This window comes from Lutjanus erythropterus, chromosome 2, assembly GCF_056507025.1.
Source record: "Lutjanus erythropterus isolate fLutEry1 chromosome 2, fLutEry1.hap2, whole genome shotgun sequence".
NCBI lineage: Eukaryota > Metazoa > Chordata > Actinopteri > Lutjaniformes > Lutjanidae > Lutjanus > Lutjanus erythropterus.
In genome coordinates this window covers 15,411,819-15,700,176 of record NC_139318.1, presented here as the reverse complement: position 1 = coordinate 15,700,176, position 288,358 = coordinate 15,411,819, and the positions used below count along the sequence as shown (strand labels likewise).

At 39.4% G+C, this 288,358-nt stretch overlaps 15 protein-coding genes, 2 long non-coding RNA genes and 1 pseudogene across 18 annotated transcripts in view; 11 read left to right on the top strand and 7 right to left on the bottom strand.

The window, feature by feature from the left end:
- Positions 1-47,914: 47,914 nt before the first annotated feature.
- drd5a (dopamine receptor D5a) lies at positions 47,915-49,870 on the bottom strand. Its single transcript, XM_084744278.1, has one exon. The coding sequence runs from the start codon at positions 49,562-49,564 to the stop codon at positions 48,182-48,184; it is 1,383 nt and encodes a 460-aa protein (XP_084600404.1). The 5' UTR covers positions 49,565-49,870; the 3' UTR covers positions 47,915-48,181.
- A 3,893-nt stretch (positions 49,871-53,763) lies between these two features.
- otop1 (otopetrin 1) lies at positions 53,764-64,691 on the bottom strand. The gene is made up of 6 exons (XM_084729560.1): positions 63,521-64,691; positions 61,822-61,958; positions 61,409-61,467; positions 59,605-59,735; positions 56,431-57,338; positions 53,764-55,041 (listed from the first exon to the last, which is right to left on the bottom strand). Exons 1-6 carry the CDS (start codon positions 63,903-63,905, stop codon positions 54,871-54,873), a joined length of 1,791 nt encoding a protein of 596 aa, XP_084585686.1. The 5' UTR covers positions 63,906-64,691; the 3' UTR covers positions 53,764-54,870.
- Positions 64,692-67,148: 2,457 nt separating this feature from the next.
- tmem128 (transmembrane protein 128) lies at positions 67,149-73,738 on the bottom strand. The gene is made up of 5 exons (XM_084729548.1): positions 73,568-73,738; positions 72,228-72,360; positions 71,925-72,086; positions 69,941-70,049; positions 67,149-67,796 (listed from the first exon to the last, which is right to left on the bottom strand). The coding sequence occupies exons 1-4, from the start codon at positions 73,665-73,667 to the stop codon at positions 69,950-69,952; spliced, it is 495 nt and encodes a 164-aa protein (XP_084585674.1). The 5' UTR covers positions 73,668-73,738; the 3' UTR covers positions 67,149-67,796; positions 69,941-69,949.
- A 3,773-nt stretch (positions 73,739-77,511) lies between these two features.
- Positions 77,512-81,986, bottom strand: lyar (Ly1 antibody reactive homolog (mouse)). Its single transcript, XM_084729536.1, has 8 exons — positions 81,515-81,986; positions 81,241-81,355; positions 80,289-80,396; positions 80,056-80,136; positions 79,485-79,818; positions 79,207-79,260; positions 77,948-78,033; positions 77,512-77,791 (listed from the first exon to the last, which is right to left on the bottom strand). Exons 1-8 carry the CDS (start codon positions 81,634-81,636, stop codon positions 77,654-77,656), a joined length of 1,038 nt encoding a protein of 345 aa, XP_084585662.1. The 5' UTR covers positions 81,637-81,986; the 3' UTR covers positions 77,512-77,653.
- Positions 81,987-82,128: 142 nt separating this feature from the next.
- zbtb49 (zinc finger and BTB domain containing 49) lies at positions 82,129-89,113 on the top strand. The gene is made up of 8 exons (XM_084729507.1): positions 82,129-82,256; positions 82,644-82,843; positions 84,002-85,131; positions 85,211-85,257; positions 85,351-85,424; positions 86,574-86,656; positions 86,865-87,026; positions 87,827-89,113. The coding sequence occupies exons 2-8, from the start codon at positions 82,692-82,694 to the stop codon at positions 88,555-88,557; spliced, it is 2,379 nt and encodes a 792-aa protein (XP_084585633.1). The 5' UTR covers positions 82,129-82,256; positions 82,644-82,691; the 3' UTR covers positions 88,558-89,113.
- Positions 89,114-99,486: 10,373 nt separating this feature from the next.
- Positions 99,487-138,662, top strand: synpra (synaptoporin a). Its single transcript, XM_084729514.1, has 6 exons — positions 99,487-99,621; positions 99,750-99,815; positions 133,873-133,997; positions 135,887-136,085; positions 136,195-136,386; positions 137,373-138,662. Exons 1-6 carry the CDS (start codon positions 99,604-99,606, stop codon positions 137,622-137,624), a joined length of 852 nt encoding a protein of 283 aa, XP_084585640.1. The 5' UTR covers positions 99,487-99,603; the 3' UTR covers positions 137,625-138,662.
- Positions 138,663-154,927: 16,265 nt separating this feature from the next.
- On the bottom strand, positions 154,928-158,052 carry LOC146331314 (cilia- and flagella-associated protein 337-like). The gene is made up of 2 exons (XM_084743009.1): positions 155,417-158,052; positions 154,928-154,949 (listed from the first exon to the last, which is right to left on the bottom strand). The coding sequence occupies exons 1-2, from the start codon at positions 158,050-158,052 to the stop codon at positions 154,928-154,930; spliced, it is 2,658 nt and encodes an 885-aa protein (XP_084599135.1).
- Positions 158,053-164,919: 6,867 nt separating this feature from the next.
- On the top strand, positions 164,920-168,959 carry LOC146331313 (uncharacterized). The gene is made up of 3 exons (XM_084729525.1): positions 164,920-165,295; positions 166,442-166,825; positions 167,850-168,959. Exons 1-3 carry the CDS (start codon positions 165,091-165,093, stop codon positions 168,698-168,700), a joined length of 1,440 nt encoding a protein of 479 aa, XP_084585651.1. The 5' UTR covers positions 164,920-165,090; the 3' UTR covers positions 168,701-168,959.
- A 2,373-nt stretch (positions 168,960-171,332) lies between these two features.
- Positions 171,333-178,156, top strand: LOC146331312 (interferon-induced GTP-binding protein Mx-like). Its single transcript, XM_084729495.1, has 12 exons — positions 171,333-171,708; positions 173,016-173,153; positions 173,263-173,417; positions 174,097-174,235; positions 174,350-174,548; positions 174,650-174,728; positions 174,834-174,956; positions 175,040-175,181; positions 176,145-176,303; positions 176,423-176,499; positions 176,592-176,819; positions 177,042-178,156. The coding sequence occupies exons 1-12, from the start codon at positions 171,522-171,524 to the stop codon at positions 177,318-177,320; spliced, it is 1,905 nt and encodes a 634-aa protein (XP_084585621.1). The 5' UTR covers positions 171,333-171,521; the 3' UTR covers positions 177,321-178,156.
- A 2,393-nt stretch (positions 178,157-180,549) lies between these two features.
- On the top strand, positions 180,550-187,419 carry LOC146331311 (interferon-induced GTP-binding protein Mx). Its single transcript, XM_084729485.1, has 12 exons — positions 180,550-180,766; positions 182,380-182,517; positions 182,640-182,794; positions 184,112-184,250; positions 184,334-184,532; positions 184,644-184,722; positions 185,378-185,500; positions 185,613-185,754; positions 185,829-185,987; positions 186,120-186,196; positions 186,318-186,563; positions 187,146-187,419. Exons 1-12 carry the CDS (start codon positions 180,580-180,582, stop codon positions 187,368-187,370), a joined length of 1,869 nt encoding a protein of 622 aa, XP_084585611.1. The 5' UTR covers positions 180,550-180,579; the 3' UTR covers positions 187,371-187,419.
- Positions 187,420-188,809: 1,390 nt separating this feature from the next.
- LOC146331310 (interferon-induced GTP-binding protein Mx-like) lies at positions 188,810-190,800 on the top strand (annotated as a pseudogene). Its single transcript, XR_014772316.1, has 4 exons — positions 188,810-188,813; positions 189,756-189,851; positions 190,174-190,315; positions 190,388-190,800. The product of XR_014772316.1 is annotated as an interferon-induced GTP-binding protein Mx-like (transcript).
- A 1,145-nt stretch (positions 190,801-191,945) lies between these two features.
- On the bottom strand, positions 191,946-195,901 carry thoc7 (THO complex 7). The gene is made up of 8 exons (XM_084744269.1): positions 195,788-195,901; positions 195,420-195,540; positions 195,180-195,307; positions 194,088-194,174; positions 193,442-193,499; positions 193,254-193,320; positions 193,090-193,159; positions 191,946-192,121 (listed from the first exon to the last, which is right to left on the bottom strand). Exons 1-8 carry the CDS (start codon positions 195,804-195,806, stop codon positions 192,063-192,065), a joined length of 609 nt encoding a protein of 202 aa, XP_084600395.1. The 5' UTR covers positions 195,807-195,901; the 3' UTR covers positions 191,946-192,062.
- A 3,507-nt stretch (positions 195,902-199,408) lies between these two features.
- atxn7 (ataxin 7) lies at positions 199,409-243,870 on the top strand. The gene is made up of 13 exons (XM_084729474.1): positions 199,409-199,678; positions 206,922-207,022; positions 215,143-215,361; positions 215,558-215,626; positions 226,380-226,484; positions 232,938-233,232; positions 235,292-235,626; positions 235,824-235,906; positions 237,245-237,525; positions 237,723-237,912; positions 238,026-238,147; positions 239,715-240,861; positions 241,946-243,870. Exons 3-13 carry the CDS (start codon positions 215,151-215,153, stop codon positions 241,961-241,963), a joined length of 2,856 nt encoding a protein of 951 aa, XP_084585600.1. The 5' UTR covers positions 199,409-199,678; positions 206,922-207,022; positions 215,143-215,150; the 3' UTR covers positions 241,964-243,870.
- A 2,221-nt stretch (positions 243,871-246,091) lies between these two features.
- psmd6 (proteasome 26S subunit, non-ATPase 6) lies at positions 246,092-253,745 on the bottom strand. Its single transcript, XM_084729463.1, has 8 exons — positions 253,478-253,745; positions 251,981-252,186; positions 250,160-250,305; positions 249,854-250,073; positions 249,532-249,640; positions 248,267-248,435; positions 246,419-246,496; positions 246,092-246,323 (listed from the first exon to the last, which is right to left on the bottom strand). The coding sequence occupies exons 1-8, from the start codon at positions 253,620-253,622 to the stop codon at positions 246,227-246,229; spliced, it is 1,170 nt and encodes a 389-aa protein (XP_084585589.1). The 5' UTR covers positions 253,623-253,745; the 3' UTR covers positions 246,092-246,226.
- A 6,376-nt stretch (positions 253,746-260,121) lies between these two features.
- Positions 260,122-263,468, top strand: LOC146331306 (uncharacterized). The gene is made up of 3 exons (XR_014772437.1): positions 260,122-260,156; positions 262,758-262,853; positions 263,030-263,468. It is a non-coding gene; the product is annotated as an uncharacterized LOC146331306 (long non-coding RNA).
- A 1-nt stretch (position 263,469) lies between these two features.
- LOC146331305 (uncharacterized) lies at positions 263,470-265,951 on the top strand. The gene is made up of 3 exons (XR_014772438.1): positions 263,470-263,595; positions 264,830-264,978; positions 265,571-265,951. It is a non-coding gene; the product is annotated as an uncharacterized LOC146331305 (long non-coding RNA).
- A 3,164-nt stretch (positions 265,952-269,115) lies between these two features.
- Positions 269,116-276,211, top strand: LOC146331304 (solute carrier family 2, facilitated glucose transporter member 9-like). Its single transcript, XM_084742991.1, has 5 exons — positions 269,116-269,235; positions 269,474-269,575; positions 274,720-274,795; positions 274,928-275,055; positions 275,346-276,211. Exons 1-5 carry the CDS (start codon positions 269,116-269,118, stop codon positions 275,529-275,531), a joined length of 612 nt encoding a protein of 203 aa, XP_084599117.1. The 3' UTR covers positions 275,532-276,211.
- Positions 276,212-279,414: 3,203 nt separating this feature from the next.
- Positions 279,415-288,358, top strand: part of slc2a9l1 (solute carrier family 2 member 9, like 1) — a 14,209-nt gene continuing 5,265 nt past the window's right edge. The window contains exons 1-8 of the mRNA XM_084744246.1: positions 279,415-279,495; positions 281,870-281,965; positions 282,050-282,210; positions 282,300-282,424; positions 282,502-282,631; positions 286,117-286,265; positions 287,369-287,556; positions 287,654-287,764. Of these exons, the coding sequence (XP_084600372.1) occupies positions 279,472-279,495; positions 281,870-281,965; positions 282,050-282,210; positions 282,300-282,424; positions 282,502-282,631; positions 286,117-286,265; positions 287,369-287,556; positions 287,654-287,764 (984 nt within the window). The 5' untranslated portion in view covers positions 279,415-279,471. The remainder of the gene's footprint in view (positions 279,496-281,869; positions 281,966-282,049; positions 282,211-282,299; positions 282,425-282,501; positions 282,632-286,116; positions 286,266-287,368; positions 287,557-287,653; positions 287,765-288,358) is intronic.

The window sequence follows — 288,358 nt, the reverse complement described above, 5'->3', positions numbered from 1 at the left end:
GAGAGAAGAGACTGTCAGCATGTCAACAGAGCATCTGATTCCACTTTACTCTGCATTTCTTTGTCTCCCTTAACTTGTATCAGTCATCACTTTAAATGAAGTAGAATTAGATATGATTCTGCCTCCAGGAGTGACTTCAGTTTTATCATTTTAATTTTGCCTAAAGCGCTGCATCTTGTGAGAATTTTGACAGTCTGCGCTTAAAATGTGTTCATAATAGAGGACTGATTAAATAAAAGAATTCAACAATGACAACTGTGACAACTAGAGTGCAGCTCTCCACCAGACAACAGATAGTGAAGCACCTACTGCAATGCCACTAAAACTGCTCAATGCAATCAGTGGAGATTTGCAAAGTTTTGTTATATAGATGTATGCAAAGTTTTTAGACAAGCACAGTCTCACGTTTCTTTATAGATTAATAATAACTGAGCATCCCAGGTTCACCCTGTAATGATTTGGGGTTTTAGTTTATTTGCTTCCTGTTTTATTTTGAAGTTCTGGTCTTTCCTCTTGTTTCTTCTGTTTTACTTCCTGTGTTTTCCCTCTTGTTTTGATTATTTTCAACTGCATGCCCAGCCTCCCCGCTTTACAACTGTGACACACTTAACTGTATAAACTTAATGAGGAGGCAATACTCAGGACAGTAAGTCCAAACTTCTCAATTTAAATGTTATTTATTTAGATTTTATTATTGCTATTATTATTTTAGAACTTGACAAACAACCAGGAAACTAATTGAAGACGTTGGTCTCAGTGGAAGTTGTGGCCTGCAGCGGACTAGGTAAGCCTTGTTTTTAGCCTGGCAGTTGTGGATGACTTGTAGCCTCGGTGGTTAAGAGGAGTGAGGAGTCAGTACTCCGTATGAAACAGAGCAGTCAGTAAAATAGTTAACATCCATTAAGAACTCCCTCAGCAACTCATGACGTTTGTTTCCTGTTCCTTACTGTCTCCCGGTTCAAAGAATAAATAGGGCATCTATAAATAAGCAGACGTATTGAAGACAGGTTGAACACAGGTCTGCCTCCCACAGGTAATCCAGGGGAGCCCCGTTTTTTACTCACATCTCCCTCAGTCTTATTGAGAGCTCAGCTAGAACAGGCCCACGGCACAGAGTGAGATCTGAGATTGAGGCTGTTTGAAGTTTTATATTTAAAAGTTGCGCACCTTGACCTCGATTAAGCGTTCTGAGTACAGAGCAAAAAAAAAAGTTACAGTCGAGTGGAATTTTCAGTGATGGGAAAAGATTAGTGCGCAGTGCTCGAAGGCTTTTAGCTGGCAGAGAAGAAAGGGATCTGATGGTGGAGGGCATGAGGAAATAACAGCTGCAGGTAGTTTGGTGTTTTATTTTGATATACAGAAAAACTAACTTTGAAGGAATAAGAGTAAAGAAATATTCTTAAAGGTCCTCTGAGATCCTCTCAAATTAAAAGTTTTATTCGCCAATGATATAATATCTACCCTTTAAAATAGTAGTTTTATCTTTTTTATTGGAAGTATGCTTATTTACTTTCTTGCTGCCAGTAAGATGAGAATAGTAATATCACTCTCATATCTGTGCGTAAAGCACAGAGCTGTAGCCAGGAGGTGATTAGATTAAAGGGTAGAAACAGGGAAACAGCTGGTCTGACTGTATCCAAAGTTTAAAAATGCAACTTATAACACTATTTTATTAATTATTGCTTCTTTATTACATGGCTGTGTTACATACTTGATTCTGATTGGTGAATTACAGCATTCTAAGATCTATTATTTCTAAAGAACAGACCATTGCTATGAACACAGTTCTGATCACAGACTTTGGGGGAGCAAAAATAAAAAAAACAACAAAAATGTAAATCAATTAAATCATTTTTATATTAATATTTTGTGTCAAATTATTGATTGTGTTGCTTGTGTTCATCAATAAGTTGTTGTAGCGCTAGTTTTTTTTTTTTCTTATGTAAGAACTGAAATATAATATGTTAAAAGACCAGTGTGTAGAATTTAGTGCCATCTAGTGGTGAAATGCAGATTCCAAACATCAAGTCTCACTCTCCCCTTCCAAGCCCTTAGGAGAAGCTATGGTGGCCGCGAAACTCGCAAAAAGGTAAAATGTATCACGTAATGTTCTGGAAAAAATAAGCCTTCAAATCAAGCATATTCCTTGTTATATCCAAAAGTCTGTAGACTTAAAAGAAGCAGCCACACCATCTAGGTCATCACTTATAGCATACCCAACCTGCGTCAGTGGTAATGAGGTAGATATTACACCTTTGGAACTACTGTGCAGTCATTTGGCTTGAGCACACTGAGACTCTGCTGGGCAGGTCATTGTGAGTTATTTAATGGTCTTTTCTGCCCATTGTGGAACACTTAAAAAACACTTCTGTTCTTTTGGAAGGAACTGGAGCAAAACTGTGCAAGCGACCTCCAAATGTGTTTTATATGCCATAAAAAACATCACAGTGTTTCAAGCAATAGGAATGTTTAGAGGATGCTTTTAGAAAAGCAATTTTGTATTTATTAAAGGAATGATGAAAAGTATCACACCTATCACACACCAAGTGACTCTCCTTTTTTTCAAAACAGGTGAGCACAATGTCTGATACAGACAGGTCACATGTAAATCTGTGTTTTCAGTACCAATATTTAGAGAGTGGGGCAGCTGATGGAAGATATCCATTATTACAAGTACATTGCACTCTAATATACATGGGCAGTTTTTTTAAATTAATGAAATAGAAAAATAAACTGGGCTCTGCTGTAGGTTTCAGAAAACATGACTAGTATTTAAGAGAAAGCGGGATAAAGAATGCCAGAAGTGACATCATCACTTGCATTACTTTCTACATTATTTAACATTTGCCAGTAAAGGTTTTAAATTAATTTTGTTGTCATTTAGGATGGAATAAATGTATAAACCTTTAGAAGACGATGCTGTTTGAGGAAATTTAGGTAAATGAATGTAGCAGGGTGCATGGGAGTTATAGTACACAGCTCGAATATTACTTTCTGACCATCCTCCCGACACTTACAGGGGGAGTGATAAACAATACTGGCAAGGCTGTCCGGATGTGTCTGCAGAAATGTTTTGTTTGTCAGCTCTGTGAGTGCAGGCATTGGCTGATGGCAGTTATCACAAATTAATTGGCAAACCCATTAATCATGGTATCACTAAATTGTACTATAATGTTACAAAAGAAGATTTGAGGATGACAACTGATTGATGAGTTTGGAAAACTTGATTTTTCTTGTGTTTTTGTTTTTGGAAAGGCTGAAAAACCACCACCAATCAAACTGTTTGGGTATTTATTGCTCAAACTACAGCCCCACATTCAATGTGCGTAAAAATCTAAATCTTGTCATGCCTGTCGTATGTAGGTATGTGGAGGGGTTTTGTGAGCAGTGCTGGGCAGATTCGGAAAGTGTAATAAGTTACTTTTGACATATTATGCCTTTAAATAGTAATAATATTACTCATTATATTACCATATCTCTTTGGAGCCTTGCTGGCAGCCTTGTTGTGCTCCATAGTTGAACTGCTGATCCAGTGAACTGTTACACCCAGAAAACTTTTATTGTTGGCTGTCCAAATGTCGGCTGTGGTTAAGAAAAAGTCGACCTCTCTGAGTGGAGCCTTCAAATTAGATTCCATCACCACATATTCTCTCTGGAGGAGCCAAACAAAGTAAAAAAAAAAAAGCAATAATTCTACCTGTGGAAAGTCTGCCTTCCTCTCTCTGTCTGCCGTATCCTTCATCCTCCATTTAGCTTTTTGGCTAACAGCTGACATGACCTTTTGATCTGGTCTGCAGCATGAACGCACCATCAAAAGATAACCTATATAGCTCAAAAAGTAACTCAGTAACTCAGAGTTATTTGATTTAGTAACTGTAATATCATTACTGTTTTCAAAATTGTAATCTCTCGCACCACAAATTACTGGGTAAAGTAATAATATTACAGCATAACCAAGTAATGCCTTAATGCCGAATACTGTTAGTGAACGATAAATTTAACACTTATGAGAGAGTCTGTAGAGATGTGAGACAGAGTTTTCTCCACCACCATCATTAAAAACACCAATGTGGTGTGTTTTGATGGTACTGTGTACTTTGCTCCAGCTAAGTTCAGAGATTTGGAGAATTAATGCAAAGGAGCACAGTACTGTTCTCAGGGCTTAAACATCTTACAAACATACTTTTGTGTTTTTTTTTCCTTTTAACTTGTCATCCATCTCCATTAAAAAGCAACTGTCCATTCAGTTTATTGTCTGATGTTTTTAGCCTAAAGCTACAGTCATTTCAGCTTCCCAGTTGTCACCAAATCTGTGTATGGGGATCAGAGCTGGGTTAAAGAGAGCAGATCCATAAAATGTCCACAAGCATGCCTAAAGGCTTATCTTTTAGCATATTGATATTGTGAACGCTGGTTATCTGTCTGCCTATATTTAGATGTCACACCCACAACAGGTGCTTACAGCACAGCAGAGCAGGATCCCTGTGGATGATCTGAAGGCTGCTTCTGCTGTGAGAAATATGGATTTTGCTAGTTTGACTGACAGAGCATAAAGTGAGTTGTTCAGAACATACAGGAAACGGACAATTATGAAATGGCGTTCCACCACACCGGGCCGAGGGCTTACAGTGGGTAGAAAGAGGACACAAACTAGCCCGCAGCTTCCTAAGGAGCTGTCACATTGATGCAGTACACTCAGACAAAATGTTCAGAGCACATAATTCCCCGGCCTCTCCAGTTTCCTGGTGCTGAAGTGAGAAAAAAAAAAACTAAAGGGTTCCTTTTAAAAGCAAGCAATCAACAATTTTTATTTTTATTTTTTTTGTGGAAACTTGCACCAGAGGTATCAGATACAGCCCTTTTGATCTTGTGTGCCGTGCTGCTATGTGTGCTCAGTGTGTGTGGTGAGCGTGCATGAGTCTCTGGAAGATGATAAGCCAGGGATTTAGGCCATGGTTTTCTAGGTTATACCTAAAAGCCACCTGTCCGTCTAAAACAGTCGGATGATTTAAAATATTAGTACAGAAATAAGTGCTCATGTGACAGGAGAGGAAATCTCTCCCTCTCTCTACATTTCAACCCAAAAAGCAAAATAACCCCGTCTGCCCAAAATAATAAGCCGCAGCTTTCTGCTGACTGTTGCCAACTGTCCATCAGATTTTTGGGAGTAATTCTTTAAGTTATTCATGTGGGATTAGCACCCGCCAGGCGTTTTTTGAAAAGCATCCTGACAAACCGCAACTCTTAGAGCAGCTAAGAATCCAGCCATTAAAATCCTGCAGGCCAGCAAAGAGACAGAGCTAAATGAGCCCATCAGCAGCTCATGTGGCAGCCTGTGGAGGGATTTGCTTCATTATGGGACTGCTGCCTGTCTCGTTCCGGGCACACAATGCAAATTTAGGCCTTTTCACAATGAATGTCATCTTTTTATTGTATGTGAAGACAAAACTTTAATGTTTTACTTTTTAGCACAACACTTATAATAACTGCAGGGCTGAATATTTTAGATATTTTTTGCTGTTCTAAGTCCTCAGTTTGGTATTGATTATATATTTAAGACAAGAGTCTCAGTGGAAATGTTTGATCAACACAAAACATTTTGATGAGAGGAAAACTAAACTCAGTGTCACTTTTTGACACTCATTATCCCATAACTCATGGGGAAGTCGCATCGATAGTCAAAGCAGTACAGCACAACAGAGGGAAATTAAAAGGAAAGCATTAAGTTTATGTTTTTTTCATTAAACAGGATGTTATTCATGAATTTTTAAAAAGGTGGCTCTCACTGACACTGAATCCTACAATTATGTTTAAGCAGCAAATAATGAGTTGCATTATGTAAAAATGAGACGAAACCATAAAAATTATGATTTTACTGTCATCAACATAATACCAGTGCACTGATGGACTCATAAATGCATATAGTTAAATTGTCCATTGTCCACTGTCCAAGACAATATGGTAAAGTGCCCTCCAGAGTTCCCTTCCAATGGATGAAACATTATCGAGTGCCCTCTGCGCCCCTCCACTGGAGAAAACGCAAGTATTAGGAGAAGCTAGCCTTCAGGGCTTTCTGCCAGAAAGGCTGTCAGGTAACAAGGTCTGTGTACTGAGCAGGTTGAGATGGATGAATGGACAAGACACAGGACTTTCATCGAGGAGTGTGGGGTTTGTGTCCTGTGTGACACCAAAAGACCATTTTGACTTGTTAGTTTTACAGTTACTTTATTTATTTATTATTTTCTTTTTCTGTTATGTTATTTTCAGTTTTCAGTCTCGGTTTGGTAAGGTTCGTTTTGGAAAGATTATGGTTTGGGTTGAAACAGTCACTTTCTGGTGAAATCCCTGATACCCAACTTTAACCATGTGCAAAAACGCTGCCCTACATGTTAGAAAATTAGTTGGCCTTCATGCCTGCCTCTAAACAGTTACACTTCTATCTTCTTACACTTTTTCTATCTAGACGGATAAATAGCACCACAGGCCAGGGAAAAATCTGTATTTTAAAGTTGAGGGTGAGCTTTACCTTTAAATATATCAAAGTGGTGATCTGTGAAGAACGTTGTGATCTTGTAAAAAGTTTAATCATAAAGGAAGGCATAGCGATAAGGTCACACACACAGGCATGGTAAAGACGATTAGGCAATAGTGACACACAAACAAACTTCATTCAACATATTGAACTAAACAACGAAAATTCAGAACCATAACGCGGTGGTCCCTATTTGAATACTGGGGAAGCATTTCTTCCACTGTGATCAGGCACCTTTCCCCCCAGCACATAATGAAATAAGACATGTGTGAAAGCATCATAACATGCAATAATGTCTTGACTGCATCCAGAAAGACACAGTTTGTAATATGTCTAATATTTTACTTTATATGTATGTTATTATATTATTAAAAGTTGTACTTTATTGTTAATAGTTCCCTATGTGTGTTTTTATTAAAGAGGTGTGGTAGTTGTTAAGACAAGTTATTAAAATGAAATCTAAACCAGGGATTAGAACTGTTCAACCATACAAGTTATATTTATAGTATACAAGTTTCTGCATCCTGGTGCTCTTTTTATTTATTTTTAACCCCTGCCCCTCAGACAGCCTTTATCCACCACTGTAAAAGAGGACTTGTGAGTCATTGTGATTTTGCTTCTAAACTGTAAACTTCTGCAGTTTATCATTCCTCTGATTTATTACAGCCTCTTTGTGTGAGATGCTAATTTTATGCCACATTATTTATGTGTCTATGCGGGCACAATACGTTTTGTGCTGGCACAATACAGCAGAACAAAGGCCAACAACAGACACAATGCCTTCTGTTGCTTTAGACAAGATTTATGTGCGTACAGGCAGTCACACAAGCTCTCACACAATAATTGAACATAATCCACAATCAAACAGAAGCAATAGGAACAATATTCCATGTGCAAATGAATTACTGCTGAAAAACAAACACAAACAAGCCTTTTGTATTTAATATAGCTTATATAGCTCATATTGTATGAAAAGCTCAGTAAGCTGAAAAACAAACTCCCTGTTGTTGTGTCTGTGTTCCAGCAGACACTTTAACATGTTTTTTTCATGACAGATACAGTATGAATACTGTCCATCCCCCTGGTCATTCCACTGGTATCTATGAAGTGCTGGACTGAAGCCTGGAGCTAAATTATTCTTTAAAAATCCATCTTCGTTTTTCGTCATCCTGCCAGGTGCCCAAGAGCTGTTTTGACCCTGCACATAAATTATAAGATTGACCGTTATTGTAAAGTAGGGGTTTCACGATTTAGTTTGCCTGACAGATCAAATAGGTGCCAGGAAATCTTTTTGTGTTTATTGGACCTCCTGAAAAAAAAAAAAAAGAAGGGAAAAAAAATCTACATAGATGATATTTTGTTTGTGTCTGAAATGTATGAAAATTCCTTGATCACAGTCTTATTTATTTTAGAAACAAAACTAATATTGTTCATTGCTTTTGGAAAATCTGGAACATTTCAGTGGATTTGGGCTTGTTCTTTTTCAAAAAGGAGCCTTGTGATAATGAGAACAGATAATAAGAGCCAAGGAATTGTTTTAGTGCCATCCATTATCCTCAGGTATGATTGGTTTTCTGTCCAGTGAGAGTTGCAACTGTTGTATGCAGCCTACTTTCATTATTATTATTGTTGTTATTGTTATTGTTACAATATTAATTCAGCCTACTTAATAAATTACATAGCAATTTAAATAATTACTCATTAAAATAAAAGTATTTGTCATGATGGAGTGTGGAGGAGGAATTTAGGAGTCTCACAGCCTGAGGATGGATGTACAATGGAGGTATATCTTCTATCTTCTATACTATCTAGCTTTGAAATGCAAATTTTAAACAAGAATAAGAAACTGTAAGGTAGTGTAATCCGAGTAATTAAAATAGATATGAGAAATGTTACTGAGAAATGTGCCTGTGTGTGCATGCCACCCCTGAATAGGTCAGTGCCCATTTAGGCCACCCCTGTCACAAAAGAGTGGAAACGCATCCTGCTCATACTTAATAGTGAAGAGAGAACACTGGACACCCTGATTTGCCATGCAGATTTACACCACAGGATCCAGTGGTATGACTGTGAAGGACACCCAGAATCACCGTAAACCAATTAAAATTAAATTCATGCTCTTTTCATTTATTTTGCCTCTGGTTGGCTTTTCACGCCCCCCTCTGCAAATTGTTGTTGTCACCTCAGCCATTCAGAGCACTGATATATCCACGTGTCATAATTCAACTACAGTGGTAAAATTTCAATTTGTTTGCATAATTGATGGAAACTCCAGCATGTCAAGCTTCACCATTGAAATCCACTGATATAATAAACCTTTCAGTGGGCGGGAATAAATCATGTCTCCCCACCATTCAATTGTTTGCAAATTCTCAAGGATGGGAGGAATGTTAATATCCTATTACAGGCCAAGAGGCAGCCCCTGAATGTCAAGGTGAGCACATGGCCACTTCACATTCACATTTAGATGTAGGGGATTTTGAGAAGAGAGCGGGCGTGATTTGTTGCTCATCCTCAACCCTGCATGCAGTGCAGCAGGAAGGATCTCTCAGAGCTCAAAGAGCAAGGAAAGTGTCTCTGAGCTGCCAGGAAGGCTGCAATTCAAGTTTACTCTTACATTCTCAAAGACGACTGCAGAGAGGCAACCTAAACACAGTGGAACAGTCAATCAAATGTTTGTGTTGTTCTGCTCTCTAAGTTTTTCTTCTCTGCTCTGCCTGGTTGAGCGTGTATTTAATTTTGGAGCAGTGCCTGAATGGAAATATCTTCCTTGTCAGTGTTTGGCAAACAGTTATTTCGCACCCTTGGATGACTGAGTAGCTTTGGGAAAGCCTTTCTACACAACTTACACTTTTGTCAGTGTGTTTCTCCAGGTAAACTGAGGAAGGAATAACTAGTAGGAAATATCAGGCTATATTAGGCTTTTTAAAGAGCAGCAATTTTATACTGCTAATGTGTGTCTACACAGCAGAACAAAGGCTTCACTGAACAGAGCTGTTCACACAACCATTTGAGTTGAGAAGATGAGTCCAGGGCCATCACTGTACTTTCTGTGGCGCTGTGTGGCGAAAAGCAAATGTATTTTTTTAATGATGAAAACTAATGGTCATGACTCAGTGCAAAGGCTGTGACAGTGTGAAAGGGTGCAAGGAGGAGTCAGTAAACAGCATCTATGTCTTCACATTAAAAGTTCAACATCTGGAAAACGCTGTACATCCAGTGTGACTATGTTTGAACACCAAGTATTGTTGATGAGAGAGTCCTCCTCCCCTTGTCCTGCCGTAGTCTTGCATGTTGCATCCTGTCAGCTCACAACTGGTCCACCTATCAAGTGCAACAGCTTGATCCGGGTATTGTCGAGCATGTCTCTGTCAGATGTGGACACAAACAGTCATTGGTTTTCTGTTGTTTGTCCAGAGTTCCATTTCATCCTTTTCATTTTCTTGAGTGGACATTTGTCAGGAGCAGGCTTAATGTCCAAGTGGAATTAACATGGCTCTTATCCTCCTCCACTTATCCTGGGGTGGTCTGCTCCTTTTCCAATGACTACGAATGCATTTCTGTCATAGGTGATACATGCTTCAGCAATAAAGCTGAAAAAAATGACTAAGAATATGATTAAAGGAGAAAAACAGAAAAGTTTGAAGAAGTTACATGTTTTGCCATTTCCCTGGCAACCTATCATTAAGGCAGAAATGAATATAACATTCAAGTCTGTAAGTGTATAATCACCTAAAAATAAAAATCGTTGTGTTTTCGTTACCTTAGAATGAGGCATTTATACCCACAGAGGGTGCAGGTCCTCTTTCATGTTGCACTACCATGTTTCTACAGTTGCCCTGAACGGACAAACCAGATACTGGCCCTAGAATGGCCGTGTGCATTTTTCACCAGTTCACAGCCACTGTACAATAGGTTCTCATGCATGCTTGGAAGGGGAGAGAGAGGCGAGGTGTTTGCAATCTGCAAGTTCACCACTGGATGTCTCAAAATCCTACAGACTGCTCCTTTAACACAGGACACCACTCTTCATTTCCTGTTTCAAACTAACACTCAGCATTGTGACCATTCCCTAAACTTAGTTACACAACCTTCACCAAGTAGTCAGTTTTCCCAAACCTAAGTCATTTTTGTGCCCAAACCTCCCTTAACCTCAACCTCAACCACAGCACCGTTACATTATCAGATTTATTTTTCAACAGTGAATTGCATTTATTGTACAGTACTGTACAAGCAACACATTTTGTTTAAATCCGCTAAAGAACACGATGTTACTTTGAATAGAAGATGTGAAACAAAATGGCAGTTCAGCCTGTAACAGCTGTTTCTCTGATAGTTTTACCATGTTGACAAGGGTTTAGAGAAAGTTTGGACAAGCAGGAAAGTAACTGTGGAAGAAAGAAACATTTCAGCAGCAAGAATGTGATGTTCTGTGAAGTAAGGCCCATAATTTTCATTTTTTTCTCATACATTACATGGAGAAACTGTAAACTGATTCTCACCCAGACTGTAGCTAAACACACATTACAACAATGTTCCAAAAAGTCACTCTTCACTCTAGTTACAAGGTCTTCTTGTGGAGAGACTTAGAATATGTGTCCAACTGGAGATATGAGGAGAAATGGGGCCAAAATGCAGATGAGATTCTGTTTATCCAGAGTCCTTGAAAATAATAATAAAAAGACTAGACTGAATTACAAAGTGTAGCATTAATATTCAATATAATTACAAAATTAATGGATTTTTGTTTTTTCAGAAACAGTTTTAAGATTCATATTATAATATACTCTGAAAATGTACAGACCAACACTTGCATCATTTTGTGTGTGATAACATTGACCTGCAGCTTGTCTGCAGCTGATTTTGAATATAACTGGACTGATTAGCCTCATTTTTTTGTGCAAATTCAGGATTTTTTGGCACAATTTCAACTTCCATTTGGCACAAATGTCCACTTGAACTAGTAGAGTAGATGTTGGTGGTCAAAGGTCACTGTGACCTCACCAAATATGTTTTGACAAATTTTCATATACAATAGGCCAAGAGGCAGCCCCTGGATCTCAATACGTGCAATTAAATACAATACACTATACAATATTACAATATATTTGTAATTATTTGTTACAGTTACTAACAAAAATACAGCTACAATCAAATGTTGATGTGACATGTTTGGCAGAGATCTGCACTCCACTGAGAACACTCTTCTAGTTTATTTATTAAGGTCTTATAGTTCAGTTAATAATATTTAAATTTCTGAACCTAAAATTGTTCAGAGATTACATTCTAATGTAATAATGTCTAACTATTAATAAATATATAGGTAAATCCTAGTGGACAAAGTACTCAACCCCAGTACTTGAGTCAAAGTATAGATACTCCTGGTCAAATATTACTCAACTACAAGTGAAAGTTGCTCAGTCAAAATTTTACTCAAGTTAAACTAATATCAATACATGCTGTATTGCTTTCATGATGCATTTACAGAACCTTGTAACTCTCTGAAACCATCTAATGATGCACTGACCTGCTCGTAGAACCACTCTGCTACACAAAGCCTATAGAAACACCTATAAACACTTCAACATAGAAATACAATCAAAAACAAAAAGGACAGCTATTATCATTTTCTGATGTAACTTTATTAAAATCACTGCATAAAATTAGATTGAAGCCAACTGTAAGGAGTTCTCCAAGTCTGTTAAATAACTGAGTCTTCAGATGCAGTATATACATGAATTATGTGGTATTTGTCACCCCAATAAAAACAATCCAACATTAAAAGACTATAGAATTATTTATCCTTTTTCAATCATAGTTGAGAGCGGGTACTGTGATCAGTTTCCTTCTGTGAGGAACACAGCATGTGGCCAATTGCATTTAAGAAAAGAAAAAAACAGCAACAGCTGACCTCAAAGCTATGCTGAGATTAAAAGTAAAGAGTAAAAGTCATAAGTTTCCATAAAACAAATACTCAAGTAAAGTACAGATACTCAAAAAAATCTACTGAAGTACAGTACTCAAATATATGTACTTTGTTATTGTCCACCGCTGAGTAAATCTTACTGCTGCCAGTCAAGCATGTGTCATGCACACGTCACCTATTAATGATGGAAACTGGCTGTCTCTTCCTGGATATTCTGTGTTGACATGGTACAAACATTTATAATACACGTCTAATGTCTAATACTTCTCTGTTATGTTCTTTCACATAAGTGGAAGTGTAAACAAAATAGGCAACATCCTGGTATATTCCCTAGTATATTTTCTGTTTTGTAGGAGGCTCTTGGCTGAGACAAATAGAACAGAAATGCAAGTTTGGGAGCCTCTCAGCTTGCCTCAGCTTTAGAACAGCTGCCATATGAATTATGTTATACTAACAGTGCTAATGTGGCACTGTGTTTGTTTGGTGACCCTGATAAATGTGAGTCTGATGTCCTGGTGACGTCCTCTGACTGATGTGGCACTTCCCTGACCCTCCAGACACTTCATTTGATGAGGAGCTCTCATCTCAGTCGATATGAAGTCTTCAAATGAAGAATAATAAAGAGGCTCAAAAGAGGCTGCTCTAAAAATAATGTGACTATCACACACACACACACACACACACACATACACACACACACACACATACACACACAAACTTGCTGATTGTGGCTGTCTGGTTTTGCACAAGCTTTGTCTTGTTTCTCACTTTTCTATCTTTCTGTCTTAAATCATTTAAGTGTGATTCTGCGCACGGTTCGATCACTGTGATGATGTAAGTCCAGCTCTGCTTTTGAGTCATGAAATCAATTCGGCCTCTTCCTCAACATTCTGTCAAACTCTGAGAGCCGATCCATCCATTGAGCAGGAGGGAGTGCTCCTTATCTCTTCTTCATTGTCTCACCTAGCAGACCCTGCCACGTAAGGTTGCTGTTCATTCATCACCGCAGGGCCGATATGTGGGTCAGGGTTACCTGCTCAAGCTGTTCAGTTTCCTCGGACGCCACCTGATCTTAACAGTGGACATTGGGGAAATAATAGCTTTTGCGAGTGTAATTTGAGTGGAGTGTTCCTTGCAGCCGGTGACTAGTAACCCTGTAAGACGGCAGGATACAGAGATGAAATGACCACCGCAGACGGAGCGCTCAGCGGCCTGCAGCCTGTTCTCCTTTAACCTGTGACCTACTTTCAGTGAGGCAGAAGATGACGCTGCCTCTTTAGTCGGATTGTTTGCACAGGTTTGACATGAGAGAGAAACTCCGAACTTAAAGCCAGCAAACAGGATGTTGCATTTAGTTACATCACAAAAGTCGACATAAAACAAGGAAAATATAGGCTCAGTTTTGGGACTCCAGCTATTGTTTCATGACATGACTGAGAGATTTGATGCTAGTGGTGAATATCTGATTATATCACAGCTCTGGAGGACACCCAGTTGACGCATAATACAACACCATAACATTCCTGGTAACCCTAAGTATGTTTTGTGCAATGTAACATCCCTTAAACCACAAAACGGTTTTTGGGTGGTCATTTTTGTAACATTCCCCTGAGGTTCCCTAGTGGTCACCTTTTAAGTAATCAACATTTTAGAATGTTCTTAGAATGTTGTCCAAATGTTTTTGCTCAACTTAACATTACCAGAAACACTTAATCCTTTTTTGCAAAGGAGAACATTCTAGGAACATAACCACAACGTTACTTCACCTGCTGAGGGGAATTTTAAGAGGCAACAAGTTCAAGTAAACTTCTCTGAACATTCAACTAACCTTCCCAGAACATTCTGGAAATGTCACCAAAGCCTTAGTTATATATCAGGCAAACTCAAGATTAAGGGGACATTAAGGGGAAATGTTCAACTAGCCGTCCTGAAACACCTAACCCTGCAACAATATTCCAGTAATGTAACAATAATGTTGGTTTAACATCATAAAAAGTTGCCCTTTAGCTTCAAGGGAACATTAAGAGAAAAATGGTCAAGTAACCTTCCTTGAACCGTCAACTAACTTTCCCAGAATGCCCTGGGAACATAACAATAATAGTTTTATGTCATGACAACTTACCATTTTTACATCCAGGCAACACAAGAACGTTCAATCAGTGTTCCTGTAATCAAAAACAAACATTCCCAGAATGTTTTGGTAACCAAACGTTGCTAGCTCGGCATTGTTATTATGCTCAAAGCTGCATGTTTTGTCAAATTTTAATTAGATTTCCATCAAATATGTACATATTTTAAGCAAACATCCCTTAAAGAATTATCACAGCAGGAGAGCAGAATGGCTGGATCTCAAACAGCGTTTGCAAGGTGCTGATTCGAGAAATGCTTCTTGGTGTCTTCACTGCTGAATCATCTTTTTCTACAAAACACTGCTGTTCAAAACAGGTATTCATCAAAACACCTGCCTCACAAAAGCAGCAGCAAATAATCGACATGACAGAGTATATGGAGGAAAAGCAGCGTCAGCACTACAGAAAGCAGCAAACCTATAGCATTTTTCAACCCAGCTGCACTTTAAGAACTGTAGAAGAAGAGACGTGAATCGCCCCCAACGACTGTCCAAACCTCGGCCCTGGTGTCAGAAAACCGACAGCTGTGATGGACCCTGACAAACTGTAAATATAAACCATGTGGAGCTGAACAATAGAGCCGAGGTGACTGACATACCACTGATCAGTCAGGTAGAGCAGAGGCTTTAAACAGCTGAGGTGTTTGTGGCCCTTCTTGGTGACTGACAGGTTAGAGAGCTTTGAGGAGATGAAGGCTATTAGATTAGTACTGGTAAGGCTGTGAAGGTCAAACAAGACATAGTGATCCCGATGGGAGTTATCAATTATTCAGTCTATTGGAAAAGGGTTTTTATTGTCTGTGAAGAGCAATCAACCGATATTGACTCGGGATGAGTACTAGTAGTTTAAATGTATTCAAAAAACAATGTACAGCTGTGTCTTTTTACTAATTATGTATAGTCAAAAGTTTCTTTTGGGCACACAAAAAAGAAGTCCCATATATCCCTGTGTGTATTTGTTTTCTTGCCCAGAATTTGATGGGATCATTGTGCAATAAGTAAGCAGCTGGAGCCCGGAGGAGATTAGCTTAGTTCAGCTTAAATCTGGGATGTCTTGTGACCAGGCTGCTGTTCACCAGGAAATAGCTACGGCACCTGACTCCCCACAAAGCACCAACTTGATTCTGTAGGGGTGAATTATCTTACAGGAATTTATAGTAATTTATGCTTAACTCCTGTTGCCATACTTACATGCAAATTGATTAACACCTGTTTCCTTGGGATTGATGCTTGTGTTACTACTGTTGCTCTGGAGAACATTAGTCACTGTTGCACAGTGGATCAGTCCTCATCTAATTACAGGCTGCAGGAAACAGGATCTGTTAAGTGTTTTTACACATACAGCACATAGACACATGGATTTGTACACACATCCTCACGCTTGAAGTGTAGCTCACATACACACTCAAGAGGATGGTGTCATGTTAGGTCACGGTGTAGATGTAGTGTGTCTCCTGGGAATTGCTATAGAGGGCAGGAGTTTCCCTAATTACAGTGTGCATAACAAGTGATACAGATACAGTCTCTTAATGGTTTCACTAAAGCACAATGACCAAAAAGATTAGCTTTCCCATCAATTAACATATCGTGATTCAGAATTTCTTAAATTAGTTGTAAGTTGGGACAAAAAGAGTTTAGCTTTGTTTGTGAACTTTCTTTGGGTGTTATATTAGATAGTGGAAAAAACACTGAATATCAAGAATCCTGGTAAAGCTTAAGAGATTGTTAAGCGTCAGGGAGTGTTGGGAGAAGAAACGAAAGCTGAAAGCAGAAGAGAAAACAATCCAAAGGGATTGAAAGAATCAAAGGCATGAAGATTATCAAAGCATCTGATGTTAAAGAAACTTACAGAGACATGAAGAAACAAGAAGATCAATGATAAAACCTGGTATGTTTGCAGGATGCGGACATAAAAGAGGTCAAAAGGGATTCAAACTGAAAATAGATCCTTGGAAAGCAAGAATAGCACAAACTGTCAGACAGGCAGAGGAAGATCTGAGAATATGATATTGAAGTCTTCCTGCTGGTAGCATAAAGACTCTTCAAGTATCACAACGTACTAAAATCAGATGGGCAAAATGGTCTCTTCTGTCTCACATCTGAAGAACTTGATCAGTGACATAAACATGCAGGGTCACATTGAAAGCTCAGCTTTTGTTTAATACAGCTACCAGAGATGAATGCTTATACCTGGAAGAAACATCAGAGCATTAGATAACAATATGTTACTTCACCGGAAGGCGTGCAGAGGTAACGAGCAGGAGATTGTAAAGCCTGGATTCAACAGGCCAGACATATTAACTCAAGTGCTCGTAAACATATGTCAACATAAATACTCTACAGATTTAGAGGAATAGTCACTTAATCACTGTATTGTGTTAGATGAGAACATTGATTAATGACATGTTAGTATGGAATTTTGGACTCTGCCTATAAATGAAGGAAGGGTCATTACATCTTAATACCAATGCTCTGCTTGGTGTTGGACTTTGGTGCCAGTTCTATTGAAGTTTATGGGAGATGCATTGAGAAGCACAGGAGTGATCTGCCTATTCACCACTATACTAAATGTAGCTAGAGCTTTCAGGTGTGGCACCAATGTCCGTTCACTACACAGTGACGTGATGACCATTTCCTCTTTTATAGTTTCTTTAAGAGACTCCAGGAAGTCACTGTGCCCAGCTTTTGTTTTCCAAGAAATATCCTGGTATACAACCCCTGATAAAACAACAACTTGTTCAGTTTTTGTACAGGTTTAATAAAGACAATATAAAGTGTCACACCTTGCAGCAAATAAGCTATGTCAACCCTGTTAATGCTAAAAAGTAAACATACAGACATGTGTTGTCTTATTTAATTCTCTGCAAGAAAGCAAATAAGGGAACAGTATTTCTCAAAATGTCAAAACATTCCTTTAATGCAGATGTACATGCAGATGGTGACACTGAAACAGCAACTCAGTCAAATTATATAATTAGGAGATTTAGGATCCAGTAAAATGGATTTAACAGAATATAAATGGTAAAACCAATAATACATGTTTAAATTTTATAATTTATTATTTCTCCATCATTTCATCCACCTCCATAGTTGACCTGCATATTAACATTAGCATTATTTTTAAATTAGATTACCATAATCAGTATCTTGGGAACCAGACAAATCTGTGAGCTTGTTTAATTTGTCCTGGTTGATACGTCTGCCCACCCTTGTATTCAGAGAGATTTCTAGCCATCCTGGATCTGGTCGGGCCAATCATAACCATGTATTTTAATATATAGTTGGTTTGATACAATGGCTGACAGAGGAGCCTCACTGGTGCAGATTTGAAATGTCACAGTGTTGGGCAGTAACGCATTACTGCAGATTACTGTAATATTATTACTTTACCCAGTAACAAATAGTGTAAGGGATTACAAAACAGTAATTATATTACAGTTACTTACTAATCCTAGAATGTCTGAGTCACTGAGTTTCTTTTTGACCTAGGAAGGCTTATGACAACATATATATATGCAGCAGGTCAGGGAAGGTCAGGTTCACTGCTCACCAAAAAGGAGGATGATGGAGAGAACCATACTCTTCACAAGTAGAGGTATTGTTGTTATTTTGAGTTTGTTTGACTTCTCCAGGGAGAACGTGCAGTAATGGATGCATTTGGCATTTCAGTCCGACATGCAGTCACAGGTTCAACCAAACCAACACCCACATTACAACCTACCCTAGTGTTCTTGAAGAAGATAGCAACCCCCCTCCTTGATGGTATCAGCTCAGTGCATAATGCGCCCATCAAACAAGAGGCAATCATTGTTCGGTAATGATCCGAAAACCCAGGTGAAGATTGGAAATAGCATTTTGATTGACCAGATAATTCAATCTCCCTGCCACATCAATCAATTGGCAGTTGATTAAATATCCAGTTTAGATAATTAATTCAACTAAAAAGGAGAGAACGAGAAGTGAAAACTGCTTGACCGCATGTCAAATAATTATACAGCCAAAACAAAACAGCAAATGTTGACCAAAAAAGCTGTACAGAGATGTTAAATACACATTAGACTAATAATAATGGACTAATGGTGATATGTCTCAAAATGTGGGGAGACATGAACTGCAGAGGAGTTTTGGCAGAGTGTGTGACACATTTGGAGGTGGAAAAATGGTTAAGGAGATCAAATGTGCCAATTTATACAAAGCCTAAAAGAACAAAGAAATCTTTCAATCAATTCTGCATTTGAAGGAAGGCCAGTACAGAGGAGATGTTGGTCTTTGTTCTGGTAGCACTGAAGGTCCACATTGCTGCATTTTGGACAAGCCATTGGTGAAACAAGACTAACTGACTCCCACATAAAGAGAGACATTTGAGGTGAAGACTGTTGGTTAAACCTCTGAATGGATTTGAGAGGCTGAGAATGAGGACCTCTGACTTTTGTTTTTTGTTTTTTTTCATGAGAGAAGCGAGAGTAGCATTTGACGTCTTCTAGGACATGAGGTGAACAGACTTTCCTAGTCTTACTCAGGTTTACACAGCTGAGGTTTCAGTTTTCACTCTCCTGTTTAGTGAGCCACACAGGGCATATAAGGATCTAGAGAATGAGGACAACAAAAATTGGCATTTAGCTAAATGTGTTTCTAAATCCCTTACTTCTGCTATCTGTCAGGCTTTTCATTTTTGTGTGGCACAGATGTAGTTTACAATGACTGGCAGACTTGAAAGACCACTTGAAATTCTATATTTTTAACCCCTTTCACACATGCACTGTAACTCTGGACTTATCCAGACTTTACCCAGAGCAGCTGTATGTGTGAACACAAATGTATGCATTAGCTGCCCTGAACTTTACTTTGCCAGCTCCCTAGTCCAAAGCCTGTGTGAGTCACATGTGAATAGAGACCTGCAATGTATCAGGCCCCCGCAAAAACACTGTAACAGGTAAAAAAATATTTATATAAATTCATGGGTGCAGGGACGGGAAGAAATGACATAATTAATTAATAATTTAACAAATACAATACAATAGAGTTTTTTTCCCCTGAGAAAATCAGAAATGAAAATGACTGTGCAGTAACCTACATATCCACTAATACAGTAATATCAAGCCTTATCAACCAGCAAGATTTTATTGTGAAAGCCTACAACACAACTTTTGACCTCACATCCTGCTAAACAATGACATCACTGAATGATCTGACCAGTCTGACAGAAATGTAGGCTAGCTGTTGGCTGAGTAAGGGCAAAACATTTGGGAGGATTTTGGTACGTATGTGAGAATAACATTGTCACTGGTTTTGCTGTTTCAAAAAGTATTAGCGTTTGATGGCTGCGAGCTGGGCTCGTTATCACTATGGAAACACATGGACAGCTGCAGCAGAGAAACACAACTGAGCAGAACATAACTGACAAGTGAGTGGTTGTAGGTGTGTTAAATCACAGGTGGGAGTCAGGTCATTGGGCATTGGTCGTTCTAGGTGATGGCCATTGATTTTACTATTTCTTTGGGATTGGGAGTAATGCTTGGCACATATAGCTATGTGTAGCTCAGGCTGATGGGAGCCGCTTACATGTGACACACAATTTAATCTTCTTCTTACACTTTTGCTCTGATGTGCAGTACCTATTGTAACAGTTGCCAGTAGCTATGATTGGATAATCACTGTTAGGAGAGGGCTTTGGCACACAGTAAATTGGATGCTTTTTTTGTGCCTTTCTACAGCTTTTTTTTTATAAACTCTAATCAAGGGTGGAAGTAAAGAATTACAGCTATTACTGTCACTGAGTCATTTTTTGGGTACTTGTACTTTTGTCTTGGGTACAGATCCAAATGGAGACAAAGGGGATGTGTCCACGTCTAAAAAACATGAAATTGTCCCCCTCAGTCAATTATCTAATTAAACATATATATTTGATAGAAGACTACTGCATATATGAAATAATTCAATAATTCACGCATATACATAGAAGAATTTTTGAAGGTTTTGTTAATGTCCCCTGCTATCTGTCCTGCTTTGTCAGGTGAAAACAAGGGCTACAGCGCTGGGCGAGTCAACAAGTCAATATCTGTGATAAACACTTAATCACAGGTAAGTTAATGATGTTACTGAGTACATGAGACGTGTGCTGACTGTGCCTGTAGATCGAAATGAATCAGAAAAGAGTCTTAGTGTAAAGTTTTTACTGTCAAAAATGATGCCCTTACCATAAAACACTTGTTTTTAGAGTGGAGTTTGGTTCAACAGTCTGCCCACTTAGCAGACTGCCAGGAGCAGAGGGTATTTTAATGTGAATAATTCACATAAATTTAGTTGACCTATGTTCTAATCATGAATCTTAAAAACTGCATAAAGTAAAAGGGAAGGGAGCTAGACCTAACCTGTTTTCTACTCATCTCGGCTCCTAGTGAAAGTTCACCTAATAAGCACAAATTACAATCAAAACATAGAGACAGCATCTCTGCTGCGACATGTACTATATCTTTCACCTACAGAGATGATACATTTATTATGTATTTTATTGCATTTATTGACAATAGTCAGCAGTTTGTGTTTTATCTTTGTAAGCAGATCCACTAAATGAAGAAATAAAATGCAGAGACTGTAATCAACCAAGAAGCCTTAGAAACATGGTGCAGTTCCTGAAATTTGAGACCATCAGGTATAATTTACTGGCCTTGAGTGAAGGAGCCCTGAGATTTTTAATATGACACCAATTCCTACCCATGCACTTCTATTTCTGCTCAGGACTGGATGATTGTATTTTTGGTGCTAGAATATGGAGGAGCAGAGCACTGCCACTGACTGCAAATTTCACACTCCTTCATGATGATTAAATCCAACATTTAATACTTTGTTGCCTGAGAAAACCATGCAACTGTCACAGTAAAGTGGATTTTTCAAAATAATCTCCTTGACCAGACTTTAACCACCACGTAACTGTGATGATTGTCAGCTTAGCACATCTGTATTGAAGCAAAGTCATTTTTTTTCTACAAATGATGGTACAAAGTAAAGCAATGAAATGCAGGGGACAGTCTTGTCATTATGGACCTGACAAAGAGATTGACATCATGATGTTTCTCTGTGTAACACAACCCTTATATAAGCTACTCTCACACTTATTTATTATATTTCTGTTTGTCTTTAAAAGAAAGTCTGTATCATGGCTGACATTATGGCAATAGAGAGTAACACCTCACTAATCAGTTCCTCAGTGTGTTCTCTTTGATAAATTGATGTGTGCTTACCTTGATTTAAAATGCGTGTTATGTTTTCCTTTGTGTCATATCTATAGTTAACATAAAATTCACTTGACAGCTTGATGGAAGTGCTGCACTGTGGCAGAGTAATATCAAGCTCCATTTGTCAAGGAAATGCTTTGCACTACTGAGCATGCAATCTTTATAGTGGAGTAGATGAGAAACCCGGTGCTTTTTTTTTTTTTTTTAAACAGTGGAACAGTTCTTTCAGATCTCATTTCTGTCATCTTGCAATTTTTCCATTGCTTATGGCTTACTGTTCTCTCATGGCACTTTGAAACTGACTGTTTTTCCTGTGATTGTTGTGGGGAAAATGCAGTTTAAGGATCTGTCAACACCTAAATACACAATTAAATCTCTAAATAGTTCCATTAACGACTTCAGCAGAGCCAATTTGTACTATTTTACAAGAATGGCTTTTTCACGGATGACCTGGATGTGAACCTTTGTTGTACTGATTTTAGTGACAGCTAGTGATAATGTATGAAACATTGATTTATGGATCTGAATATGATGCAATTTTGTAGTTCGATGGAAATATCAATACCACTCTGATGTTTGTACATTAACTATAAGGCTACAGCCATAATATATAAGCTCAATACTTAAAAAATACTAATGATTGAGCAGCCTTTTACTGTTACAACTGGTTGAGGTGAAGTTGGTTTGAATTAATTTGTATTCAGTTACGTAGTTTAGTCCGTAAAAATAAAGTCAATACAGAGGTGACAAAAACTGTTCCTCCAATGGTTGTTTGTTGCTGGCTCCAAAAGTGAGTCAGTTCCTGTAGATCCCTATATTAAAATGCCCAACTTCACAGCAGAAATATACTATGTTTATAGCCAGGTAAAAAATAGAAAATAGTTTTAGTGTGAGTTGCCATGTTTTGGGAATGTTGGCCGTAGAGATCTCTAATAGAATGGAACTGGATGGCACTGGGCTTGTGGTGCTAAACACTATATCTTTCCAGAAATCATGACCTGATTACTTAAGATAATCCACAGATGGTGTGAGCTGTTTTATGAAGGATCTATTTTCTTTCTACCAAACAATACTCATCAACCATATCACTGCAGAGAAGGAAGTGTGCATCTACTCAGTGTCGAGAGGCTTGTGCTCACGACAGCGTCAGATGTAAATATTAAACATAGTAAACATGCCTAAACATGGTGTCCTGCTCAGCTGAGCTGTAACCCAGTCTTCACTGTTTGCCACTAAAACGTGAAAATCAGCCATCACTCTGTTGTTGTTTACTTTCAGAGCTAAATGAGCACCAAATGTATGAATATATTGGTTATCTGACCTGAAGCTAGCTGCTGGTGAGCACCACAGCCATACTTCCTGCTGTCTCACCTTTTCCTGACCTTGCATATTTCCCAGATCACCACTATGTTCTCTGTGAGCAAACCAATAAACACAAACACTCCCCCTACTATACAAAGTCACACACATGCATAAATATCTGCTGCTGTGTCAGTTCACAGGGCTTGCAACTCGATTCCTCAGTGTCAGAAGGCAGCAAAGCACTGGCCACTTCCCATCTACCTGTCGCTGAAAAAACATGGCCACTCCCCTGTGTCGTCACAGGTCAGCACTCTGAGTGACAGCACAGCACCAGAGATTCAGTTACGCCACCAACACTCTCCATCCACTTCCCCACTACCGCCAAGCTCCTACTTCACATGGTGTGCAAAAGAGGCTCCTGCTTATTTTGCAAGGAGATTCTCCAAGAATAGTTCCCCATCGGTCATTTAATTTGCTCCCTTGCTGCAGGACCAAATGAATTATTTATACCGAATGCCATTTCATAAAAAATACAGTATACTTTTTTTTACCTGACATATTCTTCGAGGGGCTGCAAGGGCTTTCAGAACAGCCTATCACTTTCTCTGACGTATATGGTGGAAGAACTGCACATTTCTTAGTACCTTCTTTATTTAGAGTTTAAATTATTCTATCCTCAGATAAAGAAAGAGACATGAATGATAGATTACATATTTCCAACAACAGATGATAACTTAATTTTCCTTCCTGTGATCACCCATCATGAGGAGCACTTAAGGCTTGTGTGAGACAATCATCTTCCACATAGTTTAACACGTTCTACATTATTAAAGAAATTAGTTTGCTTGGCTGCTGGATAATATTACATTTTGTACCTCTCCTTTCAAGACTGATGAACAATTCAGTTGTCACAGAATCTGCAGACATTAAAGTAATGAATAATATTTACTCTCATCACTGAGAGTCACTACTCTCATTTTTTCATATTTTTCATTGCATATATTTTAATCAATCACTGGTTTAATGCACTACTCAGCAAACATGCTAAGTGACCCAAATCAAACTCACGCACAATGTTGTGTGACCAACAATAGCCTGCAGGGTCTGGTTAACATGCTAAATGCTAACATGCCCAGTGGATGCTACGGTGGTGGCTTCTGTGTTCACAGAGGGACTTAAACCTTCAGTGACGTGTGTGTGGCCTTTTTGCTGTTTGTAGCAATAATCCCTGACATGTTGTGACTGCAGAGCCTCACTCAACTCTACGTGTGCAGAAGAAGAGTGCAGTGAGACAGAGAGGCTGGGTGGACTGGCTATAGTGGGACATAGAGATTTAATGGTCTGGTTATATTATTCTTTAAGAATGAACGAGCAGAGAAGTTTACCAATACCAGATTGTGGAGGACTCGGTGGTACACACACTAAGCTCACTTATTATTGTAATTCTCTCTCCAGAGGATAACTTCAACAACCACTGTGTTGCATAGCAACATATTTTTGCGTGTGTACATGTGCTGTAAAAATTGCATCTCTCTGTTGCTTTAATATGTGCACCCATTTTTTAATTTTATAAGAAGAGTCAAACTATAAATTTAAGGCTATGTGGCCCTGGGTAGGCTGTCGGAGCGTCATGTTAAGTGGCAAGTGGTGAAGCACCTACTGCAATGCTTCCACAACTGCCAGATGCAAACAGCGAAGATTTGTTAAGTTCCACCAACATTAACATGACTGTCACATACACTGTCCCCTGCTGAAACAAGATTTTAAACTGAACCAGTTATTGATCACTTGCAGCCTGTAGTGGCCAATTAAGAAGATATCACATTAGATATTTGTGTGTAATTGTGCCATAATTAGTGCACGAAATCTTGAGTTATGGCAAAAAATGTATTTTGTGAGGTCACTTTGACCTTTGACTTTTGACCAGCAAAGCCTAATCAGTTCATGTTTGAATCCAAGTGAACATTTGGGCAAGGTTTGAAAAAAATTACCCCAGAGAAGTGACATAATGCCTCTGGCCATAAAAAATAAAGGCATAAAAGTCATTTAAGAAGGGGTTTTCAAGGTTTTTCAAGAATTCAGTCCTTCAGCATACAAGCATAAATGTGCACAAAAAATTAGGCTGATCAGTCCAGTAGTATTCAGAATTGGCTGTGGACTCACACACGAACACGCACACGCGCACACACACACACACACACACACACACACACAGAACACATGATCCTCTCTTGGCCTAAATCTGGCAGGGATAATCACAATATCAGGTACAATCAGTGCTACAAACAAACAATTACATAACTGAGGCAACTCACCATGGATGACTCTCAGTAGTTCACTGATTGATAATATTGCAGCAAAAAAACTGTCCTGTTTCATTGACAAAAGTCCAGTTGATCCAATACAGTGACATATTTCGTCGAAAAGACCTTATTTTCATCAATATATACCCATCAATTGCATGAGCGAGCTGGCAGAAGTTGTAATAATTGGCATGGATCTGTCTGTGTCTGGAATATGCATGCAGATAGAAGGGATATTTTGGCCTCAGCATGGCTGCTGCAGTCTGGCCTTTTGATCGGCTCCATACTTGAGCCAATAGGAGCTTTCCTGCCCTGTCCCAGCCATACCTCTTTTCTCTCATGTAAAGACAGAGCCAATTGGAAGAGATTTTGCAGGTGACTGATGCTTCATATACCTATGAAATACTGAAAATTACAGTATGTAGTTTTTATATTTAATATGGCGCTAGACCAAGGAAGTTATGCATTTTTTTTAACTTTACTGTGAGGTAGTTTCCTCAGGTGGAAATAAAAACCCTCTAATTCAGTATGTTCAAACTTCCATCGCCCAGCGTCAGTGGCACTTACAGTAATTTTGTTGGGAAAACCTTAACTATTTAAAAGAAATCAAAATCATGCATGAGTACCAAATGGTTCAAGAACAACTTTCAGTTTACTTTGGGTATGCACTGGGTAGGTATTTTATGCTCATTTTACAGGAGCTGTAGGAGAGTTGTTAAATTGTCTGAGTGTTGTCCTCTTTTCTGATTAATTCCGGAGAGGCTGCCCTGAGGAAGGTAGTTGTTGTTTAACTGATAATCAGTTTATTGTTCAGTTTGGACATTAGGGCCCAGGGCCATAATGTGGTTCCACTTGTGTCTACACTGACATTTCATGCAATTAATTTTGTAGCCTAAAGCTGTTTGCCACCGCTGCTTTTTTTTAATGTAACACAATAATGTTCACTCAGAGAACATTTTAACGGACTGACTTTTAATGTTTACATAAGTACATTCCTTCCAGTTGTGTAGGAGAGCCTACAGTGGCTGTGAAATTTCAAAAACTGCAAAAGTCTATATCTAGAGCGAGTATTTGGTTTGTTCTCTTCTGGGATGCCGTAGAAAGATGGTGGTAAAACAGTGAAGTGGACCTGCACCCTCTGTAGAAATGGCTCATTCAAAAGTAACAAAAACAAGTTCTTATTTTCAGATTATTATAGAGTGATGAAAACATATTTAGGAGTATTATTTGACATCTCTTTCTTACTCTGAGGATTTCTCTCAGTAAATCCTCTTAAATCTTACACAAAGGACCTTTAAATTAAGAGTATTTTTACTTGAGTATAATATATGTACCTTTTCCATCGCTAGGAATCTGCGTGTAAATCCATCATGAAATTCTGTGTTGTTTGTCAGTGGATCAAAACCTAATCGTAATTACCAGATGGGGACAAGGGCAGACAGGAGTGCGATTGATTGAATGCGATTGTCGACCTCCCGCATCTATAAACTGCACGCTCGGTTGGATCGGTACCTGATAAAACAATTACGTCATCAACAGTGGTCTTGTGGGACTGAACAGCAATTAGCAACAAGCAGGAAAATATCTCAGATTATAATTGCTTGCATACAGACAGCATAAACTGCAGACTAATCAGCATTTTGATTAGAACCCTGATCTAAACAATCAGTGCTGGAGTTTGAAGAACATGGTAACGGAGGTTTTTGACATGATGGCTGCTCCTGTCACCTCTCTGAACACCTCTGTAGGGTGAGTGCTGATGTAGATGCATTTGTGCTGTTTTGATTGCGAGTGACTGTTGTGCAGCAGCTGTACAGCTGAGGTCTGACACACAAACAGACTCTCTCGCAGACAGAGAATGAAGACAACATGAAAAGCAGCATCTGTTCACCTCATCTCCCGCACCGAACCAGGAGACAGTGTTTCTGAAGCTTTCAGAGACACAAATTCGCCAGGCCCTTTATTGTCTGTGCTGCTTGACAAAAGTGAGGTTGAAAGCTTGACAGTCCAATCCCAGCATGTTGTACTGAATGAGCTGCTAATGTCCTGTGATGCATACAGTACATCCAACAGTGCTGATAGTATCATAGCCAACCTGTTTCTGTCAAGAGTGATAATAACACGGGACAATAACCATTGTGAACAACTCACATGAATGTATGGATATATTACTCATCGATAATTACATATATAGAGAAAAAGTTATTGTATCACAATAATAAAAGTCAAGCTAACCTTTATACCTTGCACTATTTTAGGCTGTTTTTTAAATACAGTTACTGTATATCACAAAAAATTACCACTAAATTCAAAATTCATGTTGGGTTTGGGGCCTAAACCCAAGAGAGTTAGGAGACTTTTATGTCTGGACATGATACAATGCTGACTTTCATGCATGTAGGCAAAACATCCTGCAGGGCTGCTGTTAGTCATTTGGCCAAAAATGCAAAATGCAAAAGAAGAGGACAAAGAAGAAGAAAAAAATAGCTCCTTGCATCACAATAGGGTCCTGTTATTTTTTGATTGTTTCACAGCAGTTACATTTTGAAGCACCGACTGACACCTTCAGCCATCATGAGGTTTTTTATAAATACAACCAAAGTGATCCTCTGTCTGCTTTGTCTGTGTATGTGTGTAAAACTCTTTCTGCAGCTCTCACAGAGAGAGCAAAGGAAAGAGATGGAGAATATAATGCAGCCATTGGTTGCTACATTTATATAGATTTCCAACCTCAAAATCTGCATGCTGGGGGCTAAACACCACTGCCAAACAGGCCCGGAAACATGCCCAGCCCAGAAACATACAGAGTGCAGCAAAACATGAAAAAATAAGAAAATACAGGCAGAGGGCAGAGTCTCTGTAGATACAGCCACAACCACACACTTCTAGTGGATCATAAAAAGCCATAAAGGGATTATGTTTAAGTTAAGTTATACATTTTTTTTTAGGAAAGTGTTGCATATTATGCCTTCAAAATGTCCTTTAATTATTATTCCATTAGTCCATCAAATAGTTATTCTTTGATTTTTAGTTGAGTTCCTTCTCAGAGGAAAAGACAGATGGTCTTCACAGGCACTGAAAAAGCATAATAAGAAGGATGAACTGTTGTGGTGGGAGGAAAATACTGACCTAAGTGGAATAATTTTGGTAGAAGCAGGGGCTGGGTTATTAGGAGCACCAGTGGGATCAGACTTTCACTCTTTTGTTATTGAAAATATCTGCCCAGATCTGCAAAGGGGGATACATTTTTCCTCAAAGCAGCAGCAGAATTAATAGTTACAGAGCGCTTTCAGTTTCCTGGATCTATGAGCACCACAGGTCACATTGGTCAGAGATGAACAATGCCACAGCTATAAAAAAAAATCAATGAAAACAGAAAAAAAAAAACAGGAAGGACTTTATTTAACCTTTTTTCTTTTCCATTGTAAGCACTTATTAGGGTTGTCATTTATGTGAGTCAAGTTAGAACATGTTGTTTGAATCAATTAAAACATAACTAATGTGGCCTAATGCTAAACTATGCTGGAGAATTAATGTTGTTTTGTTTCCATCTATGGTGCTGAATCCAAAATGCTTTTACAGGTAGACTTAGATTTATAGATTCATGTCATGATTAGCTACAGCCTGGCTCGCTAGTGTTTTTCCATTTTATGCAAGCAAGAAAGACAACTAGCTTACTGATGCTGTTGGTCACATCGACAGCACATTTAAATACAACAGAGAAATTTAAATCATAAAGGTCTTTTAACACCGCCATGCAGTACCTCGCTGCCTTAATGAGGGGAAAGCAGCAGAGGGAAAGCCGTTTCGATCTCAGTCATAGAGGTTGGAAGAGGTTCTCACCCATGTAAACATGCACAGATTCTACGCTGGCACTCAGAGTTCAACAAGCTGAACTTCTGACGGTTGCTGCCTGGTGTTGGCCAATCAAATAGAAGGCCATGGGCATCGTAGAAATAGCGAGTGTCAAGGGTCAGAAAGAGGCAATTTTGGAGGAGCTGATAATGCTGGTGTGTGAGTACCCAGAGCTGCACATGTTGTTAGGCACATACAAGGAAAATATATATTTTTATAATATATTCTACTTAAATGTCAAATCAATCAATCATTGAAGCATATTTTCTTGGGGAATTATTAACATGATGGAATTCTTTTTTTCCCCCTCACCTTATTATGCATGTTCATGTACAGAAATTTGCAAGCTAGTATACATATTATGGACTTGTGGTTGGGTTGTATCACTGCTATGATGTTCACCAAAGCACCTGCCTGTCATAGCAACATTAAACTGCAGCAGCAGCAGCAGTTGCTTTTAAAAACACTTTGCTTGCTTTTGCAGTAAAGCGGTTGTTAGGATTGTTAACATGTGGCTGTGTGAAAGGGCCTTAATTTTGACTTTATTTTTTTCCCCATAAAAAGTGTCAGCCCAGCAAGACTAGAGTGCAATATATTCAAGTTAAGTTAGGTTCACTTGCAGTGAGATTTGATACAGATATCTATGGTCCACAAAAGATTCATTCCTCTGACTTTGGTGATCTGCTGTCTGCTCATCAGTGTTTTCACTCATCTATCACATCAGTCATTTGACTTGGATGGATGAACAGGATGAATTGATGAACTGATGATCTCTTTCATCTAGCATCATCGAATATATAATTTGTCGAGCAGGTTGGTTTATGACTAAAAAACTACTGACATTCCAATTTCAGCCATACTTTGTGTTTACAATAACTATCAAATGTAAGCAAGCTAACAGGCTGAACAAATATAGTGACCATGGTTAACATTGTTAGCATTCTGACATTAGCATGTAGCCCAAAGAAGCACTGTGCCTAACTACAGCCTTGTAGAGTTGCTAGAAATACTGTAGAATCTCAGTTTTAGTCATCTATAAATGTGATCCACATTTAAATTATAATGACATTATTTGGATGACTGAGACTACTATGCTATTGCAGTTTTTTTGAAACAGATTGCAGCACAGATGATCAGATCCTATCTGTGCAAGTGCCTTCTTCACCCACACATTCCCTTCATAAACGTTCATAAAAGAATTCTAAAATATTTACAAGAAGTTTGCTGCAGACAGAGTATATGTGGCTAAGGAAAACCTGCTCAACTGAGTGAATTTGGCAGATGTTAAATCAAAAATTCCAAGCACTTAGTTAACTAAACTTAATAGACCAAAAGACTAATTCATTATCTGCGGCCAAGCATGATAATCATTCTGGAAACTGCCATATTGTTCACAAAGTCAGTTTCCTCCACACAGCTGAGCAGCTTTCAGTTTGGTCTCTTCAAAGCAGCTGCAAGTCTCAGTTCTTCTGCTCCTAAATAAACTCTGTCCATCATCGCAGGGGGAAATCAGACCAGTGAGAGACATTGATCCATGCAGGTTTGCTCTGGAATAATTATGATAATGAATCATTGTGCATAATGGCAGTAATTGCCGTCAGATTTGTTATTATCTCCTTCCAAACATGCACCGTCATGTTTGTGAGCTGTTGACCTAAATGGACTGACCTGTCTGACAGGAAGTCACCAGTAGGCTGACCTCACATCTCTTTGGAATAAACACAGCTGAGGTAACCTTTTGTCTCTGAAGTCCCTCTGCAGCCTTTTTTTGTTTTGTCTTTCATAATAGTCTTATACTGGAATATTGTCAATTTTAACCTTTGCTAATCCCCACCCTCCTTAGTTACTGTTGCTGGACTTGTCACACTTTAAATACTCATACTGCACATACCAGTTCACAGTGATAATGGTGGCAGATTAAACATTGAAATTGGCAGTAATTTAAAGTAAGTAGGTTAAAAAAAAAAGCAGGCTTCTTGTTTTTAGTTTACGGCTGTGGACGGCTAAATGATGACTCTCACTAGCAGATTACATAAGTATAGCTAGCTAATGTAAGATAATGCTAATGCTTAAACTCCTTGAGGCAGCTGAAAAGTCTGTCTCCAGTTGACTTTTCAATTCTACCCTCTGACACATTTTAAATCGAGAACCCTGAAAAAGTGTCTTGAATATGTTAAGTTACTTAATGCCTGCGTACATGATTTAACCTTAATGCTAAAAGACAGTGACTAAAGCTACATATCCCACCAAACATTGATCGCACGGTGAAATACAACACACATATTTCTATAATAGACAACCAAAATACGCTCGTTAACATCTGAAAAGAAAGCCCAGGGATTGGATTAAGTACAGCAGACTTTGAGATGTCACCAAGATGGACCATGATTGCCTGTGGAAGAGAGCTGGGATTAGAGCTAAAATAACCCAAACAAAAAGAGTGAGTAGACTTACTTCCGATGTAGGGCTCGCACACTAAGCTGCTACACATCAGGTTAAAGACAATTAAAAGACAACTAAAACTGCTTAAACATAACACTGCGCAGTGCAAAACTATATGGCATAATGCCTAAGAAAGTCATTAATGTTCCAGAGGAGTAGATTGAAGAGATTAAAAAATCTCTGGACTTCATGTCAGCCGAGATTGCAAAACTCGCTGTACAACAAAAGAGAATAATGGAACTAATGGGAGAAGTGCAATCACTTAAAAAACAAAACATGGAGAAGGATGGAAAGATCACACTTCTAGAGAAGTGAAAGATTTGATTATCACCAGATACCGGTCCTATGCTAGGGCTGCTGCAGCCACAGAGGATATCACAGACAGCAGCGGGTTTGACGCTTCCAAGTCCGAGAGAGAGTCGCTGGAGTAACAGGTAGTCGCCTTCTTGGACAGCAAGGGCATTTCTGTTGACAGCAGAAAGGACAATGTTGCTGCTAAAGGACAAGATAATCATACTGACAATGACTAAAAAACAGCATTACACCTCATTACTTCCATGATTTCTTCTTATTGATGTATGTTATAATATTTTGTTGCAACCTCAATCATGAAATCCAACATACTAACATCTCCAGCAAAGGGCCTTGTGGTGGCTCATCTGAGTATCTGCAGTCTAAGAAAGAAAGTACATGAATTGAACACACAGGTGTCCCATCGATGGTTATACTATTTTCAGGAAGGACATAAATCTACATGGGGGTGGCATAGCTATTTACATTAAAAATAATTTTCCTGCAACATTGTGTGCAGAGTTCATGCCAAGTGATGTAGAATCCTTATTGGTAAGAGTACATCTTCCTCATCTAAAGCCAGTGTTGATAGGATGCTGCTATAGGCCTCCTGGAACTGATGCGCAATATTTAAATGACCTATGGGGGTTGTTTGACAGAGCTGCAGATGTGAATGGTGAAATTTTCATATTAGGGGACATGAATATTGACTGGCTTGTGAATCAGTGCCCACTGAAAAAGAAAATGCTATCATTTGTCAATGCTTGTAATCTTTCACAGATGATTTCTAAACCAACCAATTTTTACTGGCCATACATCTGCCACATGTATTGATCATACTTACACAAATGTGTTGCACTAAATCTGTCTCTCTACCAGTGGGGTTCAGTGACCACAGCATGATAGCAATTACCAGGAAAACAAAAATCCATAAATGTGGTGTGAAAATTATATATAAGAGAATGTATAAAAAATTTGTCCCCAGACTTTTTTTTGGAAGATGTCAGAAATATAAACTGGACTGACGTGTATACTGCACAGGATGTTTACACATCTTTATGAACATCTTTATGAGGATAAACATGCTCCAGTGAAATAGTATACTGCCAAATCCATACCAGCACAATGGTAGAGATGAGGCCAAACTGACTACTACTGACTGTAGTGGCTTAAACACAAGATTTCAACATACTTATAGACATAACTATTCCACTTGTTCCGCTTTCACACAAATGACTGGTTAAAGGCAATGGATAATTCTAATATGACTGGTGCAGTGCTGCTGGACTTTAGTGCTGCATTTGATGTTATAGACCATGGTCTTTTAATAAGTAAACTAAAATGTTATGGATTCAGACCAAATGTGATCTCATTTATGAAAAGTTATCTTTTATGCAGGACACAAAGGGTGTATTATAAAGGCAGTATGTCTCTTTGTTAAGGGTTGGATTGTGGCTTGCCACAGGGCAGCTGTCTAGGACCAGTCATATATTCCATCTTTACAAATGATTTGCCATCTGTTTTACGAAAAGCAGGTATACAAATGTACGTGGATGACTCTACACTGTATTATGCGGCAAATACTACCAGAGAATTACGAAGTGTCTTATCCTCTGAGTTAAACTTGGTCCTTGATTGGATAAAACTAAATAAGTTGGTGTTAAATATCTCTAAGACCAAATCTATAATTCTGGGATCGAGCCATAAACTGTCATCTATGCCTACACTGACTCTGAACTTGTCTGGTGAACCTATACAGCAGGTGAATAAGGTTAGATTATTGGGAGTAATATTAGATAGCCGATTGTCATGGGTAGATCATATTGACACAATTGTGAGGAAAATGGGAAATGGCATCTCCATGGCAAATAATTGCCTTCCTTATGTTCCTGCACATATACTGGGGCAAGTAGTTAAATCTTTTTAAGCAACCTGGATTATTGCTCACCTGTTTGGTCATCTGCATCTAAAAGTGATCTGAGAAAGCTGCAAATCAGATCTGCTAGACTTGTCTTGCATTGTCCCACAAGAACAAACACAGAAAGTATGCATCGTACACTTTCATGGTTACCAGTAGAGAAGAGGCTTATTTTAAACAACGGCCAAATCATAAAATGCAGTGACTTTCACAATTACTTCACTAGAACAGCAGATAATGGTAAAATCATGTTACCCTTCCCAAAATCTAATGCCTTAAAAAAACAATTATTTATCGCAGCATCAATTATTGGAATAACTGTCCCCTTTACATTTGTCAATCAAACAGTAAATCCTCATTCAAACACCACTTAAAGACATATTATTTATGGAGCTGATCAATAGTCCAGTGTTGCTTAAGTATAATGTCTTGTTGTGCTCTCTGACGTTGGCCTGTGACATTAATTCATGATGAAAATTCCCCCTGACCTACCTCTGTTCACAGAGTAAGCAGAGTCAGTGAGGAAAGTACTTTGGGATGAATGGTTGTGGAAACCGTATTAACTGTCTTGACGCACAATAATTGAGACGCACATCTGATGAACATATGTAACACTAATGTGATGCTGTATAAGCTAATGATGGATATGATGAACTGATTTTTGGACTCCAGGAAGATTAGCTGGTCTCAAGGGCACTAGCTAATGGGGATCCTTTTTAAATAAATAAATAAATAAATAAAGAGAGTGAGCCAGAGACAGATGCACCGTTATTGGCCCACTTTGATTCTGCACTAGCCGGCATCCTCAAACCCTCCCACAAAACAAATACCAATGTAACCCATGCAAATAAGCCATGAGTGTGGGAAATTCAGTGGTATCTAACACGAGTTTGGCTGGAGGTAATATTACTGCCAGTAGAAAGCTAGATTGTCAGTCATGCTAACATTCACAGCTTACATTAGAACAGATAAAGAGATAAGGACAACATTTAATTTATTCCTCACAGGTGTGCTCTTATGTTTTACAAAAGAAGACACCATCTTCCAAATTCATGAGACACTGAATACTACTTAGAGAGAGAAATGCAAAGCTTGACAGGCCTATGGTGCCTAGTTACAGTTGCTACTCTATGACTGGACAGTCACAGAGGGCTTAGGAGAAGAGGAGGGTCTTACAAAGGATCATTTCTCCATTCCTAATCACATCTCAGTTTTTCCCATTTTAAGGCCATCTAAACCAGTAGTACACGGAGAGACTGTCTACCACAAACAGGCTACAACTGGAGAATAAAGTATACCAACATGACAAATCAAATACATTAATTGGATTAAACATCACATTTAATAGTTATGCTATAAGATAAATTTCAAATTTCATTTTAGAAAGATGAAACATTGATGAACAGTTTATCGCCCAAAGCATTTTCAGGTCACATCATTGTATGAGAGGCACATTTATGAGATAAATAACCACTTCAAACTAAATTAACATTAATTACAAACATTATAACTGATGTGATAATTAATCTGAACTAATGGATAGACCTCCTGCTGTTCAGCTCCTGAGAGCGACAAATGTGCACATGATGGCCCGGTCACATGAACTCTAATTTCCTGCAGAGCAGCAATCCATTATCACTGTGTGATAGATGATAGTGAGGAAATGCTGAATGATGCTGAGTCAATGAATGAGAGATACCCACATGATTGATTTACAACCACAGGATGTGTTAACAGTGGTGACCTGCAGGTGCCTACAGGTATTCAGACTTGGTGCATGATTGTCCTCTCTTCAGGCACTTTCATTGGTCAGTGGGGAGCATTTTATGCCAAATACAGTAAATGTTTTCATCCTGCCCATTAAAGCTTTATAACTCTTGCCTCATTGCCCTCGCTCTCATATTGAGCCTGTGAGGTTATTTGCCCAGTGGTTCTTCTGATGGAACAATTCACAGGCTATTAAGACCTGGACACAATTTCCAACCTTGGCCTTACTCACCATTTTATAATTCAATTACGTAACTAGTTACATTTAAGTAGATACTCTCCAACACTATTAGTTGGTAAGCCTTGTTCTTGCCAAGCAGACCTTGATGATTTGAGGACCCTACAGGCTGGTTAAAGCTATAATATGTAACAGTTCCACATTAAAATGTTTAAAGATACTATATATTTTATTGAGTTGTGTACTTACATTATCCGAAATGTTTCCAACAATGTTTAAATGCAGAGAATTTCATTTTTAATTTATTCAAGGTGATGAGGCATTTCCTACCAGCTGTTAGCTGATTGCTATAACCTCTGGGAAAATACACTGAATGCATCAGAAAAAGCGAGAAACAAAGTCGCAAACATGACAAAATGTAAAGTGAATAATACTGCAGTTAGTGTATATTGTATAATTTTTTTTTTTTACGTTTTTTTTTTTTTTTTTTTTTTTTTTTTTTTACAAATTGTGAATTATTGCAACCACGAGAGGTCCTTGAGCATGCAATCATAAATCTGTATAAACATTTTAGGCTGATCAGTCCAGCTGTATGCAAGACTACCTGTGGACAATCTGCAGCCCCATTGGTCACACACACATATGCTGGAGATGTTGGAGATGAGATTTCTTTTGTTTTTTTCTCATTTTCTGTCCATGTTTCTGGACTGTTGTCATTTTGCACTGTTGTTTTTTCTATTAATTGCCATGGCTTGTTATACTTGTTATTATTGTATATGGTCCTTTCCAAATTTTGAATAAATAAAAAAACTGAACACAAAAAAATCACAGTTTGCTCAACATGAATAAAAGTATCAGTGCTGGTTTTAGAGCTAGTACCAGCCAATAGTAGTGGTATGCCAATATAGCAATACATCCAATCATCAGTAGAGGATGAAGGTATGGAACCTCAGTATTTAACTGGCGCTGACCCCAACTGTTAGCAGCACAGAGTTTTGATTAATTAATTAATTAATTAATTCACTACACAGTTTTCACAATAAACAGTTTTTCGGAGCCACTTCTTTAAAACATGCCTCTTTATGTGTTACTAGTATAGATAGGCTCATATGCAGAGATGGAAAGAGTAATAGTATTTGTACTCAAGTTAAAATACTTTTATTTTAAATACATTTTATTCAAGTAAAAATACTTGACTAAAAATGTAGTCAGATAAAAGTAAAGAGTAACACAGTTAAGGGGCCCTATCTTACACTGATCTAAAGCACAATTTGAAAGCGTGAGGTGCAATGGATTTAATTTACTCAAGGTGCGTCCAAGTCCATCTTGCACCAGGGGCACAGGGGTATCCTGCCCTGTCCTGCCCCTTGCGCCACCATCACACAGCAGGATACATCTATCAGCTGTGCCCAAGTGCCCTCATTAATTCGCTGGTGTGTTTAGACCGAATGTGCAATAAACCAATCAGAAAGTCAGCTCTCATCACCTTTAAGAAGCAGGTGTGCCGGGAGCATAGCCGGTGTCAGCATGATGGCGGATTTACCAGGAGGAAACAAAGAGAAAAGATTTTCATGTGAGGAGACAGATTGATTTTACACGAACGCCTGCAGAAAGTAATACAATATGTCATGCGGACACAGTGACACAGTGACCTTGACTTTTGACAACCAAAGCCGAATCAATTCATCCTCAAGTCCAAGTGGACATTTGTACCAGATTTGAATAAATTCCTTGAAAGTGTTGCTGAGATATCACATTCACAAGAATGTAATGGATGTGAGTTTGGAGTGACCTTTAACCACCAAAATGTTATCCATCAAGACATTATCGATGATAAGATATCTGGTTTGTAGAAATGGGATGACCCAAAAACATAATGTCTCTGGCCACGGGCGTTGCCAGCATGGAGGCATGGAAAAAGGTTTTTCAAGGTTTTTCAGAAATTGTGAATCACAGAGTTTCGTCAGCATACAGTCATAAATGTGCACAAAAAATTGGGATGATGGTTCCAGTAGTATGTGAGATTAGTTGCGGACAAGCTTACAAGCTCAATGAATTTTTTAAAAAGGCTAAATTTTTCAGTGCTTTGCTTAAAGGGTTTCTTCAGAGTTCATATTGCTTTACATTTTACATGTCAATGAGACTTCCTCCTTTATGGCATCTTTGCATTATTAAAAAGCTCATGGTGAAAAGAAGCAAGAGAAGATGTGATAAGCAGAGCGTAACAAACACAACGAATCCTGCAAACATTGTCTTTGTATATTTGTGTACCTTACATCAGCAGGAAAGAGCAGATGCTTTTATTCTGCCCATTTGAGAGTCTGTGCATGTCCCAGGGTTACCGTACGGTGTGGACCAGTGGCCTTTTGGAAAAAGAGACACCAGTTTCTCTGCCCGTTCAAGCTCACTGAAAGTAACTTGAAACCAGAGACTGCGTCAGAGATAGGAAGTGGATGGGATGGCAGCGAGAGGTGAAAGAAGGAGTTTCAAAGAGCAAAATGTCTGATCTTAAAGGCTGAAGTGTTTTTATGCAACAACAGCTTGGTGATGTGAACAAAGCCTACTTTGATGGTGTAGGTCTAAAGACTGAGCCTCAGTAATATAGTATCTTTTAACAGGGGAATAAAACATGGCATCATTAAAATTTAGGTATAGTTGAAACAGTCTCTGTGTAAAGCGAATCATGGAGGTGTAGGTGTCTGTGGAGGACAGAGGAGGAGGTGGCACGACACTAATATTGGCAAGGTTATTCCCCGGTCAATCATGGACTGTGTGATAAAACAGGTTACACTTGATTTACAGTAATTAAAGGCTTCATTTACCAAGCACTGTTGCAGATATGATAAGCTCAAAGTGGTGTCAGTCATGGTGTTCGCCCTGTTCCTCAGAGATGTGAAAGAAACAGGAAGCCAAACTGCCTCTGTGCTTTTCCTCAGATGACCAAAATCATTTGAAGAAGGAGGAGAGAGAAAGCCTGCTTAGAAGCGAGATGCGATAATGAAATGAACAAAAGAAAGGTGTGTGTTTGTGTGAGTGTGTGTGTGTGTGTGTGTGTGACAGCGAAGAAAGATTCAGAGCAAATCTCTTATAACAGTAGTGCATCTGTGTTTTAAATGTGTGTTGTATGTGCGTGTGTGCATGTGTGTGTGTGCGCACATGAACGTGTGTGCAGGAGGAAAGGGAGTGATTTTGATGAATGTGTCCTGACGGATGGTCTAACCCCCCTAAGCCTGCCTCCACTTCCTCTCCAGCCCTCCTGTCACGGCTGAATATCGAGGTCAAACCACCTTTCATATCTGTTCCACATCGCAAGGACACAACACAGAACAAGTAAACACCTCATCCACTGGGATTGCTGCCGCTTTATTTTTTTCTCATTTAGCCAGATATGAAAAAGAAAGTGTAGAAAACAAAAATAATCTTGGAAATATTCAGTATCATCCTTCCTATTTCAGTTAAATTAGATTAGCAGCAGCGGCATGCAGACTTTATGGTAAGTTATGGAAATCTGAAATGCTGAAATTCAATTATTTCCTCCGTATGGGGCCAGTTTTTCCAAAATGCACCATCAAAGTGCACCAACCCTTCCAGTTTGATCAAAATTGCACCAGTGTCATCCAAGTCTTGAGTTTAATCACAGTTTGACGAGTCGTTGCAGAGATATCACCCACAATTCATGTCTGGCAGAGACCAACCTGAGCCACAGAGCCTCAAAGCCTCTCACATCTGTCACTTCATGAGGGAAACCATCAGCAACACAATGGAGGTGGGAGGTTAACAACACTGAAGCACTGGTTCAAGGTTTCAGTTAACAGGCTTTCCTCTCAGTGTCATTTAATCTAATTCCCCTGGCAGCTGTGTGAATTTGCCTCTGATGAGGTGAAAATAGCAGATTGTCTTAATTTCTGGAAAATGCGCCAAGAGAGACACTTTGCAGGAGAACAGCAGTGTTCTTCAGAGCTAAAGATCATTTATATGCCAACATCTAGATTACATTTCTTCACACACTTGCAAAGCCTGATGTCTTTTAATAAGGTTTTATGCAAATTTTAAGAATTTAAATGGGATAGTGTCAAATGTGGCTGCTGTCTGGTCAACAGAACTAACATTTCCATTTAATGCTAATTTATGCTACATATCAGATGGAAATCTTGTACATTTTACCCCACCACACTGAATGGACAACACTAGCTTTATTGTTATTTTAACATGAAAAACCTGCTTATTCATATCCCTGTATACACAAAGATACCTGCATGCAGCCGTGTCTTTATTTTTTGTCATCTCAGCTGCTATGATGGTTTAGAAACCTGAATAAGGTGTTTACACATGTCACAGAATCCTTGTTTCTAATGAAGCTCAGCATAAGTTCAATTAGGAAGACCTTCTATTACACTGCCTTCATTCATAACTTTCCTTTACTCCAGCTCTCTCCTCCTATTCCCTCTAATCAGCTGTTTGTGGGCGTTCACCTTCGTCTTTACTATCCAATCAGATTTTGCCACGGTCGCGATAGCCAGTCAATTTGCTGCTGCCAAAACTTTAAATAGTCTCTGTCTTTGCTCCATCAGTTGTCATTCAGTCAGTCGCGCGACCCTCCTCCACCCCTCTCTCCTCCAGTCATTGGACTCAGGTAGCCACAAGATGTTCACCTCGATCCTCCCTGACTCCCTCTCCTCCAGTCTTCAGGTCCAGGCAGCAGGAGTCTAGAGCCACAAGATGTTCACCTCGATCCTCCCTGACTCCCTCTCCTCCAGTCTTCAGGTCCAGGCAGCAGGAGTCCAGAGCCACTTCACCTCACCAGTCTCTGCTTTGCACCTCATCATCATCACCAGTGTCTAGACCCCGGGGGTTCTCTTCACTACAGCTTCATCACCCCATTTATATATATATACACATTGTTTCACCTCAATGGGGTCTAACCGCCAAAGGCTGTCCATGTTTCATATATCATGCACGTGCCAATAAACCATTTCTCTTTTACTTAGTCTCTCCTGATTGAACTGCAGTATGTATGCATCTGTATGCATGTGTGATTTTAAAAACAGGACTAACCACTCTCAGTCATCACTTATGCCCCGATAGAGGTGTGTGGCAATATCTGTATCTGCGGAGACCCTGCTTTCTGCCCATATTTTCAGGGTTCTTTAACAACCTGGGAAAGACACTAGACAATCAACTGTCTATCTGAAATCCTGCATATTCTACCTTTAAATTTAAAACAGTATTAAAATCAATGCTGCAAAACCAAAGATGTTGTCTGCATTCATTGCCAAAACCTGGCCCCTATGTTGTCCAGCAGTGCAACTCAACTGCCAACATTTTGTTCAGAGACTTCGGGGCGTTCATTTTTAACTCCACACCCCTAGATTTTTTTGAGATTCTTTTTTCAATTTTCAAAGTTGTTAAGTGGAGTCACAAAGTGCTTTTTACAACTTTCTTCACAGATTCAGTCATAGGCTGCTTCCTAAAACCACTAAACAGACTTTAATGGAGGGCTTGCACAATTAATCAAAATATTATGGAAATCACAATATGGCCAAGTGCAATATCCAAATAGCAGAGCTGCAAAGTTTTTGATAAAGACAAACATGAGTGGACAGAAAATGGCATTGTAATGAACTACTGTAGTGCTGCAGAGATGTCCCGGCCTACTAACATGTTTGTTTGGTACAGATCCGCCCAAAATGAAAATTGTAATGCAAAAATGGTCATTCCCACTAATCATGAATCATATTGCAACTGCAGTATCTGTCAAAATAATTGCAACATGATGTTTTAATCATATCCTGCAGCCCCACTTGATTTGTAAAATTGATGTTCCCTTCTAAAAGTTAGGATTCTCAATTTTTCCTCCACCACTGCCAGTGTAAGTTATGTGAATGACAGCAAACACAGCAGAAGGCAATAAATGGGTTAATATGAAAACTTGGGTTCAGAGAAAGTACAGAAAAAAGTTTAAAAAATGCAAATTTAGTTATATTTTGTAGGATTAATGAACTTGTTTGTCATGCTGTCCATGAATATATTGTAGCAAATGGCGTCCCTGTGGTATACTGAGATAATGCTGCATATTTTATCTGTCGACTCAAGTGTGCCAAGACCTATATAAGATGAAAACAGTGAAGACACGGGCACACAGTAGGTTTTGTTTTTGCTGGTGTAGACTGAACTGACAGATGCTGTTGGCAGGTCAACAAAAGAGTGTTTACTGAGGTATTGTGTTCTTTCACTGGCTGTAAGTATTCGCATAAAGAAAGAGTTTCATATGAAGAATTGATATTGATTCAGAGAAAATAAAGAGCGGTCAACAATAGACTCCACCATCAGCAGCAGAGCTGCTTCTTCAGGCTGTGCTTTTCTCTCGTGTTTTGTAACTTCATATACATAGAAAATGGTGGGACTCTTATCATAAGTATTCAAACCTCTGTGCCTCTGCCAGAGGAAATATATCAGCTGTCTGAACCTGTGGAAGAGAGGTCAGTCTAAGAAAATGTCCCCAAGGTGCAGCAGCCTATAAGACGAACACCAAGTAACCACAGTGTCCCCAATTTGAGTCCGCTGGGGAGCTCTGTTCTGTTGCATGTCATCCCTCACTCTCTGTTTCTCTGCCAACCTTTCCTGTCACTCTTTGCTGTCAAACTGTCCAAAGATGGAAATCCGCCCTAAACAAAAGAGAAGAAGAAGAAGAAGAGGGGTTGTAGGAAAGGGAGTGAAGTCAATGCAGAGTACTATGAGTAAAGTTCAACTAAAGGTGAAAATCCTCCATCCATGCAAAATTTAACCATTTGTGAAACCCATAAACACTAAAGTCACCTTCAGGAAGATATCAGATCACTCTGTTGCTTTGAGCATGACAGCATTTTATTAAACAAATGATGACACACTTCACTGTGTAAAGGACAGTAGAATACATTCAGATCAGGTCATCTGTACAGTACAAAGATAGGGAGGTGACAGGTGTGGGAGAGGTGATGCATGACATCCAGCGATGTTGACCCAGTGGCCTCACATATGTGTGTGTGTGTATATGACAGCTATTTTTAGGGACTCATTTCAGACTCAGGACCAGTTAACTGAGGTGCAACTGGGGACAAAAACCTGTACCAAGTTAAATAAATGATGAATTTTGGGTCAGTGGTTAGATTAGAAATTGGGGTTAGGTTAAAGCTACAACAAGGAGTTTTTAACTGGTTATGAAACAGTCTCAGTTTAATACTGATGGCACTATATGACCTACATAAGCAAACCTGACCATCCGTGAGAAAACTGGCTATAGTTATTCTTAATGCCCACCACCAGATCAGATTCTTGTTGAAATCAGGTGAAATAAGCCTGTGTTTACATTTTCCCAGTCAAAGTTACTGTGAGTAGTGTGTTTGCCAATTAAAATGAAGCAGGAGGATATTTTTATTTACACACTTGTATTTTTAATGTTATATTTTATGGTTATGGCAGTGGGAAACATTAACATTCTTGTCCACAGTTACCTCTAAAAGTTCCTGGTAGTAGCTTTAAGGGTGGGGTTAAACTAAGGCTGAAATTATACTTTCACTGTCCATGACTGCATGAGGGTACTAGGGTCCATGTGATGTCAATTTAATCATCAATGGGTGAACACGTGGGCTCTGTGTGCACATCCACGTAAAATTTGTTGTAGGTTTGTCCATGCGGTCACTACAGATGACATCCAATGCATACATATGGAACGCGTCCTCCAAACCAAATTAGCATAAAAAAACTAATAGGCTTCCATGGTGTCCACTGCTGTCTGTGTATGCATCCATTCAAGACTATAATAGAGCCTTAAATACACAACATGTAAATTCGGCCACGAGGGGTCTCTCTTGCATTACTATAACAACAAAAAAAACGTAGTTTGATGGTGTGTAGTAACATGGGATCATGGGATTTGTTATGTTCACTTTTACACAACAACTATTGCAGATGAAAATCTAAGTGACATGACTCAGGCAGAAATCATGCTAGTATCCGATGAATCCCATGTTTTCCTGGTAGTTATAGCAACTAGCGGCTAGTAGTAAATGCACTGTTGCATCTAAATGAATTACTGATTTTACAAGGCTTGAGCACGGTCAGAAACATTTGGGACAATGTAAGTACACAAATCATTTTTTTTTTTTGTTTTTAGACATTTTAATGCAGAAATGTTACATATTTAAGCCTTTAACCTTAATATAAAGTTACATTTATATTAAGGTTAGGGTGAGGCAAGTACTGGTTATGTTTAGGGTTAGGCCAAGTCTCCAGGAAATGAATGTCCCCAAAAATGACAAAGGTAACTGTGTGTTTGTGTGTGTGTGTGTGTGTGTGTGTGTGTGTGTGTGTGTGTGTGTGTGTGTGTGTGTGTGTGTGTGTGTAGGCTTTCTACAGCAACAATTCCTCTAGCTGAAAAAACACTGTGTTGGAGCTATTGAATCACTCCTTGAAATCTTTGGTCATTCAGGACAGTCTGAATTCTCTCTTCTCTTCTCTTAGTTCAGTAAGAGCTGACTGTGGTTGTTAAGCAGAACCATTCAGTCATTTTGGCCTCAATGAGAAATGAAAGATCACAGAAAAAAGTAACTAACAATTTGACTCTTAAAATAAGTGCATTTATAAGTGCAGTAGTATCCTGGTTTTGAGTCTTTTCTTGTTTGTAATTGTATTCAGGATGTGGCATTTACATGGAAAAAATCAGTATACATGATCGGAACAGTATCCAGGTTTTTCATTGTCTGCCTATAGATGTGTCCTCACCATCTCAGCCACCGTATCCTGGTTTGTATCAGAGCACTCCAGGTAGTATATCCAGGTTTCTAAAAATTGGGGTAAAGTCTTCTTCAGGTGTCGGAAACAATTAGGGCCTGGGCGATTGCAGAGTTTTGGTGGTGTTGCCAATAACAATATTAGAGACTAAAAGAATACTAATTTCATTATATTAGCTGATACTGAAATAATCTCTCAAATGTGCTCATCGCATGTGACATAAATATGTAATGGAAACAGGATATTTACAGTTTAACAATAAACTTTTATTGTCCAAAATGACACAAGGTCACCGACACAGTTAACTTTCACTGGTATTTTTAGTAACTATAAATAAAAATAAATAATAAAAATAAACACAAATAGAAAAATATAGGCATATATCAAATTTAAATTTAGAAAAAAAGGTCAATAAAAGCCTATAAAACTAATAAATAAATAAATAACTGATACTGACTGCTGAATTGTTTCATTTTTGTTTTTTGTTTTCTTGCAATTGTACATACATAAATCAAACATTCATTGCCAAAGACAATTCATTCCTATGTTTTGCAGGTGCATAGGTCATGGCGACTTTTATTTAATTAGAGAGGCAGAGCAGAATTATTTTAAATTAAAAGGAAAAACAACTTTATACAAACAAAAAATGCTGTACATATCAGATTTCTTATTTAATAAAAGGACAGTTATTATTTTTCTTGTTTTTTTTAAATATCACAATAAATATTGTATTGTGTACTTTTTATCGTTGTATTATCGCACCTTTAGTTTTTGTATTATTACATCCCTGCCAACAACCCAGGCATAACCAGGATACTAGTGTGCATGTAAATGCACTCAATGACTTTGCAAATTCTAGTCGGAATTCTTGGATTAGTGATTCCAGTGTAAACAGGCTTACTTTTATGTGTTTATAGCTTTGGACTTGTGTGCCTTTTTAACATCATGCTCTGCTCCATCAAAGCGTCGGGCCATCTGAGCCTGGATCAAACTGCATGTCCATGAGGTGCAGAGCAGGTGTGCACGGAGAATCAGTGGGGTGGGTGGGTGCAGTGGGTAAACACTTTAATACTGCATTTTGGCATCATGTAACTTATAAACTCCATTACGACACATTCCTCTCATGTCTCCAAACTCTTCTTTGAATAAGCTATAAGGCGCTGAAATTACTGCATTTGAGTTGAACTATCTTGGTTGCTCTGTCTGTAAGGCTGCCCTCAGTTTTCATACTCGGTGGAAAGACGGGCACTGGATACACACAAGGTTTTCAAGCAGCAAAAGGTTTCCATTTTGATTCCTCAGGTGAGTCTCTACAAACATGGTTCCCCTTGGAGTGGATGGACATGAGACATGGACGCTCTGCCTTCGAGTAAACAACAGCTTCAACTACACTGAACCTTTGAAAAAATGAACACAGACTTCACTTGTCATGTAAATAAACACCTACACATCACTTTTTTCAGAACAGGACAACAACATCACAGATCTCATATATGACGCAAAGCAGCAGGCAGGATGGGCTCCCAGCTAACAAAATTTGGTTCCCAAATTGTTCTAGGAACATTCTAAGGACATTTCTTTAACATTCCTGCATTATGTTCCCTAGATGTTAAAATTATTTTTTTTTTTCTGACACAAAAATAATGTTATTGTTACATTCCCACAAGGTTCTGGGAAAGTTTGTGTAATTTTTCAGGAATGTTACTTGAATGTTTACCCTTAATGTTTCCTTTATGTTAAATTGTGAAGTTTTTCCTACATAAAAGTAATGCTATGTTTATATTCTGGGAAGGTTAGTTGAATATTCCAGGTCAGTTACTGGATCGTTTTGCGAGGGCTTCTCCGAACAAAAACATTAGTGAGACATTCTTTGAACACTGTAAGAGCGTTACCTAAAAGACTACCAGGCTCTGGAAGGGTACAAAAGTTACCCTCAAAAAACCTTGTGGTTATTCAAACATTTTGGTAATGTTTCTTTTAACAAAAACATCTGTGCAAAAATCTTAGAACACTGTGGGAGCATTACCTAAAAGAATATCAGCAGGGAATCTCAGTGGAATGATACAGAATTACACCTAAAAACATTGCATCATGTGGTTATTAGATGATTTTGGCAATGTTTCTTTAAACAGAACCATTTGCACAACATTCTTTAAATGTTGTAGGAGGGTTACCAAATGGAAACCTGGAAGTAATGTTCCAAAAGTGTTATGGGAACATATGGGAAAAGTGTTGGTCCTGCAACTTTGTGCGTGCTCCGCCGCTCTCTCCAGTGACGCGATTCTTCTAATGTGTTAGCTGGGCTGGTGGCTACAGAGACACAGTCCCTTCCAGCTGGCAAAATGCGGTTCCCAAAATTTTCTGGGAACGTTTGTTTTTGATTCGACTTCCCTGCATAAAATCACTGGATGTTAAAATGGCAAGTTTTTTGGGTTTTTTTTAATCATAAAACCATGGTTATTAATATTCACTGAATATTCTGGGAAAGTTAGTTTAATTTTCCAGGAATGTTACTTGAATGTTTTCCCTTAATGTTCCCTTTAAGTTATGATCCTAAGTTTGTCTCATGTAAAGTTTTTGATAACGTTTCCAGATCATTCTAGAAAGGTTAGATGAATGTCCAGAAAAGGTTACTTTTCATTTCCCCTTAATGTTTCCTTGATGTTAAAAGGAGTTTTTCCATCCTAAAAGTAAAGTTGCCGTCACCTTGCAAGAATGTTCTCCTTTACCAAAAAGCAGTAATTCATGTGATCATTATTAGAACGTGTTGGTTATATTATTACACTTACATTACGTTGAATGTTCCAGGAAAGGTTACTTGAACATGTCCCCTTGATGACCTTTGTTACATTATTAGAACATTCTTGGAAGGTTAACTGAATGTTACAGGAAGGTTATTTTCCCCTCAACGTCTCCTTTGAGTTATAATTGGAAAGTGTGCCTTATGTAAGACCTTTTTTGGTAATGTTTCCATAACATTCAGGGGAGTTTAGTTGAGTGTTCAGGAATAGTTCCCCCTTTCTGTCCAAAAAGTAACTGTGGCTACACCCTCTTAATGTTCTCCTTTACCAAATAACGTTACTTCATCTAGTTATTAGAACAATTTGGGGATTTTTCTTTAGACAAAAACATTTGAAGAACGCTGTGGGAGAATTATGCAAAAGGCAACCAAAAAGGAACCTCAGGGGAACGTTACCGAAAAAAGGTTCACTAAAAAATCATTACTTCATATTGTTATTATAGCGTTCATTTTTAAAATGTGTGACATGATTACCAAACTTTCCTAGTTTCGTGATAGAAACCTGTAAATAGCGTTCTGGGAATGTTATGGGAACGTCCTGTGTTAGCTGTGCTGCTGGCTACAGAGACATGGGCCCTGCTGAAGTGTCCACGGGTCGCTGCTCGTAGCTCAGTGGCCCCTGACCTGCATGTGGGCCCCCCTGCAGAAGAAGAGCGTGTGGGACAAATGAGCTGAATGAACGATGGCGTTATAATCAATACATCCAATTACGCACGGGGAGACACAAAGTTGGAGTCAGTGTAATCCATTGGGAGTGAACGGAGACATCCTGTCCAGGCTGATGTCCGCCTCGCAGTCCTCCAGGTCACACACCGAGTCGGTGGCGTTCTCATTGTTGTGAGAAAACTGTGAAATCCTGTCAAATGTCTCCTCGTGCTCGATACATTCAACCACGTTAGGGATCATGTTGACGTAGGCGTTCGCGATCTCCTTGTGGATGAGGGTGTCTTGATTGTATGAGACCAGCTCGTTGCTGATGTTGACGGTCTCCACTGGCGTACTAGAGCAGAAATGGCGACATCCCAACAGGCTGGCAAAGGCCTTCCTGAACTCTGCGTTGAAGGCGTAGATGATGGGGTTCAAGGACGAGTTGGTCCAGCCGAACCACACGAAGACGTCAAAGGTCGTCTCGCTGACGCATGGCAGCCCCGCGTCCCGGTCTGTGGCCGGCCGGTCGCAGAACGGGACCATACAGTTTAGGACGAAGAAAGGTAACCAGCAACACACAAAGACACCCATGATCACCGAAAGAGTTTTGAACACTTTGGTTTCCCGTTTGATCGACGTTTTCAAGGTGTTGTGGTGTTGGCACTCTATTCTGTTGGTCCTGCAACTTTGTGCGTGCTCCGCCGCTCTCTCCAGGGACGCTATTCTTCTAATCTGTATCTGTGCAATTCGGTATATTCTGGTGTAAGTCACAATCATAATAGCCACGGGAATATAGAAACTTATCAAGGAGGAGGAGATGGCGTACTCTCTGCTAAGGCTGGAGTCGCAGTTCTCCTCCACCTGCTGACTCGTGGAGGAGTTGTGCGTCCCAGCCGCGTCGTCAGCGCTGGCTTTGTGCCAGTTGAGCTGGACCGGTATGAATGAAATGAGCACAGACAACGTCCAAGTGATGCTGATCATAACAAAGGCAACACGCTGGGTCATCTTCCTCTCGTAGCGGAAGGGGCTCGAGATGGCCCAGTATCTGTCCACGCTGATGATGCAGAGGTTCAGGATGGAGGCGGTGGAGCACATAATGTCAAAAGCGACCCAGACGTTGCAGAAAGTGCCAAATGGCCAGTATCCCGCAACCTCTGCCACAGCTTTCCATGGCATCACCAGCACGGCCACGAACAGATCCGACAGCGCCAGGGACACGATGAAGATGTTGGTTACTTTGGTCCGCAGGTGGCGAAAGCGCAGCACCGCGGAGCACACCAGGATGTTCCCCAGCAGAGTCCATAAGATGAGCAGAGACAGCAGGCAGCCCGTCACTGTGCGCACCACCATATCCTTCCTCCCGTCGTTTGTCGCCTCGGTTTCGGTGCTGTTCCACATAATCTCTCCCAGGGGTGACGGCGCAGAGTCAATCCCCTGCACCGAGGACAGATACTTGGCTGGGTTCTCCATCTCTTCAAGTAAAACTACAGTCCATAGCTCGGTGCGCGGGGACGGGCGCAGTTATGAGCCATTCACCGTTTTGTCCCCATTGACCCGCTCGGCAGCCAGCCTGATGTGGTGCGCTAAACAGACGGAAAGAGAGGAGCGAGCGCGTTAAAACCGAGCCGAGCGACGTGCCAGGTGCGCTGAGGGGCTGAGACGCAGCGAGGAGCAGTGGCGAGCGCATGTTGCAGCCTGGCCGGTCCCGGTCGTCTGACCTGGCTCTACCTCTGTGAATGTCTCCAGTCCAAAGGTATCCTGAGCGCGGCGCGGTGTGGTGTGGGTGAGGAGGGAGTCCCTACATCCTCACACACTCTAACCTCACCAGGGCTGGGCGCAGGCAACATCACGCCTCCTCCTCTGTGCGTGGCGTTACGCACGACAGTGCACCGCTTTAGAAAAGGGGTGTGAGGAAGCTCTCAACATTTTAAGGGGTTTTCGTCGTCTCGTTTTCGAAGTGTGTAATTACAAACTCTAAAGAGAGGAGAGTTGTGTGCCAAGAGTGGATTGTGTGTGACAGGAGTGATAATGTGGAGTGTCTTTGTGCAGGATCAAAGTGTGTGCTACAGCTAGTGGATTTATTTAAATGTGTTAATGTCCTTAATATAGTGTGTAGACACACCCAACTAGTTCACATATTAATCATAATGTAATTATAATGTAAAATAATCTAATTAAAAATAAGAAGTTTTGTAATTGTAAAGATAACTGAGCTTCACATGCAGTAATAGCACTGATAGAGCTGTCCATGGTGCTGAAAAAGCAAACAGCTCTGCAGCACAACTCTATCTATCTATCTATTAGACCAGGACAATATATCAATACTATCAATATAATCAATCATCAATATAAGTTAGTCTCTAGTCATTATATCCATGTTACACTGATGGTTATTCATGAAAAACCTCACAGTATTAAAATTTTGTGAAAGCACCTGTAATCATTCTTACCATAGGGGTTGACTAATACTGGAATTTTGGGACTCTATCTATCTATCTATCTATCTATCTATCTATCTATCTATCTATCTATCTATCTGTCTGTCTGTCTGTCTGTCTGTCTGTCTTGAAGCATGAATGAGCCTGAATTTGATTCATACTTTTATTGCCAGCAGCACCATAATCTGCCTTAATCCCCTAAAGTAGGACTCCAGTGCATAGCAAAGACATCAAACTCTTTTAAACAAATTTTCAATGTATTATTGAAATGATTAACATCATTTTCAGCCCGATAATGCAGTTTTAATGCGTAACTCTTAATGGAGACAGCCCCTGGGTCTTTGGATATGGAGAATCCAGTCTTTCTCAGACTATCACTGAATACTGGTGTTTGTTTGCCCTCTGACGACCGCCGACTTTTCGGAGTTTCTGAACAGGTGAGTCACATTCACACTCTCAGCAGGCATGTAGAGCCAGGAGCTCCGCGCCGCGCCGTGCGTCGTCGTCTGTCTGCAACAGCAATCGCAGCGACGTTTCCGGCTTTGAAACGTCACGGATATTTTTAGATGTGTCTGCGTGCCTGTCAAATCGTTTTGACGTTACGTCAAAATAATCTCCCGACTCCCGATGCCAAATTCTCTGGAGTAACCTATAATCTCGGGATGTCAGGCAACCTGTGTCCGACCGACATACACGTTTAATTCTTTACATACAGACAGATGCTACAGATGTTTCCGCAGCCAGGGAATTACTGCGCTTGCGGATCAAAAGCATTATGCATATGGACCTGACCATGGCCACGGAGGTTGAAGTAGGACATCGCTGATGCATTTAAGGGGGAAATATCACAGAGCGATATGAATTAAGTTGTTGTGTGTCAATATTTATATTATGAATAGTTACCAAATCATTAGTAATTCAGATCAAGTCACAACCTAAAGGCACAGTTGTGATTTTTGTGAGAATTTCTGTCATTTATTTTTCTGTACATGATGCACATTTTTGTACACAATACTTATGTCGTTATTTTCTAGTTCTTCCTCTATTTTGTTTTTCCATATATATTGTTCTTATATTTTGTAAAATAAGGCACACTTTTTCATATTTCTTATTTGTATATATTGTGTTATATTATTTTGTCATATATTGTACTGTTATGATTGCATAGATTTTCACATTATTATTGTCATTGTTGTTGTTGTTATTGTTATATTATCTTACAATTTTCTGCAGGTATATATTTTTCTGTTCTTGAATGGGAGCATCTATGACATGACCAGTTTCCCCCTGCTCAATAAAGTGCATACGACTGATACTTTTGTTTTTCCCTAAATATCTGCACCCTCATGTGTTTCATCAAGGTTTTTGTAAGAAGGAAGCATTTATGTGGAAGTGATGGAGCTCTGATTCAAACTGTGGATATAATTCAGGACCTTAAGGAACGTCCTGTCAAACTCCTAAAAAAAATATAAATTAGTGGCGCCATCATGTGGTGCAGAGCTCTACTACAACTGCTGCCTTTTCAGATGTTAAGCGAAAATGTACGAACCGTCAGTAAGGAAAGCCCAAGTATTAAAGGAACAGTTCAGACAAAAATCAAAACGAAATAACTTTCCTCCGGCCTTAGTGTGATTGTTTTGGTTTGAGTTGCCATCATCAGATATCAGCTGTAGAAATGTCTGCTTTCACTTAAATATGGAAGTAAATGGCACTTGACCAAAAAAATACACCTGAATTCAAAATTTGATGTTTGTTTTTTAAGTTAGTAGTAGACACTGTAATTAAGGCAATCAGTTGTGAGGTTATGTTAGAGTTATGAGGTAAATAATTTCAAGTTTTGTTACATCGATATTTTTGAGTTAAGGGTGATTAAATAATTTAAAAAGAAACTAATGAATATTGAGTTTACTGAACATGAAATAATGTATTTTCATACTCATATGTTCTGTTGAATTATCTGCAGTGAGTAGGAGGAATGGAAATACTGACTTCCATATAGTGAAAATATTAGAGTTGGCTTAATAAATATATAACTGTAATCAAAAAGTACATGTATCCAAATTTTAAGCTCTGAAGACCTCAAACTTTTAATTTTGTTAAAGATTGTGGTGACTGATTGCCTAACTTTTTTGAGTGCTGCTAACTTATTCAGCTTTACAGTGCAGTTACTAATCCACAGACAAGTAGGAACTACTTTGTGTCATCTGTAGAAAGATGCTCACAACAAGGTCTGTGGATTATCTTGAGAAACCGGATCATGATTTCTAGAAGGGGCCATTGCTGTTGAATTTTTCAAATGTATTTTTTGGCACTTTAAGCACCACAAGCTGAGTGCCATCCAGATACATTATTTTTGTAACAAGGCCAACATATATGGCTGATATCTTCTGAATTCAGCGACCCACACCAAAACTAGATGGATACATAGCACTGTTTTTTGATTTTGGGGTCAACCAACCCTTTAAGAAGAGCAGACAAGATATAACATAAGAGATGTGACAGGTCTTGTATATGAAAAAAGAAAACTATTCTTTATTTCAATAGGCGAAAGATATACATTCGTCACTATTGTACACGTAATTTCATATGAGCACCATTTCATTGGAATTTCACAAAATCGTATCACAGTGTCTGAATGATGATTTTGATCAGCATGACAGTATTTACAGAGATGATATAATAATGACATTTGCACCTAAAAAACAAAGATCTTACCACCAGTTGGCACATAGTGAGAACACATACGGTGGATAGCACCAGGTTGAGAACTTGCTGACTGAAGCTATACATTGATTTGATATAAAATTGTACAGTACAATTATACAGTATATCTGTGTTTGATATCAAAATGAAACTATCACAGACTGGGATGTTTCTTTTTACTGCTGATCCTTCAGATGTAAACATATAATCTCTGGACAGCATGTTTTTTTTACCAGTATATTTTATATTGGTGTTATAATCCTGGAATTATTCTAAATACAAGACTCCCACTTTTAACAAGATAGTTGCACCTGTTTTGAACAATATTAAACCAGTGTCTTTTCATATTAAAGAATACATATTTGATATATTTACTGTAGTAAATCATAAAGTTACCATAATATGTCATCAGACACTGAGGAAACATGCTATGTTGCAATAACGGCTTCTTTGACAACAACGCTACAGTCAGCGTGTCCTCCTTTAAAATTTTTCATTCTGGTCTAGAACGTCTGTTTTTCTTTGCCCCTTTCACATGAACAGCTGATCAACTTACAGTGTAGGACTTGTCATAGCTTGTCATCGTCTAACTACAATGTTGCACTCAGCTTGCACTCCTGCAGCCTGCAGGCAACCTGCCTGAGCTTCCTCAAGTCTAAGTAAGAGGAGGCGAGGGGAAACAACTTGCTTCAACCATAGATCATATATTAAAAAGGGATTAGACCTATTTACTATACTGTCAATGGCTCCAGCTTGCTATCTGGACTGCAGTACTCATTTTTGAACCCTAGGGTCTTTACATATTGTTCCTGCCAAACTTCCACTTCTCTATGTAATGTGGACCCAGATCGCAGAACTCCAGTATAATCAAGACAGTCCTACCTAGTAACATAATTTTGAACATAACTTACCATTCAACTTGACAGAGCAGAGAATCAGCATACAAAAAGACACCGATGAGAGAGGCGGGTCATATTTCTGAGAGCTATAGTCCAACTCATAAAGATTATGTTAAAATATAGTGCTAAGATTGTCACTATTGTCGTAGCTCAAGTGTTGCATAGTGTTCAGTTAAACTACTTGAACTACTAAGAGAATTAAATGAGAACCATATCCATATACAGTATGAACATTTCACATGCAGATAAAATATGAGTCAAGTGGTAGACACCGATGCACATGTGGCTCTGTTAAAAATACAGTACTATTACCTTATTAGATATTTGAGACTAACAGGTGTTTCAGTGGTTACCTGTGTCTTGGATACAGCATATACACTTTACATGTTGCTCCAGTGAGGAAAATCTACTGAGATGTAACAAGGACAAAAAGTACAAAGGGCCCTTTTGAGATTCTTGAAACCAACGGTTCTTTTCATCACCATCTTGAACAGGCCTCACGTTATACAAGGTAATTCTTCAAGGAACATAGGCTAATAGGCTCGTCTTCCTCTGTAATCCCCGCACCGAGGGATCTGCGTTTTGTTTGTCTCCGCGGCTCGCTTTCGAGTCTGCTGGAGTGTGACCCAGACTGCCTCCTGAACGGTTGACCTGCGCTGTGAGACACTCTGGGGAGTCGGTGGTGACAAGTGTTCCTGTGCATGTTATCTGGCATTGTCAGTCATCTGCTATTCTGTCAGACCCGGCGGAACACCTCGAAGAGGGAGGCGACTGAGTGCATGCGATAGAAAAGGTTCAAAGGGATGGCGAAATTGAGAACTGTGGTCCATATGCTGAAGCCAAATGTCTCCTGTTCCAACCCGTTGTCGTATTGTGGCCGGCAGCCAAAGGCGGGGAGGATCCACAGCTGAAAGAAAGAGAGAAATTAAATAAATTAAACCTTCATTCATTTCATTTTTTGGCCACTTGGGGACAGCACAACAAGCTGTAAACATAACATTGATATATTTTCACGTTATGACGTTGTTGTGGCTAATATGTTGACAAAAGTTGACACATTTACACATCTAGCAGACATGGAACAGCAATAACATGAATAACATGAAAAACTCACAAATGTAAGTCTAGTATTGCCCTTTCCTTAGCTATGCTTTAGCTGCTATATGCTACACTATGTTCACCAGCTAGTCACTAATTTTGTCTGTTTGCTGTTTAGTGCTTGGTAGGTAGTGTACGGTGGTTTGTTTTGAGCTTTTTTGATGAAAACAGCTGCCATCTATGTCTGGAAAAAAAGTTGATGAGAGAAGTGGTAGTAAACCAAGTCAGAAAAGTGGGCAATAAAACTAAAACAAGGTGCTTAAAGACACTAAAACACTCCAACACAGAATTCTCTGTGGTTTTGTCACTACAAATGAAGCCTGTCACATTACACTGTCATTTGATCCATTGTTTATATAAAAGTATTGATTAGAGGAGCTTTAAACAACAATCTGTATTTTCTACTTCTGATATAAACACAATGTCAAGCAAAAATAAGCTTTTACAGGAATGTTAAAGAGGGGTGAGGGTGTATGATTTAGTGGCATCTAGTGGTAAGCTTGCAGAATGCATGTATCACCCTCCCCTTCCTAATGTGTTGGAGAACCTATGGTGGCTACAAAACTCGCACAAAACGCTAAAGGTTAAATGTAGAGCAAGTCTAGAGTGTCAAAAACCACTAACTATTGACTACATACCAAAGTGTGTACTTTTGTTCAGCATACTTTTGTAAAAATAAACAGCACTATGAATCTTTTCACATGCACTGCTCAGCTCATATCAAGTCACTTCCTGAGAGCCTCATCACTGTTTGGAGACACATAACTGTGGTGACCTGTGCCATCAACAATCTAATTTGAAAAATATATAACATTTAAGTGGAACCTTACCTACATTTAATTTGAAGTGTTACTGATGTTAAGCTGGAGCTGCCTTATTCGCTGCCTGCCTTTATCTGTTTTGTTATTGTTATTGTCATCACTACTGCATTGCATTCATGTCAGCATTGAGTCCATTGCCTTCATACTGAAATATTTTCCCAAAAACACTACACACCTCACATACTACTGGTTTCATACTGTGGATTCCAGCAAACTAAAAAAATCTCACATACTTTTTTATACATACTAGATAGCTTTATAGTATAGAATTTCAGACACAGTGTTTTGTGTGTGGTGTTTTACATAATAGAACTTACTTCAATCTAATTAAATCTCACCTAAATTCACTTATTGGTTTGAATGGTACAAATGCTTACCGAAATGTTGCACATTAGAAGGAAGACAGCAATGTTCTTCAAGATTTGCCTCTTTATATCTGGGGGCTCCCCCACTTTGTTTCCCACAGGCAGCGGCACCTCTGATGGTTTTCTTGGACATCTGTACACCCGCCCGTTCTCCTCCTGCTCATTCTCCATGGTGACACAGGTCCTGTCTGGAGTCTCATAGGCTCGGTTGATGATGCCGTTGTACGGTGGAGCCAAAGAGGACGTCACAGAGAAGATTTCTGGAGCGGCTGGTAACTCAGGGTCATCCCTCGGCCCATCTTCTTGCTGGCGATACAAGGACTCTATGATGAAGAGGTTCTGGATGTACTTCTCCAGGACGATGAGCAGAGAGTAGACAAGGTTGGTCCAGCGGTAAGAAGGACTGCTGTTGGTGCCCAGCACAGCCACGATGCTGCACCAGGACATGAGCCAGGAGCCAATAGAGGACCCAAACAGCACCTCAGTGTCCAGCTGTCTGGACGGATTCTTGGAGGTGTCCAGTGGCATGTGGTCCGCTCGGTATATGAGCAGACCTGAGGCACTGGCAGAGCACATGAACACCAACATGATGATGCCGTAAATGTAGAACATGGAAATGGCTGACTGGCGCGTTCGGAGGGATTCCTCTACGTGGGTGATGTAGACCACCAGGATCCCGATGGTGCTGGCCAGAGCAAGCAGACCCAGGATGGGGCCTAAGGTCAGGCCCTGGGTTTTGGTAGCCAGCCTTTTCCGGTTTGAAGAATGGTCAATGGTCCGTCCAATGTTCTTCCACATGACAAAGAGCATGGCAGAGACAAAGATGTGGTATTCAATGTTGAAAGGATAGAGATAGTATAGGCTGCTGGAGAACATGGAGCAAGTGCTGGTAGTGCAGTTACAGTGAGGCTCCGAGTGCACTGCAAAACAGATAAAAACAGATGCATATTCATGAGAAATATACACATTTTCATACTCTCCTACATGAACACTTTTTATCTTTCTTTTAAGGGATCAGTGTGTAGGATTTAGTGACATCTGGCAGTAAGGTTGTAGATTGCAACAAACTTAATACCACTCGCCTCACGCTCCCCTTCTGAAACTTATGAAAAAAAGCCATATCCAGAGCCAGTGATGGGTTTGTCCATTCTGCGCTACTGTAGAAATATGGTTGTTTAACATGGCAGACTCTGACTTTAAGGCATAGACATGAATACATAGACACTGCATTTACTGCTTCAGCTCATTGCTGGGATATATGATATTCCACATAGATCATGAGCTCTTAGGTAGGATCCCATGAGTTTCTCTAAATGAAAGGCTCAATATAGAGTCAATCCATACTTCATTGTATACACAGAGAGGAATATCCTTCATCTTACAAAAAGACAGTGTTAACCACACTGAAGGAAAAAAAATATTGAGTTTTACAGGGGTCAAACTGTCTAATGAATGCTTTGAAAACCTTGTCGCAAAATTATAACTACTGAACCCTGTCCAATCTAAAATGTTTCAAGAGAGCCATTTTAAAATGCAGATTGGGTTTGATGAGTGTTGACATCGTTTTGCTCCAGTGCAATCTCATTAACACAGTTATACAAACTCTTCCGAGAGCTACCTTAGTGCAACTAGCACTGGAGGATCAGAAACCCATATATATTCCTTGAGACGGTGTTTCCCAACCTTTTGTGACTCGTGACAAATTTGCCGACTGTTTATTAATGCGTTGCCACCAGGGTATATAGAGGTAGATAAACTGTGGTTGAACTGCCTTGTTTCCCCTCATTGATTGATACAGTTGATATGAAAATTAATGAGTAAACTCTCAGCCTCATTTCAGAGAAGTGGATAATCTGAGTTTACTTATCTTAAACCCCACTGCACCCGTGGTCGTAAACAGTTTAACCAAAAAGTGTTTTCATCAGCAGAAAAAGTGATTCCATTTCCTTTTTATGCAAGTGACTGACCTGAAGAAGTCAAACTATCCATTCACAAGAAAAAAGAGCAAAAATTAGATTATTTTTGAAAAAAAACCAATAAAGCCTGGGAATCACTCCTCTTCACTGGCACTGCAGATCACCAGACACAAGAACAATTTCTTCCCACAGACCATCACTTGGATGCACAGTTAAATCAGCCATACAGTGTCAATAACCTTCTAGCACCAAAAGATCCACTTACTTCCACTGTAGACTTCACTTTTATAGTTTACAATGCACTATTTTTACATGTACATGTCATCACGCAAGTTATTGTCAATAGAAGTCCTGAATGCTGTACATAATGTAATTTGAAACTGAGGCTGCAAATAACAATTATTTTCAAAATTAATCAAATTAATTGGTTACTGCAACAATGAAGAAAGAAAGCCTGATATCTTACAGCTCACAATTAATTCAAAGCAAAAGAACCTGAATTATGTTTTGTTTTTGTTCTTCTTTTAAGGGCTATCTTTTGCGGCACAAAACTCCTTTAGAACTATCAATCGTACCTCTTGAGGGTCAGTGCACATGAATCATACTCTACTGATTTGAATATGAAATTTTGCTCATTAGCTGAACTCCTGAGCTTCTCAGAAGTTGATGACAATGCACTTTTTATACTCCTTGTCAAGCCCACCACAACACGCAGTGGTAATGCTGTTGCCCCTAGAGATCTCCTCAACAAAACCCTTCCGTGTGCCCCTCCCTCACCCTCTCCCTCTCCTACCCCTCACCCCCCAGAGGCCACCACTATGGTACTGCAGCCTTTAATTAAAAAGGGAACAGCAGTCCGGGTGCAGCCAGCCTCACAGTCAGCCGGATATGAGGAGGAGCAGCCGAACCCCCCAACCCTGGGCTTAGATGTATCAGTTACTGTAATTGCAGCACCCATGGGAGTAAGCAGCCTGGGGACAAAGCCGTCTGAGGTCAAGCGGGGGGTTGCCAAGGAGGGTGGTGGTGGCTGAAGTGTGGGTAAAGGGCTGGGGAGGGGGCCTCAGCACTAGCATCACTGTGTGTCTCCTGAAACCTAATAGAGAGACGCTCGACACAAACAAGACCCACTGGGCTGCTGGGCTAACCTCGCTTCCCCTTCGCAAGCCCTCTACTCCTTCCTTTTTCTTTCATCCATTGAAGTGAGCTCTCAAGTGGACTATTGTACTTTTCTTCCAGGTACAAGCCAGCAATCGACCCCTTGGCCCCTTACCTATAGTGAGGTTTCCGTAGCCCAGGGCAGAGAGTCTTCTTTTATGGTTGTTCAAGAAGTGCTCGGCCTCTGACATCACACCGTTGCACCACAGGAGGAGGTTGGTAAAGACTGCATGGATTACACCAAATCTGAGGAGACAAACAGTTGACAACAAGGTTGATGTGCAGTCATCTAAAAGCATGCAGCAGTGACATGACACATGCCTGTACACTTCATATTGTGCACATTTTTCAGGGCACTTACATCTTTTCCAAAGTCAAAATCGGGCACTTTTTAGGCATTTTCAAGGTGCATTTTCAAGCTTTTCCTGCACATTACATCTGTGGTAAATTACATAATTATATCCATATATCTACTCAAGATGATTGTTTCATTTATTCGTCACATTTAATCAGATAGAAGGGTGATGAATTAAAACGCAGCAAAGTTTAATGTTTCAAAATGTGTCACCTGTCTGTAATTGAAGTGGGTTTTTAATTTATATTGCAAAAATATCTGTATAGCGCTGTCAACTCAGTTAGCTGCTAGGTGGCTAGCTATGCATTGGTTTAATGCTTGCTACATTTTCAGTTTCGGGTGGGACCTAATATTACTGTTAACATTATTAGGGGGTGGGGGACGGTAGGATGGTCACAATTCCAAATTCACGACTTGAGTTGACTTTCAATTTTAAGGTCACAATTTGATTAAATTTTCAATTTAAATACATATTTTTTCATTGGTCATCATTGATTTTATGCCCTGACAGCTGTCATTTACATTTCACATTTTTCTTTAAAAGGATAGAAAAATGCCACTGCAGTAGCCTGCAGCTGCATTGTCTTCTAAGTGTTGTTTTGTCTTGTTTTTTCTTCAGATATGCACTGGACATGCACAGGTAGACAGACGTGGAGAGCAAAAAGGTACTGCGAGAATCACTGCTCCTGCCTTTGATTTTGATCCACTTTCGATTCAGCTCATTTTGATTGATTTTTGATTTAGAATTGAAATTGTGACATTCCTAATTATTAGTGAAAGGTAACATTAGCTGTTACATTGAATATTCCATTTATGAATGGGCCATAACTGACATACAATACTATGCAGTACTACCATATTGTAATGTCAGTCCCTTCTGAAAATGGACTAAAACATTTAACTTGTAATTTTGCCAGCTTAACAAATGTATAGGCAACTTTAGTATAATACTGCAGCTTAATGTTATCTAATGTGTGACGTGAAAGCACAGACTCTCCAATGGTGAAAAGCTGCACATCTTTTGTAGACTTTATAGGAGGCTGCTTGAAGATTTGGACCGTGTTTCAACCATTATTTGTGTTTTTTTTTTTTTGAGCCACGCTCATTGAAATCGCAACATTCTGCCATGATGAGGTATGTTGTCGTGGGCACATATCAAAAAGACTGGCAGATCACACCAGACGTAGCTACATGTGCAGACTTTTTTGGAGAAAAAGGCAAAAGCAATTAGACTCTCTACATATATACATATATATATATATACACACATATATATATATATATATATATACACATGTATTTATCTAAAAAGCTATTCAGTCAAATAGTGATTTATTATGAAAGCAATTTACAATTTCAACCACAATTCGAACTCTGAAAACATCCCATTGAAATTCAACAGTTTTCCAAGATTTCCAGCACCTGTATGAACCCTGATTCTTTAGTCACTAGTGAGATGTTTCATGACTGTGCTATCAAAACATGTTTTATTCATTTATGGGTGCAACAAAATTCATATGGCAGCAAAGATTTGTTAAAATGTAATATCTCATATTTGAAATACCTCTCAAATGTTTCAAAGCTCTTGATGACATCCTTGATGTGAAACCAGAGAAAATGCACCTAAACAAAACAGCAAAAACAAAACACAAAATGTTAATACAAAAAGCTGGACAAAACATTATCCAAAATATAGTTTTTTAAAAACATATCTTAATGAAAACAGTAGAAATCTACTTGAGAACTATTTAAGTCCCTTTACCAGAAAGATTTCCCTCATCATATGCAGTTACACTCAAATAACATGGACAATGACAGGATTATATTGTTGCAGCAACTCTGTACTCGCCTAAGCAACAAAGAGCACATTATTCAGAGACCTACCTGGTTAAGTGGTGCACAGAAAAAAAGACACAGTGTCTAACACTGCTGAAAGATTATCACTTTATTGAAATTAAAGTGGGGTTGTAAACTTACCTGCGCTATGGTGTGAGTTGCATGGATGACAGGATATACCCCAAGCACAGCCGACACACAAGACTGGTAGCCAACATAATACCCGATTCGGAAAGCGTCCATGATCAGTGAAAGGAGTGCAAGGAGAGTTAAACCACCTACCAAGAAAAAGAAATAAAGATGAATTTATCACTGCCACTGATGGAAGAAAAACATTCAATGTTTGCTTGCAGTGACCATCAATATCTTAAATCCCAATTTCCTTTTTGAGCTCACTCCAGAAGTGGCATGTCTTGGTGAGCAATAGTGTGCATTTTATGAACAACAACAAAAAAAGGTTTTCAGATAAGAAAGTAAGTTTTAAGAATATACCTTGCTTAGTGTTCATTGTATTGTAGATAGAATGGTTTAGCCATTTCTTAACTTGATGCATTGCATTCATGCGACCTTCAAGCCCACAAATTAAAACAGTTAGCTATGAATGGCTCCTTATGGTGGGGATGATAGTTGTAACAGCCCATTTAAATGATGAGAATTTCTGCATTGTATGCATGGAAACTTGAGGAAAAAAGAGGTGTGGGTCAAGTCTGTACGTTGTCAGTTCTGGGCCCTGAATGAATCCTTATGTCACAAAGGCATATTCAAGAATACAGTTCACATTAGGGCTGCCCCCTAATAATCAACTAAACCATTAGTCAGTAAGAGGAGTCTTAGTTGACAAAGTTTTAATTTATCTGTTTGTCACAGAAAAAATACACTACAAACTCCATTTGGGATCTACATTTTGTCATTAGGCCCACAGCTTTGTTGCAACACAGACCCTTACTCTTGGAACACTATAGGCACCAATGCAGTGCCGCTAACTGTGCAGTACCTTCCATTTGCTAGTTAGTTCAGTTAGCGGTCCTATTAGACTGCAACACAGCCTTCGAGACCAATGAAGGACAGTTATACAGCACCAAGGTGTGACAGCGGGTCTGACGGGGACTCTGACTCCAGAGATGACGAAAACACAGCAGGTTCCGGTGGGGACAGGAGGCGTGAAGTGGTTGAGGAGTGAGTTTGTAACTTAATAAGCTAATTTGTAAGTACACATCATCCATCATGTCCACTAGTATTTGTTTTTGTGAAGTTATTCATTTCCATGTTTTGAGCAGCAAGGTTATACTGTGTTGAAATAAATAAACTAAATGTTTTGCTTTGTGCCCCTATAAATATGTTTTAAATAATTATATTAATATCATGAACATACAACAACTAGTTGACTAATGTTTTAAACCAAACACTACTGCTCCACAAGGAATTTATAGTCAGGGGCAGCCCTAGTCAACACACACCACAATGTCCCTTTTTCTATGTCACTTTAAATTGTTAACTTAATTTAAAGCTGTTTATTCTTTATTCTTCAAAAAAAATTTCATCATTTGTATAGTTTGCATCTAAATTCAGCAAACTGCCTTTTATTGTAACATCTATCCCCAGCTAGTGTTACAACTCACCCCAGTAGTTGTAGGATGTAACACAGAACCCTTTGTATTTGACATTAACTCACATTAACAGATGTCTATTTAAGTTTTATGTGTAGAAGAAAAATATGGGCATCATGTCCCAAAGTTTGAGAGATCTAGCCACTGAGTTACCAATGCTCAAACACAAAGTGTCACTACCATCCCCACTCTCCCCTACTGCTGTAATTTTGTGCGTAATCGTGCAAACTCACCTCTTATCCAGCATGTGGTCGCGTGGACGTCTTTCTCGGTCCTCGTGTTCTTCTGTCTGTCCCGCACCAGGATGTACCACATCATCCAGATGAGCTGGAGGATCATGAGGCAGGTGATGAAGGACAGCAGGTGCTCTTCCTTGACAGAGGGGCCATGGTGCGCAATAGCCAGCATCAACGCCGCCCCGATCAGCAGCACGTTGGTCCCGTACTGGCCGCTGAGGATCTCTGCGTTCTTCCTCGGGTATTCCCCTGACAAACTACGCTTTAGTTTAGAAAAGATCTTCTTGTCATTCTCGGAGCTGGACGACGACGAGGAACTGTGACAGTACTTGTTCAGGCACATGATATCCAGGCCGCTGTGTTCCACCATGGTGGGAGACATGAGTAAAAACCGCAGTGCCGAGAGAAAAGTCCAGTCAAAGCCGTGCGCTATAAGTGCATTTGAGGGAGGCCAGGTGCGTAACCTGTTGCTACAAGGTGGGGATTCAGACGAACAGGTTCTGTGCCAAACATGCTCATTCAATCTTCAAGGTCCGGCTCAGTGGTCACGCATAGTTTCCACGTCCAACCTCGCCGAGGATGGACTTGATAGATGCCATTGTCATCTTGTAACCCTGAAACTGAAATATCTAGTCGTGCAGCTGAGTCACTGAAAATGGGAGATTGCGTTTCAGTCCTTGGTGATCCCAGACCCCCATCCTCCTGAAACTCCCATATGTTTCAGAGAAATCACTGAGCCTGCTGTGCCAACCATTCAAGAAGCAAAAACACTAAGCGCGGAATTATCCACAATAACAGAAAAAAAAACGAGCTTCGCCCAAATCCACCTCCTCAGAGCTGCTGCCAGCCAGTCTGTCCAAGTCTGCTGAAATCCTCTCAGGGTGGCTATCGGGTGTTAAGCACGCCGGCCTGGATGAGATGAAAAGAAAGATGACATTTCACAAACCTGCGAGTTTTACAGGCTGGAGGAGGCAAGTGACAGCGCTTCAACTCCAAGTGCCACCTCCTCAGAGTCCATGTCCACTTGTGGTTGAGACGCAGTGGTTCAAAACTTTGCTTTCAAGGTGGAAAAAAAAAGAAGAATCAGATTTCATCGGTCAAATTCACAAAGGCTTTTTGTGAGTGGATGTCAACAAGGAGAGCACTGAGAGCATCAGCCCCGAGAGCTCGTTTAGATAGGACCATGTTAACGCTGGGTCAATATAAATAGCAGAGCGGATGCGCGCAATCAGCATAACAATAGACGGACTGCTCAGGTGATTCATGTGATGTGAATTGAGGTAGGGTGGGAAATGGTGCTGATTTATTTAAAGACAAAAAGCCTTAAAATCTGCTTGATTAAAAGGTGAAAAACAAATGTTAAAAACACCTATATGCCTATCAGTCAGCCTGGTCAAGCAAATGGATAAAAACACCAAACCTTTAAAAAAAACAACAACAACAGGCCGATGGGGCAAGTTTTAATGAATGGTTGAGTAATTTGGGGGGCTGATACTGATATAAAGCAGTAAAGAAATCCAATATTGATATAAAGAATATTGGCTGCAATATACAGAATATAGAATATATACATAAACACTATTTTTCTTTTTCTTTTTTGCAACAATTTTATTGTCCAAAATTGAAACAGTAAACTTTCACCAATACTTTTAACAAATAATTTTAAATAAAAACACAATACACAAATAGGGCTAAATTTATTAGGGATGCATGATAAATATCAGCGCCAATAAATTAGCAGCTGATACTGGCCAATCTAGCTATATCAGTCTATGTTGGTTTATGTATTAGAAAATAAATATCAGCTATACTAATATCTGACTTGACAGACTGTCAAAAATCTAATTCGAATTCTTAAGCAAAATGCTCCATAAAATCCAAAGTATGTTTGTGAAGTTTTGAGGAGCGTTATAAGGGGGGACAAAGTCACGATTGTTCTTTGTTTTTGTTGTCATTGTGATGTCAGTTAGATTTGGTTCAGTCTGAGCTGTGGGATATTAAATCATCCATTGAAGCTCACTACATCTGAGCATCATCATCATCATCGTCATCGTTACTGGCCATGAGAAGCAGGTCATTACTAGTATCGACTGAAAAAAATCCATATCCACACGATCGTACACACAGCTTTGGGCCTATACGTGCTTTAACGTGCCTAATGCAAACACAAATACTTTTTATTTTCCCTGAGTAGCACATCTGAGGCCTGCACAGGACACGTGTGTTTTGGAGCTGGTTAACGATGAATTAGTGGCAAATTAGTTTTCTATTATCCTTTTATTCAACCTTGGGAAGCTGTGTCTCACTAGACTGACTGATTAAGAAGCCCGTTCGTGACAGCCACTGCACAAAGTCATCACGAGGCCAGATGATGAACTTAAGACTCTTTGATGTCGCATCTCGACACCATCCGCTGGCTATTGATTTTTGATCAGTGAGAATCAGCGCGATAAAGATCAGATCTATTCATTATCAGGCCACTCTAATGTTCGACTGATCAAGTCTGAACGGTCTGATTTAATCTGGAAATGCTCGAATGATCGTTTTGTACTGTTACAGATTAAAGGGCACACATTTGTTTATTTTAGCTTGATCAGACACAAGATTAAAATATATGCTGCATTATTACCTCTGACACACCTTTTCTCAATAAATCTGTACTTTTAAGTAAACATTTAAATGCAAGACTTGTTACCTTTACTTGCAGGTATAATATGCAACATTTTCCTAAAAAAAAAACAAAAAAAACCTGTGTATACAATCATCACTAAAAACCCACTAGAAGTGTGTTGGGGGTGGCTGTATCTGCAGAGGCCTTCTCCTCTGCCTGTGTTCCCTTAATTTCTAAATATTTGGCTGTGCTCAGGATGTTTTACCAAACCAAAAGATCAGTATTTGGTGTCCTACGAATGGAACTCAACAGTTTGCTATCTTTCTGGTGCATTTACAAACACCTCAAACAAATCCTACTGATTCTATCTTAAATAAAAAATCTGAATACTTAATCTCCCACTATACTGGTATACCATTTGTTTTTTTTGTGTAGAGGATGGCATAAAAAAAAAGACAAACAGGCCTTTAAGATCGATTAAATTGGTCTGCACCGTTCAGATAATTACATTATATTGACCAAGAAGTTAGCCATATTAGAATTACGCTTTCTAAATACAACTTTACCTTTATTAGTGTAAAGTAATACATTATACTGAGGAGTGCTGTTATTAATTTATGTAAAGAGGAGTGGACAAAAATTAGAAACAGACTTTAGTCCGTTCCACCAATCGTAACGGTATCAACATCTCTCAAAAAACTGATCAAGATTCCCAAGGATAAGATTTATGGAAGGGATACTGTGTTGGATCACATGAGATTGGACGTGTATAAACTATGTTCTTATTGTACTTAATATGTGTAACAGGTCTGAAAGTGCAAAATAAAATGAAAAAATGAAATGTGATCAATTTGAGAAGTGTCATCTTGGGCACAATGAGATTTTAATCAAGTTGTACCAAGTTTCTGGATTTAAGAGATGTTTTCATCACAGTCTCAGGTCCAACTTTGCATTTTGCACCAGTTTTTAAATAATGGAATTAGACACGGTTCTGCTTTAAAGAACTGACAACGATTTTAGTAAGTTATAAAAGTTTATTAAGGAAAAAATACAGAATATGAGTAGAAGTCTTAACATTCTTCAAAACAAACTGCTTAAGAAAAAAATAATTTGACAACTTTGTTGGTTTCATTACAACAGTTATAAATGGTGGAACTTTCTTACTCACTCACATATGTTACACATTTCTACAGATAAGCACAAAAGCACACAAATCTTTTTCAGACAACTTTTATCATGTTCCAGTAGGATAAGCAGGTGTATATTTAAAAAATGGCTAAATTTCATTTAGCTGCTTCAGTTTCAGGGTCCTGGTGTTGTTGTTTAACATAGAAGAGACTCATTGTTAATGTTACTAACATTTGTTGTTATGTAACAGCTTTTCCTACAAGAACGAGTCAAAATGTCCAACGTGCAAAAGGGATGTTCTCAAAACGTTACACATTCATTACAGTCAAAATCATAAGTGCTGTTTGTCAAACACTGACCACAATGCATCACACGTCTTGACAGAGTTGTCAGTGAGATGGTTTAACACTCAGCAACACAGCAATCCTGTGATGCTGACCTAAAAAGCATCCACAGTGAATGACAGCAGCTGTGTTGTTTCAGTTGAAGTGTCTGATATTCTCACGACTAGATCAGTCTGTTCCTGCTGCCGGTCTACAACAGGCGACAGGACGGTGTGACAGAGCAGAGGTCGGCCGGGGCAGAGGAACAAGAGCAATGAGGCAGATAAGATTGAAACGAAATTTAGGCCACTAAAGACCCTTTTCACAGCAGCCACTTTGACATGAAATAGCAGAGTAAACACAGATGTTACCAATGATACTAATTAAGATTTCATTCAATTCAGGTCAAACAGTCAGTGTACTGATATTGTGCATGTTGGCTCACTGGAAAGGCTCTGCTGCATTAAATGGAACAGGACCTTAAAGCCACATTATGTAACAGTTCTGCATTAAATTGTGTAAAATAGGGATGAACCAATCTGATACTCAATATTGGTATCGGCCCGATACTGATACTGGTCAAAGTCACTGGATCAAATATTGGAAAAGAAGAAAGGATGTAATCCAATACAATCCATTATCTTAAAGTATCACATAAATGCTTAGGCCTGACTAAACTTACTGTGTCACAAGTAATACATACATTTACTTTAAATATGCATGTTTGAATGCTGAAAAAAATAATCAAAAATCTAGTTTAAATTAAAAAAAAGTAATTGAAGTGGAATATTTGTTTCACGGTTTGAGAATGTTTTTTTAGATGGCTAAGTTAAGAAAAGGGCATCAATATGATAAAAAGACAGTATGGGATAGGTGTCCGCATCGACTCATGGTTGCACTATCTGTATCAGTATCGGACATGAAAAAGTATCTACCCATCCCTAACCTAAAAATGCTAGACCTGTTATGCATTTAGTTGGGCTGTGTACCTAAATTATCCCAACAATGGTCAAATCCAGAGAATTCTGTAATTTATTCAAGACAACAGTGTGCTTCCTGCTAGACACTAATTGCTACAACTTCCAATAAAACATAGGATACATCAAAGAGTGAGGAAAGAAGTAATCAAACTACGACCTCAGTGGCAGAACTTAGATATTGTGCTTTTAATTAGTATTGATAACCCCTGTGCTTATCTTTTTATTTCATATTAATATGGCTGCTGTGAAAATGGTCTGTCGCTAACCACGTGAGTCTAAATAGTTATCTTGTGTTACGGCTCATTTTTCTGTTTTGTATTGCATAAATTACACCTATATATTTTACATACTGTATTAAAATGTTCTCCCTTTGACTCTTTGTTATACGCAGAGCATAGTTAAACTTGAGGCAGATGAAGAACAGCATGAGTAACGGAATAGCTTGGATTATTTGAAGTGGGGTGGTTTGAGGTACTTATTCAAAGTCAAGTCTATTACCTACAGTGTGTATGTATGTATGCATGTTTTCACTTTGGTGAATCCAAACCTACTCTTTAAATCACAGAAGTCACACAATAGCACTAACAAACTATTAGATCAATGCAATGGTAGACAAGCAAAATACTAACTATGTTTTTAAAATATGTGCATGAGGCAGAATTCTGCCTAAACACGAGGAAGGAATGTGATTGGCCATCTTGCCACCATTGCTGTCATTGGACAGTGTACTCACTTATCTTCGACCTTACAAATTCTGCTGTATATTTTTATTCTGATTTTATTTCAGAATTAATCAAATTCAGCATTTTCTATTTTTATTTCTAAATATTCTAAAGCTACAATATGAATGAACAGTAATTTGCATAATCACAGAGTAAGCAATGTACGTTCCTAAGATAAATACTGCTGATTTTGAATGTGTGGCTGAATGTGTTTAAAATGCTGGCTGCTGTGCTAAGTGCATGTGATGTTAAATATGTCTCAAAGGTGAGATGTGTGTGGACTGAAGGCATTATATTATATTATATTATATTATATTATATTATATTATATTATATTATATTATATTATATTATATTATATACGTGTGTGTTTGATTTTGATGTTGGAGTGTCTAAAGATTATGGAAGGTGTGTTTTGATTCTGTATTGATAAAAGTTTAGTTTAAATACAGCTGTCAACTACCATGGTTAACAAGATGCTGTAAAGTTCAAATTCTTCAAGTATGAAACATTGTTATTAAGTATGTAATGTTTAATGACATCAGATTTAACTTAGATGTTAAAATGTTCACAATTTAAGGCCAAAAACAGTGTTATTGATCTCAGTAAAAACACATTTGGTGAAAATTAAAATGACAGTGCATCTTCCTCACCTGTCACGTTCATCCAAGCAAAGAGATGAACATGACCACACCCATGAACTGTGTGAAGAGGATGAGCGGAGTGAAGAAGGACCACACTGGCCATAGTGCCATGTTGAAGCTGCAAGACAAGTAAAATAACACTGACAAATGTGCACAATTTGAACTAGCACTGATCAACCAGAACAAATGAATTCTATACAGTTGTCTCCTACACTGTCATGTTGTCACAGCCGCTGCAGAGGCAGACTGTGGGAGGCTGTATAATGCCAGGAATTTTAAGATGGTGAATTTTGATTTTTTTTTCTTTTCAAGTACTGCTAAGAAAACAAATAAACACTCAGCGGATGTGAGAACATACAAATTTATTCCACCCAAAACCAGTTCATGCTTAGCATTCTTTCTGAAGCAGCGTTCAAATGTTTTGCATTTGACAAGCTTCCTGTTCTAGTCTAATCATTAACTTCATTCACCACAGATTCATATGGAAATGGGTTCATGATTGAAACAACTTGAATTATGCACAGTTCAAACTACAGGATTTAAGCCCTGATTTTCATCATGGAGTTAAGAAGGCATCAGCTAACCACAGGACAAAGAAAGCTAAGTGGCCCATCAATGTAACCGATGAGACTTATGGTGTCAAAGATAAAAAACGCAGCATTAACCAGCCATGAAAGATTAATGCACAAACTAGCAAGGCAATTTAAATTCACATGTGATCCATCAATCCATTTGCATTCATAATTATCACCCATATCAATCAGACCCTCATCAACCACAGACAATATGAGAGAGATAAAATGACCAGGTACTGCTACAAATACAAAAGGGTAAAGGTCTCACCTCATACTGCTTTAGATAGTGATCACTCTTACCTAATGAGTCTGTCCTGATCGTCAGTGATATAATGAGAAATGGATTTGTACAAGTGTAAATAATGTGTGAATAGTATCTGAGTTTCTGGGAAGAGAGCTTTATTGGTTAATAATTAGATATAATCCGATTCTCTACATATACAGGTAAACTAAAATATCTTGGATGATAACTCTTCAAATTGTGGGGCATTTTCTCTGGTGGAAAAAACTATGACTTGCCATCTCTGTTTATGTACTACCTCTAACACATGTCTGTCATTTCTGTGCTACAGTCTTTAGTTACTAATTGGACAGATATTTGTCTCACCTCTCACCATGTCCCCAAAGAATTTCAAAGTGTTAACTCATTCAAGGAGAGGTACAGTCTACCTTGTTTTCTTATAAAGTTTTTTCTAAATGAAGTACTAAAGAAGTGAAGTACGGCTGGCCTCTGAAAGTTAAGGGGGTCAAGCTGTCACTTTGTAGGGTTTTATTAGCCAGTCACTGCGCTTTACAATAACAGTTAGAACACTTATAAATTCTGTGCACTTGAAAAAAAGGAAAATCTACATGACAACATGTGCTGGGGGTTAACTGATGAGAGAAAGTGAAACTGATGCAGAGTGGTTGGTTGGTGGCATCACTGTATACAGAGCAATGCATGAGCATGGGAGGTTGTAAACTTTACAAACTGAGTCAAAATCAGCACAAACCACAAAACTAACTGCGATTGAAGCAGAGATGGGTGACAGAAACGGAGGGCAAGTGTCACAGGACAGTGGCTGACAGCGTTGTCAGCACCCCGCAGGAAAGATGCTCTGAGTTGTGTGGGGATTTTATACCTGAACTACAGCAGGACGCACTGTTACTTTCTCTGACCGTGTGGAAATGTGATATTTTCATTCATTACAGGTGGCATTCAAATGTGAGGAAGGCTAAACCATGAGACTCATGTAGGCTGATACAGGAGTTTAATGTGACAATGAACTGAAAGAAAGGTATGAATCTTCTTATTGAGCAGCCAAGATGTCAGCCAGATTTAACTGACAAAATACTGCTCTAGTTCACCTGTTTTTATGAAATTGGAAGAATTTCAGCACACTAAGACAGTTTGTAGTTTATTTATTTTGCTGTCTTACCTGCAGGATGCAGCAATAAAGGCTGCAGTGGTGATGGGAGGAATGGCAGGGTACTCCTGGTCGTAGTGTTGGATGCCTTTGAACCACTCCAGGTACACAATGCAGAACATGGCCAGAGACAGGCAGATCCCGAGTAGTATCAGACCCACATTGAACCACCAACTGGGAAAAGGAAAAAAAAATATTTAAGGCCTGAAGACAATCTGTTAAGACTTTACTTTTTAGTATTTATAATGTTGGGAATAGAGAACAATTAAATGAGCTCTGAAATAAGAGCTTGTGTCTTCCTCACAACTTACTTACCTTTTGATATCATCATTCTCCATGATGTTATGGAGGAAATCCACATAATAGGTTACACCTATAGATGCCATGATCCAGAAAATGGAGTGTCTATTAATGCGAGGGAGTGGTTTAGCATCTTTTTCCTCCTGACCTGAAAGGTTATAGAAAAATAAACAATTTGAAAAACATTTCATTTTATGTGTTCTTTAGGTTTAGATCAGGTCTTTAGAAAAGTTTAAATTTCAGACATCTAGCAATTAAAGTAGTGATACCATTCAACGCTAACACACTGCATGACTTAAAGAAAACAGAATACTACATAATAGACACTGAAAGGGTTACAGTATGGCTGGTATAGAATTCACTACCAAGTATGAGATTTCTCTTGCCTTAATAGAATGTGCTAAATCCTCACCTTCCAGATTTAAGAAGCTTTTGAGGTGAAATGGATATCTTTCTTTGAAATAATCTTCCTTCTCAGAGAGCTATTAATCTCTATAATTTACTGGTTGATTAAATGTATCAGAGCCTGTTGTTGGCTGCTGAAGTGCTTCAGCATGCTGCTCTACTCTGTGCAGAGTTCACAATGAACTCAATGCCCTAAACAAGTAGTTGGCCTACATCTTTTAATAAAAGTTATGCCCAGTGGTCCATCTTGGATACAAGATATACAAGATACTTTTGCCAGAAGGTCCACTGATGGTATGTTAAGTGGAATATACACAGCCATTAATAAAAAAGGGATGACCACCTGACAAATGTTTGTCTGTTGCTTATATTACACTTATCGGTTTACACCGGCAAAGAGATGACCCCTGGATTGGGGACAGTGTAGGAGTAGAGTTTCCCTGTATTATGTTGCTGAGCTGACACAGCGTTTGCTCTCAGTCAAAACAATCAAGAATTGCTGGGATTCTGCCAGTGAAGGCCTCAAAGTTGGACAATTGTCCACTGCACAAGCTGTCTACAACCCCCTAAATTGCAGATTTTTTCCGCTATCCTTTTATTAAAGAAAAACGCCAAGTTGTTTAAGTTTATCCTTGGAGTATAAGCTGGCCATTCAACACACTTTTTTTAAATTCATACTTAGCTACTTTTTTTAAACGCTAATGTTTGCTCAGGTTACCAAAGCTGTGCTTGTTTGACAGCTGTTATACCACCAGCACTTAGAGAAATGATGTGCCCAAACCAGAGCTACACTAACGTTATATACCATTGTGTTTAATATAAAAGTGACTGTAAATATTATTTATTTTATGTCACTGGTTGTCGTTAACGCCAGGTCTTAACGGTTAGCTATGTCAGAAAACTTGTTAAATGTGGCAAGTAACATTAGTCAGCGTGTTTCTGAAGCTTACTCTTTTCATCTTCGTCACCCGACGTCGTTGTTTGCATTAGAAACTCCGCATCTCTCTTAAATCTATTCCGCAACGTTGCGAGCTCACTATCATTCAGCATTTTGTTTATGCTATAATATACACTAGCTCTAAAGGCTAACTAGTGATTTGAAGAAGACACTTCCTGTTAAACACGGTCGTGGTTGCATAGTTACCCCAGACCTGCGAAAAATCTCGCGAGAGTTATCATTTTAATCCAAACCACAATCTTTGTTTAATCCTAACCAGGTGTTTTTGTTCCTAACCCTACTCAGGTGTTGACCACATCGTTGCTATACTATAAATCAGAATTAGCCAGTACAACGCACACAATGAATGAACAACGCGTACAAATCTCGCGATAGTTTTACATATCCAGGGTTCCCTTCTTGTTCCGTTAGACACAGGCGGAGTCGCTTTTTTTTATGACGCATTTGAAAGCGACAATTGTAGTTTTTTTTTTTGCATTAAGAATAACCGTTAAGGCTACTTAACAACCAAAAACCATCAGATAAACATTTTTTATTTCAATAGATTAAATTGAGGAACTTGAGTATTTGACATCTTTAAAAAATGTTACTTTTGCATTTAAAGACATTGCATATTTTCAATTAATTTTAATCCTTCAATTTATTATAAATTTGACTTTTATATTTGTATATATTTACAGTATGAGCACACTGAATTATTGTTGCATCAAACATATCTACATTAATCTAGGGGTGTTGAGATGTACCAGTATTGAAAAACATTAAACACTGATATCATGTAAATAATCAACATATAATATTGTGTAAGTAATGTAGTGCTTCTTAAACATACTGTAGCTTTTTTTTTTTATAGAAATCGTAATATTATTATGATTAATTCTTTTTGTCACAATAGTAATTAAAGAATTTGATATTGTGAAAGCCCCACATCAAACTTTTGTGAAAAATAAATAAATAAAAATTTGGTTCATTATCCATTTCCTACTAAAGAAAACCATGTATGAAGCAATTACTTGAGATAGTTAAAAGTAGGTACAGTATAACACAAGTCTGTGTACATCCTCCACATAAACCATCTCAACAGAAACAGCATTAAGTCAGCTGGACCACCAGTTTGGCAGCAAAATAGAGGCCTACACTCTAAAGGGTAACTGAGGATATTTGAAGAAGAGAGTCTGACAGGGCACTTTTGCTCCCATCTCTCATAAACTGCAGAATGCATAGTAGCTGGCTGTATTCCAAAGTTTATCTTGAATGTATACTTTTACACGGCGCTGGCAAGAATCTGACACTGCTGATACCCTTGTCCCATTTCACTCTCAATCGAAAACTCAGACAGGGCATGTGCAGTGAAGAAAAGTGAATAATACTTTATTGTTGGTTGGTACCACTTAATCTGAAGCAAACAGTCACAATTTCACATTTTTCTCAATCTCTGTTGCTATTTTACTATGACCACACATTTGTTCCTGTGCAGAAGCATTGGATAAAAATGTCACCGTCTATTCTGTTATGCTATCCTTTAGACGTCTGGTTAATCGACGAAAGAAGAAATACCTGATTGTGTTTACCTCTCTAGAATAGCACAGGCAGTTTACAATCTGTGTACTCATTGCTCTACATTGCTTTCTGTGTAATGACATGACTGACATTTAATTGAATACAGTAAAAATACAAGATATTTGAAGTTCAAACTGATAAACTTGAATGCTTTATGTAAATATACACACATTCCGAATTTGATGCCTGTAACATGTTTCAAAAAAGTTGTGATGGGGCAACAAAAGACTGGGAAAGATTTGAAATGCTCAAAAAACACCATTCCACAGGTAAACGGGTTAATTGGTAAAGGTTTGCAAAAAGGGGCATCTTTGAAAAGTCTAGTCATTCACAAGCATGGATGGGGTGAGGTTCACTATTTTGTAAAAAAAAAACAAAAAAAAAAACTGCATGGGCAAATCATTTAAGAACGTTTCTCAACACAAAGATCCAAGAAATTTACAGATCACACCATCTGTAATCTATAATATCATTACAAGACTCAGGGAATCCAGAGAAATCTCTTCACATCAGGAGAAAGGCCAAAAACCAGCACTGAATGCCTGTGACCTTTGACCCCTCAGGTGACACTGCATTAAAATCCCATATATTGAACAAAGGATACTACAGTTTGTTACTGCATCTACAAATGCAAGTTAAGACTCTACGAGGCAAAGTGAAAGCCATATATCAACAAAATCCAGAAACACTGCTGATTTCGCTGGGGCCTAAGCTCATCTGAGATGAACTGCCACAAAGTGGAAAAGAGTGTGGTGGTCTGATGAGTCTACATTCCAGATTGTTTTCAGAAATCGTTGACACCATGACCTCTGGGCTAAAGATGACCTTCAAGATTGTTACCAGCATCTCTGATGTATGGGGCTGTGTTATTGCCCAAGGCATCATGGGTAACTGTCACGTCTGTGAAGGCCTCATTAATGCCGAAAGGTTTAGGAACAACATATGCACACATTCTGCATGTGTTACAACAGCGTGGCTTTGTATTAGAGTTTGAGTACTAGACTGACCTTCCTGCAGTCAAGACGTGTCTTCCATTGAAAAAGTATGGTGCATTATGAAGCACAAAATACAACATGGACCCAGACCCTGAAGGAAATCAGTTTGAACATTTAATATCTTTGTACTATATTCAACTGAGTATAGGCTGAAAAGTTCAAAATCATATAAAATCAAATCACTGTATTGTATTTTGTTTTTATTCATGTTTTACACAACTTGTTGGGAATTGGAGTTGTAGAACAGCTTAATCAATCAAGCTTTGCTAACATTAGCCATGGAGTAACTGTAAATTCTCATGCATAAGGCAACAGCAGTGCAAGTAGAGGATCACAGAGTCAGCAAACTGGCTGAATAATGTAGGATACACAACATCAATCTCAGGTTTGGCCCAGTTTAGCAAACTTAAGCAGAATAAGTCACACCCCTGAGTGTATTAAAAATGAACAACACTTCATGAACATTTTAATTTGTTAGAAAAAATAAATCTTCTTTTAGAAATTACATTTGCTTACCCACCATACTCAATTACTTGAAAATTACATTGTTGACAAAGTTATAGCTACCAGTAAGCTCAAAGGAAAGGGATCAAACTCTTCCATATAAAGCATAATGTATGGCCACACAATTAATCCTTCGATATTTAATAACAGAAATAAAATGTTGACCTGTTGTTTGCAGCAGTAAAGGCAGGCTTACTTTCAGTTTTATCCTGTGGGGTCTGGTTTAAATCAAAAGCAGTGAGCAGTATTGAGTCCAACTCCGAACTAGAAAACACAATTTTAATACTAGCAAACTTGAGTAACAGCTTGACTAATACCCAAAGTATGCAATATACAATTACAGGTAAGCAGTGTGATGAATGAGCATCTGTGTTAAACCTGCTGGGATTAGCAGAGCTTCATAAAGCTGGGCAGATTTCCTCCTGTAGCTCCTCCTGTGTGTGTGAGTGTGTGTATGTGTGTACAGGGTAAAGAGGCTGCTCATTCTAGCGGTGGAAAATCAGACAGCATTAAAACTTCACCTGAGGCTGACACCAAGCGTCTTGCTTCTATGGAGCTTCTGTGTCCCTGGCCAAGTGAACCCCGTTCGGGGTGCCGAGGAATGTGCATTAGCTTCGTCCCGTGTGAGAGTCAAATTCACCTCAGGTGCACCTCTCCCGTTTCCCTTCCCCCACTCCAACATCCAATCCCACAGATAAGGTGCCATTTCCCAGCCTTACCGTGGGGCTTGGAATGTGGAACAGAGCAGCCGTCTGTCACAATTGTCATTTTATACATTAAACAACACAGACACTTTGTAAGGTAATTTGTAAAAGTCCTTGTGCTGACTAGGCTGCTGCAGTCTGTAAAATTATTTAACAGGAACAGGACACGTAAATCAGTTATAAAATTGTTTAATCTTTGAGATTATGTCATCTGTAGAAAAACACCCAGGGTGGATGACAGACAACAACAGCGTTTAAATTTTAAAAGTCTATGAACAACATACATTTCGTGCTCGATGAATGAGATGAACAGCTCTAGTTTACAAGTTTAACTCGCTCTTTCAGGACTCTGAATTTGGGATTCTTGTGTATCTTCTTGTTGAAAAGTGCTAGTACATCCTCCTCTTTTTTAAAATTTGCTTCACCAGTGAAAGAGTAGTATGCTGCCAAAACCTGTAAAAGAGGAAAACATTCTTAACATCATATTAAACATATACATATTGAAAGACCGCTTCAGTTTTCAAATATTTACAAGAACAACATGCTTGTTTTAGAAGTCAAATGGCAAAGAACTACACTCCAGAGCTGCTAAAACACTCTGGGCCTCACCTTCTTCCTGAGCTTCTTTACTGGCAGTTCTTGGTCAGGTGCTTCTCTCAGTACCGCCTTGATATTTCCCTTCCAGTTGAATTTGCCTGAAAGTTAAATCAGAGAGAGAAATCATCTGCTAGTAGGGGGGAATGTCTACAGGGGTCGGTTCCTCACCATCAACAGAAGAAGCAACACTGACCCCTTGTGGCTTTATTTTTATACACCATTATTTATTTTCTTGAAGATGTCAATCAAAGTCATGTACTGTAGCAGAGTTGCTGTAAGTATAGAAAGGACTTTTAAGTTCTTTGATTAAAAAGAAATTTTTTTTTGCTTACACTCAAAACTAGAAATCTCCAGATCTGTAATATGTATAGAGGTCATATTTTACATATCGATCTGTGTTCCCTATTTTCATTTCATAAGGAATTTTATGTTTAAAAAAAATGTCAAAAAATTGTGATTTTCACCATATATGACATGTTTTCTAACAGGGTTTGCAAAATTAATTGCAAAATGTTCAAAACTGCATTCTGGCCAAGTGTAATATCCAAGTTGCAGAAGCTGCAATCTTTTGATAAAGGAAGTGCCTGACAAAACAACATTATAATGAAGTGCTGTAGTGCTGTAGAGATGCCCTGGAATACAAATCTTGTTCTCCAGATGTAAGAAAAAATGTTTGTTTTGTACAGACCCTGACAAATGTTACAGCATCATGATTTTAATCTCCTTTTTCCAGTGAAAATTAAAATTCTGCAATTTCAGTCAGAATAATCGCTTTACTTTTTTTTTTTTAACATATACTGCAGCCCTGTTTACAACATAAAAAATGTGTTGACTTATTTGACCCTTACCACCTATTTCATTATTGAGGACACTAGTGTGAGAATAAAAGTTCTGATATATGCAAACTGGCATATATTTAATGAGATAATACCTAATTTATTGAGTTTGTTTAAGAGTCATAACACAAAAAGTATTGTATTTGATTAAGTATTCTTTTATAAATCGGAAAAGTTTCATCCTGAAGAAATAAAAGAATTTTTCCCCCTTATTCATGGGTGGTGCCTGGCCTTAAATTTCTACTGCCATCTATATAAGGTAAACCATTCAAATATTTGTGTTAGTACTGTGCTGGGTTAGACTGGCGTATGTGAGCATCTGTATGAATTACTGCCCGCTATTTTTGACACAATTTGTCCCCGAAAAGTACTTGGAACGCCCCTGAAATGTTTAATTACAAAAGAGTGGCAACCCCGTGAAGTGAACCATCTTACCTTTGGGAGCTGCTTGGACCTCAGTCTCCTCTGTCTCCATTTCTGCTTGTTCAACTAAGAGAAGAAAGAGGATTTTTTTTTTTTCCATATTTAGAAAGACATAAGAACGTATTGTTGACCAAACAATCTTTGCAAATCTGCTTATACAAGCATTTAGCCACTCAATACTTTAATATCAGTGATGCGTAGAAAAGGGTTTTCATTAAAAGACAGAAAATTGCACTACTACTAATAATAATAATACACAGTAGTTAAGACTGAAATTGAAATTGACTTACTTGACTTTGTTTTCTTGCTGGATGTCTCATCCTCAGCACCGCACCCGTTCTGCTCTTCATCTCCATCTTCCTCATAGTCACGCTTTCTCTTTCTGTCCTTTTTTTTCTTTTTGTGTGCCTGGTCTTCTTCTGGCTCCTGTGTAACTGTTTTTTCAGCACCTTTAGAAGCCTTCCGATTCTTCTGCTGACGGGCCTCTTTACGCTCCTGTTTGTTCAGTTTCCTCTTCTTCTCAGCATCCGGATGGCCGTTCTGCTTTTCATTTCCATTAGTATCCATTTCGACTTCAGGCACTGTCTGTTCAGCTTCTTTAGTTTTCTGGGGGGCCTCTGGAGGCTGTTAGATTGGTGGGTGGGGGGGGGGGGGGCAGAAGGAAAATGGTACTCATATTGGTACTACGTATCGGAAAGTTCCCAAATATAAATACTTGTACATGGTCTCAAAAAAGTGCTACTGGTGCATCCCTACTGGCTTTTCACCATACCTGCTCTGTGCTGACAGTGAATGATATGCACAGGGAAGCAGTCAAACAGACAACAATAATTAAAGTAACCTTTAAGCGGTGTAACTTACATTGTCGGCTGCAGCGAGGATGTCCCACACTTCATCCTGTAGACTGGTGATACCTATTTTAAGACTGTTTCTCATCCAGTTCTACGGAAAGATACCGTAAGAATGGAGATGGATTAGTTCAAGCATGCAAGCCCCCCACACACATGCACACAACAAGGAGGACACAAATCATCATCACACCATGTGATCAATAAAACATAAAAGATTTTAGTGCAGACGGACGAAATGCCAACCTGGAACTTGGCCTTCTTCCTTGGGACGTTGTCATACGCACTGACTTGTTGGAGTACACCCTTTAGCTTTGCACTGACTCCAGGTTTGTTCATGGCTTCATGGACTCTCTGCAGGAGAAAGAAATATCAAGTTAAAAAAAACTCTTTCCGGGCAGAGAAAGAATTTTAAGGGACAGTTGAACCCAAAATTAAAAATACATATTTTTCTACCTAGATTATTTTGATGTAAGTTGCTGTGTTTTGGAGATATCAGACGAAGACATGTCTGCCTTTTCTCAAATATAATGAACTAGATGGAAGTCAGCTTGTGGTGCTCAAATGTCCAAAACAATTAAGATGGATAAATAGCACTGGAGACCAGAAGAAAGATATGTCCAGGAATCCCAGCAAATAAAAAAATAAAAAAGCTAGTCAATGAAGTGGTTGGGGGAGAGTATGTGGAAATGAATATGAAATTTTCCAAATTGGAAGGGAGAGCATAGTTTGGGGGGAAGTAATCAAACAATGGCAACCATACTGGGACATCAAAACCAAAGGAGGATACTTATAAAATTAAATACAAAATAAAGTAGGAAGGTTAAGAATTAATTGGATCAACATGAAAGAACAAGTAATCATTGGTAGGTTATGAATTGGGGGCTGCCATTTGAATGGGACACTATATCATAGCTAGGAAAACATCCAACTGTCCACCATGGCAAATGTCAGGAATGGGGGACAGTTGAGAATGTCCTTTTTTCAGGTAATATTCAAAGGAAAGACAAATTATGATCATATGCCTACAGAAGTTAGGAGAAGTGGGTGGTTAAAGCCAGATGGAGGCAGTAATGCAACATAATGGTCGCTCACTGCTGTACAACCTCAAAGATGAAGAAGAAATATTTTAGCTAGGTTAGATTTTTGGGTGAACTGTCCCTTTAACATCCATGAGCATCGTTTCGCTGCAGTTTACCTGAAGCCATTGCTGCTGTTTCACGTCTCCTTTGTTTGCCTTAGCCTCGTAGCCTTTGCCTCCATACTTCTGATCTTCACTGATACATTTATTGTGGTCCTTGTAGTCATTACCCCTTGTTAAAATATACAGAGAAGAGTTAACGTTAGCTAACTAAAATTGCACATAACGTTATGGAATACTGTGAGACTCGTGCCTAACGCTGAGCGTTTATCTGGCTAACGTTAGCTTAACCGAAAATAAGAAGACAGTAGACTCTCGGACATTAACTTACCAGAAGTCTTTACCGCAGTCGATGCAGGACAGGACCTCACAGCCTCGGCACATGTTCACATGTTTATCCACCTGAGCTTTTTTCAGGGACTCACCACAGCCGTTGCAGGTGAAGAACACCATTTTGAACGACACGTCTCTTTGACTATGTTGTAACGGTAACTTTGATTCAACCGAATGTTGCTTACAGAATACCAACGGTACTAGCGTATTAACCGAAATCGGTCAAATCCTACTGCGAAAGCAGGACTCAACCGTCCACAGCGCTGCTACAACCTAACGTTAGCCAAAGAAAGGTAGCTATGGTTACCCGCAGCTAGCAAATTGAAATAAAACAATGTCCGCAAGTAGCAGAGGATTTAAGCGTATGAACGCGGTGAACCGTTTTGTTAAACTGGTTCAGTCTCTGGTCCATGCGTGTAAACTTTTCAAAACACACGTGACCACGGCAACGTTCCGTAGCTACATTAAAAGTCTTCCGTATGAAAATGCAACAGACAACAAGTTCCGCTAAGGTTATAAACAAATCATGTAACGGCTAAATAAAATAGCTTTCAGCATGGCGACTACTTACTTGAGACTTGATATATCAAAACATATAATGCTATAACTGGTTCTAAGTCTTTATATGATCCGAATAATAATACTATCTGCTTCATGTTTTGGGGGCGCGAAATACTGGTTGTACCAGGAAGTGAGGTGACGTTTTACACTCGAAAAGTGACCCATCATCCAAATAAAAGGTGGGCATTTCAGATACAGGTTTGTGTTCATCTTTTATTACAAACGTCAACGAATTAACAATAATTAAGACTTACGTTGCCGGTTGAAAATGTCATTCTTGAGGGATGCACCGATTCTCAACACTCACCGCTGTGTTTGGTTAGCATAGCTTTGTAGTTAGCTCGTTAGCCGTTTTCGTCCAATTTTTGCATGGGTGGTCTCGTAGCACAGACACATTGGATTCTGCGCGGTTGTTGAATTATACACAATGTATTACCATATTAAAATTGTTGCCAGCACTGGCTTATATCACTTTGAATCTGTTTGCATTTCAAGGACTAGCTAACCATAGAAATAATTAATATCTCCTTACTAATGTTATTCTTGACATATGTCGCCTTGGCTAGGTTTTTGATGGAGGGGTTGGAGATGAGTGGTCCAGCAGCTGAGTGACCATGGACACCCTGTCAAGCCACAGCTCCTACCTGCTGCAACAGCTCCAGGAGCAGAGGATTCAGGGGCTGCTCTGTGACTGCATGTTGGTGGTCAAAGGCGTCTGCTTCAAAGCTCACAAAAATGTCTTGGCTGCTTTCAGCTCCTATTTCAGGTGCCTTTATGTCTTTATATATTTAAAGGGAAAATTTGCAACTTTCTGTGTGGAACTTAAGTCAGAGTTGATTGTAAATGCAGTAAACTGAAGCAATAATTCCTTAGTGTGTGCTATGTTGATCAAGAAAGATGAGTTCTCTTGCTCACAGAGCCATGCCAACAATGCTTAGATGTATGAGAATGCATTGCACACAAGCTTCTTATGCCCACACCCATGTTGTGTTATTACTTTGTTGGCCAAAACATGGCATTAGGCAAGAAGATGAGACTTATTCAGTATGCCCCCAGCTACGCAGATGTGTTGACTATAAGTCTGAGGTGACACCACCAACATCACTGGCCATGTTTCCACCCAGAGAACCAGGAATATGTCATCCCAGGAACTACTTTTTAAGAACAAAAAGTTTCCTTCAGTCCCCTGTTGTCTTTGTCTCCACTGTGCTCTATAGACCTGCAAAGATCAGGTAAATCAGTCCGCTGATGAATGAGAAGGAACTGCTGTTTCGCATGCAACTATACAACAACAACATATAAAGCAATAGACAGATATCTGCATTTGTACAAACCATTTGGACTCAGTTGTTAGTCTATCTGTTGTATGCTTTCTTCTGCCAATCCATGTTAATGCATGAAAGCACAATGAAAAAAAAAAAACTGCTGCAGACTTTTAAAAATGGCAGCTCAAATAAAATGCTCCAAGTACTCAACCAGTCAGAAATCTTTAGTGCTATAAGCCCCACCCCCAAAATTCCTGTATTTTTTGAATGTTTTATATCCTCCTACAGGGAGGTGTAAAATAATGTCCCAGGAACTTAATTTAGACCCTGGTCCTAGTGGTAGAAATGCACTGAGCTCCTCAAAGCTTCCTAGTCCCTGGGGAAAGTTCCTGCGATGGAAACATGGGTACTGTGACATCACTGGATGCAGCACAAAACACTAATTTTGAGAAATTTATTACCTCAATTGACTACATTTACCATCAACACTGTCTGGATACCCACATGAAACATACCAAAATTTTTTCTTATGATGTAATGACACATCAATGAAAACATCATTGAATCTGTGTAATATTTCTGTCTTTAGTATTGAGGTAGTACTCACACTCCTGTTTTAGAGTAACACCGTGTTAAAAGTACTCCTTTGATCTTTCCAGGTCTTTATTCCAAAATTCCCCAAGTCAGAAGAATGAGGTGTTCAACTTGGTCATCCAGGATGTCAGTGGCATTGGCCAAGTACTGGACTACATGTACACCTCCCATCTTGACATCAACCAAGATAACGTCCAAGCACTCCTGGAGATCGCTCAGTGTTTGCAGGTTCCAAACATTCAAAGCATGTGTAATGCTTTCCTCAAGCCTTGTCCTCCACCAGTGGAAATCCCGTCATTTTCTCTCCCAGGCATGCTGAGCTCAGAGCACGACTGCCTCTTGGGGAGCAGTCTTCCGCACGATGTTGACCTCCACTGTCCCTCTGACACCCAGCGGCCTGGCTTCAACAGTGATGTGGACCACAGCAAAAGGATGCCTGTTTCTGTGCCTAATAGCAACTCGAATTGTGAGGCAGGAAGCACCACTCAGGCGCCTGTTGAAAAACAGCTCGTCCACGGCTACAAGCTCCGTAACTTCTACAGTAAGCAGTATTTCAAACAAAGTGCACTTCAGACTAATAGTGCAGCATCAAATCAAGGCCCAGGCCCATTGGTGGTAGCAGAGGAGCAGCAGCAGTGTCAGCTAGGGGTCAGCCAAGGAGGCAGCCATACCCCTGTGTGCTCGGGAAACACAGTTCAGCCCAGTCCTCCCTGCACATCTGTGGCAGCTGAAAAGAACCCTGTCTCTTCTTTAACCCCCTCAGATAATTTAAATACCCCCAACTCTAACTCTGCAGACTCAATGCTGAACAAGCCAGTGCGCCCAAAGAAGGCAGTGTACCTGAAGAAATACAACTACCTCCGGTCTCAGAAGGCTTTGGAGGAGATGTTTGCTGAATCAGTCAGTGAGCCTGTCCTTAGCTGTCCCAAAGAGAGTCACCAAGAAGAGTCTGTGGTCCAGACTGAAGCTTCAGTAGCTCCTGCTGAGGGCCTTAACACAAACACAGAGGAGGTTACAGAGACGGCAGCAGATGCACAACTTCCCAGTCCCCCACCTGTGAACCAAGAAGAGCAAAATCTGAAGAGTGTGCCAGAGCCACCCCAGCAGACTGGACACAAGCAGTATTGTTGTGAAGTGTGTGGGAAGATCTTCAAACACCCGAGCAACCTAGAGCTGCACAAGCGCTCACATACTGGTATTTACTATAACTGCCTTATAATCACACATGGTGTACATATTTCAGTAATGATTCAGTAATGATTGTTTCGTTCCAGGTGAGAAGCCTTTTCAGTGTAATGTCTGTGGAAGAAACTTCTCACAGGTATCATCTTGTGTATTTTTCGGATTTGACACTCTTAATTTTAATTGGGAATGTTATTTTGAGATTTCTACATTAACTGATTTTATTTTACAGGCTGGGAATTTACAGACACATTTGCGACGACATTCTGGAGAGAAACCGTACATCTGTGAGTTATGTGGTAAAAGGTAAAGTACCTTCCATGTATCCATTTTCCTCACTGACATTTCTGTGTAGGTATTTTTTGCCAGTTTGCTGCTGATTGTATCTTTCTGTGTCTCCCTTTACAAAGAAAAAATACTTGATAGTTACAAAAGTTACCAATAACAATATTACATATTTATAATACTATCTTTAACTTACATGTTGAGGCGACAATAAGGAATTTGTGGTGATAATGTAATACCTGAATTAGAATATACAGTAACAGTTTATTTGAAAGGGTGTGCATAAGATTATTACACTGTAATAACCATGTTATGACACCTGTCATGAACATGAAGGAGTCTTTATGAATGTTTATGACTGTTGCCATTAAGTGTAATTTTGTCAGTTATGTAATTTTTAATGCAAAGGTGATATTGATTGAGGATATTGTCATGACAACTTGATATTAATCATGCCAACAATGTCTTTGTTATGACAACTTGACATTAACCAAGATAAAAATGTCTTTGTCATGACAACTTGACATGATCACCTGTAAAGAAACTGTTTAGCTTCATGTTTTAGCATCACATTAAACTGTCCTATGTGGTTAGTTTTGACATTGGCTGTCATAAAACCATCATAGGAGTGTCATGAATATTTTCCGTAACCTCAAGTAAAGTGGTAACATATTGGACTTGTCATAAAGATGGCTTTAATTGTTATAGGGCCAGTTTGACAAAAGTGTACAGTACCAAGGTGATTTAGGTTACATAGTTACTTTATAGACAGATAGCAGTTAGCTAGTTTACTTGTAGCTTAAGTAGGCTGACTGCTGTCTGCTATTATTTGTACCTGACTTTAGCTAGTTGTCTTAGTTAGCCGTAGAGCTAGCAGGCTAATTAGCTGACTCAGCCCCAGGGTGCCATGAGCCAAACTCAGAAAGAAATCCATCCTGGTACTGTATTTCCTGTCGCCAAACTGGCCACCGTCGGTCTCAATGGCTGTCCATGACAGGTGTCATGACATGTTTATAATAGTGTAATAAGAGTCTTAAGCACACCCCTTAAAGTAAAGTGTAAGACTATATTTGAGTTTAGGCCCCAGCAACATGATTTTTCCTCTACATTACACAGCCTCAATAATCCTTACAGTTGTGTATACATTGAGTATTCATCTGTGTTTTCCAGCTTTACAGCATCAGGGGATGTCCATCGTCACAAAGTGGTCCACACAGGAGAGAAACCACATCTCTGTGATATATGTGGTCGAGGTAAATGACTGCTCTAAACAGAAGAGATTATTTTAATTATGTCCATAATCCATCTATATCTAGTTCTTACCTATTTTTTTCTTTTCTAAAGTTTAACTTTTACAGTTGATTGAAAGTAGTGTAATTCACAGACCCAGCTGCAAAATTGTGACAGATTTTGTGTTTGTAAGACTGCTGTTTTATTCACTCTATTTCTCTTGTTGCTCAGGCTTTAACAACTTGAGTAATCTCAAGGAGCACAAGAGGACTCACGCGACAGACAAGACATTCATATGTGACCAGTGTGGAAAATCCTTCAACACGCACAGAAAGCTTCTGAAGCACAAGGCTCGCCATGCTGGGGAAAAACCACACAGCTGTGCCACCTGTGGTAAGGAAGTGTTATTCACATTGATTCCACTATAGACATAGTTAAATAACACACTCTGGGACTTTATCTTACATGCATGTCATATAAGTCTTCAGGTTCTGGTCTTTTGGTTGGACAAAATTATCATTTTGATGACATCACCTTGGGCTTTACTAAATTATACTATAATTATTATATAATTAAACTATTTTCTGATATTTTACAGACCAAATGATTAACCAAGAAAATAATTGGCAGATAAATTGATAATGAAAGTAATAGTTGCAATAATAAAAAAAAATCACATCTTAATCAAATAAATTTAACCAAAATAAGATTCTCCTTTATTAATCCCACAATAGGGAAATTTGCAGTGTTACAGCAGCATCAAGATATAATGAATAAGTAAACAAGCAAGATATAATTAAGAGAAAACAATAAGAACAATATAAACAAGAAAAAGACCTGATAGTTGAGTTAACACTATTGCAGATAGGAAATTTAGATATTGCACAGTTTGAGTGAAATATTGATGTTACACAGATTGGTATACTTAAATATTGCAGTGAATTAGTGAGTTTTAGTGGCCGTGGTCTACTGGGAGCAATGTTGATTTATAAAGTCTGACAGCAGGAGGAAGGAAGGACCTGTAATATCTTTCCTTCACACACTTGGTAGAGCAGCTTGTCACTGCTATATGTTGAAGACTGTCCTGCATGGGTTGGGATAAAATGGAAATCAATAAACTATATATATGTACAAAAAAAGCCTCACTATGTACTACATCTAATGCTCTAAATATGTATTCTTAATTCATGCAGGGAAGTGCTTCATTGGCTCAGGGGACCTGCAGCGTCACATACGGTCACACACTGGTGAGAAACCCTACATATGTAATGCCTGTGGGAAAAGCTTCACCCGCTCTGCCATGCTGAGGAGGCACAGCAACATGCACTGCAAGGGAGCTCCAGCCGACAGCCCAGTCGCAGACAACCCTGACCCACCTCGTGGCTCAGATGGAGAGTCCTCGTTCCCAAAACCCATCAGCAACAGTAAACCTCCTGCCACAGCCAGTGAGCAGCATTTCCCCAACATGATGCCCCATCAGTTAGAGAAACCCTCACCCCCTCCTCCTTCACCACCACAACCAACACCACATATAGAGACTCCGCCTCCCAGCATGCAGCTCAGTCCAGCTTCTACCCCCACCCCTCTTCCAGAGCTGCGCTCACTTGTACCCCATCACCTCCTCTCCTCCAGCCACCAGGAGAGAACTGGCACAGACCACATGAAGCTGTCCAAACCCCACCTGTCTCAGGAGGCTGTTTACGGTCCGTACATGGAGAACGGGAACATGTCAGTGGAGATGGGCAGAGGGCTGATGGGGAGGCCCTACCTGCCTCCCACAGACAATCACTGCAGTTCTCTCACTTCTTCCAGCAGGCCTAGTAGTGGCTCCTACAGGTCCAGTGAGGGCCAGTTTATCTCCAGTGTGACTCTGTGGGGCCTGGCAATGAAAACTCTGCAGAATGATAATGATATGGATCATTGAAATGTTTTCATCTTCTTCAGATAAGCACAGCACAGTCAGTACAGAGCACTGATGTTTACTAAGTTGATTTTGATAGACTTTTTTCTTGGCAGCCATATTTATGAAATAGTAGGGTAAACATTGGTGTCAGCAATGAAACTAATTAAAGTCCCATCCCATTAAGTGTAGGACTGTAACCTTAATTAGTATCATTAGTATTTTACCCTGATATTTCATGTCAAAATGGTTGCTGTGAAAAAGGTCCATTGTTACCACCTGGCTCATGATTGGTCATGCAAAAATGCTTGCTCCTCCAATGAAGCAAATGTGATGATGAAAGTGCTTCCTGATGTTTCGTAAATTAAAGGAATCAGAAATGTACTTTTGTCTTACAGTAGAAGGATGGAAACTGCTGTTTTGCTGCTCTCAAAGCTTCCAAGGATGATGCTTTTTTGGCGTGTTTGTATATATTGCACTGCACTTTAAGATGTAAACACGCAGACCTATTTTCAACTATCAGTGTCAGATCTCGATGTAGTATATATTCATATAAGAATAAAAGATGTACACGACCCTGTTTAATGAATATGTCACTTTTATTTAATGGAAAACATTTCTTGACACAGTTTTTATATTTCTGTTATGTTTCTTTAAGTCCATTTTTGTTTATTTGATGGCATAACTGTTTGGCCTTTTCAAAAAATGTTTTTTTTTTATACAGTCATGAGGTCATGATAAGGTAGGATTTACACTTTTCTGAATCACTGATCACATCACCATTGCACAAGATCAATATGAGGCTTGTCATATAGTAAAGGAATGGTTTGAATTATTTGATGGGGGGTTGTATGAGGTACTTCTAGTCAGTGTATCAACCACAGTAGATGGTATTCTGTATGCTCCTAGTTTGGAGAAGCAGTGGTAGGGAGCCAAACATTTTACTGTTGTGAATGGGGTCAGCAGCAAAATGTATTTTAGCCACCTTAAAAAAGGGCCACCAAAAAAAAAAAAAAACAATATCAGATTAAGTGAACACTATATTTGGAATATTTTCACTGCTTTGCCATGCTGTAATACAACCTTTTCTGATTGGAAACTGCTGTTATATACTCCAAAACTCACTCTCTCCAAACCAACTAGACTCAGTGTTTTTACCTCACAGATCACAGGAGTTGCTGGTCCACTGATGTCTTGATTGGTTAGTTTGTCGTACTGTGTAACCTCAAACTAACGGATTGAGGCAGCGGAAGTCCAGCAACTCCCACATTCTGTGAAGTTAGATTACTGATTTTGCTAGAGTCTGGCTGATATAGAGAAAGTCATATTTGGCTTATATGGTGGTGGTTTCCTGTGGGAAAAGGCAATCTGATGGCATGGTGAAACAGTAAAAATATTTTAAATGTAATGTACACCAAACTGGGGACGTACCAGCCAACATCTACTTCAGGAAATACAACAACTATAGATAAGTACCTCATACAACCCCACTTGTTTCCTTTAAAGGAAACTGTATTCACATTAAAATAAAATTATTTTAACTTCAATTGAGTTATTTAAAAGTAAAAGTTAAATGTACTTTCTGTTCTATGTATTTAGCTTTAGAGCATATTTTTTATTTGTATTGAGAAAATTGTAGTAACAATCAGTCATAACCATCAGGTTAACTGTGTATGTAAGAGGTTTTAATCAGTTTGAGCTCATGATGTTCACTGGTAAGGTCTTTTAAACAGCTCTTTACCTTGTGTTAATCATGTTATATTGTGTATTGGACAGAAAAGAGTTACATCCATAGGTTTATTATAAAGGACTTTCCTGAGCAATCTGTCCATGTAAAGTGTTGTGCTGTAAACAGACTACAGAGGGAGCTAGAATCCAGGAGCCATAGAGATGGGATGTATCAAGGACATTTTGGCAGAAAACCTCAGGTCACACCTGGATGTGTAAAATATACCTCAAATCCTCTCTTGCAGGACTCCAAAGCTAAAACTGACACATTTTATGGGGTCATATACATAGATGTGTTATGTAACGCCTGTCTTCCCTGACCAAGTGCCTGAAGGCATAAACATTGCTTATGACATGGATCTGTTTTTTTTATGGAGACTGAGTATGTTGGTGAAATAGCTGTCACAAGTGACATTCACACATACACCACACCCAGCTAACACTGTGCACCAGTAAACATTGTGCAGCATCACTGCAGCCTGTGAGACGTGTAAACAGTGCACAGAGCAGGCAGCAATCGCCACAAGATAGGCAGCTGATAATTGGCCGTCATTGTCACAACATACAGACCCATGCCTGCTGGATTAGTTGCCTAGCAACACATAGGATAAGTCTGTTATCATGGTTTTCATTCTCTTTCCTTTACATCAGTTCTCCAACCACTGATGGACAAGAGACACTCGGGGTAGGAAAGTGTACCTGACCTCTGATGCTTCGTAGTTTGTGCGAATGTGTCTGTGTGTGCCTGTGTTCGCACCACACTGAGAAATTATTCAAACCCTGGTGAGCATGAGCATGTTCTCACTTTGCAGCAAGATACCAAGCTGTGAGTGTGAAGAAAACCCGTCTGTCCTTCACAACTTGGATGGAGAAAGCAAGACGAAGGAAAATGAATTAGAGAAATGTGCTGTTCACATCAGGCATCAATAACAACCCTGTTGGTTGTTGGTTCATATAGTCTTCATAATAGCAAAACCCTTTCAAACATATCCACTGTGACAGCTGATATCGCGGGGTGGGGGGTGGGGGTGAGGCGGCCATCAAGCAAAGGCCAGCAATTGCCTTAGGCCCCAGGCTACCAAGGACTCCATAAAACCTCTCATAAACTTATGGTTAAGACAGGTTGTTGTTGGTTTTTTACTTTAACTTTTCTCAAATTATGTCTTTCTAAAAATCCATTCTGGTTCCTCCCCACTAACTTGGACTATTCCATGATCTCACTGTACAACTAAAGGACAATACCCACCCCAGCGACAGCCAGTTTACCCTGCTGTTGTTGTGGCAAGAGATACCGAAGTATCTACTGCTGTACCACCAAATGCCAGGACAACTTCTTTCCTGAGGCTGTGGTTCCCCCCAATTCATCCTCTGCACTCCACCAGAAAGTTAAGTTCAATTTTATGACTTATAATTTATCAAGGATCGAAAAAGGCGAGTACAGTGGATGTGGACAGCCACATGCCTGTGTTTGCCTCAGGTCCCAAATTGACATTGATGTAAGATAAAATTCCTAGAAAATACCTGGAAAAGCTCTTGTTATGAGAAGTGCACTCCAGCAATGTATTATTGCATATTGATAATGCTGGGGATGTTAAAAAAATCAAAGCAGCAGAAGCCGAGATACTCTGACTTTGAATCTCTAGTATGAGTCAAACTCCCAGTACCACTGGATCCCACACTGTGAGTTTCATAACTCAGTAGTGTTCATTATACCTTCCCTGCCTGATAAACCTACTCGCCCACGTCTGTTCAACTTCACCAGCACTAGTTTGAAACACAGGCATTCTCTTAAAAGTTTGTGGTCTCCAATCCCAAGATGCATCATTAGGGGTTATATATTGGTGCCAAACTTCCCGCCATTCAAGAATCAGGAGCACTGTACGTCAAAACAGCCAGGCAAATGAACCAGTTCTCTCTGCACATCATCACAGTCAGTATACACACATACAATTAAATCAGGTCTATCATATATATATATGTATATATATATATATATATATATATATATATATATATATATATATATATATATATATATATATATATATATATATATATGTACATACTGTACTACACTGCATGAACTTAATAAACTTAATAAGCAACCTATGTAGTGGTAATTTCTATCATATTCTAGCATACAACATCAGTTTCTGTACTGATTATTATTATATTTCTGTTCATATTGTGACCTGAATTGTGTCCTTGTTTGGCTGTTTAGCTGCACTTTGTCTATATATACATAGTATATTATCTAACAATAACAGAAGGAATCTGTCTGTCCTTCAATTGTCTCGACAATTGTTTTTCCAACCGACTTCACAGTTTGCAGGTGTATTTGCAGGGCACTCAAGGGAGTCCAGTGTCAAATTTGGTGCGATTATGCCAGTTGGTGGCACTACAGCAACAAACTTTATCTTAGTGATCAAACTCCCACTATTTTGAATGTTGTCTAATGTTATTTTTTTCTCTCTACATCTCCTACAGATTTTGAGTAATTGTCACCAAATGTGGTACAGGACATTTCTAGAAAAAGTTAACACCCCCCCTCCACTTGTCCACTCGTTTACGAACGTACCTTAAGTGACTCACAGTCCAAAACAGGCCAGCAGCTCACTTCAGTTCAACCTGACACAGAAGAAGAAAGAAGGACCATCCTGTCTCTGTCCTCTGACTCTAGTGGCTCTCTAGTCTCTAGTCTGGACATGCCCAATAAAGCTGCTAGATGGAGCATTCATGTTTCAGACATTTTCTGGTCGTAGTGGTGTCTGACAGTGAAACAGCAGGACAGACACGCCCCCAGCATTTCAGAGGAGAGAATACTGACATCTTTTCATGATTTTGAGACCTAATTTTACTTATCATATATTATTCAAATTTGGCTGGGTGGTTAATGACATGACTCTGACAAACTCAGAACAAACATTTATTGTTGCTTTACAGTATCTTGAAAACCACAACACTAGTAAACAAAAACTCTTTAACTTGTTACATACAAAATCAAAAATCAAGCACTCATTTCTGGATGAGGGGAAATAATGCTTCATATCCATGATGTCTGTATATCTGCTACTCATACACTGCAAAGTAGGACATGTTGTTAACTATCTAATAGCATAAATGTGGAAACTAGCATGTCTGCAGCAAATTGAAATAAACAAGAATTTGAAAGCTTATCCCATAAAATCTTTGTGCATTATACAGTATAAACATACTTATTTTTAACTGGATATTCATGAACACACATCTGGACTAAATGTGATCTTGTGCGTTTTGATAGAACTAAAGCAGTTTTATTCAACATGGAAACAAAAGTGCTTCTAGTGCATTTATTAAAAGGTAATCATGACGCAAGTGTTGCTATCTGTCACCACGATGAGTGACTTTGAGGGTAAATTTTGTCTTCCCATGACCCTCTCTTCTCTTTCCCTCCCACCCTTCGTCTCTCTCCCCATCATGCTAAAGTTAATCCTGATTATGTACGCCACCTAACTGGTGCAGAATGAGACCAGGGCTAATGCCATTTTACCCAGAAACATTTCCAAAGCTCGCCTTTTGTTTTGGTATCTAATCATGTTTCATTGCTTTGTGTTGGTACAGGCATATGAGGATAGGTTTAATTAACAAGCGAGTGTGAAATGTATGAATCCGTCCAAATTCACTCGACTGTGACATTTCTCTGCAGAGAGTGAGTGGGTTTGCCTGAACATCTGGCAATAAAATTATATTTTTGCTGCTGTTCTACCTGAATGTGCATCTTTGGCAGAGATCATTTCTGTTTATTGGAACATTTTGAAGATTCCGTTCATGTTATTTTCACTCTAATTTGAAGTGCCCCTGCGTCTCTTTATGCTCCTTTGACTAAAACAACAAAAACTCTTTGAATTTCTCTTTGAATCATAGATGTTTTTGAATATTTCCACCTCCTCTGTGACCCAGTATTCATTGTGATTATTTCACTTGAAGCTGCATCAGCACCAGAAGATGTGGACGTGCTCTGGCAGCGGTTCCAGCCGAGCAGTAATTGCTGTGGAGTTGCGGCGTGTTGCATTGTTGGATGAGATGGATAAGTGGCTGACCTAGTCTCTGTGCTATAATTCCTCTGTGTGTCGCAATATGAAAGAGGCTTAAACAGAGGAGAAGAATGGCGATTGTTCCTACTGTTGCTCTGCTGTCTCTCTCCACTCTGTTTCTTGCTGCTTCTCTCTTTCACTCAGCTGGCACCTGCTCAACTCCATCTGTTCAGATTGCCTCTGAGGGTGCCATTCATGCAACACATAACTAGACAGGTGCCATTATACCAGGTTGTATCTCTCACAGGTCAATCTGAAGTCATTGTCAGGCTCACCTGCTATAATAAGCTGATCTGTGTGTGATGAAGCTAACATGCAGCAAACATACAGTTCCTGCAGAACATGTGAATATCAAGGTTCCTTCACCCTTTTCAAAGTCAAATTCAAGCACTTTTCAAGAACTTTTCAAGCATTTCCAGCACCTTACAGCTGTAATAAATTACATATTTATGTATGTTTTATACATATGCTCAAAATTAGTAGGCCCTGTTTCATTTTCTCATCACATTAAATCAAAGTTTCATGTTTTAAGCAGCCTCCTCTCTCAGAAAGAAGACCTCCAAAAGGATTCTTCCTGAAAGGCTGAGGTTCTACTTAGAACCCATTTTGAACAAAGGGCTCATCAAGTGTTCTTTGTAACCCAGAGAATCCTTTTTGGAAGAGGTCTTCAAGGATTGTTGACACCCGTGAAGAATTCTTTCCTCAAGGGTTTTTTGTACCATATCAGCAGAACCCCCTGGATGTGTTTCAAATGAAACCCTTGAAATAAAGTGTTCTCGGCAGAACCCCCTTGATGTGTTCTTGTTAGCACCTAGGGGCTGTGTCCACCAAAGCGTTTTTTTTCCCCTGCTGCCAGCGCTATTTTTGAATTGTCATTTTTCACTCAAACTCAATCAAACTCTTTATCTAAAAGCAAACTATTCAGTCAGAGAGCAATTTATTTTGACAGTAATGCAATTCAAATTTCAAGCAGTTTCAAACACTTCATCCAAAATCCAAGCACTCTTCAAACCTTGAAAACACCATATTAAAATTCAAGGTTTGTCAAGGACTTCCAGTACCTATAAGAACCCTGGAATATACACATACAGTCATGCCCCTTCATCTTCCTCCCTGCTTATTATCTACTGCTCTACTTCCTATCATGCTCAGTCTGCCTTTTCTACACACACACACACACAGACACTGGCCTTTGGCTACTGTACCCAGGTGTGTTCCTCTCTGGGTCGGCAGTACACTTTTCAGTTTTTCTTGAGATCCGTTTAGACACCTGTCAGTGTGTGTGACAAGTTATTCCCTGTTTCCTCCCTCGAGCGAGAAGATGAGGTTGTTTCAGCACACACGCACACATACAGTAAGTCTCTGGACAGGAAGGAAACACGGGGTTACAACCAAATATGTAGCTTGCTGTTATCATTTATGGTACCAGTTATATTTTGAAACTCCAAATATCGAACTACAGCGATGGTAAGGTTGAGAGATGATTGGCTACATCTGGGATCCCCTCAGGTGTTTTGAGTCTATTTGTAGATTCTTATTTCTCAGCATGCTTCAGAATGTGGCAGCAGCTCTTCACTATGGGTGTGTTGACAGTCATTTAAGCTTCAAATTGTCAAATAGTCACAGTCAGGATAAAAGGGCTAAAGCTAACATATGACCATATTACAAAACTGGATAATTAGATAAAAATGATACTAGTAGGAGACTGTTGACCTGTAATATGTAACATTTCTGCATAATAACACTAGACATATGTTATATTTTCTGTCAATTTCATATTTAATGTCAATTATGACAATTATTGTAAAGTGTAAAGTGTTACTCTGTTCTTTGTTTTTTCACTGTGCTTTTCAGACTTGCTTGGAAAGTGTGCCCAGTACTGTGACTTTTTTCTCTACATATTCTCTATTTTTGATGAATCTTTTCTTTATTCATCTTGGGTGGATGTTACTGCTAAAGTGTCATGTCTCACTTCCTGTGAGCCAGAGGATTTCATTTGAAAAACCTACCAGACATGTTTAGCACCGCATATTTAGTTAATGCAAACAAACATGATTATGTTATATTTGTTTGGTGAAATGTGGAAAGAAAAACTGTCACTTCAACACAAAGCCACATAATACCTCATCTTTTACAGCAGTCATCTAATTGTCTGCATAAGATTTCTATGATGTCAAACTGTGTCGGTCAAATGACAGGCTTCCATGAAAGCCAGTAGATGTGCCTCAGCTCATTATCTGAAACAGATCCTAACTAAAAGGATGAAATACACATGAGAGACTCCGTTCTTCTTGCGCAGATCCTTTTGATTTCCTGTGGTGCAAATATTAGCCAATCAGATCCAACGATTCCCTAATCGCATGGACAGAGCCCTTCAGGCAGGGAGTGTGTGTGTGTGTGTGTGTGTGTGTGTGTGTGTGTGTGTGTGTGTGTGTGTGTGTGTGTGTGCGTGCACTCAAGAAATGGGGGGGCAGTGGAGGGAGAAAATGAAAGAGTAAAAGCGAAGGAACGATAGGAGAGATGTTGTAAAATTAGCCACGCTGTCAGAGCAGTTTGCACTTGGCTTTACAGGAATTGTCATCAGTGCAGCAGACTCAGGGAAGCCCCCTCGCTCTCCATCATCTTGAGTGCAGTCAGGCTCTCTTGATCCCCCTGCCTGGGCAAACTCATTAGACGACAAACTGCCCCAGCTCTTCCAGTTGACCTGGAGAAAAACAGCATTCAGACAGCCAAGGATCATCACACAGAGTCACCTGTATGTGTATGCCTATGTGTGTGTGTGCGTGTGTGTGTGTGTGTGTGTGTGTGCGTGTGTGTGTGTGTGTGTGTGTGTGTGTGTGTGTGTGTGTGTGTGTGTGTGTGTGCGTGTGTGTGCGTGTGTGAGAGAGAGAGAGAGAGAGAGAGAGAGCATGCATGAATGGAGCCTGTCTTGATCCTGGCTGTCACAGATTGCATAATGCAAGTCTCCACAAAGCCAGTCACGTTTCCAGTGGGGTAAATAATGTAATGTATTTGGTAAAACTGCTGCTTTTGACCCGTTATTCCAAAGTTTGGGAGCAAGCAAGTGGTCCTGTCACTGGAGCTACACAAAATTCAGCAGAAAGAGCCAAGAAAGGAAAATAGCTAACATGGCTCTGTCCAAAACATAAAAATTGGCCCATTAGCACTTAAAAATAATGAATTAACACAGTGAATCTCATTAGTTTAATCCATACCCAATCCAACTCAATTCCTATTTCTTACTGTGACAAGAACCAGCAGTGATGGTTGTTGTTTGGCACAGAATAACCATTCACTATGCTAAGCTAATGGCTTGCTACTCTCTTGGCTCCATTCCAGATGATAAGTGGTATTGATTTTCTCATCCAAAAATAATTATGTGTATTTTCCAAACTGTCAGCATATTCCTTCCTAAAAATAACAAATAACATTTTTCCAGCATAAACATTACTTTTGATACACATAAAGGCAAATGCGCAGGCTTTTCTAAATCCCTATTAGAGAGAAGGTGTGTGCAACATTATTTTTTGTCAATTTGGTTCATGAAGTTTAAGGTCTAGTGTGTAGAATTTAGTGGTATCTTGTTATGAGATTGCCAAATGCAACCAACTTTCTTCACTTTTTCCTTCCAAGTGGCCTCAAAACTCACAAAACCCATGAAACGTCCTCACTAGAGCTGGTGTTTGGTTTGTCTGGGCATGGATGTACTATTTAGAACTGGATATCAGATGCAAAGATGGCGCCCATTCAATCCAGTGAGACTTGCTCACCTGGCACATAAGCCTGTGTAAAAAAAAGATTTCTAGCTTTTGGGTTTACTTAATATGCAGCCCACTGAGTAGTGGTTCTCCTGCGAGCCCACCCACAAGTTCCCGCTTGGCCCATTGACTGTACACTGCAAGAGTGGAAGGCTTAGGCTGTCTCAGCAGGAAAAATAACCACCACAGTGGGGCAAAAATTATTATGCATTTAAGGTAAAACAATTCTTGAAATTGCTTATTGTACAGCGACTACACCTCTGTAATAAAATATCACAAAGGGAACTATTTAATTATTTAAAGGCACAGGTAGAGGCCAAATAATTTTCTAGTATGTAGTGCAGTCTATATGGAACTGCACTGTGTTTTCTCCAAGGGCACCTTAGAAGACATTTTACCATGTTTTGTCCACTTGAAGGGGACTTTCAGCCCCTTCAAGTGTGATGATGGATGATGTCACAGATGTTTAAATTGCTTTAAATCACTTTGAAATAGCTTTTGGAAACTTTTACAAATCCATATGGATCAAAAATTCGTAATAGGAGTCAAGTTCAAGATGTCCTGTCAACAGTTTGAGAGATGTGTCTCTTATAATGGTGGCTTATGGAGTGCAAAATCCTTTTTGGGTAATTTTTTGATGCAATACTGTGGAAAAACTGGAATCAAGGTTGAGTGGCAATGCTTTATCTAGGTGCTATTACACATCTGTGGTTCTGAGCTGCTGTAGAAACACAGCAGTGCAACATGGTGGACTCCATGGATCATTCTAAGGTAATGGAAACACAACAATTCTTATCTTCGGGTGATTATACACTAATGATAAAATATTTTATTTTTATTTATTAGTTAGTCAGAAATAATGCAAGAGACATCGCAGCAAGTTACAATAACAAGATACAGATGTGTTGCACAGGGTTTCTATTTAAGACTTCTTTGCAACCCCTGTCCAACTTTTATTATTTATTATATTATATTGTATTTATACTATATTCTGCCTTAAAATCCCCTCACATCTAACACACTCTATTGTATTAGTATAATATATATTAAAAAAGATGAATATATTTTGCAAATATATTGCTGCTCTGTAGCTGCAGCTGTAGCAGTGCACAAGTAATTGTTAGATCCAAATTTACTGAAGATAATCTAATAAATCAGCAGCTCATTTAAACAGAAAAAATACAGCCATGCTCAGTGAGTGCATTGGAAATAACAGACACAATTAACGACCCAGATTGATAAAATAACAAATCAGCCCCCTCCAATGACAAAAAATGAAGGCGTCACTCCTCTTTGCGGGGTCCAATCCCTGCCTGTCTCCATGGCAAATTACAACCCCTAAACAAAACACCCGAAGAGGACTCGGGTTTTTCCGGTCGGAGTCGGAACTGAGAGCCCCCGACTGACTGTTACGCGCTGCAGACACATCAATCGGGTCTTGGCTTGCGGTTTGAGATTGTTTACATCCAATCAAACAAGTAAAGAAAGACAGAAAGTAGGCTGCTGCTGACATGGATACCGCTGATCAGGTGAGTGAAACAACAAAGAACAGGAATATTCTGACCCTGACATGTGTGTGATTGTTTGCTAAATTGGCCAATTTGTGGTTAATTAGTGATAGAAATGAGATTTATCCTCCCTCTGTGTCCTTATGCAGCTCGCATCTGTGGGGACATTTCAAGTGCTGAAATTACCTCTGGGATTTATCCGTGTTTTGGAATGGGTGAGTTGGAACTTGGATGTTTTTCTCCTTTTTGCATGCAGTAACTTAATTATGCAGTGTAAATACATCAGTGAATTACATTATATGAGGTAGGGTGTGATGAGTGTCTGTGTGTGCTGAGGTTGTGAGAAAAATATCTGGTTTTCACTTGGTAAATTCCGGTGCAACTTCAACTTTATCACATCTCTTGGGTTCTGGTGCCTGGATTTGGTGTTTGTTTCAGTTCCACGCTGTCAGGGACCTTCCTTGCGATCATCTCGGCTATGATCCGTTTCACCGTGACTAAATGGTTCGAGTTTATGTAAGGATTTATAGCTCCGTGAGAACTACATGTCATGGGAAACCGCTGTGTAGCTTTTCAACTATGCGTATTTTGGATGCGTTATTGTGCCAGCCTACCATGTGCGTTTTGCGCCAGTCCACACACAAAAAATGCCCCATTTAACTCCAACTGAAATGATATAACAGGACTCAACAATAAGAACGGTGTGTCCTAGCTGTGACTGAATCAAAGATTTACTACCTCTTTCTGTCTGGGTGCCGTTTGTAGTCTCTCGTGTTTATTGTACAGTGCAGAGGAGCCTAGAGGCAAAAAGAGATAAGTGATTTTCTTTGATGTGAGTTTAGAGAAATTACTGTAGCCATAAGGGTATTCAGCCTGTGCACAGATAGGATGTTCGTGTGTGAGAGCTTGTCTTTCCCACTTTTATAAATGCCATCAAATGTGCAGAGAAAGCTCAAGCAGCAAAGCACGCGCTGCTCCATAAAATTAAATAAAATCAGATTTATTTATTTTTTGACATGCAAAGGAAGTGAACCTTTTCTCTCAAGCATGACTGATATATTGGCTGACTGATATTATTGGCCGATATTGGCCTATCACAGCTAGGGCTGTGGATTGCCAAGAATCTGGTGAAACAATACCGTGGGTGGGGGTGATGTGGGGTTCAATATATTGTGATATACTGCATTACTTTAATCAAGCTGATATATTTTTATGTGTTAAATCTAATTTTAGGAAATTTTACATAGTATACATCACTATATGCATAAAATCTGAATTAAAATAAGATTAATTTTGTATGTAATTGGGGCACATTCAATCTGAAAATATTTTTGCACCATTTTGCTGCAGTTTCCAAAGTGAATGACACAATTCCTCAAAACAGTGTGCAATGGGCTTTCTCTCGTTTTGTGGGTGTGTCAGCAGCGACGTGTATGTAAACACCAGCATATTAAAAAAGTAGTAAACTGTAGTGGGCTTGCATAAACAACAAGCTGTTCAACACAGCACCATTTCTGTTTAAATAAACGTTTTGCTACATTTTGTCAGGGTTGAACAACACTGCTATCTAGTAATCAGGGGTTTTTAACACAACACAAAATGAATGACTGCAACGAACTTTGGCATGTATCACAATATCGTGATAGCGTTTGAGAATTAATACAGTGTCACAACACATAATATCACAATATTCAAGTGTATTGATATTTTTTACTCACAGCTATATCGTTCCATGTCAGATATTGGTATATATGTTGTATACAAGGAAATGAAGGTAAGATAAGACCATGATAAAAAAAAAGTCTGCAATACAATAATTATCACAATTTTTAGAAATACAGTAAAATAAAAACTTGAAAAAAGTCTTTATTCAATAATAAATCAGATGTGTACAGCATTTTTTTTGTATAAAATTTGTTTTAAAAGAAGCCAGCCTTGACCTAAGCATGTGTAAAAAATGTGCATGAATTCTCATTGAAGATGAATACTTCAATCATGTATGTACAACTGCAAAACAGTTTCAGTAGCAGTCCTTTTATAAAATTAAATAAAAATAATAAATATAGGAATTAACCATATAATACTGCTTTAGATATCACCACAATCAGGTACAATATTGAGACATATATTGACATATATTATTGCATCCCTATTGCCTACTGCCCTGATATATTTTCGGTCAATAAAATTTATTGTTAAACTGTAAAATATCCTTCCTACATGACAAATCATAGTTATACTAGGAATCGTTTAAAAACAATGTGTTCATATGTATATTCTCGTTTTTGTATATTATAATTTCTACGGAGATTGTCGGCCAATATATTGATAATGGAATTTTTAAATTTCCTATTATCGGCATCAGCCCTAAAAATCCAGTATTGGTCGGGCTCTTCTTTCATCAGACGTGTGACATTTTAGCTGAGATAAGGCAGATGTCTATCAGTGAGGTGAGGTCCCAAGTGAGTCCCCTTCGGCTTTTTGCGTGTGACCAGATACACTGTGATATTTGTGGGCCAGAGCCAGAGAACAAGCAGATGATCCAAAGCACCATCTGTATGATTAAGATAACACTCTGTAATAGCTCCCTGTGTGTTTTACTGTTGCTCTCTCTCTCTCTCTCTCTCTCTCTCTCTCTCTCTCACTCTGTGTGTGTGTGTGTGTGTGTGTGTGTGTGCATGTGTGACTGTTTGAGCATGACTGCACACCGTCCTGTAACATCCGGTGACATATTGATCCAAAGATCACTTGTGAGTGTTAAGTTGGATGTAATCAAATGCCATCCTACACTCTTAAAAATGAAGTTACTAACTTGAACCATAAAAGGTTCTTTGGTTTGTCCCCATAGGAGAACCTAATTTGGTTCCTGTCAGAACCTTCCTGTTAGAATTCTGCCTAGAACCCAACATAAAGGTATATACCTAGAACCATCTGTGAATGGTTTCACCCAGAACCCACTCTTTGGGGTCTATCCAGAACCTTTTCGCCTTCTTTGGGAGCCAGCCAGAACCCACCCAGGGGGTTCAACCAAGAACCTTTTTATACTCAAAGGGTTTTTATCTACAATTCACTCAGAGGGCTTTACTGAGAATCTTTTTTATATTCCAAGAGTTTTATCTACAATACATTTGGAGTCCCAGTGAGAACCTTTTTCAGTATTCTAGGGGTTTTATCTTGAACCCACCCAGGGGGTTCTACCGAGAACCCTTTTATATTATGCAACAAAGAACCCTTGAATAAAGAGTTCTTAAAGGATTCAAATATTAATTTCTTTCAAAATGGTTTCTTTGCATGAAATAGGTTCTTAACGGAACCCTTAGTCTTTCAAAGAACTCTTGACAGACCCTTTCTTACAAAAAAAAAAAGGGTTATTCAGAAGCAAATAGCTCTGAATATAACCTCAGCCCTTCAGGAAGAACCCTTGTGAATCCCTTATTTCTATGATAGTGTGCAAGCTATAATTAATTTCACATCCCCCCTCCCCTCATACACACAAACACACACACACACACACACACACACACACACACAAACCTGAGGAAGGCGGGCTTATAAAAGTGACCTTTTCTTTGCTTTGCCTTTTTTTTCTCCTTTGCCTGCAACTGAAAAGAGGGAAACTTGTCCAACCTCTCTGCCTGCCCACAGGCTCATAAAAATGCAAACAATTCAAATTATGACCCAGGTATTCTGATTTATTCTGCAGCACCAACAGTGGTAGCGTATTTGTGTTTAGATTGTTATTCTCTAATACCAGAGAGGAAAGGAATCTCCATGAAGCCTCAGTTGGTCTCAGAATGATCTCAGTTTTTCTGCCTCCATCTGGAGTCCAAATGATGTAACTGTACTGTTTGCCCTCATTTGGCCTGCGATTAGTCTCTGACTCCAGAACCGCTCTGCTCCGGCCTCAGGAGACCCCGACAGGTAGTGATGCAGCATGTAGTTTTTCAGACTACACTGGAAAATTCAAACAATATTCACATTGTATGTAATCTCACTACAAGAAGTCCTCCTAAATGCCACTAAAAGTTCATAGCTAAGACACTCCTCTTCCTATTTATGTAACTACTAACTATGACTAAAAAAGTATTAAACTAAATAAAACTAATGAAATGGCCAAATGATTAACATGTTGTCATAATAATTATAATAGTTTATTTAATTAACTTATGTATGTATAGATCAATAGATACATGCATATGTCTTTTCCTGCCTATACAGTATGTATGTGTGAATATTAGGGGTGTGTATCTCACTGACTGGGACCGAGACCGATTCGATTTGTGTCTCAATACATGTTAAACGATACGATATATCACAGACTTTTTAAATGGCCAATGATCAGTGTTGGACAAAGTACTCAACCCCAGTACTTGAGTCAAAGTATAGATACTTCTGGTCAAATATTACTCAACTACAAGTGAAAGTTGCTCAGTCAAAATTTTACTTGAGTTAAAGTACAAGAGTACTTTTTTAAAAAAATACTTAAGTATTCAAAAGTACAATTTACAAAGTACATTTTCTAATATCAATACATGCTGTATTGTTTTCATGATGCATTTACAGAAGCTTGTAACCATAGACATATTTACGTAGACGCCGCATTGAGCACTGAATCATACGTCGACGTCACCGCCATATTGGATGTGGAATGGAGAATATGCCTTATTCATTCATGCAGAGTGGCAACACACAGAAAAAGCTGTGCAAGACCATTCTTTTCCAAGGTCTTCAGTTTACAAACACACACACACACACACACACACACACACACACACACACACATAGAGACTGTAGTTGTATAGTTGTATAGATATATGTATGTACGTTAGGGGTGCAACGGATCAAAAAACTCATGGTTCGGATTGTATCACAGGTTTGAGTCACGGACCAGATCATTTTTCGGATCAGCAAAAAAGAAAAAAGTGGTGGGATTAGGGTTAAATTATTTTAAAAATGCACTTGTCTTTGATCTTCGTCTGTCTGTAATTATCACCATAGTTATGTAATGTAATAATAATGATAATGGTAATAATATTAAAAACTTCAAACTTATACAGTGCTGTACTATGTATACACTATACATATATTAGATCAACTACTACAACTACACTCTGTAGTCTGGCTCAATGTCCCGCCTACAGCACAGCACATCTGATTGGTTAGAAGTCATGAGTCAATCAATCAGCAGACACACTGTGTCACAGACGGGTAGACTGCTGATATCACCAAAGTTTCAATAAACATCAGAGTTTTATGATCTGTTTCTTTGGTGATAGCAGCGTTACATCAGTGAAAAAAGTTACAGTCTGGATTTCACTCAAGGCGATGTGACGGCTTTTAAATCAGTCGCTCTTCACAGAGATGAGCTGCACACAGCAGCATCTGTCCTGTCTTTTCACTGCAACTCTGCATTGAGATTTCGGGTATTATAACTTATCCAAAAGTAACAGTGACAGTAAAACTACGATGCTCACATGTGGTCCACGGATCACATGCGTGCCGAACCGTAGATGGCGATCCATACAGGACACGGGTCAACTGCGATCCGTTGCACCCCTAATGTATGTTCCTCAATGCCCCCCCTGTACAGATATGTATATATGTTCAGATATATGTATGTATATATGTTCATCAATCACTGACTATCAAAGTGATTAATTAAAATCAGTTAAATGTAAACGTCCATGCTCTTTATTCAGAAAACCCACCTGTCACATCTACGTTTTAGGATCTGGTTATTATAAACACAGATGTTTAATATTAATATTTCAATATTTATCATCACAATAACAGTGTTACGTACATTCATAGCTGTAAAAACTCATAAAAACATTAGAAAAATACATATGTTGGTTTGGTGCTTATCTATGTCCTAAACATATAAGGAGTAAACATTTATAATCATCACATTAAAAGTTACATATGTTGTTTTTGATGCCTATTTGTTTCCCAAATATATTAGTGTGTGTGTGAATGGGTGAATAAAGGGCATTAATTTAAATCACTTTGTAGAAAGGCGCTTTATGAAGTTCGGTCAATTTCCTTGCATTAGTTTACGGGGCAGTTCTGCCACATCCAACATGGAGGACACGCTGACGTATCGCAGCAACAGGCCAAGCCGCTCAATGCGGCGTCTAAGCATATATGTCTATGCCTGTAATTCTCTGAAACCATCTAATGATGCACTCGCTTGCTTGTAGAACCACTCTGCTACACAAAGCCTATAGAAACACCTACAAAAACTTTAGCATAGAAATACAATCAAAAACAAAAAGGACAGTTATTATCATTTTCTGATGTAACTGTATTAAAATCACTGTATAAAAGCAGATTGAAGATGACTGTAAGTAGTTCTCCAAGTCTGTTAAATAAATGAGATTTCTTTCTGTCTTCAGAGGCAGTATATATACATGAATTATGCTGTATTTTTCACCCCGATAAAAACAATCCAACTTTAAAAGCTACCTGGAATAATTAATAATTATAATAACATCTTGAGATTTAATTTTGTCTTTCTCCTGCCGTCACCATTACCGCTTTTTGTTTGAATGAAAGAGGGAGAGTTTGCTTGTGCTTGTTAGTGCACCTGGACATATTTTTGCTTTTACATCAGTCCCATTTGAGAGGAGCTACTGTGATTGGTTTCTTTCTGTGAGGAACACAGCATGTGACCAATTATATTTTAGAAAAGAAAAAACACCAACAGCTGACTTCAATGATGTGCTCAGTCAAAAAGTAACAACAACCTTCATAGAAATGTAGTGGAGTCAAAAGTACAATATTTGTCTTTGAAATGTAGTGGAGTGAAAGTCAGAAGTTTCCAAAAAAACAAATACTCAAGTAAAGTACAGATACTCAAAAAAGTACTTAAGTACAGTACTCAAGTAAATGTACTTCGTTACTGTCCACCACTGCCAATGATTCAGTTCGATTCGATTCAGGTCTGTCACGATATGGTACTATATAATGCAATGTGTCAATCTTTACATTTTGATTCAACTAATGCTACATTTGTAGAGTGCTATTAGTTGCAAAAAGACGGGTAGTTTTACTAAATATAGTAACAGGACAGACAGAGAGAAGGAGACATTACAGTGATGTTAACATCTTACTATGTGTAAATGAGATACTGCAGCCTAAATGAAAAACTGTAAACAAACTTTAAAACTATTTAAAAAATTAGTATTTTGCAGTAAGATGATGAGATGTATTGATACGCTAGTGCTGCAATAATTTGTTTCTGATCCATGTTCGTCTTTTTACCAATACAGGCATCGGAGGCATGAGTGAATTATTATACCTCTAGTGAATATGCTTTCAATTTACTCATTTTTAGCCGGAGTATGTGGATACCGGACCTACCCCAGGTCACAGTGGTGGTCAGCTGCATTTTACATGTGGACAGAAACAGAGGAAGACAGTTCTAGTGTTGTTAGATCTGAATCTGAATTTACCACTGTGCTGGACAGTAAAAATTGAGCACTAATAGTTATTTTATTGGTATTGAAAAACTACAGTGGATAGGTCCATATCAGGAGCTGGTTTGGTTCTTAAGTACTTTGTGTGGAACGTGTCCTTGAGGCAGACTCCAGGGTCCTCTCCGTGTACCAATTTTATTTGAGAGTGTAATCCAGGCTTTATGCTAGTGGCTAATGAGCTGCTAGCCTCAGACACAGAAGCAGAGGTCAGCTCACCTCCAAGTGGGCTGCAGTGACATCCAGTATCAAGTGTTCAGATCTCAGTACTTTTGTAGCTTCTGACTGAATCTCTGTGGTTTGAAGTTTAGTTTCTCTCCTGCATCATTGTTTGTACTTTCAAGCATCTACCTAATTTTACTTTGTCATGTTCGATTACAGTCTTATATACACCTTGTAACATAAAGACCACACCAATAACTGCACTGACACTAAAGGTTGGCTTTGGACATAAATTGTGAGATGCAGAATCTTCCGATATGAATATATAATTAACGGAGATACTGGGATACTGGGCCATTTTCAGCCATTTAAGCAGCAACTTCCTTTCAACCAGAAATACATTCAGACTTGGCAATCATTTGTGAAGAGTCACCACAAAAACAATGTCAGCCAATGTATTTTCTGTGACAATCATGCTTCATTATCAAAAGCCCTGCGGCGATTTTCGGCCCACTTATGACACCAGTAGGAACACATGTCTGTCAGTTTGGTTTGTTTACACGCCCTCAGGCTACAAAGGCTCTGGTTTAGGCAGCAATTGACATTTACATAGCTAATGATAATGAACCCTTGACTGCATGGCTGACTGGTCATGTGGACAAACATAAGGTTGTTTAAAGGTTATGTTAACGTTAGTCAAGAAAGATTCAGCTGACTAGTAGGTTTCCTGCTTCTTCAGTCAGTACTGGATCTGCACAAGGGTAAAGCAAATTCATAATCAGCCATGTCTGCAGGAGATTCTAGAGGATGGTTTTACAGCTCGGTGTGTGTGCGTGTGTGTGTATGTGTGTGCATGCAGGCTCTTGGCCTGTTTGGCACACTGTCAGTGGCTGGCATATTCTGCTCCGAACAGCTGTAAGGTCCCCTCCTCTCCACCATGGACCAACTCATGCAGAAGCTGTCCTTTGAGATGTGCCCAAACTCTTCACTGCATATGTGTGTGTGTCTTCATATGTGTGTGTGTGTGAGAGAGAGAGAGAGAGAGAGAGAGAGAGAGATAGGAGGAAAAAGAGAGCAAAATTGCACAGTTGATTGAGCACATGATGCAAATGATATACATGAATTTTTTTATGCACTGGTGCATCGTCGTGGCCACTGTATCATCTCACATGGGGCAGTTTTACAAGTACTGTATTGACTCAGTGGTGTCCTGTACCACAACACAACTCAGGTTGATGACTCACAAAAAAAGAGTCCATCATGAGTCTAATATGTGAGTAATGGTGCCCCTCTCTCATTCAAATCCCTGGCCTTGACCCACTGTCCTATGATGTCATCTTCAGGACTTTACTGTATGCCACTTTAATGTAGTTTGACTCTGGGGGGGCAGAGCACAGTGTATGTTTGTGTGTGTACGAGATAAACCTGTGCCACAAAAGTAGATTATTTGTCACAGAGGCTTCCATTATTGTTTGGGCCTTGTAGAAATTAGTCCTTCTGTATGTGTGTGAGAGTCATTAATCACTCCGGCGTATGACAGAACTGCAGGATTTATTGTTAGCTGCCACATAGCTAACCAGGTGGACATCATAAAACAAACCGTGTCTTCCCGACTCACTGAACTGCCAGTACAACAAGCATTCTGATTGGCTGACTGTAAAACAGAACTACAAGTATGGTAGCTCGCAAGGGACAAACAGAACAAACACGATCTACAGGCCTGATTAGAATATTTACTTAAATGTAAAATAAATATGTCAAATCTAGAAAATGGCCAGGAAGCATCTTCAACTTGACCCTTTACTAAGTCTCTTCCTGTGAATCACTGTTGCTGTGTATGTTAGGTTTTACTTTCTTGCACAGCACATATCCACTTTACAGAGATAACTCCAGCAGACCCAATAGTTTCTTTTCTCAGTTTTGTATCATTGATGCTTCAGGTCTAGAACAGTTGCTCCAAGAAAATGAGCTATTTTTTAATGTTGGGCCTTGGAAAATGGTGACAATATATATTTCTTTTACTATTTTCTAACATTTTATTTATCATTTTATTGATTAACTGGTTAATTCTTTATAAAAAGGTGTTGACTGTTATTTTGTAAAGTAGACTGAAAAAGAGAGAGAGAAGAAAACCACTGATGCTGTCTGCAATCTAGACCACTTGGCAAATGCTTTTGCAGTCAAAGCTGCAATACATATATTGTGTCACATATGCAATTATACAGTGAGATTCAATCTTTGCATTTAACCCATCCTACCATTAGGATCATACACCCAGGGACAAACTCCAGTTTTGAGTCTAAGGAAACCCTTACAAGTATAGGCCGAACATGATCATGCTAACCACTGCGCCACTGTGTTGCGTGTTCATGCAATATCTATTATTAGTTAAGAAAGCAAGTATGAAATAAAATTCTAAGTCTGACTACTGCAGAGATGTTTTGTATTGTACAAGAAATTGTACAGATTGTACAGAAATTACATATTGGGAATGGAACCATAATCTCCAAACATTCGGCCAAATACACACTATTTATTTTCACTGGGGACTTCAGTGAGACGGGCCAGAATAACTCTGCAGTTATGCAAATGCAGCAAAGCCTCACATGAGTAAAATAAAACACAGATTAAACAGATTTTGAATTCAACAGGTAGGCAAAATTAAATGCATCTTTCTCTCTCACTCTGTGTGTTTGTGTGCACGCGTGTGTGTGTGTGTGTGTGTGTGTGTGTGTGTGTGTGTGCTCGCGCATGTGCGTGTGTGTGTGTGTGTCTTCTTGTCTGTCACATTTTGTGTTCTTTTTTCATTGACCTATCACCTTGGTAATGTGTTAGTGTAGGTTTTTGACAGATTTTTGCACAGCGTTCATGAAGAACATTTACAGCTTAACATAGAGGAGCAAACACACACATGCTCACACAGTTGTGTTTCCATCACTTCAGACTGACTTACATTTATTTCCTGGAGTCTTACCCTAACCCTACCACCTACGACTCGTTGCCTAATCCTGATGCTAACCCTAACCCTAACCTTAACCCTAACCTAACCTCACTCTAACTCTAACCCAAGTCTTCACCCTAAAGTTTAATGATATACTGGGGGACTTGCGTTTTGTCCCCATAAGACAGGCTGGTCCCCACAGTGTGAGTGTGTAAACAGATTAGAGATAAGTCCCCATAACATGAGTAATACATGTCCACACACACACATACACACACACACATGCACCAAAGTAAAACAACTGCAAGGAGGGAAATACAGAGAGATTGGCGACAGCTGCTGACAGATATCACAAGAGACTTGCCAGGTCAAAGATCTGTTTTTCAGCACTGAAATCACTCAATTCATTTTGACAAGGTGACATGAGGCTTATGAAAAAATTACACCTCTTTTCAACGTTTTAAGAGATGATGTTAAGCATGTAGTTAAACAGACATCTTAGTGTCATGAAGTCTTTTTGGATGAGGTAGTTGAATTAGAGCACCACTGAAACTTTTGCAAAAAATGGTGTGCTTCATAATAACTATCAGAAATTGCTGTACAGCTTGTGATATAATATCTATTAACCTTGATATCTGTCAGTCAGTATAATCATAAAAATATATGTATTTTATGTCTGATAGTCCCTCTTCACCCAGTTCTGTAAAAACTCGTGTAGAATTTGATGTTATTTTAGTGTTGCTGTTTACTTTGCATTCAAAGGGACAGTTTACCCCAAAATTAAAAATACATATTTTTTGCCTGGGCTGTAGTGCAAACTATCCATCTTTTTTTCTGGTGTGAGTTGCAGAATTTTTAAGATATTGACTGTAGCGATTTCTGCCTTCTCTCTAGTATAATGGGACTAAATGGCACTTGGGTTGTGGTGCTCAAAGCACCAAAACAATACATTTAAAAACTCAGGATGCGGTTATTCAAGTTGATTCACAAACCTTGATTTGAGCAGTTTCATGTAGGAACTACTTTCTTCACAAAGGAGTTCCTACATGAAATTGCTCGCAACAAGGTGAGTGGATTATTTTGAGTCATGATTTTGGGAAAGAGAGACTAGTTTTGAATTTTTTAATGTGTTTTTTTGTGCTTTGAACACCACAAGACAAGTGCCACTTAGTCCCATTATGTTGGAGAGAAGGCCAGTATCTTTATGGTAGATATCTCCAGAATTCTGCAACTGACACCCAAAAAATCTAGATGGATAAATAGCACTACATGCCAGGGGCAAAAAATGTACTTTTGATTTTGGGGTGAACTGTCCCTTTAAAGAATGTTTATATTTTTAAAGCTGTAGTTTAATCCCACCAATTCTAGTTTTGGCAACATGCAAAGTTCTGTTTTATCACAAAGCTACTGTGGATGTGTTTTGAAATGCTACTTATATAACTCCAACATCTCAAAGATATTCCAGCCTCATTACAAGTCTGATTGACTGTTAAAGTCAGTTTGTCTTTGAGAAGCTCAAGGCTGGGACACACTCAGAGAAAGCAGGAGGGGTCTCGGCTCTGAGCCTTTTAACCAGCAGCTAACTAGACCCCGCCCTCGAACAGAGGATCCTTGACTTTTCAGAGGCTATCCCAAATAAACCCGCACACAAACAATCAAACCCACTCACAGAATATGTGTGCATGTTGAAGACAAAGGCTTATTTCTAAATTGTAATATATATTTTAAAGGGCAAGTTTGTAGGTTTTATGACATCTCACAGTGAGGTTGCAGATTGCAAACACCTTGCCTTTCCCTCCGCGCCCTCTGTAGATAAATGGTTCATTCTAAGATAACAAAAGCAAAATGACTCTTATTTTCAGCTGACTGTACACTAATGAAAAGATACTTATGATTTTTTTTACTCAGTTCAGATTCAAGTAAATCTTACACATTGGACCTTTATTAGAGAAAGTTAGCAGTTAGCACAGTAGCAACATGGGTTTGTTTTGTGTCTAGGAAGACATGACAATGACGTTTTAAAGGACAAGATGCAATTTTAACTCATTGAGAGGTTTTCAATATAAATCTTGGTGAAATTGTTTCATTTCATTCATTATTTGTATCAGTACCTTCTGAACACTTGCAGCACTTTTAACTATTTCTAGTGATAACCATGATAATTTTAGTCACTATAATCATGGTTTAGATCAATCATCTAATAACTGACAGATCAAGAATTGCGGTGAAATGTGAAATAAAACAGTAAGTTTTGGTGCATCTGTGTGCCTGCATTCCAGTAATCATGTGATCTTATAATAAACAGGGGTTGTGGGTTGCTGGTTGTGGTAGCTGGTGAGCTCCTGGATGTGACGTGGCCTTTCCTGACCCATCAGGTCAGAACTGGACCTCTGTCTCTGCCTCAACCCTGAGACGATGATCCACCATCTGTGACTCAGGCAGGGAAAGGTTAGCCTGTCTTCTCCTGTAGGTGGACATGTCTACTTGAACAAGACATTCCACAAACATACACACGGTGCATGGAAGAACACAGGTGTTGAGACAGTATGTACACGGACAAGAGCACAAAGAAACATAAAAGTCACAAAGACATGTTATGTTTATCGAGGCTTGATGAATTAAAATAAAGACGAATTATTTTTTATTACTTTCTTTATGCATTTTAAAGATAATCTAGTCAAATAATGAAACGCCAGCATCCCAGCAAACATTGATGGTGACGCTGTTTCCCTGGCCAGAACCTGAGGCAGACAGTCACATGGTGATGTTGTTTCCATGTCTAATAATGGTCCTCTCTTACAAATCAGGAAATATGGATCACAGTATTGCCCTAAAAAAGCACAGCCATAGATATTTCTTTATTTATATATATAACATTTAATTTGCAGTTTATTTAGTTGTAAAATGGTTGTGATCACACGACATCCACTCTACCTACAAAGACTGGAATTACATAATGTCATTTTAAAAAAAAAAAAAAAAATGCATTTATGCCATTTAAGTATATCTACACGTTAATTGTGTTCCTGTCTCGTCATTTTAAGCCTGTGGTGGTCCATATAGGGGGGAGGTCTTGGCAGATGAATGGGTCAAACACAGGACTTTCACCAGGAGACGATGAGTGAATGTCTTTATTTATTAAGGATATTGAAAAAATGGTCATCCAGTGTCTAAATGTTTGCTTGGATATTCAAGCCAAAGCTACAACATGTTGGACTAAACTCTACACTCACCAGTTTGCCCCCTGCCAAAGGCAAGACCAAGGAACTGATGTGAATTTGAATGATTTTCTCCATCGTTCGATTCTTGACATATGACGTATGTCAAGTTTTCATCACTATGTATTTTTATTTCAGTTAACTAAAATGTTTTTCTCAGCTTTAGTTTTTAGTTTGGGTTAAGTTAACCATAATAACCTTTAGACACACACACAGTGGGGTTGTATTATATTTCCATTGGGTGCCCCCAGCTCCATAAGCGTAGTGACTGTCCCCAGAAAGGTACAGGGGCTGTGTTCCAGCTCGGTCATCTGACTAAGTAGCCATGGAAACCCCATGGGGAGAAGAGGAGCACCAAGAAGGGACAGTGGTAACAAAAATAAGTGCAGATTTTCTGCCTGCTTGTGGTCGGTCAAGCTTACTGAGGGAGAGAGCAGAGAGATAGTGGGAGAGATGAATCTGGACTATGCGGGGCACAAAGCGCTCCCCGTGCAGGAAGGGATTAGCCGCCGCTAAATGAGCTACTGATTGTGTTGTGTGGTGCTGCTACTGACTGCAAAGATCAGACAGCTTTCACATGAAGGCTTGTGCTCAGCTCTTCTGTGTGTAACTTATATGGTCAGTGAAGCAGTTGGGGTTTTCTCACCTAAGTAGTAGCCTCTCTTTTCCTGTTTCCTGTGTACCAGGCGTTTTCAAAGTCTGAAACTTTGGGTCTCAAATGAGACGAAGCTTGGCAGAAGATGCCCTCAGTGGTCTTCTATGGGATCCTGATTATGTTATTTGAGGCAGGCAGTCAGGAAGCAATTTTTTTCTGAATAGAGAAGTCACGCCCTACTCTGACTCTGATTGGCTCGTATTCTCGTTGCACTTGTTTTTTTGGGTTGTGTAGGATATGAGTAGGGCTAGGCATGAGGTATGAGATTGTAAGATTGTAAGATTGTAGGAATATCAGGGTAAGCCAATCAGAAGCAGGGTGTGGCGGGTCATGCCTTCCCCAACCTTAGAAAACATAAATATAGCATACAAAAACAGGAAAGGAGGAAAGCAGACAAAGGTTACGTCGTGTACCATGCTTGCTCGACTGTTATTGGAGCACAGAGCAAAAAGTGGCAGGAAGTACGCTAATGCATTTACTCTGTTCAACTGAAAAATAAGTTCTCATCTTTTTCCATATCTCCAGTATGTCAGTGACACTGATATATCTTCACGTCACTCTTATGTCAAAGTTCAGTTCAAATGTGCATCTGTCTGCTCACCCCACTGTGCTTCTATTCCTGATCTTCATTTGTCGTTTTGTTTTGTACTTAACTAGCTGGCGTAAAATTGCTCATGTTTGCACACTGGCAGACCGCAGCAGTGACAGCAAGTGAGACTGTGTGTGTGTGTGTGTGTGTGTGTGTGTGTGTGTGTGTGTGTGCGCGGACTGTGGCTAATGCTTCTGCCTGAGTGGAGGGAGGGAGATATTTTTACTCTACGTTCACATACATACACATTTTATGCTCACATCTAGGTCCTTCAACATTCAGATAAACACACACATGCACACACACTTTGAGGCACACATGCAGCCACACACACACAAACATGGACATTTAAATTAATGATAATGTTAGTGTATATAAATACACAACCATGAATACACATGTCAAATGCAAATATGTACATGCACACCAAGCTCAGTGCCTGGGCATACTGGAGGGACGGGCATAGTTTATTACAGGCTGCTACATCCACAGTAGCAGATTACATGAATTAAGATCAGCAATATAAAAAGCACCTAAGTGCACCAAACCAGAAGAGAATTAATTATTACTTCACTTGCTTTTGTCATTGGTTGAAATGTTCCTCAGCAAGTTTTTGCACATTAGGATTAGGGAATGCGACATACACAGTTTAAGTGCAAACAATACACCCAGAATCGACTTGAAAGCTTTCTTTTATTTTTCCTGATTTTGAATTTGAAGATGTACTATTTTGGAATACATTCAGTTCCACAATGGCAGCATTTGTAGCAGCATATGTAGCAGGGATCCCCTACAACATATATATTTAAATACAATATATTTATATATCCATTGCCTGACAAACATTGAAGACCCCTGCTTTAAACACATTTTAAGGATGTAAAGGTTGTAGAAATTTGGAAAAAGCAGAGTATGACAAAAAAAAAAATGGATCAAGATTTTATTGTGATGAATTATTTCCTAACAAAATGCAAAAAAAAAAGTCCATCACCAAGCATAAAGAAAAATCTGTGAAAAAGAGCTTAATAAAAATAAATAAATAAATAAATAGATAACTGCATTAGCAAAACAGAGAGAGAGAGAGAGAGAGAGAGAGAGAGAGAGAGAGAAAACAAACAAGAAAATAGAAGAAAGTTACATTAATAAAATAATAGCTAGAAAAGTATTTAAACAAAAAACTACAAAAAGGGCAAAAATATAGCACAATAATGAGTCTTCAGCAGCATTGTGCAGCAGCACATTATTCAGTAATATATTGTCGCAATATTACTTTACCCAGCAATGGGAAGTGCAAGGGACCACAATTTTCAAAACAGTAAGTTACTAATCAGTAATTTACAGTCAATATCTGGACAGATAACAACAAAAGCTCTCTGGGTATTAACAGTTCACAAAAATGTATCACTATGAAGTTTCATTTCAGTCAATATTGATAATTATTGATTATTCTTAATGGCCAACATTAAGCTCCAATGGATCATTGACTCGATTGATGCAACCTTTCCTTTCTGGTATACATAGGGTGCTAAAATAATCGTTTGACCTGCTAAAATCTAATGTTTTTAGTCAGCTAGTCTCCCTCTGGTGAGCATGCTTTTCAGAGTTGCAACTATAACTTAACTTAAAGCATGCAAAATAAAAATAAAAAACTTCCCATAGCAAAATAAGGTATTTTATTTATTTGTTTTTAAAATAGGTTTAATTTAGGTTAGCAACTTAGTAATGTAAAAAGTCTCACATTGACTTTTCAGGAAGTTTTTTTTGTTGCCTCCCTATTCAGTCCAGACACTCAATGTTGTTTGTTTTCTGTAGTTTTTAGAGTAGTATGCGTTTTAAATTATAGCAAAGGATAATCAATTTGAAAGTGATATGCCTCCCTCTTTCAATCTCTGTCTCATTCTCTGTTTCATCTTTCTTTCTGTCTTCATAAAGAGTGTCCTAGATTTCTTTTTCCTCCTCCAAGTCAGGCGGTGAGAGGGGCTGAACATCTGAGGCGTTTTTTTCCTCCTGAGGCAGCCACTTGACACCACAACGATTCCTATCGACTTGAATAGAGCAGGTGGACGGTGTGTGTGTGTGTGCGTGTGTGTGTGGGGGTGTGTGTGCACAGCATCTGTGAGGAGGTTTGCGAAAATGTCAAGTGCAGCTCATCAGTGAATGCACCTTTTAGCTCGTCTGCCACTTAACGTGATCCTCACCTCCGCACGCTGCGCTACTGCCACCGCTTCCTCTGCCACTCTTATCACGTCCTCTTGTTTGAGCAGCTCCTCAAGCTTCTCTTGTCATCCCTCTTATTTTAATTATTGTGCAGTCAAATGTTGCTCATTTTATCAAGCCACCGTTCTTTAAATATTCCCCATCTATTTGCCCACTTCTCGACCTGGTTGATTTCTCCACTACACCCTGTTTTCCCCTTTTTCACATTGGACAGTAGGTCTGATTGCTGCTGGTTAATCCTGAAGCCTGTGGATCAGTTTCATAATCCTCAGCCAGCCTCCGCTCTTCCACAGTGTTCATTCATGTCTTCATTTGAGCCTCCAGCCCTGCTCAGGCTACTTTTAAGTCTCCTCAAACAGAATCCCTGCCCACTTTATCCACATCTACTCACCCAAATCTGTGGATAATATCACAAATTCTAGAGGTAAGAGCAAATATACGGGTATGTATAATGACAATGATATACTTTATAGTTTGGGTGATTTGCAAAGAATTGATCCCTTCAAAGCACTTGTTTAAATTCTTAGAAATTAGGAGCTAGTTGTAACAGCACTTTAACAGTCCCCTTGTAGACCTCCTCTGTCTAGCCCTGAAAAGCCCATAATAGATCATCTTCAAGGCCTTGGCCAGGTTTCCCTTTTATGTAAAATGATTGTAGCTAAATCTAAAATATCCTTGAACAAAAATAGACTGGCTTGGTCAAGTGACCCAGATATAGAAATCTCTGAAAATGACTGGAGGAGAGTTTGTCAAGACACACAAAGCCAAACTATCAACAGTGGATTTTAACTACTACACTTTAAATGGATCATGCATATAACTCATTCCCTGTTACAAGGCTTTGATAGTAATAATCCTGACTTGCGTATTAAATGTGGTCTAAAAGGAGGCCCATTATTCCACTGCGTCTGGAGCTGCCCAGAAAAAAAGGTCACGCACACTATATCTAATATCACCTATAATAGGATGCCCTCCAGTATTAATCTTGGACTTCTTCAACCTAATTTAAGACTGTCAGGTGCCAGGAGTGGTTCTAGAGAGGGGTCAACAGAGGCCACTGAATTTTGACCTCCCTGTGCCTACACTAATAATAATAATAATAAAATTGGCAGTGTTATAGCACTGACGCCTTGTTACTGAAACATATACTGTTACTAAAACACAGGGCAGGAATTTCATGGAGGCCATGGCTGCTGTGTCCCCTAAATTTGACCTTATGCCCCTGAAAAAATGATGTGCCCTGAGGCCACTGTGGCCTTTATGCCCTACCCTCACTGCCCCAGCTGATTTTGCCATTTTACACTGTGTTTGTTAGACACCAGGACACCAGTGTGTCTTGTTGATGCTGAATTTTTATTGGGTAACATCAAGTGAAATGCTGCAAATAACCAGTAGTGGGTTTGATTTCCAGTCTGTTAGGAATTGGGGGGAAAAAAGACAGAAAAAACAGGATATTTATCACTACGGTTTGATAAATTAGCCAACAAATAAGACAAAACACTCAACATATAACGTTACGGGTCGCTTGTATATCACTACATTTAGTCTGTAGTCTGTCAGTCTGTCGGTCCACAAAAAGTTCCCAGCATTTGGCAAGCACAGTCTTTTCAAGTGTGTGTGTCTGAAGGTGTTTGTGTTCATGCCATTGGCTTAAAGGGGGCATGGAAATGGGAGCAGCATATTGCAAAAAAGGTGCATAACAGAACAGCTGATTAACTGTCCTTGTTAACTGGCAAAAATGGGGAAGTGGCAGTGGGAGTGGCCTGTAACAAAAAGGCACAGAACTTCTAAACAGATTCACAAAACATGACCAAACTGTGACCCGTTTCTCGTAGACTCTTGTTGGAGGTATCATTGCACTAAGCAGAGTTTCTCTTTCATTAGTGTCTTATGCCCCGCCCCCTATACTTTAGTCATGCCCTCTTCTTAAACGATGAACCGTTTCTTGTAGACTCTCATGGGAGGCATCGCTGGTCTCAGCAGAGTTCCAGTTTCAGTTAGCCCCACTCTTTATTCATAACTCATTAACTCTTTTCTTTTAGGCACTTTAATAAATCATTGGACTAAGCAGAGTTTATTTTTTTATTGGTGTCACTTGCCTCACCCACCATACCTTAGTAACACCCCATTTCATAACTCATAACTCTGTTTGTCATAGAGTCTTGCAGCAGGCATCATTGGACTTTGCAGAGAGCTCCTATCTCCATTGGTGTGATGTGGCCCCACTGTTGATACTTAAGTCACGGACATCAAGTGGTTGAGTATATGTGTGTGAATACATGCAAATGTATGCATGAGCACACATAATATTTAAACACTTCTGTGGGGTCATATTAAAAATCTTGAAAGTCACTTACCAAGATATTTGCTGAGTGCTTGAAAAAAAAACACTGTGTGTATATTCATACATATTAAAATATATCACAAATTGTATTTTTTTAGCCTTTGATTGAGGTCCAAATATACCTTACACTGATTTGAAAGCTAATGATGGTCTTCACTTCAGTACTGAGCTCGTCAACGCCATGTAGGTCAGTGGAGAAGAGGGCAAACAGGGAGATGTTTCAGAGCTTTGTTTGCACTGCAGACGCTTTTCATTCCTGCACCCTGGCTTCTCTTTCTGTATCTGTCTCTCTCTGTTGCTTTTCCTCTCTCTCTCTGTCTCTCTGTCCCTCTCTATCTCTTGTTCCCTGAGGAGCCCAGCTGGGAGAGGCAGATAAACACACGGGGGCGCGGGGCTTAGCACCCACCCTCCTTCCACAATGCCACGCTCTCCTGTTCAAAGGCCCCAGCCAGAAATGAGAGGGACTAAACCCGAACCAAAAATCACAGGGAGACGAGGCAGCTGCAGGAGCGAGAGACTATAAGGACATACAGAGAGAGAGAGAGGGAGATGTTTATCGGGGGATGTTTGTGATAATTAGGAGGGAGTATTTATTCTCTCGCTCCTCTGGTCACTTTTCTTCTACCATTTGTTTGCTCAGATAACTATGTGCCACAGTCTTCATGTACAGTTTTCAGTGCTTATTCAGTGCATCAGTTCTTATAGCTGCATATGATTTAGCAGCATGTGTGAATTTGTCAAGTGCGTGTGTGTGAATTTCTGTTTGTTTGTGGCCTATCTTGCCTCAAAACCAACCAAAGCTAAAGAGAGTGAACCACTTAAAAACACTTCAGTGGAGGGATTCCCTGCAGAGCTTCCAGCTGTGCACCATGACAGCCAGGTAAGCAGCATTCAGCCTCCACCTGAGGCCAAAAGCTGCAAGAAAAACAAGTGGAAATGTGAAATGTGAGGTTTATCATCCAGTATTTGGCTTTGATTTGCTCTGACCTAACCCAGCTCAGCCCTTTGTGACCCAGATTAGCCTTGCAAAGCATCACCTAGTGTTGTACAGTTATGCCTGCCTGAGCAGGTTCAAAACACCCAGTTAAATCAAAATGTTCAGTAGCTACAAAGCATCAATACACAGTGTAACACAGTGCTTTTTAAACTGGGGTTCAGGGACCAACAGGGGTCCTTGAGTGGGTTGTAGGGGGTCCCCAGCAAAAGGATGAATTGAATATTTTAATGCTCATCAAATTTTTTGGACGTTGGAACAACAAGGGAAGAAATGGTGTTGGCTGTTCTGATTGTAATTTATAGTGGTCCTAGTTTGATAGTTAGTTTAGACAACTAGTTTGGTTTAGATGAAGACTTTATTAAAAACCTAAAGAATAAAGAAATAAAGGGTTTCCCTATGACAAAATCATCTCTAATTGGGAGTCTTGGTCTAATGTGTATATATTGTGGGACTCCTTGACATGAAAAAGTTCGGGAACGCCTGTAACAATCTCAAACTGTCAATTCATATCTCTCAAACAACTCACTCAATCTCATCTGGATTCAAGCTAGGGCTGAACAACAACAAAAAAAAGTCTAATTAAGTTGACTGATAGAGTAATTGCAATATGATTTGCCTTAGTCTTAGCCTGTAGAATATGATTTATAAGCCAGGACATGTCTGCAGGACACCAACATTCAGCCCTAATTCAACGTCATCTCACTTCACCATGCTAAAGTAACCCCAGTCTGAACTGTGAACACATGGGGTGTAAGAAGCTCTGTCCTTGACTGATTCCTAATTGACTTATTGTGTTTGGTGTATTAGGCTCATCTTAACTCAGTGTGTTGGATTTGAAGCACTCCTAAGATATTCATCAGGGAATAGGAAACCAATGTACTTGAAAGGTGAGGTTGATCCTAAACTCAGTGTCTTCATTTAGCCACAAGGTGGTATAAAACACCTGATAATGTAACAGTGTCCAGTCAGGACTCATGAGGTGAGTTTTATGGTTAAGAATATGCAAAATATGTCACATCAGTGCTATAAAACAGTGGACACATTTAAAATCAGTTGGACTGGACTTCTCCCTGTATAATTTCTTTGTTTCATTTCTGGTTGCCTCAAAAAAAAGCCCTCACTTTGTTAACAGTATGGCCAGGCCTGATGCTGTGTTTACGAAACAGAGAATCAGAACTGACCATAGTCAGTCGACAATGTTAATGACCACACTTTAGGCAGCTCCTCTGTGAGATATACTGTACATCTGGGTGTCATCTGCATAATAGAAGCAGATGTGAGGACAGGAGTATTTTTGTTGGAGTTGGATGGGACAGAAGTGAAAATTCACTCCCATGTCACCCTCTACTGCGTAACAGTACACTTGTATCAGATGTTGTTGTATGTGGATATTGGATCTGTCAGATTTGGTATAGCTTAATATGTATACACAGCAGGCTCATAAGTGCCTAGAAATATCACATCCTCACATTTGGGGCATATATTTAGAGAACACAGTCCTGCTACCCGCATACTTACATATGGGCGGATGCATATACATGCTTGAGACTAGCATGCACACACTTAATCTTCATGCACTTCAAGAACTTGCTCACAGATATTGCTAGGATGAGTGTGGGTAGTGCGGCTGAATGATCTGATGATGCTGATGCTTATTAAATAGCGCCCTCCAGTGGCTGAGGGGCAAGTACAGAGATATCTCCTCCCCAGCTGCTGGCAAGCTGCTCGTCCAGCTGCCTGTAATATGGGAGAGGGGAGGCTCATGCTAACCAGGCGTCAGGTCTGATTATGGTGATCATGGTTGTGAGAACTCTTGAGGCTATAAAAGCTTTATATGAAAAACTGGGCTGAGAGAGAGAGAGAGTGGATATTAAGGGCAGTGTGTGTGTGTGTGTGTGTGTGTGTGTGTGTGTGTGTGTGTGTGTGTGTGTGTGTGTGTGTTAAAAGGTTGGATGTGTGTCTCTGCAATTGCAAAATGTGTTTGCTGCATTTTCATGTTTGTTGATTATAATGAGAAGCCTGTTTATTTGTCTGATCCTGAGTTTGGTTCCAGTTCTTCATTTGTTGCTTAAAGGACTTCAGCTGTCAGCTGTTCTTTGCATTGTCAGCAGTTATACCAAGGCTGTTCATGGCCACTATTCCCACCTGTCCATTGTCCTTCTTAACTCCTTCTTTGATCTCATATCTCTCACCCAGACTCACCAGTCTTAATTATTTATACCTTAGGTGGTGTTGTGGCAGATATTGGTCTCTGGTGAATTCATATGCTTGTGATGGTTCCAGAAAGGCAGGTGTTGTATCAAACCCTAATCCAAACCATGGATGGCATAGCTAAAGGGAAAGTTATCTATGTAGCTAACAATCCAAGTGAAGTTTACATTGATCAGCCACAACATTAAGATGAAGTGAATAACATTGATCATCTCATTGCAAAAGCACCTGTCAAGGAGTGGGATATGTTAGGCAGCAAGAGAAGAGTGAGTTCAATGTGGTAACAGGAAAAATGGGTCAAGCATAAGGATCTGAGTAACTTTGACAGGGGACAAATTATGATGGTTAGATGACAGGGCAGCTCAAAAACGGCAGGGCTTTTAGGGTGTTTCCAGTATGCAGTGGTCAGTACCTACCAAAAGTGGTCCAACAGAGGCAGGGGTGCCATCCTCAACCTCAACTTTAGTTTGTCCTCAGAGGGCAGTTGGTTGCACAGCAAGGCACAAATAAAACATGAACAGGTCTGTCTGGTCCAGTCCCTCAGAAGCGGTACTGTAGCACAATTTGCTAAAAAAGTGCTGAATGCCAGCTATGATAGAAAGGTATCAGAACACATAGAGCATCGCATCTTGCTGCATATGGGCCTGTGTAAGTGCAGGCTGGTCAGAGTTCCCCTCTCTATAAATGAAAGCACTCACAATAGCCACATGAACTTAAGACCTGGACAATGGAGCGATGGAAGAAGGTGGCCAAGTGTTGACTTGGCCTCCAGATTCTCCAGATCTCAATCCGATCGAGCATCTGTGACATGTGCTGGAACAATGAGTCCGATCCATGTTGATCCCAACTCACAACTCACAAGACTTGTTTACTGACCACTTGCAAGTACATCTACATGAGAACATCTTTGCCTTGGATGGGGCCAATGTGTAAATTCAATATTCAATATTTAGACTGTGCCCTTCTTTCCAGCAATAGAACTACAAACATAGCCCCACCCCCAAAAAGGTCTTTCCAAGAGCATTTATTAGTTTCTGACTCTTAGAAAGTGGGAAAACAGTAAAATTACCCAAAAATACTGTTTGTTTTTTTCAATAATATTTTATTGGCAGGAATTTTCTTTGTGCAAACGTATACAAGTACAACAATGAGAGAGATTGTTCCTCCATATTTTGAGATTTGCCCCCGCCCCCTTCCACTCACCCTTCATCCACTGCAGATGCACAGAGGCTTAAAGATAAATAATAATGAATAAGACAGACCTGGATGGCAAATAAAACAGTTATAAGATTATTTTTTTTAAGAAAAGATCAAAATAAAAAGCTTGGAGAGCTTTACGCAAAATTCAACTGCGAATATGATATATTCTGTTATCTCAGTGTCGGCTTAGGGACATCGACTATGTATGTATGAGTTGACTATTAGAAGTCCGGTAACACGTTCAGGTGATAACACCTTTTAACAGTTAAGGGAAAATACATTAGATTAGAGTTTGTCCACACAAGTAGTATTCGATCAAAATTAAAATATATTAAAGTGGTCTTAATCATGGGGAAACATTGTAAGCTGATCAAAATAAGAAAAGAGGGGCTGCCAGGTTGTGTAAAATTGTATAAATTTGTTGTATAAACTTCCACAGATAGGATTATGACCAGAACGTGTGTGTTAAGTCAGCTGGCCACATTTTGAGAGTTTAAAATTTGGAAAGATGGATTTGACACACAACTTAAAATTGAATAAGACCAAAACAGGCACATGAGGAAGAAGAGTTGACACTTGAAACCGCTCTCTCCCACCAGTCATTATCAGACTCTGTACCCAGCTCCTTCTCCCAGGTGCATTCAGTGTTGCTAAGAATACAGTCTTTGAAAGACATAATTTGGTTATAGATCCATGAAATAAGTCCTCTAGACATAATAAGAGTTTCGAGGAGTGTGTCCATGCCGGATATGGGAGGTAGTGGTGGAAATTGTGGGTTTGGGGCTTTTAGGAATTGGTGTATCTGAAAGTCTCGAAAAAGGTTTGAGCTTGGTAAGTTAAAACTTGGAGATAAGGTTTCAAAGCTAGCAAAGGTACCATCTATGTAAGCTCACTGGAATATTTTAGTTCCCTCCTGCTCCACTGTCCATAAACAGCATCCAGTTTTGCAGGTAGGAATAAGGGATTGTTGCAGATAGACCCCAACAGGGAGAAATTCTGAAATTTGAAATTTTAAAAAATTTTAAGTGTAGCTGTAACAATGGGGTTCGAGGTACACTGGGAACGGGGCAATGGTAAGGGAGCACAGACGAGAGCAAGGAGTGAGGATGAACAGGAGTCAGCCTCAATACGGCACCAATCTATACCTGGATGATATAGCCAAAGTATAATTTTTTTGATCTTTGCTGCCCAATAATGAAACATGAAATTTGCAAGTGCTAAGCCCCCTTTTGATTCACCCCTCTGAAGCATAGACTTATCGAGTGTGTACCCCTCCATATAAAGGTTAGGATTAAGCTCTCAAATGAACGAAAAAACGATTTGGGTAAAAAAAAAAAAAAATGAGGCAAACACATGAAGAGATAAAGAAGTCAGGGCAAAACATTCATTTTCAAACATTGAACTAATGACAAAGGGGTAACCTTCCATCTCTTGAGGTCTCATCTCACTTTTTCTACCAGGGTTGAAAAATTCTCCCTACGTAGAGCTTTAATGGAGTGAGTGATTTTTATACCCACGTATTTAAAACCAGTCTCATGCATGACAGAACAAAACTGCAGCGCAGCTGTGACGTGGCGCAGCCGCCCCTGGTGTAAATTACAGGTCAAGGGGGACACAGTTTTAGGGCTGAGAGAGGTCCAGTTTGGGGTCAATCACACAGTTCAGAAACCCACCTAGGATAAAATAGTGAGAATTAAGACTGGGAAAAAAGAAAACAGAGCTTGGTTACAAATTCAGCATTATCACAATTGGGAGTATAAACACTGATGAGTATGACTGATGTTTGGGAAACGGACCTAGTTTCTATGACGTAACAACCCTGAGGATCAGAAATAATGTTAGTGGGAAAAAGGGGAGTTTTCTGGGGATCAATATAGCTGTACCTCTTGACTTAGAACTAAGCTTTTAGTGGGAGACCTGGCCCACCCAAGATTTACGCAGCCAATTTTGGTCTGAGTCACTCAAATCTGTTTCTTGCAGAAATGCTATGTCAGCTTTCAGTCACTTCAGATGTGAAAAAACTGTTGCCCATTTTACTGGAACCATTACTTTGACATGTACTTATGACATGTTGAAAAGAAAAATAAAAAAACAGAAAAAGGGGAAAAAAGAAGAAAGGTTTAATTAATAAAACATCATAAAAATACATTGGTTCAAAACAAATATAGAAAGCTGGCCGCATGTCTTTCAGTCAGTATTGTGAGAGGGCCTGTTGTTTGTCCGGGCACATTGCCCCATCCTACGGCACAGCCAAGTATTACACTCCTGCAGAAATTTAGTACTGGTATATAATTGCAATGCAAAGCGCCCACCCAAAATAAATTAAATCCACTTTTTAATCCCAAAAGTTTGAAACATACACTCCCCTCCTGCCAATAAAGGAGTCGTCATCAGAGCGACTGGTGTTTCTTCCTCCAGAAAGCTCCACTCTGCCACCCACCCTCTCATCCAGGGCTCCCGAGCTCTGAGCAGCTGTCTGTCAGCTCTGTGTCTCAGCTCCACCAGTCCTCTCAGCCCTTGGCAAAGCCCCACAATAGACACGAATGAACACAACTGAAGGATAAGTCATAAATAAGCGAGTGAGCTGACAAACTCCTGAGCTGAACGTGTTGCTCATTAGCTGGACTCTTTTTAAGATTCTCTTTCTGATAATTCTGTTTTAAAGCCACTTTGTATTTTCTTTAAGCTAATATATTACAACTGATGTTGATGTATTGCTATGCACTGTACATCATTACAGTAACTTTTGCTTGTTCTTAACTTTAATGTAAATTTAATGCTAATTTCCATGATATTAAGCTCTGACTTGCAGGACATAGAAAGCGACCCAGTGCCCCAAAGCCTGTTCCCCCATCAGACAGTGTTGTGGTGTGTTGCCCTTCGCATTCGGAAACATATATCAAAGGGAATAAAGATTTTGGGACAACACCTACTGTCTTTGCTTCAGCAGCACAACAGTAGTACCACTTGGAAACAACGAGGAGCTGAAAAGTTGCCTGTTTACACGTTTAAAACAGAGATGGAACATGGACAAAACACCTAAAACAACATAACACTTGTGTATTTTAAAGCTGCTAGACTTCATACCATTAAAAATACTTATCTCATCTTTAAGAGCAAAGTGGTCAGAGAAGAGCTAATTATCTCTTCCCTGTTTGTCAAATGAGGCAGGCAAAGCCATGTCAAAACTTCTCTGCATGCAGCTCTATAATTATGTCTCTTTAGGCCTCAGTAATGTTGCAGTGGGGAGCAGAGGCAACAACTTAATGTAATCACAGCAGAGGCAGGGAGTGTGTGTGTGTGTAGTAAGTGAGAGGATGCCAGTATACTTTAACTAACACACTCAATTAAATGCATTGTGGTGTTTAGAGAAGAGTGCACTTTTTTAACATAGTGGGCTAGTTTAAGTTTTCATGCTATCAGATATGAGGAGTACATTTACCCTTTCAGCCCCAGATGTTTGAAAGAGAACAATCACCAAGTTTCTGAGTGAGGATGAGGCACAGTTGGCAAAAGCACAGATATTTGTTACTCAAGTAGAAGCACAGATACTTGTGTAAAAAAGAGAAGCCTGTTGATTGTTAGAAAGAAAAGATTGCTAAATTGTTTTTGTCTTCTTACATCTTGTTACATTGTTTTCACCTTATTAAGTCTTTTACGTTGTTTCAATCTTGTTACATCTGTTTGTCCAGTTACTTCATTTTCATACAGTTATTTCATTTTTTCTCGTGTCCTTTATGATGTTTTAATCTTGTTACATCTTTTTTGTCTTGTTAAGTCTTTTACATCTTTTATTTTTACCTTTTATGTCTTGATACATTGTTTTCATCTTGTTATGTCATTTATGGCAGATTCCATCATTACATTTTCTTCTTATTACGTCTTTTACATCATATTCGTCTCATTGCATCTTTTGTGCCTAATATGTAGTTATAGATACACAACCAGTCATCTCTTCTATGTGTTCAGTCTTGATGTTGGGACAGCGGTGTGCAATGATGCAAAATAAAAATAATTAATAATTCCACTCAAATGCATTAAAACTAAAGTAATGAGTTGGTTTTGAAAATGTAAGAAGTAATAATATAGATATTTGTGTTTAAAATGTAGGGACTAAAAGTAAAAAGTACAATAAAGAGTAAAGAGACCTGAACAATCTTAAGTACAGCATTTGTAATTAGTTACTTCGAACCTCTATGGACACAAGATGTGTGGATTATAATAGTAGTAGAGTTTCTCAGTCGCTCATGTATTTTATGAGAACTCATAATGAATATTTGTCACAGCAGTTTTCAGCTGCAGTGACTGAACATCCTGAACCTTACCATCACAAACTGCACCTGTTTGTTTTACCCACTGCTTTGCACTCTGACTCAGTACATACAGTGCAGAACAAAGTATTTTATACACATACTGCTCCTACATGCTCTGTCTGCTGCTGTTTGTATAATGTCTTTATAATTAATCTACTTACCACATCCTGTCTTGCAATCAAGCATCTCAGCTATGTTTTTCTATAAGCTGTCGAGCCGAGAGGATGATTAATCATTCCTGTCGTTATACTGAGCAGCCTGACATTGCATTAGTATAGAATTAGCAGAAGAGGAACAAAGAGATTATACAAGTAAACAGCAATGTGTAGTCCAATATAACCTCCAGAAATGGCACCTAATGACTAATATATAAAAAATGTGGGACTATATGGGACTATAGCATTATTAGTTAGTTATTTGAAGCATTAATTATCTCACTATGTGTTGGCTGCAGGTTTATCTTGAGCAAACAGCAGCTTAATTAGTCTGCTGTCAGTGATGTGTTTTGCAAAATTACTTGAGCTTCTTGTGAAGGTTTACTGCTCCTAAATACAGCATAGGTACTTGTACTTTACCTGAGTATTTCTGTTTTTTGCTATTTTATATTTAGATTCCACTACATTTTAGAAGAAAATGTTGAACTTTTTACTCCACTGCATTCTATTGCAGTGTTGCAACTAACAATTATTTTCATTATCAATTAATATGCCAATTATTTTCATGAGTGATCAATTAATTCATACATTTCTTACAGTTGTTTTGGGTGGTATGGTGGTTAGCACTGTTGCCTCACAGCAAGAAGGTCCTGAGTTCAAATACCCCAGCTGGCTGGGGCAGGACCTTTATGCGCAGAATTTGCAAGTTCTCCTCGTGTCTGCGTGGGTTCTCTCTGGGTTCTCCAGCTTCCTCCCACAGTCCAAAGACATGCATGCTAGGTTAATTGGTGACTCTAAATTGCCCGTAGGTGTGAATGTGAGTGTGAGTGGTTGTCTGTCTCTATGTGTCAGTCCTGTGATGAACTGGCGACTTGTCCAGGGTGAACCCCCCTCTCGCCCAATGTCAGCTGGGATAGGCTCCAGCAGCCCACGACCCTTTGGGAATGAGTGGTTACAGAAAATGAATGAACAGTTGTTTTCAGACTGGGGTCCAGGAACCAACAGGGGTCCTTTAGTGGGTTATTAGAGGTCCCCAGCAAAGGGGGGAATACATATATATAGCAATCCTTGAGTTATCATTTATTAATTATGAAGACTGTATTATCTTCAAATGTAAATAACAATTCTAAAAAAAAAAAAAACTCAGACAGGATTCCTTGAGACAAAATCCTCTCAAGCTGGGTGTTCGTGGTCTAATATGCATCTATTGTGAGGAATACTGAAAAAGTTTGGGAACCCCTGATCTATAATATGTCAAAAAAAAAAAAAAAAGATGTGTATTTAGATTTTTTAGATGTCCTACCTGCTAACATAGAGCGGGCGGGGTTTATAACCTATTCTGCAGCCAGCCACTAGGGGGATGATCGAGATGTTTTTGCTTCACTTTTGGGGAGCTCTCACATTGTCCATTTATATACAATCAATGCATTTCAGCATATCCTGGCAGGTTAACGTCACCTGTAGTTCAGTGCAATAGTGTGAAACCATCAGTAGGAGTGTGTATCCAAAAATTAACAATACAGGGACCTGAAAAATGGCTCCATAGCGCTACTAGAGATCAAAAACTCCACAAGGAACCTTGAATTCAATAGCAGCAATTGCGATTTCCTGTATCCTCAAGGCCTGTCCCTCTGTCTTCCTCTTCCCATTTATATTTTCATTCATGCAGGGCAGACTGGTAGAGGAATTAAGAGACACAAGATAGGTTGTAGTACACATTCATACTAAGCCACACATTCTCACACACACACACAGACACACACACACTGCTGTGCTTTCCTCTGGCAGCCTCTTCCAGCTTCTGTTTCAGTATCAATGCTTCTGGGAGCCCTGTAGCATCACAAAGCTGGATTAGATCTTCCTTTCTTCAATGTGTATGGTTATATTTGCTCCGGTAAGTTGAAGTGTTTTTTTATTTTTTATTTTTATTGTGATATAGCTTGTCAACAAACGCTGTGGGTAGGTTTCCAATATGTGATTGTCCTGCCTGATTTTTGTCTCATCAAACTGGCGTAATAATGGCATTATAAGTCAAATTGTTGCCTAATAATTAGAGTTACTTTAAAGTTTTACAGTCTGTAATGCAAGCTAAGCTGTGAGGTCTACAGTAGAGTCATTAGGTTTAAGAATGGATCTGTCTTTGAAATATTATCTCCTAAATCCTTCTCTGCCACATTGCTAATGCAGTTTTATGTCAGATTAAATGTTATATTATATATTTTAATATTTTATCGGGTTATTTTATTCTTAGACTCTTTTTTTTTTTCTTGCTGCTGTGTCGATGTGTGTATGCGTGTGTCTGTGTGTAGTCTAAAGGGAATTATTTCTTATATTTACTTGTGTTGCCAGTTTTAAATGACCAAATGCTTACATTAACACCTGTTTATTTAAGTATGCATGTGAAGTAATCATCAGGTACCAGTGGAGGGAGCACAAGCAGTGATCTCTTCCTCCAGACTCTGAGACTCTGCTTGTCCTAATTCAGCCTAGCCTACACACTCACTGCAGCCATTGTAGTCCATTTGCTGATGTGGCCAAAATGCTATCAGCTGGTGTTAAATTGGCTTCACGGCAGAGAAATGGTTGAGATGTCCGTAAGCAAAATGTTTAAATGGTGGGACTGCTGATACTCACTATTTGCTACTTGGGCTTGTTACTAGAAATTCATTCCAGTTACACTTTTAATGTTTCCTGTGGCTCCGTTTTGAGGTGTAAAACTCACTTCTATGGTTATAGGACCATTTGTCAATTATTTTTTAAAGCTGTACAAATCGATTTTTTATCTAAACATTAGGTCGAATTATTATGTGAGAGATCCATATCTCCAAATGTCAGACAGACAAAGTTATGCCCCTTTTCCACACACAGGAGCTGGCTTAGTTTGACTCAGTTTGACTCAGCATTTCAGCCCAGTACAGCAGGGATTTGCCTCTCCTTTACAACAGCACTTTAAGGTGCACATGTCTTGAGTCAAGTGACTATAAAAAAAATGAATAAAAACATTTAATTTCCTCTAAATTCTTCATAATAAAAGTGCACTGTTATTTTGCCCTTTAAAAGCTTTTATAACGAAGCAGGAAACACAAAATGTTGGCTTGTCATCAGTAGGACCTTAACATGACCTATACATATATATATATACAGTATATACTTATACGCTATACAGTTGGAAGTGAACATGAGTAAAATAAAGCATACCTAAATGTAAAAACAATAACACAGGTGAGAAATGAAACTTCAAACCACTAAGATTCAGTTAGACGCCACAAAAGTACTAAGAGCTGAACACACCAAGGCTTTTAAAAGCACTTTTTTTCTTTGCCTTCCTGCACAGACAACACACACTTGTTTCAGGGGGAATAGAGGGGTTGTCACAGGTTGGTTACAGCTGGCAAGATGTCACTGCAACGCACTTGGATTAACATTTTCAATAAAATAAATTAAATTTAAAATATTTCTTTTTCTTCAACAATAACATAAAGAAAAATGAGAATATTTCAGCTCAGAATATTTCAGCTCATATATTAAGCTCATATATCCGATCAGCAACAGTATTTCTGCTGAGGCTTATATTTGAAAATGCTTGCTTTTTGTCTGGACACAAGACTTCGCACACTTTAGTCATGCAGCGCTTCAAAAACTCTCCCTCTGTAAATGGCCGGGCTGAATTGGCTGATTTGGCTGATCTCTTCTGCGACTATAAAACTAGCTGTCACGGCAGCTTCACTTTGTGATTTTGCTTTTGTGAACATAGCCTGCTGTGACACCAGACTCTTTTTTAAACTTTTCTGTCTTCTGTAGCTTCTGCTGTGTGTCCAGGTTTTTGTACTTGTGCGGATATTATGTCTCATAGTGCCGTCTTATGTTATATTCTTTAATTACAGCCACATTAGCTCCACAAATGAGGCACACAGGTTTACCTCCGATGTGGACAGACAGGTACATTGCCTGTTTTCAAAGTCCACTTTTCATTTCGCCATTTATTTTGGTGGTTAGCTTAAGTGTCACCGTAAAAGTGCTGACCGATGCATTTATCCACTGACCACTGATCAGTGTGTCATTAAAGCAGCAGGAGGAGAGGTTGGTGCACAGGTCTTGACTTGCCTGGCAGCTGTTGCAGTGCATTGTGGGATTTGTAGTATGAGTGGTGGGAGTGCCATTTGCCAGCATGCCATTCGTACATGAAATTATTTCGTGGGCCGTATATAATTGTGTGCCTTAAAGTGATGGCGATACAAGTGGAGTACCTCATTTGATACCTTTTTGTGAAGGTTCCTCTTCATATAGAAAGCTATGCAACTTGTTCTGCTACCCAGATTGGTCAATAAAATCAATCAACATTCCTATAATATTAAAAAAAAACACAAAGCAGTACATTTAACATGACTGGAGACACCAAATATAATGTTGACAATGCCAATAAAGTCTGTTTAATATGGAGGAAGCACAGTGGAGTTGACTAATATCATTTTTATATTGGCCCAGCCATATCATATTAGCTGGTGCTCCATCTAAGTTTAGCACATTTATTGTAGCGTGATCATCCTTAACTTAAACCTGTGCTGCCATTCCTGAAACATCTTTTGTTGGGCTTTTATTGAATCAGTCTTGTTTCATTTTTTTGTGTTATAGTTGGGTAACCTGAACCAAACTGTCAAGTGGGATGTTAAGGTATATATATTAGTCTCAGCTCAGCCAGTTCTTTACTCCCAACAGCTGCAGTATAGGCAAGCTCTACGCTTAAGGACTGTTCCTATCCCTCAAATAGCGAATTCCAGTTGCTTTGCTTTAGGTGTCGGATTGTGGCCCCTAGGTGGAGAACAAAACAATACAGAAATGCTTTTGTCCCTGCAGCTATTGCACCACTAAACAAAGGTAGCACACGATGATGTACTTCACCTACGCGTGGCACTTTTTGAGTGAGTGGATGAGTGTGTGTGTAGAAACATTTTATCATGACATTCTTTGGAGTTCTTATACTTGGATATTATTTATACTCATCAAAAACGTCTTGGTTCGTCTTACCACTATTCGACAATCACCAGATTGTTTGTGCGAAATAAACCTTTAATTCATCTCTCAGATGTGAAAATATTCTGGCTGTACACGTCTGTTTTTTCCACTGCTTCTCTTATGTCTGTCCTTTCTTGATATTTTCACATCTAACTAGGTGAATAAAGGGTTTATTTTGTCATAACCAGAGTTGGTGATTGAAGCAATAAAAACTGTTGTTATAATGAGATAAAATTAAGAATGCATCTATGTAGCAAGAATTAGGGTTGGGTGATATGGTTTATACATAATATCTTGACTTTGAACTTGGGCATGATACAAAGAAAATGTACCTTGTATGAAAACACCCTTATATTGATATATTACCCAGTCCTAGTTAGACCCAGTGTAAAAAAATAAAAATAAGTATTTACTGTGTGGTTTCTCAGATGGCCCCTGACCCATGATGAAAAAAAGAAAGAAAAAAATCTCATTCCCTGTAATTTATAGGTCCCATCTTCTCATTCTTCCTGATTGACCAGCTCAATATCTGCAGCAAATCTCAGCTCAGTTCTCAAGCCTGTGATAATGCATTTCATTAGAGCTGATGCTTCTGTTCTCACAGTGGCCCTCTGAGAAACAGTATGTTCAAACAGGGACTGAGAAAGAGAGGATTTGATCCAGGAGTAACCAGCTGCAATTGTGTGTTGTGTGTACATGCAAATACAGACATCTATTGCCTCAGCTGTTGGGTTACTTCCGTAGTCGGCATCTCATTTTTGTTATTTTCTTTCTTTGTGCAGCTCTTTGCCATTTTTGCTTTTGCAACATGTGGGGGCTACTCTGGGCAGCTGCGGGTTAGTGTGGACTGCATGGAAAAAGCCAGCAGCAACCTCAGCATTGGTATTGACTTTGCTTATCCTTTCAGGTGAGTGGGCTTCATTCAGTGTCTCAAAGTTTGATGGTAGGAGTATGAACATGTGTGTACTATGATGCTAATACACTGTATGTTGATACCAGCCATGCATACATGTAATGCATTAAAATTACTGCTATTATAATGCATTATAATGCGGCTATAATGTTAGAATAATATGAAGTGTGTGAATATTCATGCAATGATAAATATTACAACTCTGTTTTTTGAGAGGACACATTGGTGAAGTGTAAATGTCCATCATTCAGCTGTTCATCACCGCAAAGTTGTGCCAAAATTGAGTATTAAACAAATAAATTAATTTAATTTAATTAACATTTTGTGTTATATACATTTTCATATAACTCAAATCCAGCATTCACCAATTTAACTGACTTATAAACAGCTGGTGATGTATTATACCTGCCCATGCCAAGGGATTTCATTACTTTACTTTAAGCACCTAATGACCACTTAGAGAAATGAATGATCAAATTATAATACATTATACTAGTGACTGTATTTAAATATGATTAGAAAAAAAAATCAAATGTGTGAAATTGTTATAATGTATTACAAACATAAGAATTATAACACACTATGATCCTTGCCAAACATGTCAGTCATTATAAAATGATGTGATAATGTGTTTTTTTTAATAAAGAATTTAGAATATTTATGTAATGTTTAAGTATACATGTATAATCATTTATTCTCTAAGCACATAATGACACATTCTAAGTATATTTATAATTGATTAAAATGCATTATCGACATGGTAAACATGTTATGTTATGTAATGTTACAGAAATTTCATTTACATAAAAATTATGCTTAAAGCAACATAATAAATATATTTTTGAAGCAATGCAGTTACTTTTAGATTGGCAACATACTGTAGGCCGACATTCACAGGTCTGTGGGACATAATGTAGGTTGTCATTGAAGTCAAAAATAATGTGTGTAGGTGTGTGTGGGACTATGTCTGTAAAAGCAGCAGGTAAAACTGAAACTGCATTACTTAATACCTCTTGTGCTAAATAAGAAAACATTTTTTTCTGATTTGGGTGAGGTGATTTTAAACTTAACGTCTGCATTGCAATTAAAAATTTGATAATTGCAAAGGATATCATTCTTTTAGGTTCAAATCTGTAAAGAAACAAATGATCAACTCTCTGGTATCTTCAGCAAACGTCTAAGAAATAAAGGTGCTAACCAGAACCAAAGGGTTCTTCAGCTTGTCCCAACAGGATAATTCCTAGGAGAACTGAATTCTTGGCATAACCTTTTATAAAGGATCCATTTGTAACCCTGTCAGAGAGTTCTACCTTGAACCTAAAATAAACCTAGGACAATCTGTGAAGGGTTTCACCCATTACTCCTTATGAGATAAATGTTCTATTGGAGAACCCTTCTATGGTGCAAAGGTTCGACCTACACCTGCTCAGGGGATTCCAGCCAGAATCTTTCCACCTACTCAGGAGATGAAATAGAACCCACCCTGAGGGTGTTGCTGAGAACCCTCTTATATTCCAAGGGTTTCATCTCTAACCTGCCCATGAGGTTCTACTGGGAACCCTTCGTATTCCAAGGATTTTATTTAGAACCCACCCAGGGGTTAAAAGTCAGAGGATGTCAGAATCACATCTTATCAAGGCTGTGATTATGATATATGAGACCAAAAAATAAGATTGTACTACTCTTTTAGTTCAGACTTTCCTGAAGCAAATAAGAGATTTTTACCTTCTAGTCAGGTAAAAGTTAAAGACAGGGAAGGTCTGATGAGAATGAATCCCTGTATCATCAGTCATCTGAACCTCCTTGGGTAAAACATGTCCTGTCAAAGGAGGGCTATAACACCATTTTGAGTTGACCCCTGAACCTCTTTTTGTTTGTATCAGGTTGTACCAGGTGTCCTTTGAAGCGCCTGTGTGTGAGGGCATAAGGAGGGAGCGTGTGTTCCTCATTGGAGACTATTCGTCCTCAGCAGAGTTCTTCGTCACCATTGCGGTCTTTGCCTTCCTGTATTCCCTCATGGCCACCATCGTGTACATCTTCTTTCAGAACAAATACCACGAGAACAACCGAGGGCCACTCATTGTGAGTATAGTGGACTCTAACATTCAACACCCGCTTGCAAAATAGTGACAGCATTTCTTAAGCTTAATTCTCCCATGCCCTTTGTCTCTTCTCTCTTGCATACGGTCAGGACTTTGTGGTGACAGTGGTGTTCTCCTTCATGTGGCTGGTCAGTTCCTCTGCTTGGGCCAAGGCTCTGTCTGATGTGAAAGTGGCCACTGATCCAGACGAGGTGCAGCTCCTCATCTCTGCCTGCAAGGTCCAGACCAACAAGTGCGGCTCTGTGCATGGACCACGCTGGTCCGGACTCAATACCTCAGTGGTAGGTTCACAGCATGAGTGTCGCAAACACTGGGAATATAGATGAAATGAGCTAGAAAAGGCTACATCATCTGACAAAAAATGGACATGTACTCACTGCTGAAAATTTTCAGTTGAGTTGCAGCAGTGTATCAGTATCATGAAATACCGTGGTATGAAATTTGCCAGTTATGATACATCTACATTTTTCTTGGGTAATGAATTTTGCTGTATTAGTGATATTAAAAAAATATTTCAAGCCTATGTTAAATTTCATGTTTGTTTGGTTTGTAACTACTACTACTCCTCCTAATAATAATAATAGTAGTAATAATAATAATAATAATAATAATAATAATATAATTTTCTGAGACAGTTATCGTACCTTGAAAATCTCATACCGAGCTCATCTAAGATGAACTGATAGAAAGTGGAAAGGTGTGCCGTGGCCTGACAAATCCAAATTTCAGATCGTCACACATGGGAAGCAACAGAGACATCCCTGCTTATTTCAGCGAGACAATGCAAAGACACATTCTGCATGTGTTACAACAGTGTGGCTTCATGGTAAAAGAGCGCATGTGCTAGACTGGCCTGCATGCCGTCCAGACCTGTCTCTCATTGAAAATGTTTGGTGCGTTATGAAGTGCAAAATATGACAATGGAGACCCTGGTCACTGAGCACCTGAAGTCATATATCAAGGAAGAATGGGAAAAAATTTCCAGTTTCAAAACTTCGACAAGTTGTGTCCTCAGTTCACAAACACATTGTTAAAAAAAAAAGGTGCTATATCACAGTGGTAAACATGCTCCTTTCCCAACTTTTTTGAAACATGTCGCAGGCATCAAATTTAGAATTAGTGTATATTTAGAAAAAAACTAAAGTTATTCAGTTTAAACATTAAATATATTGTCAGTATCATTACATTCTGTTTTGTATTTACATTGTACACAGTGTCTTAACTTTTGCCCATGCGTGATATCACTTTGTCCTCTTTTTCTCTTCAGGTTTTTGGGTTTCTCAACTTTGTTCTATGGGCCGGGAACATCTGGTTCGTCTTCAAAGAGACCGGTTGGCATAAGGGTGCTGCGAGGTTTGCAGGCGGGGCATCTGAGAAGCAGGCCGGCACCTTTAGCCAGCAGCCCTACAACCAGGGTAGCTTTGACCAGTCAGGGAGCTACAATACCCAGGGAAACCTCAGCCAGCCGTCTGAGTACAGCCAGGTGGGAGGGCCCACATCCTACTCCAATCAAATGTAGCTGTGTCATTACATGTTGTGAGTGGCACATCTACATTTTAAACCAGGGCAATTGGGTGTGATAGGAGGAGGAGAACAGTTGGGGATTAACTTTAATCCTCCGCTCAGTTTGTCATCAATTTGTCTGCAAAAATAAAAAAAGATGGTTAAAAAAAAAAAGGTGTCAGAGGTGTCAAAGTACAACCATTGTAGATACAAGAATTGTTGGGTATTGTACAAAATGATTAGATATAGTCTTTTACTCCTTCTCTGTCAGAGGTGTTGTTTGCTGAATGTTGTATTTCTTGTAGTTTGAAACACATAAGTGACAGTGTCTCTCTCTGTGCTTGGTAATTGACAGTCACTGTTAAGACTGGATGTCTTTTTCACTGGTTTGTACTGTTGTGGAAGGAAAAAGTGCTCTATGGTTGTATAATTCTCGAGTTTCTAAAATGGTGACAACTAAGTGCATGATGTCGTATGTGTGGTAATATGCTCTGTGAAACTAGTAAAAACTAGTAAAACAAAACAAAACATGAATTTATCTCTGAAAGTTTACAAAATTCACATGACCCTGACTCATTACTGAAAGTCTACTTAGATCAGGATGATTATATATACATTATTTTTTAATCGAACAGGAACTATATTTTGATAATGGGTATTTCTAATTCAGATATGGATTCAGAATATAATGTAGTGATATTTCTGCATCATATTTGTTAGCACAAATACATTCCAACTCATGTCTGACATTAATCATGTCAGAAAGTCTAAAAACTTAAAGCAATAACTGGATACTGCAAACTACACTCTAAAGGGTGCAAGAAAAAAAGTGCAGTGTGCAACCATTGCAGCATGTTGTTTCTGTCTCCATGGTTTCCACTTCTTAATTGCATCTGCACAGATGACATCACCCTTTCATTTGAATGGTGTAAAGAGGGAAATTGTTTCCCTCGTTGTTTACAAGTGGCCGCTTCTGCTACAAATTACTGTGACTGTTTTCTATGCTATCCTCAGTCTACTGGGAGAATAAAAACATAAGTTATACCTCTCTGAAGCATGTCCAGAGTATCCATTTACACTGTTTAAGCCCAGCAAAAAGCACAACAATACCACAGTGATAATACATGCATAAGTGAATAGTGGGCTCGTCTGTACATAACTAATATTGAGCTTTTGTTTACTTAAAAATAATTCAGGTTTGTACAACTTATAAAAATCTGTGCAATTCTTGTATAGTAATATTCAAAGAATAATGCTCGGTTGCTGTTTGTTTACATTAATATGACTTGTGCAACCTTGTTTCTTGACCTCCTAAGCATGTGGCTTGCATCAGTGTAATAAAGCAGATTGAACATACATGTATGTATAATAGTCTGACATCCATGATAAATGTCTACGGGTCCATTTGATTTCACTTGCAATTAGTTCATGACTGTGGATGTTTCACAGGCATTCATGCTAATAAAGCACAAATCTGCCCATAAATAAATCATTCTCCAGATGTCTATTTGGAATACTTTGTCTAATCTGTGTGAAAATGTTCATATATCTGAAAAGAGTTATTTTCTTTCAGTTGTTGCATTAGATCACTGGTTCTTAACCAGGGTGTTCCAATTTCCACAAGGTGTCACCAAAGCACAGGGGTGTCATGAAGCCTTCTTGACTTTAAGGGGCGTAAGGAAACTTAAAAAAAACAAAAAAAAACATATACAGTTGGCCTGTAGCTCAGTGCTGTAGAAAAATCTTATAATGATCATGAATGTCCAGGTCAAACTGATCATGTTATTGCTTCCATGTGAGTGAGTGAGTGAGTGAGTGAGTGAGTGAGTGAGTGTGTGTGTGTGTATGTGCATGATCACTGGACCTACAGCTTGTACACAGCTAATCTGAAATACTACAAGATCGGTCAGCCAAGATTTTTTGCACACATTCATGACAGTTCAGAATTCTTAAAAAACCTTGAAAAAACTTTTTTTTTTTTTTTTTAATGATTTTCAGGCCTTTATGTTTTTTATGGCCAGAGGCATTATGTCTTCAGGTCAACCCATTATTGTGAATGAGATATCTCAAGAACACCTTGAAGGAATTCCTTGAAACTTGACACAAATGTTCACTTGGACTCAAAGACTAACTGATTTAATTTTGGTGGTCAAAGGTCAAGGTCATGGTGACCTCACCAAACACATTTTTAGCTGTAACGGATGATTTTTAATATGCTATTTATGACTAAATTACAAGCAAATGGCTAATGGGATAAAATGATGAAGTTATAACATTTTATATCCAAAAGGTCAAAGATGAACTTCAACGAAACGAAAGCAATGAAACTTTGCTGTATATTGTATTTTATTGACTGGTTCAAAATACAGTACAGCTGTTTCAAACACTTTTCAAATTACTATGTTAATTACTGTACCATGTATAATTTAATTACACTATAATACAGTATAGTACTGTGTAAAAAAAAATGTAGCTTTCTGTAGTTTTGCTGGTTTGTTTTTGGCAGTTTGTCATGATTTCAATGCATACACAGCACCAGCCTCAGGTCACCACCAAATGAACACTGCAAGTGGACTACTTTGTTAGTGTGAGCAAATTATTTTAACAGTATTTGTGTAGGAATGATTTTGTCCCAAATTTTGGTCCATTTAAGTAGCTGATCACTAGTAGCAGTACAAATTACTACGAGCAGTTTCCCCTGTATTTCATTCAGTTCTGTGAAAAAAGGGAATGAAATAGTTCATTTTGAAGATTACAGTATTACTTAAGATGTAAAGTTAAAAGGTCTCACAGGATAAGGGCACAGTAAAGACCTGAATACAAACTATATTCACAGAGTCTTCACTCTCTGCTAAACAACCTTGTCCTGCTAATGAAACGATGGCCGAACTTCGGAGAGAAAAACACTGAATTTGTAAAAAAAAAAAAAAAAAAAGAAAAAAAGAAGCCTATTAAATATGTATGATTCTTGAGCAAACTCCCCAGGAAGAGTGTGCACCCCATGTATACTCAACTGGGTATACAGGTATACAGTAGCCACAGGTTTGCTTACAGATTGTGGCCCTTTGCTGCATGTCATCCCTTCTCTCTTTCCCCCTCTTTTGTCTTCGTTTCTGCTGTCCAAGAAATTACAGCAAAAGACAAAAAATGTTAAGAGTATGTATGATTGACAAAACTTAAAAAAAAGCTAGAGAACTGTACAAAAAGTGACTAAAATATAGGAAAAATCATTTCTGATGCATTATTCAAAGGAAAAAAAAAAACTGCTCAAAGCTTCCTGCTGTTTTTCTGTTCATAATTTTGTATTATTTGTTCATTTTATCTGTTTTGTCTGTATTATTGTGCATCAAATACAATATTAAATATCCATAAAATACATCACTTGGTCAGGTGTCTTACTTTGAGTTTACTCAATGAAAGGAAAAGGATCCTGAAGGAAAAAGGCTGGGACCCGCTGCATTAGATAGCACACCTGATGTTATTTTAATTCACTTTGACCTGACAGGTGGTTGACCCCCAGCTTTTGACCTGTTGCCCTGGTTTCCTCAGAAAGAGGGGAAGTATGTCATGGATGCATGTTGGTCCATGAGAGTCTGTCATGTACAATGACAGGGTGTGACATTGGCTGTTTCTGACACTGTATTTCCCTGACGAGAGAAGCCTTTATATACACATTCCTAATCAGTGTGTAGTTAAGAAGCTTTGTTGTTGTGTGTCCTTTCCTCAAAGCCATCAAATGACAAGTATTGTTGTCCAGTTTTGTGAGATTAACTTTAACAAAGGTCGCATGTGCTGCAGCTGCCTGAGATTCCAGAGGGATTCTCTCTCTAGAAAATAACATTACCTACTGGTGAATCACTGACTAGTTGTGGAAAACAACATGCATGTGACAACAATCTTGTAGTTCCTCTTGAGATTGATTTCTTCGAGCAAATCCCAAATCTATGATGAATGAAATTAAAAATGTATTATGATGCAGTTACAATTTACCTGTTATCTAATGTGGTCAATGACATAATCCAAGTATCTCAAAAGTAAAGTAATGTAACGTTTCTTTAAATAAGATGCTGCAACAGTTGGCAACTGTCAGACTGTCTGGTTTCACTGAGACTAGTTTTGTTGAGACTCATGAAGTCTTCTATGGTAGCACACTGTTCTTTATTTTAAAGTGTATTTTAAAATTGAAATCCTGCTGACAATCTCCACTTGACTAAATATGACAATCACATCTTTTTTTTTTTTTGTGACTGTAATGGAACACACCAGCACTCACTAATTATAAAACTTATAAAACAAACAATTAAACTGATCAGTGACAACCATTCTGAATTGAAAGACACATGCCCAGAGATCTATTGATGTATATGTACAATCCATTTGTAACGTTTTACCAGTAAAAACATCTAAATATATACAAGTTACTGTTATTTTTACCAGTGAAAGTAGTAATAATCATATGCTGTGGAAAGTAACAGCTAAATAGAAGCAAAATAACTGTGATGATGAGGCCATCTTGTGGCAGCTGTGCATAATTTCCTTTCCTGTAGTGGCTGCTCCCTTTACAACAAGGCATCATCTGAATGTATTGTTGGAGAGGAGGATGGAGAGACTAATTTAACATTTGGAAGTTTGTGAGGAAACATATCCCTGCCACACAGCTCACCAACATCTGTGATGCTAGACATGATATGGCTTTCTCAATTTAACAAGGCGATATTTTGAAAAAGGTTGTTAGTTGAAATTTAATTAAAACTAGGGTGATCCAGGTGAAGTTACCTTTTAACATAATGTTGATAACATCTAAAATCATTATATTCATTAACATTAGCAGTTGCAGCTAATACAGTTACCAATATGACCACTTTCAGTGACAATAATGAGAAAAATCAAAACACAACATGACTCTCTGAACACTGTTTTCCAAAATCAGTTGAACAGAAACTTTTTCTGTAACATGACAAGACAAAAACTACTTTGTGATCAAGGAAACTGCTCACAAGAATAACAAAAAGAATGGAGAATTCATGTTTAGTGAAATACACATGAAATAATTTAAAATTTTCATCACATCTGTAAATCAATCTATAGACAGTCACAAGTGCAAGTACTGAAATCATTTCAGTCAACATGACATTTTCTCTAGTGCAATGAAAGACTACAGACACACTCCATTTAGCACAGATGCAATTTAGGCAACAATTAAAGCAAAACGTAGTTGCTTAAATTGTTTTGTGCAACACAATTAGTACATTTGCATCCCCTGATTACAGCAAAAGATGTACTGTAATGGTATTTGGTGTGTAACTAATGAAAAAAGCTATTTATTTGACAGAATAACGCAGGGGAAATAAATGTACTTTCCCACAACACAACACAGTTCAACTAAAGAGAAAAGGTCAAATCAAAAAGTAGTTTTTTTCAGAGCTGTAAAGACGTTTTACCTCTCCAAAGGCTGCATGCAGGGAAATGAGGCCAGAATTCTGAGCGCCTGCTTCGATGTTCATGACATCAGAATGATGTCACAGAACTCAGCAACAGTATGCAAAGAGTATGCAAATTCATGCTGTTATTATTTTTTAAATAAATGCTGATTCATTCACTCACTTTGACAGCCTGCCAGCCCAAAAATCAAGCTAGTAACTTTGTGGTAACAAGCAGACCTCACTTACCTCTGGGCCTCCATCAGCTGTGTTCATCCAGCAGGGCAGCAGTGGTGATTTAAATGCTTCATAACAAACTGTTGTGTCCCACAACCAAAAAACACAGTCAAAAAGCAAATCTAGATGTTTACTAAGATCATTGAAACCCAAAATAATATCCCAGATAGCAGTGAGCTTAATATATACAAAGTAGTCTTTTAGTGAGTACTTTATGGAGCCAGTCCCTAACACTAAACTCTACATTTAAACTTATGAAAATGATACTGAACCAGTAATTTCTCATATCGTTATGAAGTTTATCCTAAAACAAGATCAACACTGAAATAAGAACATTATTTTATTTTTTACAGTGGCAAATTGTTATTGAATAGTTGTTTTTCATTAAAACTACATAAACCAGGAAATATTCAACTTTTAAGAAGCTGAAATCTGAGAATTTGGACTATTTTATCATTTTAAAAAATGAGTCAGAAGTATTAATCGATCAGTTAATCCTGCCACAATCTTGTCACATGAAAACAGGGTCAAACACACTGTAAAATCTAATAAATTGGGTGTACTCAAAAACAGAATGCAAACTCATTGCCTCAAAAAATTAAATGAAGTAAACTTGAGTTTTTAAAGTAAAAACAACTTGTTTACTTTGAGTCCACAATACTTAGACTAACTTATTTATTGTGTCTACAATAGTTGAACTAATTTAATTGTGAGTGCACACTAGTTAGACTAATTTGTGTATTTTATGTTCACAATTGTTAGACTAACTTGTTTATTGTGAGTGCACTAAAGTTAGACTAACTTGTTTACTTGAGTGCAAAACTAAGAGTAAAGCCATGCGCAAGGAGGCGCAGTGATCTACACATGTCTGAGTGTTGAAAAAAGCAGATCACAGAGAGGAAGAGGAAGCAGATCCTTCACCAGTCTCTTTGATTAAAAGATGTCCACTGAAAATGTTCAAAAACAAGCCAAAGAAAACTGATAAACAAGACCATTTATGTGTAAAACGTTGGTATTATGCATTATGAAAAGTGGCATGATATTCACAATATTAGACTGTAAAATAAAAGGGCAAAAGTAGATGCCAAATCTTTCTGATTAATCACTGATCATTTTAGCTATGCTTAGTTTAGTTTATGATGAAACATGATAATTTATAAATTCTTACAGTATTGTGCATACAAAATTTGTTGATAACACTATTGCCTACTTAAAAATGAATTTTTCCCAGGAAATGTGGTGGAGTAGGCTACAAGTAGAAAGTGGCAAACAGATAGTAGGCTCCTCATGTAAAGTGCCTCTAATTTGTGGGATACTTACAAGAGTAATGTACTTAGTTACATTTCACCACTGAAAACAGCATAACATCTAAGTACTTGGTTTGTTTAAGTGAACTCAACTCAAGTACACTGAGTTTGGCAGCTTTTTCAACCCCAAAGTACAAGTAACTTATTTAAAATGAGTATTAATAACAAGTTAAAATGGACATGGAGTTTGGGCTTGTTTTTCCAGTCTTTTCTGTCATGATTGTTTTCATTATTGATTGATCGGTCAACTGTTTTCTCCATTATTACTAGTTATTTAGTCCATCAAATGTCAGTAAGTGGTGAAAAATGTTGATCAGTGTTTCTAAAAGTCCAAGATTAAGTCCTCAAATATCTTGTTTGGTCCATGACTTAAAAATATTCAGTTTACTGTCAGAGAGGAGTAAAGAAACCAGAAGATATTCAGATTTAAGAAGCTGAAATCTGAAAAATTTGGGTTTTTTACACTAAAAAATAAATGAAAGCAAAAAAATCAATTATCAAAATAGATGCAGATTAATTTAATAGTCAGTCAATAGTAGATTAATTGCTGCAGTGCTTTATGTTTGTGGTCAGGTTTATTAGTTTGTTCAGCTGTACCTTCCTTTGTTGTGTGCAATTTACTGATCGACTGATGGCAAGTATGGAAGACTGGTTCGCCTATGACAGGTAAGATCCCCCTGCAAAAATCTGGGACAACCTAAGGCGGGCACAGCCACAATTACTTGTCCAGTTTGTCACTGTGAGCAGGCACAGAAAATTCATGCTTTTAAAACTACACAACTGGCGTGGCAGAATGTACAGGCTGACAAAGCAAAAGCAGCCTCTTCATTGTTTGGCTATGTTAGGGGGTTTTAAGTGGTTGGCACAGCATTGCTAGGTGGTTGCTATATACACAAAATGAATATACCTCATGTTAACCTGGGAAATTTTTCTTGCGCAGGTTTGCTAAAGTATTTGGAGTGGTTTCTAAGGCCTGTGGTTGCTGCTGTACATGGGAGTGCTGCAAGGCACTCAAGATGCCTAGACACTGTGCACTACCTCAATGGAACAGAGGACAAAGTCTCAACTAAGTCCTCCAATACTCCCTTATCCACAGAGGGTAAAATATCACCTCAACCCTCAAGGAGTCCCTCCTGTACGAAGGGCAAAGCTTCAACTTAGTCCTCCAAACCTTCTGCTTTGATCAAAACTGGATTGTGGCCATACTGTGCCTTAAAAATGGCCAATTTAACCTTGCTGAACCTCCATGAGACCTCCGTCAGCATCCAAAGCCAAAGATATCACCTCTGCTACTGCAGAGGCTGCCTCACCAGAGAGCAAATTCTCCTCTCAGTCCCCCATCACTCCTTCCTCCACAGAGGGCAAATTCTCCTCTAAGTCCTCCATCACTCCTTCCTCCACAGAGGGCAAATTCTCCTCTAAGTCCTCCATCACTCCTTCCTCCACAGAGGGCAAATTCTCCTCTCAGTCCTCCATCACTCCTTCCTCCACAGAGGGCAAATTCTCCTCTAAGTCCTCCATCACTCCTTCCTCCACAGAGGGCAAATTCTCCTCTCAGTCCTCCATCACTCCTTCCTCCACAGAGGGCAAATTCTCCTCTAAGTCCTCTATCACTCCTTCCTCCACAGAGGACGAATCCTCCTCTCAGTCCTCCATCACTCCTTCCTCCACAGAGGGCAAATCCTCCTCTAAGTCCTCTATCACTCCTTCCTCCACAGAGGGCAAATCCTCCTCTCAGTCCTCCATCACTCCTTCCTCCACAGAGGGCAAATCCTCCTCTAAGTCCTCCATCACTCCTTCCTCCACAGAGGACGAATCCTCCTCTCAGTCCTCCATCACTCCTTCCTCCACAGAGGGCAAATCCTCCTCTCAGTCCTCTATCACTCCCTCCTCCACAGAGGGCAAATCCTCCTCTCAGTCCTCCGTCAGTCCCTCCTCCACAGAAGGCAAATCCTCCTCTCAGTCCTCCATCACTCCTTCCTCCACAGAGGGCAAATCCTCCTCTCAGTCCTCTATCACTCCCTCCTCCACAGAGGGCAAATCCTCCTCTCAGTCCTCCATCACTCCCTCCTCCACAGAGGGCAAAGCCTCCTCTCAGTCCTCCATCAGTCCCTCCTGCACAGAGGGCAAATCTTCCTCTCCGTCCTCTATCAGTCCATCCTCCACAGAGGGCAAATCCTCCTCCCAGTCCTCCAGTCCCTCCTCCACAGAGGGAAAATCCTCCTCTAAGTCCTCCAGTCCCTCCTCCACAGAGGGAAAATCCTCCTCTAAGTCCTCCAGTCCCTCCTCCACAGAGGGAAAATCCTCCTCTAAGTCCTCCTGACCATGGCCTTACTGCACCTTAAAAATGGCCTCCATGAGACCTCCTTCACCATCAGAAAGTAAGTGCCCCTTTTAAAATACTATGATGACACAAGATGTTTAATGAATTGGCCTGACAAAACAGTAAGTTGTTCTGGTGAACAGATAATTAAACAGGAAATGTCTTTTTGTCTTTAGGTGAGCTCAGTCATCCATCACTCCCTCCTCCACAAAGAGCAAATCCTCTTTTAAGTCCTTCAGTCCTTCAGGTCTGACCAATGCCTGACCATGTCTTTACTGCACCTTAAAAATGGCCTCCGTGAGACCTTGTTCAACATCAGAAAGTAAGCATCACTTACTTTCTGATGTAAGTGACCTAACAGGATGTTCGTGTCTCTTCCTGTATTTTCTCTTAAGTCTGCTGGAAACTGTCTGACTTGACTGCAGCTTTTTGTCTCCACCTCGTGCTGCGGCCTCCTGATCTTGTGTAGTCTCCAGCGAGGCGCAGTTCATCTTGAACGCACCTATTGTTTTAACGCACATGGGAACGAATGACATCATGGCTAGAAATTCCAGCAAATTGTGCGCAGACCTTGAGTTTCTGTGCTATACAATTGAGAATCTGGGAAAACGCTGTCTGTTGTCCGGCCCCATTCCTACTCTCTCCAAAAGCTCTGAACATTTCAGTCGACTCTTCAGTCTATATCACTGGTTAAAAAATTTCTGCTCTGCTGCAGGATATGACTTCATCTCAAACTTTGATTACGTTTGGACTAACCCAAGCCTGTACATCCTTAACAGAAAGGTCACAAAACAGTTGATGACAAATTTTATCCAGTTTATAGCATTTTTGTCCTGATGTGCACTGCAGCTAGACTCTCACTCTCTAGTCTCTCACTAACACATCTACGGCAAGCCGTTTTAACATTTAATAGCTAGGCTGGATATGTATTTTAGATATCCATAATTCAATTCTTCCTATTCAAAAATAACATTTCAGGTTCATGTTGTAGATATCTCTAACTGGAATCAGGGATAGTCGTAATTCAGATGTAGATATCTGCAATGTGAGTTGTGGATATCTGCAACTTAATTATGACTATCTGTAATGACGAACCCCATACACATGAATGGGAAAAGTGACGTCATTTGTTCTGGTAAGAATGTTATTGTGGATATCTGAAATGTTCTTTTTGAATAGGAAGAATTGAATTACGGATATCTGCAATACATATCCAGCCTAGTAATTAAATGTTAAAACGGCTTGCCAGGATTTAAAGAAAATTAAATATTTGGGAATTTACCTTACTGGAGATATAAAGAAGCTCTATGTAGATAATTACCAAGTTTTGGAAGATAAATTGAGACAAGATTTAAATAGATGGAAAACTGTACCAGAGCGAATACTGAGTTGAGTAGAAAGTGTGAAAATGATGATCCTTCCTCAATTCCTGTTTTTATTCCAGGTTTTACAACTACCCATTCCACAATGTAGTTTTAAAAGATGGAATCGAATGCTTTCAAACTATATCTGGAATTATAAAAGGAAAAGGAAAAAACTTAGCATGCTAATACAACCTAAAGAAAAGGGTGGGCTTAACTTTCCAGATTTAATTACTTATTTTCATGCTACACAAATAGATATAATAATGAAATGGATGAATAATAAAGTGAAACCTAAATGGAAACTAATAGAAAAACAATCAACACAAATATCAATTGGAACATTACCTTACCTAAGTTTAAAGGAAATGCAAAAACACAATGGGAATAATAGATGTGTAGAATACACATTAAAACATTGGAGAAATATTTGTAAAAGGTATGAGATTGACAAAAAATGTATATACTTGAGAGAGACGATGAGTGATCCAGATGCTTTGCCAAATAAAATGGATAAAATACTGGAAGAATGGGCTGCTAAGGGACTACAGATCTATTCACAGATGATTACTAATAATACGATAGATACATTTGAAACATTAGTAACAAGATTTAACATACCCCAGAATAATTTCTTTAAGTATTTGCAAATAAGGAGCTATCTCACTAAACAGCAAAGAGAGGATCAGAGTCAGGAGATGCATGGGTTACTAGATTTTATAAGCAAAAATAGAGACAGTAAAAATTAGACTTGCACCGATTTCAACTTCCTTAGCCGATTCTGATTTCCGATTTTTGAGGGGTCTGACCTCCCGATTCCGATTTTGGCCGGTTCCGATTTTCAGTCTTTCTAAGAACTGTAATTGACAGCATTCACAAACATTTTTGCAACTTTTCTTGTAAATATGTTCATAATAAGACACTGACTATTAAATATTAATTTTAATACTTTCTCCAAAATCATCCAGATTACAACCAGGCCTTGTTATAATTTTATATTAAGATTATGAATTGGGTGAACGTGATCTCGCGATATCATCTCGCGGGATTTCGTGGGACGCGATTTCACGTGATCTTTTGTGGAAGCGGATGTAAACAAACCGGAGACTAACGCAGTGCAACAGTTTGAAGTAAAACTTTGCCGTGAGAAAAACAAACACAGAAGTTAAAGGAGTCTGGATTAGAAAATGTTTGAGGAGACCCATCAACACAGGTTGTTTATTCTTCAGCCAGAACAGGAGGTGAGATTTTAACTGTCCCTCTGTGAACAGCAGTCTGCTGCTAGCTTGCTAGCATTAGCCTGAAGTGCGAGAGAGTTTACGGCTGTTCTGCGTCATTGTCAGCTGCTCTGTCTCGTTGTAGACTGTCTGTCTTCTCTTTATCCTGTTCTTGGAATCTGTCTCTGACACCAGCTTCAAGCAGACGTGTGTCAGAGTGTGTAGCTGTTATCAGCGCTGTGTTGACGTCACGGTCAGTTTGTCTGCTGCGCGCATGACGTGACCATCGTGCAGAACATGTGTGTGACAATGACGGGCACAGAACCGGATTTGTGACGCTGACCGGCCGGTCACCGGTCAAGGCCAGTCACGTGAAAACCGGCCCGATTCCGAGCATTGCCGATTAATCGGTGCAAGTCTAGTAAAAATAGCAAAATGTCAAAGCTGTATAAGATCTTAAGAGAAAAAAAAAATTAATACAGACAGCACCAAAGACAAATGGGAAATAGAAATGGCAATAACAATTATAGAAGAAGATTGGGAATACTCTTGTAAAAGAATCTTTAGGACAACACAATCAAAATACTGGAAAGAATTTGCTTGGAAAATTAACATGAGGGTTTTTGCAACACCCCGATTACATCAAAGTACAGTGTGTGAGGTAGTGCTGAATGTTGGAGGGAAGGTGGGGAACAAGAAGCACATCATTCACATATTTTTTTTATATCTGCCCTGTGCTGAAAAGGTTTTGGGGGCCAGTCCATGGAGGAAATTATAAGTATTTTCAATTTAAAGAAACCATTACAGCCACCCAATATTATATTAGGAATCATCCCAGCAGATAGAGAATAGAACGCGAAGTAGATAAATATTTGTATACAATAATACGGATAGCCGCATTAAAACAAATTACAAAGTAATGGATAATTTTCCATTTGGCATGTAATTGTAATGGATGCTATAGGAAAGAGGAATATCATTGTGGGAGAGACAAAAAGTGAGTAAAAAACACCCTAAATATGTTTAGAACTACAAATGAACTTTCTTCTGATTGTTGGTTTGTTTTTTTTATTTTGCCACTGAAATAGGCCATCGCTTCTCAGAATAACTTTGTGACTTAAATGCTTTGTCTAGACCCACATTATATAAACCAATTTTGTCCTGTATTGTTAAATGTTAGAATATCAAATTTAATCAAAAGACTGTCATGTGGCATGGAATTGCTTCCGCTATGTCCAACCCTCCTCCTTTATCCGGGCTTGGGACCGGCAAAGTGACCCAAAAGAGAAACTTTGGCAGAGTTACTTAGTTTTTTTTAAATTTATTATTATTATTATTATTATTATTATTATTATTATTATTATTATTATTTCTTTGTTTGTTTTGTTTTTTGCTTTTTTTTTGTTTAGTTTTCTTAAGTTTGTTTTAGTTTTTAACCTTACGCTCTACTTAGGAGCCTATAACAAGTCACAGTAAAACATGAACATAAAACTGTAACATTTTTAATGAGTTTTTGTATAGATGTTTTAACTTGACAACATTAACAATGGTAAATAATCTGGGCCTGATTCAGGTTCATTGTTTGTTTTTTTCAGGCCCCCCCTCCACACACACACGCTGTGCTGGTGTGACAGTGAAGAAACATTTATGTTTACATCCTGCTCTGTAAGCCAGAGCGGGATCAGCAGCGGCTTCGTGCACGTGCAATTCAATTGCAGTCTGGACACGGAGGAGTGCTGCTGCTGCTGCTGCTTGAAAAGTTGCGTACAAAGAATGAAGATCTTAATATTTTAAACACTATCCATGTTGCACACACAGTTAGTGTGTTTGGTCAGACCTACAGAACTGGAAGTGTAGTACCTCTTAACTACGATACAAGAAGTGAACGTTTGTTTGGTAAAATAGTTCACATCCTTCCAGAATGTGAGAAGGAAGAAGTATTGATGTTCGTCAGAATTTTAGCAGTTGAATGTTTTGATGGTCATTACTATGCTTATGTGGTGAACAGAACAGGTGTGTTTGAAATGATGAACATAAATGACCTTGCGGATGTCAAGCCATTAAGCTTGTCATGTTTCCAGGGAGACAGAGTTTACTTAAATCTCCGGTATAAAATTGTATAAAGTCATTCTGAGCTGTAGCTTACACACTTGGGTGTGTACTTATTGAAATTCATTTCAATCAGGAGAGACTAAGAGTAAAAGAGAAATGGTTTATTGGCACGTGCATGATATATGAAACATGAACAGTCTTTGGCGGTTAGACCCCATTGAGGTGAAACAATGTGTATATATATATAAATGGGGTGATGAAGCTGTAGTGAAGAGAACCCCACGGGGTCTAGACACTGGTGATGATGATGAGGTGCAAAGCAGAGACTGGTGAGGTGAAGTGGCTCTGGACTCCTGCTGCCTGGACCTGAAGACTGGAGGAGAGGGAGTCAGGGAGGATCGAGGTGAACATCTTGTGGCTACCTGAGTCCAATGACTGGAGGAGAGAGGGGTAGAGGAGGGTCGCGCGACTGACTGAATGACAACTGATGGAGCAAAGACAGAGACTATTTAAAGTTTTGGCAGCAGCAAATTGACTGGCTATCGCGACTGTGGCAAAATCTGATTGGATAGTAAAGACGAAGGTGAACGCCCACAAACAGCTGATTAGAGGGAATAGGAGGAGAGAGCTGGAGTAAAGGAAAGTTATGAATGAAGGCAGTGTAATAGAAGATCTTCCTGATTGAACTTACGCTGAGCTTCATGTCAATAGGAAGTAAAATAAATACATTTTTAACACAATAATGGGTCTATATAAGGACTACACATATTGTGTTATATTCAACACAGTCACTGTGTTGTGTTAAAAGTAACACAAAATGTGTTGTCCTTATATAGACACATTAGTTTGTTGGGGATTGAGGCAATTTGTGTTGATATTAACACATCTGTTTTAAGGCTCAGTAACTTTTCTACCAAGAATGGTAATGCAGAAATGTTGGTCCACTGCCAACTGAGTCATTCCTGTTAAGGAAACTGTTAAATTAATCAAATAATCAAAGAAAATACTGTTAATTATTTAATTTGATTTTTTTTTTAGAATGGGAGAAAACCGGAGCACCCGGAGAAAACCGACATACAGACCCTCCACATTTGGACCTAATTAGATTCATGTCGAAATTAGAGGCAGAGCAGGGCATGTCATGCCTCCATCATCCTGGGAAAAAATGCAGAAGGTACTGCCTTTCCCAGTGATTGGAAATGGTGGTTGTAGTTGTTGACATGATGACAGGGCCTTGGTAAGTTTTTTAAAATGTTAGTGCAAAGGGATGTGGAACATCTAGTTGTGGCCTGTGGTGAGCAGCCCACTCAGCACCGTATTTCACACCCACATTTTTTGAAAATTCATTCATTAATATAATACTTTTCTGGGAGAAAACCGGAGCACCCGGAGAAAACCAACATAGACGGATGGAAATCAGAGGCAGAGTAGGGCATGTCATGCCTCCATCATCCTGGGAAAAAAATGCATAAGGTACTGCCTTTCCCAGTGATTGGAAATGGTGGTTGCAGTTATTGATATGATGACAGGGCCTTGGTAAGTTCTTTAAAATGTTAGTGCAAAGGGAGATAGTCTGTTCTTTCTTATTAGCAACTATATTTGGACCAAGTCTTGTTCAAATGTGGAGAGGCTGTCTGAGAAGAGCTTTGTTTAAGGTCAATGCCAGAGTTCTTCATAGCATTCATGCAGCATATGGTGAGATGAGCTCTATCAGGGATAGGTGGCAAATGTATAGGTTTTGTTTTTTTCACAGAGCTCTGCTTGCCTAGCATGATGTTTGGTGGACCTTGTGTGAGGTAACTGACATTTAATGTGTTGCCTTGTGGAATCTTGGGCACCTTTTCAAATCTATACCTTATCTCTCTCAGATGTGGAGAAGCTGTCTGAGGAGAGCTTTGATTTAGGTTAGTGTCACCTTTGATGCGTGGTGTCTGAGGTGGATGTGGCTTGATTTGATTCTGTCTACGTGTGAGCTGCACTGTCTCTGAGATGGGTGGAAAACGTACATGCTTTGAGGTGTCTTTAAACTCCTGTTTGACTGCACTGGCAGATTGCTGCATGTGTGATGTGTCCTTCACAGAATCAGTGTTGCCTGTGCTGAGCTGAGCCACGCCAGGGATGCATGGCTTGTCTGGCAGGATGTTTGGTGGACATGGTGTATGGACATCGCCTTTTAATGTATCTCTCTCCTGAAGTATACGTTCACATCTGGTCAAAGTCTTTTTCAAATGTGGAGAAGCTGTCTGAGGAGAGCTTTGTTTTAGATTAGTGTCACCTTTGATGCGTGGTGTCTGAGGTGGATGTGGCTTGATTTGATTCTGTCTACGTGTGAGCTGCACTGTCTCTGAGATGGGTGGAAAACGTACATGCTTTGAGGTGTCTTTAGACTCCTGTTTGACTGCACTGGCAGATTGCTGCATGTGTGATGTGTCCTTCAAAGAATCAGTGTTGCCTGTGCTGAGCTGAGCCACGCCAGGGATGCGTGGCTTGTCTGGCAGGATGTTTGGTGGACATGGTGTATGGACATCGCCTTTTAATGTATCTCTCTCCCGAAGTACACGTCCATATTTGGTCAAAGTCTTTTTCAAATGTGGAGAAGCTGTCTGAGGAGAGCTTTGTTTTAGGTTAGTGTCACCTTTGATGCGTGGTGTCTGAGGTGGATGTGGCTTGATTTGATTCTGTCTACGTGTGAGCTGCACTGTCTCTGAGATGGGTGGAAAACGTACATGCTTTGAGGTGTCTTTAGACTCCTGTTTGACTGCACTGGCAGATTGCTGCATGTGTGATGTGTCCTTCACAGAATCAGTGTTGCCTGTGCTGAGCTGAGCCACGCCAGGGATGCGTGGCTTGTCTGGCAGGATGTTTGGTGGACATGGTGTATGGACATCGCCTTTTAATGTATCTCTCTCCTGAAGTATACGTTCACATCTGGTCAAAGTCTTTTTCAAATGTGGAGAAGCTGTCTGAGGAGAGCTTTGTTTTAGATTAGTGTCACCTTTGATGCGTGGTGTCTGAGGTGGATGTGGCTTGATTTGATTCTGTCTACATGTGAGCTGCACTGTCTCTGAGATGGGTGGAAAACGTACATGCTTTGAGGTGTCTTTAAACTCCTGTTTGACTGCACTGGCAGATTGCTGCATGTGTGATGTGTCCTTCACAGAATCAGTGTTGCCTGTGCTGAGCTGAGCCACGCCAGGGATGCATGGCTTGTCTGGCAGGATGTTTGGTGGACATGGTGTATGGACATCGCCTTTTAATGTGTCTCTCTCCCGAAGTACACGTCCATATTTGGTCAAAGTCTTTTTCAAATGTGGAGAAGCTGTCTGAGGAGAGCTTTGTTTTAGATTAGTGCCACCTTTGATGCGTGGTGTCTGAGGTGGATGTGGCTTGATTTGATTCTGTCTACATGTGAGCTGCACTGTCTCTGAGATGGGTGAAAAATGCACATGCTTTGAGGTGTCTTTAGACTCCTGTTTGACTGCACTGGCAGATTGCTGCATGTGTGACAAGTTGCTTGTAGCATTAGCATGGCCTGTGGTTGACGTGGTGTTTGAGGGACCTGGTGTTGATATATTTTCAGAGCCCTGCCAGACTTCACCATGAGACTTCTGTTTAGAGTCTTGTTTAATTTCATGTAGTTGTATCCGATGCTGATTTCTTCCGAGTGTGCAAAACTGTGGATTAGTTATAAAGCACTTATTAACCATTTCACATATTTCTTCATAAGATAGTCTACATTCTTCTTCTTCTTCTTCTTTGGAAGTGTTCATGTTTATTAATAGTGATGTGAGTAGTGATGGAGCTATCAACTCATATTTTTCTTTCGTATTGCCTTTAAATGGTTTAATTGTGTCCCAGTCTGATAATAGTGATGTGAGTGGATTTGTCAACTCATCTTCTGGCTTTTCTGCGCTTGGTATTTTCTTCTGATCCTGGTCAGCATTCTCTGTAAGGCTGATTTCTGTGTCATTTGTATTCCACACGTCTTTACCAAAGATACCTATGTGCTGTCCTGTAGTTGTCCATATATGGACATTGCAGTCCAACCCTGCAGTAAATATGACATTAGAAGCAGGCTCACACATAACACTCACCAACCCTTTGTGGCTAGCTCGCCAGGACTGCAACAGAGGAGGCGAACATAATGACACATGGTACCCTTGCATGTTTTCAAATGGCCCTTTATCTGCCTGTCTTCTAAACCCAAATTCCTGGATGTCCCAAAGATAAATCCTTCCGATACTATCCCCAATCAGTAATATTTGTTCATTGGTATCAGTCGACATGGTGGTAATGGCAGCATCATCATTCTTAATTGCCTTGAACTTTGCTAACAGACCTCCCTTGCTTTTGAGAGACCACGCACAGATGTAAACATCTGTACAAGTCAGCAGTGTCGCTGTGTCATAATTGTCCTCTCTTCTCTTCAGACATATAATAAGATCATTGATATTCTGATCAGACTTGTTTTCAGTGGCTCTGACATTCATTTGACTGTTGTTAACAATCATTACCTCCCTGTGATCTTTGTCGTTTTCCATGTATATTCTAGGGCTTTTCGTGGTGTTCAGAAAGTAGAGAATCCCTGAAGTCATGGCATCCCAGACAATGACATTTCCATTGCTGGATGCAGTAATCAGTGTGGATTCACACCTGTCAGCTGAACAAACGTCATCTAAATAATCATGCTGCAAAAATCTGTTCTGAAGTTTATCTATATCCAGGTCAAAAATGACCTTGGAGTTCCTTTGACAGACAAAGATCCTATTATTTATGCTGACCAAACCTGTCACTTTGTTTGACACTATAACAGGAAGAACGTCAAGTTGTAATCCATTATTGAAATTCCACAGTCTCACTTTATCGCCCGGGCAAATTGTAATTAGTTTGCGCTGCAGGTCATCAAATGCCAGGGCAAATTCTTGGCCCTGGTACATGCCACTTCCCTCACTTGAAGTGATATTGAACTCCATGACAGCATTTCCTCTTACTATGTCCCATACTGTCACCACACCATCCTGGCAAACAGAGACGACCAGTTTGTAAATCCTGTGATAGAGAGCACCACACAGGGGCTTCTCGTGGGATGTTAACATTTCTTTAAAAACATCTGTTCCTCTTCCAGTATATTTTGCTACATTGCTATCAGCCACGAGTAACTCATTGTTGTAAAAGTTATAATGGAAAGTGGAGATTTTGGATGTTTTCTTTTTTTCAAAGAATATGCTTTGCAGAGTCAGCCAGCAATCACTGGACCACACACGTATGTTTTTGTCCGTAGATACAGAGACAAACAAGTTGTCTAGAGTATTAAACACAATGTCAGTAATGGGTGCAACATGTCCTTTCAATTCCTTTATGCACGTTTTGGTGTTGTGGAGAAACCACACCCTTAATAAGCCATCTCTACCCCCTGTCACCAGATACTGAAACAAAGGGAAGTATTCAGCACAGGTGAAACACTCCGTATGTAAGCTGCCCCTAAAGACAGTTTTAGACATTGCCATTTTGGGCGGCTGGGGTTTGGTAACAATGATCATTTTCTTGGCCGTTTTACCACAGACAGAAAATGAATTTATTGATGGAAAGTATCGAATCTGACTGCATACATCACTAAAGATGTGGCATTTCTGACAAATAAAGTCTGAAGAGTGGTGTTTTAACAGAGCTGAAGCGTAATAAGTTGGATAACCTCGCACAGATATCTTTTCCTTTGCCTCTGTACAGAAAAGGTTTCCCTGCTTTATATCACATGAGATAAATATGTAGAGAAATCCTGCTATATCACCAAAAGCAAATATGGCTTCAGTCCCGTTGGACCAGTAAAGCATGGTATTGACCCTCTGCTCTACTATTAGAGCATTATGAATTTCACAAATATTAGGGAAATCACAGAAATTATAGAATAACAGTTCACTGTCAAAAAAGGAGATAGCCAGCTGTCTGAGTTCTCTGATGTACACCATGTCAGTAACACACAGTTTTTTGGTGTGTGACATGGGAAGTGCATTGAGGTCTGTGGCCATTTCAATTCTGTATGGGGTGTCACAGTGATTATTCCACGTGTGGATGACACCGTCCATGCTGACTGAGGCATACTGACCAAACAGGTAAGGCCTGACTTCTTGTGGTGGAAATGCATAAGCTTGATGAAAGTCTGTGCCCTTCATGAAGGGCATGAATACCAGAGCAACGACTGGTTTATAACTATAATTTAGAGAAAACATTTTGAAAGGTTTTGGAAATGGTTGATTTTTGTAATCCATGTCTTTTGCTGCTTGGCCCTTGTACGAAAGGTAGTCCAATAGCTCCCCAAGATCCACAGTTGTATCACAATTTGTGTCAATCTTCATGTGGAGGATAAAGAATTCTTCTTTGCTCAGAGTGATATGTAACTTCTCCATTGCTTCACAGAATTCATCTGCGTCCAAGCCTTTACTGTCATCACTATCAACTTCTTCAAATATCTTCACAATCCCTGGAATATCTTTAGCGGTAAATATTTTTTTTGCTTTTGCCACAGACATGGCTGCGTTTATTTCCTTTAATACTGTATAACAAATTCAGCAGTTAGTGTAGTATAGTGGTATTAGTATGTTGCTGAAATGAGAAAAGTCTGTTTGTACTGGTATTGAACAGTTCCTGCTGAAAATGACAATAGTTAGTTTAGTTAAGTTTGTTACAAATCAGAAAGAAGTTAGCTTGTGTTCTGCCTGGGTCCAGAATTCCAGAGCTTACATCATCAAAGGCACATTCTAGAATCGTCAAAGAGATCAAAGTCAGTATATTTTTTTGTAAAACTTTATTGAAACAAATAAAGATTTACAGCAATTTTAAATGCACTGAATAGTGATGATGTATCAATACACCAAAGGGTGTATTGAAAATGTCAGAAAAAAAACAATATTTAAATATTTTGTAAATCTTACAGATGTTATAAATCTTAACATTTTTTTAATTTGTACAAAAAAAAATGTGTTAAAATTTTTCTGTGGGGGATGAAGGCCACTGATTCTCAAGCTGGGGCCTGGCAGACTTTGTCTGCTCTGAGGTCCTAAAAATCAGATCAAACTTTAATGTTTGATCATGTCATTTATCTGTAAGTTGGCTTGGTTTCCTGTTAGAGCTGTGAAAAGGGGGCTCAGCTTTCCTTAGATACAAGCAGGGGGGTCACTAAGGAAAATAAGTCAGTTCTAAAAAATATTTTCTATAAAAAAGCCAAGAATTATGATCGGCAATAAATCATGACCGTTTACTCCACAGCTGTTTATTATATGGACAAGACCAAAATAAATGCACCAGCCTTTCTGTTAAATTGCCACAAAAAGTACAAGTTATATTATAGTCTGTCACGTTTCTACAAGTAATGATTACTTGAATAAAACCTGCTTGGTTTTCTTATTGAAAAGGTTGATGAATTGCCTTGTTTCTATTCTTAGTTTGCCATGGAAAGCAAGTTTTCCCATCAGTTGTTTCAGACACATCCAACAGTATGGTGATTATCACTTCCTTTAAGACCTTTAAAAGGAGGAATAATACCAGGGGGACAACATGGAAGACAACTGAGAAATCTTGGTAAAACAGATATTAGAAAATAGATTTATTTTTATACAAGATGTATCTGTTGTGCCAAATAAAGAATCTGAGGAATGAAGTTATACTTATGTTTATAAAATGAGGAAAGTTTGATTGGAATTCTGACATAAGTGCATAATAACAAACTTAAGATCACCAACCAAGGAAAGGACATGACGTGGAATAGAATCCATTCATTCATTCAACCGTTATTTTATCTCAGAAATACATCGAGGAAAAGACCTCATTTATAATGCAGAATGCAGAGTACAATGTAAAACAATAAAAATAAAAGTACCAAGACACCTCAGAGAAACTTACAGAAACGTGGCAACAAGAAGAAAAAAGCAGCTGTCTGTTGGCTCTGTTTCAGCTCCGCCCGGTCCTCTCTGCACTCACCAAAGCTCCACGATACACGTGAATGAACACAACAAAATTTTTTCCATTTATTATAATACCCTTTTATAGCAACTTTTCCTGCAGTAGTTTCCGTCATTGATTCAGGGTCTCACCGAAGGAACATGCACATGCAGCTGCACTAGTAGGAGGAGTCCCCCACGTCCTAAAAGACCTGTTATTTGTTCAAGTCTACTGTCACTGGGCAGATTCTCTAAATGCTGAAAACAGAGCCATAGAGGAGGTGCAGAAGTGTTGTTCTCTCTCAGTACACCTGATGTACAATATGCTGAAAGGTTTTTATGAAATTATTTCTCAGTTATACCAAAACAATGCTGCATACTGGAGCTTTAAGATCAAACCGCCTGATTGCTCAAATCCTTGCTCTGATTAAGAGTTGTAGTTAAGAGTTGTTACTTCATAACAACAGTCTGTTATACATAGCAAAGATCTGTTATAAAAAATAACAGATCTTAGAATGCTGCAACTGACCAATCAGAAGCGAGTATTTGACAAAGTCATGTAATAAAATAGTATGACAAAACTATTGTTACGGAATATTTCTTTATCACCTGTAATCACAATGCTGGGGGACTTGACCTATCTGAGACTCCCCTCCCAAAGGGTAAAGGGCTTTGTGAGCCTAACCTTTACAGCCGCCAAAAGATGCAAGTGGAATCATGAAGATCCCCCTAATGTTATGCAGTGGATTAATGAGGTTAATTCATGTGCTCCCTTAGAGAAAAAAACTTATACCATTAGAGATAACCCATGGTTTTTTCATAAGACTTGGAACCCACAGATGACCTATATGGAATTGGGTCAATGTACTGTCTAATAACTTACTCTTTCATTTCATCTTTATTCCTATCTTAAACTTGTCTCTTGTTATGGTAATGGTTCTGTATTGTGATTTGTTGAATTTTGTTATGATCTGGTATGTCATGTTTGTCAAAATATGATAGTGAAGAATGAATTAACTGAATTTTCCAACGACTAAAATAGTACTACAGCCACAGGGTACATTTTTCTGCATTCACTTTAAGAAAAACTCATTCTTCTTAAGTGCACTGGAGCACTTAGAGTGTTCTGGAGAACCATTTCATTCTTAAGGACCTCATAAGGTTCTTTCAGGAAATTAATGCAAAAAAAGCGTTCTCTAACACCAGGACCGCCAGCATTTTAGCGCCCCCTCCAAGCACCTCAATGGTCTGCCAGACTGTCAGATATGATCTCATTGTTTGTGCTCAAAAGCACACCAAGAATGCATTGTTTTTAATGAAGATACTAGAAATTAAGATAAATAAACAAAATATCAGAGTCTAGAACAGGACTGGTAAACCATTCAGTGTCTCATGTCAATATACTAATCAGCTTTTTAAAATTTAAAAATTTTGTTTTTTCACTGCTGCTTCACATCTGCTGTCAGTTAGTTTAAAAACACTGTAAACACTGTAAAATGATATATAACTTTTAGTCTACTATATTGTTGTTCTATATAATGTATTTTAATGACTATTGCAGAATAAAAGAAATAAACACCAAAATAATAATGCCGTTGCTCTGCTCCTCACTGCAACTGGATTTGTTTCCCAATTGGGAAAATCATTTCACCAATCAATACACACACACACACACACACACACGCACACAGGTGCCAACTACACAGGGGCACTGAGAGTTTTATGCCCCCAAAAGTTGAAGTTGGGGGTGCTGTGACCCCCAATCTTGAGGCAAAGCAGGAAAAAATGCAGATGTCATACAGCCATAGACTAATAAATTTAATTGGTATTTGACAGGAAAGGAAAATAAAATCATAACGTGCTATATTATCAAGATTTAATTTTCATGCAGGGCAGTGTGTGTTTTGTTTTGCTCTTATGTTTTACCAGCAAAGCACACCAAATACTTTAAGTAGTTAGCACAAACTGCCATGAATTCAAACACCGCTGATCATTAATGCACTTAATACAGCAACTTTTTGCTTTACCATCTGAACGAGACAAACAACACCATGTCCGACACCAGCTTGGTGTGCAACTACTTCAAAATATTACATACCTAAGATGTAAATTGTGCACTATGCTAGAGGGGTAAAATCTGCTGGATGAAGTTCCCTGCAACATTAATATGAGACAAAACTCCAAGTGAAAGCCCAAAGCTTCAAGAACAATGGATTTATACTTTATCTCCAAAATACTTCTGGATGAAATACTGCAGCATGTGATGGATTTACTGTCAGCTGTGGTAAAATGCACCCCTAACTGAAGAAAGATGCCAAAATCTCCTGAAGAATCCATCTGAAGCCTCAGAGCAAGTGAATGAGAGCTTTAGTTTTCCTTTTAACTTTGAGTGATCAACTCACTACTAACTACTAGCCTACTATGTTGAACATTGAACTGTGCATGCAAGCTGTCTACTAGCAGCAGCCTATAAACACAAATGGAATCTGGAATATGTTTAAGCTCAATATCATGACTTTGAGGCAGGATCAGCACCTTGGAAGGCACCAGAGTGCTGTGGTACCTGGGGCAAAAACTCTCAGTCCTTTTGGTGCACTGCCCACACACAGATTGCTTTCAGTGTTGGGTTTCAGCCTTGCCCCTTACATGCAGACATTTCTCTGGGTTCTCTGAATCTTTTAATATTATGGATTGCAAATGGTGAAATCCCTAAATTCCTCTAGTGTTGTGTTGAGAAACATTGGGCCTCATGCAAGAACCACTCATACAAACAGATTTACTCAGGTGTGTTTTTTGTTTGAGATGAAAATCTGCGTACTCTACCATTTTCATGGAATGTAGTCAAATACTCATGTATTACATCACTATGTATATTTTGTTTCTCTCCTAAAGGCAGCTCTGGTAGAAGCACACAGACCTTTTTCTATCTGGGTTGGGCCAGACTCGTGTGGTCAAATATAGTGGCTTGTATTTTTTGTATGTTATAATCATAATTGTTTTATCATTGTTTTTCTGGATCATACCCATCTTTATTTCTCAGATATGATATGAGAAACTCTTCTCTGATCTGCAATTAAAAACACAAACAGTAACAACAGGCATCAGTGTCCAGGGCAGATCATTTATATTTTGACCCAGAACTACATTAAGAACCAGGATGGAAGATTATTCAAATGTTTTATTTTAGTTAAAGTTGCTACATCACAAGGTAGAAACTCTGCTTTACAAGTAAATGTCAAAATTCAGCCTCTAAAATGAAAGTACTTGTTATCCATAATGTCCTCTTTTAGAGAGTTAAAATATTATAACATTTTAATATTGAATTATCGTGTAGGCAGCATTCTGATATTGTAGCTGGTGACGGTGGAGCTCATCTGACCTACTTCATACACTGATGAGTAGTTTAACCTATAACAATGCATCGTATTTTATAATATTATAATGTGTTCTGTATGAAAAATCTTAATCTTAGCCACATGGTCCAATGTAAGCACCTTCTTTGTCTGTATTGATACACTTTTCATTCAATTTAACTGTTAAGTTACTTCTAATTCAAGTTAAAATCTACAAGAATAGTAGCCTAGTCTCCTGAAAAAATAGAAACAGACTTTTGCTTTGAATGCAGATAATGCTAGACTTCTAAAAGAATTTGAATTTGTATTCAAAAAAATCTTAAATAGCATTATTAGATACTACAGCAGTGATGTGATTACTTTGAGGACAGGTTTTATTTGAGATACAGTGGGTTAATATGATGTTTGATGAGTTTTTGTAATGGGTGGGGGCAATTGTAACACCGATTTCTGTTTCTGTTATGTTTATAATATCAAAAGATGTGAAAGATGCAGTCATTGACAGAAGTCTTATCACATAAGGACATAGTAACTTAAAATGGCATATAACATATTTCTAATCGATCAGTTGTTACAATAAATGGTTCATTTTAATTTCAAGGGCTTTCACATTAATAACTGGGTGCAAAATGAAACTGTCAAAAAGTGTCCTGATGTTCACAGCTTGGTAAAGCCCATAACATCTGTTTTTGCAAGGACAAAAGGTGTTCATGACAAGCCCAGGTCAGGCAGACCCCATAAGACAACTGTTCGAGAGGACCGTTTGATGCGTCATCAGTCCAGGGCCAACCCTTTTTCAACTGCAGCGGAGCTACATGAGAACTGGTCACCAGAAACCCCTGTATCTACAAAAACAGTTTGTCGAATTCTCTCATGCAGTGGTCGTGTTGCATTTGCCAAGGCCCACAGCTTACAGAAAGGATGAACAGTGGAAAAGTAGCAGAATTTTGATTTTTCTGATGAATCATCCATTGAACTGCATCCCAATTGCCACGAATACTGCACAAGACATGTTGGAACCCGCATGGACCCAAGATTGACCCAGAAAATAGTCAAGTTTGGTGGAGGAAAAATCATGGTTTGGGGTTCAGTATGGGGGTGTGTGAGAGATCTGCAGAGTGGATGGCAACATCAACAGCCTGAAGTATCAAGAAATTCTTGCTGCCCATTACATTCCAAACCAAAAGAGAGGGCAAATTCTGCAGCAGGATGGCGCTCCTTCTCATACTTCAGCCTCCACGTCAAAGTTCCTGAAAGTGAGGAAGGTCAAGGTGCTCCAGGATTGGCCAGCCCAGTCACCAGACATGAACATTATTGAGCATGAGGAGGAGTCCTGCAAAACGGCTTTCTTTGCATTCCAGATGACTTCATCAATAAGTTATCTGAGTCATTGCCGAGACGTATGGATGCAGTCCTCCAAGCTCATGGGAGTCATACATGATATTAATTCTTTTTTCCAAGGCACCATGACTTTATGTTCTGATGTTATTGTAGCATGTTTGTGTATTCAAAATAAAGTATATGTATACATTCTACATTATGTTTGTATGTGACAAGACTTTTGTTCAAGCAAAATCTGACCTTTCTGTCCTAATTAAATGATAAAACTCAATGAATGATACAAAACTTTATTCGTTATAATAAGCATAATCTAGAGGGCTTTGCCATTTCTGATTCCAACTGATCAACTACAAGTCAAGATAAGCGACAAGACTTTTGTCAGGGACTGTAGATGTATATTACAATTACCCCCAGTCTTCACTTCAAGTGACATTTTAATGGTATGAAGAGTAAGAATGATTACACAAAGCCAAAAAAAAAAACTATAAGACCTATTTCAATGTATATGTGAGGATCCAGTGTTGGTGAAGATACTTTGAAAGCAGATTTGCAAACTGCCAATGACCTCTAATGATTTGAGCTACAGCAAAGCTACGCTCAAGGAAATCATAGCTTCGTTAACTGAAGGTACTTAGAAAAATTTGCTCAAACTACTTTGTAAAACATGATCAAACTAACAATTTATATGTTTTATAACAAAAAATAATAAAGAAAAGTCTGACACGAACAGCCTTACAATACAAGCCGGCGTTGGCTTTTCTCGCTGCTCTTGAATAGTTCCAGTATTTTCCTTGAGCGCCTGAAGTGAACCCAGAACGGTGACACCCTCCTGAGTGACCAGCAGGAGGCGACAGCAGTCAGTCCGAGCGCTTCACCGCTTTCAGCAAAACCACTGAAACGCCTCGCAACAAGGAAGTCACGGACAGGGGGTGTGTAGATGCGTGAGAGCAGAGCAGATATGTCCTCTCTACAGCACCTGAACGCTTTTATCTCCGAGAGGCTGACCGCGGCGGCTGTGGAGATCTTCGGGGCGGTGGAGAAGACGCTGACAGAGTACCAGGGAGAAATCAGCCGCTCCAAGCAGGAGATCGATCACCTGAAAACACTGGTGCTGTGGCCTGAAGTCAGACTGCACAGATCAGGTGTGTGTGTGTGTGTGTGTGTGTGAGTTTAACACCTCAGCGTTTTATAAGATGATGCATTGTAGCTGGCACGATGAAGGTGCAGCTCGCTTTAGTTTATGTCAGTCAAATTATCGCATTTCTCACGAGGATGTTTCATAAGGTTCAGATGATGTGTCATGTCAAAAAAACAACACATTCACGAAACTATAGATTTGAAGTTGATTTTAAAGTTGTTGTTTTTTTTCTATTTGAGCTTTAACAGTCGATTAATCAAGCAGTCCAGCTGAAAAACATTAATTGCTGTGTGTTGATAATCGTTTCAGTCATTTCCCAAATAAAAACGTTTGACATTTGCCGGCTCCAGCCTCTCAGATATAAGGATTTGCTGCTTTTCTTTGTCGTGTGTGATAGGAAATGAAGAGTCTGTGGGGTTGGATAGAAGAAGGTATTTGAAGACGTCACTTTGAAAATAATCAGCAGGTTAATCGATAATGAAAATATGAAAACTAGTTGCAGCCCTACTTTTAACAGAGTGTCTATTTGCACCCATGTGAGAATAGGTACTCGCACAGCCATTTGGCTATTCACACCTGATCCCCTTAATTTTAGCTATAAACAGCAACGAATTTAAATTAGAGGTTGTGGTGGATCAATGGGTGAAGCACAGGACTCTTCCAAGTTTAAGCAGGGTTTGAACCCTGTCCTGGTCGACTAAACTCTGAATTTAGTATGAGAAAACAGTGGCAGCTCATATTTTAGACTTAATTAAGGGCTGCAACAGTGATTATTTTCACTCTGTTATTTTCTTGATTAATCGATTAGTTGTTTGGGCTATAAAATGTCAGAAAATGTTGATCAGTGTTTCTCAGAGCCCAAAGGGATGTCCTCAAATGTCTTTATTTGTCTAATACTCAAAGATATTCAGTTTAATGTTATAGAGGAGTAAAGAAACAAGAAAAAAAATCACTTTTGAGAAACTGACATCAGAGAATTTTGACTTTTTTTTTTCTTTTCTTTCTTTTCTTTAGTTACACCTTGGGTGCAAATATCCACATTGGGTATTCTACACCAGGTGCAAAAAGCCACATTGACCATCTGCCATGAAAATAATCATCAGTTGCAGCCGTAATTTTTATCTACAGTCTCCCCCCTCATGTCATTCAGCAGCTTATCAGTTCAGTCCTCATTGCTGTGATGAGGAGGCCTCTCCTGAGTGCTGCCATGAGGAGGAGGAGTGGCCCCTACATGTGAGCCCTGATCACCTGAGCGCCCTGCATATTAAAGAGGAGCTTGACCAGAGGGCTGATCTGCTGGGACCGTCCTGCAGGCAGCAGAGTGATACCACCGTGTCTCCTCAGATTGCGAAAGGAGAAGGTCACACAGAGCCGTCCTCACACCTCTACAGAATATTAACTGTTGAACGGGCAGCAGATATCAAAGCCGAGCCTGATGGTGAGGAGTTTATAACATCTCCATCAACCAGGGAGAATGAGATCCCCAGTGGAATAAATCCAGAGCCGTCTGGACCTCAGCAAAAAACCCTGATAGGTGAGCAGCGGACTGGGTAAGAGCACATCCACCAGAGGCTACCTCAGTGGTTCTCTAAATTTTTTTGGCATGCCCACCTTCATAAGCTGAAAAAAGATGACAGGGGAAGCGACTAATCAAAAACAAACCAAGGTGAATTTTAATGAAATAAATGCACAATAGCATCAGCAAACTCTTGTTTGTTTACAGTATTTTCCCTATAAATCGTATTCATTCATTTCATTTTTTCCATGCCCCACCTGCAGTGACCTTACACCCCACAATTTCTTTGAAAAGTAATATTGGCAGTGATATTGACAAGGTAATTAAAAGTTAAATTGCACCAGATAATGAATGGAAAAACAGCACATGACATTAAACTCGATATTTTACATGTTAACAGTAATGAAAACTAATACAACACATGATAGTGAAAATATGACATACATAAAAGAAAAGTAATATTGGACATGGTATTGGGAAATAATTTTAAAAAATATATATTAAATGAAAGTTTAATTACAGTTTAATATAAAAATACACAAAATCAAAGCACTAACCCCTTTCAAACTAAACGCCTCGTGATGGTTGGAACAATAATGTTGACTGTCTTTGTTAGATTTTAAATACAATTTTTCCAAGTGCTCATGATGGCCTTGTGTGCCACATGGAACCGTCCACTTCTGGACCGTATTAAGCCCAGGTGTGTGATATACCAAGACATTTTGATAGGGTTTGACAGAGCCCACATGTCCATTTGACAATGCTAGAGTTAAACTGCATCACAGTTAATATTTTCACCATACATATTTTTACTAATGTAAGCTGGTCAGTTAATGACATTTTCACTGTATTGTTGTTTCAAGGTGTTTCAAACTTCAAGCAAACTGTAGTTTCAAACTGTTTCATTGTTTCAAGGTGAAACAGTTTCTTAGATGTAACACTGGATGTTAATCTGCTTTAGTTAGGAAATGCAGGTGATGCAGGTTTGTCCTTTTGCAATATAGACTCTTTTACTTATATTTTCACACCTCTGTCCTTGCAGATCCACTTAAGATCACTCATCCTGAGCAGGATGGATCTGATGAGCAGCAGTTCACTGAACAAGACTGGAACCCCTGTCAGGACCACGAGGACCCTGATCCCCCGCAGATCAAGGTGGAAATGTTTACATCATCTAGTCCTCAGGAAGTTACTGACCACGACAGCAAACTCCTTCTTCTGTCACAGAGGAGCATTTATGATGAGCGTCATGCCGCAAGCCCAAGGGATGACCAGACTGTGACCAACCAGACATTTTACACAGCACAGGAAAAGAGAAGGGACACCGAAGAAGAAGGCTGCAGAGTTTCTCAGCCCTACTACTCCATGAATCAGTGTGAATATGGAGAGAGGACAGAAGATGTGGTGAACGGAGAGTGGATGAAGGTGCTCACACCCACACGAACAAGGCCAAGGAAAAGGCAAAACTTGTGCAGTGAAGGAAGAGAGGTTATTGGAGTGGAAGAGGACGTGAATGACATCACCAGGGAGAGAAGACACACCTGTCCCATCTGTGGAAAACGTTTTAAAGAGTCGGGCCATTTGAAGGATCACGTGAGGATCCACACAGGAGAGAAGCCATACCAGTGTAAGGAGTGTGGCATGAACTTCAGGCAGAGCGGAGCTTTGACTTTGCACATGAGAATCCACACGGGTGAACGGCCGTACCAGTGCACGGACTGTGGTCGGCGCTTCAACAGGAAAGGTGACATGGAGACTCACAAAGTGACGCATACGGGGGAAAGACCCCATCTGTGCATAGTGTGTGGGAAAAGTTACAAAAGGAAGAGCAACTTAAACACACATTTAAAGATTCATACAAGGGCCAAAATGGATTACACACAACCGCTGTGACAGTTTAACTGTGACTGAGCCTCTGAAAAACATGGACTGTTAGATTCTATATTAGTATGGTGACTGGTGTGTACTCTATAATACACTACATAATACATTTCTAAATTAACTGAAATGATTGTTTCTATCATCCTGACAGCAAAACAAAAATTTGTTTGTTTTTTCAAGTTGATGGGAAGTTGTTCTGCGATTTCATTTCTCACCTAGTCTAGGTATTATTGAAGTTAGGCTGTGCTCATTAAATTGTGATTTGGGTCTACTGATCTTGCATTTTTTAATTTATTTATTTAGCGGGGATGAGGGCTAGTATCATATTATTGCCAGGACTGCTGATGTAGGACTTAAGAAAATCATGTTGTGAATGCAAACCAAACCAAACTGCACCAAACCATGTTCCCTTTTGTCTGGAACCACAGTGCTTCATTTATAATGGCCATAGATTTCAATAATATTTCAATTAACTGACCCTTCTTAAGTCCCACCCCTTTTCCTCTATTGTCCAATAACAGTTGAGCAAACTTTGTACCTTGGTCAACTTTCTCCTTTTCCTGTAAAAGTGACGTATAGGGCCATATCTTAAGCTAGGAAATGTTAACCAAACCCTAGCTAACAAGCTAGCTAATGTTGGCAAAATGCTAGCTAACTATCCATTCATCATCTCTAACTGCCTATCCTGACGGGTCACGGGGGGCTGAAGCCTATCCCAGCTGACATTGGGTGAGAGGCGGGGTACACTCTGGACAAGTCGGCAGTTTATTGCAGGGTTGACACACACAGACAAACCACTTGTGCTCACATTCATACCTATGGGCAATTTAATAGTAGGACCCAGAGAGAACCCATGCAGACACAAGGAGAACATGCAAACTCCACTCAGAGAGGCCCTACCCCAGCCACAAACCCCCCAGCCAGCTGTGGGATTCAATCTCAGAACCTTCTTGCTGTGAGGTGACTGCACCACCATGTAACTAGCTAGCTATTAATAGATGTGGATTAGCTGCCAAGTCAGTGAGCAGTTCGATAACATTGGCTAACTTAATATGTTTATGAATGTGGCTGTTACAGGTCCCTCAGCAACATCTTTCAACCATCTTAAAAAATTGGGTTTTCTTTTCAACATAGAGAAGTCTAGCACATAACATTTTTAAGCACAGGAAATGGCAAAGGAGAAAGTTGACTGAGGTACCAAGCTTGCTCAACTGTCATCAGAGCACAGAGTGATAAGATGAGGGTCGGTTTATTCAGCACTATGCTGTAGAATATTGTGTTAAACAGAACATTACCTGTTTTGACTCCATGGTGTCCTCAGGGATGTGTATGGTCACCACACAAGAGGACAGTTGTTGCAGTTATTGTATATCCATTAATACTATCACATTTGCCCACGGTATCTGTGCATTTCAGTGGAGGAAAAACAATGTAAAACACACACATCTGAAAGGTAAAGTAGAATAAAATGGTCAATTCATGTACGAATTTTCATGCCAATTTCAAGAGTTCCCCTCAGGTCTACAGAGCATTTAAAGGGAGTATCTTTACTCAATTTATGTACTCTACTTTACTCTAGTGTTATGGTGTCAGACACGTTAAGCACTGTCAGAGATCCAAAGCATGAGAGGAATGCAGAGAGAAATGCCTCCAGTAAGGCAAAAAGCCAGCACCCACACTGCTATGTCCAACTGGTTTGACGTTTGCATTTCACATCCAAAATAAGTCCATAAACTTGCTAAGGTTCCACTCAGTTTTTGTTGGTTTTGTGGACTGCAACTTTACTTTTTGGTTCCCCTGAATGCCACCATTAAATGTCTTAGCTTTCAAGTAAGACTTATTCATTAGGTGTCCAGAAATATTATTTCAACTTAATGTTGTTGCTCCATATCTGCTGAATTTTTGTTTTTATTTTTTGCCTTAAAATGAGCCGTTAATATCTACGGAAGGTGTCGGTCCTCTTCAGTGAAGGTTGGCATGTTACACTACCATGTTTTTACTTTAGCCCAGTGCAGATTTAACACACACTGGCTGTACAATACAGTCTTCCATGTTTTGTGTGAGTTTGTGGCCACCATGGGTCCTCTTGCACATTTACAAGAAAGTAACAGAGACTGTTTGCAGTCTGCAAGCTCACCACTAGATGCCACTAGTCCCACATAGTGGACCTTTAACCATATCAGTAACACGGTATGTCAATGTTGTGTTTACAGCTTGATGCCCCGAGGGGGCAAAAATCTGGTAATGCAGGTCTGAATTGAAGTCGACTTTTAGTTAATATATGTAATGTCAATTTTGTTGGTCTCACAGGGTCAAAAGCCAAATTGTCATAAAGGTTCAGAGTATGTTGCAATGTAATATTATTGTGGTCAGTTGGTACCTGCCGTGGCAAAGGTAATTCCTTGGCCCCAGTAAACAGATGGATCTAATTTTCAGCATTACTGCCTGTAAGATAATGAAGGATGGGTGTGTTATTAAAGCTACTACATGGAAGAGTCTCAGCTTAATACTGATTCCTCAGTCAGAAAAAAAATCTTGAATGATCGTGATCAGAGGAGTCAAATTACCAGCGCTGCTGGTATAAATTGAAGTCGCGTGCATGACGGAGCAAAACCGCGGCGCAGGCGCGCCTGGTGTTAGTGCAGCATCCGAACGAAAGACAAGGAAACGAAACTTAATTCCATCACTAAGCTACACTTTCTATTTCCCTCAGTCAAGCTGCTGCTGCGGTAGATTCGACACGGACAAACTGGTTTTAGTGAGCACAACTTTCCAGCGGTTTTATTCATTTTGTAAACACGGTTTCTCTGCACAGAGACAGTAGATTATCATCATGAACAGTCTGAATCAGCAGTATGAGGAGAAGGTGCGTCCCTGCATCGACCTCATTGACTCTCTTCGCTCTCTGGGTGTAGAGAAGGACTTGGCGCTGCCTGCCATCGCCGTGATCGGAGACCAAAGCTCGGGGAAGAGCTCCGTGTTGGAGGCGCTGTCAGGGGTGGCTCTGCCGAGAGGAAGTGGTGAGTTACAAAGAAAACCATCCATCCATCCATCCATCCATCCATCCATCCATCCATCCATCATCCTGTCTATCTAGGGTAATTCAAAGTCTCTTTGGGTGCGGTGACCCATTTATTTTCAGCAGTGCTCACCTTCACACAGGTAAAATTAAAGAGGGTTTTAGTGTCCATTACAGTCAAGTATCCATTTAACAGTTTAAGTTCCAATACATTGTCCAACAAACTTCCATGCTGCCACACACGGTCAAAAAACTGTTTGCTTGCCCCTTTTCATACACCTGCTGCTCATCAGCTTCACCTTATATTACCTGTGTTTCTGCTCTAGGCCTCCACCCCGTGTACAAACAACAAAACTGCATTTCTATTTACATATAATTATCTCTAATTAATTAACCAAGAAACAAAAGAAATAAAACAAACAAAAATATTACTGTGGCTCCAACACATCCATTTCAGATAACATTTAAAGCTGAATTCATAGATTTTTGACCATGAGGCAGAAGAATTGTTACAAGCTGAAAAACATACTGCTCTCACAAATTTTCGGGCCACAAAGTTGTTTAGGTTAATGTGCTATCTGTTTCCTGTACATTCACCAGACATGAACCAACATAAGCATTACTTTTTTGAAGTTGTGTTCCTGGCCACCCAGTGAAGAGTGAAATCCTTTTTCTTTTATCTTTGTTTTGCTCTCCTCCAGTCCGCTAACTGAGGGGAAGGTTTATCTTGCTAGATGCTCCACAGTTTTCACCAGCTTAGTTTTGTCTGTCTGCCCTTTACTGCAGACTGCCAATTTTTTGAGGTGGGAAGCAATTAAAAGATGTTCTTTACCACTGACCTAATATAAAAACACACTCCTCAACAAGAGTGGCTGTTGATTGAATTGGGCCTGGGCTTTTTCATTAAATCTAGAAAACAAAAGACAACAAAACAGTTTTCGGGTCCAACCTTTGACATTTAATGTCACTGTCATTCCTCATCTCTCTCTTTTGCTCAAATGGTTTAGGAGGAAGGAAGGAAGAAGAAAGTAATGGATTCATTTTGACAGCTTAAAAACACAAACTAATAAAGGAACAAATTGGCTAATAATCTGTGAGAAAACATCACACGTTTAGAAATGCCCTGTTTGGGATTGTTATGAAATCCTTTAAAAATCCTGAATCTGTATCAAATCACAGACCAAAACACATCAATGTAACCATTTTTAATCACCAACATTTTCATTTTTAATGGTAATTTAATTACATATTTTTTTCTCAATAGTTGTAAGAGATGTATTTCATGCATTTCATTATGCGTTTTTTCAGGCATTGTGACAAGATGTCCTCTCGAGCTGAAGATGAAGAGGAAGAAAGAAGGAGAGGAGTGGTATGGAAAGATAAGGTACCAGGACTCTGATAAAGAGATAGAGGACCCTGCAGATGTGGAGAATATGATTAGAGAAGGTATAGTATACAAGAATCTTGAAGGAGGTTATATGTACTTTTATTTGCATTTCTAGTGATCACCACTTCTGTCCTTTGTAATCACATACATCATGACCTCTCTCTCCAGCTCAGGATAAAATGGCTGGGGTCGGGGTGGGAATCAGTGATGAACTCATCAGTCTGGAGATCGCCTCTCCTGATGTTCCAGACCTGACGCTCATTGACCTGCCTGGCATCACCAGGGTAGCTGTGAAAGGACAACCAGAGGACATTGGAAACCAGGCATGTATCTTCAGCACTAAGTACTTTGTTCCAAAGTAAAATATCTTGACAACAATTGGACAGATTGGCAGGAAATCTGGTACAAATAGCTGTGGCCCAGTGAATCAAACAATGAATCCTACTCACATTGGTTATCCTGTGAGGTATCTAGTGCCATAAACAGATCACATTTCCACTGTTGCCACATGAAGGTTCAAAGCAGGATATCGTAGAAAGCGATGACTGAAACAACAGTTCTCATAATCTGGGGGCTTTTGTAAAGAGGAAGGAAGAAAAATGTGATGGTTCTTGGGAAAGTGGTGCACGCCGTCAGCCCTGGGCACACCAATCAAACAGTCTCTGTTTGGAGATGTTAGGTTAGATTTGGGCAGGGCAGTTAAAATGTCACTTCATGCTAGTAAATCCAGCAACTCAATTGTCTGATCAGGTAAATGGTTAAAAAACAATTAAACACATAGTTTTTTTTTCCAGAGTTTATGATGTAAGTAGCTTGATTGTAACATCAAACACAGTTTATTTCATTTTTTTGTGACCATAGATTTACATAGATACACTTAAAAAAATGTTTTATTCCTTGTACTGCTGGCACAACTGTAACTGCAACTAGACTTACCAGCAAATTTTCAAAATACTTTGAACTTTATAAATATACTTGACATAAAATAAATTCCACTTTCAGATAAAGAGACTGATCCAGAAGTTCATCACAAAACAAGAAACCATCAGCCTGGTGGTTGTTCCATGCAACGTGGACATAGCAACCACAGAGGCTTTGAAGATGGCACAGGAGGTGGATCCTGATGGAGAGAGGACTTTGGGTAAATAGATTAGATTTTTTAAAAGGTCTCTTTGGTAACTCAAACCTTTAATTTGTAATTTGTAATGTTGTTGTATGTGCTGTATTCTAAGTGTAATTTCTCTCTGTCTCTCAGGTATCTTGACCAAGCCTGATCTGGTGGACAAAGGCACAGAGGGGACGGTGGTTGACATTGTCCATAATGAGGTCATCCACCTGAAGAAGGGCTACATGATCGTCAGGTGCAGGGGTCAGAAGGAGATCACTGAGAGGGTGTCTCTTACTGAAGCAATGGAAATAGAAAAAGTTTTCTTCAACGATCATGTGTTTTTCCAGTAAGTTCATTCATTTGAGGTAATTACACCAAATATTTAAGTGTCAAAATGGTTGACAGGTTGTGCAGCTTGTACTCAGTAACTTTTTATTGTTGCTGTAGGAGTCTCTACGATGAAGGTCTTGCAACAGTTCCTAAACTGGCTGAGAAACTCACACTTGAGCTGGTGCATCACATTGAGGTAAATATTTCTAAATAGTCCACTTCAACGATTCAGTGCACATTACTTTGCCCACAAAATGTGTGTTGTTGAATGTTGAAGTTTTGACCTGTGTGTGATTTGTAGAAATCTCTGCCTCGACTGGAAGAGCAGATAGTGGAGAAATTAGAAGACACTCGTGCAAAGCTGGAAAGATATGGCAATGGACCTCCATCTGACACAGCTGAGAGACTTTGTTTCCTCATTGATGTGAGTTTATTAGTTGGCACTTTTACATTTACAAAACACTGCAACTCCAAACCAAAAGTGTAACCAAAGTTGTTGTATTTTAGAGGGTGACAGCCTTTACACAGAATGCTATCAGCCTCTCTACTGGGGATGAATGCAAATATGGAGTCGAGCTCAATATCTTTTCCATGCTGAGAAAACAGTTTGCAGGATGGAAAGAGATCATAGAACGCTCTGGATTGACATGTAAGTGCATAAACTACATAATCATTTCATTATTTTTCATGTCTTTGCTGTGGCTTCTATACAACAAAACTGTAACTTAATCTAAAAATTTAACTAAATAAAGTTAACTATTTAGTAAGATAGTAAAAAGTTGTTTTTATGCCTCCACATCCGCGGGAGCTGTCGTGGAGGCTTTATGTTTTTGGGTAGTTCATCCATCTACCCATCCCATTCTTGTCAACACAATATCTCAAGAATGACTCAATGGAAATTCTTCAAATTTGGTACAAACATCCACTTGGACTTAAGGATGAACTGATTAGGATTTGGACGTCAAAGATCAGGGTTACTTACATAACTCAAGAACTTGTACCCTAACTAGCAGAGTGCAGATCAGTACCAGGCAACAGAAAAGAATATTTGGATGTAACATTTTGGTTAGTAACTGCTCGCACTTTTAGTATCCTATTAGACATTTATGTTAAAAGTTTGTCATAACTAGCATATGAATTTTGAGTTATGGCCAAAATGTATTTTTCACATTGAGCTTGACCTTTGACCTACAAAATGTATGCAGTTGATCCTCAGGTCCATGCGGACGTTTGTACCAAATTTAAAGAAATTCCGTCCAAGCTTTCCAAGATAACACATTAACAAGAGTGGGGTGGATGTAAAAATCTACTCATATCACCTTGACTCTAAGTGGGGTTTTTTCTCAAAATTTCCTAATCACAGAGGTCCTTCAGCACGCAGTCGTGAATATGCACAAAAAATTGGGCTGATCAGTCTAATAGTATGAGCTAAGCTGTGGACAAGCTCCACGTCCACTGACCACACACGCACACACAAGCAAGCCATGATCCTTTCCCCAAAAAATACACTTAATATGTTGTACCTAATTCAAGTTTAAGTTTTGTATCAGACTTCCATAATGACCACACTAAGTGACAACCTACTTTTCTTTCAAATTTATCCCTATTGCAGTCAGCTGGAACATAGAGAAAGAGGTGGCTCAGTATGATCGAAAATACCGTGGAAGAGAACTACCAGGCTTCATCAACTACAAGACCTTTGAGGGCATGGTCAAGGAGCAGATCAAAAAGCTGGAAGAACCAGCTATCCAGAAACTCAAGGACGTGGCAGGCAGGTCTTGTCATGATGCTGCATTAATGATTGCACGCACTCTGGATCTGTAATACATTTTAGTTATTGTACGATCTTGTTTGTTCAGTCTGTGTCTGATTCTGTACTCTATTTTTTAGAAATTGTGAAGAAAGAGCTGTTTGAGGTGGCACAGAGCAGCTTTGTTGGATTCCCTAACCTTGTCAGAACAGCTAAGGTGTCATTTTCGTTGTTCATTGCAACTGTATACATACAACTACACACTGATGAATATTAACTTACATGTAAATAAATTTATATGTTCTTTAGGTAAAGATCGAAGAAATCACGAAGGAGAAGGAGGCTCTGGCAGAGTCGATGCTGAAGACTCAATTTAAGATGGAGTCGATTGTTTACACTCAGGACAGCACATATTCCAAGAAGTTAGGGAAGCGGAAGAGGGAAGAGGAACTGGTTGGCATCGGGACAAAAATCAGCAGTACTGACAGTGGAGCTACGCTTAAAGAGATGGTCAAACACCTCAAATCCTACTACCAAGTAAGAGCAGTTTATGAGCTAGACAATTTGCAGTGTAGATACAGTACTAAAGTAGGAAATGGTTTTTTGTTTTATTATTTTCAGGAGCTACTGTATTTAGCCAATATGATGAACTCTCCAAACGCAAAGCTTCAAAATAATAATTAGCCGTATGTCCTTCACAAATGAAACTGTAATGAATATTGTTTGTATTTGTTTTACTTTCCCCTCTCCAAACCACAGATTGCTGGCCAGCGTCTGGCTGACCAGATCCCGCTGGTGATCCGCTACCAGATGTTGCAGGAGTCTGCCATCCAGCTGCAGAGGGAGATGCTGCAGATGCTTCAGGACAAGGAGAAAACAGAGTCCCTGCTTCAGGAAGACTCTGGCATAAAAAACAAGAGAGCCAACCTTAAGAATCGCCACAAGCGCCTGACGAAGGCACGCAGTCTGCTGACAAACTTCAGTTTGAACATATACAACTTCAACACAACCCAGCTGCAGTACACACCAGATTTGTAGACAAAGAAGGTGCTGTATTATTAGTGTTCACATTTCTTTTCTTTGCTGATTTTTATGTTTTTGACATAACCAGCTATTTATTCTGTTAAAAGTAAAATAAAGTGGCAATCTCCTAACATTATCAGATTTGATGTCAATCTCTGGTTACCATTTTTGAGACCTTTCATTCATTTTGCCCATGTTTCATAAATGATTCTATATTTTTTTAGTTTATATTCTCAGTTTTCCAGTGAGTGTTCTTATTTTCTGAATGGCATACAACATATACAGATATATGCAGAGCAATGTTTGTTACTGTGTGTTTTTGTTTTTGTTAGGGATTTTTGAGTTGTAGTTTTGTTTTTGATTGTTTTGAACAGAAACTTTTCATGAAACAACACTGACTGCCTCTAAATCAATCTGTGGCAGGCATAGTTGCTCTGACCACAGAATTTATGTATTCAGTTTCACAGACATTTGTCGTAGCAGAAAAAGTGCATTTGTAACTGAGCTAACAGGAGGGAGCACTTTACCCACAATAACTTTATTTAACAAGATTTGACTACAGTAAACAATAAACAATGCTTAAAGTTTTAAGTAGCATTAATCTTTTAATCCTTTGGTAACAGCCAAAGGATCAATCCCAAATACTGGCTACATATCATTCCTTGAAATGTATATGGTGTGATAAACAAGTAAGCTAAAAAAATAAAGGTTGATTAGTTAAGTGCTCAAGGTGGTAGCTGTTCACCCGTTGAATAGGCTAACAAGTCAGTCATGAACTGTAAAACCATGTGTTATACATTTTACTGTATGTGTACCTGTCCTTTGAAATAAAACTGAAAACAAACCATGAATTTCTGTTTTATTACCAGTGAATTTCCTTAATGACAGCCTCAAATACATACCCGTATGCTCTTACACTGGTACACCATTATATATGAGGCTCTGCTCCCACATAACCTGTGTCTTTATCATACAACAAAATACCAGACAGTACTATGTGTATTGTATGTGTCAGGATTTCCTAATACTCTGTCCCAAATGTCCAGACAGGATGACAAAGAATTAATTTCATTAAATGCTTTTCAATACAAAATAGAAGAATTGGAGGTAAATTTTTAAAGGGGCAATTCAGCCCCAAATCAAAAATACTTATTTTCCCTTTTATTCTGTAGTGCTATTTATCCATCTAGAGAGAGAGAGAGAGAGAGAGAGAGAGAGAGAGAGAGAGAGTTTTGGAGATACTGGCCATAGAGATGTCTGCGTTCTCTGGAATATAATGGGACTATATGTCTTGTAGTTGAACAAAGCAGTTGAGGCAGATTCTACTGGCAAAAACAGGTAGTTTTCTGGTTCTTGGAGGAATACTGGACTGGACTTTGTGGAACAGGCTGATTGTTAATGTTACATTTAGTAAGACCTCACTCTACCATGTTAATATAGTGTAGATAATGTAGTGTAAATATGTATACTTAGATTATTTTCTTCAGTATTGTGCATCATTTTGGCAGTGTTCAGACTGACCAGGATCTTATTTTTTTTTTTAAGAAAAAGATTAAAAACATAAAGCAAAATATAGTCCACTGCTGAATTAATGCTGATCACCCAGGCATACCATTTAATAAAGAAAGCAACACTGCAGGAACCGATGTCACACCTAAAATCATATTTCAAAGTAAGTTTTAATTTAGTGATGATTCATCAACAGAAATAATCGCAGCAGAGTGTATGTTCAGTACCTAACTGTGTCTGTTCAGCTTCATTTTCCTTTTTCAGATTGCCAGCCATCATCTGGTTTACCAGATTCCACATGTGATCTGCTACCAGATGCTGCAGGAGTCTGCTGTCCAGCTGCAGAAGGAGATGCTGCAGGTTCTTCAGAGTACATGGGATCTGGAGTACAGAGAGTGAGGACCCTGACATTGGCAGCTGAGGGCTACTTTGCAAAGTCATTTCAGTCACTTCATGCAGGCCTGTGCATACCTGGTAGACTTTTAGACGGAATCAAGGTCTAACAGAATATGTGCCCAAAACTAGAAGTTAGTAATATGATACATGATGAGGACCAGATAGTTTTCTTGTTGTTTTTTCATGAGTTTTGCCAGGTTCTTAACATAGATAGATTTTCCATATTCAGCATGTACACTGACACAACATGCACCATTTCATAATTTGGCCTGAGCAAGTGTCTGAACAATGAAACAAACAGACCATAGTGTTTAAGAGTGGGTACGGCAAAATAACTGTGTTGTGTGTTTTGTTAGATGTATCTAGCATTCTCTCTATTGTTGTGATGCATCAGATGTATTATGTTTTCTCATCTAAGGACCCCTCGTTTGATAGAAAATATAACAGAGACCACTCATGTATGTCCCTTGGTGAGGGAGAGCAGTGATTCTGAAACTGTGGGGCAGGCCCTACTGGTGGAGCGTGGTACTACTGCATGTGGGGTGTGGATGACCAGAGGAAAAAAAAAATTGTGTAGGGAAAGTAAACAAACAGATTTTACTGATGCTACCATGCTGACCTTTATTGGTTACATTTTCTTTTGCTTCTGAAGTGGAGCATGCCAAAAAGAAGACATAGAGGAAACCGGTTTAGAGTTTCCACCATTAATGAATGTTTATTTTAAAACTTTTTTAAAACTTTGCAACTTTGTAAAATAAATAAATAAATAAATAAAAATAAATGTTCAGCATGATTTTGTGGCGTCACAAATAGTGTGCAATCCAGCTGTAGTCCAATATGCAATCTACACAACTGAAATGTGGAAAGCGTTTAGTGTGTCTGTACTGAAAATGGACTTTACAATGAAGTTCCGTCTTTTGTCTAAAAATAACCTGTTTTACATGAGGAAATAAGACCAGAAACTGTACTTGGCAGCTGACAAATGTTCATGGAAAAAATCTAAATAGAAAATATTCTTTTAAGAAGACAGGTTTACAGTTAAACTAGCTTTTATAATAAAAAAAAAAAAAGCCCTAAGAAAAATAGCTCTTGCCATATGTTAAAGATAGATGAAAAGATTTTATGTTCAGTGATTCCCCACCCCGAGATAATGACTGCAGGTGCAGCATCCGCTCTTGGAGGTTACAAGAACGAAAGACAAGGAAACGAAACTTAATTCCATCACTAAGCTACACTTTCTATTTCTCCAGTCAAGCTGCTGCTGCGGTAGATTCGACACGGACAAACTGGTTTTAGCGAGCACAACTTTCCAGCGGTTTCATTGATTTTGTAAACACGGTTTCTCTGCAAGAGACAGTAGATTATCATCATGAACAGTCTGAATCAGCAGTATGAGGAGAAGGTGCGTCCCTGCATCGACCTCATTGACTCTCTTCGCTCTCTGGGTGTAGAGAAGGACTTGGCGCTGCCTGCCATCGCCGTGATCGGAGACCAAAGCTCGGGGAAGAGCTCCGTGTTGGAGGCGCTGTCAGGGGTGGCTCTGCCGAGAGGAAGTGGTGAGTTACATCTATCCATGTAATATAGATGCAACTCATAATGCTTTATAAAGGTTAGAAAAACACTGGAATGACATTCAAAACAATAAGCAATCTTAATAAAAATCAATTATGGTAGAATAAAATGAGATGAAATACAAATTCAATACATCAGAAATACAGCTAGAGCGCAGTTACAGTGCAGTAATAAGTTATAAATTGCCTCAAATACAACACAGGATAGAGAAGTGGTTCACCCTGTTTGGTTCTGACTTGATGTTCTACCAAGTGAATGGTTCCTAAAGATCAAAACAGCCCCACTGGGTTTATATTCATCAAGGATGTCAGATTAAGAAAAGTAAACAGTAAAAACATCACTATCAGACAGCATTTACACCTGTATTCATTGATTTTTGGCCATGGGGCAGCAGAACCACAAGCCAAAAAAACACACTGCTCTCACAAATTATTGTGTCGTTAAGTTATTATTAAGTTATTTTGGCTTATATGCAATTTGTTCCTACACATTTGGCAGACCTGGAGGCACATGAGCATTCATTTTTTAAAACTGTTTCTGGCCCCATCTGGCTAGATGCTCCAAAGTGCCAATTATGTAACGTAATCTTTTGTTATGGTGAGGATTACTTAATTAGCAACTTGAAGATGGAAATCTAAAAACCTGCATGGCTAGTTTTACTGCAGGTGCTCTGGTATGGACGAGGATGAAGTGACAACAAAAATTTCCAGGAAGCAAGAATGCCACAAGGCAAAAAAATAAACAGAGCCTTACAAAGTTCATTGCAGTGCTATATTCAGGGGCATCAGACTGGGGGATAAGGTGACTAAGTATATAGGACCCTCACATGAGGAGGGACCCCAAAGATACTAGAATGATTATCTGTGGATTTGGGTAAGGGCCCATAGAGAATGCCTACGTACAGGGTCCAAACTATTGTGTTGCATCTCTGGCTGTATTATATGGTACCTCTCAGCAAATATGATAAGTATGAAATTCCTGTCCAAATTAAGTTGTACAGTAACACATTATTTCTCTATTCTTACCATCTGTTATCTTAGTAGTTGTTATTAACTTAGGGATCAAGATGCTGACCATGAACCACAATATCCTAGCCTGGGAACTTAGTTATTATCTTTTCACCCTTGTGCCAATTGAAGGTTGGGTTTAGTGTTTTAGTTCACAAAACACTGCTGGAGTTTCACAGGAAAACAGTGTTGCAGAAGCTTCCAACCTCTTAAGTGAATGGTGACCAGTTTTCAAATGTAAAAAACAACACAAAAAACAAAAAAAAAACACATAAAATGCCTCCTTACTGCTTGTCTGTAGTATCTGTAATCCAAGTCTCCTAAAGAAGCCCCAACATGCCAAGCTGACTTGAAAGACATCATTTACACCATGTTTCTAACCTTTTCCCACTACAAGCCTGAAGAATCAGAATCACTTACAAAGGCCTGGTCTCTGTCCAGCACACTGTTGGAGGGCCTGCTCTCTCTACAGCCCCAGCCCTCACCCCCACCCACAAGTTCTGGGCAACCACGCTGTCTATGTATCTGCCAGACACACTGGAGTTCATAAATTTTCCTCCTCTGTCATCATTCACTCTTTTGCAATTCAGGCATTGTGACAAGATGTCCTCTCGAACTGAAGATGAAGAGAAAGAAAGACGGAGAGGAATGGTACGGAAAGATAAGCTACGAGAACTATGAGGAAGAGATCGAAGACCCCGCAGATGTGGAGAAAAAGATCCGAGAAGGTACAGTACACAGCATTCTTAAACATCACTCAGTATTGATGGAGCTACTGGATTTTTTTAGGTTTCAGTTATCAGCACTTCTGTCATATGTAATCATCATACATCACGTCCTCTCTCTCCAGCTCAGAATAAAATGGCTGGGGTCGGGGTGGGGATCAGTGATGACCTCATCAGTCTGGAGATCGCCTCTCCTGAGGTTCCAGACCTGACGCTCATTGATCTTCCCGGCATCGCCAGGGTGGCTGTGAAGGGACAACCAGAGAACATTGGAGACCAGGTATGCTTGTTCAGTAGCCCCCACAACACACAGTCAACAGTTTTCATTGTGACAGTTTCTTTGGTAGAATGTTGTTCCAAGGAAAGGCATGGACCTGAGCTCTCTATATCTCATGTACTGCTTCCCCTCTTGACCTTTCCACTTGCAAGACCCTCAAGCCAAAAAGCAAGTAGGAGCAAATAAAATTTAACTATGATGTGCAATCACTCTAACTGATTTGAAGTGCCAATGGCTTCCTATCACCAAAATGAACAAAATAATAAAACAGAAGATTGACGAAGAAATGACAATTCTTACTTGATACAATCTAGTGAGAGAAACCATAAAAACAGTTGAAAAATGACCAATTTATCCAGCGAATTTTAGTGAAATTACTGTAAAATTGTGTTGCATGAGATTATTTTTTTTATATATATATTATATCATTATTTTATTTTTGCATGGCTTTGTGCAACTCTCAAGTTGCATTTGAATTGTGTTTCAACTGGAATTTGCAACCTGCGACTAGTTCCATAAATATTTGGCACGAATATTCACTCTTTATCTGAATAGAACTAACGTAATGTTCCCATAAAGTCGTTCTTCAAATGATTTTATTATGAGGTGAAAAAGGAGTGTTTCACTCTTGTCCCGTCCCTTTCCCCCCCAAAAAAACCCTGTCCTGTCCCAATTCCATGATATGGTGAAAAAAAAAATCCTGCTTCGTCTCAGTCTGGGAAAAATTACTGTTGTCCCACCCTGTTCCTATCAATCAAAAACAAAAAAACAAACAAACAAACAAAAAAAAACAAGCCATTGTTATTTTGATTCCCACTCCTGCCTGCTCCCTTTGACTTTTTTCCAGTCCCATCCCAGTCCCGTGATCCTGTATGTAACCTATACGCCACTTCCTGGTCCATCTGATGAAAAAATCATTTTGTAGATATTGTCAGGTATTTTTAAGTATATTTTTAATTTTCCTGAAAAACAATTAAATACTGTTAATGACTCATCCTGGACTTGGGAGTGTTTCTATGTAAAGTTATGATGCAGAGAATATGAAGAATAATTTAATAATAAAATTCATTGATTTTGGTGACACTGGATTGTATTTTTTGGCTTCCCTCTGATGTTTTCTGACTGCTCAGTGCAACACACATTCAGTGCTTTTTGCTCCTGTAAATGCCAATCAGTGTCTGTGACAGGTCGCTCCTTACCTGCCCATTTTACAGGAAACACATCAATAAACACTAAGTTAGACATTTCATGGAAACTTAAATCACTATTGATAATTGCACAACTTATAAATTGATGTACAGTATGAATTTATACTTTCAGATAAAGAGACTGATCCAGACGTTCATCACAAAACAAGAAACCATCAGCCTGGTGGTTGTTCCATGCAACGTGGACATAGCAACCACAGAGGCTTTGAAGATGGCTCAGCAGGTGGATCCTGACGGAGAGAGGACTTTGGGTAAATAGTTTGGATTTTAGAACAGGCCCACTTGACTAAGTTACTTGCCTTTTAGATATTTCACTTCCCTTTTTCTCCCTCAGGTATCTTGACCAAGCCTGATCTGGTGGACAAAGGCACAGAGGAGACAGTGGTTGACATTGTCCATAATGAGGTCATCCACCTGAAGAAGGGCTACATGATCGTCAGGTGCAGGGGTCAGAAGGAGATCACTGAGAGGGTGTCTCTTACTGAAGCAACAGAGAGAGAGAAAGCCTTCTTCAAAGATCATGTGTACTTCCAGTAAGTTCATTCTTTTTGGGTCATTTTAAGACATATTTTAATTTTAGTGAATGATTTGTATTTTTACTTATAACATGATATGTACTCAGTTGCTCTGTGTTCTTTCTATAGCACTCTCTACAATGATGGCCATGCCACTGTTCCTAAACTGGCTGAGAAACTCACACTTGAGTTGGTGCATCACATTGAGGCAAGTTCTTACTCCAGCACCTTAAAGGAATAGATCTAATTGTTTGAAGTGTGGTTGCATGAGGTATTTATCTATACTCAGTGTATTATCTAACCATAAAACTGTGAATCTCTGTCTGTTTGTATGTAATTTGTCTCAAGAACCACCGATCTGATATGCTTCAAAGTTGGCATGTGTATTTCTGGGGACCCAGTGAAGTGCAGTGGCAAATTTGATGCCAGTCAGCATTATAAGTTTTGAATGAACAGGTGAACAGCTTCTCTTTAGCAGCGGGGGATAGAACTCATCCACATCATTGATTACGACAGTGGTAAAATCATGGGTAAAATCAGTAATTTTACCTTGTAAAACATGGGAGTTACCAGTCTATTACCTCAGTCTGTTAGTTTGTTTGTGTTATTGTGTGACTCTGATGAACCCGAAGAATCTGTTTGAAACAATAAAGTAATACAATAACAGAAACAAAGTAACAGATCAAGGCAGTGGTAGAATAGCATCTCCCATGTTCTGTAAGGTAAAATAACTGATTTCATCTTGTGGACTGGTTGAGAAAAGAGCATGCTATTTGGCTTAAATAACATTGGTTTGCTGTTGGAAAAGGCTGTCTGACTGCAAGGTGTTTACTTATGTGTTTTGACCCATGTGTGATTTGCAGAAATCTCTGCCTCGACTGGAAGAGCAGATAGAGGAGAAACTTGCACAAACTCGTGCAGAGCTGGACAGATATGGCAGTGGACCTCCATCTGACGAAGCTGATAGACTTGTCTTCCTCATTGATGTGAGCTCCCTCACTCTAACATGTACCTGGATACAAAGACCAGTGCTCACCACCATGAATGAATTTTACATGCACCTCTAAACAACTGTTTCTGCTGTCATCTGTGCTGCAGAAGGTGACAGCGTTCACTCAGGATGCCATCAGTCTGACCACAGGAGAGGAACTCAAGTGTGGAGACAGGCTCAACATCTTTTCTACGCTCAGAAGGGAGTTTGGGAAGTGGATTGCCCACCTGGATCACTCAGGAGAAAACTGTGAGTTTAATATTTTCATCTGATGTACAGCCATCCATCGGCAGGACTCTGAAATATAAGTTTGTGTGTTGCAGTTAACAAGAGGATTGAGAGAGAGGTGGAGGAGTACGAAGAGAAGTACCGTGGAAGAGAACTGCCTGGCTTCATCAACTACAAGACCTTTGAGTTGATGGTCAAGGACCAGATCAAACAGCTGGAAGAACCAGCTGTCAAGAGACTCAAGGACATAGGAGGTATATGGTTGAATATATGATAAATATGTTTCCCTGTATTGCTAATGCTTTCCTGTGTTATCACACAACCGCTACTGGAGAACTCAGTCATTATCAAGCTACTGTATCTTCTTGTATTTCTGTGTCCTCCAGATGCTGTCAGGAAGGTGTTCATACAGCTGGCCCACACTAGCTTCACTGGATTTCCTAATCTCATGAAAACAGCCAAGGTACCCATCTTCCGAAAGTTTGATATTGATATTGTTGAGAGTCATCATCAGTATTTTGGCTCTTAAAATTGAATTTGCACAATTTTTTTGGCTATGTTCAGACCAGACTCTTGTTTTCTAGGCAAAGATTGAAGCCATAAAGCAAGAGAAAGAGTCCACTGCTGAATCCATGTTGAGAACCCAGTTCAAGATGGAGCTGCTTGTTTACTCTCAGGACAGGACCTACAGCAGTAGCTTGAGTGACAGCAAGAGGGAGGAGGACGATGAGGAAGACGCATCAATGAAATACATCAGGAGTATTGTGCACAGCATGGATAATGATGCTACAATTCAGGAGCTGATGTTGCACCTTAAATCATATTATAAAGTAAGTTTTTATTCAGAGAGATGATTCATGAACACAAACTAGTAGAGTGCTAGTAAAGTGCACGTCTTTGTGAGGCAAACCTGAAAAGAATATTTGAATGTAATCCTTTTGTAATCAGCAAAATTTTTATTAGTAACTATGATTTAATTACATTTTTTTTCTCAGCAACTTGAACAGATTACAGTTACGTTTATTTTATATTTTAATTTTGTATATATGTAGGTATGTAACTGGTTACATGTAAGTGTTACTCCCCAAACACTGTTAATAGTTAAGCCTTGATTTAGCCTAATAGTTGTTGATGAATTGAAAAGGCCTTTCAAGGCCATGACATGATGCTTTCAGCCATGAAAATATTTTTTCAAGGTTCTGAATGTGCACAAAAAATATTTGGCTAATGGGGCCAGTAGTATTTGAGATGTTGTGGACAAGCTTCGGACCCATTAGTCACACACCCATCCGCGCACACAGTCGATCACATGCTTATACCTGGAGGTGATAACAATGACAGCAAGGTCAAGACAGAGGGTACATTTTGAAATGACTGTCTTAATCTAACTTTGATGTTTTTTTCTTCTTCAGATTGCCAGCCAGCGTCTTGCTGACCAGATCCCGCTGGCGATCCGTTACTACATGTTGCAGGAGTCTGCCGCCCAGCTGCAGAGGGAGATGCTGCAGGTGATTCAGGACAAGGAGAATTCAGCGTTCCTGCTGAAAGAGGAGTTTGACATCGGCAGCAAGAGGGCTGCTTTACAGAATCGCCTCAAACGCCTCACACAGGCCCGCACGTACCTGGTGGAGTTCTAGAGGGTCTCCAGGCCTGACAGAACGATCTTATTTTTATTCCTCTTTAATGCATTCATGGTTGCAGTGTGGGTGTATTGTTTGTCATACAGGGTCTTGGGTGTGAAATAAAATATGTACAAGTTATCTTTTTGATGCAACAGCTATATCAGATTATTTGCTTAAAACTAGAGGTTATTGTCAGATTTTATTAACAGTTTAAGCCCCTTAAACTTATAAACCATCATAACAAAAATGAATCAGAATCATTGCACCATGCAGCGTGTGAGACAATTAAACAATCAGATCACGGTGGCAAAAAGTGAGTGTGATACAATAATTGTTTTACATTTATCTAGTGTTCACTCTATTGTTGTGATACATCAAATCTATTATATTAAAAGATGCCAAGAATTAGAGAAAGACTTGAAAGTAGAATTTAAACAGCCTGTGCTTTATGAGAGCCACATTGTCTTGATGAAAAGGTAAAAAATGTTGAGTAGTTCTTTATTTACCTCTGTTCTTTTACCAAAAAATAAAAACAACATTTCTGTTGTCAGCAATGAATTTATTGGTATTATTACAGTGGGAATGATTAAAAATCACCATTGTTATTTTCATTTAGTTTTATTCCGTAAGACCTTAACAGGCCAGAACACATGAATTAACCTTACTGGTGCCCACATCAAGGATTGTTTTGTGTGGCAGCTGTGCTGGGTTGCCAGCTCACATGCTGCACTCAGAAGTAACAAAGTACAAATATTTCATTATTGTACCTAAGTAGAGTTTTCAGTAATCTGTAGTTCTATTTATTTTTCTGACAACTTTTTCATTTTATTCCTACATTTTAACACAAATATCTTTACTTTCTACTCCTCACATATTCAAAACTACTTGAGTAAAGAACATGAGTACTTTTGCCGCTGCTGGCAGCACCACATGACGTTAAAGATGACCTCCTGCTGCATGAGGACCAAACAGGAAGCCTGACCAAACCTGAGCTATTACACATGTAAGTTATCAAGAAAGACAGCAGGAGAAATACTTCTCATTATTTTTGACAGGTTTTTCACCATCCTGGGGAAAAATGTAATATGAGATGCTGCTGAGAAGTAGCAGGGCCCCTCATGTGTAGACACATGATAGCAGCATTTTAGGTAGTATTGAGGCCAATACTGATACTTGCATTGGAACAACCCTACATAAAACATTAATAACCCTAAAAGAAAAACTTCACAGTTCATAAAAAATAAAGATTTGAGAGGTTGAAAGTGAGTCTATATGGCTTAAATTTAGTTTTTAGAAATATCCAGTGTTTCCAATTTGTGTATGACTTAACTGAAAATCAAAAAAGAAAGATTTCTCAAATAGTTAAAGATACTACAATGCATTTTTATTTGATTATGAGACAGTCTTAATTTAATCCTGATGCCTCTCTGTGACCTACATAAGCAAATGAGACCATGAGTGAGAAGGTTGGCTGTTTCTATATAGTTGTTTTTAATAGCTGTCACCAGGTCAGATCCTTCGTTTTTTGTGGTCATATTTTGTGGATATTATTATATATCTCAAAATTCTTTGTAGCAGCTTAAATTTAGATTTAACAGTGAAAGTCCCCCTCCACATAAAATGTGTTTTCCAAATTGTTATTTGGATGTTTGAGCTTCACTTTGCAGAATGATGGATGTTCTGAGTTTGACAAAGAAAAACATAAAGATTCATGGTAAATATGGTGCAAATAGAAATGATAATATTCTTTATTAATCACTGGTTAACATGCCATTAAAATCTTTTTATTGTTAAAAAGACAAGAAAACAAAACCTAACTGCATCAGTTAAGTACCTGCAGTTTCTTTCTGCCACATTCATGCATCTGCTCTATACCTGACATGGCCAAACCCATTTCAGTGAATAAAAAATTTTAAAAAATCCTGCGTAACATTGAATTTACCTCAAGTATTGACGCTGGGCTGTGGGTACGCAATTGTCACCTAAAGAAGTAGATTACACATGAAAGACAAAGGAAAGACTGAGAAATGAAACCTACATACTGTTTCTTGTGGTTGCATCGTGGTGGTGCAGTGCCTTGGTACAGTGGACTTTTTCTGGCTGTTTCTGAGACTTACACAGTCTGTGGTTTATGTGAACAAATTATGTGTCTCACCTGCCAAATTACTGACAAACTTAAAGGGATAGTTCATCCAAAAATAAACCACTTTTAAAAAATCTTATTTCGTCCATATCACCCAGTGTTATCTATTGCATGGTTTAATCTACAACATGAGGGCAGCAGCTCTTTTGCCCCTCTCTAGTGGCTCCCTGTGGCTTTGACAAAGATTTTCTTTTCTTTTGGGGTCATTTTAACAGATATTCAAGTGTTTGACAAGTTGTGTAGCATGTACTGAGTAGTTTTACATGATAGTTACAACACTCTCTACAATGAAAGTCATGCCACTGTTCCTAAACTGACTGAGAAACTCACTTGAGCTGGTGCGTCACATTGAGGTAAGTTCTTATTCATTACCTGAACATTTTATAAAACCTTTTGTTTAGTTTAATGACCCATGTGTGATTTGCAGAAATCTCTGCCTCGACTGGAAGAGCAGGTAGAGTAGAAACTAGCACAGACTCATGCAGAGTTGGAGAGACATGGCAATGGGCCCCCAGCTGATGCAGCGGAGAGACTCATCTCCCTCACTGATGTGACCTCCCTCACTCTAACATGTACCTGAACATAAAGACTAATGTTCACTACCAGTATGAATTTGTCTTTAAATAATCAGAAATCTGCGGGAAACAACTGTTTCTGCTGTCATCTGTGCTGCAGAAAGTGACAGCGTTCACTCAGGATGCCATCAGTCTGACCACAGGAGAGGAACTCAAGTGTGGAGACAGGCTCAACATCTTTTCTACGCTCAGAAGGGAGTTTGGGAAGTGGATTGCCCACCTGGATCGCTCAGGAGAAAACTGTGTTTAATATTTTCATCTGATGTACAGCTGTCCATCGGCAGGACTCTGAAATATAAGTTTGTGTGTTGCAGTTAACAAGAGGATTGAGAGAGAGGTGGAGGAGTACGAAGAGAAGTACCGTGGAAGAGAACTGCCTGGCTTCATCAACTACAAGACCTTTGAGTTGATGGTCAAGGACCAGATCAAACAGCTGGAAGAACCAGCTGTCAAGAGACTCAAGGACATAGGAGGTATATGGTTGAACATATGGGGGCGTTCACCTGCAACTCTTTTTTCTCAACTCTTCTTCTGCAACTCTTTTGGTTCTGTATTTTTTCTTTTTCTTTTTTTTATTTTAGGTTTCTATCCAAAAGGTCACAAGTACACCAAGTGTAAATGAATAATAATGATAGATAGTTCCTTCTGCACACTAAAAAATCAATTGCATTATTTTGAAAAAAGACTAGTGGACCGGTGGAACAAGTGTCACATATTGGGTTTGGCAAATGCTAACAACTTTTCCTCTGGAAAAAATTGCATCTTTGTTTTGTCTTCTTTTGTTATCTTTTTGATTGTGTGTTTTTTTTTTTTAATCATCTGTGCTTAGACTTAGATTGCACACATATTGCATGTTGCATGTTTGGATTTCTAATTGTATACACATATGGGCTTAAATATGTAAAATGTAAATTAACACATTGTTCAAAAAGCTAACAGCTGGGTTGGAACAGGGCAATGTCAGTGCACTGAGAGCTGTTCAAAATGTATTGTAATATTAATATGTATAAAATTTACTCATTGCAAAACCTTAAGTGTCAGTTATTTTCCACTGTAGATAAGATATAGGAGCATACTGTTTCAGACACACACACCATGCTTATGACATATCATACTGTGACAATAATATATAAATATTGTACCAATACTTTGATGCTTTGCCATGACTTCCTGCTGATGGTTGGTTCACTTTAAACAAACAGGCAATTGATGTTTCTTTCTGAATAATTAAATAAAAAATGTCCAGATGCACCTGTATTAAATTTGTTTAATTAAAGAAAATATTTGACTGTCTAATGTGGCTCTTTGCTGTTAGACCTAAATATCTGTGACATCATAAATAAACCAACCTATGATTACTCCACCATGATCAAAACAATAATTACTTCACTCCTTATCTGTCTTCTTTCAGGACAATATAGCAATTATGTACATTACTGTACTTTAGCTCCCCCTTGTGGTTTTACAAAGATAATTAAAAAGAAAACCCAACTTGATGGCAAAAAACATCCTTACTACAGATATTCTGCCCATCAACATAATCATAACCTTTCTTACATATATCATTCATTCAAGTAAATGTGGTCATCCTCCTTCAGCAAGGAAGAGGGTGCATCAGTGATGTAAATACAAACTTGATTCAGTCCTCAGTCCAGTAATCCATAAATGATGAATATATAGATTTGTTTTCTGACAACCATTAATGCTTTTCTCTCCATCAGTTGCTTCAATCTCTGATGTGTCTCTTTTGTATACACCCCATTTCCATCATGCAATCCTTGTCAGCCTGGAAACCTTCGTTAATTTTTCAAAATAAGGTGAAGTAAACAGAATTTGAGTTACACAGACAGACAGTAAAAGTTGCACAAGACAGACATGTACAAGGAAACTTTATTCAAAAATACATACAAAAAGTATTCTTATTAGACAAAAAACAAAATCATTTAAAAGCAGTTCACTTCATGTATTCAGTCAGGATTCTCCACATGTTCATTCACCAATCTCTGCAGGGCTCTCCTGGTTGTTGTCATCGTCTGATTTCTCGTCATCTAGAAAAGAAAATGATGATTGACAATTAGAAGGACAGAGGCAGCTTCACTGTTTCTAAGATTTACAGATGCAATGGTCAATATTTTGTGTCACATCACCAGCAAACTGACAATAAAGGATAATGAATGGTTATGACTGTGCATGTAGATGCAGCAGCCAGAGGCTCCTTCAAACTTTGCGACTTACTCTTTTAAACTGTTATTTTTTCAGCTTTATCGCTGAAACACATCACCTATGTCAGAGATACATTCACAGGCACTGGAAAAAGAAGTGAGGGATTTGGATGAAGGAGCTGCAGAACCCCAAGACAATCAACAAATGTAGTCAGTGTCTTTAAACATGCAGTCAGACCAGCTGGATGCACTGCCGCAGACCACCCCAGCAGGAGAGGAGGCGAGTGGGGATTAGAGTAATGCTACAGCTGGGACTTAAAGCTGGTCCTGGCTAACGTTTGGTGAGGGAAATGAAATGAAATGGGACTCAGGCTGGATGCCGCACTTGATGGGCAGATTGTACTCTGAGCTGACAGGACGCAACACGCAAGACTCTGGGAGGACAAGGGAGGCGGACTCTGTCTTTACATCTATGATGCTTTGTACTCAAACACAGTCAAAGTTGATGGACACCGTTTCCCAGATGCTGAACTTTTTATGTCAAGATGTCAACCATATTATCATCTCATATTAAGATTCAACCTGATGCAAATTTAAAAAATGCACTACAGAATTATTTCCTGGGTGTAAATATATGTATATGTAAACCACTGTACATATTGTTTTAGATTTCATCTTATTCCATTCTGAATTTTATTAATTATCTGTAGATTTGTTGTACTGTGTGTAGCATAAAGGAACAACACCAATTTCACTGTGCAATCCTGTGATGTAAAATGATAATAAATTACCTTGATCCCTTAAAAATACAAGCAGTACCAAACATGGCACCAAAAATGTATGTGTTTACTTACTCTCAAGTGTCTGCTGAAGCTCCTGTATGGTACTGAGTAGAACATGGAACTGCTTCTTCCTCAACTCCAACTGTGTGGGACAAAGGAGAGATTTTTTTTTTAATTAAATATTACTAATGATTTAAGATATTACAGGTTAGAATAGATAGTAAATGTATTTGTACCTTTGCATCTACATTCTCCTTGATGTGAGACAGTTGCTGGAGTTCTTTGTCAAGCGCCTCCAACTGCCTGCAAGTAATTACGTAAAACTTAAGCGCATAATCTGATTATCATGAAAACCAAAACTGCTTTAACAAGTCAAGCAGAACAACTTAACATCTGGATGGAACACATGAGAAAACTAACTTACTTTAGTGTTTCATGACGGTCTGGGTGTTGCTGGATAACTTTAGCTAAAGCATCATATTCTGGAGGAGAAAAGTGAAAATTTGAGACAGAAACAAACTAGCCAGAAATATTTCATTTTCATTTTGACAACATATATGAGCAGTAATTCTTTTAGTATAAAAAAGAACAAAAAAAATGCTCAATATTATTATCTGATCTGATTAATTGCTTCTTTGATTAATTATTGCTTCGTTAACATAATGTCAAAGATGACAATTGTAAGTCCCCAAAGCACATGGCTGTGTCTTCTTATACCGAGTAAACAGTTCAAACCCCCAAAAATATTCAGTTTACAATCAAAAGAGAGAAAGAAAGCAAATTCTCACACTGGAGAAGCTGGATGCCCAGAATAGATTTTTTTTTCCTTAATAAATGACTTAAATTACTAACCTGTTGTCCAAATATTTGATTTGAATTATTTGCAGACTGAGTGATCAACTGTTTCATCACTATGTTAAAATATTGAATGTATTGGTTTTACTTCAAAGTGGTGGTTTTACATTTCCATTATTGCTTATGGTCTTCAGTTTATAAAGAATAACACATGAAGTAAATCTCTCCTGTAAATAATTGGCAAAATTGATCTGGAGCACTGAAAATATTCTTACCTTGACGATTTTTTCGTATTCTCTTTGCCCTCTGAATTTCTTTTTTGCATTCTGTAATCTTCTCATGTGCAGACATGATGTTTTGTTCTGCAATGTGGAGATGAAGTTATTTTGTAGCACCTTTGTAAGACAGAACATTTTTTCACGTGACTCTGGTGGTCCAGTTCTTAAAATGTAAGAACTTCAGTATTTCTATTGTATGAAAGAATACACTCAGTGGCCACTTTATTATGTACATCTGAACAATATAATGCAATCCAATACAACTGCTCTGTCATGAAGTCTACTTTTATGTCTCTACTGCTGTTTTGATACTGTCATGGATTAAATTGTATCTTTTAACACTGTGATCGTATTTACTAGTGGTGGTGCATTATATTCAGATGAGTTTCTAATATTCTGAAGAAAACTACTACTAACTGGCTTTTTTCTTGTTGTTCTTCACAAATTTGTTGTAATGATCACAATGACAGCTTTTGAGATGGGCACATAAATTTTGTTGAAAGAATGGGGTTTGGCTCATCCTCACACGACTGACACTGAGCAATCAAAGCAAACAGCAACTTTGATAATTGTTTCAGACACTTCAAAAAACCTCCACACCACAGACAAACTGGCTTCAGAGTTGGATAACAAAAATGTCATCTTATGAACAGAAATATTGTCACTTCGAGCCAAAACCAACACTTTATTTTAAAGCCTTCATCTGCCAATGAAATACCAATAATATCATGCCTCCCCAATCTACAGCAGTAAAGTGCAACATGCACATTATGACAGCAGTATTTTTTTTTAAATCATAGAATAGTTAAACACTGAATGTAGTGCTGAGTGATAGGGACAAAATTAAATATCACTACATTTTAGACCAAATACCTTGATATCAATGTTGTGACAATATTGGAGGGATGAGTATTAATTTGATTTAGACACCTCTGACAAAGTCAAAAAAACTGAGCATTGTAAACTTAGTAAATTGTAAATGTGTACCTTCCTGATAAAAACGAATAGCTTGTTTGCATAGTTAAAAGTAAGTCGTCTGGGTTGTAAGTATTCAAGGTCAGTGTATGAAAATCCCATTAAATTTCTTACCTATATGAGAGTAGATTTTCTCATAATTCTCCATTTCCCGAAGGTTCATGTCATAAACCATCAACGTCTTCCCCATGGAGAATTCACACTGAGCCAATATTCCCAGCATCCTCTGATACTGCGTGAACCTGAACAGGATTACAGGACGATTTATAACTCAAATCGAGAACTTCTTCACCACACGTTAATAGCAATTATTGATGACAAAGACTACGGCTGGGGCTAGCAGAGCTCGCTTACCCTTCCTCGGGAGTCCCAGGCGAGTTGCACCATTTGGTGAAACTCTTCAGCAGCACATTGATCCGACGGTCATCCCCAGCTCCATCTCCATCAATAAGAAGACGTTTCCGTATAACCTCATCTGAAACAGGGGAATCAGACAGCCTTTCAGATACAGCAAGTCAATCGCCACTCAGCTAACTGAGCTAACAGTTAGCTAGCAGACATAGCTAGTATACATTGCGAAAGCAAGCTGCTTCTAAATGTAAAATTAGTTCATTTTTGGCTATACGGACTGGTATATATGTATACTTTAAGAGGTTCGATATACACTTCCCTTCGAAGCATTTACCAAAGAGCAATAATCAACGAATTGAAAAGTAATTTACCATCGGTAACGGCGCCCATGTCTGTACCTAGCTGGATAAACTTTATTGATAAACAGGAAGTGAACAAACCAGCTGGCTCCACTTCCAAGGACAGGCGATGATGATTGGCCACAGAGGCGACCGCGTGCCTTCTTTTAAAGATTTTCGGGTTTTTTGTTGTTGCTGCTGATTTTAACGGGGTCCATGCAGTTGGCGAAAAAGACATTTTTAGATCAGGGGACCGGACGCTGTCGGTTTGAAAGACTGACATTTTGGCTCTGTGCTAAGCTGTTATTGAGATAATTGCTACAACTCGATATTAAAACATTTCCATGAGATCGAAGAGTGAAGGAATTCACAGTCTACCTGCTTGTGCAAAGTTGTTCACTTGAAGACTAATTGACAAAAGATACAGATGAACTGAATGATTAAAATAAGAATTTTTAGTCTACAGCAACCTGTTCAAGATGATTGTAAAAACATAAACTTCATCATTATAGCGCCACCTTGAGGTCATAGAGTGTCTCTTTTTGGCTGAATAATGGGTTGAATTTGCAACCCACCTGCTTTGGTTAGTTTTCATTGTGTAGATTTTGCTGCAATAAAGAAAGAGAGACATGTCATGACATGTCATATCCAACGTGGCAGCCAGGATGTTCATCTTTGAATCTTTCAGACCTCTTCTCTTTCACAGCAACGGAAACAAGGTAGATGCTACTTTAGATGTCATTGAAATCAGCAGGGTTATACAAGACACTTAGACAGATACTTTTGATTATGATTATATCCCAGTCCTCAGAGCTGTGTTTTTTTCTACTTTCCCCTCAATTTCATTTAATCGTGAGCTAAGACCGTGCAGTCCACAGCAACATCTTTAAAAACTGTTAAGATAATTTACTGAATCTCCCTCTTGTGGTTCTCACACATTTACCTCAGTCTACCTGAGTCCTTCTAGCTTCTGATTGGTTAGTTCAGTCACATGTGTCATAACCAGGAAGTGTTGTTGTTGTGAAACTGTGTGTGGAGATCAATAAGTGAACGTTATCAGTCTTCATCCTGCTGTTTTTTTTTAAATAAGCACACACATAAAACCCTCACACTGGTGAAGCATGTATTTTTATATTGCCTGAAATAAAGAAACACACTCTTTAAAACTACAGTTTAAACGTACAAAATGAGGAATAATGAAGTCTGTCTTTATACATGTGGGTGCACTCCACAGCCCCAGTGACATTTGGGAAACCTACAAAAGTAAAAGGAATTATCCTGCATTAGTCACCTCTAACAATAACACTCAAAAATATTTCACACAGTAATGTGAGGGTTTCATGTGTGCTGGTTGGATTAGTCTTATTAAGAAGAAACAGGATGATGACAACAAATAACTTATTTTCTGTTCTCCACACTTGAGCAGCTTCACAACAACAAAATTTCCTAGTTACAATTCAACTAACCAATCAGAGGCCAAAAGGATTTAAGTAGACCGAGATAAATGCATGAGAACCACACAAGGCAGATTCAGCACATTATTTTAACTGCTACTGTGAACATAAAATTGTAAATAGATAATTCTTAACATTGTAAATTTATTTTTTGCAAATTAACTCCAATTTATAACTTAACTTCTGAACTTGAATCACATACAATTAAATGAAATTGAGGGGAAAGCGAAAAAATAAAGATTAAAGTCTTGGATTGGAAAATGATTCTAATGTAAGTTATTTGCATAAATCAAAAATAGCACCTACACTGTGTGAGAGGCTATGAAAGAGAGGAGGTCTGAAAGATTCTGAGCCAGGCCTCCATTTCGGAGATGACAGTGATATTTGGGAGCGCTAGAAAAGTTAAGTCAAACGGGTTAGCTTCCATTTGTCTCTACCATTAACACTGAAAAAACATTTCATATAATCAATTGATTAATTAATTAATTCTTAAATGTACCTGTGACTCAATAAAACGCCTCTCTGATGGAGCAGCTAGGTCTGTGGCCAAAGAAGGATCACACTGTCACACTGGAGCCAGTAGTGAACAGATCCTTCACACATCTCCCTCTGACACTGCAGCACAAGGTTTGGTCTGATGAACTGGCTTTAGGATTTACGAGTCCTCAGCCACAACTTTTGCTCAACTATGAAGGGAACTGCCCCAACAACCACAGTAAGTCAAAGACAAAGAAAGACAGAAAAGTTCTTGTCTAACCTTACAGTGTGAGAATTTGTGCAATCAATCAGCAAATCAACATGATTCGTATCAAACTATGTAACGTGGATTGTTTGGGTGTGGTAGACTGCAGATGGAATTAACCTGTGTCAGTGACTGTGAATGCTATTAGCATGTGTGGCTGCGGTCATCACAACACTTAGCACAGTTTTTTTGAAGCCACCACTTGTTGCGATTACATTTTATATCCAAAAGGTCAAAGGTCAACTTCACTGTTGTTCAATTGACAGTTGACTTGTCACTCTCATTAAAGGGCCGCTAGGGGCCACACGTAATCAACAAGTGCCTCAGTTTGAAATGTGTGTGTAAATACGTAGTTAAAAGCAAGTATATTCCTGGCCATAGAGACAGTGTATTTGGGGGTCATGTCAATGCTGAAAGAACAATTTAGCAGTTGTGGTGGCATTGCAGTAGGTGCCTCACCATGTCGCCTGGCAGGGATCTGCACTGCAAGCTGTGCAGGTGGCCACAACCATGCCACCTGTACTCACCACTAATATAGGAGCCCCACATGGTTATGTACTGAGCCATTTCCTATAGTACACTGACTGCACCAGTCTGTCACCCATCACCACTTACCTCAAATACTCAGATGACACAGCCATCCTCACCCTACTCACAGATAACCACTCTGGAGTATCACAACACAATCACACACTTCACCCAGTGGTGTGAAGATAAAGAAGAAGATAGTGTGAAGATAAAACTGAAGAAATAATAATCAATCTCTCCTCACCACAGCAGCCCATTTTCATCAACAACCAAGCAGAGGAAATTGTGGACAGTTTCAGATACCTTGTCACACTGGACAATAAACTCAGCTTTGACCAACACACTAATGACATTCAAAAAAGGAGCCAAGACTTTCAGCCCTCCATAAGCTTAAAGGACTATATGTTGCCTCCCACCTCCTCCTAGCCCATCCTACTGTACCGCTCCACCTGCTTCTTTAAAATGTTATCTGTTAACAACCAGACTAAACTCATGCATAACCAATACTACTGCCAGAATAATAGTGCCATTGATGAAGGAGATGTTGGCTTTTTTGGCACATTTTTCCTTCTCTTTATATTGACAGCAGCTTCAAATAACAAATAGGCACACAGTATGATTCTAAACACATCTGACACTAAATCAAAGCAGCATATCAAAACAATCAAAACACTAAACAAAACTAAACCAAAAGAAATAAGAAAATTTTAAAAAATCAGATAGTCTGAAGATACTTTTATTCGTTTTTTAAGGATTGAGAGAACAAGTCATTTTTTAAAAAAACTATAATAAATGTTTAAAAAGTATAGGAAATATATCTATAATCAAAACACTATTACACAAATTACATACATCCTAACCAGCTACTGATATAGGCAAATTCTTTCCCCAGAAACTGTAACAATATTTACAGGCATAAAAAAAGATATTCCTGAGGAAAAATGTAGAAACATTACTATTGACATTAAATCTAGCTGGTTTTCACTCGTCGAACTAGTGTGCGTACGTCCTGGCGCAGTGACGTCTCTGTCCCAGAATGCAGTCTGGTAAACAGACATGGAAGCACCAGGTGAAGACCTCCACAGAGGCTGAGCACTGCACTCGCTCTTTCCCACCGTCTTCTGTCTCCTTCGCCCAGTGCATCCAGTTGATTTACATCTGCCTGGTGTCACGTTTGCGTCTCCAGCACCCGGAGCCTCGGTAAGAGTGAAGTTGTTGTCGATCCGTGACGACTGCTAATGACTTCTGCTGTGCTGTCAGCCTTCTGCCAGCTTCCTCGCTAACGCTAGTCATGGCTGGCTACAGGCTCCAGCTAGCAGGCTAATGTAGCCACCACTGCTCTCTAGTAACGGCTATAGTACCAGTCACAGACTCACACTGCATGGAGCCCGTTTTCACAACACAACTCCTCATAGGCTTAATGTCCTTTTTCATATGTCGTATTTAACATCAACGTTGACTTTGTCTTTTCTATTTTTAGAAAAATTGATAGTGTGCGTTAGTGTGGTCAGTGTCTAATAGAGGTGGGAACAACGTTAGCCAATAAAACTGCTGGCTCCTGATGGTCCCTGCTAGCTGCTGTTAGCTAGCTATGCTAACTGAGTTGTCCTGTCAAGTTGTGTTCCTACTTGTCAATGACAAGTGGGCCCTTTTCTAAAGAAACTGCATAATAGTGTCGTTTGCCACTCACGACTTTTGACACCCTGTCATCAAAGAGCCCAAAACACGTTTTATTTCAGCTAAAGTTACAAGTACTGCCATGTTTAAATTACATTGCGAGACAACAGACTGTAAAGAGTTACTGTGGTGTCAGACTCATTGTGTGTCATGGGCCACATACAGCTCAATTTGATCTCAAGTCAGCCGGGCTGGTAAAACCACTGCATAATAACCTTTAAATAACAACACCTCCGAACCTTCCCCCTTTAAGAGTAAAGAAACACATGTACATTTTGAAAATGTTAACAATTAAGGAACCATCAACAGATGATGAATTGACGTGTTAATAGAAATAAATGCAATTTCAACAATTAATCTGTTTTTCCACATTCAGTCAGTCTGCTGTCATCTGTATGGGCATTACAGATCACAGTAGACTACAAATACACAAAACATTTAAGTATTTTGGAACTGAATAACATAGTATTTGTGGGCGAACAGATACTGGATTTTTGCAGCCAACACCAATGTTAGGGAGTAAAATCATTCTGATATCAGATTATATTCTTTATGCAAAATATAATGTACAAAATATAGAATGAATACATAAACACACATCTTTTGCAGTGATCCCTACAGTAGTTAACTACAGTGGCCGGCAAGGGCAAACACATGGCATATACAAAAATAAATTACATACACAGAAACGCGCTGCGTATAAGAATACAAATACAAAAGGAAAACACTGCATATACAGAAACACGCTGCATATACGAAAACAAATCTAAAAGTAAAACAGTGTATATCCAGACATACAACGAAAGTACTCCAGGCCTCTAGGGGCAGTATGGAGCAGATGAAGGAGTGAGTGAGAAGAAGAAAGTTATGATTGGAGAAAAATTAGAATCGGGAGGGGCCACGTAAAAAGGTACATATTCTTTTTTTTTCTTTTTCTTTGCTTGCTTGCTTGTTTGTTTCTTTTTTGCTGTTTCATAATACTGTAAAAGATTAAGGCCAAATGTAAAAAAAAAGAAAGAAAGAAAGAAAAAAATAATACGTACCTTTTTATGTGGCCTCACCCAACTCCAACTTTACTCCAACCACAACTTTCTTCTTCACAATGACTTCCTCATCTGCTCCATACAATACGTTAGTTACGTTACTCTAGAGGCCTGGAGCACTTCCGTTGTATGAGTGGATATGCAGCGTTTTCCTTTTGCATTTGTTTTCGTATGTGCAGCATGTTTCCGTATTTTCAGCATTTTCCTTTTGCATTTGTTTTTCTGTATGCAGTGCGCTTCTGCATTTGCAGTGTGTTTCTGTATATGCAGCGCCTTTCTGTATATGCCGCACATTTGCCCTTGTTGGCCACCGTAGTTAACACGTGAGAAATGGTCTGTAGTCACTGGAGGCAGGATATTTTACAGATTAAGAATAAACTTTATTGTCTAAAATGATATCAGAGGACCAAAACAGTAAACTTTCACTGGTATTTTTAGTGAGTATAATACCTAGAAATTAAAAAATATAAATGGAGCAAACTATAATTGCATATATTTAACCCTATGTATATTAAACCTTAGTTAAGATAAAGGATCAAATATACACAGAATGCTACCTATAAAGCTAATAAATATAAACAGTCTGCTTTATATCTTATTTTTAAAGAAGTGTACAAAGAGAACTAGCACATATTGGACAACATATATGTCGATACTGATATAGCTGTGATAGGCCAATATTGGGCTGATAATATAGGCTGACTGATATAGCATTCAGGCTATAATAGTATTATACCTCTTTATGATTCCAGCAGCTTGTTAAGATGATGAAGTTCTTTAACTTTTTCATCCCACTCCTATATAGTATCGCAGGAATCACTAAACAACACCAGCTAAAGTAGAAGCTGAGGAAGAAAGTTACATTAAGTTACGTTACATTGCTTTCCAAACAATTTACAAGTAAAAAAAAATTGTCAGTACATGAACAGTAGATTTCCTCCGACATTGTTTTAAGGTGGAAGTCTGATACAGATTATTTTGCACTGGAGCTGCTGATAGATAGTATTTTGCACAATGATCAGTATCTTTCACAATGACCACAGTAAGTATTTATTGTATTTTCAGAGAACTGTTTTTTGGCCTGGAAGTAATGACTGCTCCTCAATTATTTACACTTTGCAAAGTCATCTAGTGAGCCAAAGTGGACCCTCTGGAGGACCAGTTCTGGCTGAATATTTGAAACCCCTGTTTTAAAAGAACAGTATTACAGTGTAAACATTCACTCTAATGCCATAGTCACTATGTAGAAATGTATCAGGGCTGGGTGAGAAATCAGTTTGATCTTTTGTTGACTTTCAGTAGAATTCTATTGTGATAAAATGATCATATCATATTCTGGTTGTACAAAGTTCAGTTGTTACTCCTTACAAGCAATTTCTCAAGGAGTTTTGTTTGATATGAGCAGTGAACAGCAAACCAGAGTTCATTACATTGAATATCAGTTGATTATTTTATGAATTTTGTGTACATAGCATTTGTCATATTATGGTATAAGATTGGAAAACTATCCTTAACAGTTCATAACTTTGTGACATTAATTTCAGTTACCTTGCCCACTTACTATAATTAAAGGAAAGGATACGCCAAACACGATCCAGCCATTGCCTTCATCTGGAAGACTACAGTACAGCCACTATTTTAACAAAAATTTTAAAAGCCCTGTTATGTGTGATTTTTGATACAGGCACCTGGTTGTAAAATAGGGCTACACAATATGGTAAAAAAAAAAATCATATTGCAATTATTTTGACAGATGTTGTAGATTAGTTTTTGTATTACAATTTTCATTTTCTCTGAAAACAAAAACTATTAAAATCATGATGATCTGACATTGAGTTGGTACCAAACAAACATCTTTTCTTACATCTAGGGAGCAAGATTTGTAGGTCAGGGCATCTCTGCAGCACTAAAGTACTTGATTATAATGCTGTTTTGTCAAATATTTTACCTCTATCAAAAAACTTCAGCTTCTGCGATTTGTCAATAATATTCTGATTAACTGCGCAGCCTATAAAATTATCAAATATTATTCTCATATAGTTATGGGTAATAAGTAGGAGTGTAACTTTCACTTTACGGACTTTAATGTGTTAGATATGAGTGCACCGGTTCAGACGGTCTGTATTGGTAAAAAGCTGAACATGAATCAGAAACAAATCAATGCAGCACTAGCGTATCGATACATCTCATAAGGACACGCATATGTTTCATTTTTGGCATCAGGGAGCTGCCGCTGTAACTTTACTCCGTTTTCTCTCCTCTTGCCTCTGCCTGCACCGCTCTCACTGGATTCCTGCTGCCATGCTCATACAAAACAAGCGCTCCTCCCTCCCTCTCCTGTGTCTCCTCTTCATTTCATCAAAACAGACTGCGCTGAAAACAGTGACAGAAGTGACACTGTACCGCGTCGCACACAAGTGTAGAATAAGTTTGGGTTTTATAAGACAGTTGAGAAACACTGCTGCAAATCATTTATGCAAAACGTTTCTGACAGTAGAGTACAGAGCCACGAGTCTGACCCACAGAGACGTCATGTTACTGTGAGAGCAGGTAACACAGTGCATCACTGTTCTCACACTAATCAAAAACACAGCACCCTTCATATGAAACAGAGCAGCAGGTCATATTACGGCAAAAATACTAATACTAAAAACAGTTTTAAGTTTGTTCACAGATTCTCATTTAGGCTACAGGATCTCATTAACATGAGACTCATAATAAGATGTTAACACCACTGTAATGTCTCCTCTCTGTCTCTCCTGTTACTATATTTAGTAAAACTATCAGGATGTCTTTTTGCAACTAATAGCACTCTACAAATGTAGTATTAATTGAATCAAAATGTAAAGATTCACACATTGCATTGTCTTGTATTGCATCATATCGTGACAGAGCTGAATCAAATCTAACCGAATCATTGGCCATTTAAAATTTTAAGATATATCATATTGTTAAACATGTATCGAGATACACACCCCTAGTTCTGAGTGAAAAGTAGACTTTTTCACACGTAGCTCCATAATTTGAAGTAGAATGCTGCATTATTAATGTTATTAGCTATGTCTGTGTTTGCCAAGATTAAGGTCCAGTCTGTAAGATTTAGGGGGAGGTACTGGCAGAATATGGCAGAAATCGAATAAAATAATAATTATGTTTTCATTTGTATATACTCATCTGAAACTGAAAGTGCTTGTTTTTGTTATCTTAGAATGAGCCCTTTATATCTACAGAGGCCATGGGTCAACTTCCTTGAAATCTGCTATGTTGCACCGCCATGTTTCTATAATAACCCAGAACAGAAAAATCACCCACTGGCTATAATTACTGCGCTCATGTAATTTTTCATGAGTTTCGCAGCCACTGTAGGTTCCCTTCATTTGCAGATTGCAACCTCACCGCTAGATGCCACTAAATCCTTCACGCTGGTCCTTTAAAATGTCTGCCATGGCACTGGTCTGTTGGTTTCCCTTTGGGTACACAATTTATTTTTGACCAGTGAGAAGGTAGAAGCAGACCTGAAGAGATTTTGTTAGAAGTGATTAATTAAGCAGTAGTACTCTTTAGTAAAAGTAGTGGAAATATCAGACCTTTCACCCAATTTTTGATGATTAAAGAAAAAAACATTTTAAGGATTTTGATCAATGCTACCTGAGCTTCTCTGAGAGAATACACACTCACTGGCCACTTCAATTAGGTACACCTTGCTAGTACCGGCTTAGACCCCCTTTTGCCTTCATAACTGCCTTAATTCTTTGTGGCATGGATTCAACAAGGTGCTGGAAACATTCCTCAGAGATTTTGGTTCATATTGACATGATGTCATCACACAGTTGCTGTAGATTTGTTGGCTGCACATCCATGATGTGAATCTCCTGTTCCACCACATCCCAAAGGTGCTCTATTGGATTGAGATCTGGTGACTGTGGAGGAGACTTGCACCGATTAATCGGCAATGCTTGGAATCAGGCCGGTTTTCACATGACTGGCCTTGACCGGCGACCAGCCGGTCAGCGTCACAAATCCGGTTCTGTGCCCGTCACTGTCACACACGTGTTCTGCACGATGGTCACGTCATGCGCGCAGCAGACAAACTGACCATGATATCAACACAGCGCTGATAACAGCTACACACACTCTGACACATGCTTGCTTGAAGCTGGTGTTAGCGACAGATTCCAAGAACAGGATAAAGAGAAGACAGACAGTCTACAACAAGACAGAGCAGCTGACAATGTCGCAGAACAGCCATAAACTCTCTAGCTCTTCAGGCTAATGATAGCAAGCTAGCAGCAGACTGCTGTTCACAGAGGGTTAAAATCTCACCTCCTGTTCTGGCTGAAGAATAAACAACCTGTGTTGATGTGTCTCCTCAAACATTTTCTCATCCAGACTCGTTTAACTTCTGTGTCTGTTTCTGTGTCACGGCAAAGTTTTACTGCAAACTGTTGCACCGCGTCAGTCTCCGGTTTGTTTACATGTGCTTCCACATTAGATCGCGTGAAATCGCGTCCCGCGAAATCCCGCGAGATTCCATGATCTCACAGATCATGTTCACCCAATTCATAATCTTAATATATAATTTGAATAAAACCTGGTTGGAATCTGGAGGACGTTGGAGAAAGTATTAAATTAATATTAAATAGTCAGTGTATTATTATGAACATATTTACAAGAAAAGTTGCAAAAATGTTTGTGAATGCTGTCAATTACAGTTTTTAGAAAGTTTGGAAATCAGAATCAGCCAAAAATCGGAATCGGTAGGTCACACCCCTCAAAAATCGGAAATTGGAATACAGTGAACTCACTGTCATGTTCAAGAAACCAGTTTGAGATGATCTGAGCTTTGTGACATGGTGTGTTGTCGTCTTGAAAGTAGCCATCAGAAGATGAGTACACTGTGGTTATAAAGGGATGGACATGGTCAGAAACAATACACAGATAGACTGTGGTGTTTAAACAATGCTCAACTGGTACTAAGGGGCCCAAAGTGTGCCAAGAAAATATCCCCCACACCATTACACAACCAGCCTAAACCGTTAATACAAGGCATCAATGCTTTCATATTGTTTACACCAAATTCTGACCCTACCATCTGAATGTTGCAGCAGAAATCGAGGCTCATGAGACCAGGCAATGTTTTTGCAATCCTCTATTGTCCAATTTTGGTGAGCCCATGCGAATTGCATCCTCAGTTTCCTGTTCTTAGCTGACAAGAGTGACATCCTTTGTGGTCCTCTGCTGCTGTAGCCCGTCTGCTTCAAGGTTTGACGTGTTGTATCTTCAGACATGGTCTTCTGCATACCTTGGTTGTAATCAGTGGTTACAGCAAAATCAGTTGACAAACAAGTGTTGAAGTAATTTGCAAATTTAAGTATGTTGTTGTAATTCATACACAACAGTTATTGTTGCATGGCTTTCAGTTTCGTTTAGTTATTTATGAATATCCAGTTAGTATATGCATCAGTTAAGACAACAAAAACAGTGATAACAGGGCATGGTCTCAGTATTTAAAAGGGATTACTGTGGGGCTGGAGAGGCTGGTTATGGCTAGTGCTTAAAAAACTCCATGACAGGGCTCAGAGAGGACAGTGTCAGATATTGTCTTATAATTCCATATTCACTGATTAACTCTATCAAGAAATAGCAAAACAAAGAAGCTGATACTGACTTGTCTTTTCTCAATGCTTGTCTATGTGTGTGTGGGCTTGTGTGTGTGTCTCCAGACTTCCTCTCCATTGTGTGTGTGGCAGCCAGCGATCACCGAAACTGATGAGGATCGGCTGATTAAGTTAAAAATAAGTTCCTTTTTTCTTATTTTGCCAAGGTAAGATCTCACAACTACTCATTACACTATACTCTGTCTATCAAACTGTACAATAATTATATAAAGGCTAAAAACTGAAAGTGAAAGAGCCAACATCCATTGTATTGTATTGTTAAGAAGCAAAATGGTTCTAGGATCCCAAGTTCCCAGAATTTACTGACTTCCTGTGCATAGTGTCTCTCTGTCTGACATACTCATTATGAAAAACAATTAATAATAAGGGATCCTGCATATTTAAAGAGCAATTTAAAAATAAATCAGAATAAATAGCACTTTATATTTTTATTATTTATTATCAGATTTTATATGTTTTTTTTCACTCAACAAACGCAGTATGAAATTACAAGGTATTGTACAGGGGTCTTATTTTTCTGGTTATTAAATACTCATATACCAGACACAGAAATGCCTTGTGTGGAAAGGTCACAAACTTGTGTTTGATTTTTGCTGGCAATGTAATATTTAATCACACCTGAGAAATATTTTTAAAAAGCTATTTTTGCAGTCCATTTCAAACCAACTGGTAACAGTCCCTGTCTAAAATCGGATTATTGAGGAAGTCCTGTACTTTTTATCTGTTAAAAATTAAGAGTTTGGGATGGTGTTTAAAAAACAATGGCACCAAAAGTCACTGCTTCTCATCAAGATGGACTAATATTCAGGCATCAGTATTTCATAACTTAAATGGTTTGCTGGTGTAGGTTATTTATGGACTGTTGATGAAACCCTTCCAAAAACCCAAAATATGTCATCCATGGACTCTTATAATTTGTGGCAGTGGCTAAATCGGTTAGTTACACATTACAGTGAAAAAAGGTTTGCACTGCGTACCTCCTGAAAAATACTGTTAATATTTTGTGTCATTGTGGGAACCATTTGTCAAATGATTAATATGTTGCACTGTTGTGCACACCACTGATTTGACCTAAAAGAGTCAATCAAATTCATTTGGAGTTGCCTGTGCTGACCCAACCTTTGCTGAATATAATGCAAACTTTTGCTTAATATTTTTCTAAAGAAATAACAAGGCACTAAAAGTTTAAGTCAACATAACTTTTCACGTGTTATCAGCTGGAGACTGTAGAGACAGCATGTTAATCCAGGTATTTTACTTGAAAGTGTTAGTTAACCTCACAAACTGCAAGATAAACAAACACACTCATAAAACTTCTGAATGATAGAAAAAAAGTCTTAAGGAATCATATGAAGAGAAAGTTTTTATATGATCCTCCCAAAAATCCTACAGCCATTTTGTGACAAAAAGGGGTGAACCTTACACAAACTACCACAGAAAATCTCACAAAGGTTTATTAAACAAATATATAAAATGTAAACAATCCTATGAGATCCAAGCAGTGTTTCAAAGGTGTTTCTTAACTTTTTGTTTTTTTGAGGAATACCTGGAATATGAAATGATTAAAAGCTTTTAGATATTTCATGAGAACAAACTCAGCCTATTATTTGACCCACTTTACCCACTTACGCATCTAAGGGTTAAGAATTTCCTTAAGCAATTTTATACACAAGGTTGTGATTTAATGTCATTATTATGTAGTCAGGTGTTATAAGCATCACTGAAGTGCTAATAATGATGTTAAAGCATATCATCGAGTATGATATTATGATTATACAAAAGGCTATCAATAAAATGAAATACATAATCAAAATGTTTTCATTTTGTGGGGCAATTTGCTCTCAAAATAAAAACAGAACTTTTTGTTAGTGTTATCTCCGTTTCCCTGAAAATACAAGGGGTCTGATTTAATAACTGGGGAAAAAAAAAAATCAATCACGTCATTGGAAACCTTATGTAGTGAAACCTAGTTTAATACTCCAGCAAGTAGGCCGACCCTTAGTAACAGCCCAGCAGCAGAGGTGATTTCTAGTCCCTGTTGAGCCAGTCAGCCAATTTGAGCTAAGTGAATGCTTTCTAGAGATTGTGAGATTTCCCAACTGGAGTAAAAACCACACATACAAACATAAAACTGCTCTGTTATGTCAATCTTACGGTAACAACTCAACATATATCTTTAAGCTTGTAGCGAAGTGTCACAGACTTATTGGGTCACAGCTGATGGAGGATAATGAACAGAGTTTCTGTGTGATTCAAACATTTCCAAGAACTGTAGAGTGTTGTGAAGACCATATTTATTGGCATTTAATCTATCGAAAGCAACACTTTAGCTGCGGTCACAAAACTGTTTGCTCTTCTGCTTGTCGTACACAAGGGAGGCCGCACCTGTATTATGGGGGCAGTCTGCAGCAATCTTAACAGCACCAAGAATTATAGTCATAAAAGAAAGTTATTTTAATTATTTTATAAATGTTACTTGAACATTTGCAAGAAATATTCTAACAGGAGGTCAAATAGGCCCACTGTGGTGTGTGATTTATTTTTGTGAATAAAAACATTTCAAAAACATCCCTTCTCCGAGAAAAGTAATATCTTAAGTGATGAGCAAGGCGTGCTGTCATTGATTGATTGATTGATTGGTTGATTTGGGCACATTCTAAATGTCAAGTTAACCAATCAGATATCTTGGTCGGAACTAATTATATATATACAATTTTGAACATTAACTGTACTCCATCCAACTCAGTGTCTCATGGAAAACAGTTTCAGGTTGATTGTGGGCAACACTTCTGTGTGGACATGCAATTTTTCAACATCAGCAGCCATGGGAAATTGTGGCATCACCAATTTCAATATTTTTCAATACTTTCTCCCTCTTGGGTTTCTTAAGACTTTTGATGTGTTATAAATGACATATTTATGAGTCTAGAACAGTTGAAACAGTTTCTATTGCAATTTGTGTGCCATTATGTCTTATAATGCCTGTACTATCTAGCCTTTTATGTTAGGTGTTGTAGATATCCTTATGTAATATTAAAATAGTAAAGTGCTAATTTTTTACTATTTGCTCCAGTAAATGATCCAAATTCAAGCTTCAATCCATGTCTTAAGAAACATATGAGTGGTGTCAAAGATAATCATATCTTCTGGAAGACTTTGATGCAATGGATCGATGTGTGAGGTGTATGCATGCAGTAAACAAAGACTAAAGGAATTTTTTTTTACGAGACACTGGCAACACCTTGAGGACAAGCTTCTTAATTTGTATTTCTAAATTTAGTGTTGCTCTGAAGACAAAGCCAAGTTTCTGAACTGTACACTTGAAACTAGTGACAGAGGGCTGAGGTCATTTTTGCTCAAGGATCTTCATGATACATGGCAAACAGGAATACATTAATTTTTCTGCCATTTATTAGGAGATTTATTTCAGATATTCTCCATTTGATATTAGAAATAAAAACAGCACAGAAGGCTGCTTAAACTGTCCTCGTCTTTCTGTCAAACTGACAGATGGTTGTGTCTTAAGAATTTCTGGTGATTTGCGATGGAAAAGAAAAATTGTTACATAGACTCAACCACTACATTATTTATCTAAGTAAGACAGACAGCACGAGATGAAGGCTAGAAAAGTTTATGTCATTTGTAAGTCGGGTCAGCCAGTGTGTTACTTCGTCTGTTTACAAGTATCAGTAGCCTCTATACTTAATCGTCTCTGTGGCAAGACACATACAGAACTCCTATTTCTTGTGTTTTTACTTGTTAGTGGAATTTGTGCATCACTGGGGTAAATCACTAACATTGTCAAAACATGTCATTATGAAAGTGAAAGTAAAGATACTTTGTCTCTGGATAACTGTCTTTACATGTTTGAAAGTTAAAGAACCACAGGGGAATCTATTCTAGTCAGCCATAAGTCTCATTAAGTGTTATATTATTCTTTTATAGATTTTGCTGAATTATTGTCAAGACATGACAGGAAAAATCTTTTACATTTCTGTCATTGCAAGGTCATTTAAAAATGAGAAGTCCCTTCAAGGCTGATGTAGATTCTAAATGTTTACTTTTATATTTAGGGTTCTAACCCCGAAGGGGTAGAACCCTTCTAAGATTGTACCGGTTTATTATTATTTTTTGTTGTCTGCCGCTTGAGCTAAAATTCCCGTGAGCTGGAATGAGCCAGAAACCTGAAAATTGGCCCAATGATTGGAAATGATGTGCATCAACTTTTATTAAAATATGAGCCCAGTCGGCCACATGGTGGCGCTGTAATTAAGGCTTAAAAATGACTTTTTGGGGAGGCCACGCCCCTCACACCATAAGTCTGATTGACTTGAAATTTGACACACAGGTCCAGCTCAATGTCCTCTAAAAAAAAGCCTCTAGGACCATGAAGGTCCGTCATACTAGATTTTTTGCTAATTTGCATAATTTGAAAAACAGTAAAATGACATAAACTTTTACAATTTTGACTCCATCAACACCAAATTTGGTACAGAGCTTTGGGGGATGACCAGACACATTTCTATTACAAATGAGCCAGATTGACCAAAAAACACGGCCGCCACGGACCAATGAATCTTCGCTGTGGGCGGAGCTTAGAATTGATTGGCCATAACTCCCACACCCTTTGACCTATCATCACCAAACTTGGTGGATAGGTCCACAATGAGACTTGGCAGCTGCCTACCAAAGCATTTTGAGCTCAGCCTATAGGGGGCGCTATAAATGAGCACATCTGTATCTCAAAGACCGTTGGATGGAATTTCACCAAATTTGGTATGCATGCTCTAGGGGTGGCTATTAACTAATATCTTGAGTGCCATGTTGATAGGTGCAAGTGGGCGTGGCCTATACGTCATTAACCGTCCGGAAGGACCTAGGGACATGAAACTTGGTACATGGACTATAAATGACATCCAAATATTGCTCAAAAAAATTGGTCCCAATCGGCCTCATGGGGGCGCTATAACATAGAGTTTAAGTTTGAAAGGCTCTTCCCGCCGCACCACAAGTGCTATTGACTTGAAATTTTACACACACGTCCTCCTGATTATCCTCTACAAAAAAGCCTCTTGCACCATGAGTGCCGCCCTTACAGAATTTTTGCTAATTTCAATAATGTTAAAAACAGTAAAATGACATAAACTTTTACAGTTTTGACTCCATCAACACCAAATTTGGTACACGGCTTTGGGGGATGACGAGACGCATTTCTATTATAAATGAGCCAGATTGGTCAAAAAACGCGGCCGCCACGGACCGATGAATCTTTGCTGTGGGCGGAGCTTAGAATCGATCGGCCATAACTCCAACACCCTTTGACCTATCGTCTCCAATCTTGGTGGGTAGGTCCACAATGAGACTTGGAAGCATACCCTAAAAAAGATTTTGAGCTCAGCCTATAGGGGGCGCCACCACCATTCCCAGATATTCCCGTTTTTTCCCAAACCGTTTTTCCCATTGAAAATGAATGAGGGGATCTTCAAAAATCACCTTTTTTCAAACGGTAACTACCGATTCATACTTTCAGCTAGAAACTCCATTCAAACTGGAAAATGTTCAGCAATTCCTTGACTTTTCACATGTGATTCAACTTTTCAATACCATTCAAACTTTCCAAAATATTCAGTGTTTTCTGAAACTTGGTTATAATGGAAGTGGATGAGAAAATCCTTCAAACTCACTCATCTTCACCCACGCTTCACAAACTCATACATTCACGTAGAAACTCCATTCCAACTCTGAAACGTTGACATCGCCGTCGACTTTCAGTGACCGATTCGTATTTTCCATATCTCTTTTAGTTTTTCTACACCAGCTGTTTAAAAATCATGAAATTTTCAGCCCTTCTCAGAATTTATAATGGGTGTGTATTGCGTGGAATGTTGCCACTTAGAGTGGGTGATGTCATCGCTAGAGTGCACAGCACCTGTGAAATCATCAAGAAATTTTCTCTTAAACTCGCTGGTGCGGCCGCATCGTTCACTCTACATACACAAATTGTACACCAAATTGTAGGAAAAGCCGTTCCGGTCGCAGAGGTGCGACCCCCGAAGAAAACGGATTGAGGGTTTTGGCTGCAGGCGGTCTGAAACGACAACAAGTCCGACCGCCTGCCCCATTCGCTCCCATGTTAAGGGAGAGCCCAAACTTCTGGAAGAAAGCAGACCCTTCCAGTTATGTCCATCGTGGCTCTGGCCTCATTTTTCACACCACAGAAATGAAATTTACACCTTTGCGATCCGCATCCCGTCCTCTCGCCGACGGTGTGCTTTTTGTAGCTGTAGCACTTACGGTTTTTCATTAAACAGTTGGAGTTTGAGAGGAACTTTTGGCTCAGTTTCTGCCTTTTCTCGTTGTATTTAAATATGACTGTGCCATTGCCGACCGGCGATTGGCTGAATCAACTCCAGCCGTTCGGCCAATCGTCTGTGTGTCACAGCACAGAGGAACTTTTGGCTCAGTTTCTGCCTTTTCTCGGTGTATTTAAATTTGACTGTGCCGTTGCCGACCGGCGATTGGCTGAATCGACTCCAGCCGTTCGGCCAATCGTCTGCATGTCACAGCACGGTCAAATTTGGAAAACAGAGAAGTGGCTTTGAGGTATACTTAAGTAAAGAGACGGTCTTCCTGTCTGAACTTTCACTTACCTTCATTTAGGTTAAATCATAATAGTACACTCACATCTGTGTCTTTATTTTACAGCCTCTCCCATACACAACCATTATTATCTCCACATTTCTCCCAAAATGATCATGATCGTGGAACTGTGATTGATTAAACATTAAAATACCTATTGAAACTTTGAAATACACATCGATAGGTACAATTTCAATGTATGTTTTGATGTTCAAATGGAGTCTCTGTGTGAAAGTATACCACAAATGTCATTAGCGTGTAGGCTGGCTGAAAAGCTGATTTCAAGAAATGTGTGACTTGGAAAGAGTTATGTGTTGCTTGGAGCTTTCGGGGACAGGGTGGGGAACGTCTTGCACTACGGCAGATGAGGGTCACGGTGGCTGGTTTGGGGCGGAACAGGTTAGAACCCGCAAATTGCCGCTTGCGGCTATATTTACTTTTATAGTTTCTTTAATATTTGCTTAAGCATGGTGGTTTAGTAAGCTTACGCTATATTGAGGAAAATGTCAAAATCAAAGTCCTTGTTTATTGATGAGCACACAACCGAATCAGTTGTTTTATTTATAACACCAATTTTACTCATCCTATGAGTAATTGATAGGATATTGAATTGACTTTTACAACTCAGGTTTTCAGAGTCCAAGATTGTGGGGCCTCTCCTCAGAGAAACTTTAGAAAATCAGGGTACATTCTGGGGCATGTAATTTATGGACACTGTACTTCCATGTGTTTTTCTGAGTGTTCTTGTTCTCCGAACTCTCATGCAAAAGAGATCTTAATCTCAATGAGACTGCCTAATGGGCTACATAAAAAGAGGTGCCAGGCTGGATTCAGCCTAAGGGCCTTGAGTTTGACATGTGCCACAGACACTTAACTAAGCAAATAAAGCATAATATTGCTATTCTAACTTCAGACAGCACCAAATACACAAAAAGCTCTGCTCAAAAGCATTTATACCTCATTATTTTGGGGGTGAACTGCCCCTTTAAGGGAATTACACACAATTGGGTCATTCTATGTGATCTCCTTTTGCTAACGTATGTTATATTTTTTTCATTTCCATTCAGAGTAAAGCTCCCCTCTTAGGATGTCCGATCTAAAATATAAGCAACTATGATGTACTTTGCAGGGAACACTGACAATTAAAAGCTGTTGAGCCAATTTTATAATTTTACAGTATGTACTGTAGGGCTATGTGTTGCTTCACTATTGTATATTATACCATACTTATTTAGAATAATAATGATGCTAAAAAGGAAATGACAACAACAACAATAATAATAATACATATTCTGTGTAACAAAAGCTCAAGCTTAATTAAGTTAAATATTAACCACCAAGCCAAATAGTAAAGCATCACATGTAAAAATAGATGAAAGCTTAAGCTAATTAGCCTACCCATATCCTTTCAGATAAACTGGTAGTCAAGTCAGTATATTTCATACGCTGTATAGGTTTTGTACTTGTTGCTTGTCAAGTGGCCACACACAGAGGGCTTTTTTTTTCCTCTTTTTGCTTTGGAGGGGCGGGTGCGGTGAAACAACACGCGTTTGGCCGTGTCAATCAGTGAGAAAGTCCGCCTATCCCGAGCGCGACCAACGCTGACTCTTGTGTTGTTACATTGTAGCGGAAAGAATGTCGGAAAGGGCCGAGGATGACGTCAGGGGGGAGCAGCGCCGAGCGGCCAGGCAGCAGCAGCTGAAGCAGCAGCAGCAGATCCAGCGGGGAGAAGGCTCCACAGCAATGGCGACTGTTGCGGAGCGGAGATCATTGCCTAGTCCAGAAATAATGCTGGGACAGCCTTGGAGCAACTGGGTCGACGCCGCCAAACTCCACGGCAACGACGGTGAGTTCCCCAGCGTCCCGAATGTGCGCCAGGAAGCGAGGTGGAGCGCGACAGTTGCCAGTCCTGTCCTGTTTTTTGGCCGATTGCATGCAGTTTTTGGTTGGAATATGAAGAAACGCTACTGATAGCAACAGCACGGGCAGGCAAGCAAGTGCAACTATTTATTTGTCTGTGTGTCGGATCGCCTCATTTTCAGGTGCTGAATCGGAGGAAAGTTTAAAAGACTTCGGGAAAAATCGAGAAGCCATGCGTTTGTGCAGAGAAGGTGAGTGTTTTTTCCTCTCTAGGGCCAAAGGTGTATTTTGGTTCTGGAGGTTTGCACACATACACACACAGATGGATTCAAACACTTTACACGCGTCGGTCGGCCAACATGTAAACCTACTGTAAATCATGTGAATCATGAATTTACTGGACATGCGGATATAATAAGTGAAACATGTCTTTTATTCGTGTGGTAGTTGACATTTACATCTGTCCCCCAATAACTTAACGGCTAACAACTTGGACTCGCTGTAGTTTGGTATAGATCCAAACATAGTAATAACTAAGGCTGCATGATATGGTAAAAAAAAGAAGTCATATTGCGATTATTTTGACAGAAAATGCGATATGATTCACGATCAGTGGGAATGATCATTTTTGCATCACAATTTCCATTTTCACTGAAGAAAACTATAAAAATCATGACAGTGTGACATTAGTTGGTCTGTTCCAAACAAACATGTTTTCTTACATATGGCGAACAAGATTTGTGGGCCAATGCATCTCAGTACACATTAAGTACTTCATTATAATGCTGTTTTGTCACAAATTCACTGTTATCAAAAAAACTGCAGCTTCTGCGATTTGGATATTGTACTTTGCCATATTGGGATTTCAGTAATATTTTGATTACTGTGCAGCCCTACTAATAACAATGTTGTATTCTGTTTGGAGGCTGCATTTAATGGATTTGAATTTTCAGCAGACACATTTCTGCCATTTTACATATGAAACCTCACACCATATTTCATGTCTCAATTTATCTTCAACAGTAATAAAATTACAACGATATGTCATCAGAGATCAAGGAAACCTGTTAAGTTGAAGTACTCTTTGACAACAGCACTACAGCTGCGATTTCGACCCTGATATTTCTATTCCAGGCTGGAATAGCTGTTTTTGTTTGCTTGTTTCACATTAATTTGGTTTAAATTAATGCAGAATGTTTGCCGAATGACTAAGTGCCAGTTTATGAGTCATAAGAAAGCACTAATAATCTTATAGAAACTATAGATGTTTATAATGGTTAAATTGAGCAATACGTTAACGGAGTCTGGCTGGTAGAAGGCCAGAAGTGACTAAATTCCAAGTCCAGAGTGTGTATTTTCAGAGCAGTGGACTTTTGTTTTCAGGATAACGTGCTTAGCTCTACATCGATGGGCAACTGACAGTTAAAACAAACAGCTGATCAACTTACGATGAAGGACTTGTCCTCACTTGTTATTCTAAATTTACAATGTTGCACCTGTCTTATTTTCGGTATCAATTATTTTCCAGATTGATCAATTAGTTGTTTGGTCGGTAAAATGTCAGAAAAGGGTGAAAAATATCAGTCAGTGTTTCCCAAAGCCCAAGATGTCATCCTCAAATGTCTTGTTTTGTCCACAACCCAAATATATTCAATTTGCTGTCACAGAGGACTAAAGCAAAGAAATTACACAAACATTCACATTTAAGAAGCCGAAATAAGAGAGTTTAGATTTTTTTCTTAAAAAAATATCCCCACTGATTAATTGATTGTCAAAGTTGTTGAGTTATTTGATAGTTCACAAGTAATTACTTTTGATTGATTATTTGTTGCAGCTCTTTTTACGTTTGAAACCATCCACCATATTTAAAGTGTCCCTTCATCTGAGGACAACAGCAAGGTCTGTTGCCCTAAGAATTTCAAGGTAGCAAAAATTGTGAGAGCTATTGAGTAGAAACTTGTGAACCTTCTCAAAAAGAGTGCCCCAAATAAAAAATGTTACTTAAAACAAACATGCACAGATGGATTCAAACACTTTACATGCGTCATTCGGCCAGCATGTAAACCTACTGTAAATCCTGTGCATCATGAATTCACTGGACAAGAGGATGTAATAAGTGAAACGTGTCTCTTATTCGTGTGGTAATGGAGATGCACATCTCTCCCTAAATAACTGAACAGCTACTTATTAGACACCCTGTAGTTGAGTATAGGTCCGATCATAGTAATAACAATGTCATATTCAGTTTGAAGGATGCATTTAATGGACTTAATTGTTCAGCATCCACGTTGCTATATAGTACATATGAACCTTCCACCATATTTCGTTTCTCCTCTTAAATAAAATCAAATAGCTTTTCTTATCTAAAAACAACAATAAGTTTTTTTGCCTTAAGAATTTTAAGGTAGCAAAAATTGTGAATTTTAATTGAGGAGACTTAGTGATTGCTCAAAACAAAACCCCAAATGAAAATGCAGCTGTTAAAACAAGGGTTGGGACTTTTTGCAAAAGCTCCTTGTTAGTCATAGATCTATTAAAATGATATGAAATTTCAACACGTCCTGTCCCTATTTAACACACTACTTCAACACATAATATGACCAACAGTAATGTTTTTGTTACCACACACATTCATGTAAATATTGGAAGCAAATTGATCAAAGTGCTAAATTTAAGACAACTTTTAAATGTCTTTTTGCAGTACTTGCCCACCAAGCAGCATGTCTCATACATTTCTGATTTATTCAGGCCTGACAAATGTAAACTCTGAAAGTCTGCCATCGTCATGGATTAAAAAAATCAACCAGACTACTCTGATAACAAAATGATAGGATGATTATGTCCCTGCTATTTTTCTCACTAAAGCTGAAACACACTGTAGGTTTCACTAATAGTGGTTTTGAAGGTGGTTGTTCATTCATTCTATAATTGGCACTAGGCAGTAAGAGGGAGAGATACAGTCATGACAGAATAAAGAGAAATGACATCATCTGACATATGTGATAAAACCCACAGTGTCAGAAGCAAACATCATCTGGCTTCTGAGCCCACAGAGTGATGTTTCAGAGCAGTTTGTGCTTCAATTTTATTTTTGGAAACACCTCGATTAGCGTTAGCTGATTTGTCCCGCTGGCAGGCCTGGATTTAGAAAGAGCCTCACCACAAAGGTAAATTGTTGTAACAAGAAAAGGACATTTAATTTGGAATCAGCAATTGTGCACTATTTTTCCAGTCTCACCAAGCTTCAAGAGTGAGTTAACAGGATGAGTTGAATACTAACCTGTTTATTTAATTGAGAATAAATGAATGAATGATGAATCAGCTTTGTTGCTACAGTGATGTTGTAACTGTAGTTTGAAATTTTGCTCATTTAATGAAAGATTTGATGCTTCACTAATGTTGTGTGCTGTCTTAAGTACACAGTAGAAGAGATGGTATGTTTATTTGGCAATTTATGCATTTCAGCAACATACCCACTGCTACTTCTAATCACTTTAGAGATTTTTTTATTTCTTGCTCAAAGACATGTGGGCAGGGCATGCCAAACTGAACTTGCTGTTATAGGACAGTCATCACAGCTACTAGGACACCAAGCTTAAGATGCGTCCTTTTCTTTGAGTTCTGTTTTGGAGCTAAGTTTAGAGAGAAACTAAATGTATTCTCTGTTGTTTTCTGCTCTGAAATTCTATTTGTGGGAATAATTTGGCAGAGAAAAATGGCACTAATTAAGCAAAAACCATGAGGATCATCTCCAGATACTCAACACCATCATTAATTCTACAGCCAACAACAAAGAGATCACTGTGGTGTGAATAATTGTCACAGAATTTGACAGTTTTCTGACTTAAGTGACTACTAATATAGAACACCTTTGGACACTGATTTGTCCAACATTTTGGAAGCACATGTGTTAGAATGGATTTGGTTCTCATTAATGCTGTGTAATAATGTATCTGCACCACACGGCATCTGTCTGAAGTTACATCTCAACTAGAGGGGCACTCAAGAGAGCAGGCCTCTGCCAAGACCAGTACTCCTGTCTTCTATGATAAACAAATCTGCCAGTGCAACCACTCTATATGTTTGGATGTATGTCCAAAGATATCAGATTTACCGTAAGTCAACATATGGTTGTGCCTAGTTTAAGCCTCGTGACAGTCTGTGCACTTCTACATTTGAAATATTTCACACCCTTACCATACATTTGTGACAACCATAAATCAGTTAACTATCATGTGCATACAGTATGTACAGATATCAAATGGTTAGACTGAAATAACATCATGAACATGGGTGCTTGTTATCAAAAACAGTTGCTATGAAAAACTTTTCACAATGAAGATTATTTTTACTTCAGTGAAATTTGCGTATTAAAGAAAACCTTATGACAAACGAGTGTGATTAAGCAATTTAATTTTTACACACAACGTCGTAAAATAATTGCACTATATGTCACATAGTGTAGAAATCAGAAAACATATCACTTTCTACTTCGTGCTGGAGTTATTGTGACCTTCTGTATGTTGTGTATGTGTGCAGATGTGCTGGTGGTGACCCCAACACTCGGTCAAACACACAGAGAAGATAGAGAAGCTAGTGCAAACATAAAATATTTTATTTGCAGATCTGGATGATTCATGTAGGTCAGATATTCAAGTTGAAAATCCAGAATTCCAAACAAATCTGAAAAATCATGTCCCTGACTTCTGATTTCTTACATACCGGCTACATTTGTTTCTATAGTGATGTTTGAGGTGCCTGTAATGTTTTGTTGTATGTTTAGTCACGGCACACCATTCACTTTAATTGCAATGGGTTCTAGCTTGTGCCACAAATTCAGTTCATTTGATAATGGATTGGCTCCAAAAATTAATGGATTCTTCCTTGGCCCATGCTACATCCTTTCACCAAGTTACATGAAAATCGGGCCAGTAAGGTTGCCAATAGCAACAATGCTTTAATATCACATGCTTAAAAACAACAACAACAACAGCAGCAAACTAACATTTTATGATATTGAAAGTACCAAAGCAGTAAGTTATGTAAATGCTCTTTCAGGGCCTCAGGTCAGTCTTTGTTGTCCTGCCTGAAATTTGGCTTGCTCCATCGCAAAACCAGATAGTGTTCTGTGACTGTGTGTGTACCAGCACTGTTTGCATGTTGTTAATTTAAATATCTCTTTTTGAGTGCCTAGGCTTGTTTTTTCTTTTTGTTGTGGTATTGAATGAGGTATGTAGCATTGTTTTTTTTTATACCAGTATTGTATCAAAGTTTATTTCTGGTATTGTAACAGCACTATGGGCCAGTAGTTTTTATGTAATCCATCTGACAGACAAACAGCACAAAAAACAAAACCTCCTTGGCAGAGGTAAGGAGCCGTGACCATCAGGAGAGATGGCACATTTCTCTTTGATCACGTGATTTTGGCTCACAGTTATGATTCCATCAAAGCATGTCCAGCTTTTGTTTTTGTTTTTTTCCCCCCTCTCCATGCGTTGCTGTGAAGTAAAGGGTTAATTGCGGGCTACTTGACACAGCACTTACCTAGAATTGCATTTGCATTGGTCAACAATGTGGTCTGTGTGCATACCCTAAGACCATCGCACAGTGTTAGAAACAAACATCCTCAAAGCTCCAAGCAAAGTAGAGATTTCATGTTTCATCCAGAATGTTTAAAACAATGTGGGATACATTACATTGCATTGACCCAGGTGGTTGCTAAATTTGTGCTGAAGAAATGCAGTTTGAAAGTGGATGAGATTATTGTATCTCCAGGTCAAGCAGAAGGCAGAGTGATCAATCAAGATTCAAGGCTTTGAGGTCAGTTGACATAAAACTGGTTTGAAGCATGTCTCTATCATGTGGTGGCGTCTGTCAGTGACTGTTGTTTGTGTCATGGGGCTGATCAACACATGCTGCTAGTGGCAGAAGTGTGTGTTCATACTAGAATGTTATTCTGTGTGTGTGTGTGTGTGTGTGAGTGGGTCTAGTAGGGGTATTACAAGTGGATGACTACACCTCTCTGCCATGAGTCACCACCAGATTCCTCCTGTGGTATAACTGCCATTCTGACACACTGATGATTAACACAGTGTAAAAAATGTATGGCAATTAATGACTGATAAATTCACTCACCGTCATCAGTCTCGTTTTTTCTGAATTTTTCAGTGGCACTGTCACTTTCAGGGAAGCTGGGAAATGTAGTGCCAGTGTCAGCCACAGGTCAGATTCAGCCAGCGTGTGTGCTGCTCAGAGGCAGCCAGAGCTGCTACTATTCCACCTAGATCATTCATCACTGCCACGGATGAGGATGCTGAAATTAACTGGACTCTCATTCTTTTCCTCTGTCTCGTGCTCACAGGCTCTGTTCCTCCTCCTCCTCCTCCAGCTCAGGTCCTCTGCTCACTCTCTCTTTGTCTCGCAGAGGCCTCGGCCCGCTTCTCTGCTCCGTTTCTCGTTGTGTTTTTCTCTGTCTCGCTCCTTTCTTGGCTTTGTTCGGTTGTTCTGTCTCTCCTTTCTACTCCGCCATGACTTCCTTTCTCCCTCTCTCCCTATCCTTTTCATCTCTTACTTGCAAAAGAAGAAAATGGAGATTAAGCATAGGGCAGACACAGTGGCGTTAGACCACATTTCAAGTCAGCCCATTTCAGCGGTACGGTTCAGTCGATGCCAGGGCGTTGAATGCAGAGTGGCAAGGCGATCTAGCCGGGCTGCTTTTATTGTTGAACAACCCGTTTGGAGAATGCTCCAAGTGAACAACAGCAGCAGTTTGGGAATGAGTCCTGTTTGACCTTGCTATTGATCCAACAAGGAAATGTGGTTGGCCTGTTTCAATAAAGGATCTTAGAGAAGGTGGAGTTTTAATGGAGAATACATGGGAAGTTATTGATTTAGCAAATATGTGTGCTCTCTCATTATAACTTCAATTTCCTAGATCATAGAGAGAATTGGAGCAAGACAGACATGTAGAACCCCAAAGGGTACCCAGGACTTCAAGGCCAGCTTCCAAGTACTACTTAAATGGCTCTCGCTTTTGCAAGTACCAACCAGTGAGCACTGCTCTCCACTAGGTCTGAGATGGTATGGATTTTTTTTTCTTAGCGTGGTGACAAAGCAACATGATCCCACAGCATTGCAGTTTACTGCAACTGCTTTGTTAATTATCTTTAGTGGACTTAATTGTAACATACTGTCAGAAGTACAGCAAAGCTCAAGAATAGGTCAGTGTGTGGTGTGTGTGGCATGCAGGTGAGAGAAATCGAGCAGTGAGACAGATGGTGATGCTCATAGCAGAGCGTAAGGCTACAGATTTAAGGCTGTACAAGCTATGGTGTGTCAGTTAATAAATGCTGCAGCTTCTCAACACCAAGAAAAGTCATGTCTGATATTTTCCAATTAGACAAGTGAAGCTGGTTTGCCCCGAAGTAAGTTTAGCAGGAAAGACTAACGTTAAGTTAATGATAACATTAGTGTTGGACATTTACAACATTGGCTCTGGTGTGATCATATCCCTTTTGACAGGCTTTTTGACAGGCTTTTTAGATCCATGTGCAGATCTCAACTTGAGAATGACCCTTCAAAATAAAATTTTCAGCAATAACGATAATGAGCTCAGCCCAGCAATATGTATCACATGGCCGCGGTAATGTGGTTATCATCACCCTACTCTCCACATTACATTTCTGCACTTGTTCTCTTTGCTTATTTGCACAAGCAGGGGTCTGAAAACTCTGCAGTGTGCTACCCTACTCAGGTTGTATATCATTTACATGCCTTTGTCCATTAAGTGAAGACATTTGCCTTTTCTCTGTGGCAGACCCCAGCCGCTGTGAAATCTTTTTTGCTCCACTGCTGCTGAAGGAGACACTTAGCAGAGTGGCTTCAGACAATTGACACGCATTAAGTAGCATCAGGCTTGTCAATTCATCCACACAAGACTGCCAGTGACCTCCCTGAGAGAGAACCTGCCAGGTAGGCCCTTTTTATATGGGCTTTGCTTAATGGCCCTCATCCCTTCCAGACTCGGCCAGTGGTGTTTGGAGAACCCTTGACGGCCCTGTTGGAGTACATATTGGAGAGGGGCTCCACTTCTCTCCTCTTGTATGCAGTCTTCTGCTCATCTCATCATAACGCCCCAGGCAATCTCTTAATTAGCCTCCTTAATTAGGTGGTTTCTGGTTTTCTGCGCCAGGGTAAATTTTGATCACATTCTGGTAAGGAGTGGAGCGGCACTTCCCTCTGATTTTCCTCAGAGTGGCTTGTGAAGCGTGAGGCCTGGAGAGGCTGGTGCTGCAGACATGCCATTTGTGTACCTTGACATTTGTGCTTCTTGTGCTTTTTAGGATTGTGTGTCTGAAAGTTGCACTGCCTCAGTGGGAATATAGGGACATTCCCCAGACAGAAAAAAGAAGCGTTTAAATCAGACAGTTCTTGCAGTTTCTCTTCATTTTAGTTAAGTTTACTACAGTACTCCATAATGTCTTCTTGTGTTAAGCATGAGCTGGCTCATTTTTTTTTAGTTTCAGATGAGTCCTGACTCATAAGAACATGACCAGCATTACTGGATTGGAATATTTAAATGTGAGGGATTTCTGTACATCTCACCGTGACATGCAACTTTCAGTAACTCTCTGTTTTGATCGTAGGTTTATAAATAATTTTAATTTCATGTATTTTCTCAATTAATTAGTTATTCGTTTGGTCTATAAAATAACTGAAAAATAGTCATTACAGTTTACTAATGTCCAAGGTGATTACTTTAAATTGCTTTTTTTTTTTCCAGCCAAAACCCAAAGATAATCAATTATTATTATCAGTTATTCAGTAAATCAATTATTGAGATTGAGAGTTTTTTAATCTTAAACTTGGAGAAATGATTTCAGGGAGTATCACTACTTTCTGAACATTTTCAGTGCATTTAACAAAACCATGATAATACTAATAATGCAATCTTTTTTTGTCACTATAATCATGATGAAGGTTTTGTACCATTACATCTTTTAACACAGTTATACACAGTACAGTATACGCTGAAATATAGTCTCTGCATTTGATTCATCCTAAGTACATCGGGAGCAGTGGGCAGCCACTGTGCAGAGCCTGTGGACAAACTCCAGTTCTAAACCAAGGGCACTGACAGGAGAAATTAACCTAGCGTACATGTTTTTGAACAGCAGCAAATCTTCATAATTGATAAGCTAGAAATTAAACAATGATCAAAAGTTGCAGGTTGTTTTTCTTTTGTTTCACTAGTTTTGTAACTATATTTGACTGATTTGATTTTTAAAAATCTTTTCAGTCATTTAAATTAAAGCGATTAAAATAGGGAGCATGAAAGCAATGTGAAAAGTTGCCCAGTAGAGGAACAACACAGGAAGCATAAACGGAAAACAATAAAGAACATTAGTCTTGAGTGAGAGTTCCTACTTCATTCAAAGTCACAAATCATAAACACTCATACATCTTGTACGCATTGTGTTTGCTGAGATCTTGAAAGAGACGTTCATTCTCTGACAGCAGGTAACCTTTGGATTTCTGGCTCGGCCCTTTTCCTGTTTCTTATCAATTGGACAAGTTCTCTGTGATGAAATGGGGACTAGTACATGGGAGTGATCAGAATTAGCATGTGCAGACTTTGCTAGTCAGATTGCCTTGAGTGAGCTGTTCAGTTTTTTAATATTCTTCAGTGTTTCCCCTAGATTGCATGCCTTGGAGGGGCGGATGCCCCCCCCCCCCCTCCCCAAAGCAAATTATAATCTTAAATTTATCACAGGTTTCTTTGCTTGCATGTCAGTGGACACTCACTGAAAAAGATTTAGCTGTTACGTTATAGGAACCACTTCATATGAACTACTCTTCACATCGACATAAATTTGATCCACTGCACAGCATGTATTCAAAAAGAAAATATGTTTGTTTTAAAGCTGGTTCACTGATTCTTCAGAACAGTAGTGAAGAACACCATGAGCATATGCGAGTTGGTTTTCATTAAAACAAGATAATGAATCACTACATGTAGAACAGTAAGTGCAAAACAGTATCACTGATCTGTTTTAGTTCAGCTAAAAATCCAAAGCATGTTGGCGTGTTGTTCACTCCTGAGCCAATTTGTAACCTGTGCTGGCCTAACACTGTCATTTACCTGTCTCTCCTCTGCTCCATTCTGTGTGTGAGCACACACACTGTGAAGTCACGAGTAATAACCACTCAACACTGAGGCCTGAGTCACAGACAGAGCTGCTCCGCTGAGCTGAGCAGAACTGTGTGTAGAAGTGAAGACAACAGATATTGCCAAAGTGATGGTAAACATCACGATCAATTCTATGACGACCGCAAGCCCAGTTTCCCAGTTACACCATTGAAAATGCTCAAAGTCATTTTGGGGATTTTATGCGCTAGAAGAAATGTGACGTCTTTTAAATCAGGCACCCTTTCTTATTTTAGACTCTGCTGCCACACAGAGATGTGCTGCAGAGTAAAACACAGTGTGCATCTGTCTCATCTTTTCACTGCAAATCTCTATAAAGATTTTTGGGATTTGTTACTTTAAAAAGTAACAGCAACAATAAAACTGCATTTCTCATTATGATGGTTTCATTTAGTTCCTGGATCACATGCTAGTTGATCAGCGGGGAGCGATCTGCATGGATCAGCAATGATCTGTTCCACCCCTAGTAAATAGCCTAGCATAAATAGAATATTATTTCCTTTGGGTGGTGGGGATGGGCCAAGGCAGTGGTATATTTGGGTGTTTTTTAATAGGGTATATGTGTTTTCATGTGTGTTGTGCAGAACAATAGTCGGAATTTCACTCAGGACATGACAAACTTTTCTTCTCGGTGTCATGCACAACAAATCTCAAGATATCACAGTGTTGTGACAAAAAAATGAGAAATGTTTTGATGTAGATTGTGTGTGCTGCCAACTGGAGCACCAGGTGAATGTAGCACTATTTTGTTTGCCTTGACTTATGCCCTGTGTGGTTACTTCTTCCCCTCTGTACAGACATGCCCATATTCGGCCAGTGTCCCGCACAGGACGATTTCTACCTGGTGATGTGTAACCACTGTGGTCAGGTAGTCAAGCCCCAAGCCTTCCAAGCACATTACGGTAAGTGTCATGCAAGCACACACATACACAAATGTGTATGCATATAGTCAAAGTCAGATTTGGGCTGCAGCTAACAATTATTTTCATCATCAATCAATCTGTCAACCATTTTCTCAATCAATTGATTAGTTCTCTCATCTGTAAAATGTAGGAAATGGTGAAAAATGTTAAGTGTTTCTAAAAGACCTCAAATGTCATATTTTGTCTACAACCCAAAGACATTCATATTTTGAATAACATATATTAAATATTCACATTTGAGAAGCTGAAATGAGAGAATTTTGATAGTTTAGTAGTTAGTTTGTTAGTTAGACTCCAAATGATTAAGCAATTTTCAAAACAGTTGCAATTAATTTAGTAGTTGACAACTTTTTAATCAACCAACTTATCATTTCAGCTCTAAACATGATGCAGAGTTAGTTTTGTGAGTTTCTGACCTATAGACCCCATACAAGAAGGTGGAACAGTAGATCAGTGACACATATAACAATGTAGTTTCCACCTATAGGCACCATATACCACTTCAAGATATGCTGATACTTCTCACATTAACACGGTTTGTGGTATTGTTTTCTTCCTCCACCTTTGTATTCCCCCACCACTTTTCCCTCTCCACACAGTAACCTGAGAGAGGGACGCCACAGACTTTGATTTATTTATTTATTTAACTCACTGTCTCACTTGTGTGTGTTTACAATTCCCCTGTTAATATTTGATGTGGCTCTCTGGGTCTTTGCAGTAATGTACTTTTTTAGCAAGCACATATCAGATTTCTGGCTCTGTTAATACTTGAGGGGGTATGTGTATGTATGTGCGTTTCAGTGCACAGATTTCCGCCACATAGCGGTTAAGCTGTATCTCTGACTAGAGCGCTTAAGTAACTGGATGTATTATAGATCTGTGAATATAGTGACTGCATCACTGTGGCTCTTGTTAAACTTGACAGTGTTCACGACAAGTTCACAAACGCCCACAGTCACTGAAAGAAATAAGCTGTCTGTTCACTCCCAAACTCATTTCCTTGAAATGTTAAGGAAGGCTGCATGTTAGGGTGACACCTACCATGTCCTGTTATGTAAGGCTGTTTAAAGAAAGAATTTATGTTAGTCTGTCAAGTTAAAATTAGTCTGTGTGTGGAATCTGATGGCTTTAATCTGGCTTATATTAACATCAAGGTTTTTTTGTCCTGTTTTACGCTCGGCATCTGGAATCTCTATCATTCTCCTCTTATAATTTGGCTCTTTTGTGTCCCAAATGTGTATTGAATTGTAGTCAATGAATTCTTTTCACTGGCAGTCCTTCCCCATGAAGTGTGACAGCAATTACAGTTGTCAAGGTCAGCCACAAGAGGGAGGTATAAGAGCACATGGCTCCTGGAGGAGCTGTCTTCACTACCATGTCAACAACACTCAAAGAAGGGACTCCTCCCACACTGTTAAACAATATAGATACACGCTTGTCCAAACCAGACTATTGCTTACTTACTAAGGCATCTGGTTGAATTGTCATACCTGCTTGGGGATTTTTAATGAGAAGTAGACAAACTCTGGAGGGAACTACAGTGTTCATGAAGTAAAACAGCACTGACAACATCCCAGCAGGTGGCTGCAGTACATCTTTACCAGGGTGGTACTGTGAATGAAGACTGTCCTCAGTCTTATATATGGAGTAAAACCATGTACAATCAAGTGGTTTTTGCCGTCATTTGTCTATTCAGTCGTACATTCATTTTTTATATTTTGTGAGCACAGTGTCTGTAATGTGTTAAACTGATCTGACTCTTTCTCTCCCCATACCAATTTCTATTCCTAGGCCTGGGGCATCTACCAGTACAGAGTACCAATCTGATACCTTGTGTATAATGAAAAACAAAACAGTAATATGGTCCAGAGATAGATTTGGCAGCCAGCCCATGCATGTAAATGACAGCAGAAACACTAAATCTATCTAGCATGTGATGATAAAATTGTGCTGTGGATCAGTCACGCTTGGCCGATATCTGATCTTCTAGGGCTGGGCAACATATCAACATCGTGATGGGAGACTCAATATCGTCTTAGATTTTGGATACTGTTATATTGTGATATGGCATATGTGTCGTCTTTTGCTGGATTTAAAGGCTGTATCACAGTAAAGTGATGTAATTTTCTGAACTTACCAGACTGTTGTAGCTGTTGTATTATTATTATTATTATTATCATTATTATTATTATTATTATTATTATTATTATTATTATTATTATTATTATTATTATTATGTTATTATTATTATAGTATTGCTTTTATCCACATACGCCCGGGCCATGCTGACTGCGTGAGCAGTGCATGTGTATGGCGAAATCTTTTGCTTTTCACTTCGGTACACATGCGAACAGGCCATGCGTATTCTAGAGATTTGGTGTCTCACCTTTTTTCTGCATGATGCGTGAAGTGCTTCTCTGCAAAAGTAGAAAGTGAAAATGACTTGTTGATAATCATATTGTCATCATACCTGCAACATGACACCTTTTACTCAGTTACAGAATATTGTCACAGACATGAAGAAATCAGGTGCAGCGCAGTATTTTTCTAGCGTGCCCTTTTTTTCTTTGTCTTTCTCTCTCCTTCCCTCCCTCCCTCTTTCTCTCTGAATGAGGGGGGGGATCACATTGCTTTCTGGTCACAATTTGTTTCTTCTCTTCAAAACTTTTTCTTCAAACTCAGTGTAGAAAGATAACACTGACTGTGTGGACACCACAGGCATATGAGCCGCAGCAGTTCAGTGAGGTAGCCGTAAAGCACAGGTACACCAGTGTGGCCTGAACGTTAGTCATTATATCCACATGACCGATGATTGTTTATCTAAAATCTTATTGTGTTTATATTTTGTGAAAGCACCAGTAGTCATCCCTCCAGGATTGATACATGTGGATATCAAGGTATTTGTTCAAAAATATTTTGATATTTTGCTTTTGTCCATATCACCCAGCCGCACAATCCACTTGATAAGGTCTCCATCAGTACTGATTTCAACTCAGTTGATCAGATTGATGAATCTCCAATAACTAAAATTGCCCACCATCACCTGTATGCTACTGAATTCTTGTAGTGAGTAAATTATGCAGATTGCTAAATGAGAAGCTAATGTTGCCTCCCTTGACTTCCATTGAAGCAGGAGTTGTAAGCACTGCAAAAAAGGTTGCAACTAATAATTACTTTAATTGTTGATCAATCTGACTTTTTAAAAAATAAATCAATGAATCCTGTAGTTTATAAAAATGTCAGAAATTAGCAGAAATTGCTAATCATGGATTTCCAGAGCCTAATGTGATGTCTTCAAATGTGTTATTTCTGTTGTGAACAACAGCCCAAGATTTTTCACAGTGATATAAAACCGTGAAAAGCAGCAAATCCTCACATTTGAGAAGCTGAAGCCAGAGAATACTTATGTTGATTGACTAATTGTCTCAGCTCGACACCGGCACAGTCCAAATCCAAGTGAAATTCCCTGGTTATGCTTCTATATGTGGCCATGCAGAGTAGAGGTGCTCTTGCTGTGGTTTTTCCTCCCGGCTTCCTCCCTCTGATGTCATTGAAGGAAGACCCCATGTAGTGCTAACATGGGGCAAAGGCACTGATCTCAGCACCATCGAGATGGTCTCAATATGATTTTAGTGTGCTTCTTTGAGTCCATCTGTCTCCCGTTAGGTGTGTGTGCTTCTCGGCTGAGGCTGATCCCAGCAGGGGTGACGCTCACCGCAGAACGGGAAGCTGCCGCTTTATGCATTCATTTATGAACTCAGTGAACAAAGACGTTCACGCACCACCTCGACTGAGCAAACACACACAAACACACAGTTTTGGTTCATGCACCTTAAACTCAGATAGCTTAGATAGCATTAAACATAGTGTTTTTTTTAACTGCAGGTTATAATTGTCATACAAATAGTGCACAGAGGCCGGGCCACGCTACGCCTTGAACATGGAGCTTGTGGAGATGGTATTAAGGCCATCACATTTGTATATTTGTGTTTTTCTCTCACTCCCACAGCCAGGGATTCCCCTTTACACTGAGCCAAGTGTCTGACAGTGTGAAATAGGATATTTAGGCTCCTCCTATTCCTTGTGTCTGTTTTTTTTTGTCCCCCCCTCACCCACACCCCCACATTTGTCTTGACTCCTCTTTTATTCTTTTTCCATTGCCGCTGGTGTTGGCTCTCTTTTCTCAGCGTAAGTGCTGTTAGTTTCACGCTGGGGTTTCCTGGTGTGAATTTGTGTGCGGGGTGTGCTGTTGACTGACTGGGACAGGACAAGACAGAAGGAGGGGGAATGAGGAAGGGAGGGAAAGAAAAGCTTCTAAGAAGAGGGAGGGAGGATATCTGGAGTGTGTTGTGAATGGGTGTGTAGAGAGAGGCCCTTAGGTGAGAAGAGGGCACTCTTAAAAGCATTTTTTCTGTCTTAAAAGGGAAATTGGAAGAAAGCTGTGCAGTTTGAAGGTGTGTGGGGTTTTTTGTGTGTGTTGGAGGCTGAGGGAGTGGCAGCCCCATGCGCACATGTGTGTTAGTATCTCTTCCACTGTTTCTGCAGCAACAAGCTTGTTTGCAGATCACCTGCTGAGACTGAGCTTTGGCCCACGGCCCAGTTCCCAGCTACACCAAGGAGTTAGCCCAGTAAAAGGTTAGCTAACCAGGCCCCCACCTCATGGCAGTAGCTAGCTGCCGACACAGACACTTTCTGTCAAAACCTGTTAGTGCTCCTGAAGCTGTATCCTCTTACATTCATCATGTTTGCTGGTGTTTTTTTTCCCTCCTCGTTCTTTGGCTGCTTTGCTCATGCGCCAAAGTGTTGACAACACAAGGGTCACCTTAACCTTCAGTCTCCTCAGCTCATCACCAAACCCTCTCTCTCTCTCTCTCTCTCTCTCTCTCTCTCTCTCTCTCTCTCTCTCTCTCTCTCTCTCTCTCTCTCGATCCCTCTCGATCTCTCTCGATCTCTCTCGATCTCTCTCGATCTCTGGACTTGGTCAGAGTCTGTGTCGAGCACTGGTCACTGGAACATACAAACACTTTTTAACCTCTTTAACAGGCATTGTAAATGCATGGTTGGCATCTTTCATTACCACATTTCTGTTATAAAAACAGACTAGATTGACTAGAATACCTAATGCCAATTATTTTCTTCTCAGTAGAAATATCTTGAAAAGAAAAGTGAAAGCTGAGAAAAAAGGAAGTTGATGGGTGTGAAGCTTCTCTTCAGATATGGCCTCAAGTGTGACTCTTAAAGTAGAAATAAGAAGAAAAATCTTATCAGATTTCGTGATCTAGACCCCCAATGGTGATATTTTTGTTGAATTTGCATTAATGTGACAACAACATTAATCTGTATTATACCTGTAAAAAAGTGTGTAACCACCCAGTTCAGTTGCCTGTTTCAGGAAAATTGAACCTGAACCGTTACATAATGATAAATCCAAGACTGAAAGCTGTTATATTTGTCATTAGCATGGTTGTCAGCCATCCACCAGTCAAAGCCTAGCTTCCTGACTTGTCCACCAATCAGAGGCCGTATGAGAATTTGTGCAGCAGATAAATAGTGTAAAAATAAATAAATAAATGTAACAAAATGTGAGAATAGTGTAATAAAATGTGTAGATTCTCCTCTTCACATTTGAGTAGTATTGTGAACTAATGTAACTAATTTTAGTGTAGAACCAATACAAGATTAAAGACAAGTGGAAGTAAACTGTGAATTTAAAAAAAAAAGCCTAATTAACTCTAGATTCTCTGAAATGAGTCTGTGTTGTAATGAAATGAGTCTGTGTTGTGGAACAGCAGTGGAAATGTCAATGAAATTATTTTGAGTGTGCTATTTCATTGTTGTACACTGTTACTAAAAATAGCAAAAGATGAGAGCCTCCTTTGAAAACTCAAACCCTTCTGTGCTTATTGTGGGTGCACACACAAGAGACCAGTGTTTGATGATGTTTGGAAACCATGCCATACTTAAATTTTCCTCAGAGGAAGAGATATTTAGTTTTGGATGCAAGTACTTAGTGATAAACATTTTCTTCTTTCTTCTATTTTTGTCTTTCCATCCACAACTCCCTATCACCCTAACCTTTTCTGCTGTCATACAGCCTTTTATCAGTTTGCACAGTAGCTGTTCTAAGAAGCTCAGGCAGGAAATGAAGCTCTTGACCTGCTGGCCGCTTCTATTTCAGGCTGAGTTGGCATGAATCACAAATGCTGCTTATTTGTTGTCGAGGTAACCCGCTCACTTCTGTCAGAGGAAGATTTCTATGCTCCCACGTGTCTTGCCTTTTCTCCTGACTCATGGGCCAATTATTGTCACATTTACCCACATAGGTTAGCATGTTATAGTGTTTGATTAAAGCTTTTTGACGCTTAATTATAATCATCTAATTGAATTAACTGCTCTGTTTTAATGTCAGCCTGTTTTATGCTGTTGCCCCAGAGAGAAGACACAGTTCGGCCAGCAAACCAGCCTCCACCTCGTCCTTCCCTGTGTCGGGCAGGAACCGGAGCAGCAGCAGCGGACTTGGGCCTGGGGTGGGCTCAGGGTCTGTAGCTGGAGTGGGGAATGTAGGCATCCTTGGCCGACCTTCCACCCCTGGATCCAGCTTATCCTCCTCTTCAACGTCCTCCTCCTCCTCCACTCCTAAAGTCCCCAAACCAGCCAAAGAGAAGCTGCCAGGCATCCAGCGAAGACCCCCCTTTGCACCCTTCAGAATGATCCAGCCGGACAAGATGTAAGTTTCACCCTGTCACATTTGGACTAGTAGTTCTATTTATCCATCTAGATTTTTGTGGTGCGAGTTGCAGAGTTATGGAGATACCAGCCATAGAGATTTCTATCTTCTCTCCCATATGGTGGGACTAAAATGCAAGCACTGTTTTGCTCTAGGAACCAACATAGGATAATTCACAGACCTTGTTGCACACAGTTTTGAGACAGTGATTTAGAATTTATCAAATGTATTTTTTGGTTCTCTGCAGTACATATCTCCAAAACAAAACAACTCACACTGAAACAGTATAGATGGATAAATAGCACCACAGGCCAAAGAAAAAAAATATTTTGGGGTTAACTTTCCTTTTAATATTAAGTATGTGCTGGTACTGATCAGATACTTTTATTTACATAAATGTACATGTACACCGATCAGGCATAATATTATGTACACTGACAGGTGAAGTGAATAATACTGATTATCTCTTCATCGTGTTAGTGGGTGGGATATATTTGGCAGCAAGTGGGGAGCGAAGGCTGACCTGTGTGGTCCGATCCAACAGATGAGCTACTGTTGTTGAAGAAGTTATGGTTCAATAGTTATGGTTCTGATAGAAAGGTGTCAGAATACACAGTGCATGGCAGTTTGTTACGTATGGGGCTGCATAGCCGTAGACCAGTCAGGGTGTCCATGCTGATCCTTGTGCACCGCCGAAAGCGCCAACAATGGGCACGTGAGCATCAGAACTGGACCACAGAGCAATGGAAGAAGGTGGCCTGGTCTGATGAACCACATTTTCTTTTACATCACGTGGATGGCCAGGTGCATGTGCATCGCTTACCTGGGGAACACATGGCACCAGGACGCACTATGGGAAGAAGGCAAGCTGGTGGAGGCAGTGTGATGCTTTGGGCAATGTTCTGCTGGGAAACCTTGGGTCCTGCCATCCATGTGGATGTTACTTTGACACGTACCACCTACCGAAGCATTGTTGCAGACCATGTACACCCTTACATGGAAACAGTATTCCTTGATGGCTCTTTCAGCAGGATAATGCACCGTGACACAAAGCAAAAATGGTTCAGGAATGGTTTGAGAAGCACAACAACAAGTGCTGATTTGGCCTCAAAATCCCAAGATCCCCAGATCTCAATCAAATCGAGCATCTGTGGGATGTGCTGGACAAACAAGTCCGATCCATGGAGGCCCCGTCGTACAACTTACAGGAATTAAAGGATCTGCTGCTAACATCTTAGTGCCAGATACCACAGAACACCTTCAGGGTTCTAGTGGAGTCCATACCTCAATGGGTCAGGGCTGTTTTGGCAGCAGAAGGGAGACCGACACAATATTAGGCAGGTGGTCATAATGTTTTTGCCTGGTTGGTGTATCTTACACATTGAAATAACTGTGTTAGCCTCCTACACACCTCTGTATTTCACAAGCGACTTCGTCCAAATACTGAATGTCCTGGTTCAAAGCTGGATTTATTAGCCTAAATTATTGATATTGAGTGTGGGTCAGTCCCAAAGATTGGGAGTAACTCAGGACATTGCTAGAACATTTCAATCAGTAACTCACCTGTGTTGTAAACAGTGTAAACAGAGTTGTACATATTGATACACAAACATAGACTGGGAGATGCAGCTTCCAGCTCTCACACGCTTCTTCTTTAGAAAATGCAAACAATCTTGTAAATCCTGAAATCTGCCAACTCTCAAAGCTTATTCACATCATCTTGAGCAGTGTATCTTATTAAGATTCTCTTTTCAGTAATATTTCCTCAACTCTGACTCCTCTTTAGCAAGTCAACAGGCTGCCATCTAAACGAGGAAGAGTTTTAAATGCTGGGTTGTGTTATTTGTTATCAAACTCAACTAGAGTCTGTCAGAGAAAAGTACTTCATTTTGATGATGTTTTGATAAATGATGGATCATATTAGATTTATGTTTTGTCCTCCCAGCCCCATCCATATGTGCACATCTGTCTCTTACCATGTGTTTCTCACTGGCTCTGTGTTGCTAACTCTCAGCTTCCTCCTTGTTGCCCTCTTCATCTCTGTAACCTTCTCTTCCAGCCTCACTCCCGCTGTCAAGGTGGAGAAGATGCATCTGAGGGTGGACTCGTCAGCTAAGCTGGTGCAGGCCCCATCTGCCCCTGCCACCACCTCATCCTCCTCTACATCCTCCTCTAGCACCACTGTGAGCTCCAACACTACCACCATCACCACCTCCTCCTCATCATCATCAGCCCTTAAACCAGGCCTTAACTGTCCCTCCATACCAAAGCCTCCATTATTGGCCCCGGGTCAGATTCCCAATGGCAAGGGCCACCTCTCAGTCCTCTCGGACAAGAAGCAGGACAGCAGCAGCAATGCCAGTAGCAGACGCCACCTTAACAAGAAAGTGGCAGGTCAGTTGGAAAAGGAATCGGAGGGAAACTACTTTGTTACAGTTTATGACATACAGTATTTTGATACTGTCCTATACATCTGAACCTTGTCTTTGATTTGATGCTAATATTTTACATAATACAATTTACAATTAAGCAAATTACCAGAGCAGGTGTGTCTCAATGTAAATAACAGTCTTCCTCTCCTGTGCCTTCAGAACGTGAGTTCAATCCAGACATCCACTGTGGCGTTGTGGATATAACAGCTCGGAAACCATGCACAAGATCCCTAACATGCAAGGTAACCAGTCTCTTGGATGTGTATTTTAGGCTATATAAATTGTGTATTATTTAAAACATAAATCTGGCAATTTTCTACAGTTTGGTTGCTGTCAGCAAATCCAATTAATGGACCAAATCCTTAAAGTGGGCTTGTTTGTTTCTAATTTTCCTCCCTATTTGTGTAAGTAAAAGGGTTGCAAATTTTGTGCATTTTCCGTAACCAATAGTTTAAAATGATAGCAATCAAATCATAAATTAGTCATTATAACAATTAATGAGATACAAAACACACTGTTTTCTCATTTGTTTCTCATTTTCTTCTCATTTTTATTTTTTCTCTTTTTTCTCATTTTAAGTTAAGTTTCCTCATTCAACAAATGCCTCTGCCAGACGAAACAATGTCAAATGAGGAGCAATCACTGCCAATTCTAGACTATTGATTAATTATTGATTAATACATTTTAAATTTATTCAGTTCTTAATGCATATGATTAAAGTATTAATTAGTTAAAGCAACATCTAAGCATCAATCTTAGGTGTGGCTGTTTCCCCATAGCAGCAACTGGCTGACAATGTTTGTAGGACTTGTTCTGTCAACCCCTGTGGTGTTGATTAAAGCATGACATCACCTGCAAACTTTCATATAAAAGTGATTACTGGCAGTAACCTGAGCACTCTTTATGTTACCAAGTACAGATTAATGTAAGGCGTTACAGAGTAATCGGTAATGCAAGAGGGACTCAAATCACTGAGCAGTATCTAAGAATGCCTTTGTGGCAATTAGCACTGGAAATTAAGAGCATTTTTTACTGCCCACCCACATATACATTGCACAAATCAAATTTCCAGTACTAACCTTATCAGTCAGAACCAAGAATTAACACCCTGTAATCACTATTGTAGGAGGCACTGTCATAAATAAAACTTTCCTTCTGTTTACTGAGTACAATACTGTTTTGTTAGAAGAAGATATTTTAATTTACAATTTGTCTCAATAAATAATTTCTTAGAACAGATGGGCCTTGTAGGTCTTATGAAAAGGAACGCAGAGAGGAATAAATATTATTTGGGGATTAGTTTCACCTGCAGAATTGATGCACTAGTTTTTGGCAGTGAGACACTTTGAAACAAAATATACCACAGAGTTTGTGTTCAGCGTACTGCAACAAAGGAACATGTCACCCTGTGTGATAGTGTAGCACATTCATTTATTGGACAGTGATGGAGCTGTATTGCACATTCTTGTCCTATAAGTTTTTATTTATAGGATAGTTATCATTTGCAGCAAAGTTGTCACTCATGAACCTGAGCAGATACACAATAATACTGATGCTTGTTCTGTCCACTGTCTCACCAGACACATTCCTTAAGCCAGCGGAGGGCGGTGCCAGGGCGGAGGAAGCGCTTTGACACGCTGCTGGCGGAGCACAAGAACAGAGCAAGGGAGCGGGAGAGGGAGAGAGAACTCCACCAACCCCATTCCCAGCAAAACCCCTCTCTCAGGGACCCACACCTCTCCTCCCACCCCGCCACTGCCCATGACGCTCACCAGGTCTCTCATGGCAACGGCCCCGCCCCAGATGCCACTAAGCCTTTGCCAGTTGGCAAGCCCAAATTTCACAGTCCTGGTCTTCCAAGGTACGTACTGCTCCACATCTTCATTTTTTCCTGTATTTTTGTATGTGCTGCATGTGGTGGCACCAAGTAAACTAGACTTAATAACTGAGAGGTGAAATAAACAGTTGCAGTTCATTATTTGACACAATTTTGTGTGGCTCCTTTAAACAGTTTTATGATTAAGGTGAAAATAAACAGCAACACTCTCTGTCCATCAGACTAAACAGCAGTCACGGAGGTGGTACCCCCGGAGACCCTGCAGTAGTCCATGAATCACCACACCATCCCCAAACAACCCCTGATGGGTTTTCCCGACCCTCCAGTGATGAGGGAGAGAACGAGGAGCGGGAGGACAGCGCTGACAAACTGGACTGTCACTATTCAGGTTATCACCCTCGACCGGCAGCTGTAAGTGACCTTTAACATCACTGGTCTTTTTAAAAGTTTGACTAATTTACAGCGTATTTCACAATTATGTTATTACCAAAAAATGGTAACTGGTGCCCCCTCTCTGTCGCCAGTACTGTACGTTTGGAAGTCGACTGTTTGGGAGAGGCTGTTACTCCTTTGACCGGCGATGGGACAGAGTGCGATGTGCCCTAACCACAATGATGGACAAGCATGTCAACTCTCAGATGTGGAAGTAAGTCTGTCCAACTCATATTAAATGAGACTCCCTACAATCTTGGTATTTCACCCAGGGGCGGTGATGTGTTGTGTGCCTTAATCCCAAGATTAAACACACAACAGACCTCACTCTGTTTGTACATTCAAACAGAGTTGATCTTTAATTTTTTTTATTTTGACTTGCGTAGATACTCCTTGTACTGTTGGCACAACTGCAGCCACAACTAGAATACCCTGCAGATTTTCAAATTACTTTCACCTGACTGTTGATAAATTCCCAAATTGACCATCATAACATTTTACTGGAAATATTTCTCAGTAAATAGTGCTAAAACATGTTGACATTTAGATGGACTAAATTGCACCCAAGAACAAAAATCTACTCAGATGGGGGGGTCGGTATTCTCATGTCGGTGTAAGTGAGTATTTTGCATCAATAGAGAGGCTAAGTCTCTCCTCATCTCGTGAACCACCGTAGGACCTTACTTTGGAAAAAGTATGAACAGTAATCAACTTATTTATCAATAATTTTACAATTCAGTTTGTTGTAAAACTGTTGAAGGATAAGGCAAGGCAAGATGAAGGTATTTATATGTCACATGTCATATTCAACAACAACCTAAATTTCTTAACAGAGTACATAGGCATAAAACCTGACAGACAAATAGTAAAAACAACAAACGCAGACAAGAATAAACACATAGAATCAAAACAATTAAAGCAACAAGGCAAAGGCACACAGAATAAAAACAACAGAAAAAATATATGAAAAAACTGTCAAAAGCACATCAGATTAAAAAAACAATAAAACAGGTTTGTTTTAAAGAAAAATTAATCAAAATTTAGACTTTAAGACTAAAATTACATAAATTATACATTTGAAGATTCGTAATTATAAAGACTACACACTCAGAAGTCGCATAAGTGAAGTTACGATTTTCTCCTTCCAAGAGCTGATGTTAGCCGCTGAAGCTATGATGCTTATGATGATCTGTTCTGTACCGGGACGCAGCCACACAACAATGGGTCTTGTTCGTTCTTTTGCTTCCCGGATGAGAAAAGGACCAGGAGTCACTGGATAAAATACATCAGGAAAGATCAGATTGCAGTGTACAGCAACATTGGTGTTCATTACGTATAGTGTATGAAACAAGGGATCTAATTCACTGAGCGGTGCAATATAATATAATAATAATAAACTTTCACACCAAACTAAACTATGGCAAACCTTCCACAAATCAGAATGTTTTTGACGTGTAAAATCACCACAAACACCACATGTGTAAATATGATGCAGTTTACTAAGAAAGGTGTCTCTTGCCAGAGACAACTGTTCATATTTTTCCCATGTGGCACACCAGAAGGAGAGACATTCATTAAACAAACTGTTTGTATTTACTCTGGCTGATGGTCACAGAGCTTGCCGAAACATGCATTGCTATTCCTGCAAAACCACACAAAGTTTTTAGGGAGTCCCCAGATTTATTTTAGTTGAGAGACATAATAATCAGACTTGTTGTTTTTTATGGTCCATATGTTTGACTTATTAATATAATAATTAATGGTATTTATCCTTGTTGCAGAAAAATCCCCTTGGCCTTGGAGAACTCCTCCTCCGTTGCACCTACCCATAGGACAAGCACAAATTCCCACTGTAGCACTCCCTCTTCAGGCTTCCTGGGCCCCCCTGCCACCTTGCCCCAGACTCCTTATAGCCAATCCTACGAGGGCAAGTCCGTGCTCTCCTATGGGACCACCTTAAATGCCCGCAGCTCCCCACAGGGCGGGGCTGAGCACCCGGCCTACGGCATTACGCAGGCCCGACAAGTGTCTTCGTCGCCGCAGATGCCTTCTGCCCACTCATCCTCATCCTCTTCTTCAGCTCCTTCCCTAGCCTCAGGCCGGGCGCTTAAGTCCCGTTCCTCCAGCAGCAGCAGCACTACCAAGTCATCGTCATTCAGACCCAAGGAGATGTCCTCTGGCTCCTCCACACCTGTTCCCAACTCCACTGGTGGGGGTGGCAGTGGAGCCAACAGTAACAGTAGCAGCACTAGCTTAGGCTCGGGAAAGAAGAGGAAGAACAGCTCAATCCTCTCTTCATCCCACGGGCCCTCTGAATCATCCTCATCTAATGCCAACTACTCTTCCTCCTCCTCCTTCAAGAAGAACTGTGCAAATGTCGGCAGCTCAGGGAGCACCTACCACCACGGCTCATTAGGTCCTTCATCCTCATCGTCATTATCCTCCTCCCACAGTGGAGTCCACAGCGTGGGGCTCAACTGTGGCCCAACTGTGCGGACCAATTCACTCAGCCTCAAGGCCGAGCCTTCTGGAGGTTCAGCTGGTGGTTCCTCAGGGCCGCCGGTGCGAGGTCCTCCCTCTGGCAGCCCCGCAGAGTCCATCAAGCGCATGAGCGTGGTGATGAACAGCAGTGACTCCACCCTCTCCCTGGGGCCCTTTGTCCACCACCAGTCCTCATCCGACCACCATACCAGCTTCAGCCACCACTCCTCAGACGGCCGCCTGGAGGGCAAGAAGCGCAAAAGCTCTCCTGGCTCCAGCGGCATTAACAGTGGAGGTGGGGCAGGAGGGCTTGGAGGAGGGGGAGGGGGACCAGGACCAGGTAGACCCAAAGTGGCCAAGTCACCTGCCATTAACAACATCCATGGGAAGCATGGACGGAGCATTCCAGGGACAACAGGGCTACCAAACAACTCCCATTTACATCAGGTGGGTGTTGCATGGTTCAACGTTAATTAGATTTTTTCACTTGCCCGGCTAGGCAAGTGGATCATAATAATCTAATCTAAATAGTTTAATTCTTTTGCTAGATTTACTAGCCCAGTATGGCATTTAACTTGCACCAGGCAAGCAGGCAACCCTTATTGTCGAGACCTGCTTTGTAATATATTGGATGCATTTTACTAGCAGTCTAAATACATGCCTGTTTAAATTATACATCTTCACTATCTGACATATTCAAACTGCTCACAAAGCTATCTGACAGTATGTGACAGGGTTTGATAAATACACAGGGGTTATCCAAAAAATGTGTCAGTAGCTGTAGTATTTGCAGAAACAGTAGATTGATTTTCCATTTGAAAGATGAATCTGAAAATCTTATAAGAGTTTACTTAATCCATCATTCAAAAATACCAAACTTTCTGTGAGTTGGCAGTGCCTTACAGATATGTTGGAAATGTAAATTACAGGCTCTGCTTCACTTTACAGATAGGTGACACATTTTGAAATATGAAACTTTGTTGTGTTTTCCTTGAATTTTTTTCACCTGTCTGTAGAATGAAGCATGATTTTGGTTGTTAACGGCACAAAAACATTTAAATTAATGTGATAAAGAAGTGAAATGGTTATTTTGAGTATATATAAAAATACACAATGACTAGAGCTGTAAGGTGCTGGAAAAGCTTGAAAATGCACCTTGAATGGGCGCCCCAGTAGCTCAACTGGTAGAGCGTGCAGCCCATGTACAAAGACATTGGACCTCAGCAGCGGCCATGGGTTTGATTCCTGCCTGTGCCTGTGAAAATGACTTAGAATAACAAGTTGAGGCCATTGTAACCCTTTGGACTTACCTAGAATGTTTTACTTTTAATGATTGAAAGCCGTTAGTATTTTAAAATGAAGTATCCAAGACAGATTGACTAAATTTGTTAACAATTATTTATTGGTTTTAGACTGTTCAACAGCACTTAGCACAATACCAAGTTAAATAATAATCACAAATAACAGACGCATGTCATAAACAGACAGACAGATTGACTTAACAAATGTTTTTTTCTTGCCGCTTCCCCAGCCAAAGGCTCGTCCCTGACAGCGGTGTCCGGCTTCTGTGTATGGAACCGGCAGGCGGACGGGGAATAGTCCGGAGCAGTCCGCACGCTGCTCTGGACTGCACGAGGCCTTCGAAAATCAAACCCACATTACTCTCAGCTTCCCACAATCCTCAGGGTGGAGATGATCTGGACTGCCCAGTGAAGTCAATGTGGTCCTTACTATTTCTCCCAAAGCCATGTGTGTATGTGTGTGTGAGAACGGGGGTGGACAGGGGCGGTGGCACTGTACGGGGATGGCGTGGAGCACCAGGGGTCTAATGAGTGAGCCAAGGACCCCCACCCCCTCCACGCAAGTGTCGTCCCAGTATTCTGAGAGGTCTTCCTGTCTGGTTGGAACAATAGCAAACAGCCTTGGGTCCCTAGCTCATTGGGTTTAGGTTAAGGGCTGCCGCAACAAGCCGTCACGACGCTGAGCAACTGGGGAGACAACAAGCCGATCTCTTCCGTGTTTGTGTCAGAGTGAGTGTGTGAATGTGCGTGTGTATATGAGTATTTTTCTCATGTCAGATTCTGCTGGACTACTGGAATTTCCAACTTAATTACACCCCCAGCGCCTGATCTCAGAAGCCTTGGAAAGGAGAGCAGGAAGAGCAGCAAAACTGTTACTTGCAACACCTTAAACAACATACAATCACCTTGTTATTTCACTTTCCGTTAGTTTGACTCTCTCTGGCGACATGTCAAGTAGCCACAAGGGTTACGCGCTGTAGCCTGAGAGGAGCCCATAGGGACGATCTGGTCAATTCTTTTATTCTCCAGAATAATTATGCAAGTGTTACCTTTTTATGATTTCTTATGAGCTTTTTACACTGAACTACAAAGAGTCTTTGTAGACGTGGTGGAGACAGTTGTTGTGCTTTCAAATGTGAAAAGGATGCCTGATGTGCCCATTCGATTGAATCTTTTGTCAGAGAGATAGCTTGGTCTTGAGGACACCTGTTAATTTTCTGAATCTTTTCATCGTGCAAAATGATTGCCACATTAGACCTACCCCCCAACTGTGAACAGCACTAAATAACTACTTTATCCACAGGCACTGCGTAGTTGTCCACAAAGCTAGCCAAACGCTGCTATCAGCTTAGCCAACTACTTTTTGTTGTTGTTTTTTTTCTTTTCAACTAAAAGGTGGGCAGTTTTGCTCATGAAGCGGTGATGGTGCATTGCCTGTGTGGACATGAAGAAAATCTGTGCAAACCCTGTTGTTATTGCCACAACTTTACCTACTCTTTACCCATACAGCTCTGTATGAATTCCATGCAGCTGTTGTGGGCAGATGTGAATTGTAATGTTTATTTTTCCTACATAGGGATCAGGTATGGTACGTCTTAACTGGAGCAAACTTTATGCATGTCACCTGTCTTCTGTGGGTTTGAGTGACCCCTCCCAAGTCCCGCCCCTTTTGGAGTCAGATTTCTCCTTTCCGGTTTCTTGTACTCAGACATGCTATGTGATAGGCTTATCTGTTCTGATGCTGTGCTCATAAGCGTACTCATAAAACTCCCCTGACCACTTTAACTTCATGTTTTTAAACTCATTGAGAAGAAAAGGAAGAATGTATGTATTAATCCTCCTTGGGGGAATTCAGTTTTTAATTAATTCTATTGTTAATTGTTTTAAGTGTAGGTGGTCCTTACAAACTGAACTACTGCCACCCCTGTAACAACTTTAATTGCATTACTAAATATTAATTTGGTACTTGGTATCTGCCACTACATAAATGTAAGTACTTGTACTTGGTCTGAAAAAAACAAAAGTGGTATTGGTGCATCCCTATTTTGATGGAATAGATGAAGATGGTTAAAAGATATTGCTGAGGGACATGTACAAGCAACATGTATATTTTTATTTGTTTATCATTTATTTAGACAGGAAGGTACCATTGAGATACTAGATCTTCTCCCTGGGAGTCTTGGTCAAGGCAGCAGAACATGCAGACAATTTCATGGCTTAGAAAACATACAGTAGTTCAAAAAGATAACATAAATGAAATAGTATAACATACAGGCCATACAAGCGAAATCCTTAATATAATATATACCAGGGTGCATAAAAATATTAATTATTATTAATTATAAATTAGCTAATTTACATGTGATGATATAGCCTCTTTGTCACTTTTACATCCCCAGGCAACATCTTTTAACCATTTTCAAAATTTTCTTTTCAGTGTGGACGAGTCTAGCACATACCATATTTAAGTGCAGGAAAGAAGAAAGTTAAACAAGGTTCCACCGCTTATCAAGTTTGCTTAACTGATACTGGAGCACAGACCAAAAAGGGGCCGGACTTAGGATGGGTTAGTTGTCCCTCCTGTGTATAACCACTACCCAAGCTCTGGGTGTTAAGAGTTTCAATGCCTCGCTGTAACACTATGTTGCTGTGTTGAGAAAAGATTTGCCGGCTGGCATTTTACTCTATTCCTTTGTCAATATGGAGTCTTAAATCAGGCAATAGTTGCCCATCTTGTTGGGATGTTTGCATATATTTCATAGTCTTGAGTGGGTTTTATGGTGCGAGATTCATAGAGATGGCTTCACAGGACATATTTAAACTTTTGGCAACACCTGTTGATTTATGGAACCTCCACTGATGTCAGATAGCGTGGAAAAGTAGGGGAGATGATTTTTTAAAAAAAAGAATTTTAATTTTGCTTTTTTCTTGTAGCCTATGTATCAAACAAGTATTGAAGTATCCCTATTTGAGAATACATATTTTGTTAACAAATTGTACATAGTGAAATATGTATTTTTGCACAGGCATTTTTCGTACACGCTGAATTTTTTGGTACAATTTTAAAAAAAAGTCATTATTTATTTAGTAAGAAAAAAAGTTACGAGTGGTTCACTGCCAAGTCTATATAATGCAATACGCCTATATGTAGAAGCTGAAGCATCTCATGAATCGTGTACTGAAAACCTTTAAGGAACAAAGATGAAGTGTTGCCACTGTAGCATGTGTCTGTCTGACAGAGGTTACCTTTATTCACTTTTTAAGGTCTCAATCACATGTGCTTTTACAAGACATTTTACGTTGCCAATGAATCAACAACAAAAAACCATATTAAATGACCCAATTAGCCTGTGATTTTGGACTGTCCCGCAGGTTTGAAGCTGTGCCCGTTGTTTAACTAACCAGTTTCCATGGACTCTTCAGTCATACACTTTGTAGACCTTAAACATGTTTCATGATTGAAAAACACTTAGTGTTCTTTTATAAAAGGCTGACGGGACTTAAGCAATCATTGCAAGGAAGAGGAACACTTCAAACAGTCCAACTGCTTGCATTATTGTTGCCAAACACGCAATTTGAATCACAGCTTTTAAAGAAAATAGTTTGCAGCTTTTAAAAAGAAATATCAAATTAAGAAAGTGCCTGAATTTGTTTCACCCTGACTGTTTGAGGACAGTATTCTTTGGGTTGTTTTACCTTACTTGAATGTTCAAAGTGTTTAGGAGTTTGCTTTTAAATCTGCCTATGAACCCTAAATGTGGTAAAACCTGAGCTCATCACCTGCCCATTATGAAACACTTTAGTATTGTGTGTTTTTCTTTAGGGGGAGGGGTTGGGGGTTTAACCAAGTTTTCCAGACAAGACGTTGAGATTTTCTGTTTGTGTGGCTTAAGCCCCCTCTGGTTTACTGGGATTTGTACAAAAAAAACAACAAAAAAAAAAACTTCAATCAAGTGTTTTGTTTACCCTCAAACTCAGCTGACATCTTGGCATTGTTTCCAGTAGAAGGAAACATTGTGAGGATGTTTGTTTTTTATTAGCACCATAGACTTGGAATGTGAAAGTGAGAGAGAATACAGCTCGTGTTTGGGAGGAAAAAATAAATCCACCATTCATACTATGTAAAAGCGTGTATAGATTTTTTTTGTATACATTATCAAAATCATTTTCAGCTGGACTTATGTATTGGCTGCTATGTAATTCATGAACAAAACATAGGTTAGAATTAATATTTAAAGAAAAAAGATTGTATAGTATATTTGTTTTGTAACAAGTTTCTGTAAATAAAATAATTTATACTGCTATTTATATGAAACAATGTGTCTGCCTCTTTCCTAAAATATATTAAAAAAAAAACACACACTTGACAAATGCAATCCCAACAGTTAAACAAATTTTATTATATACACAATATAAGAGTCACTTTGTCAGACAAACTACAGGTGTGGGTATAACAAGAGTGATACAAGTCACCCCTCCCTTGCGGTGATGAGGAAATATGGCTGCCGTGGTTACATGTTGATAACTCGGGACAATTTCTGCACTCTGTTGAGCAGCAAGTCGCCCTTCTTGATTGTTTCCTGGTACTGCCAGTTTTTGCTGTCAGGTCTGGAAAGAAGAACAGGAAGAGATTTCTTAGAGTTGTGCCTTTGGTGACTCAGTTATTTCAGGAAGTACTGAGGTTTGAAGAGTATCAACATTACCTATTGGTTTCCACAATCTCATTCACTTTATCAATTTTACAGTGGAGACGGCCTGCAGCTATGAATCGGGACAGTTCCCTGAAAAAGGAGAAGAGATTGGGTTCAGTTAGTCAAAACAAAAATCAGTTATAACATGACGTTTTAATGGTTGGAAAAAAGGAAATAACTACATTAATTCAACATCTTGGGGAATGTGCTTGTTATTCACTTTTATTTTCCACGAGTTAGATAATTAGATTGATTCCACTCATGTCTGTACAGTGCATGTGAAGCTACAGCCAGCTGGTTAGCTTAGCATAAAGACTGGAAACGGGTCAATAGTGAGGATGCAAAATATTGGATTTTTACTGATATATCAATATTTAACTTATTTTGGCTGATTGCCAATGCTTTTACTGACATATGCACATTTTTTTTCCTCCAGAGAACATGAAGTCTTTCCTGCGATGAAATTAATGTATTATTATGTCTCCACTTACCGTTATGGTCCACGGGTAGGTATGGACATAAATACTGTGCTTTTCAAAATGTGCACATTTACTGGGCAAAATAAGAACTTATGCTGACAGTTTTTTTCCACTGGCTCTTGTTTCTCTTAAATTTGTCATCGTTTATTTCAGGCCAATATTATATTTCAATTTAAAGCCTTTATCGGCCAATAGTGATCGGGTCTTAAAACTATTGAATTTCCCTTGTGAGGTATTGAATTTCGTTAACGTTAACTAACGGTCTTAAGTTTTTCTTGTCCTTTTGTCGGGATATATAAACACTGTAATGTCATAAATAACTAAAATGTATATGAAATTTTGGTGTGATTTATTATTATGCTCTTCTTCGTTCTTTCTATACTAACTCAGTATTATGATGTCGGGAATATGATTTATTTTGACACTTAACATTTGCTTCCAGTGAGATACTGAGTTTATATACAGAATGTATTTTTTAATTTAAAAAAACTGCCATTTTTTTTAAAGTGGCAGCTGAACTCAGAATAGGAGTTCGTTAAGATTATTCCAGGCAATATGAATGTGATTATAATAAAATGTTTTACTAAACTCAAGTATTGGGTTAATAATTGTTTTCTAAAGATAAATATTCATGCTTATATTCCATTATATCTTTAATACTTTTGCCAGTATAGCCATGAAGTTGGCATTCAATTTCAATTTTTCCTTAATTTGGAGAATCCTGGACGTACCCTGCTGATGATGTGCTGATACTATTGTTCAGCCTTAGTAAAGTACTTGCTTGGCTCTGTTCTAAAGTAAGAAAATATGCCTACCGGCACCAAACATATTTGCAGGTTATATTTTGTTTGCTTAATCTGTAGTAAAACAATAGCTGTACAGAGAGGTTGTGTTGGACTATTTCTTGGCCAGGTGCACAAACCAGCTGGCGGAAGTATCTTCGTATTTCGGTACAGACAAGAGAGAGGTATCAATCTAATTTCCCAAAATGTCAAAATATTCCTTTTAATGTTCCCAGGAAGCTTTAATTGAATACTTTCATGTGAAGTCAAAGGACTACACAAGTAAAGTTTACTGGGAACAGGATTAAGGTCGCTGGTTCCCATTTGTTGTGTCTGTATTTTGTCTGCTGAGCTCTTTTTCAGTCCTTCCACACAATTTGGGTCATTTACTCCAGATCTTAGTTTACACCCTAACTGCTGAAAAAAATGCTGATCCATTTTGGATCAATCACTTCAGTTTATCTGCTGGTACAGTATATGCACTTCAACAACACCCTGCTCCAAACTCATCAATAAAACACTAAAAGGAACCGCTGAAGAATTTTTTTTAGAAAGATTCCAGATGGCATGACGTATGAGCACAGTGTACGGGCACTCACTGGTCGATGAACTCCGTGCTGACACCAAAGGCCTCAGCCATGTAGCCCAGGGTGAGGGAGCGGTAGGACTCTAGCAGCTGGCTGTATGCCTGGATCCTCATCTCCCTCACATAGTAGCGGTAGTGTGGCGCAAAGAGCCAGTCCTTCTTCATCTCCTGCTCCACCATGGCTGTGGCACGAAGAAAACAAATTCCCTGTCACTATTCAATTGTCACAATGTGGCAACACAGGAGAATGCATGGACATATATTATACCCTAGTAAAGTCCTACAGTGACAATTTGAAGGACAGGTGTGGATGATTTTTTTTTATAAACAGTGGCAAAGGCTGGAGAACATGTGACTGTACAGTCTGAGCATGCAACATTAGAGTTCCCTCCACATAAGTGAAAAGAATTGCAATTTTACTTTCTGCTTAGCAACTTGAGGGCAGATAAAGAAACTGGAGAGAAAAGGGATAAAAGGGCACAGTGCCTAAAACTGAAATAAAATCATGAATTTTCCATATATACATTAATATATAAAAGAAGCACAAAAACCCAATAAAAAGAAGTGTGTCCCGTTTGTCCACTGTATTAAAACAATTCAGTACTGATCTGGAGTCACTGGGTCACATAATATGGAAGCTATTGAAAAAAGTGCAAATATTTTCTGTTCAAATATTCATGTCAAATAAATTAATGACATATTAGCACTCAACATACACGTTCTACGTGAGACCAACTTCGTGTAATTTTTTAAGTCAGCACAAAGTTATTGAAAACAAGTGAACTGACAAGTTTATGCAGCACTGGTGGAGTTGATCAGGTAGAGACAGGATGAAAAGGAGACGTCTTGTATAGTAATAATTCATGGCTTACTGCAGTGGGATCGCCGTCACACAGTTTTTAATTGACTAGTTTTGATGTTAAAAAAGGCACTTTGGCCTACATCCAAGCATGCAGGAGAACCTGCAGTAGCTGCACATGACAGGCCGTATCTAGAGCCAGTGTTTGGTTAGTCTGCAATTGGCTACTGTAGAAACGTGGGGGTAACAACATGGACCCACACCCTGTGTAAATATAAAGGGCTCTTATTCTGCCAATAAACTATATATAATACAAACTGGATTTTTAAATATTGGAATATATAAAACAGCAGACTGGAAAGTACGTTATAAGTCTGTAGTGATAAAAATAGCACCCTACAAGTGACCAGATTAAGAGTGTTTGTTTCTTCCAAGTTTTTCAGTGTTTTTTAGGCCTATAAAAGAAACTGTTTCCTTACCCAGAGACTGGAAGAAGACGGAGTAGCGGCACTCGTACAGGGAGAACAGATACTGACGAACAGAAGGCAGGCTGTGCAGCACCTCCAGGATCTCTGCTCCCTTTATTACCTGAAGAGGAGCACAGTTCATTGGAGTCAGAGTGCCAACTTACACACGTGTCCCCAGCCATAACCTCGGTGAAGGTATTTCACAAATCCAGTATACATACTGTTTATAGTGATGAAGCCATTAGTTCAATTCTACTTACAATCGTACAAAATTCACAAAGACACACAAACTTCCTCAGTAGTCACTCCTGAGCACATACACTCAGTCACGTACCTTCTCACGAAGGTCAGGCCTCTTGAGGGCGATCATGCAGACGTAGACGGTGTAGGTGACAAAGGTCTTGTAGTCCATGAGCTCATAGGAGGTGAAGGTGGAGACTGTGTCGAGGAAGAGCTCAGCAGCTTGTTTGAAGTCCCTGATGGCCACGCAGTACAGGCCCTGGTAGACCTTCAGACGGTTCCTCCTGTCCCAGTCTCCCCCCTCCTCAATGAGGCTACAGAGACAGAGACACATACATAGATCAGTGATGAACCTGTGGGTGGAAATGCTGCAGAACGACGATGTGGGAGCCTTAATTACCTTTTTGCTTTCTCAGAGTTGCGTGTGATGAGGTCACTGTCCATATAGAAGAGGCCGATCCTTAGCAGGTAGAAGACAATATCTAGTCTATGACCCAGAGCCACTGTCTTGTCATAGGTCTTCCTGAAGGCTGTTAGGGCGCCCTCCTGTGGACAAACAAGATAATGTCAATAAATCAGCTACCACTAAAAAAACATAAACATAAACAACCATTTTACTAATATAAATGCTTCCTGCTGCACTATGTCAGTAAGCAAGTCACCACCACTTTGTCATAATGTCTGATCACTTCAAAAGGGATCTTCACAGCAACTGAAAAAGAAACCATTATAGATGGTCTGTCATCCAAAATACCAAGAGACTGATTTTCTGTGTAGTGGAGTCAAGAGTGCCACTACAAGTCAACAAGAGGCAAGCATGCTGGAGAATGCTTGAGTAGTACTTTGGCACTGATACAAAACAGTGTCACTGAATCAGAAATACATCATTGAGTGATATTTTCATTCAAAGGTGTACAAAGTTTTTGTGATACTAACTGTTACAAATACCAACCATAAGCACATGTGCACTCAGCAAAGTGTTCAGTTTTATCAACATCTGAATTGACAACTTTCAGTGGATAATGCTGTCTTACGTCTTGAATTCAGTCCAGTTTCTAATTGAAATAGGAATGTGCCTGTGCTAAGCAGAGTAAATAAAGAGTCTTTGAGTTTTGGACTGTTGGTCAGACTAAAGAAAGAAACAATCTAAAGATGTCATTTTGAAAAATCTGCAATCTTTGAAATTTCCCAGAGCCCACATTTTTTCACAATTTATAACCTGAAAAATTAATTGTGAAACCGTTTGGCAGATTTATCAATATTAAAAATTGTTAATTGTAATCTATTACAAACTAGCAAAAACTTACTTACTGTTTAGAATAAAATGAAATACAACAAAATTAGCTTAGTCCATCAGAAAACTAATACGCTCAAGTCAGACTGCAAGACTTCTTGGTAACTGAGATCACTCACACAAACAATACATGAATGAATACTCATGATTATTCTCAGTATGCTGCTGACTAGGGCTGCATGATATGGTAAAAAAGTCAGTGTGATTATTTTGACTGAAATTAAAATTGCAATATGATTACTGGGAATGGTCATTTTTGCAGCACAATTTTCATTTTCACTGGAAAAAAAGAATAAAATCAGGATGCAGGGTTCTGCAATTTGGATATTATACTCTTCCATATTGCAATTTCGATAATACTGCAATTAACTGTGCAGCTCTAGTGCTGACTGATTCTGTTAGAAATAAAGAAAAAAATGAATTGACGTCACTTTTAACAGGTGATTCTCTGTTAAACAGGGTAAGCACTACTCCTATCAATAAGGCCATGAACTTTATCATGAATTTGTAGATGATTATTAATAATGGTATTATGTTTTCCCTTTCTAAAACCACTTTGACATTATTTCAGAAAAGCATTTTTACAAATAATACAGCTGATCATAGTTGCTTATATCTAGTAATTTGCCACTAGGGCTGAGTATTGGTACTTGTTTGTGAAACTGAGCATGGTGTACTTGAGGAAGTTGGCAGTTCAGTGTGCTGAGATGCCACAATCTATGGCTATAAAGCATTTTCATACTTGACACAATCATATCAGCCAAAATGTCAAACAGTGACAGATAGGATCAATTCAATTCAATTTACCACATAAGGACGTCAACAAACACCCACGAGTGGCCAATTTTAGTTTTCACACTTTACAGGGCATTATGCCAAAGACAGCCTACTCATCGATGTTGTGTGTGCTGACTGTGGAGGAGTTACCTTGTCTCCAATTCTGATCAGATATTCAGCTTTGGCCATCATGGCATCTCGGATCTCACTCTCTCCCAGGTTCTTCTCTGCATCTTCCAGCACATCATCCAGGCGCTTCAACTCCTCCTCATTGGCCTTCTTCATTTTACTCAGCAAGTCACCATCCAGCTGCCACTTCAGATCCTTACACAGACCCTCATAATATGGTGCCATATCTGAAGCAGAGAGAAACCAAGATGAATTTACCTGTGGACTGGATTACAACAGTCCTGAGTATGAACGCCTACAGGTCAGACCCAGAGAGGTTCTGATCAGAATCAGAGATACTTGACCAATCCCCATAGGGAAATTGAGTTACATTACACTTGCTCTCCTATTACACCCTTATCCCCACAATATATATAAAAAAAAATGCTTGTGAAATGCTAAGAAAAATGGAAAATATATTGGCCTATCAAAGCTAGATTGATTTATATCGGCATCAGCGTACATGTTGTTCAATATGTGGTTATAAAAAACTTTTTAAACATAATGTAGATTGTTTTTGTTAGCTATATGGGCAGCGTAACATGTATATTTAAAAAAACAGGTGTATGTATATGTACACACATATATTGTTCTATTTGTGTTCTGTATTTAACATTATTTATGAATATTAAAAATATCAAAGTTTACTGTTTCAGTTCTCTGATACCATTTTTAAAATTACAATATTTTTAGGATGTAATCAAAAAATGTTCAAGTAATCTTTCACAATGTATCTATAATCAAATTACACATTTTTCAATTGTAATCTAGGCTGATTATGGCTACATTACTTTGTTTAACTTAATCTGATGTAATCTGATGTAATTCCAGATATATGTAATCCGTTACAACCCAACCTTGGTTCTGGTGAAAGAAAAAAAAGTTTTCAAGTTTTCACATAGCTAGTTGTATATTGAACAACATGCAGTTAGTGCCAATACTGTTGTAGACCAGTATCAGCTGATAATTATGGTAGACCGATGTATTGGTTGGGCTCCAATATACACAGATAAACATAAGTGTGTGCGCGTGTCTGTGTGTCTGTACACACATTAATTAAAAATTATGTTATTTGTAGTGCGGTATAGACCCCCTTTTAATGATTAATTATGATTTAGCGCTACATTGAAAGTAAAATTACTTTTATTTTGAGAAGTGCGGTTTCTTTAACTTTTTTCTCTGTAAATTAGGCAGATCTAGAAAATAAGAGTAATTTAGCATGGTAATATTAGACACAGTTTGACAAACAACGCTTAATACGATAGCTTGTTGGCTAACATTAGCCAGCTGACGTTTGCTGTTAAAGTTAGCTGAAGTGCTAAGCTACTTCCACTGTGAAGATTTAGACTTAAGTAAAAGTGGAAAACATTTTTGGATTATGCCTACGTTTAAAGGGCAATTGACAAAAAACGTATATGCGTACATTATTGTCTGCACAATATACACTATGACCAACAATTATGATATATGCTAACTCACTGTTAGCTTTAATAGCGTCCATGAGCTCAGTCTTCACTTTAGCATCCTGTCGGTGACCGTCCATCGTGAGCAGAAACTTGAGCTGTGCTATCCTCAGGTCAGGGTTTTTGGGCAGACCCTCTTCTTCTAGATTCTCTAACGGCATTTTTAGTCTAAATTATAGGAACTAATACACGAACTGCAGGCTTTCTTTGTGTCGACTCAGTCCACTACTCGCCGTTACCAGCTAGTGTACGATGACTACGGAAAACACTGAACAGTGTTGCTTCCTGCGGAGTGTCAGTCAACGACGGAATGAAAGAGCGGAACACAGGCTCACATTAAACTACCAATTTATTACTTATTGCCCCCTGCTGGACATGAGTTTGAACAACTCCTGTATCACAATTCTACATTTTTATTATCCTGATAGAAAAACCTTAACCTCATTCAAGTACAAAATGTGTTTTGTTTACTAGAATAGTGCTTCTCACACTTTTTGCAGTACTCAGTGTTCCTACACCTTTTCCAAAATCAAGCACTTTGCAAGTATTTTAAAAGGTGCTTTTTTCTTTTCTTTTCTTTTTTTAGCAGAACTTTTTTTTTTTTGTCTTTTTAGCCTTTTTTGACAGGATAGCTTGAGATAGGCAGGAAATGGGGTTGAGAGAGGGGGGTAAGACACGCAGCAAAGGGTCACAGGCAGGAATCAAACCCATGGCCGCTGCTGAGGTCCAATGTCTTTGTACATGGGCTGCACGCTCTACCAGTTGAGCTACTGGGGCGCCCATTCAAGGTGCATTTTCAAGATTTTCCAGCACCTTACAGCTCTAGTAAATTGTGTATTTTTATATATACTCAAAATAACCATTTCACTTCTTTATCACATTAATTTAAATTATGCTTCATTCTACAGACAGGTGAAAAAAAATTCAAGGAAAACAACAAAGTTTCATATTCCAAAATGTGTCACCTATCTGTAAGTGAAGCAGAGCCTGTAATTTACATTTCCAACATATCTGTAAGGCACTGCCAACTCACAGAAAGTTTGGTATTTTTGAATGATGGATTAAGTAAACTCTTATAGGATTTTCAGATTGATCTTTCAAATGGAAAATCAATCTACTGTTTCTGCAAATACTACAGCTACTGACACATTTTTTGGATAACCCTTGTGTATTTATCAAACCCTGTCACATACTGTCAGATACTTTTGTGAGCAGTTTGAATATGTCAGATAGTGAAGATGTATAATTTAAACAGGCATGTATTTAGACTGCTAGTAAAATGCATCCAATATATTACAAAGCGGGTCTCGACAATAAGGGTTACCTGCTTGCCTGGTGCAAGTTAAATGCCATATTGGGCTAGTAAATCTAGCGAAAGAATTAAACTAGAGAATGAACAGCAACAGGGACAGGACACAACCCTGTGGAGGAGGAGTGTTCATTAGATATAGTTTTTACACCAAAATTAGTATTTGTATGCAGCTTTTTAAGCGCTTTAACCAGCTAAAAATAGTAGACATGTTTGCCTTCCCATTTTTTTTTCCAGATGTGTGCTGAGACTCGGCTTGTGTGTGTGCAGGAGAGCAGATATGTCACTGTTTGTACTTCCAGATGTGTGCCTGTTTCATGCTGGCTTTCAGCTGCAGAATTAGGGTACCGCTGATGAAAACGCAATATTTCCTGATTTTGCTGCTTCATAATGAAAGCCTTTAGATAAAAAATAAAGGGAGCCTTTTATTGTGATTTTTTTATAGGAAAGAAAAAATGTTAATGTACTATTCAGCCACTCGGCACATGTGTATGAAAAAGGGACAACAGAGGCAACAAGCCTTTGTTGACCCCGCCAAAAAGTGGTGAAAATATCATGTTCACCCGGGTGTTGTGTTTACATCACTGCTGATTGGAGCTAGAGACGATACATACCATGTCTTCTACAGAGTCATTTGACCCAGGAGTGAATGCTGATTGTACCCTTTCCTGCTAAAGCCAGAAAAATGTTGTTATTGGGTTTTCATTCAGTGTAAAAGGTGCTGTAGAAAGCCTATATGAACATATAGAGACCTATATGTTAAAAAAAAAAATCAACAATCCAGCCCACAAAATTTACATCAACATTCAAATGACTAATCAGTTTCCTAGCTGAAACATGTGGCTGAATATCATTAAATGCAGATGAAAAATCCAAAAATAAAAGTCCCCTCTGGGTGTTTATACAGTACCCATTTGTCAAATGCAAGCTAATTACTCTACAAGCTAATTCAGGTGGTCAGCTCAAATCAGCTGCTGCATTCACATGGCACACTGTCCTCACTGCAACATACTGTACAGCCTGTCCAACACATGTGGTGTACTTAAGCTGTCACTTGCTCTTACTGCTGCTGTTCATGCAGCATTTCAAAAGCCCCACGTCCATCCCAGCATGCATGTGTAGGCTGAGAGTCGTCCTCATCATTACCCACTCTCTGCTGTGAATTGTTGTTTTTTTTTTTTTTTTATAGGGAATGATGTGGTCATTGTCAAGTTGACATCAGCCCTGTGTATATCTGACATTCGCTTAATCACCCATTTCACTGAGTTGGCTAACTTAACTGTACCGAACTGTAATCAACTATAAATGATTGACACACAGGATTTATGTATTTTACATAATACACAACATTAGTGTTGCGTGTAAGAGCAAAGTGCAAACTGAAAGAACAGAAGCATAAAAATTGTCAGTATATTATTCATATTGTAGCCATGCAGTACTTAATAGCTTTTAATGGCTCTGTTCAGGAAATTTTGTATGGGGCAGCAGAGAAAATGATTGACAGAGTTTTTCTTCAGCATATTTTTAAAGTGTGTAATTCTTTTTTTTTCTCCCTCTGTCTGTCTTTTAGGGGCGGTATTTAGAAGAAACAGACTATGTAAGCCCACTTACCCATGCAAAAACAAAAAGCAAGGAAAAATTACCAAATCAACAAAACATGAGCAAGCCAACAAAGTCAGTCTAACTGCTCTGCTTCTGAAATGCTGCTGGTGGGGCATGAAACTATGTGGAGGACAAATCAAAACTGTGGCAATGACGTGACATGCTCACTAGAATTAAGGAGTTGGACAGAAAAAAAAAAGGAAATTCAGCACATTTGTTTGTTTGTATGTAAAGATAATGATCTGAATCACCTGTGTTGTCTTGGGGACCTATAGCTGCTCTCAACAGTGAGATCTTCATCCAGTCCGATCGAATGGCAGCATTCGTCCTCACAGGGATCCACTGCTGGATGCTGTTTGCCGTGCTGGTCCTGGTCTTTCCATTCCTCAGTGTGAGTACAACGAACACGAACCAAAGAAACATACTAAAGCTTACATGGTAAACGCAGCTGCAAATCTTACTTTTGAAAAAAAGGGGTTCTTTTTTACAGTATGCATTATTTGTTGTGATATACTTTTGTTTAGTTGTACACCTACACTTTTTATTGATTATAATTAAGATGAATAACAGAATGAATGTCTCTTAGTTTGGATTAAGTTTTTAAATATCACTAGAAGCTGTTCTCAACAAAACTATAAACACAACACTTTGCTGCCACTTTTCGGGAGGTGAAGTAAAAATTGTAAGACTTCTTCTATGCATGCAAAAGGTTTATTTCTATTTAATTTTGTTTATAAATCTATAAAAATCTGTTTTGTTGAGCACTTCTCTTTGACCAAGATAATACATCCACCTGTGGCACATAACTGGCATGCCTATAAGTGTTTCTGTGTTCTTGGGTGCCAGAATCTAAAGTAATGGCTTGAAATTGAAGTTTTATTGCATACTATCTGCTAATGCCAATGAAAAAATTGCCCAAAGACGAAATCTAGCAGATGTGTGTGTGAACCATGACAAATAAACAAAATGAACTCACAACAGATCACTGTCTGGATTCAACTTTCCCCGTTACTTCAGTAAAATTAGCTTTAATTGCTCTAGTTACATCTGTAAAACACACTTCATTTAAATTCAACAGACAGAAACAAAGTAAAACTAAACAGAACCGTCTTGTCCAGTCTTTCCGACAACCACCAACTCTGGTTTGGTAAAAATAAATTCTTTAGTTCAATGTGTTAGATGTGAAAACAGTCTGACTCTGCCGGCTGTTTTCCTCTCACTTGTCCTCCTGGCTCCGTGCACCAAACTCTGGACAAGTGCACCAGCACCTGTCACTCATGTATGAAAATGCCCCCGTCCCCACGCCCCCACTCGAAAAAGCCAACCGGTGATGGAATCAGCCAATCGTCAGTATATTTGTCCAATCCCTCAACGCTATGGCATCATCCATCTATTGTGTGAGTGTGTATGGGTTAGTCAGTCTGCTCCAATGTTAAGATTTTCAAGTAACGGAGAGTGAGGGTCCGTACATAACAAAACTTGATTTTCTTCAGCCACTGTTAAGGAACAAGGCCATATATCTTGTTACCTCCTCTAAGCTCCTTCCATAAAAAACGTCATAATGTTTACCAACAGAAAAGGGATCTACAGTGATGCTGATTAAACAGAGGATTATAACATGGGTGTCCCTTGGACTGGTTATAATCAAAGGACACTCTTAACACTCTTTTATCTAAAAAAAAAAAAAAGACATTTATTTGGCACATGCATACAGTGCAGTCAATTTCAGGGTTACTGTGAAAAATATTCTACTGTTACTACAGACAGTTAATACTGACAATAACATTTAATATAGGCTCAATAATAATATAAGTGTACTATTTCAAAATCAAAGAATACGTTTATTATTCAAGAGCAAAAAACAAGAAAATTAGCAGGGGAACTTGAATCAAAGTTAGCTCACTGAGACATTTGTTTTTATGTGTTTATTTTACATAAGGTGTCACAGACATGTAGAGGCAGCTGTTTTGCTGCATCTTTCACACCCTTCTCTCTCTCATTGACTGTTGCGTTTCTATCTTGTTGGTTCCCTTCTGTCTGTGTGTTTGCAACCGTGAAATGCAAGCAGGAACCGTAGTAAGTCGCATGTCCTGTCTGTCTGTCTATCGATCACCTCTGCTCCATGTTGGAACCATGGACAGTGCAGCCACTGCAGTGGCATGCACAACATTAAGCACATACACCGATCAGGCATAACATTATGACCACTGACAGGTGAGGTGAATAACACCGATTCTCTCTTCATCATGGCACCTGTTAGTGGGTGGGATATATTGAGCAGCAAGTGAACAGTTTGTCCTCAAAGTTGATGTGTTAGAAGCAGGAAAAATGGGCGAGCGTAAGGATTTGATTGAGTTTGACAAGAGCCAAATTGTGATGGTTAGACCAGTGGGTCAGAGTATCTCCAAAACTGCAGCTCTTGTGGGGTGTTCCTGGTCTGCAGTGGTCAGTATCTATCAAAAGTGGTCCAAGGAAGGAACAGTGGTGAACTGGTGACAGGGTCATGGGCGGCCAAGGCTCATTGATGCACGTGGGGAGGGAAGGCTGGCCCATGTGGTCCAGTCAACAGACGAACTACTGTTGCTCAAATTGCTGAAGACGTTAATGCTGGTTCTGATAGAAAGGTGTCAGAATACACAGTGCATGGCAGTTTGTTGTGTATGGGGCTGCATAGCCGCAGACCAGTCAGGGTTCCCATGCTGATCCCTGTGCACCACCGAAAGTGCCAACAATGGGCACGTGAGCATCAGAACTGATAATGCACCGTGCCACAAAGCAAAAATGGTTCAGGAAGGGTTTGAGGAACACAATAGCGAGTTTGAGGTATTGATTTGACCTCCAAATTCCCCAGATCTCAATCCAATTGAGCATCTGTGGGATGTGCTGGACAAACAAGTCGAACCCATGGAGGCCCCACCTCGCAACTTACAGGACTTAAAGGATCTGCTGCTAACATCTTGGTACCAGATACTACAGAACACCTTCAGGGGTCTAGTGGAGTCCATGTCTCGATGGGTCAGGGTTAATTTGGCAGCAAAAGGGAGACCGACACAATGGTCATAATGTTATGCCTGATCGGTGTATAGCACTGTGTTAATTACTGAAGATAGATGTTGGACTGTTCCATTGTAAGCTTTCATGTCCTTTCCAGGGAAGCCAGGCTCCCTGTAGCCCCCCCATAATTCAAACCATGATGTCACTGAGAAGGAAGCTGAAGTAAACACATTTCACCACACCCACATTAGCTTTGTTTTGGAAAGGTGGTTTGAGTAAAATATTTTCATTGTATGTTTAATCTCTAGGGTGTAATTTGAATACATTATCACCCTCCAGACTGTCTCTGCAAGAGCAGCAGAGATTTCTTGGTGGAACTTGAAGCTGATTTCGCTCCATCTTTGCCAGTGTTTGGTCTCCAAACAATAGACGGACATCTGCATCTTAAAGCACTCCCACCACCACAGCAGAGTCCATTGCATGCCTTCAGTGGGGACTGATTGGAAATTTGTGTATGATCAGAAATGATGGGGATCTATATCTAGGTATCATACAATTTGTTAACTGTGGCAGATGTGCATTGGTGATAACCATGAGTCATGTTGGGAAAAACAGATGAGTAAGTCACACAGGTGTTGTCCCATAGAGCTTGCGGGGTGTTTACAGGTCACTTCCAAATCCAAAAAGTTAATGATAACCAGCCTGAGTTACCCAACGGAGTACATGCAGACTGAACTACTGTACAGTCCATACCAGCAAATACAGGATGGAAACTTTGCTGCAGCAGCTGGTAGGCTTTTACAGATTTGCTTTTTCAGAAATTTGATTAAGAGGAGAATGAATTAATGGATGAATGAATGTTCACAGGACAGTTTAACCAGAAAGAAAACATGTTTGTGTCAAAATCTTTTACTAACCTTGCTAGTTATTCTGTATAAACCTTCAAGCTTTAGTTCTAACAAATTTCATTGTCAGGAAAAATATAATAAGAAAAACATAATAACATGTTGTTTTAGGTGAACAGGTCTTTTTTTTTTTTTTCAGGTTTCTTTTCTTTTTCAGGAGCTCAGTGACTTTTAGCTGAATCATCCCACTTTGTCAGTTCCTGAGTTAATTCTTAACCACATCCTTCAAAAAAGTAGTATGACACTGAACACATGTAGAGCAGAAAAATCTTATTCAACATATAAAGTAAGTTTAGTTTCAGAAATACGAAAGTCATTTTGACTACATTGATGTACTGTAGGTTATATGGCATTTATTTACCAAGTAAAATGAAAGCAAACAGGAAACCAATTGTTCCTAAATGTCTCAACAGGTCATCAAGTTACACATTGAGTGATCCTTTTTTTAGCTGAGGCATTGGGTGTCTTTTCTATGCCTTTAAAGGGACAATTCAGTTCAATTCAATTCAATTCAATTCAATTCAATTCAATTCAATTCAATTCAATTCAATTCATTTCAGTTCAAAGGACTCTGTAAAATCTTCTCCTTGGACTTATGATAACTAGCAGAGTTTTTAAAATTGTGCAGAAGAGCGAAACGGAAGTGGGAAAAGATTAAACTGCATGTTTTCTGTTTGTATATGAAGGACTTCTTGGTTTCTCATATCAGTCAAATGAATGATGATAGAGCCAACTACTTATTGCCTAATCATCAGTAAACAACATAATCCTAGATTACTATTTAATACCATAGACTTCCCCCTGCCTTGTCAGCCTCTTCAAATGCTGACTGAGAAATGTTTTTATATACATATATTTTTAGCAAAAACTAATTGATTTTAGGTTTAATTTAATTCCCACTGTTGCTGCAGATACTTCTGATTAACCTGTCTGTTCTAAACTGCTTAGCTATTTCAGAAAATTTCTCCTCCTGAGCTCATTGACACTGTGTCTTACATGCACTCTTCAAGTCATGTTGATGTTTTACCCGCCTCACTCTTGAAAGAGGTCATAGGTGCCATCAGCCTGAGCTTACTTCACATTATTAACCATTGCCTTCCCTCTGGCCGTGACCCTCATTAAGCAAGACAGCATTCAGCCCACATTAAACAAACCCAAACTTGACAAAGCACTGCCACAGAATTACAGGCCCATTTCTGAACTTCTTTTTATATCCAATTTTCTTGAAAAGGTACTGCTAACACAACTCTTTGCTGTTTTGAACAATAATAATATATTTGAAATTGCAGCCTCAGTTCTGCAAACAATACAGTACCAAAACCATTCTTATTAGGGTTACAAATGATTTGCTGATGTGTGCTGATGCTGGGGATTGTTCTATTTTATTGCTCCTAGACCTCAGTACTGAGATTGATTATGTTGATCATTACATTCCTATCAACAGAGTAACTAGTTGTGTAGGCATATCAGGCACTGCTCTTAATTGTTTTGAATCATATCTCTCAGAGAGTAATTTTGTTTCATCGTGAGCTTCACTGATTGGTCCCATTTTATTTTTACTTTATATGCTTCCATTAGGAAACAATATCTGTCATTTCAATGTGGTCTCCTATGACTGCTATACTGAAAATACACAAATCTACCTGTCCTTTAAGCCAGATAATGTTAGCTGTCTGAAAATTTAGTGGAATGCATGACTGCTATTCAGAAATGGATGACTTGTAGTTTTCTACTGCTAAACTCAGACAAGACAGGCCTGGATCTACTAGCACACAAAGTACAATCTTGGTCCACTGGCAACAAACATGAAATCTACAGCTGGAAATCTAGGCTTGACACATGTCAATAACCTTAAATAAATCCTGCTACTTCCACCTAAGAAATGTGACCAAAATTCGGGCCAGCTTTGTCTCTTCACAACTTAGAAAGGCTTATCCATGGCTTTGTTTTTTTCATGCCTTGACTACTGCAATGGGCTGTTTATGTGCCTCAGTCAATGAAACTTATCTTTTTTTTTTATTTCAATTATATAACAATTACTAAAATACATATCAAAAACTTGTCTTGTTGTTTCAATATTATATTCAATCACAATCCTCAAAAATAGACACATAAAGCACATTAGAATAATGATAACATGGAACTAAAGTTAATTTCCACCCTATGAAACAGACTCAGAAAATACTGGACATCAAATCAGAAAGACCTGTGATGCATGTTAATTTAATAACTAATCACTGTAAAACCTTTACTGAACTGAAAAATCTTTATTTTGACTTAAAACTTAAAAGGGTTATGACTTCATTTTTCCACCTTACCTTACTCTTATTGGTTAGGAGTGAGTCTGCAGACCTTTCTTTAAAACTTAAGATCTAAAAACCCAAATGACAAAAAGACCATACGGTTATAGAAATGAAGGAGGTTACAATTACTTTTATTAGACCTATCTACTGAGTCCTGTTTCTGTTCTTCACTCTGCTTTGCAGACCCGCGGTAAAGCTCTGCTTCTCATCATTATTTTGGGAATTGGTGGAAGCTTTCATAATGGATTCCACTCTACTGGAGTGAGTTCTCCATCACCGGTGAGATGCATCACTTTTCATCCTGATGTTTGTTGCTTCTCCTCTCTTTCTGTCTCTCCAAACTCCTGCACCAAATTGACACCTCTGCTCAGCGGTAGAGGCGGAGAGAGGGTGTGGTTGTTTAAATGGAAAAGTAAAATGGAGCAATCTCTCACTGAGTTTCACTTTCACTGTAGTACATACAGGACTTCATCAACAGCACCTGGTATGACAGATATGAAGAGCCTCCACCTCCACAGACTATCACAATGATATGGTCTCTGATTGTCTCCACGTTTGCCGTCGGGGGAATTTTTGGTGTCCTCAGTGTCAGGTTTGTCGCAGACATGCTGGGAAGGTGAGTGAGAAATACTTCAGTATTCAGTCCTGTAGCCTGAAGAGACTTGAAGTGAGGTTTGTGTCTTCATCAGAAAAAAGGCCATGATCTGCAGCAGCTGTATTGCCACTCTTACAGCAGGGATCATGCTGGCAAGTAAACATGTCAAATCATATGAAATGATTATTGTGGCAAGGCTCCTGTTTGGCTTCTCAGCAGGTAAGCCATATTCTGTGACAAGCGTAATGTTTATCATGTTTTCACTTGACTGATTTACATCCTCTTATGACCTTCAGGTTTGGGACGCAGCACCCATTTAATGTATCTGGCAGAGATTTCACCCAGAAAATTAAGGGGTGCAGTGACTCTGACCTCAATGACCTTCACCTCACTTGGCAAACTGTCTGGACAGTTTTTTGGACTAAGGTATTCACTCACTGTCAATATGAGGCATTTGATTTATATTATTTTTTATTATTTTCATATTATTTATATTATTTATTTTAAAAAGGTTGATTAAACCACACGAACTTAAGGGAAGTAGACTTTTGCTGTAGTGTAGACTATGAGAAGGCTAAGGGACAGGGGAAAGTGATACACAGGTATGTTTGGATGTGAGTTGAAATGTCAAAAGAAGGAGGAGTCTCCAAACAGTATTAAACAAGGTGCACAGAGTCCTTTTCATCAGTCTAACCCTAGGATTGACTTAAGCCTGTTGAGTTTTGTTAAATCAGAGATCTTTGTGTGGCAGAACTTGTTTTTCCTCCAGTGGTACTTTCTTAGATGTTGGTATGTGTTAGGATGTGTTTGTGTGAACAGTGTGGTATGTCCTACGATCATATATTGTGCGTATATTTACAGGTATATGGTGGGAAGGGCAAGAGAATGTCTGGTGGTCAAGGCTCTGTCCATAGCTGGGTTGTTTGAATAGCCTGAGATAATCCAGATGTTTCTAGTCAGACAACTCCATATAAGCTATTGCTATTTGTTCATTCCTTCTTACACTGCATGCTGTATGCTATGGAAAAACCCAAGCCCGTATTAAACATTGTTTTCGGATACACCGGTGTCATCTCTTCTTTTGGAATCCCACAATAATTATCATCGTTTCAGTATATTTGATGATTGATTTTTCCAGCAAGTTTAATAACGTATTGCGGCTTTAAGTCCAGACCACACTGGCCTATTTTCTGAGACTTTTTGTCACAACATTTTCTCAAACTGAGGGTCACTGAGTTTGTGAAAAATAAAATAATACATTGTGATAAGCAGCATGGAAGGAGAGCCAGGCAGCAGCTCCCAGCAACATCAGTCCCCTCATTCAACATTAAGGGACAAAACCTCAAAAATTTGCAAGATATAGCCACATCACCAATGGTTATAAGTAAAACCCGGTGCAAAAATGACAATCAAATCACCATGTTCTGACATAAACATCATAAAATAGCAAACTTAACAAACTACTCAGGCAAGCGTGATGGTGAATGAGGGCTGTATTTTAGACCAGGGAATGTTTTCTTTTACAATACATTAATATATTTTATACTGTATGTTTGTGAAAGTCAAAATCTGCTTGTGCTTAAGTTCTAATTGGACATACATAAGCACACAAAAGTCTTTTGTTTTAATTGTTTTGTTTGTTTGTTCGTTTGTTTTTCAGTGAGATCCTTGGTCGTGAAGAGCTGTGGCACATCCTCCTCTGTGTGCCTTCATTTTTCTCTGTGGTTCAGATTATAGTGTTGCCTTTTCTCCCAGAGGCTCCCAGATACTTATTCATAGAGAAAGGTGATGAAAAGGCTTGCATAAAAGGTTGGTATATTTCTGATAAATAACATTTTGTGGTCATTCACTGCCTTGTTGTCGCTAATGCCACTCACTGACATCATTTACTCTCTAGCTCTCTCAACCAATGCTGCTGTTGCTGCCCTTCTCTTGTTTGTTGAGCCGGGAAGGACTTTGAACAGCACTAGCATATACAAACAGCAACAGACAAACCCTGCAAATTCTACCTTTAAAATGTACTACTTGAAAGACAGACAGTGTTTGAACACAAACTAACACATCTTTAAGTGCTAAAGATCTTGGTTATGTTTGAAGTAAATGGACAATTAAATTAGTATTGTGTTTTAAAATAGTAAGAGGTGTATATTGTGGAATACCTGTGACAATGTACGTTGTGGTCTAGCCACACATTTTGGATTATCAGACACATAACAGAAAGTTGATTATTGAGTCTAATTTCCAGATGGTCAGATACTGATGCTTTGGGTTGGTGACCTCGGATTGAGACTTGACAATCAGCTATCTTTATCAAGAATCATTTACTGCATCTTCAATTGTTCTGTGTGTGAGCAAAGGAGCACATTTCTCATTTTGTGTGTCTTTGTCTTTCTCATCCCAGCTCTGCAGAGTCTGTGGGGCAAAGGTGACTACAAGGAGGAGATGGATGAGATGTTGGTGGAGCAGGTATCCATTGAGACAGCCCCTCAAAAAAGCCCTCTGCAGCTCCTGAGGGACAGGAGTGTCCGATGGCAGCTTATAACGCTCACCTTAATCTACTTATTCAACCAGCTGTCGGGCATGTCTGCAGTGAGGATGAGATGTTGTATTCAGTGCTGATTTTAGCATCCAAACAATGACGATTATAGCCTCTCAGAATCGAATCAATGCTTCACTCCTTTCTAGATCAGCATCTTCTCTTTTGACATCTTCCTGAACGCTGGTATACCAAGAGACAAGATCCGCTATGTCACTCTTGGTCTTGGAGTAACTGAAATCATCACCTCCATTGCCTGTGTGAGTAAACCCCCCCAGTCTGACTTCTTTAGAGTGAGAGTCACAACATCTTCATAGTAGTCATGGTACAGGCCATCTTTTCTTGGCATATAAATGTTGCTTTTTTACTTTAACTCCTGGGAAGTTAAAGAGGTACTGCACACTCAAACATATTGTTTGAGCTGTAAATGAAATTATGTCATTGTACTGTGATGACATTTCTTAAAAAAATTATAAAAATCTGCATTTCATGTGTGACCACCTAATATCATCCTGAGCCTGGCAAGGCAGAGCTGACATAGAGTCATCCATTTAGGACTGCTCTATGTCATGACATTTATATTTTAAAAAATAAAGTAATGTTAATACACTGTAATTGGGGTTGGGTTGTCCACATTCAGGGTCTACTCCTCCTTATGCCAAACCTCATGCTTCATTTTCCAATGCTTACAAGTATATTTCTGTCATAGGTGATATGTGTTTCAGCAATACCGCTGAAAAAATAACAATTTAAAAGGGAAAAGTTTGAAGGAGCTACTGGTCACTGTACTTACATGTGCATCTGTCGCCATAGCTAACCCTGTAGTTAGTATTCTTCTATTATGATGCTTTTGATGGCTGTAGAAGCACCACCGGGCTGCATACTTTCCCTTGATGATGTCCCCATGACAAACAGCAGAGTCATGGCTCTGTACTGACACACCCCTGCACACACAGATGGAATCTCCCAGCCTCTCTGAGCTGTTTGTGTTAGCTTGGCTAGCTACAACACAGGTACCACACAGAAACTTTTTCAAAAAGAGCCATGAATGGGCTTTTACTGACTGTCAAAGCTTCAGTTGGACCCTGTGTTTCCAGCATTTTTCCGCAGAGGATCTGACAGCAGCTGTCCTTGGTTGATTAGGTTCTGGTACTAACTTGCCATTACTGCTACACTGAGCAACAAAAAGTCTGTCTCTCTGGTCAGTGTCATAACCACCCCACCCGGCCCCCCCCTCATCAACCCAGTGTTTTTTGTTTTTTTTTTAGCAGTTTTCTAATTTTACAATTCACAATTTGAGAAATATTGACTGTGTTAATGCATGAAGTATCTTCAATGTAAACACAGAGTCTTCCTCCCTTGCTTCCAGTGAGGAGCAAGGACCAAGGAAACAATAAATAAAAGACTTGGGGTACCCATGGTCACTCCCCACTCCCTTCTGTGCTGAGGTTGGTTTTTCCTTATGGGGAGTGACAAGATCAGAGCCTTGATGTCAAACATAAACCCTGTGCATATTCAACATTCACATAATCATCAATTTCATGTGAGCTGGCTGGCTGAACTGTTTTAAATGATTAACACGCAGGATGTATATACTGTAAGCTTACATGATGTACAATATCATTGTTGGGTTTAAGAGCAAAATGCAGACAGACAAAATGGAATCCATCCATCCATTGTCTTCTGCTCATCCAGGGCCAGGTTGCGGGGGCACCAGTCTAAGCAGGAATGCCCAGACTTCCCTCTCCCTGGACACTTCCTCCAGGTCTTCTGAGAGGATCCCAAGGCATTCCCAGGCTAGCCGAGTGACTTATTATCCTCCCGGGTGACAGAGCTCCTCACCCTATCTGTAATGCAGGAGATATACTTGCTTTTAACTACACGTTTGCATATGTATCCTACGTCCATTTGGAGTGATGGTTGTGTGCGTCCTCAGAAATTAACGCTGAGCATACGCGAACACAAATGGTTAAACAGCAAGGGAGCGCCCCACCACCCTATGGAGGAAACTCATTTCAGCCACTTGTATCCAAGATCTTGTTCTTTCGGTCATGAAAGAACTGCTGCTGCTGCTGCACCGATCCATCTCTCAATCTCACGCTCCATCCTCCCCTCACTCGTAAACAAGACCCCAAGATACTTGAACTCCTCCACTTGAGGTAGGAACTCCTCTCCAACCCGGAGGGAGCAAGCCACCTTTTTCTGGTTGAGAACCACAGCCTCCCACTTGGAGTTGCTGATTCTCATCCCAGCTGCTTCACACTTGGCTGCAAACCGCCCCAGTACATGCTGAAGGTCCTGGTTCGAAGGAGCCAACAGGAAAACATCATCCGCAAAAAGCAGAGATGAGATCCTGTGGTCTCCAAACCGGACTCCCTCTAGCCCCTGGCTGCGCCTAGAAATTCTGTCCATAAAAATAATGAACAGAACTGGTGACAAAGGGCAGCCCTGCCGGAGTCCAACATGCACCAGGAACAGGTCTGACTTATTGCTGGCAATGTGAACCAAGCTCCTGCTCCGGTCATACAGAGGTCGTACAGCCCTTAGCAAAGACCCCCGAACTGCATACGCCTGAAGCACCTCCCACAGAATGCCACAAGGGACACGGTCAAATGCCTTCTTGCCCAACCAGTCCACAAAACACATGTGGACTGGTTGGGCAAACTCCCATGAACCCTCAAGCACCCTGCGGAGGGCATAGAGCTGGCCCAGTGTTCCACGACCAGGATGAAAACTGAATTGTTCCTCCTGGATCTGAGGTTCGACTATTGGACAAATTCTCCTCTCCAGTACCCTGGAATATACTTTCCCAGGGAGGCTGAGGAGTGTGATCCCCCTATAGTTGGAGCACACCCTCTGGTCCCCTTTCTTGAATAGAGGGACCACCACCCTGGTCTGCCAGTCCAGAGGCACTGTCCCCAACTGCCATACGACGTTGCAGAGGCGTGTCAACCAAGACAGCCCTACAACATCCAGAGACTTGAGGTACTCAAGGCAGATCTCATCCACCCCCGGTGCCTTGCCACTGAGGAGCTTCCAAACTACCTCAGTGACTTCAGCTTGGGTGATGAATGAGTGTACCTCTGGGTCCCCAGCCTCTGCTTCCTCTACAGAAGGCGTGTCAGTGGGATTGAGGAGATCCTCAAAGTATTCCTTCCACTGTCTGACAATAACCCCAGTTGAAGTGAACAGCTCCCCACCACCACTGTAAACAGTGTTGGATGGTTTGCCAGAATCTCTCCGAGGCTGACCGGTAGTCCTCCTCCATGGCCTCCCTGAACTTTTCCCATACCCGAGTTTTTGCTTCTGCAACCGCCCGGGCCATAGTGCGCTTGGCCTACCGGTACCTGTCGGCTGCCTCAGGAGTCCCACGAGCCAACCAAGCTTGATAAGATTCCTTCTTTAGCCTGATGGCATCCCTTACCTCCGGTGTCCACCACCGGGTTCAGGGATTGCTGCCGCGGCAGGCACCAGAGACCTTATGGCCACAGCTCCGAATGGCTGAGTCAACAATGGAGGCAGAGAACGTGGTCCATTCAGACTCAATGTCTCCGGCCTCCCTCGGGAGGAATCATGAAAATTATTTTACATTTGGCTCATCATGTTTTTGTGGACTAGTATAGGCTACAATTCTAATTTATATTAAGAATACACAGTATTTAATGGCTCTATTTGGGAGTGTTGTTGTGGCAGCAGAACAAATGATTGACAGAGAGTATTTTGTTAGCATATTTTAAAATTCTACAATTGTTTATCTTTCTCTTTCAGGCACTGCTGATTGAGTGTACAGGCAGGAGGCTATTGTTCTGGGGAGGTTATGGTGTCATGTTTGCCAGCTGGGTGTTTATAACTGTCTCTCTCAACCTGATGGTAAACCTGTTACCTTTTAATACTGACACAGATGTAGTCATGTTTGAAGTTAGATGATATGTATTTTTTATTAAGGGTTGTTTCTTTGTTTGTTTTTTTCTGTTTGTGGAGCTCACAAGATTTCTTTCCAAAAAACATGCTCCAGTTACCCTTGATAATCCACAGATTATAGCATGAACAGTTTTCACTGGAAGTTTCTACCAAAGTAATGTGAACCCATGTGAGCATCACAAATGAAATTCATTTGACTTCCACTGTATTGGGCTAAAGACAGAAACTTCAGAAATCTCAAAACCTCAGCAGATAAACACAAAACTATCAATATGGCTTGACACCACTAAGGGTACAAGATAAAATATGTTTTTCTAGTTTGGGTGAATGGACCCTTTCAAGGTGCAATATATAAAAATTGACCACCTGAATTCATACAATTAGTAGGCAGCAACTATAAATTGATGCTAACTGTAGCTTATCATTAGCACATACCTGTTAACACTGAAATTTGAAATAAGGGAAATTTCCTGGCTCCCAGCTCCACATGTCTGACTCTAAAAGAAAAAAGAATTAGGCCTAATTATTTATATTTTCACAATCTTACAAAATAAATGCTCTAATCATTATTCTAGTATTCTTTAATACTATCGGTCACAGAATTCTGGGGACAGTAAAATATATTGTTGATTTCCTTTAAGAAGGAAGACAGTAATTTCCATTATGCTGTGAGCAACCATGATCTGATTTGATGTCATGTGAGTCTGCTGCACAGAGAAAGGAGTTGGTTATCTGGCTGAGAAGTTACTTGCAGGTATGCTGCCGTATCAACCGCATCTCTTCTTCAAAAAGCTCACTGTGGCTGCTCCTGACTTTTTCATTAATCTCTGCAATATCTAAATTATCCACTGTCAAAATGTACTGAAAATTACTGTCTCGCTCTGTAGATGAAATTTTGATTAACCTTGTATTTCATGTGACTACTTAGACATAAAAGTTGGCACTTGCTTCACAACTGAAATGTGGTAGGAAACTGTGGTGCAGTTTGCATTAGCAATAACACAATAATATCTTTACCTTTTTTTGAGAAAGGTTTAAATTATGGGAGCTTTAAGAGAAAATATTTTGAACAGGAGGAGAGCGGGAGAGAAGGGAAAAATACGGGAGAATCCTGAGAAAAATGGGAGGGTTGATAGGTTCATTCATTCATTCATTATCTTCCGCTTATCCGGGGCCGGGTCGCGGGGGCAGCAGTCTGAGCAGGGACACCCAGACTTCCCTCTCCCTGGACACTTCTTCCAGGTGTTCCGGAGGGACCCCAAGGCGTTCCCAGGCCAGCCGAGCGACGTAGTCACTCCAGCGTGTCCTGGGTCTTCCCCGGGGCCTCCTCCCAGTGGGGCATGCCCGGAGCACCTCCCTAGGCAGGCGCCCAGGAGGCATCCGATATAGATGTCCAAGCCACCTCAGCTGACTCCTCTCGACGTGGAGGAGCAGCGGCTCTACTCCGAGCTCCTCCCGGGTGACAGAGCTCCTCACCCTATCTCTAAGGGAGCGCCCCGCCACCCTGCGGAGGAAACTCATTTCAGCCGCTTGTATCCGAGATCTTGTTCTTTCGGTCATGACCCAGAGTTCATGACCATAGGTGAGGGTAGGAACGTAGATTGACCGGAAAATCGAGAGCTTCGCCTTTCGGCTCAGCTCCTTCTTCCCCACGACAGACCGGCGCAACGACCGCATTACTGCTGCCGCCGCACCAATCCGTCTGTCGATCTCGCGTTCCATCCTCCCCTCACTCGTAAACAAAACCCCAAGATACTTAAACTCCTCCACTTGGGGCAGGGACTCTTCTCCGACCCGGAGGGAACAAGCCATCTTTTTCCGGTCGAGAACCATGGCCTCAGACTTGGAGGTGCTGATTCTCATCCCAGCTGCTTCACACTCGGCTGCAAACCGCCCCAGTACAAGCTGAAGGTCCAGGTTCGAAGGAGCCAACAGGACAACATCATCTGCAAAAAGCAGAGATGAGATCCTGTGGTCCCCGAATCGGACTCCCTCTGGCCCCTGGCTGCGCCTAGAAATTCTGTCCATAAAAATAATGAACAGAACCGGTGACAAAGGACAGCCCTGCCTGAGTCCAACATGCACCGGGAACAGGTCTGACTTACTGCCGGCAATGCGAACCAAGCTCCTGCTCCGATCATACAGAGACCGTACGGCCCTTAGCAGAGGGCCCCGAACTCCATACTCCTGAAGCACCTCCCACAGAATGCCACGAGGGACACAGTCAAATGCCTTCTCCAAGTCCACAAAGCACATGTGGACTGGTTGGGCAAACTCCCATGAGCCCTCAAGCACCCTGCGGAGGGTGTAGAGCTGGTCCAGTGTTCCACGACCAGGACGAAAACCGCATTGTTCCTCTTGGATCCGAGGTTCGACTATCGGCCGAATTCTCCTCTCCAGTACCCTGGAATAGACTTTACCAGGGAGGCTGAGGAGTGTGATCCCCCTGTAGTTGGAGCACACCCTCCGGTCCCCCTTTTTGAATAGAGGGACCACCACCCCGGTCTGCCAGTCCAGAGGCACTGTCCCCAACTGCCACGCGATGTTGCAGAGGCGTGTCAGCCAAGACAGCCCTACAACATCCAAAGACTTGAGGTACTCAGGGCGGATCTCATCCACTCCCGGTGCCTTGCCACTGGGGAGCTTCCGAACTACCTCAGTGACTTCAGCTTGGGTGATGAATGAGTCAGCCTCTGGGTCCCCAGCCTCTGCTTCCTCTACGGAAGATGTGTCAGTGGGATTGAGGAGGTCCTCGAAGTATTCCTTCCACCGTCCAACAATATCCCCAGTCGAAGTCAACAGCTCCCCACCACCGCTGTAAACAGTGTTGGCAGGGTACTGCTTCCCCCTCCTGAGGCGCCGGATGGTTTGCCAGAATCTCCTCGAGGCCGACCGGTAGTCCTCCTCCATGGCCTCCCCGAACCTTTCCCATGTCCGAGTTTTTGCTTCCACAACCACCCGGGCCGCAGCACGCTTGGCCTGCCGGTACCCGTCGGCTGCCTCAGGAGTCCCACGAGCCAGCCAAGCTCGATAAGACTCCTTCTTCAGCCTGACGGCATCCCTTACCTCCGGTGTCCACCACCGGGTTCGGGGATTGCCGCCGCGACAGGCACCGGAGACCTTACGGCCACAGCTCCGAATGGCTGCATCCACAATGGAGGCAGAGAACATGGTCCATTCGGACTCGATGTCTCCAGCCTCCCTCGGGATCTGGTCAAAGCTCTCCCGGAGGTGAGAGTTGAAGACCCCTCTGACAGATGGTTCCACCAGACGTTCCCAACAGACCCTCACAGTACGTTTGGGCCTGCCAAGTCTGTCCAGCTTCCTCCCCTGCCAGCGGATCCAACTCACCACCAGGTGGTGATCAGTTGACAGCTCAGCCCCTCTCTTCACCCGAGTGTCCAAGACACACGGCCGGAGGTCAGTTGACACGACCACAAAGTCGATCATTGACCTCCGACCTAGGGCGTCCCCATGCCACGTGTACTGATGGGCACCTTTATGCTTGAACATGGTGTTCGTTATGGACAGACTGTGACTAGCACAGAAGTCCAATAACAGAACACCACTCGCGTTCAGATCGGGGGGGCCGTTCCTCCCAATCACGCCCTTCCAGGTAACACTATCGCCACCCACGTGAGCATTGAAGTCCCCCAGCAGGATGATGGGGTCCCCAGTCGGAGCACTTTCCAGCACCCCTCCCAAGGTCTCCAAGAAGGCCGGGTACTCTGCGCTGCCGTTTGGCCCGTAGGCCGAAACAACAGTGAGGCACTTATCCCTGACCCGAAGGCGCAGGGCGGCGACCCTCTCGTTCACCGGGGAAAACTCCAACACATGGCGGCTGAGCTGGGGGGCTATTAGCAAGCCCACACCAGCCCGCCGCCTCTCATTGTGGGCAACTCCAGAGTAGAAAAGAGTCCAGCCTCTCTCAAGGAGTTGGGTTCCAGAGCCCCGACTGTGCGTGGAGGTGAGCCCGACTATCTCTAGCCGGTACCGCTCAACCTCCCGCACCAGCTCAGGCTCCTTCCCCCCCAGCGAGGTGACATTCCATGTCCCCACTGTGAGATTCCATGTCCTGGGGTTGGGTTGTCGGGGCCCCCGCCCACGACTGCCACCCAAATCACAGTGCATCAGCCCCTTCTGAACCCTCTCGCGGGTGATGGGCCTACGGGAATGAATGAATGAATGAATGAATGAATGAATGAATGGTTGATAGGTATGGGATAGTAAGTCGGGACTGGGAATTTAGAGCACAGAGCCTTGGGCCCATGGGAGGAGGATGTTTTCAGGCCTAGGGCAGGGGAAACCCTGTGGTGAATGTTGGCGGGGAGTGGCGTCGGAAAGGAGGAGGCCTGAGCTGTAGAGGGAAGGCACTGACATCACTTTCCCACCAGGATGCACCACCTCAGTCGGCCTGCCTTTAGTAGGGCAAATGGCAAAACTGGAAGTAAAACAATCAATTATCTGCTTGAATTAAAGGCAGTTGGACTTGACAATGATACTGACAATGTAGAAGCAGTGGCCATGTGACCGGGATATGTACATTCATATGTAACTGATTTTGATGCCATAGAAATACATAAAACAAAAAATGTGTACAGAAGTGATCACTTTGTTGCAACATTATCAAGGCAGGATTTGTTGGTGAAATTAAAGCAACAATGACACCAAAGGATTTTTGGTTGTATGTGGACCTGTCTATACAGATATTTCTGTTTTATGACCTTACTGAAGAGCGTTCATATGCAGCTGTGTTGGGGATGTGCGATGCGATGCGTGATTGTTGCATGGAATATAAATTGAAAGATGCTAAATATTTAATTCATAAGTAAAATTAGTCAACATGTTATATAACTTAAGGTATGATGTTACCTCAAAATGTCTTCACATTCTGTTGATAATTTAGTAATAATCTAGTTAATATTTGAATGCTTTAAAGTGAAATTCTTACATATTGCCCTGTTAATGTCATTGAAGTAAATCTAAAAATATACTGCCAACAAAAATGAAATGAACTTGTTTGGCAAAGTTATATGATGATATGATTTGCAGCAGTGTACAAAAGCAGCAGCTAAATAATTGCTCTCATACAGGACACCAGCGATTGGGTTTCATACGTTACTGCTAGTTTCATCTTCGTCTTCATCATCTCCCTCAGCGGTGGACCTGGTATGTGCTTTGGAAAGCTGAATGTTGGGGGAAAAAAGGGAATTCAGCACATTATACACCATGCTATAGTTAACATAGAAAAGATGTTTGTTTGAATGCGAAGGTAATGATCTGAATCGCCTGTGTTGTCAGGGGGAGCTGCAGACAGTCTCAGCAGTGAGATCTTCATCCAGTCTGATCGAACAGCAGCATTTGTCATCACAGGGATTGAGCGCTGGGTGTTGTTCGCTGTGCTGGGCCTAGTCTTTCCATTCCTTATTGTGAGTACAACGAGCACGAAATAAAAAAACACACTAAATCTTGAACTGTAAAAGCAACCATAAATCTTGGTTTTGAATGTGACATATTCTTTGCATAGCAAGACCTTTCATTGGTTAAAATTAAGATAAGTGACAGATGAATATTTTAGGTCATAGGTATTTAAATATCACAGGAAACTTCATGTATGTGTCATTCAGTACCTGAACCATCTCAGAACTTTCATGAAACATCCACACATAAAACTCACACTGAGCTCACTCATCTTTACCTTCCTTTTCCTCTGTCCCAGAATGCCTTGAACTCGTACTGCTTTGTGCTCTTCGCTGTTGTGTGCCTGCTGGGATGTCTTTATACCTACTTCCTCCTGCCTGAGACTAAAGGGAAGACGCTGCTGGCGATCTCTGAGGAGTTTAGAGCCATCACTGTCTGTGGGAAATCCTTCTTCAAGGAAAAGAAAATGGAGACCAAGTTATAAGGCAGTTCAGATACAGAGAGAAATAATGAATGACTCTGTGTGACCAGGACAATAGGACAATATTTATGCTTTATAATATTTATAAGTATTTTACAGTTTTTCTCATTTGCTTTGGCTCAAGTCTCAAATGAGAATTATTTTTTTCAAAACATTATCTCTGAACAATTAGTTTGTTGTTCATAACAAACAATTTAATTATTTTATTCATTTAATTAAACTACACGTTTTGGCACATGTGTGCAAAAACGTAAGTACAGTTTTCTACAAAGTTGCACAATAACCACTTGCACATGGCTCACTGATCAAAACTGATGAGCTGATTCTCAGTGAAGTTCTCAGTGTCAAACTTTTCACAACTTCTGACCATTCTCTCAGTGTTTGAGCCATCGATGACAGAATAATCCATTACATTGCAAAATGATCCATCACATTCAAAATCTGTCAGACATAAATGTATGTTCCATAAATGTCATGGCATGTAATGTTTGTTATGTCTGCTGACTTAGCAAATAACCTGGCAGGTGACAGCAATGAACCCTCACATGGATGTTATTTTGTGACAAATTTTCATGCATGATTTAACATGAAAGATCAAATGTGAATGTTGTCTTTACAGTACATGTAATCAGGGGTGTAGTGGGGGGTTAAACCCAAGTAAAGGCAGTTTTCAGTATAACCTCTTTGGAATGAGTCTGAGTGTTTACTTATCTACCTTTGGATCAACTGTATTGATGAGGGGGGAAATAACATTCACACCTCACAATAACCTTTGGCTAGACAAACCGGCATCCTAGCGTTGTACAGTGAGCAGTCAGTGTCAACAAAAAGGAGAACAAAATAGAGGTTTGTTTATAAGAAACATTTCTGGGGTTGACTACATAGTTATAAAAACATCTACAGCTAAACATTTTGAGCAGTACAGCTCACTGGATGACAAAACAACTTTTCATATAGGTGGCATATGCCCATTTACTGACACAAAAACAAGGTTTTGAAACATGAATGAAATGTTTTGGGTGACTCACTACCTTATGGAAACATGCAATAGAGTTGTGATGACCTATGAAACAGATGTGACGATTGTACTTCAAGTTTAATGAAAGTTAAGACTACTGTGAAAAGTGAGACAAGAGGCTTGAGAAAAACTGCAATCAATTGTGCAATGGAAGAAGAACTGGGGCTAAATTAAAGACAACTAGACAAACTTGTAAACAGTAATGAGCTGTACTATTTTGCTCCTTATCAGTGTAATGTAATATTATTCTGTTATTGTTTCAGGGAGGATTTTTATAGTTTGTTTTTTTTTCCAAGAGATTTTCACAACTTCCCACACATGCAAACACCAACTTTAACAACTAGAACAGCACATAACTGGTAAAATAAACAGCTATATTTTTACATTTAATAAGCAAATGCCAAAGAGTAGCAGAGTTACTATGAAAAATAACCAGGTTACACCAAATCATTTATCTTTAAATGTACTTAAATATGATTCTTTAGCACAGATAGATAGCTAGATAGATAGCTAGATAGATAGATAGATAGATAGATAGATAGATAGATAGATAGATAGATAGCTAGATAGATAGATAGATAGATAGATAGATAGATAGATAGATAGATAGATAGATAGATAGATAGATAGATGTGAATTGCAGAGTTTTGGAGATATTGGTCATAGACAAGTGTTCCTTCTCTACAATATAATGGGAATGAATGCCATTCAGTTTGTGGTGCTCAAAGCACAAAGAAATGCATTTAATTCAAATTTGCATGATTTGATTTTGATGGTCAAGTCACAGTGACCTCACTACACACATTTTTGGCATTAACTCAGGAATACAACAGAATTACACACAAATATATATGATTGGATAAGATGATGAGGTTTTCTCACTGGAAATTCACTGGATCACTCAATCATACATGTATAGTGAAAACCTATAAACATGTAACGTGAAACCCTTTGCCAAAAAAAATGCACTTAATACCTTAAATTAAATTCCTTTAAAGTTACAGGTCAGTGTAGTGAAACTTCCATATTAAATTCCCTCAAAGTCTTCACTACATTATATGAGCATGGGCTGACATCAGTGGTGGACAGTAGTGAAGTACATTTACTTGAGTACTGTACTTAAGTACATTTTTTGAGTATCTGTACTTTACTTGAGTATTTGTTTTTTTGGAAACTTATTACTTTCACTCCACTACATTTCAAAGACAAATATTGTACTTCTCTCTCACTCCACTACATTTCTACGAAGGTTGTTGTTACTTTTCGACTGAGCTTTGAAGTCAGCTGTTGGTGTTTTTTTCTTTTCTAAAATGCAATTGGTCACATGCTGTGTTCCTCACAGAAAGAAACCAATCACAGTAGCTCCTCTCAAATGGGACTGATGTAAAAGCAGAAATACGTCCAGGTGCTCTGTAACAAGAACAAGCAAACTCTCCCTTTTTCATTCAAACAAAAAGTGGTAATGGTGACGGCAGGAGAAAGACAAAATTAAATCTCAAGATGTTATTATAATTATTAATTATTCCAGGTAGCTTTTAAAGTTGGACTGTTTTTATTGGGGTGAAAAATATCACATAATTCATGTATATACTGCCTCTGAAGACAGAAAGAAATCTCAGTTATTTAACAGACTTGGAGAACTCCTTACAGTTGGCTTCAATCTAATTTTATGATGTGATTTTAATACAGTTACATCAGAAAATGACAATAGCTGTACCTTTTGGTTTTTGATTGTATTTCTATGCTGAAGTTTTTATAGGTGTTTCTATAGACTTTGTGTAGCAGAGTGGTTCTACAAGCATCAGTGCATCATTAGATGGTTTCAGAGAGTTACAAGCTTCTGTAAATGCATCATGAAAACAATACAGCATGTATTGATATTAGAAAATGTACTTTGTAATTTGTACTTTTGAATACTTAAGTATTTTTAAAAACATGTACTTTTGAATACTTAAGTATTTTTTAAAAGCAAGAACTCTAGTACTTTAACTCAAGTAACATTTTGACTGGGCAACTTTCACTTGTAGTTGAGTAATATTTGACCAGGAGTATCTATACTTTGACTCAAGTACTGGGGTTGAGTACTTTGTCCACCACTGGCTGACATGGATGTAAACTGTAACTTACTGGAGGCATACAGCTTTGAGGCAGTAATTCTATTTTTCGACTGCTCTGTTTTATTTGACCATTGACAGCTGACTTCTCAGACTTCTTCATCGGCTGCCAGGAACCAAAAACTACTTCAGTTTGAAAACTTGTTTCATCTTGGGGACAATGTATATGGAGATTGTGTTAATGTTGGTGGGACTTTGCAAATCTCCTCTGGTTACATCTGACAGTTATGGTGGCATTGGATCAGGTGCTTCCATTGAGTGCACGCTTCTAAACATGTAGTCAAAAGCAATATGTACAGTATATCCCTTCAGTTGACCTTTATCAACTTACACTGTTGATTTTAAGTCCTTCAGCCTTTACCTGGGTTCAGAGTGTGCCACTACATTCAAAACTCAACTTCTGTTCTTTGTCTTTATTAATGTCTTGTTTGAGATCCCACTGATACTTCAAAAGGATCTTGAAACATTCAGAGTTCAGAGATTGCTGTCTCTTTGCAGCATGTATTTTCCCCATCACAATGATGCAGTTGTTTAGGTCATTCCCTGTTTCATCTCTTAATCGTGCTTATCAGACAATTTAATAGTCTGAATTTAATAGTCTGCTTGATCAGATCAGTGTCCTACACAGTAACACCTCACCACCTCACCCACAGGACATGTCTTTGTCAAGGCTTCAGATTAGTTGCTGGTTTCTTTGTTGTTTCCTTCTTGTCAGAAGGTCTGAAGGGTTAATGATAACCAACTTGACATACTTAACAGAGTGCAAACGTCTGACCATTACCACTGTCAGGTTCATGCAAGTAAGGACAGGATGGAAACTTTGCTGCAACAGCTGGTAGGCGTTTTAATCAATTCTACTGAATTTGTTTAATAGGAGACAGTTTAAAACTTATATACACATGTATTCATGTTTACAGGATAGTTCAAGCAGTAAGAAAACATGTTTGTGTCAAAATCATTTGTTAGCATTGCTGTTTATCCTGTATAAACCTTCAACCTCTTGGCGCAAGAAATTTTTATGTCTAGGGTAATATTCAGTTAAGATAATCACAATTAGGGATGCAACAATACATTCAACTCATGACTTGATACGATCTCTGATACTGGCTTCACAAAACGATTTTCTCGTATTTCTTGCAGACAAATTATGACGGAAAAATATTCCTGGAATTATTTCTCAGACAAAAAACACAACATGTCTGAGGTAGGGTGTAGCTGCAGAACACAAACTATGCAATGAATGTATATTTTAAAAATGTATATATATTTAAATATATAAAAACTACAACATATATTTTCTCTTATACCTTTTTAATTGATTTTTTTTTTTTTTTTTATCTCTGAGGTACGGTAAACTGCAAAACAACCCATATGCCCTCTTCTTAAAAGTGCAAATGAAATTATATTTTTATCTGAAATAACAAAAAATTAATAAAAATTGGAATTTTAAAACAAATCCTACATCATATCATATCATATAACTAAATGAATAACACAAATAATTGAAATCTCTTCAAATTAACAAACTAAGGCGTGCATGTGTTCCTAGTTTGAAAGTGTGCTCTCAGCTTGGATTGTCCTTTTAACAGTTTCTTTGCTCAGGTGGTGTTGAGTTGAGTTTCTCACTATGTTGCCAGGTGACAAGCTGCATCATGTTGGTTGCGCTGCTTGTGTAGGTCTATTATTTGCACGCAGCCTGAGTCTTGTCTGTGATCTTCCCCCCCTCTTCATTTTTTTTTCATTCTTGGTCCAGGGGCATGGGGTATCCTGCCCTGTCCTGCCCCTTGTACCACCAGTGCACAGCGGGATACACCTATCAGATGTGCCCAAGTGCCCTCATTAATTCACCGACGAGTTTAGGCCAAACATGCAGCAAGCCTTTGGCCTTTAGCCTTTCACCTTTAGGAAGCAGGTGCGCCATGAACCCAAGCGATGGCAGCATGACAGCGAATTTACAAGGAGGAAAGATTTTCAAAGCCAAGAGACAGATATCCTGGTTCGAGGAATGAAAGCACAAGAGTGCGCAACATATGGAGACAGCAGGACGTCTCCAAAACAACTTAATGTGGAAATAGTTTATTTTACATCAACGCTTGTAAAAAGTAAAACAATAAATGAACTGCAAATGTCATGCAGATATGTAACCTGTTATGTTTTACACTGAAGCACCTTGAAAATGTATTGGATCTTATAATTCATTATTATCATTGTCATTATTATGCAGCTCTGCTGGCTGAGGAGTGGGGGAGAGAGATGGTACAGTGGAGAGGAAAGGTCACGTCACGGAGCAGTTACACAGCTGACCGTTCTCCTTTCCTCTCCTCTTCCTCCTCATCCTCATCTCCTTCATCCCGCTAACACTACTAAGAGTGTAGGGAACATAATTTGAAAGTGTTTCTGAGGTTTGAAGTGCACAGTGCACAGTATATCCAACCAGCTCTGTCAGAAGCACACATACCCTTTTCTCTGTGAGTTCGGCCGGCCTCCTGCAGTCAGATATGAAAGTAGATTACACGTTCTGCTCTTTAAAAATGGCTTTGCGATTCATTTGTCATCTCAACCGATTTCAGTCATCACACATTTGCATTGATTTTTAACTGTCTCACGATGCATCGCTACATCCCTAATCACTATGTGTATTTGCATCAGTGTGAGTGTGTGCATCAAGGAAAACAACTGAAACATTTTACAGACTGCAACAACCGTCTGTAATATTAGTTTAAGCCATCAAACATGGCTGATAAAGTGAACACAAAATCTAAAATGGCCAAATAAACGTTAGATGACACATGGAGTAGCGTCACATTCTAAACAAAATGAAGAAATTAGAAAATCAATTATAAATGACAATGACTAAAACACATTTTGCCTGTTGATCCTAATATATCATGCTTGGGTGCTGATAAACAGTATACAGGACACTGATGTGCTGCTGCTTGACTTCATTGCAACTGCACAATTGTAGATCTGATAAACCTTTCTCAAGATAAGCAAATTACATGCATACAGACAGAGATTCCTTGCTTCATAGTTAGATTAAGCATATCTTGAAACAATTCTATTATTGGTGTCTTTGAGTGAGTCTGCATAATACTTAATATCTACAAACCCAAATGACAAAAGGACTATACAGTTATAGAAATTAAGGAGGTTACAATTATTAGACCTATCTATTAAGTCTTATTTTCGCTCTTCACTCTGCTTTGTAGACCCGTGGTAAAGCTCTGCTCCTTATCATTGTTTTGGGATTTGGTGGAAGCTTTCATAATGGATACCACATTACTGGACTGAGTTCTCCATCACCGGTGAGATACATCAAATATCCTCCTGTTGTTTGTTGATTCATCTCTCTGTCAGTGTGAAAAGTAAGTTTCACTTGTTTTCTCCAGTACATACAGGACTTCATCAACAGCAGCTGGTGTGACAGATATGAAGAGCCTCCACCTCCACAGATGATCACAACAATATGGTCTCTGATTGTCTCCATGTTTGCTGTCGGAGGAGTTTTTGGTGCCCTCAGTATCAGGTTTGTCGCAGACATGCTGGGAAGGTGAGTGAGAAAGACTTTAGTATTCAGTCCTGTAGCCCAAAGAGACATGTGATGTTTGTTAGTGATGGGATGTTTTTTTCCTTCAACAGAAAAAAGGCCATGATCTGCAACAGCTTTATTTCCATTGCTGCAGCAGGGATTGTGCTCTCAAGTAAACATGCCAAATCATATGAAATGATTATTGTGGCAAGGCTCCTGTTTGGCTTCTCAGCAGGTAAGCCATATTCTGTGACAAGCATAATGCACATCATGTTTTCACTTGACTGATTTACATCCTCTTATGACCTTCAGGTTTGGGACGCAGCACCCATTTAATGTATCTGGCAGAGATTTCACCCAGAAAATTAAGGGGTGCAGTGACTCTGACCTCAGCGACCTTCTCGTCACTTGGCAAACTGTCTGGACAGTTTTTTGGACTAAGGTATTCACTCACTGTCAATGTTTTTAAGGAGATAAGAGTTGTTTTGATCATTTCAGAGCAGTGGTTCTGAAACTGAGGGCCGTGAGATAATTGTCAGGAGTCGGCATGTGGTTGTGGAGAATAAAATAATATATTGTGGCAAGTAGCTGTGGCAAGTATTAGCGCTTTCATGACGTTCAATATAAGGGACAAACATTCAAAAATATAAAACATACAGTCACTTCACTAATGTTTAAAAGATACATAGCACAAAAATGACAACAAGTAACACAATACATACTAATTGATAACATAAATCACAATGTTCTGACCAGTGACAAACTAACAAAAAGTAACATTAGCATTTTGTAACATAAAATAGCAAACCTTTTCAAAATCTCTTTATTGGAGCTTTTGCACAGGTTTATAAACATACAATGCAAAATCCATACATGCTCAGGGTCTGTTAATTATCTTAGAAGGAAGCTAAACCGATTAATCTAACTAGAGATGCTCAGAGCCCCCCACGACACACCTGACCAACTGCATCCTGATTTAGAGAAACACCAACTATCTCAAGTTTAAAAGGTGTTTAGTAAATTAATAGCTAAAGTCAACAAAAAGGCAGGGGGGTTATTTGATCAAGGTGGCCTGCATTGAAGGAGTCAGTTAGGCTGTAAATAATAGAGATAAAGCATTTTTGTTGTGACTCCAGCGTTAAAAAGTAATCTATTGGTAATTCAGAGGGGCAGTTATGGAAAACTGGACTTAACTTAGGAAACTAATGTCTGATGTCTGATTTTGAAAAAAAAAAAACATGTTTTGCAGAGAGAGGCTGTAGTGACTTGACAAAACAAAAAATCAACAAGCCACTGCAGGGCATCTATACCAGCACTTGACTAATTGATGTGTCTCCTTTGTGCAGCGGGTCAATTAATTCACATTCACAAGTGTCTGTGCAGCAATACTCAAATGTGTTTATTTGTACATCTTCTGGTCCATCACAATAGGCGTAAGTTGATCTACATGTACTTATGTCCATTAATAACTTACATACAAAACAATTGTCGGCCACGCTACACCTGACGGTCAAAAAACTGTGTGCTTCACCGGTAAGCAACACCTGTCAAAGTGATTACTTCCTCCTCTACTTATACATTCCCTACACTCCACATACCACCTACTGTGCACATAACCGGACTACAAGTGACCACATATTTTTATATATATGTACACCCATACACATGAACATAACACATAGATGGCTCAACAGAGGCTCTGCAAAAGACAAAAATATATTGTTACTGTAAAGATCATGAATGTTCTTTATGCATCTGTGAAAACAAGCATGGAATATACCTGCAGTTAATGAGGGTCCAAACATACAAATATCAAAAACTGGAGCATGAGGAGAGGCTCTTTGAAGACTGTGACCGGCTGGTCAGCGTCACATATCTGTTTCTACAACGAGACAGAGCAGCTGACAATGTCGCAGAACAGCCATAAGCTCTCTAGTTCTTCAGGCTAATGTTAGCCAGCAGCAGACTGCTGTTCACAGAGGGACAGTTAAAATCTCACCTCCTGTTCTGGCTGAAGAATAAACAACCTGTGTTGATGTGTCTCCTCAAACATTTTCTCATCCAGACTTGTTTAACTTCAGCGTCTGTTTTACTGCAGCAAACTGTTGTACTGCGTTGTACTTTAGTCTGGTTTGTTTAAATCTGCTTCTACAGAAGATCATGTGAAATTGCATCCTGCGAAATCCTGCAAGACCATGTTCACCTGATTCATAATCTTAATATAAAACTATAATACAGCCTGGCTGTAACCTGGAGGAGAAAATTTAAATTGTATTTAATGAATATTTAATAGTCAGTGTTTAATTTAATTTTTACAAGAAAAGTTGCAAAAATGTTTGTGAATGCTGTCAATTACAGTTCTTAGAAAGACTGAAAATCGGAATCGGACAAAATTAGAATCGGCAGGTCAGACCCTGCAAAAAAAATCGGAAATCGGAATCAGCCAAGAAAATTGAAATCGGTGCATCTCTACTGAAATATTTTCTGAACTGGGTCCAAATTTTAATAGACTGTATAAATACTGGACTTGATTTGAGGGAAACAGGCAGTGGCAACTGAGAGCATATAACTGAACACGATGAGAAACTTGGTGAACAGGTGATTGTTTTGTACAAGCCCAAATAAGAGACCTATTATCTGGATTTTGTAACCAATATAGAACTTTCTTGATAGTACAAGCCCAGTAGTAGTGTTTAAAGTACCTTTTGGTTGACATAGTACTGCCCTCCAAATACAGGCGGCCGTGTTACTCCATGTAAATGAAGAAATTAGTTTATACAAGTTAGAAAAAAAACTTTTTCTTAAGGAAAACTGGAATGTGCTGTATCAGATATAGAAAGTTAGGTAAGACGATCATCTTGACCATACCTACATGACCCTTTAGGGGGAGGGATAAATTAGACTAATGTTGCATTTTTTTTAGTTGGGGGGCAAAATTTGGAGCAAAATTGTCTTTTGAGGATTTAGTGTTAAAAAGGCCAAAAGGTATTTAAACTCATCATCCACCCATCTGAGTGTGTGAATTCCTCAGCCATGGAGTTAAGTTGTAGCAACTCACCTTTATTGAAGTTCAGTTTGTGAGTTTTTGATAATTCGTCAAATTGATGCAGGGTGTGCAGAATGGCTGAAAGGGAGTTACCTTGCAAGGTAGCTGGATTTGCAAGATCATGCGAGAATCCATTGTGCCAGGCTCCAAGTTATCTTGTGCCTGCACCAGAGGTGGTGTGAGCCAGTCAGCGTCCCAGGAGGGACTAATGGCAGCAACGGGTGTAGTTTTAGGTGCGCTAACAATGAGAGCTGTCCTTGGAAACAACTCATCTTGAACAAACAATGAAGAGGTTGGTGTAGATACTGTGATAGCATCAGTTAAATCAGAATTGGAGAGTATTTTGTCACAATGTATAGTTAAAGCAACAATATTTAGGCATGTGTGAAGCAACTGCAACTGGTAGTTCTCACCTCTATTATGCTACATTTAAATTCATTTAAAGAGACAAAAGACATCACAACAAAAGACATCGCATTCTGCATGAATTTGGCAAACTCACAGGATATAAATGTAACCCCCCCACCCCCCCCACCCCCGTTGGGCAGATGGCAGGTTTAAATACCTGGGAATTTTTAGCAGTAAATCCTTAAAAGACATTTTTGCCCAAATTTCCTGTGTCTCCCTAAAGAAATGTGAGACTGATGCGCAGCATTGGTAGTTTGTCTCTGTACTTAATGAGTGGGTTTCTATATCTGTTTCAGCATATTCCAGTTTTCCTTAAGACAAGTTAGAAAAGATTTTTAAACTTTCAGAAGTGCGCAAAAGGGGCTTCAAATCAACATGAAGAAGTAGAGACAAAGATGCAGTTTTCTTCAATAGAAATATTTAAACTAAGCTCTAATGCAAGATTTCGCTTTCAATTTTTGTTTGTTTTTCAGTGAGATCCTTGGTCGTGAGGATCTGTGGAACATCGTCCTCTGTGTTCCTGCATTTTTCTCAGTGGTTCAAGTAATAGTGTTGCCTTTTCTTCCAGAGGCTCCCAGATACTTATTCATAGAGAAAGGTGATGAAAAGGCTTGCGAAAAAGGTTGGTCTATTCCCAATTTTCAAAAAGTACTAGACCAAGTTTTTACAGCCTTTTACAGTTTAAAGATTTTCTTTAAAAAATGGATAGAAGGGAATGTCTTATTTTATTTTTTCTGATGTTCTTATATTTTGCTGTGTTTGGGTTGTTTCTGGGTGTCAGCCTTTGGGCAACGGTGTATAGACCACAAGCAATGCAGCCCGCAGGATGTAAGGTCAGGATTTAACTTATGCAAGTGGCCTACGCTGTTGTGAGCATTTACACTCACAGGCAGGTATGTCTTTGTCTCTCTGACACTCTGCCTGTCTTGTTGGAGCTGGAGCTAACACATGTTGAACAACAGTTACTTTTACTGAATGCATTGCACCGCAGAAAAGAGAGAGGATGTTTGGACAAGATGGTGAGTACAACTACAACTAATCAAGGCAGAAGGAGGTGAGGAGCAAACTCCCAAAAGTTCCCTTTTTTTCTTCCAAGCCCCATCCTTTTTGAGGATATTCCACTTTAGGGGAAAACAGAAATGTCAAGGATGTCACATCAGTTTTATCCAGATAAAATAGGTTGGAGGTATATGAAACTTAGCAGAAACAGAGCCAGGGTGAACAATTATTCAAGCAAGTGCCACATTGCTCAGCCCGTTTGCTGACACATGGAGCAGGTCAGGACAACCTCAGATAACTCAAGCAATCAGCTGTTTGCTCACTCAGTCATTCACATCGCCTCCAGTAAGGAAGTGGTGTGAACCTTGATGGCTGTGCTCTTTATTGTTGCACCAAGTTACAAGTGGGTAGTGGATAAATTACGAATGGTGATTTAACTTGAGCCAAATTACATATGTTGAACACACACCTGCTGACCAATTAGAAAAGAGTATTCACCCAGACCATGGTATAAAGAAATCTAAGGGACAGTTAAATTGATATTAGGTTTTGAAATGATAAGAGGTGATATTGTGGAATACTTGTGACAATGTAAGCTGTGGTTTACTCACACATAGAGCATTTTATTACTTTGCACAAGAAACAACCATTCAAACACAAATGAATTAAAATGTTTTGCATGTGAGCAAAGGGGCACATCACTCATCCTGGTATGTCTCATCCTAGCTCTCAAGAGTTTGTGGGGCCAAGGTGACTACAAAGAAGAGATGGACGAGATGTTGGCAGAGCAGGTGGCCATTGAGGCAATCCCACCAAAAAGCCCTCTGCAGCTCCTGAGGGACAGGCATGTCCGATGGCAGCTTATGTCCTTGTGCATCATCTACTTATGCAACAACCTGTCAGGCATGTTTGCGGTAAGGATGAAATGTCGTATTTTACGCTAATTTTAGCATCCAAACATTGGTGATTATAACCTCTATTAAATCAAACCAATGCTTCTTTTCTTCCCAGATCAACACCTTCTCTTTTGACATCTTCCTGAAGACAGGTATACCGAGAGACAAGATCCGTTATGTCACACTTGGTATAGGAGTATGTGAAATCATAACTTCCATCACCTGTGTGAGTAACTCCCCGAGTCTAAGTTCTGTGGAGTGTCTCTCACAACATCTTCACTGTAGTCATGATACAAGCCATCTTATCTTGGCATGTAAACGTTGCTTTTTTTCTACTTTACCTCCTGGAATGTTAAAGAGGTGCTGCACACTCAAACATGATTTTTTAGCTGTAAACTTTAGCTGTAGAATCCCCCAGCTGGCTGGGGCAGGGTCTTTCTGTGCGGAGTTTGCATGTTCTCCCCGTGTCTGCGTGGGTTCTCTCCGGGTTCTCCGGCTTCCTCCCACAGTCCAAAGACATGCATGCTAGGTCAGTTGGTGACTCTAAATTGCCCGTAGGTGTGAATGTGAGTGCTTGTCTGTCTCTATGTGTCAGCCCTGTGATGAACTGGCGACTTGTCCAGGGTGAACCCCGCCTCTCGCCCAATGCCAGCTGGGATAGGCTCCAGCCCCCCACGACCCTTCTGGAATAAGCGGTTACAGAAAATGAATGAATGAAAGAATGAACTTTAGCTGTAAGCTAAATTATATACTGTTATGAAACATGTCAATGCTTGTGTTATTATTGACATTTCTGAATAGATTTATAAAAATTTCCATT

Excerpts from the sequence above, each read along its gene's own strand:
- atxn7 (XM_084729474.1), top strand. The coding sequence starts at position 215,151 with ATGTCGGAAAGGGCCGAGGATGACGTCAGGGGGGAGCAGCGCCGAGCG. Across the intron at positions 215,362-215,557 it reads CAAACTCCACGGCAACGACG|GTGCTGAATCGGAGGAAAGT; the intron begins GTGAGTTCCCCA and ends CCTCATTTTCAG. Across the intron at positions 237,526-237,722 it reads CACAGTCCTGGTCTTCCAAG|ACTAAACAGCAGTCACGGAG; the intron begins GTACGTACTGCT and ends TCTGTCCATCAG.
- drd5a (XM_084744278.1), bottom strand. The coding sequence starts at position 49,564 with ATGGAGAACCCAGCCAAGTATCTGTCCTCGGTGCAGGGGATTGACTCT.
- zbtb49 (XM_084729507.1), top strand. The coding sequence starts at position 82,692 with ATGGACACCCTGTCAAGCCACAGCTCCTACCTGCTGCAACAGCTCCAG. Across the intron at positions 82,844-84,001 it reads GCTTTCAGCTCCTATTTCAG|GTCTTTATTCCAAAATTCCC; the intron begins GTGCCTTTATGT and ends TGATCTTTCCAG. Across the intron at positions 87,027-87,826 it reads ACACAGCTGTGCCACCTGTG|GGAAGTGCTTCATTGGCTCA; the intron begins GTAAGGAAGTGT and ends TAATTCATGCAG.
- synpra (XM_084729514.1), top strand. Across the intron at positions 99,816-133,872 it reads TTATCCGTGTTTTGGAATGG|CTCTTTGCCATTTTTGCTTT; the intron begins GTGAGTTGGAAC and ends TTCTTTGTGCAG. Across the intron at positions 136,086-136,194 it reads ACAACCGAGGGCCACTCATT|GACTTTGTGGTGACAGTGGT; the intron begins GTGAGTATAGTG and ends GCATACGGTCAG.
- lyar (XM_084729536.1), bottom strand. The coding sequence starts at position 81,636 with ATGGTGTTCTTCACCTGCAACGGCTGTGGTGAGTCCCTGAAAAAAGCT. Across the intron at positions 79,819-80,055 it reads TCCTCGCTGCAGCCGACAAT|CCTCCAGAGGCCCCCCAGAA; the intron begins GTAAGTTACACC and ends CCAATCTAACAG. Across the intron at positions 77,792-77,947 it reads TAAAGAAGCTCAGGAAGAAG|GTTTTGGCAGCATACTACTC; the intron begins GTGAGGCCCAGA and ends CCTCTTTTACAG.
- thoc7 (XM_084744269.1), bottom strand. Across the intron at positions 195,308-195,419 it reads CCTGGGACTCCCGAGGAAGG|GTTCACGCAGTATCAGAGGA; the intron begins GTAAGCGAGCTC and ends AATCCTGTTCAG. Across the intron at positions 193,160-193,253 it reads AGGAGAATGTAGATGCAAAG|TTGGAGTTGAGGAAGAAGCA; the intron begins GTACAAATACAT and ends TGTCCCACACAG.
- LOC146331304 (XM_084742991.1), top strand. The coding sequence starts at position 269,116 with ATGGCATCCCTTACCTCCGGTGTCCACCACCGGGTTCAGGGATTGCTG. Across the intron at positions 274,796-274,927 it reads CTCCCTCAGCGGTGGACCTG|GGGGAGCTGCAGACAGTCTC; the intron begins GTATGTGCTTTG and ends CTGTGTTGTCAG. Across the intron at positions 275,056-275,345 it reads TAGTCTTTCCATTCCTTATT|AATGCCTTGAACTCGTACTG; the intron begins GTGAGTACAACG and ends CCTCTGTCCCAG.
- LOC146331314 (XM_084743009.1), bottom strand. The coding sequence starts at position 158,052 with ATGTCTGTGGCAAAAGCAAAAAAAATATTTACCGCTAAAGATATTCCA. Across the intron at positions 154,950-155,416 it reads GCAGAAAAGCCAGAAGATGA|AGACAGTGCAGCTCACATGT; the intron begins GTTGACAAATCC and ends CACCCATCTCAG.
- LOC146331311 (XM_084729485.1), top strand. The coding sequence starts at position 180,580 with ATGAACAGTCTGAATCAGCAGTATGAGGAGAAGGTGCGTCCCTGCATC. Across the intron at positions 184,723-185,377 it reads AGTTGGTGCATCACATTGAG|AAATCTCTGCCTCGACTGGA; the intron begins GCAAGTTCTTAC and ends TGTGATTTGCAG. Across the intron at positions 185,755-185,828 it reads GGATCACTCAGGAGAAAACT|TTAACAAGAGGATTGAGAGA; the intron begins GTGAGTTTAATA and ends TGTGTGTTGCAG.
- tmem128 (XM_084729548.1), bottom strand. The coding sequence starts at position 73,667 with ATGCTGAATGATAGTGAGCTCGCAACGTTGCGGAATAGATTTAAGAGA. Across the intron at positions 72,361-73,567 it reads GGGTGACGAAGATGAAAAGA|GTCAGGAGGAAAAAGATGCT; the intron begins GTAAGCTTCAGA and ends ATAACCTTTCAG. Across the intron at positions 72,087-72,227 it reads GAGAATGATGATATCAAAAG|TTGGTGGTTCAATGTGGGTC; the intron begins GTAAGTAAGTTG and ends TCCTTTTCCCAG.
- otop1 (XM_084729560.1), bottom strand. The coding sequence starts at position 63,905 with ATGTCTCCCACCATGGTGGAACACAGCGGCCTGGATATCATGTGCCTG. Across the intron at positions 57,339-59,604 it reads CTACGGAAACCTCACTATAG|TGCACTCGGAGCCTCACTGT; the intron begins GTAAGGGGCCAA and ends TCTGTTTTGCAG. Across the intron at positions 55,042-56,430 it reads TTCTAATGTGCAACATTTCG|CTGTGGATCCTCCCCGCCTT; the intron begins GTAAGCATTTGT and ends TCTTTCTTTCAG.
- LOC146331313 (XM_084729525.1), top strand. The coding sequence starts at position 165,091 with ATGCGTGAGAGCAGAGCAGATATGTCCTCTCTACAGCACCTGAACGCT. Across the intron at positions 165,296-166,441 it reads AGTCAGACTGCACAGATCAG|CAGCTTATCAGTTCAGTCCT; the intron begins GTGTGTGTGTGT and ends CATGTCATTCAG. Across the intron at positions 166,826-167,849 it reads TCAGCAAAAAACCCTGATAG|ATCCACTTAAGATCACTCAT; the intron begins GTGAGCAGCGGA and ends CTGTCCTTGCAG.
- psmd6 (XM_084729463.1), bottom strand. The coding sequence starts at position 253,622 with ATGCCGTTAGAGAATCTAGAAGAAGAGGGTCTGCCCAAAAACCCTGAC. Across the intron at positions 248,436-249,531 it reads CGTCTTCTTCCAGTCTCTGG|CCATGGTGGAGCAGGAGATG; the intron begins GTAAGGAAACAG and ends TTCGTGCCACAG. Across the intron at positions 246,497-248,266 it reads AGCACGGAGTTCATCGACCA|GGAACTGTCCCGATTCATAG; the intron begins GTGAGTGCCCGT and ends CTCCTTTTTCAG.
- LOC146331312 (XM_084729495.1), top strand. The coding sequence starts at position 171,522 with ATGAACAGTCTGAATCAGCAGTATGAGGAGAAGGTGCGTCCCTGCATC. Across the intron at positions 171,709-173,015 it reads GGCTCTGCCGAGAGGAAGTG|GCATTGTGACAAGATGTCCT; the intron begins GTGAGTTACAAA and ends GCGTTTTTTCAG. Across the intron at positions 174,729-174,833 it reads AGCTGGTGCATCACATTGAG|AAATCTCTGCCTCGACTGGA; the intron begins GTAAATATTTCT and ends TGTGATTTGTAG.